General features: G+C 30.0%; 7 protein-coding genes across 10 annotated transcripts in view; 5 read left to right on the forward strand and 2 right to left on the reverse strand.

The window, feature by feature from the left end:
- The window catches only part of LOC129989459 (protein phosphatase 1 regulatory subunit 42-like), a 76,787-nt gene extending 61,162 nt beyond the window's left edge, over positions 1-15,625 (forward strand). For 3 of the 4 annotated variants that reach the window (XM_056098011.1, XM_056098010.1, XM_056098009.1), the window contains 4 exons: positions 2,706-2,844; positions 5,509-5,743; positions 8,652-8,777; positions 15,301-15,625. In XM_056098011.1, the coding sequence (XP_055953986.1) occupies positions 2,706-2,844; positions 5,509-5,743; positions 8,652-8,777; positions 15,301-15,518 (718 nt within the window). In that variant the 3' untranslated portion in view covers positions 15,519-15,625. Of the gene's footprint in view, positions 1-2,705; positions 2,845-5,508; positions 5,744-8,651; positions 8,778-15,300 lie in introns of those variants that run through there. The other variant, XM_056098012.1, reaches the window with a different exon arrangement.
- Positions 15,626-24,340: 8,715 nt separating this feature from the next.
- LOC129987812 (U24-ctenitoxin-Pn1a-like) lies at positions 24,341-33,506 on the forward strand. Its single transcript, XM_056095749.1, has 3 exons — positions 24,341-24,537; positions 30,708-30,989; positions 33,260-33,506. The coding sequence occupies exons 2-3, from the start codon at positions 30,710-30,712 to the stop codon at positions 33,397-33,399; spliced, it is 420 nt and encodes a 139-aa protein (XP_055951724.1). The 5' UTR covers positions 24,341-24,537; positions 30,708-30,709; the 3' UTR covers positions 33,400-33,506.
- A 9,360-nt stretch (positions 33,507-42,866) lies between these two features.
- Positions 42,867-48,902, forward strand: LOC129989255 (U24-ctenitoxin-Pn1a-like). The gene is made up of 3 exons (XM_056097647.1): positions 42,867-43,002; positions 45,942-46,229; positions 48,719-48,902. The coding sequence occupies exons 2-3, from the start codon at positions 45,950-45,952 to the stop codon at positions 48,853-48,855; spliced, it is 417 nt and encodes a 138-aa protein (XP_055953622.1). The 5' UTR covers positions 42,867-43,002; positions 45,942-45,949; the 3' UTR covers positions 48,856-48,902.
- Positions 48,903-55,304: 6,402 nt separating this feature from the next.
- On the reverse strand, positions 55,305-98,514 carry LOC129988568 (ubiquitin carboxyl-terminal hydrolase 22-like). Its single transcript, XM_056096819.1, has 14 exons — positions 98,158-98,514; positions 96,518-96,650; positions 91,303-91,416; positions 90,873-90,971; positions 86,664-86,833; positions 81,349-81,502; positions 81,146-81,248; positions 78,552-78,601; positions 72,747-72,813; positions 67,354-67,471; positions 63,567-63,757; positions 62,793-62,942; positions 57,709-57,861; positions 55,305-57,169 (listed from the first exon to the last, which is right to left on the reverse strand). Exons 1-13 carry the CDS (start codon positions 98,275-98,277, stop codon positions 57,729-57,731), a joined length of 1,602 nt encoding a protein of 533 aa, XP_055952794.1. The 5' UTR covers positions 98,278-98,514; the 3' UTR covers positions 55,305-57,169; positions 57,709-57,728.
- A 589-nt stretch (positions 98,515-99,103) lies between these two features.
- LOC129988214 (eukaryotic translation initiation factor 3 subunit B-like) lies at positions 99,104-123,221 on the forward strand. Its single transcript, XM_056096381.1, has 18 exons — positions 99,104-99,338; positions 101,736-101,931; positions 106,020-106,139; positions 108,127-108,184; positions 109,731-109,859; positions 110,530-110,687; positions 112,476-112,613; positions 112,817-112,883; positions 112,970-113,016; positions 115,307-115,541; positions 115,720-115,792; positions 118,156-118,278; positions 118,422-118,500; positions 120,188-120,326; positions 120,455-120,580; positions 122,046-122,123; positions 122,686-122,794; positions 122,908-123,221. The coding sequence occupies exons 1-18, from the start codon at positions 99,206-99,208 to the stop codon at positions 123,006-123,008; spliced, it is 2,109 nt and encodes a 702-aa protein (XP_055952356.1). The 5' UTR covers positions 99,104-99,205; the 3' UTR covers positions 123,009-123,221.
- A 17,036-nt stretch (positions 123,222-140,257) lies between these two features.
- Positions 140,258-191,283, forward strand: LOC129988512 (monocyte to macrophage differentiation factor 2-like). Its single transcript, XM_056096757.1, has 7 exons — positions 140,258-140,449; positions 164,078-164,159; positions 173,646-173,803; positions 182,498-182,572; positions 185,075-185,182; positions 187,139-187,208; positions 190,032-191,283. Exons 1-7 carry the CDS (start codon positions 140,418-140,420, stop codon positions 190,233-190,235), a joined length of 729 nt encoding a protein of 242 aa, XP_055952732.1. The 5' UTR covers positions 140,258-140,417; the 3' UTR covers positions 190,236-191,283.
- Positions 191,284-195,681: 4,398 nt separating this feature from the next.
- On the reverse strand, positions 195,682-212,300 carry LOC129988307 (probable 39S ribosomal protein L24, mitochondrial). Its single transcript, XM_056096506.1, has 7 exons — positions 212,130-212,300; positions 211,759-211,856; positions 206,922-207,205; positions 205,059-205,154; positions 203,387-203,493; positions 198,494-198,630; positions 195,682-195,833 (listed from the first exon to the last, which is right to left on the reverse strand). The coding sequence occupies exons 3-7, from the start codon at positions 207,198-207,200 to the stop codon at positions 195,697-195,699; spliced, it is 756 nt and encodes a 251-aa protein (XP_055952481.1). The 5' UTR covers positions 207,201-207,205; positions 211,759-211,856; positions 212,130-212,300; the 3' UTR covers positions 195,682-195,696.
- Between the last annotated feature and the right edge of the window lie 76,058 nt (positions 212,301-288,358).

Here is a 288,358-nt window from a genome sequence, read left to right on the forward strand (position 1 = left end):
CTAATAAAGATGTTATCCTCTCATACCGTATAGAATTGTGGATATTTGCTAAGGCCAAAATATTGATCTTTGCCTTGAATTTAGCATTTTTCCCGAATTTATTGTGTGATCCTTGGATCTCTTTTGGCGATTCATCCCTGGCATTTTGCAATAGGTACACCGAAGTAAATTTTTGTTTTAGACGCGTACTTTGCACACAATGAAACCAACATTTGATATAAAACTGCAATTGTAATCACAATATCACATAACGAATATTATTCATTTAAGTCATTACGTTTTTGAATTACCGCGTTTACTGTCGAAAGACAAAAAAATAAATAAATTTCTTGATGGATTTAGTTTCAAATTTGGCAGGTGTCTATACATTAGATGTTATATCAGTATATTGAATTTTATTTATCCCTTCTTTTTATAGTTATTGCACTAAATTATGTTTGGACTGCCAAAGGGATAGACTCTCGCTGAATGGATTTCGCTCAAAATTTGATTAACATTTAAAAATGTGTTGTTAAGACCCTTTACCAAATTGCATCCATCTTTTTCAAAGCTTCTTTCAGTTAGCTTGTCACAGACAGACAATATGAAAAAAAAAAAAGTTTTTCGAACTCGGGGAGACCTGAAACGTGGAGATTGCTTAAAATATCGAGTTCGAAATGTCGTGATTTTGACGATTACAATACTCTTTCTATGCTCTGTTTACGAGAAAGTAAATAAACATTAATAAACCAAATTCTTAAAATGAGAAATTGTATTTTCATATACAGGAATTGCCACTCATTCTTCCTTCAATTATTGTTCATTCACATACATTATATCTTAAATAAGGAGATATTGTATATTTTTTAATGATTCATTAGAATCTTAAGTAATAAAAGCTGTTAATCCTCCTGGTGCCAAGAAAAAGCTGGTGATACTTTGTGTAATGGATTGCATATTTTAAATGCTATTTATTTTTTCTTTATTTTTGAGATTGGTTAGAAAAGAAAATCCGTCCCAAGACGACGTTCGCCATCGAAAACAGCCAACGATGAGTTGTAGATTTATTTGGCTATCATTGGTGCCATATTGCTCAAAAAGTAAACATCATAAGTGCTGCTGATGCCAACTGGCGACGGCGTGATAATTACAGCAATGGACTTTCATTCAATTTAGCGTCATTGAATGGTCAAAATTCGTTAGCGGAGGGGTATTTGTGTCCATGTCTCCATCATTAGTAAGCTTGAAGATAATTGTAGGTAAAACAATAAAGATATAATTTTTAATAATATCAGTTTATAATAAATAAAATTATAAAAGTATAATTTAATTTATAATAATGCATTGGCTGATGGAGCGATGTTGGGACCCTAGGCTGTGTGCCTTATGAGATCTTTTCTTTTGATAAATGGACCTTTCTGGTTTCATATTTCAAGGCATTTTCAGTTTAATTAATAAGTTAATTGCTGGTTTTAGGCTCATAATTTTTATGTTAGTAACTTTGTGAAAATCCATATATTATTATTTACGTTTTTATTTTATGAATCATTATTCAACGGCATCCACATTCGTACTCAATATTGTTCGCTGTTTATAAATACTGCAGTAAAAAATGACCTTAATGAAATAAATAAGGAACCTGACCAATTATATTTAACGAAGTTATAATGGGTACTTGTAGGTTGTAACCCTAACGCAACAAAAAAGCGTTTTTTGATCGCCGTTAAAACCTACAAGTACCCTTTAATGTTATCCTAATATTTAATAATTCATAAAAAATTCATTTATTTAGTAATTAGGCTAATAATCTTTTTTCATTCAATTGGTCTCTCAGCTCTGAAGTCGTTAGGCAGTTGCCTAGGCTGCCTAACCGGAAGTTCGCCTCTGAGCTCATGGATGAACATTGGGATTTCGGAGTGCCAATTAAAAAATTAATTTGTATTGGAGATCCAAAAATCAAATAAAAAAATCAACTAAATTTTTGGTTTGTTTATATCAGTGTAATAATGATAACACATGCAAGCATCAACTTGGCAATTGTATCATGTTGCCGTTAGAATAATACTTGACATTCTATCATTTTTTTTTTGTTCTTAAAAATTTGATATTAAAAAAAAGTGTCAAAGAGGACTTGTAAAAATTCAGGGAGTAAAAACCAACAAAGTATGCAGTGAACATAAAACAGTAAACAGTGTAACAGTAAATATTTTTTTTTTCCAGAAAAATGTGCCTAAATGTATAAAAGCTCATATTTTCATTTTTCGTTTCATACGTTTTTCTGCATTTTTTTATAACTGCTCTTGACAATTTTTTTTTCTGTTTTTCTTTCTTGAAATGATGCTAAAAATAAACTTTAAAATCCGGTCATACAGCTTTTTCTCGCAATATATATCTTCTTTTTCACGCAATATATCTCGCAAGATACATTTTATTCCAACTGACACTTGTTGTCTTATTTATTCATAATCTATAGAATTCTTTAACAGCAACTTTCACTGTATATATATTAAAATTTTTATTATTATGTAATTATCATTGCTAAAGAAATTTGTCTCTCTTTTATACAATTCATTTTTATTTAGTAAAACAATTTATTTGCAAATCATTGAATGAAAGGAACATATTTTTATAAAAGTATAAGAAAGTATTTAAATAATTCTTTAAGAAATATTTCTAGCTAAATTTGATACCAAAAATGAAGAGAGAAAATGCTCATTTTTTTATAGGAATCTCAGTCACAATTGCATAACGAAAGTGGAAGGTTTGGATGCGTTGTGCGAGCTTCGAGAACTTTACCTACAATACCAAAATCTGCCCGAAGATCAAAGTCTAGAATTCGACACAACCACAATCACGTGGTTGTCGGTAAGTTTATTAAACTTTAATGAAATCTAGAGTTCGGTTAATCAAGAATGTCGAGACAAGCTATGGTGCCATAGTGCCAACGGAATGCCTTTTTAATCGTTTAAAGTAATCACATTTTAGTCGAAGCAACTTGGAAAGCCTTGATATAAAGAAGGTACAAGGTGCTAGATTTGAACTCTAAAAATTGTCTTTTGTCAGTTACTTTATTTTTAGAGTCTCTTAAAGAAACTGGTGATAAGGTTTCGGTTTCAATGTTCGAGGGCTCTAGTCTCAAATTCGGACCTCAACCCAAGCACCGCCGTGTTTCTGGGCTTGGTATACGCTAAATCTGATGTCGAAGTTCATAAATCCTATCACTGATGTGATACGAAATTTTGAGGAATAAGGGTACCAACTTAAGTTTCGTCCTTGTCAACTAAATTCAAAATCGCAAAGATCATTATACAATAACACTAGTGTTACTTTCAAACAAGATGTAGATATAACTAAATCATAGACAGCTATTCCATCCCGGCAGAAGAAGCAAGAATAAATCTGAAAGATAAGGCGCCAAAAAAACATTGATGGGAATTAAGATAGAGTCACCATCCACGGTTCAATCACCGCCTACAGCACAACCCCTCCCAAAGGAGACATGTCCCGCCATTGGTTGGGAATAGCCCCCACATCGTTTCTGTGTCCATCAGAATAGTAAGAACCAGCCACCATACCCGAAGTTTCTCATCTCCCTGTCTGAGGTGCCTCCCGGTGTAAAATATGACATAATTCAATTCTTTACTACCAATACTTTCTTACCCTGCCTCTTAAGAAATACAGTCGCCCTTAGGATAGACGTCCCGTCATTGGTTGGGAGTAGCTGATCCCACATCATTTCTGTATTCATGAGAATGGTGATAACCAACCACTATACCGAAAGCTTCTCATCTCCATGTCTGAGATACTTCCTGGCGTAAAATATAGCTGAATTCACTTATATTTTTCTAGCACTTTCTTACACTCCCTTTCAAGAAATACTAACTTCCTCACTTTTTCTGACAGTTATGTGCAAGCATAATTTATGTAATCATAGTCACCTCCAATAAAAGGATTTAATAATAGAAATTTTTAGATTCATGCCCCAAGAATGAAGCGAAGAATTTCCACTCTTTCTTTAATTTAAAGTTATATTGATAGAATATTAATTCTGTTTGATGCATTAACTTCAAAACTGAGTTGCACCCGAGGTTATCAAATACCGTTTGAACGCAGTTCACTCTAAGGAGTGTTTACATGTGGGATCTTTTTTTGGCCAATTGCTTCTTCGTTCATCGTATCTCAACAGTTATTTTCCCATTGTATAGCGTACACCAATTTATCAAATCAATGCCTCTTTTAGAGCATCCTATTTTTTTTTTTTTTATCCAAAATTATTTTTTTACCTTTGTTTAAAACTTGATTTAGTTTCGGTTGAAGAAAGGAAAATGACTATGCGTGAAATTAAATATAGTAACCAAAATTTCTGGACCCCTTTCTGAGACCTAATTTCGAAATTCCAGTCTAAAGTATATGATGGAGAGTGGACGATTACTGAACAAGATCGAAAAAAACAGAAATAAATTAAACAAAGCAAATTTAAATAAAATATTTTAATAAATTGTTCGAAACAAAATAAGCCTAGAAACGGAACAATTAAAAAAATTAATAAAAGACAAAAAGACACACAGAAGCATTAAAAATACATTTGTTAATACTTTCACTACTTCAGACTGATTCATGTATATAAGTAATAAAAAGGTACTCCTTTTCTATGCATTGTAAAAATTAGGAATGAAAATTCTTCGTACGCTTTTCTTTTAAAAACTAAAATCTTTTTAATATTTTTCAACACAAATTATTCGCTGACAAGTATTTTTAAAAAATTGAGATTGACCTGAAATGTCATGATTAATCAATACTGCTGATCATTTCATATTAAGCTATTTGTATTAAAATGAGCAAAATGTCTGATATTTATAAAGAAGTAACAAAAAATATTTTCAGAAACATTTGTAAAAGTTTCTTTCATGTATATCATATCGACAGTTTTAAAAATTTCTAACCCATGAAAGTTTGCGGAGTACTTTTAGTATACATTTTATACATTTAAAAGTTAAATCATCAAAGGGAGCACGAATCAAATGCATTCGTTTAATACTCTTTTACTCAGAACAATGGAACTATAATATACTTCTGTAAAATCATTATCAAGGCACTAATTGTACAATTAAACAACCGTTATCAATACAGAAAATACATTTTATTCCTTGTCCTAATCTTAATCCGAGATATTTTATAAAGCAATTTTTGAAAAATATCTTTGTAACACTCTCTAATAATGCCAATGCAACAACCCCCTCGAACTATAACATTCTGTAATAATGCCAATGGGCCAAACAAGTTCTAACCTCCTCGCCAATCCAAAGTACGGCAGTACGATGCTAGCGGCAAGACTGTGAGCATGTAAACCTACCGACCTGGAGAATTAATTATGTTAAGCTGTACATTTTATTGCTAAATGTAGAATTTTTGTTGTGTCATTTTGAGTGTAATATATTGTATAATGGGTCGTCTATTAAATTCTTTTAAATTGTTAGAGCCCTTTTGGCATGTATTGCTCTTACATCTTTTCGTTTCTGCCTACTTCAGGAATGCCTTAAGGTGCTGAACGTGTCAGGAAACAAACTGACGAGCCTCGCCCCTCTCCGCTCCCTGGAGTACTTGGAACACTTCACGGCTGAAGACAACGACATCTGCGACTTGCAGGATGTAGTGGACGTCTTCAACAATTGGAAAACCGTGCGAGTCATCAAACTGACCGGAAATCCTGTCTGCACTCTCCGGAAGTACAGAGATAATGTGGTCGTCAGTTGCCTGGAGCTTGGTAAGTTTTGCCTCGGAAAAGATCTGAGATGCCATTTGGTTCTGTATGTAAATAAAAGTTTGTTAATTTATGCAAAATATAAATATTTATTCTCGATCGTTATAAAAAAAAAAAAAAAGGAAAACTTGATTGCTATTCAAATTTTTGTTAGAATGCACTGGTGGGAAGAACGAAACTTGAAAGAATCCATTACTAAAATCTTAAAAACTTACAACATATATGTGCAGCATGCACAAATTTGGTATATTATTAAATTATATAATTATTCATTTCATAAGATGGCGTATTCATCTCTGCCTCATTCATGCCAGAGATGAAAATGCAATTTAAAAGTATGCCATAATTACATATGTAATTTAAAAATGTACGCAATTATTTAATTTAAAATTAGAATTTTCTGTAGAAATTATGTAATTTAAAAATACGCCCTATTTACGTATTTTTAAATTCATAAATTGCCACATTCATCTCTGGCATATTTTTAAATTACATAATTATTCATCCTATAAAATATGGTAGAACCCTAATAATTAACTAAGAATTATAATGTATATGTTAAGTAAGTAATTTGTTATAAATATAAAATGTTAAGTAAGGAAAAATAATATGTTTAATAAGGAAAAGTTCATGATACTACCTTTTTTGGAGATTCATAAAAATTCAGCAAGTTGTATACATATCTTTGATCGAAATGTAAACTTTACACTATTTTCCAAATTAGTTATTATAATGTTTAAGAATGCCTGCAATAATAAAGTATATTCTCGATAATTATTACCTTGGAGCACCTAGAGACTGCAAGGATGGTCTCTTGTGTTGCAAATCACTGAATCCTATACCTGTTCCCTCAGTTTAAATTATTAATCCGGATCATATGCTGGTATATAATGCTCACTATTCTCCATTAGGTGGAAGTTAGGAGGACATTCAAAACAATACTCTTAAATATCGCGATCTAATCACCTTTATACAGATGCTTTCGCAGAGGTTTTTAAGTTAATTGCTTATATTTCACACCTGCTGAAGTATCTAAAATCACTTTTCAAACAAATCGGATTTACCAATGAAAAGAATTAAGATAATCTCTGTCCTGTTGCAGCAAGGCACATTTCGCAGCCCATGTTAGCTAACAAATCATGGGCTTCCTTGCAAACAACCCTTATATACGCAGCCTTTCACTCATGGTTGTTCTGTATAATCACATTCTCTTACAAACCAGGTGTTTATATTTTTAGCAATCACTTTCCATTGATGGTCCTGATAATCTACTTTGGTGATCTAACCTTGATTGCTCTTACATTTATTAAAGTTCTTAGTATCTTTACATTATTTTCAAGCTCTTATCATGGATCACCAAGCAACTGTTAGGTTATCCTTGACATGGATTATAATTTATCTTATTCCAGTTCTTCCAATCATTCAACTGGCGCAGCACAGTCAGCGTCAAAAACCCAAACAAACAAACAAATCCAGTCATTCAATCGCAATTCATCACCTTCATTTTCTACCTTCGACTCACGAAGATTTTATCCAACTCCTCGTTCTGTTCCTGATATTAGAGTGTGAAGTGCCCGTTTGCATTTATTTCCACACGTTTGCATTAATGAGCCGAACCAAAACATTTCTTATTTATGCATAGGAGCCTGAATCTTATTGGATCACACAGAAAAGTTTAGTATTGTCTAGCTACCTTTCTTTAAATTTCACCTAATAGAATTAATATAGATAGCACCTTTTCACGGTTGATAGTGCATCTAAAGCAGAAATCGACAAGAAGAGGAGTGCTTCAAGAAATTACTACAATCTGTTAAAATTTCAAATGAAACCATTTCAAAGCACGATTGTAGAAATTAATATATCATTTTATTTTGAAATTGTAAAGGGAATTGTTCACGTTACCTTAAAAGTCTGTATGGTCTCTGTCTTGAAAAATGTTCAGCTTTTTATCCGTTTGCATTTCCGTAGGTGCCACAAGCGTAATGTTAATGCTAGATTAACTGTGTGCGTTTTTCTCATCTGAATTAATAAAAAAGCTTTTCCTTTTGTAAAACAATAAATTCATGTTTATTAACTTTTTATTTAATAATTTTTGTGGTTTGTTTATATTTAAACGAATCATGAATAAAATATTACACTAGATTTTTGTTGGCGGGTATCCATTTCTATTATTAATTTTTCTACAGTATCTCTTGCTAGAATCTACGAGGAAAAGAAAATGAGTGAAGCGATTAAATACGACATAAAAAATTATTATAAGATATTTATAAATCGTAAATCAATTTTTAAAATGGAAATATATGTAAGCTTGAAGGTGAAACAACGATGAACGCATTTTTTTTTATATTGGTTTTCCTTTATGACTTTACATTGTTCTTTTTCCTTTGTATTTCCTTTTCTTTATTTTTATAAACTCCTCCTTCCTTTTTTATTTACCTTGGTATTTTATGCACTTTAGTTTTATATTAATCCTTTTGTATCTCAGATTTGCACCATCTTTTCACTGATTTATTATAACAATTGTAGCAAAGGCAGTATTTTCCCATTTAATTGTGCAATACTGCTCGAAGAAAACAGAATTCCTTTTACCGTCCACTTTAGTTTCGTACTCTGGGTAACGATTAATGCATCGATTGCCCTGTTTCACGCTTTATTTTACTTTTTTTTGCAGTTCATGCTATTGATTTATGATATTATATATATAAATATATAAACACTATCAATTTATTCACTAAGGCGTAGATAACTGTTATTATTTGATGAGTCTATATGCTAAAACTCTGCCGATTAATGTAGATGAATTTTGGCACATCTAATTCACGGGCCTCGATAGCATAAAAAAATTGCTGGTATAAACGCGTCCAGTCTGTTTGTAGACGGGATTTCTAAACGAGCTGTGTTTTGTGCGTAGAGGAGCTGGATGGTAAAGTCATTTCCCAACCATACAGGAACTTCCTGCTGAACTGGAAGCAGTGCCAGACCCTGCAGGACAGGAAAAAGGAGAGCTACGCTGTCCTCAAGCCCTTCTTAGAAACTCGTGAGTACACTACTTTTGGTTCTTTTCTCAACCTCTGATTACATCTTTACAAACAGATTTTTTTTTGTTACATTTTTGTGCCAGAACACTTACATAAAAGTTCAGAAAACTAGTTAAGGAACTAAACGATCTCCTGAATAGATTTCATCTTAAATTTCTGAAATATTGGAGATACATTTTCATTTGTAATTGATTGAATGTGGCATAGCTTATTAAAAGTGGGGCTAAGAGAGTTAAACGGAAAGATCATATTTTTTGAAAGCCTCACTTCATCAAATATGTTCGATTCTGCTGAAATGGACTGGAATCCGAGATATCTTAAACCCATTACGATAGTAAGCAAAATGAAAACAAGATAGTATTGAAACAAAATAAACTGATTTTGTTAGAATTAAACTTAATTCTCATATCCTTCGCTCGGATTTGATATGTCCCGTGCGATATTTGATTTCATGCTATGCATTTGCAAACATTTGAGGAAGTATGCAATGAGCATCAACAGTGATATGCACCTTTAAATTCTTCAAATTATTATAAAATTAGCCGCCTTTGGCGACCAGCCGGTTCGCCAGTATTACCACTCGCTACAATTTTCAATTAAATATTTTAAGTAACTGGTCTCTAAATAGATTCTCAAACAAAACATTTTTAATCTTCAAATTTTGATAGTCATATCAAACTTATACTGTTGTTTAGATCGTTTCGTTCAATTTACTATATATATTTTGCTAATTTGTTGTCATTTCCGGTAAAACTTCAACTTTAATTTAAAGTGGAAATGATGAAATTGCAATTAATATAAAGATATTTTTTAATAAAACCAAGCGTTTTATTTTATTTATCATCTTTATTGTTATTTATTTATTATTATTATTATTGAATATGAATATTGAGAACAGAATCGCTCGGTATATAAGTCTTATGTGAACTACAAAATATTTTTCATAATTTATGCAATATCTCAAAGAATAATTCAACAAAAATTTCTCAGTTTCAGCATAAAATTTAGTTTTTAGTTTTGCTTTCAAGAGGATTGAAATGAAATCAATAATAATATTTTGTTCCGGCCTATAAATATATTTCAAAAATTATGAAGTCGAAATTTAATGCAGTAAGGTATCATATTCTGAGAAATTTTCTGGACACACCAAATTTTAAATAAATGAATGAATGTTTCTATTTTCCACGATCAACTGAGACTTATTTATAAAGTTTTGAATGTTACACATTTAGAAAAACTCAACATTTTCATAATCTTAGGCCAATTAATCTTGAGAAACCTGCGCGCTGATTGGCGTATTTTCTTTGAAACGATGGATAGAAAATCTAAAATTATCCTTTTTTTTTATTGAATAGGGATATTCAAATTTTCATAAATCAGTCAGTTTAAGTGATTGATTTAGTTTATTGGAAATTAACTCTTTTTATTTAAAATATTAGTGTTTGAAGAACATTTTGTTATTCGTGATTTCCACAGTAGAAGCTTTATGTAAAATCAAAAATTCGTTATTTATTAGAGCATTTATTGAATCAAGTTACATAAAATATAATCATTTTCCATTTAGATCATTTTAGCAGATCTGTGTCTTACTAAAGATTTACAAATTAGCTGTGTGGCCCTGATTTGAATGGGTATCCTGTTCATATTAAACAAAACTTGTCTTAAAATAAAACTGATTTATTGGATTAATATAATAGAGAGTGTAAAAGATCATAAAATAATTTTCCTTGAATTTATTTTTTAGAAAAAATAATATTTTATATTTGTTTTATTTCCTACAGACACGTGTCGAAAATTCTATTTTTGCAGATTTCATTTCCAAACAGATTTAATTTATTTTTAATTGGAGCTTTAATCAATGTGATGGCAACACTTTGAAAAAAGCTAACTTTTTCCCATGAATGCGAAACGTACTCGTGCAGCTTAAATTTTATTTTGTACGAAAAAAATTGTTGAAAAATAGAGTTAAATTATTTATTTAAAAATTCATTAAAAATAGAAATTTAATTTTAAGGTTAAAATATTGATATCATTTAAAAGATAAATTTTTGATCTTTAACTTGATGTAAAAATCTTTTTTGTGCCGTAATATTTTCGGAAGTTATAGCAGAAACACGCCAAAATTTAGCTTAATTTTTAAATAAATAAAATTCTAATTAAAAATTCGAAAAAATAGCCCCCAGGTGCACATTCCCGGCCTCCAAGGTATACACGTGCCAAATTTGGTAACTGTAGGTTGAATGGTCTGGCCTGTAGAGCGCCAATACACACACACACACATTGAGCTTTATTATAAGTATAGATATATGAGATGCAAAATCTATCGTATAGATATATAAAACACAAAAGCATAGGATCTCAAATGTGCATGGATATGAGTACTGACAAAAATTTTCTTATACTATCTTCATCAGGTCACACCTAGCGCCATTTACTGAATTCTAGATAATAACAATGCTATGAAACAAAGTTTTTATAATACATGGTACAGAAAGGCACTGTTGCACATAGTCTTTTCTTTAAACATAAATTTGTATAATGTGTCTGAAACTTCTCGGGTTCTTATGCTCTTTCTAAATATGAAATTTGAAATGGGGCAAATGATTACACTCGATAGTGTTTGGCATTGGTTGAGAAATAATAGCCGCAAAGTTAGATTTCAGTTTGTTGGTCAACATTCAATGCTGAAATCCACTTTATGATTAAATTTCAAGTTTAAGAATTATATCTCGACTAAGTGCCTAGATGTATTGAAATGAGATAATTTTTATATTGACTTTGTCAGTTTCAACCTTTACAAATTTTCAAATTTTTCTAATTTGAAATTATATTTTGCCCCCTTCAAAAATTGGTGAAAGCTGAATCAATTCGGGAAACCTCAGAACCTACTTTTCAGTTGACTAGCTGTCCACATAAAATTCTGAGAATGAAGTTTTTAGATTACACAAATTAGTTGCATGAAATGTTTTGATTAACATATGCATGCTAAATATAAAAGGATATTTTTCTGCCTCTAAATAAGTGGTATAAAACTTGGTTTAGTTATATTAACGATCCTTTTTAAAGCAACACTAGGCCTATTTTGGGGTGGACCTCGTCATTTTGAACCGCTAGCAGATAATGGGGACGACACCTGAGCTGGCAGCCATCTCTCCAAACTTCCACACTACACCAGTGAGAGGACAAACCAAAACTTGAATTCGAATATTTTGACGATTACAATGCTTCGTATGCGTGAAAGTAGAACGAACTGTTTTTAAAACCAAATATATATTTAATGAATAATAGAATACCTGATTGAGGTTTTACTAAAATATGGGGAACAGAATATTTCTTGTCATAATGCAAATAATGAAATAGTTTAAGTTAACGAAACGCACACAAGTAATTTTATTTTCATTCATAACGGAATTAAACAGATTCAATGTCCATTACCGAATAGAGAAAAAGCGTCAAATATTTCAATCTTTTTGCTAATAAATACTGTAAGTTAATTTTCACACATTTTTTTCATCCCATAAAAAATTACAATATAATCCATTTCTTATTTTTTCTTTCTTTACAATTCTGCTTATCTACCAGCTTCATTTGAATGGTATTTGATGCATCTCAATCTTTCACGAACGAAACCGTATGTTTCTGATGATAACAAAATAGATTCTTGAGATTTCAAAAGGATGTAAAGTGGAAGAATTAGATAAAGAAGCACCTGATGAAAAATCAGTAAAATTGAAGTGTCGTCAAGATAATAATGCTAAATATGAAACTGGATTTCAGTTTCCACCCAGTGACGTAGCTGAAATGAGGAGGAGGGATATAGGTACCTCATGCGCCATGCGCCAGGCATCGGGACCACTTCCGAAATTATGTAAAATATATCACTTTTTTAAAATTAAGTATATGAAGGAAGTTAGGGGTTTTACACTATGCCATAATTGCCACATATACTTGCTAAGCCATTTGTACAATAGGGAACGAAATAATCAAATTATACTCCAGGTACCACAAACTCTCGTCATTCCACTATTTCTTTTATAATAATTGAAAAAAATTGAGCATACGACATTTTCATGCACAGTCGACTCTTGTATCACCTGAATTCCTAAAACTCGATGTCTCGGCTTGTCCGCATACAGTCTGCTGAACAATCCTGAATTACGTATGAGGTAATTTAAAAGCTTCATGATTTTTGTACAGGAATTTTTCTTCCTTTTTTAGAAAAGAGAACGCATCCCTTTTCCTATTCTTTATGTATGAAATAACAAATTATAAATAGATTTGAACAAGCCTACATGCATGCAAGAATGTGTGTTCAATATAACGCGAGTCTTACTATGAGAAAAGTTATATGGAATAAAACTTCACCTAAAAATATTTTTCATAAAATGCGTTCACAAAGGATTGGGACTATATGCTTTGCAACATATTAATTTTAAATAAAAATTGATGAAAATACTCAAATATTTTAAACTATCTCTCCTGCTAAAAATGTAACGCATTGATTTCTAGTTACATGATTTTGATGAAATTCGGCGATAACTAAAATGTGCAAAATCGGGTCGTCTCGTTCCCTAAAACATGTGTTTCATGTATTTTTTTTTACTCTTTTGTTTTACTTAAAACTCTGGATATAACTCTTATATAAACTCTGGATTACTTAAAACTTCATGGATAGTTTGTAGTGGGTTCAGCGAAAGACGACTGAGGTGTCTCGTCATCATCTGATCACGGTTCTAAATTGATCAATTCATCCTCAAAGTAATCTTCGCGTAGTTTCAAAACCAGGATGTTAATCTAATTAAACTAGATTAAGGTTGTAAAATTCTTTCAAATGATGAAGTTTATAGCATTACGCGTATGTTTGTTTTCTTTTTATATGTTATAAGACGTAATAAAAATAATTTTTTTCCTCATTCGTTTCATTTCATTTATTTACAGACCAACGGGATGAGAACAGAATTTGTGTGTTGTTGTGACTTATGGCACTTCACAAGCCCGCTGACAGTTATCTGTCAGCGGTCTTTAAAAGTGTTGTTATCTGGCAGCGATTTAAGCCGAATGAGCGTCTCTTGTTTTTCCTGTAGTGCTATCTAGCGCCAAGAGTACGACTTAATTACTCACACGTCACAACCCTTTTTACGGGACGGACTTCATTCATGCATTTCATTCACAGATCGTAATTTAGACCTGAATCAGAGAACGATCACCCCTGATCCAATACCCCCAACGGTATTACTCGCGACGTGGAGGCCTTTGTGACCACGACTGATTTATGTGTCGCCAGCTACCACACACACACACGAACAGTCTTCGGCCGGCGGTGTTCGAACTCGCAACCCAAGAGATGCAAATCCAATACCTTACCAACCAGGTTATTCCAGCCCAGAACAAAACGTTTGTTAGGAATACCCTCAGAGGGATCTTTTCAGATAAATTATATTATTTTTAAATTATTTATTTCTTTTCTGTCTTGCAGAAAAGAAAAAGAAAAAATGTCTGTCTTTTAAAAATTTTGATTTAACCACTGTCTCGAGAAAACTAATTTTGTCATAGTTTTGAGTAGCGCATCCAACCATTGGCATGTGTGAAGAAAATATGATGTGTTAAAAAACGATGGGAGCTAAGTTTAGAAATATGCATGCTTGTGAGATATGCTAAAAATTAAAATTAGAATATTTTAGTTTCGTCTGGTGAATCTTGCGAATACATTAATAAAGATGCCAAAGTTGGTAGAATATGATTGCACTGAGTGTGTTTGTGTATTTTGTACAGACGATAAATCCTCCATCTAGAGCTGCCAAATTTAGTACAAATATATTTTGGAGAGAAAAATAATACATTTCGTAGCGATTTTTTTTCATATTTTTATTAAAAATTTTTTTAGATAAAAACTAAACGAAATTATAGGGTTTTCAATGTTTATTCCCGGAAATATTATTGCGGAAAACTGATTTTTATATTATTTTGAAATTTAATAAATTGTTTTTTTTTATATTGTGTCAATCTACATGTCGTGGTGTTTTTTTTTTTTTTTTTTTTTTTGAATTTTAGCAATTTTTAAAAATATTTTTCTGCTTAATTCATAGCAATTGTTTTTATTACTGAAATAAAATTCAAATAATTTCCAATATTTCACCAAATAATTAATAATGATTTTCTTCTATTTTTCAAAGCTAAAGAAAAATATAGTTTAGTTTGATTAACGTCCCGTTTTAAAGCAACACTAGGGCTATTTGAAGACGGTCTTAAAACCGCGGTCGGATGACGAGGACGACACCTGAGCTGGCATCCCGTTTCCAAGCTTCCACACCACACCAGCTGGAGGACAATTGTCCCCGACGGATTTAATGTGTTCCAGACCCGCTTACACAACAGTTCCTTGGTAGAATAGAGTATCGAACCTAAAATCTGCTGCTTCCGAAGTAGAAACCTTATGACCAGGCCACCGCAGCCCAAAGAAAAATATAGATCAATGTAAGTTATTTATTAGCGGATAAAGATATTTCATTCATATTTTTTCAGAAATAAAAAACAAACAGCTGACGCCTCCAAGGTCAGTGCGGTCGGCATCAGTGGCCCCCAAAGCCGACAGGTCGGGCAGCAGCGCGTCCAGCTCCCAGTCGGAGGCGTCCCATGGGTCCAAGAACAGATCCAAGTCCGCCCAGAGAGTTGCTTCCAAAGCTAGATCCTTGCAGGAAGTTCCGGTCAAACTCATGAAAAAAATCACCAAGAACAGATGACGAAAGAATGCCACATATGTCGAGCAAAGTACAATTATTTTGTGCTAAATGTTTTTTTAAATTATTTTGTGTACGTACTTGAACATAAAACAAAAAATATTTGAAAATGTTGGTGATCTCTCATTTTTTTTAAAAAATAATTTGAATGAATTTTTTATGATCAAATAAATTTTCAACAGTTTTTTAGCAACAGATTTAAAGGAATCTGAAAACAGAGGTTTTGAGAATTGTTGTACACCAGTATCACTTTATACAATTTTGTTGGGCACAACCCATAATTCATTCATTTTTGACTTGCAGGAGATAAGAAAATTGAGTTAGCAAAACAGTAGCATACCTTTAAAATGTTCTTTAATTGAAATATTAAAGCTCAACAACGAAACAATTCCAAGAAAATAACCTTCAAATTTTTGGCATAGCTTATATACTAGCAATTTGTCTCTGCATTAAGCGGAGCAATGGTGTGATCGTCAAGATATTCACCTCAAAAGCGGAAGGTAAAGTTTCGGTTTTTGTTCCTTTTTTTAGTTCCCCCTTTTTAATTTTTTCAAATTAAATTAACAGTTTATAAATAGTTTTAATTAACATACCTTTTATTCTTTATGAAAAAATAAATGTTTTTACCTAATACATGAAGTAAAATTAATATTATTTGTTTTTTAATTCAAAAATATTCAAATTAGACTTATAACTTAAAGATAATTTTAAATGTTATGACACTCTTTTTATGCAAAAATAAATATTCATTCAAAATAAAACAAATGAACATTTGTATTATAATTTAATTTTAAGGCAGAAAAATACTTATAAATCAAATGAGGATAAATATGAACTATAAGTAGTCATATAATAAAGAAATTTATTCAATATTTCTAGATATTTATTCTGCATTCATTAATAATCAGAATAGTAATGACTGAAAAAACATCGAACAGAAAATATATTTTGAGGACATACTCTGTCAACAAAGTAGAATTCTGCATGTTCTTTATAAGATTTTTTTTACTTGTTTGTAAGAATAAACAAGCAAGATTGAACAAGGTGGATTCGATTTGAAAGAATGATTTTAACATTTTAAGTTGGCAACTTCTAAACATCTTGAAAGATTTTAAAATTATTGTATTTTACTGATATCGTTTACTGAAATAAATGTTTGTATTTGTAGTTTTTTCCCCAGCTTTCATTCGAATTGGGCTAATCATTAAAATGTTGAACCATCTGCCTACGCCTTCACCTATTTAATATCTGTTTCTTTTCTATCATGTGAGAGCATGATATTGTTTCGGTTTGACGTTTTTGAAGCTACAAAATGCACGGGCAGAAAACTGACGATTTATCGCTTTTGAGGCATCCATTTTTCGCTTTTATGGTCAGTAGAAAGTGGTAAAGAAGGTTTTCACATTTGGCGACTTATCGCCAACAAGAAGTTGCAATAAAAACAACAACAACAACTATGTACCCGATTCCCCTATCTTGCCAATAAAAGGCAGGGTCATAAGAAAATATCGCCTGAAGAAGCACAGAGTAGAAACTGAGAATGAATGTGAAACAGCAAGGGTAAACATCGAAAGTTATATACATATTATACTTTTTTTAAAATTTTCAATTTTTCTAGCTGGTAGAAAAGTTTTGGAGTTCGAACGATTTGGAAAAAAAACTCTATTGCTTTTCTAAAAGTTGACTGTTGCGCATTTTTCAAATAAATAAATAAATAAAAAATAAAAAAATCTGACTTCGAGATAAACGAACGATTTTAGATGAAATAAAACGAGCGAGATAAAATGAACGAGATGAAATAAAATGATCGTTTTCTAAATATCGCCGCATGCCTAATCTGATAGTCTTGTGATTGTTTTAAACCAGTTTAAACTGGTTAATGAATTAAATTAGTTAAGACAAACAATGAATTAAAAATAATAATGTTCTCACATGATAATATGAAATTTGCGGTAGCAAATTTCAGTTTTATTTCTTTTATATTATTAATATCAGGAACATTTGCTTACATATTTGTTTAATTAGCAGTTGTTCTTTACAATTTCTGATGTAAATACGGTTTCATTGAATTAAAACAAATAATTTATCATTCATAAAATCCAATTTTTTAAAATTTGTAATTATTTTAAGATGATGATAGTAGTTAAGATGATGATAAAAAAACACATCCTAAGTAAATTAATAAACATTGCTTTTCTTACTTTGGATGTAGCAAATGAGCAAGAGTTTTTAGTAAGCCAATAAAATGGCATTTTGTTATCAATAGGATTCAGCGATGGATACTATGTTTTGAAACTGAAAAGAGGTTGCGGCTCTTAACAATTCAATGAATTGTTAAGAGTGAAGATTGTTCGACTCAGGTTACAGGAATCTCGTCTAGAAACAAGAATTTCAAGAAAAAAATTGATTTTGTTTCCAAAAAAGGTTGAAAGAATTAAATTGAGCAAAAATCCATGTTAACAGGAGTCAAACAATTAGTCAATGTGAAATGGAGAGACGAGACCCAAATTTGCACAAAATATTTAATAAGAATAAAAGAACATTTAACTCCTGATTGCATTACACCTATTATTAAACATACCATTATGATGCGGGTTTGTATGGCAGTAAAATCCATGGGCAGAATGAGTGTGATCAATGGGTATATAAAAGCCCAAAAGTACATGAATGATAATACAATGATACATAAATCAATTATCCCAAAAGCTATATTGCATATTTTCGTCATTCATTAACTGCTGCCTTTGGCATGTGATCTTTTCTAAAATAATGAAGAATTTATTAATCATCAGGATTCATTTCTTTGCCACTGCATATGAAAACTGGCTTCAAGACCATCTTATATCACTATTGGAATGGTCTAGAAATACCCAGGGACCTTAACCCAGTTGAAAACGATGGAGCACGCTAAAGGAGCTTGTTACACAGAAGGACCCCAGCAATAAAACCCAATTAAATGAAGAAATAATTCAATCATGGTATCACGTTATAACAATTGAGGAGCTGAGAGAATTAGTGAACTCCATGAAATACTATTGCAAAACCGTAACTGATGCTAAAGATTACCCAAATAAATATTCACTATCATAAGTCAGAATTTTTGTATATGAAACTACTTCTATGCTTCCTTTTATTTCGTTATTACTGCTTCGAAAATAAAAGTATCTAATAAAAGAATTATTTCATTAAATTTATGGTTAAATTACCTTGAAAATGGTATAGTATAACTTTATACTAATTAATAAAATTGCTGATATGAGCCATTAAATCTCAAATATGCGTTTTGTTTCAAAACGTTTCTACCATTTTGGCCGTTACTGCCTGTATAAAAGAGAGTGCCCATTTGTTTGAACTTTATACGATTCTATACACCCTGACAGAACCAATAAAACCAGGCATGCTTGTTCCATAGCACCTAAACGTGTAATCTGCGCTATTAAAATATTGCTACGTCCGACTACAGAAGATGAAATGGGGATGGAATTATTCTACATTTTTTCGCCATAAGTTTGAAGCAAATTATTGTGCAAAAACTATTTTTACACCATACAAAAATTTAAAAAAAAAGTTTTTTAATTGACATCAATTTTACTATTATGCAAATATTTCTCTAATTTTAACAAAGTTTCCAAAATTAATTTAAATATAATTTATTATCACAATGCATTTTTTTTCAGTTGAAATATGAAGCCTGTTTTGCTGTTTAATCATCTATCTCACATGCGTACTTTTACCAATGTTCAAGTTTTCGTCTTTGGACATTTTCAATTCTGTTTTTATTTTTTACTAAATTTTCATACACGAAAGCAGTAATTTATTCGTAAAACTTATTTAAACTTCTCGCTATTTCTTTCACTATTTACTTTGATTTTCTCATATTTTAGAGCTTTTAGTGTTTTATTTGGCATATCATATACCTTTTTCATTGCTGTCTTTTAGCTTGTACTAACTGGGTAAGATTTCATTTCATTTGATAAATTTCTCGGTCTTTATTGAAATATTATATATTTTACAGCGCCAACTTCAAAGTGTCATTTTTTTAACATTTCAACAAACGCTTTTTTCTAGCCTCAATGAATAGCAAATTTTTGGTCTCTTTTTTAATTTCGCTATATCTACAATTTAGACTTTTTTCCCTATTTAACCAATTACTATGCCAACTTAGACGCGTTATATTATGAACTTAGAAACTACATATTTCTCCTATGGCCGAACATATGTCGAAAAGTTATAAAGGGGAATTCTAAGCAAGCATCTTATATATGTAACAAACAGTGAAATTAAGAATGATTGCTTATCCAAAATTTTTAATATGAATGAATTAATTATTTTTCAAATTAGAATAAAGGGTTCAAAAACATCTTAAAGGAGTCGAATATAAGAATTCACAATTGTATAATATAAAATTGTGTGTATCTTGCTTTTTCTTAAACGTATAGAAAACAAATAAACGCAGATAGAGCAGCGGATACAGCAACTAGTAATTCGTAATTTAACGACTTTTCCACGTTCCTGATTTTGAAATGAAATTTTTAAAATAAAAAGGAATAAAATACTTAATGAAGCACTTTAATAATGGAATTGATTTCTTGTTCTGTTGCAAAGATTTCAATCAAATTATTGAATTGCATCGCTTGTTCTGTAAAGAAATTTCATAGATGGACTTGTGTTTGTGACTGAGAACTTGTTAAATAATACCAAAAATCCTCCACCAACAATCTACATCAGGCAGAATTTTCCAAGGTACGGGCTACTTCAAAAATATTTCAAGGTGTTGTAGTTCACCCAGTGGCGTAGGTGTGGAGAGCTCAAAAAACGTTCTCAATATTCTTATTATAACTTAATAATAAATACGGAATATGCACATATCTACATAATTATAATAATAGCAATATACAAACATAATAATAATAGCCAAAAATATAATACCAAATGATGCATTTTATATCAAACAATCCAATATACTTCAAAAAATAAATGATTTTCATCTAAAGTTAGTTCTTGTAGTTATGGTTACTGGAAGACTTAGTCTGAATACTGTATATCAATCTTGAATATGTCGGTATATAGTTACTAACTGCTAATCTTGCATTGGATTCTAAGTGGTCGCCTGTGAGAAGAGAGACGATATGTTGTCTCAATTATATTCATCATTGAAAATGCATATTCACACAAGTAGGTGGAGCCAATAAACGATGTTAAATGATATGCCATTTTTTTCAAATTAGGATATTTTACTTCGTCCATTAGATTCCAAAAGTTATTCCTAAGTTCTGAATTAGATGCTTTAAAAATTATGTCATTTTGAAGGAAAAAACTTCGTTTTCCTCAAGAGATAAAGAGTATATATAATTAATATTATATCGGCATATGTAATTTATATCGGTGTTCCACAAATAGGCTTATTTTAGTATGCGCGGCTTAGTAAGGGCGATCATCCCACAATGTCTTGGTGGTCCATCGGTCGATCGACTTAATGCCCTCCCTGGATCTACATTATTAGTTAAAAAAGGGAAACTCAATGAAAAGCACAAAATAATTTATGTATCTAATAAATAATATTTTGTAGCATGTAATAAAAATGCATGGGCATGAAATTGCTGTCAGTTTTACACTACAAAATAGATTTTTAGTAGCTACATTTTGATTCATTCGATTTAAGCAGAATTTTTTTTAAATAGATGTTATGAAGAGATTATATCGTGTTATTGACATAATAAGCCGAAATAATTTCCTGTTTCCATGACAACAGAAATAAAAAAAATAAAGCAGATTCAGTCCCCTTGTAATCGAGTCCGTTCATCTCAAGCCACAATCACGAGATAGAAGTGACATCACAAGTCATCCAACCACTGAAAACACGACGTCGCGTGTTTCTGTTTCCCTTGACGATGCGCAGAAAATTCTCTATTTTAAGTCCGAGCAGCTCAGTCTACAACCGATTCTGAATCGATGCTATTTTAGCTTTTATAATAAAGAAAAAATGCAACGTTGTAATTTTAAGCAAAAACTCTAATAGCCAATCCTAAAAGAGTCGAGTCTCCTTTAGATGACATGGAAATATTAAAAAAGGAAGATTCATACAAAATACAAATTTGGTGCTTCTTTGTGAACTGTTCAATTGTTTGAAATTCTTTAGAGTATCAGAATAAAAGAGTTAATTTAGTCATGCCAATGCCTAGTTTTGAAATGACTCGAGGATTATTTCTAGCCAGAATTTATTATTTTTAACTGTACATTTATTACAAGAGAAATACTTAGTGGAGCAATCCTTCTTCAAATTTCTACACCAAGCTAGAGGACTATAAAATGTGAAGAAATATAACATTAAAAGTAATGTAAAATAAGGCCATCCTGTGCTTCAAAACACATTAGTGCTCATAAATTAATAACTAACCTTTTATAAGAAGAATAAGTTGTACTAACCATAAAAAATAGGAATATAAGATGAAAATAAACCTAAAATGTAATGCAAAAAAATGACGTTAATAAAATAATACTGTAAATAAAGAGCAGTATAAAATGGTAACATAAGAATTTTTTATTTTTGGGGAGTTAAGTAAAAGAATCATAAGAATTTTATTATTCATTCTCTCTCACGAAATGTTAATGAATAAACAATGGAAACAAACCTAAAATGTAATGCGAAAAATGACGTTCATAAAAATATATTGTACATAGAGAGGAAATATACGAGTTTATGGAGTGGTAAACAAAATAATCGTGCGAATTTCATTACTCATTCTCTCTTACGAAATATTAGTGAATATACAATGGAAACAAACCTAAAATATAATGAAAAAATGACAAGTTAAAAAATTTACTGTAAATAGAGAGTACTGTAAAGACGAAATACGTGATTTTAAGTTTTTTGGAGAGGTAACAAAATAACCATAAGAGTTTCGTTACAGTTTTTCTCAGGAAACATTAATGTGGTATGTGTTCACCATTTACTGTTATGCATAAATCACTTCAGCTGTGCATACGCTTGTCATATTAATATAAAGAGTTTGAGATAAATTTTACCATTCAGGTTTACGCTCTATAGGATGGTCTTTTTCGCTAAATGGGGATGGATTGCGCTGAACTATAGATCTCCCAAGTGCATATCCTACATATTCCATGGGATTAAGATTGTTAACCACTACATTTGAAGCTTTTTTAGCTTTAAAGAAGTTCGTCCAACACGTCGTACTGTGAAGACGTGTTGGACGAAAAAAAATCATCTAATTGTGCATATAAAAAGTTAAAAAAAAAAAAAAAACTGTACAACTTTGCAAATGAGCAGCCTCAAAAAAAACTGTGCAGATGAAAAAAAAAAACTGTCCTCAAAAACTAGGCACATGAGTGAATTTAATATGCATACCATGGTATCTCCTTCCAAGTTAAATACGTCATGCTGTAACCAGATGATGTATCTAGTTTCCACCTGTACTTATCTATTTAAATGATTAAATTTAGAGAAACAAATGTGGAAAATGCAGTTGGCGTTAATGTAAAACTAATTTTTTGAATTTTAAGATTATAAACAAATAAGTTTTTTTGGTCAAACATATGTTTTTGAAATTTAGGTATTGAAATGTTAAATCTCTTTACCCTCATTTCAATCTCTTCAGGAAGGGTGTACCTTTTTAATAGCGTCGTTTATCTTTCCAAGTGATAACATATTCGCCTAATTTTTTTCGAGTCCATCAAGAGGTGTACAATTGTATGAGATTCAAACAAATAAACGGATATTCAATTTTAAATTTACAAATTTTCCGCAAAAACTATATATTGTCCTCAAAAGTTCCTTCATATAATGGGCTTTTATAATTATGACCTGAAGTATCACCGTTTTCTGCTTGGTATTTGTATATCTGACTGGAAAATATTGTCAATTGTTCCTCGCTTTTCCTCCTAAATGATGCCGCTTTGATATGTAGGGTAATTCAATAACTTTCTATGGCTTTAGAAACAAATAAAAATCTGCTAAAATTTAAAAGAAAAAAAACATCACATAGAAACAGTAGTTAAATTAACGACATTGTATTCTTGGGCTTGGAGGCTAAAAAGTGTGTATTCTAAGAAATAAAAATTCTGTTTTGAGTTTACGTTCTAGAGAATGCAATATTTTATCATTAACATTCTCCATCACTTATTCGCATGATCAGGCGGGTAAAAAATGTGATAGAACAATAAATTTGGTTCAAATTTATTAGAAACAACAGAAATTACAACAAATTTCCTTTAAAATGGATGGAACCAGGCAGATATTTAATAGATAAAACAGACAGATAAAACCAGAAACCAAATTTCATCCATGTAGCTCCTTCCATTTTACGATTTATGTGTTCTTAAATATGTAGAAAATATTGGGAAAAAAACGTAATTTACGAGTTTGGGTAATGAGGAGGGAAGATAACAATATAAATACAAGATTGAACGTCTTGACCATCAAAATAATTTTTCTGTGCGTTTTAATTATGATAATTATAACTTCTATCAAAACTATTGAAAATCAATTGATAATCGCTTTAATAATATTTTATATTTCTGAATGAAATATTAATATTGCATGGTTTCCATTATGAAATGAATTTTTTCTGTAATGTCTATCCTATTTCAAAATACATTGTTTCCTACTTGTTTTTTTAATTCCGACGATATAAAAAAATCTAAAAAGCAAACGAAAGCATTACGAAATTTAAAACAAAAGCATTGCGAAATTAAAAACAAGCGTTCCCAGTGAAAGCGCGGACAATAATGACACATTTGCCTAAACATCCACCTCACTAGAATCACGAGAACGCTTCCCTGGAAAATATATGACGCAGGTGTGCATTGCCTCCTTTTTTTATTAGCGCAGGTGCAATGTGTCACTCGCCTGCGATGGAAAATAACACAAGAACTCAACACTAAAGCATTTATAGAATCTGAATTTCACAAGCCTGTAAGAAATTCATCATAAGAACAGAGCTCGTTGACAAGTGAAGTGTTTGTGAAATACAAATTCAATACAAGTTGTGATTTACAAGTTCAAGTATGTATCTGGTATTGTTTAATATTTGTTGTGTGTTTGAAGAAGTGACAGACGATTTTTTGAATGATAGACGCTTAAAGGCGTGTTTTATTTTATGTTTTCATTCGAAGAGTGACATTGATAGCATGATTTTGTTTATGTTCTCTCCGATTTCGTTGCTTTATGCCCTTTCCTTTTATGTTAGGATATTTATTTTTGACATACAATTATATTTCTACTGGAAAGTAACTGTTGCAATTTGCAGTAAGTAAAATGATAACATGATAAATGATAATGCAACAATTAAAAAAACGGATAAAATTGTAAATATAATTAAATTTTATAAATTTACAAATATAAAAATAATTCTTTTTATGCACTGATTAAAGAAAGTAATGTGTTAATTACAAAGTTTCTCATAAAACAGGTAATTAATTTAATGTTCATATTTTTTAATCGTAATTTGAAAAAAACTACCTCAGACGATTTCAAAAGTCAGAAAAATTTAAACACATCATTTTTGCATACAAGTTAAGAATGCATGAATCCTTACTTTAAATAGGAGAAAAGTAGACTCGAAATAGGGTTTTTTTTCTGATAAGATTTAGATTTTATCTTTGACGACGGTAAAAATGTTGTACCAGTAAATATTTTACAATTTCTTATACGCTAAGCCATATGCTATACCGGCATTTTTCTTTCTATTTTTTTTTTTTTTATCTTTGCATATCGCTTAGTGCGTAAGCTGTATCAATATTTTTACCTTTACTAATGAGTTGATACATATATCAATAAATATGTTAGACCAATAGATAATAATATGTTGATACATATACCAATAGATACGTATAACAATAGATATATATACCAATAGATATGTTAACATACATTAATGAACTTATACGTATGTTATCCTAGTAAGCCATTAGAATTTCTCTGCCTTATTAACACTAAATTATCGGGTCCCCAATACCACTTTGCAAAGAATTTTCTACTTTTTTTTTTCATTCTATTACGACATAATGATAAACATCATTAATGTATGAGTGAAAACAAGAATAGGTGAACCCACGTGCGGTTAAAATTGATCATAGATGTAACTTTAACTTAAAAAAAAAAAGGCAAAACATTTCTCTAACTCTTAGAGAAGATCTGTGTCCTTTGATAAATTAAAGCTCTAGAAATCTTTGGCGGACCATTAGTTCCCTGAAAATATCGATTGTGCTGAATTTCATTTAAATTTCTTATTCCTATCTTCATGTTTGTAATATTCTAAGCAATTTTAAGTATCAAATTATGATGTATTACTTTAATAGCCTTACACCTATTTTTTTATCGTGTGTACATGATCTTTCCTACTGGAATCGAGTCCATGACATCCTAACACTATTAAAAACTTAAGTGTTTGGTAATCTATTTCAAGCTACACACTATTCTGTGGTTATGCGATTCCCATAAAGTTCTCACAAATTAAACGTAATTTTTGTTTCCTTCAGCTGTGAAAAATAGAAGAAAATTGCGCCATTAAATATTTGATAATGAAAGCAGTTTGAATTCTATTGCAAAAATGAAATATTCAAAATTCAGAAAAACTATTCTACAGCAACTAAATTGGTTTCATTAAAAAGACAAGTTTTTTATATTTTAAAATATTGTAAAACCTCCTTTGTGAGATAATATTTAAGGAAATTATCGCAGAAAAATGCTAAAATCTCACTTATCTTTTGTACATTTTGAATTATAATTAAAATTTTATAAGATCGTTCCAAGCTGCTCGTTTCTACCCTATAAAGTACTATCTCTGTACAAATTTGGAAGCTCCTGGTTAAAAGGTCTTTCCTATATAGTGTCAATACACACGTGCACGCACGCAAGCACGCATTTACGTACTCTTCTTTATTACAGACAGACATCCTCAATAAATCTAACCTTTTATTCTCTTCAAAAGATAATGATGAAATCTTCTACAGCTTCATCAGTTCTAATAATTTGTTCTGTTCAAAAGAAATGTGATAGAATCAAATAGCTTCAGCATACCTCAACTACTTTTTATTATAAATCCTATTCTGCTCCAAAGAAATGAACTGAACAATCCCAAAAGATTTGTGTTTTTTTATCCATATGGAAAGAGATGCGGTGAAAAATTGAGCAAATTTTCTTATTATTGCCAGTGATCAATCTTTAAAATGTATGAATGGTCTTTATGATGTTTGAATGAGAATCTATAAATTTACTGTATGAAAGGTTTCAAATTCAAATCTTGCGTTAATTTTGGAACACCCTTTATTTTTGAGTACATATTTAAATGTGCGACTAATTTTTGTTTTTCTCGCACTCTTAATCTAAATATTATTTAAAGCATGTTATGTATATCATGTTAAATATTTTTTTTTTCTAGTTATGTCTACTTTTAAAATTAACTACAATTATTTTTCCCCCAAAGATGTTTTACTGACTTTTCCTCTTCAAGGATTTTTCATTGACTTTTTCCCACATTAAAATCATTATTACGTGAGGCCAATATTCAGTATACAAAGATGGATCGATAAATAAGACAGAATTTACGATAGTTCGGTAATGGACAGGCTACTCGGCTTTTCCCCGTCATCTATATATAATTCCTGTTTCCTGTTACTGATAGTAACCCCCGACTCAGAATCCAGAAAGGCAGTATTCCGGGTGAATAAACTGGTCGCCAAAGGCAACTAGTTCTTCATAAACATAGCCTTATTTTAATAATCGTAAGTTACATCACTCAAATAATCTCAAAAAGGTAATTGAATAGCTAAAACATCAACATTAAAGTAGCTGTGCCATTTGGTTCTCTATCATATCAAGTCTGAGGCTCTTCATTTCTACACGTGCAATTCTGTGATACACAGCAAATATGAGAAATTTTGATTAAAAAAAAAACATTGGCCCGAATTAAACCTTGTAGGAATCCACCATAAACAAGTTTGGGAGGTTTTTTTTTTTTTTTTTTTTTTTTTTTCCCCTCTTCAACTTCCAAAATCGGATTTTTTTTTATTAGATTTAATATAACACTTTTAAAACATTTTTTAAACTACAAATATTGCGACAAAATGTAACGATGTATAACAGTTAAATATTATGACAAATCTTGAAGTGATTTTAAACAAAATAGAAAAAAAAAAATCGAAAACATTTTTAGCATTTTTTAAACACTCTAAAGCACCCCTACTCGTTCCTTTACAGATATGGTTGCAAATCTGCCATCTGACCCATTGTAGGACCACCCCCGCTTATGGGAGCTTCCCGCAAACTGTAGGTAAAATGAACGGACATAAAAGAATCCCGGAAAACCACGAGAGAAGGGAAAGAGGCTTCTCGGAACGGGGCTTAACACAAAGCATATCGTGATTGTTTATATGTGAGTCAATCAACCTACTATTTAAAAAACAGAAAGAAAAGGAAGAAAAATATGGGCCTCCACGGTCTGCGAAAATTCCTTAAAAATAATATTCTGAAGTATATAAACGATTTCTGATTGAATGATTTCAACCATAAAATTCATGCAGTTCCAATGAAAGTATCTATGTATATAAAAAGCTAACGTACGTGGCACTTTACTTATTGTCGAATGGCAACAGTCAAATGTAAACAATCATACGAATTTCAGATTTTCTCATTGATTGTTTTTACAACTGCATTCGCTGTTCGCTTGATTAGTTAATTGAGCTGCCAAATATTATAGAAAATTTTTTGGAGAGAGTTCGCCGTGTCACCAAAAAGTATATTCACTCAGAGGAAAGAATGCATAAAAGAAATTAAGAAATAGGCGTCAAACAGAAAATTTTAATCATGCGCAAAAATAAACTTAACCGTTCTTTGTTAAGTAATCGTTATGACTTGCTCACGGCTATTGATATTCATATTATCCAAAACAATTATCGTACAAAAATAATCTTTGCAGTATCTTAAGACTCCAAAGCAATTATCATTTTAATCATATTAATTTCATTTCCGTATAATTTTCTTCCTTTATATTAATAATTTTAATTCAGTTTGATGTTTTCAGTCGTATCAAAAAATAAGTTAAATGTTTTTTAATGATTCCATATTCATTATTTAACAGCCTAAAAAAAGTCATTTATCTAGATAAAAAAAATGGGTCATCAAAGGCGGCTTGTAAAATTAAACTTCACTAAAAATGTCTTTAAAAAATTCGGAGGTCCCGGGGTTTTCCAAAGTTAGGAGAGCATATATATATATATATATATATGTAACATTATTTTATGTGAAGCAGAATGCAGTTTGAAGACAGTGAAGATACTTTTGATTTCGTGACTTCGTTTTATTTCATTTTGAAGAAGCAGGCATATGTACAAGCGATGAGCACAAAGAACGACACAGAAAAGGAATGAGGAAAAAAGCTCTTGGACATTTTATCCCTGGTCTTATATAACCTATGATTTTGATAGGGAAAATATTTCTTTACAGTGCTAATATATTACGAGATTTCGATAGGGATTTTCGTTAACACGCGCGGAGAAGGTAGGGGAAACGCAGGGAGATTTTAAAAAAGAATTTGCCTCATCAGCGGTATTTTGCCTCTTCATGCGGAACGTGGGAAAGTTAGGCTTTTAGCTGATTCAGCAATTTAACAAAACTTCTCTTGAATTTATTAAGTAGAGACAGTGGAATTGGATCACGAAATAAGAGAATGAACTTACTATGGGCTAAATTAAGATAAAAGCTTGGAAATTAATTAAATTGAAATTAAGAGTTTAAAATATCATTATATATATATATATATATCTTAATATATATAAATTACGTGTCACGTTGTTTGTCCGCGATGGACTCCTAAACTACTTAACCGATTTTAATCAAATTTGCACACCGTGTGCAGTTTGATCTAACTTAAAAGATAGGATAGACCTTTTTTGAATTTTTAATTAGAATTTTAATTATTAATTAAAAACTAACTTTCCGCCAAAAAATCTTTTCGTTTTCTCCACCGCCAAATGTGTACGGCTTCAGTTTTTTTTTCCCAACAGTCATGAGGCTATGCTTAAGATTTTTCGGCTGATTATTTGAAACGATTCTATTTATTTTCTTAATGTTTGATGCATTTAAAATTAAACATTGTTAATTAATCGATCTTTCAGATTCATTCTTAAGTACTTTTGAATTAAAATAAAACAGAATAAAGGAAATTAAAAATGTATAATCTGCATAGCGTTACCCCAACTGGCGTAGAAAAATTAGAGCATTTGCGTTACCATAACTGGCGTTGAAAATTTACGCATGCGCATGTGTTCTGATTGTTGACAACTATTTTCAACGGAGGCGGACATGATTTAAATTATTTTTAGGTTAGTTGTATGCTTTTGTAATTAAATTGTATTTATGTTAGTTATATATTTTTTGTATACGCTTTTAGTGTTAAGTGCATCATTTTTTTAGTTTTTTTAACCTGTTTTCAACCGATTATTTTATACGATTCGTTTTATTTTCTTAGTGTTTAAAGCATTTAAAATTAAACATTGTTAATTAATCGTTCTGGTCATAATGAATCTGAGAATATTTTGTTTACAAATTCTTGAAATATTACATAAATTAGGAAAGATATTCTTTAGTGCCCATAAAGTTTAAACGCTCAGTGACTGTTTTCAGTAATCATATTACAAAAAAATACTTTGTTTCAGTAAAAAATATTATTATATTAATTGCAGATTAATCCTTTCCACTTTAATTTATAGTATAAATTCTATGGGAACTAACAGAAAATTAGAAAGATACATATTACGTTATGACTGGAGGCGTTTATAATATTAAGAGAGAATTATATGACTATCAAAATTTGAAGTTTTAAAATATTTTGATGAAGAAGCTATTAAAGTAGGAATTGCATAAAATATTTAATTATTAAAATTTTAACGAACATTAAGATTGGCGAACCGATTGGTCGCCAAAGGCGGCTAGTATATATATATATATATATATATATATATATATATATATATATATATATATATATATATATATATATATATATATATATATATATATATATATATATATATATATATATATATATATATATATATATATATATATATATATATATATATATATATATATATATATATATATATATATATATATATATATTATTTGTATCAAAAATCTTCCAAGGTTTACTTTCATTCTTTTTTAAATTTCAGACATGAAGTTCTTACTTTGTCGCGTGGTCACCACTACCTTGTGTGTTGTGGGAATCATTGCAAAATCCGAGTGCGAGAATCAGCAAAGGAGCGCTCTAAAAGGGTCCGAAGGAGAGTGGATTCCCAAATGCACGGAATCGGGGGATTTCAAAGATCTGCAGTGCAAAGAGGATGGGTCTGAGTGTAAATGCGTGAGACCTGACGGCACCCATATCAAGGAATTCTCGCCGAAAATCAAAGCCTGCGCCTGTCATGTCCATCTCGACAAAGTTCGTGCAAAGGGTAAGTTTATTTAGCTAGTATATTGTTACGGAACCTCTTCCACTAAGTCCGTAAAATCAACGGGTTCGCTTGTAGTGGGTGTATGGTGTAACAAACGACGACTTTTATTAACACGAAGACAAGAATACACAAATATGCAGACGGGTCGTACACAAGCAATACACAGCAGCATACTTACAACAAACAGTAGTCCACAAGTAGTAATCGGTAGTAATAACAACAACAGCACACAAAGTGGCCAGACAGACCTCAGCAGGAGGAGAGAATCGACACTCTACGATCTTCCCAAACGCCTGCAATTATCCACTGTCTCCTCACTTTAACTGTATCCAACTGTCAATTCACCACTACACAACAGACTAATCCACACACAACACGATGCTGCTTCTCTAATAAATTCCAGGATTCGGCACACAGCTCAATTCACCAATGGCTTGTACTCCACTCAAAGCTTGCGCTTCTCTGGGCTGATCTAACTATTCGCCGCTGACTCATTATACGAATCTAAACCTCTGAATGACTCTTTCCACGACTGTCTTCGGCTTGGACTACCGGCCTTTTATAGTTCCCGGGGCAGGACAGAAAAGGTTCTGGTAAAATCAAGCATAACTAAGCTTCTATTGGCTCTATCACCAAAATTCTTGAAGATTTTAGCTTTATCTATTTTACGCGCAAGTGTCGTCATCATCGTCTTACCACGGTTCAGAATTACGATGTCCGTCTCAAAATAACCCTTGTATAGCTTTCAAACGGGACGTAAATATAACTGAACTGAACCATTCCCCGCCCACGATTGGAAGTTTAGAGAGAACGGTGCCGATCCACATGCCAGATCAGAAAACATTGTTTTAAAAGTGAGAGTCTAGAAAAATGACTTCTGTCATTGAACAGTAAGAAATGCAGTTCCTCTTGACAGCCTGAAAATCTATTTTCATTCATGCATAAAAAAAAAGGCAAAGCATCTGTATATGTAAACCTTATATAAATGTTTAATGATGATGAAATCGTCCAATTATGAAGAAAACTTGAAAGCGAAAAGGAAATCACAAGCAGCTTTTTAGAAATTTCCTTAAAGTTCCAGTTTATTTAAAAATTCGGCAAGATTGCGGTCTTTTCCGAAAATATCTTTCAAAAATTATTTTTACAAGTTACAAAATTCAAATAATTACTTTTTTAATGATACCGATATGATTGCTGCAGAATTTTCTTTTCCATATTTTGATGATTTGTCTGAAATTATTTTTTATTATGTGAGAGCATGATCTTACTTTCGTTTGAAGGTTTTGAAAATACACGGCAGAAAATGGTCGATTTATCGCTTTTGAGGCATCCATTTTTCACTTATAGGGCTATTAGAAAATGATAAAGAAGGTTGTCACATGTGGCGACTTATCGCTAACAAAAAGTTACAACTTGGTGCAAATATCCGCCATGTACTCGGTTCTCCTGTGTGGCCAATAAAAGGTAGGATCGTATATATATATATATAAACTTTTAATTCAATTTTTCTAGCTGGCGAAGAATCTTTCTTTTAAACCTCGACCGATTTTGAGATGAAAAAAAAAATCGTTTTTCTAAATATGGACGCATGCGTAATCTGATTATCACGTGATTGTTTCAAACCGGTTTTAGCTGGTTAATGACAAATTAATTAAGACAAATAAGGACTTAAAAAATATTTACTGTTCTCACATGAAAACTGGAAATTTGTGATATTTCTATTTCATTCTTTTTATTGTTTCATTGAAAATTGTAGTTTTATGTGATGCAGCCTCCAGCTTTCACTGCACATTTTATTAATGAAATTCCACGCGAAAACTTATTTTTCACAATGATTAGTATGGTGTGATAATAGGTAACGGTTCTCTGTTTAATTTTGTTATATTTAGTTGTTTTATTTTATTTGTTTATTTTTTTGTATTCCATATTTTATTTTGCTGATATTTTCGACATCGTTCTCATTCAATCTAAAAACAACACAGTTTTTTTTTCAAAAAAAAAAAAAAACGCTAACAGAGCTTGTTTTTTATGATACGTTAAATATTTTAAATCCAAAAGAGTTATCCTCAATATTTTAAATCCTTTTTCTTTATTGCATCCAACACCATTCTTTCTTTTTATTATCTCCTACATATTTATAGAGCAAACATAAATATGTTGCTATATAAGTAGGTAGATAAGAACAAATAAGAAGATAAAAGATGTTTAACTGATTATATAAGAAATAATAATGAAACTGAATTCTTATAATTTCTTTCCCATGTTCTTAGCTGGCAGGATGGTAGGAGTGTATAAGCCACAGTGCGAGGAAGACGGCACTTACAAAAGGACGCAGTGTAATGGAAGCATCGGTAGCTGTTGGTGCGTGGACGAGAGAGGCCGAAAGACCAACAAAACCACAGATTGCTGACATCTGCAATGGGAAACCCATTGAGAATAAAATTCTATATATGAATTAAAATAAAGAATGAACACTGAAATTTATTTTGAGTCTAATAAAGTTTGGTTTACTTCAAATTGAGAAGCTACGTTTGCCTCAATTATATATATGTTGCCTGAAAGTAAAATGGGCTTAACAGTAGCAGTTGTTTAAAACAATACGAGTATCGAAATTTCGTTCATGGTCCAAAATGTTTGATTTAAATTAAGAAAATACTTCGTCGGAGATTATTTTTCTTTAACCCTCTCACAGATAAATCGCTCAACTTAGTTGGGTAACTTCTATATTGGACAGCAGGATTTGGGCGATTTTCTACTGTAAACGGAAGGTGTAATCTGAAAAGCAAGTTAACATTAACGGCCACTACAGGAGGGAATTGTCAACTATTTATATTTGATAGTGATGATTTACTTTTGTTTGCGGTATACTTTTAGAAAATGACAGAAAAAAACTGAGAGTTAATTTTATGAAACTAGGGAATATGAATAAAAATTTTCAAAATAAGAAATGTGATTAAAAAACAAATTATTAATTTCAGAAATGACACTTTTTATTTATTAAATCTTTAATTGATTTGGTTGTGAAAAATATTAAAGAATAAGAATAACGTAAGTAATTTTGGAGAATTTCACTTACTCGAATCGTCTGTGAAAAATTTATATTCAAGACAAGTATTGTTTGTAACATCAATGGTTATACAATATCCCTCGTAAGATGAATTACTTTTTATTTCAGAATATATATATATATATAACTTAACGTTGGAACTTGGAGTGAATGAGCTTTATTGAAGGAATCAAATTTTGAAAGTTATAAAATTCTGATGTTTAATTAAATTTATCAGTAATATAACAGAATCGTGAAATTTTATGCGTTTTTATTCTCAATACAATTTTAATGTTTTCGTTATTTAATAATCCATTAATATTTTAGCTGAATTAGATTTTATAAATCAGGGATTTCATAGTTGCGAATGTGATACCAAGAATAATTTCAAGATTCCATGATCAAATAAAAACTAATCAGTAAGAAATAATTAAAATAGAAATAAAAATAATAAATAAAACTAATCAGTAAGAAATAATTAAAATAAAAATAAAAACAATAAGTAAAACTAATCATTAAGAAATAATTAAAATTAATTATTTTTTCTTTTTAGTACATTAAAAAAAATTCTATCTTTTACATATTTTTATTAAATTTGTGTTCTCTTAAAATAATATTCCTCATAGTTTAGACAAAAACATGCAAAACACAACACATTAAATTTTAGTTTCAATGGATTCATATTCAATTCATATTAACAAACCGCATATCAATGATTTAAATTCATTTCTTAAAGCAAGATTATGATTTAAAATCTTGAACATGGCCTTTTAGAGGCTTATAATTAAAACCTTTTAACACTATAAATTTTTTTAAACATTTCCAAAATTTTATAAAATTGAAATTACTAAAAAATTTAAATGGTTTGAAAAAACAGCCAAGAAAATTCAATAATAATAAAAAGATCAATAACTTTTCCAGCCCAAATAGCAAACTCTGAAAAAAATGCTTTGATTAAAATATTTTAATTTAACTTTTAAATTTAATAACTATAAATATTATAATCACTTTTCTTATGCATATATATATATAGTTGATTTGATATAACTCAAAAAAAAAATTTCATACCTTAATAATATCGAATATATTAAGGGAATAGCTACTGTAATCAGCAAATAATAAAAATGCATTTGTCTCGGCTATAAAATTTCTTTATTGAACTAGAGACCTGATATATTTGTAATTCGAATCTGTTGCTGTTACTTATAGCACTTCACAAGCCTTATAGTACTTACTTATAGCACTTCACGAACTGTCAGTGATTTAAGCAGAGTGTGCAGTAGCTTCTGAGGGCACAGTCCCTGAGCACCCCCCCCCCCCCCCGAAGACAAAAGTCTGACTTCTAGCTCTTATGATGATGACATACACATTCGCTTGCACAACCCTTTTTTTACAGGAGGGCTCTTTCACACAACTCACAGATAGAGCACAGGGAAGAGAACAAACATACCCGAAACAGGACTCGAACCCGGGACCAGGGCCGGCTATTTGGAGGGTGAGGCGGGTGCTATGCACCCAGGCCCCGCGACTAAGGGGGGGGGCCACCGTCATTAAGAATTAATAGAGTGTTCTGAATAATAATAGCGTTTACACGTACTGAAAGTATAAAAGTTTGTTTGCACGTGGCTGGTGATCTTCGACTGATGCCGTTATTACGCAATGATAGCCGTGATACCTATCAAGGGGGGGGGGGGAGGAAGTTGATTTGTGAATAAAGAAATCCCCTTCAAACATGTTAAGACAGAGCGGCTCGACTTCTGGGCGCTAGCGGTGACCAGAAATCAAGGATGAGGTTGGGTTGAAATGGATTTGTAAATCATCAACTATCTACTTTTTTTTTTCTACATCTAATGTAATATATTTTATGTGTGCATCTGTGCATATTTGTTTACATTAAGTTGTTGAAACAAAATGTAAAACGAAGATAAATGAAACGATCAACTCCTAGCAATGCACGCTGCATTACTTCTTCATCGGAAAAGACCAGAATAAGAATAATTAAGGAAGAAGTTTAAATGGAGCAGTCGATAGATTTGGAAATATACGAAGTTTACAGTATATATTATAGTCTAATATAAGTGTGCAAATATTATTAATATAAGGTAAGTGGATTAGTCGCTTATCTCACTAGGTTATAGCGTATAGTATAGCATATATTAATTTGATAATTCATTCTATAAACTGCTTAATACTGTTAGATTTAACCATGCCCATGCCAATGAAATATGACTCTGAGTGTCAAAAAAGAAACTGATCATAAAAGAAAAAAAGAAGAAAAGTTAAACTTCACAAGCAGATCACTTTTCTTGGATTCGAAGTAATTCTGGAAAAAAAATTGCTTCAACTTCAGAAATTACAATTCAAACTTCAACTGGGGAAGAAATTTTTACTCCAATTACACAGTCTTGCAATGAAAATGTTGAAACGGTGAAATTTGTTGAAGAGCCGTGTGTTTATAGAAATATGACCGAATCAGAAAGTAATGACGGAAATTACAATAACAAATACGATCAAAGAGTATAAGAGATATCAAGAGTATAGGAGTATAAGTATAAGAGATATCAAGAGTATAAGAGAGTATTAGAGGTATCAAGAGAGTATAAATGATCCGTGTTTTTGGCCGAGTATTATAACTGATAAATATGGAATGTTTTGTGTTAAAGCAGACCTGTGCAATGGATTTTTTGCTAAAAATGCTGAAGGTAGATCATTTTCCGCTATGTACTACTGTAAAAAAATGCCAAATGGTGAAACCCAACTTGGTTGGGTTGGTTAATTTATTCAAACACGTAAGACTCCGTGTTTTGTTTTCGTTATATACTATTTTCCAAAAGAAGAAAAGATGACCAAACGACACGATTTATAGGTGGTTGTTATAATAACTGGAGAAAGCTGTCAACTGTAATCCAAGATCATTAGAGTTCTAGTTGTCATTTTAATTCGTCTATTGCTTGGGAAGAATTACTAAAATGATTAAATTTACGTTCAACTATTGGTAAAACAAATAAGTTAAATGGTTCTATTTTTCTAATCTTCCACTACGAGGAAATCGTGAAATAAAAGAATAGCATAATAATAGAAATATTTTATGTCTGATTGAATTATTAAGTAAATATGGCCCTGTGTTAATGGATCATATAAACAAAATAATAAATTTGAAAAATAGAATTGTGCATCATTTAGCACATAGTTAAAAGAAATTATTAAAAGTCCTTAACAAAATTAAACAGATATAAAAACAGCCATGTACTATAGTATTCAAAGGGATTGTACTCCTGATATTTCCCGTAAGCAACAAACTTCAATTATTATTAGATATGTAAAATTTGAAGAGAAAAGGTTAACTATAAACGAGTCATTTACAGGGTTTAAGTAACTGATGTGACTGAAGAAGGACTAACAAAAACTCTATTGAAAAGATTTACTGAGCTTGATTTAGATATTATGAATTATAAAGGGCAAGCATATGACAACGGTAGTAACGTGAAAAGGAAATATAAAGGAGTGCAATCTAGAATATTTTCTTTAAATCCGCAAGCAATTTATGTTTCTTGCCTATCCTTTCCTTTAATTTATTAATTTGTGATACCGCTTCCATCAGCATATATTGTTAAAAAAAAATGTCGGATATGTCAACGCTTATATTGCTTATTTTTTGCATCTATAAAAAGATGGAAAATTCTGCAAAGCATTTAAAAATTACTCTTAAACCATTATGTAACACTCGTGGGGAAGCTAAAATAGATTAGATGAAAGCAGTGTATATACAGTTTGAATAAACTTGTAATGCCCTAGAAGAATTTATTGATGTTTAAATGATGTAAGTAACGATAATACAGTGGTATCTAAAGCTAAAAGTTTATTAGTTGCAAGAAATGTCATTTATTTTATGTTTAATTGTATTGTTTGCAATATTTTCCAAAATTAACACTAAATCAATAATATCAATATAAAATCAATAAACTATTTCAAGCAGAAACAATTGTTCTTGACTCGGCTTTCAATTTAGTCAATCAAATTAAAATTGAAATCCAAAATTTAAGGACAAACTTTAACACATTTTTCGACGAAGCAAAAGTGCTAGCCCATAATTTGAACATTTTCCTGAAAAACGAATTCGAGAAATGAAAAGATTATGTTCCGAAGTTATAAAAAAAAAATCCGGTAGAGGAATTTAGATGTTATTTTTTAACACTGTAATTGGTGCTGTTATTGTACAAATAGAAGATGGGTTTAAAGGTATACCATATAGTATTTCTGATTTCAAATTAATCACTGATATAACAACTTTAGAAAAGTATGAATTAGAGAAATGTTCCAAACACTTTGTAAAGTTTTATAACATAGATGTAGATGAAAATCTAATCAAGAGATTTGTTTGTTACGGGATTTTATTTCGAATGAAAGAGATGTAAATAACGCACGAGGCATATTGCAATTCATACTAAATATTAATTATAATGAGTTATTGCTAAATGTATTAACTGTGTTTAAACTTTTCTTCACACTCGTGTACAACGTCATGTGACGGGCAACAAAGTTTATTCCCTGCGTCCAAAATGCAATGCGACTCAAGCTGCTCTACCCCATTTTGGCCTGCATCGGTTTCAATGAAGGCCAGCTGTTCTCGAGTCCTGAGGCAGCTGTGCTACATTGTTTGAAGGCGCTCGGCCTCATAGAACTGTTTGTTACTGTCGACCGGGTGGGATAGGCCACAACACAAACTTTTCTTTACGTTGCCAGTTACTACAGCAAGTGCTGAGAGCTCTTTCAGCAAATTAAAATTTAAAAAGAATTTTTTCGGTCAAGCATGTGTTCAGAACGCTTAAATGTACTTGCTGTATTGAGCATCGAAAAAGAAAGTGTAAAAAATTGTAATTTTTCTGAATTCATGTGTGAGCAAAAAAAAAAAAAAAAAAAAAAAAAAATCACGCTTTAAATAAATGTATATTAATAATATATGCTCAAATTTGTATTTTTTTTAATTTGTATTTTTATTTATTTATTTATTTATTCTTTACAAAAAAAATTAGGGCCCAAAATAACTTCTTGCAAACAGGACCCTTTGAAGAGTTGCACGGGACGCTCAGAGCACGGGGAAAACGCACTACCCCTAGGCCAGGTCGCCAGCATGTTTAGAATCCAGTAAAGTGTTTATAAATATCCATAGGAAAGTTCATTTGCTTGTATGGTATTCTGAGGTATTTCACAATTCAATAGATGATTCGAATATATTTAGAAAAACTACATGAAGAAGAAAATTATAAATCCTGACTATCGTGTAATAAGTTTAAGAAAAAACAAAAACATTATATTCTCTCTTCATACGTATTCTTTTACACACTAAGGTAGAATGGCACCTGGTGATTTTCTGTCACATCTTTATCACTCGAAGTGAAGGGAAAAGACGGATGAGATCACTCCAGTCGTCCATTAGTGAATAATTCTCCATATACAACTGAACTCGCAAGGGGAAAGCACGAGGCGGAAAATTGAGTTTGGGATGAGATTTATCATATTGGTAGTATCTTTAGGATGTTCACTCACGAAAATATTAAAGCGCAATACGGAGCCAATTTCCTGAGAAAGAACCGCAAACCTTTAACATAACTTATATACTAATATTGTCTCGCTGTTGCCGAGTGTTGGAATAGTGCAGTGGTTCAAGTGCTAGCCTAGAATTCACGAGACCCGAGTTCGGTCCTGGCTGGAATTTTTTGCTTTTATTTATTTATTTTCTTTCTAAATTATTTCAAATTAATTTAACAATTTACTAATAGTTTTAATTAATATGTTTTTCATTTTTTTATGCAAAATTAAATATTTATTCCCCTAATTCTTAGATTATAATTTAATTTTTAGAAGAAAAATAATTATAAATATGAATATTTTTTAAATACTCAAAATTATTTAAATTAAGTTAACAATTCAAAGATGGTTTCAAATAATATGATACTAATTTTTGTATGAAAAAATAAATGTATTTTTTCTTAATACCCAAATTATATATTTTTTTTAAAAAATGAAAGATATGAAAGTTTTTTTCTTTTAAAAAAATATTTAAATAAAACTACAGACAGTTTTAATGAATATGCAACTCTTTAATCAATCAAAAATGTTCTCAAAATAAATCTCTTTCAAAAATAAATGTTCATTCACCTAATACTTGAATCATAATTTTATTTTTGAACAGAAAAAAATAATAACAAACATAATTTAAATAATAACAAACATAATTTAAATAATGATAAACGGTAATTAAATTACTGATATCATAAAAATATTTTATTAATTTTTTATTACATATAAGAACCAGATTAGTAATTACCGTTAAGATATTTGAAACAAGATAGATATATTATGACATATTGCAAAATTAGTAAAAAATGATTACCTACAAGAGAAAACCTTTAGGAATAAGTTAGAAAACTCATTTACCTTAAAGAATATTTATTTTTCTTCAGAATTTTTGCAGCGTACAAAACATACCGTGTATTGTTACTAAAAATATTGAAGCCTCTGCCTATTCTTTGTTTAATTTAATACTTGGTTTCGACTTTTGCCTTTCGATTATTAATTTGTTTGCTGATATAATTTTATTAATTTCAGCTGCTCTCTTTAATTACCGATATAAATAAAACTTCGTTGAGTTGTAACAAAAATGTATCATTATTAAAATCTAAAAATTTAAAACTTTTAATAATTTTAAAATAAAAACTGTTATTTAAATTATTTTTATAGTTAAAATTAAATTTATGACACTTAAAATTCAAATTATAATTTAAGACTTTCATTTTTATCTCATATTCTGTTCTTTATTGCTGAGACCATGTTTCACATTCATTATCTTAAACTGATCACAGAGCCATATTTTACCTAGCGGCCTTTTTCGGAACCAAAACTTTAATTTATTAGGTTTCCATATGTTTCACTGAAACTAGCAGAAATTTCATAGAATCAAAAATGTTCAGACTGGAGTATACACAATCATATTCATACCCAAAAATTTTCATATATTAAAAATATTCATTTAATTCTGACTATCAGAAAATTTCATACCGGATGTTTAGAATTATAAGGTCTAATAGGGAATAAAGACTCATTAGTATTGGTATGTTTTCAATTAAAAGAGAAATGAATAATGAAATAAAGTTTTCAAAAGAAAAAAAGTTAACTGAATATAAACGAACATTCCCAGAGTGATCAGGAAATATCTTGATGGCATGATTGATTGATTGATTATTTTGATTATAGCGGAATGAAATAGCTAACGAGCACCTAAATGTCAATTCAATATATGCATAGGAGAGACAAAGCGCAGAATACTGAAGATCATAGTGACTAGTGGATAAAGTTTCAGCTGTGGAGACAGTCCCAGATTCGAAATCCAATTTTACAAACAATCTCTCTCGTTTATGATTCTGGTGTACAGTGATGAATCCTTCCCGTTCGTATAGTGGGAAAGTTTTGAGATGGGTGGAATATCGGTTCAGATGTCATTCCTTTTTTTCCCCTCTTGAGGTGCAAACTTGTGCGTTTTTTTCGCAGAACTGCCCTAGAGTTGTTTTAAAAACAGAGCATTAATAAAACTAAATGAACTATCATTCTAAAAGAAAATGATCGATTGATAAGATAATTGGTTTCAATTCTCGTAAAGTAAAGAAGACTTCTCCTAAGTAAAAGAAAATTATTGTAATCTCCCCCCCCCAAAAAAAAGAAAAGATTTAAATGAATTTTTCAATTCTAGTATAGATCATTCAAAGTCCAAAAGGATCATTTTTGGAATGAATCAAACTTCACTAACAAATAGAATTCTTTGCAATTTCTTTCCTTTACAATAGCCAGTTCTCTAATATATAATTCATTTTTATAACGACGAGCATGTTTTTTTCTTCTCCTAGAATTACCAATGAGATGGCAAGACATTTATGAAATAAAAATTTAATTAACTCGTCAATTTATTGGAAATTCAAGTTAATAAAAAAATTTAATAGTGCATTGTTATCAAGAACATATAAGTATTGGGGGACGCTGATGTTTAAAGAAACAGGAAATATAATAAACTACATTTCTGAATGTCAACATAATCGAAATTGAAAATAGATTTGATTTGTACTGGAATCATTATTTTATATAAATTCTAATATGGTAGTAGAAATGCCAAAAGACATCTCTACCATCCAATGGAACAAAAACAAACTTTTTTTGAAACCAGTAAGGCTTCAGGAGCTAGAATTATGTAACTTAGCTATCATTGCATAACATTTCAAATTCCGAGCATATCCAGAAATAACGGAAAAATCGTTTGTAAAATTCCTTCTTTATAAACATGTCAAGAGAAATAAAGTGTATAAAAAATCAATAGAATGTTTTCCCTCCCATTTCTCACATATTTTAGGTTTAACTTCGTAGTAGTGAGGGGAAAAAATAAATATACACTTTGAGTCTTTTTCGGTTGGCAGATTAAATCTGAAATGTTTCGACTCAATTCTAATTTTTTCGAAATTTCTTAATATTACAACACTTTTTCTTTGTATACGTCATACAGGCGAAAGTAAAAATATATATTTCAGACTCAGGGAAATTCAAAACATACAAATACACACATATCTCTGGGTGAAATATTTCAAAGATAACAATACTTTTCCTTGCATACCTATGCGAGAAATATAAAAAGCATAGATAGAAAGAAATCGCATTTTTGTAAATATCTGAAGAAATGCATTAAGGATTTTCATTAAATACGTGAGAAATATCAAGAAAACCGCGCGTGGAGCGCTTAGATCTATTGCAGCAGATGTGTGTTATCTGGAACTTTTTTGGAAAGAAATGCAGAAAAACGCAGAGATAAGCTGATTTTTTATTAGCTCCGTGAGAAATGCAAGCTGCTCCGTATCTAACGTGTTTTTATAGTCAGTTGTCAAGGCAATTCCTTCTTTAGAGTCCTGTTCTCATTGCACAGTACCGGTAGGTGAATTTCTGAAATATTTCTTTCGATTTCTGTGATTTAAATATCAAAACTCAAGCTTTAAGTTCATAAAATTTAGCATTTGTTTTATTTTTTTCCAAGTAGAAATGAGAACCACTCCTGATTATAATAGAAACAAACACCGATATCTTGAAGAAATAAACTCTGAGGTTGATATAAATTATCGGTGCTAATTTGAAAAGAGTTTTCAAAACATTAACTGAATATTATCAGTTTTGCTTACATTATCTGTTTGTTGTTGTTGTTACTTAAGGCACTTTACAAGCCCGCTTACAGTTATCTATCAGCGATTTAAACCGAGTGAGCGTCTCTTGTTTTTTCAGTAGCGCCAAGAGTACGACTTAGTTACTTTATGCGTCACATTCGCCTCTTTTTTAGAAGGGGTGGGGGGGGCGTATTCACACACCTCACAGAGAGAAAAGAAGAGCAACTATGCCCGAACCGGGACTCGAACGCGGGACGCCCAGAGCACGAGGAAGACCCGCTACCCCTATGCCAAGGCGCCGGCTTATCTGCTTTCTTATCTCATTTTTAACCAAAATATTGCATCTTGTTTTAGTACATTTGTTTTCCGACAGAGGGCATTACATTATGCGTATTTATAATGAAAATATATCGAAGAACTGTTTAGTTTTTGAAGCTACATAAAAGCTGTTTTGAAATCGACCACATAATTTTAAAACGGCCATTCGTGCTATATTTTAAATCGTTTACTATTTGATGAATTCAACGTGCTAGGTGCGTAGTATGTGTGCATAAATCATGCATAGTTATGATCCAAAATAGCTCTCGTGTTGCATCAGAATGAAGTGTTAATCCAACTTAGTTATACAAATTAAATGTCAAAGTAACTCAATTAGAAGCAAACTAATGAAAACCGAAAATCAAAGATGAAAACTTACAGTGCATGCTATTAACAGTGACGAATAGTTCTTAATTATATTTTGGCAGGATATACCAGTAAATTACGTGATGAAAAAATCCTCCGCAACGCTCTATAGGGCAAACCGTTGTACGCAGGGCTACCAAATTTGGCTACTTAATGCCTAATAAATATCCAAAGTGTTTTCAAAAAAATTATTAGATTCTGAGAAAGAAATTCATCGAATTATTTTTCTTTGTTAACTTCGGCTGCACAACGACCATCTTTAAACTTCATTAAAAAAATTAACTTTTCAGGGTTTCTAATTTTATTTTGGAACAATTTTTTTTTTTTTCTGATTTTAATAATGTTTTATGAATATTTTTTTCATGGAAATAATTTTTCATCAAAATATTTTTTTTTCTATCGTTTTAGATACTGAATTTATAAATGCGTTCATGGCAACTATGATAAATACAATTTGTGCGTGCACGCTATCACTGCTATAATTAAGAGAAAATAGATGGAGTAGACAGTAGATAGACGGATTAGATAGTAGATAGACAAACGAATCAAGTCTAGAATATAAGCATGCTATGATGTCTTGGAGGTCCAAATGTCCTTCATTTCTTTTATTCATTTTTTAAAAAAATTTACGAGTACTATATTTCACTCCATTTTCAAAATAATGCTATGTTTCAGTGATAAAAAGTAATTATCTAATACAATAATTTTAATAATCTAATACAATAATAATAATTTTTTGCAATAAAGTTTAATTTTAGTCAAAATACCAGATAAATGTCGAAGAAAAGATCCTCGCTGTTCGAAAAAAAAAGTGCTGATATTATAAAATTTTTCAAAATGATATTATGGAATTAAAGCAATTTTTTCTTCACATCATTACAAGACTTTTTGGTATTTTATTTTTGATTTCATTCAAATTCTGGCTCAAAATTCATTAATTGAAGATTATTGTTTTAAAAATTACAAAAATCTTTTAACGACTTTTTCTTGAATTATTTCATCAAGATGCTGCAATAACTCTAATCACCAATGGTTATGCTCATTTTCTATGATATAAAATCAGAACTAGTATCTTTGAAAAAAATTTGAAAACAACTAGAATTAACTTTTCTAGTTTCTTCCAGCACTTAGTGAAAATAAACGAACTTGTGCCATTTTTTATCAAGTGAATTATTGATAACATAATTGCATTATTATATTAAGTTGTAATTAAGAGAATATTAATATTTAAATAATTCTCATATTTTGTTTACTAATTTTTATAAATAAACACCATTTTTTTAAAAATTCTTTACATTAAAATATTCTTAACGATAATTATGCCATTGTTCAAAGAAAATCCTTTATTTTTATAATTATGAAATAACATCAGAAAATTTCTAGATAAATCAGTTAGCATGCTACAGAAAATCCGTATGGAAGAGTTCATCACTAAATGCTTATGCTTTTGTGACAATGAGCATTCCTCTTTTGTGGTTCCAATAAGAAACTGAAATTTTGCGTCACAACATCAGATGCCACAAAGATATTGCAAATTGCATTGCAACTAATTTACGGCGATACTGGCTCGCTTTAGCAGTTCCAATATGAAGCTGAAATTTTTTATAAAATTCAATAACATCAGGTGCCACAAAGACATTATACATTGCATTGCAACTCATTTGCGGCGATATTGCCATGAGTCATGCAAGACATTTTGAGTGATACCCTCGCTTCAAGAACAAAATACGACGGGAGATACACCAAGAAAATCGTAGAAAGTAACTGGTATGCTTCCAGGAACATTCTGGAATGTATAACGGAACATACTTAAAAAGTAGAAAATACCAATGGCACGCAGAAAAAAGAACCTGCTTTCAAGACAGTAGTATATCCACATTCATAAAAAAATAGTTTCTTCGCCATGGGTCTAATCTGGAAACGCTTTGAAACCCATTCATGATTTAATATTCTTATTGTTTCACAAATCCGTTTCCTTTTTTTTTCGAATCAGGCCTTGATTATCAAGTGATATAACTTTTATTTTAGGCTAAACTATGAAGTTCTTTGTGTGCGTTCTGGTGGCAACTTGTTGCGTGGCAGGTGCTCTGGCCCTCACTGAGTGCCAGGCCGTTAGAGAAAAGGAGTTGAAGTCCAACTCCCAGGTGAAGCTGGTGCCTCGATGCACGGAGGAAGGCGAGTACGAAGCGAAGCAATGCTTTGAGGGGTCCCCCTTCTGCATGTGCTGGAGGCCCGACGGTTCCCACATCACCGAACCTTCCCTCAAGATCAAGAGCTGCTCCTGTATCGTGCACAGGGACCAGGTGCAGAGCAGGAGTAAGTATCACTTTTTATAAGTAGTTATTTAAAAATGATACAAAGGCTACTTTTAAATGGATCTACTCATTTTGAATATCGGTCAGACGAAAAGGATAATGTCAGCACTAGCATCCCCTCTCCAATTCCCGAATCATGCCAGCAATGGGGCGATTGACCTATGACGTATCTTCAACAGAATCAGGCTTCGAGTCCAAAGTTCTCTGGTCCCATAATCGAAATTTTGCCATTAGTCTACTGCTCCATCTACAGTTAATCTAAGATTTATTTCCATACAAGAAACACAGAAATTTTTTTTTGAAAAAAAGAATTATTCCCAATTGCCTTTGTGGCTCGTGATATTTTTTTCAGTATACATTACAATGTAATGTAATTCTGACCTAATTTAAATTCTTACTAAAATTTGTGCCAGCATTTATTAAACTGGCTTTTTCTTTCTGAAACTATCAAGTTTGACCTTATTTAAAATTTTAATTCATTCTTTAGTTTAGAGTTACTCCAACAATTTGTATCAATCACTCTTAAACTCTTGCTGAGCTTTTCTCGCGCTTGACTTGGAATCAGAATTTCAGACTGAACAAGAATGTCATGAATTTGACACTAAAAAAGACGTCAAGGGGCAGTGAATGTGCGAAAGTAGATGGCGCCCTAGTTATAATTTGATTTTTTTTTCTCCTCTGCTCTCACTTGTCATCAATGTCTTAGCAAGAAAAAAGAGTGCCCAAATTATGGAATTATTTATTTACTCCGTGATTATATTTTTTCTTTAAAAATTGACATATCATTCTAAAGCATTATCGATATCGTGCCTAAGAGCTGTCAGGGCTTATGTACTCATGCATGCTATTCTCCCCAAGTTCTTATACTACCATCAAAAAGTTAACAATTTTGAGATCATTTCACTTCTTTAAAAGCACTGAAAAATATAAGTTATTTCACAGTAGCGCAGATAGTCATTTTCTCCTAGTTCCATTTATTTTCTTCCACTACTTATAACCCCTTTGTGGGAGTGGTATTTTTTTCTGGACAAAACATCATGGGAAAGGGCATTTTATTTTCTCATATGCAAAATATAGAAAAAATTGTCAAAAGATTAGAATTTAAGATTTCGATGAATCTACACATTTCAAACTTCCCTAACTTTCAAAAACACATTTTCGGAATTGTGGCTGGCTGTACGTGAACACGATAACTCAAAAACGCTTTGAGCAAGACGGTTGAAATTTGGCATATGGTCTTTGCACCAATTTAATAGATTTTTGTCATATTTTGAGAAAAAATTCATTCAGTTTGATCGGCTATCCGAATATATATTAACACAATAATTACAGAACGGAAAGAGCTAGATAGATATAATTTGGGACACAGATTTAAAAGCTAAATACTTATCAAATTTTGAATGAAATCCAACTATGGATTGTCTGTCTATCGGTGTGTACTTTGAGTTACAAGTAAACGCAATAATTCAAAAAATGCAATGACTTAAATACATCAAATTTGGTATGTGATTTTGAGATTACAAGCGCAGTTTCATGTCAAATTTTTGCTTCGATCGGTAGAAAAAAACGTGTCTGAAATCCTAATTTGATTTTTGGATACTATTAACACATGTCAGGGATTAATCGCAAATAACTCTCCAAGTATCAAGCGGTAGATTCAGTAAAAATGTTAAATTACGCCAAAGGTTAAGGTTTCGTAACTATTGTACGCTATGCAAGCAAGGCGTTCTCTGCCTTACCTAAGTCCTCCATTTTTTTTTTTTTTTTTATTTCCTTGCGGGGTGTGGAGGTAACACTTTTATTAGAGAGAAAGTTTAGAGGGAAATGCACAGTTAAATGAACGAAACGGAGTAAGGCCTCTAAGTAATAATCATATATCTGTCAAAATTTGAAGCTTAAAAATATCTCTTTTAAAGAAGACCTTAAGACCAAATTGCATAAAATATTTAATTAAAAACTTAAAGACTATAATTACCGGCAAACTAGTTGATCGCCAAAAGCGGCAAATGTATATAAAAACTGCAACGTTAGCTTAGTGATCATTGATACAGTCTAGCATAAAAAAATGTAAATGAAACGTGAAATCTACGATCCCATAATTAATCATTATTCATCCTTAATTTTATTCGCTATGCTCACATACCAAAAAAAAAAAAAAAAAAAGCCCTGCCTGCGTTCCTAGACACAAAAACAGTGTTACAGATTTCATTGGACAATTCTTATTATTGACATTTTCAGATTTTACCTGTCAGTCAATGGATTCATTGAATGAAATTTTGATTCCGCACTAGTGTACTATTTGGCTTTTCATTTGAATATATGTATTTATCTATTCCATGGAATTTATAATAATGAGTTATAAGTTTAAAAAGTCGGAAAGTAGAAGATCATTAAAGTCTTAAATTCTTATTATTTTCGTGCATAAATAGAAATGTGTTTTTAAAAACGGTTTTTATTCAGCAGTTAACTACTTGTTTTTAATCCTTTCAGGACTGGTCGGCAACTACCACCCTCAGTGCGAGCAGGACGGCACCTACAGCCGCATCCAGTGCCACGGAGGTATGGGCTTCTGCTGGTGTGTGGATGAGAACGGAAATAAGACTGGCAAGGACCTCAACGAGTGTTGACCGCCTCTTATATTTTTAAAATAAAATAAAAAATGTTTCAAAATTTGTTTTCCATCGTCATATTAGTTTCCAGTTAAAGTAAGGAAATCATCCACAGTTCAGAAATTTTGCTGAATTGTTCAGAGCAAGTGATGAGGAATGATCCAGATTTTAGATTTTTTTGGTCTCAAGTTAATAAAAAAAAAATCTAATTTACTGTCTCAGTTTTGAGTAAAATTCTTTTTTACTTTCTCTCATACAAAGTATAGAAGTCGGTAAAAAATTTCAATTTAAAATCTTGAAGAATCTTTTTCAAACCTTCCAGAGTCCAAAAAATATGTATTTGAAATGAAGTCTGTCTATTAACATGATAGCTCAAAAAGGCTTTCAGTTCAATGAGTGAAGAGTGACAGGGTCTTTACACAAAATGAGTAGATTTTAATCACATTTTGAACGAAATCCAATCACAGGAAATCTGTCTGTTCGAGTGTAAGTGAACTCGATAACAACAAAATATAAAGAGCTAAATAGACAAACTTTTGTAGAAAGACTTAGCATTTTAGCATATAATATGAAGATACGTATTTAATTTTAATCCAAATCATTCAAGTGGTTAACTGTCTATCGATCTAAACTTTTGTACGCTTGTAAATACGATCATTTAAAAATGTAATTAAATTCGTAAAAAGGTAAATGAGATTTGGTTCATAATTTAGAATGAATTGTCGATAGTATCAAATTTAGAACTACATTTAACAAAGGGTTGACCGTCTGTCAGTCTTGTACTTTTCGCATGCATGTAAACACAATGACTTAAAAAAAACTTAAATTACAATAATTCTTCTGCTGCACTTGAAACAATTCGGCAGGGTAAAACGCTTATAACCCAAGTAGTACACATTAGGCGATATATTATTCGACATTTAACAATATCATACAATATTTTTCAATATTATACAATATTGTGCAACATATGTGCTACTGGATGTACCGTCCCTCAGATTAATACAAATCTTCGAAAAATGATCTTGCATTTTTAGAAACCAGAATATTCGCAGTTAAAACCGAACAAACTAATTGGAGTGCAAAAAATTGCAGCAGTGAAGCAGAGGGCAGTAAGTGTACTTGCAACATCAAGGGAGGTGAATGCGCCTTATACAGAATCATAAGAAATGTCTTCCATTTTCATTCGTTTGAAGTATCGTACATACCATTGTTTTGGAGTGATGTTGAGGTAAGAAAAACATTTGCTTTAAAGGGCCACAGGACCTTTAAACTTCTAATTATTTGAAAAAATTTTTTATTATTTCATTTGATAGCCAAAACCTATCTGAAAAGTTTGTAGTTTTGCTTATGTGGGTACGTTAATTAATTTAAAAAATATAGTCAAAAACGTAAAAGTCACTGCTGATTTTTCATTCGGAAACATTTATTTTAAGCCAGTTTTTTTCAATACTACATATTCAGAACTTGCACGTAGGATTAAACAAAACTGGTTCATCGTAAATTTTTCAGGCATGTTTATGTACACATAACAAAGAAAACCATACAGAATAGAAGCATTATTAAGGATTCTTTTTTCAGTACTTGCTAATATGCTAAAAAGGTTTTTGTTTAAAAGCGTTATTATGTTTTAGCAACATAAAAAGTTAGATAACTCCAGTAAATCTATTAAAGTATTTATCACTTTGCATGATTATCAAGTTATGTTCTTTGGGAGTAAATTAGTCTAACATTTGTCAATATGAGTTGCTTACTTTCTGAAAAACTTTGCGCGCCAGCAAATTCTTTCTTCGACAATTTATACGGAACATTTTTATTTTACATATATTTTAACTAGCCGCCTTTGGCGACCAGCCGGTTCGCCAATCTTAATGTTCGTTAAAATTTCAATAATTAACTATTTTATGCAATTCCTACTTTAATAGCTTCTTCATCAAAATATTTTAAAACTTCAAATTTTGATAGTCATATAATTCTCTCATAATATTATAAACGCCTTCAGTCATAACGTAATATGTATCTCTCTAATTTTCTGTTAGTTCCCATAGAATTTATACTATAAATTAAAATGGAAAGGATTAATCTGCAATTAATATAATAATATTTTTTACTGAAACAAAGTATTTTTTTGTAATATGATCACTGAAAACAGTCACTGAGCGTTTAAACTTTATGGACACTAATGAAGATCTTTCCTAATTTATGTAATATTTCAAGAATTTGTCAACAAAATATTCTCAGATTCATTATGACCAGAACGATTAATTAACAATGTTTAATTTTAAATGCATCAAACACTAAGAAAATAAAACGAATCGTTTAAAATAATCGGTTAAAAACAGGTTAAAAAAAACTACTTAAAAAACGATGTACTTAAAACTATAAGCGTATACAAAAAATATATAACTAACTTAAATACAATTTAATTACAAAAACATGCAACGAACCTAAAAATAATTTAAATCGAGTCCGCTTCCGTTGAAATGTAAACAATCATAATACAATGCGCATGCGTGAATTTTCAACGCCAGTTACTGTAAGGCAAATACGTGAGTTTTTCTACGCCAGTTGGGGTAATGCTATGCAGATTAGAAATTTTTAATTTTCCTTTATTCTGTTTTATTTTAATTCAAAAGTACTTAAGAATGAATCTGAAAGATCGATTCATTAACAATGTTTAAATTTAAATGCATCAAACATTAAGAAAATAAATAGAATCGTTTCAAATAATCAGCCGAAAAATCTTAAGCCAAGCCTCGTGACTGTTGGGAAAAAAAACTGAAACCGTACTCATTTGGCGGTGGGGAAAATGAAAAGATTTTTTTGGTGGAAAAGTTAGTTTTAAATTAATAATTAAAATTCTAATTAAAAATTCAAAAAAAGGGCTATCCTATCTTTTAAGTTAGATCAAACTGCACACGGTGTGCAAATTTGAGTAAAATCGGTTAAGTAGTTTAGGAGTCCATCGCGGACAAACAAAGTGACACGTAATTTATATATATTAAGATTAATAAAATGATTTCAGTGACTTAAAATTAATAATTAGAAGATTAAATGTTTCATAAAACAATAGATAAAAAAATCTATTGAGTTTAAGAATTATTCTCGATTAGGGAGAATCGCATTTCACTAACTTTCGAAATCTGTTGTTAAAAGTTCCATAGCCCCTTAATGTTTATTACTTGAATGATGCCTTGGCAGATAATTTTAGACTAATGAGGTTCATTTGCACTTTAATAGCATTGTAAATACACGAAACTGCCGTCTGACAAAATTTCCCACGCTCATCAAAAAATTCCATTACATTCTCCAAAAGTGATAGTTGGTATGGTTTCATCTGACCTTTCGACATTGGTTGTTAATTCTTTGAAGAAAATTTGCCTTCACACAACAATTTTCATTGAAGATGGTGCACTCTCGAGCGTTTCTAGTTTTAGTGTTATGAAGTCAAAATTTTCTGGATAATACAGGGTGATTCAAAACTCATCGTTCAGATTTCATGGGGAGATAAGGAACACATTAGGAAACCATTTTCTTATAATAAAGTACGTCCGTAAACATCATCTGCATGGACAAGTGAATGAACACAAAGAAACAGTATAGTTAAGGGGTAACAAATGTGACTTTTATTCCAAGAAGATAAAATGCAGGTTCACCGAAGGTGCTCGACATTGCGACCATTTACAGGAACACAGGATTCACATTAGCGTTTCATTGACCGCCGAACATTTTCAAAAACGCCTGCCATACCACAGACAATGCCTGCAGCGGTCACTATTCGTGCAACAAGGTCCATTTCATTGTCGACGGGGTTTTCGTACACATGGTTTTTCATGGCACCCCGCAAAAAAGAAATCCATGGTACCATGACCTAGGTAGCCAAGCGATCGGTCCATTTCTGTCGATCCATCGAACTCCGAATGTCATCTTCTCCTTTTAGCCTGCGTGTTGCTGCGCAGTAAACCACATTCGCACAGACTGCGATGCAACACGTGCTGCGGTATTTTTCTATTGGAATATCAGTCTTCATAAAATTGCCCATCTCGGCAGCAGCTTTCGTCGGCTGCCCCATATGTGAGATGCATATCTGTTAGCTCTTAATGCTTAAAACGATTCATCTTACCACTAGTAAGTAAGCTTGTACACTGATGACAGCTCTCTCTACAAACGCATGCGTACATACTTTCTTATTTAAAATTCGATTCTTGACGAAGTCCCTATCTTCCCCCAAAATTGAACGATAAGTTTTGAATCACCCTGAAGAACGATTAGCAGGTAATTTTCAATATTTGAATCGACTAACTCGGCTTAATAACTTACGTTTTGCTGTGGAATGTGTTGTGCATCGACTGCAACATATTAAGCCTATCTGTGGTGATAACATAGTCCACAATTAATTGTAATACAGTTTAAGAAATAAGCTTTTTAATTAATAAATATGTAAATTGATTGCTCCGAAAAGCATTTTCTTTCTTTAGCGACCAAAACATGAATTACATTACCTCGCACCTGTTTTATTATTCATATATATATTTTTTATCGAAACCGCACATCTAGAAGAATATGTGTATGAAATTTGGAAGAAATTGGTCCAGCAATTTTCTCTTCAGAAACTTTATCTACCACCTGTTTAATTTGGTCCACCCTGTATATTGCTGTAAAATATGCTTAAATTATTTATTAAAGTTAATTAAAAATAGACAAAAAATGCATAGATTAAATAAATATCATTGAAAAGATAATTTTTTTTTTAAATTTTAAAATGATGCAAAATATATTTTTTGTTGTAATAATTTTGGAAGCGATAGTGAAAAATCATCAAAATTTCGCCTAATTTTAAAATAAAATGTCTAAAAACAATTCCCAATTTCACATGCCTACCTTCCAAAATATAGCTATGCCAAGTTTAGTAACCTAGATCTAACAGCCTATCCTACAGGATAGAATGTTTATACCTTGTAAGGAAATGCCACATTTTTATAAAGTGCCAACAAAGATTCTTCTTCATTATTAACAAAGATGTATTCATTATTTGTTATACAGAAGTAATACATGCATCTGACTAACAGTAATTTATTTTTTGGAAGCAAAGTTTATATTATTAGAAATTGAGAAACTTAAAAGTAATTTACTAAAAAAAATGTATGAAAATAAAGAATGTTTTAAAAAAATAATATAATTCACTCATAATATTATAAAGGCCTTCAGTCAAAACGTAATATGTATCTCTCTAATTTTCTGTTAGCTCCCGTAGAATTTATGATTTAAATTAAAGTGGAAATGATTAAACTGCAATTAATATAATAATATTTTTTACTGAAACAAAGCATTTTCTTTTATAATATGATTACTGAAAACAGAGTCACTGAGCATCTAAACCTTATGGGCACTAAAGAATATCTTTCTTAATTTATGAAATATCTCAAGAATTTGTCAACAAACTTTTCTCAGATTCATCATGAGCAGATCGTTTAATTAACAATGTTTAATTTTAAATGTATCAAACACTAAGAAAATAAATAGAATCGTTTAAAATAATCGGTCGAAAACAGGTTTAAAAAAAACTACTTAAAAAACGATGTGCTTAAAACTATAAGAATATACAAAAACTATATAACTAACATAAATACAATTATAAAAGCATAAAACTAACCTAAAAATAATTTAAATCACGTCCGCATTCCGTTGAAAATAGTTGTCAACAATCAGAACACAATGAGCATGCGTGAATTTTCAACGCTAGTTATCGTAACGCGTGCGTTTTTCTAAGCCAGTTGGGGTAACGCTATGTAGATTAGAAATTTTTAATTTCCTTTATTCTGTTTTATTTTAATTCAAAATTACTTCAGAATGCATTTGAAAGATCGATTAATTAACAATGTTTAATTTTAAATGCATCAAACATTAAGAAAATAAGCAGAATCGTTTGAAATAATCGGTCGAAAAATGTTAAGCCAAACCTCATTAGCGTGAGGGGAGGAAAAAAAAAAAAAAAAAACTGAAGCCCCACTCATTTGGCGGTGGGGAAATGATTTTTTGGCAGGAAAATTAGTTTTTAATTAATAATTAAAATTCTAATTAAAAATTAAAAAAACGGGACCCCAGGTGCAGATTCCCGACCTCCATGGTATACATGTACCAAATTTGGTAGCTGTAGGTCAAACGGTCTGGCCTGTGGAGCGCCAATAGACACACACACACATTGAGCTTTATTATAAGTATAGATATAGATTTCAGTCAACATTTCACTTTTCTGCATATTTGTACATAGAATGAATTTCCTTTTTACCCTCCTCAAAAGCAATATGCTGCAATTCAAAAACTTTTAAGAAGTTTTCACTGGAAAAAATTTTGATTTATGTCACTTGTTAATTAAATTATTATGAAGAATATCACAAGAACGAATATTTTTTTTATCACTTTATTTTTGAACACAGATATGGAAGATACAAAAACAACTAAATCCACAATAATAAATGTGCAGTTGTATTTTTACAAAATTGAAACTTGAAATTGAAGTTTGAAAGTATATTACATCTTACAGTATATCACTTTTCAAGAAACAAAACAACCAGTTACAATGAAAAAATCATTTTCAAAAGTACGTGCATCCGAGATTTGTCTAATTAAATATAACCACAAAACATAAAAAAGGACAATTTTATAAAAAATAAATATATAACAAAACTAACAGTAATTTCAATCAAAATTTGATGTACAAATTCAATATTTACATATGAAGAAGGACACACAAAATTCAATTACAATGTTGTTCAGAACTCATGGGGATACCTATATATCTACAACTCATTAAAAAAAAAAAAAAAAAAAAAACTTCAGTTAGTTTATTAAATTTTTGATGCCTTTCCATTAGAAGGGTTCATGAGAAAAAGGCAATAGAACCTAGTCATAATTCTCATGAGCAATAGCTAGTAGAAAGTGATTAGCATTAACATTCAATTTGTCAATGATTGGAGCCTCATCAATACAAAATACTCTTTTTAATGAAAAATAACATCATCTGTAAATTTTCAACAAATTTAATTTCACAATAGTAATTTGTACATATAAGTACACTAAACAAAGTGCATATTTTCAGAATTTTTATGATTTTAAAGCAACTTTTGTGAGGTTCGTTTTAAATTTTAAATAATAATAATTTTGCAGAAATAAATAATACTGATAGGAAAAAAAAAAAAACCAATTTACATTTTTTAAAAAAAACTAGAAGTTTTTAAAGTACACTGACTAGGACAGCTTCAGTCAACCATAGTTAGCAACAATTCAAGTTGACACAACAGGATAAAAGTATATGGTACATCTACACATTTAGCTAAATAGTCTTGAATTTAATCTCAAGTCATTTAAAAATAAACCAATTTATTCAGAAAATTTTTTTAAAAAAGCAGCAATCAATATGAATATTAAAAAAAATCTATTCAATTTTGTAAGCAGGGTCCCAAACAAAAACATGCAAATTCCAAATAATAATCCACAAAATCTTACTGCCAAGTGTTTTTATTCTGTCCCATGTTTCATTTTACGAAAATATTCAGCTTTCAGTATAGACAACATAATAGCAATTGATGGCAATCGGAATCCAGCTAAATGAACAATATTGAAAAATTTATATTTCAAATGAGTTTTTCTAACATTTTGAATTTTTCTCCTATATTCCTCAGACAGGTAGAAGCATGTCATTAATCAGTATTGGCTTTCCAGGTATTGTCTATTCAGAGTTATCACTGGCCATAATCAATTAACAGTTATCACAGAAATATGACAAAGACAAAATCTGATTATAGCACTGATATAGATTTCATTGTTGCAATTCAGACATATCAATATATACAAAAAGAAGAAAATATTTATTGTGAAGGAACATACTTTCAATACAATTTGTACATCACATTAGAACAAAATAACAGAATTTAGTAAATACACACCGGAGAAAGTCAGCAATTGACAACATTTTCAATGGGTGGCAAGAATGCTATTTGTTGTAAACTATCATAATACAACCCTAAAAGTATGACATATCATCGTTCCGAATGTTTCACAATCACATTTATAAATATAATCACCAAAAACAATTAAATAAAGTTAAGTCTCATAGCCATTGTGCAAGAGAAAACCAAATCAAGAAAGAAAAAAAAAAGCTCGTTTTTATCCCATAACTTGAGAGGATTTTGTAGTTACACGTAAAAAAGATTCCAGTTTTGAAGAGATCATACACCAAAGAGGGAGGGAGAAAACTGAGCTGCTATAAGATCTCACATGATCACAGTACTGATTTTCACACAACACATTTTTACCATGAGACAAGAAATATCTGAAAATAAATTAATAACATTTATATTGGAGTATAATGTAAATATAAAAATCTTGGAGTAAGGAAGGTAAAAAGAAGAAAGTATAGTTAAAAAATTAATCATATTTTTAGATAAAAATAAATAAATCTGAAATACAAGCATTTTGGAAACAGTAAAATTTTTATATTCAACATGCTCACAGATATTAATGCAATTGTAAACCTTTTCACTCAGATGCATATGAATATAATATTCAAATTTATATGCGCAATTCAATTCTCTCTAATGTCCCACTTCTGAAATTATTTTAAAATTATAGTAAATTAATTCACTGAATATTTTTCATTCTTTTAAGGCTTTCTCCCATATTTTCTATGAAAGTGCTAATAATTTGAATTTTTTTTTTTCTAAACTGACTTTTAATAATAATAATATCATGTTTAGAGTAAGCACAATTTCTAAAAACAATGCATCTATTTGGTATTTACATTATTTAGCTGCTGTACTATTGTGGTTAAAATGAATTGAATTATAATGATTTAATATAAATTAAACTTACGTTAAAGGAATACGTTTCTGTTAAACAGTTTTCTGTTCAGCAGAAATGTTCTGTTCAGTTTCTTTCTGTTCTGTCACATTCTGTTGCTGCCTAGTAATTTCTGGTGGCATTTTCACATATTCAATTACTTGTTTATGATAAAATAGGAGGTACCTGCAAAAAAGATTTCTTAGAAATTATTCATTAGAACAAAAAATTTATTCATTACTTTTTCAAATAAAATTGACAAATGTGTTGAATTATACATAATATCTCAACTTAACACTTCAAATTTTCATCAAATTAAGTGCCTATTTTGCAGCTAGAAAATGGCTATTTTGATAAAATTTTGTAATTTCAAGCAAGGATGATACTTACAGTGAATTACCTAACTTCCTATACCTGCATAAGTAATAGATCTTTGGTGAAATTGTGTTTTAAATATGCTCCAATTCAATTGGATTTAACACTTCTTCACTTCAGAAATTTTGCTACAATAGTTTTGCTAGAAATTTTACTGCAAACAATACATTTCAAATTAGAGAATGAAGGATCTTATAATAAATAATGATGAATGAATACATTATTAAGATTGCTATAAGATATAAAGAAAATTATATGTTTTGAATCTATTAAATAATTTTTTAAAGGAATTTGCAAAAATCATCTTTCTAAACAGTTTATAGGCAATCAACGAGGATGGCCATTGAGCCTAGAGTTGGTACAAACTTGGTACAAACATATTTTTAGTACTGAAATACAGATAAATTAAAAAATATTATACCAAAAATTATCCATCTTGGAATTTTAAAATTTATCTTATCAATGTAATTAATATAGCCATGTAATGTGTTTCTAATTTTTAAAGTTTATAAAATTGCTACTATAGAAACAAGAGCCCCCCCCCCACAGGCTTAAATCGGCTGTCTTCGAACAGCGGGCTTGTCCATGGCAAATGCCATAAGAAACAACAACAATTATCATACCCAATGGCAAATGCCATAAGAAACAACAACAATTATCATACCCAATTTTTAGTACTTCATTGTTGCATAATTATTTTAACCACCAATATGGTTTTTGCAAACGTTTGATCTTCTATAGTTAAAAACTAAAAACAAAGATCCTGTTTACATTTTTTTTATCAGTGCTGCATTTAATGAACAATTGTTTTTTTGTTCAATATATAAAATATATACTAAAGAACAGATGTTAGAGAAGGAAATACAGAAGAAATTAGAATAAAGAGATAAACATGATTTTACATGCTATATTTATTTTCTATCTGTACATATAACAAACCAGCTAAATTACTACTGGAAGTGATCGCATAACATATGTAAATTCCATCAAAATTGTTTAATTTTGTATCAATTCTGCATTTTGCTTGAAGAAAGGAATTTTACAACAGTGTGTAAAGTTAAATGTCAAAACAATAATATTTTTCATATTAGTCTCTCTTTATACGGATGGGCGCCATAATAGAGGCTCATGTATAAAATGGGTGAAACATGTTTAAGGTAATTAAAATAATGTTTAAATTTCTTCCTTGATTTAAGTTTAAAAATATTTTGCTGAGAGACTTGGATATTATATTAGAGATGTACTTCATATTAAATGCAATCACTAATTCTGGCAAACAAGCTAATTCACAAATATTTATTAAAGGTACTTGCATATAACAAATAAGGTGATTTTTTTTCAGAGCATAAGGCACTGATTGATTTATAGTTAGTTATATAAGAATTATCAATTTATTTATAATTAGACAATTGGTTGTGTAAATACACAAATACCAAAAAATTAAACAAAAATGCATTGCCACTGCATTTAATGTAAAATTTAAAAACTTTTTATAGTAACCAGTATACACAATATCAAATGAAGAGAAAAAATAATAATAACAAGATTTAAACTTTTACTATAAGTACTTTTTGAAGTGAAAACCTCAAAATATAATGCTTTTTGAAATGCCATTTTCAACTGAAATACTATAATTATTAATTATGCACTTCCCCTATTATTTATTTACTTTAAATGACAGATAACATGTTACTATCTTTTTAAAAAAAAAAAATAATGATTAATATGAATTTCGAATGAATTAAATTTTGCAAATAAGAAGAAATTTACAAAATTGTACCATTGCACACACTCAAAAAATTTACATTTAGTAGAAATAAAAACATGAAATTGATTCTAAATATGCATACTTAACCTGCAATAATTTGAAAATCTAAGTGGGGGGGGGACTTTGTGTGACTTTAGTTTGTATTAGATTAGCAGATGGATTTTTTTTATATATATAACTTGAAAATGGAGAATATTTCTTCATTTAAAATGCAACAGAAATAACAAATTCAATATTTTGAAAAAACTTGTGAAGCTCACAAGAATTATACAAAACTCAGTTTTTTACAATTACTTTCAAAACAACTTTCAGTTGGATGAATGATACAATTCCCCCTTAACCTTGCTTTAGAAATTCTCAACTGTATTTAGAATAAAGGTTATTTTCCTAGGTTATCAACTAGCTTGTGATATTCAGATTATGACTAAAAAAAAAATCTCAAAATATCTTTTTAAAATGAAGGTTTTAATTACTTATTCCTAGAAATTTATTGCTTTATTTTTTAAAAATAATAATATCAATTTAGGGTATCTTTCTTGGATTGCATCTATTTTTGTTCAACATGAAACATTCCATAGCACAACATGCATTAGAAAAAATTGCATCAAATCAGATATACATATTATGTATATATTGAAAAAATTTCAACATATTATGTATATATTGAATTCTTCCTGGAACAGTGAGTATTAATATATGAGAAATTTAATATTTGTGATCTATTAATTCTGATTCACAAAAGCTATTTTACAGGGTGGCCATGCATTTCTGTTGCTTGATGCTCCCTGTTATTTCCAAGTTATATAAAAAAAAATTCCTGAGTTTTTTTTTTTTTTTTTTTTGAGTATATAAAATCTTCAGAATGATTTTTTTTCTCTTATGTATTGCCCAGTAATTCATAATAGTGTGCAAAATATAGTGCTCTGCTCTTTGTTACGGGCATCAATGAAGAATAAAAGTATTTAGGAAAGGAAAAAAAAAAACTTATTTTCAATCATTAGGTTTTAAGATAAGCATAATTTTTGTAAACATTTACCCAATTTTTTTGCAAACATTCTAATCAACATATACAACATACTAGATCATAAGTGCTATTTAATTCTGCAAATAAATTCATGGAAGATGTAGCACAAAATCATGCATATTTGCAGAGTACTTAAGAACGAAATAATCTATTTTCTTTTAGTGCAACATTTTCTATTTATACTGTTTACTAACACTCAAATCAAGGCTGAATAATAATACCATATAATGATAACAGAAAAGTTATCATTTACTAACACAAAATAAAAAATAGCTACAAGAAAATATTGGCGATAATAGCATGCACTTTTAAACCAAGGGCAGGTATTGCATTGATGGAAATTATTTTGAGCATGAGATTTTAAAATGAGAGCAAAATTGCATTATGCTCATCAAATATAGTAAAAAATTATACTAAGAAAAATGAAAATTTGGTTATTAAAACAAAATTTTTCTTTATTGTAAAATAATAATAAACTAATAAAATGTTACAAAAAATGGAATGAACGAATTCTATAAATTTTTATCAATTTCATACACCCACTATTTTAAGATTCGGAAAAACTCCATGCTAATGCCTATGCGCCTTAAAGTGTTAATGAGTAAAACAGAGATGAGATGAAAGATGGGAAAAAAGATATCTACATTATTTTTAACAGAAGAGTACATTCTGATTATCAATGGAATTGTAGTATAACTGCAAATAAAATGCATAAATAAAAGTAAAAGCAAAAATTAATCTAACATATTTATTAACAATAAATTACTCTTAAATTATAATGCAGAGTAATATTTTACATGCAGTTTAAAATACCTTAGGATTTTTTAAACATGAAATTCTCACTTTTGCAACTCATTATGCAATCAACTTGACATATGAAGAAGAAACTAGCCGTATAGGTCTCATATAGGCCAAATTTAATAGAAATCAACAAATTTTTGGAAGAAAGACCACATGCAAAATTTTATTCATCTAGCTTAAAGTATTTTTAAAGTAATACATTCACAGGCAGACCAATATAATTCCAAAAATATGTTTTTTAGACTCGGAGATGCCATGAAAATATTTTTCGGAATGTAGAAATGATGATTCATTCTAGTTCCTCGAAAAATCTCGAAATAAATTGTTGACAATTAAGATACTTTTCTTTGTATATTTTGCACAGGAAAATGTTAAATTTAAAAAAAAAACTATAATAGGACCATTAAAGCTGAAAATCATAGTATTACTGAAAGTTGGACCTTAGTTATGTTGCATTTTTCATACAACACACAATCAAAACTATTTTCGTTAATTATACCACTGTTATTTTTTTTTGCAACTTGATGTTTTGAAAAAAAAAAAAAAATATTATCTACATAATAAGTTATTTCCGGTGATTAATTTCCTTTCCTTTCTTCTCCACTTCAAATCCAAATGTTAATATAACAACTTTGTTGTTTTTAAGTTATTTTGACTAGGAGTATTAATGCCAATCCGAGTCTCACTTGGGGTTCGATCTAAAAATATTATATAATATTATGGGGTTATCATGGTAACATAAATTATGTAAGAAGTAGCGATGAAAGAGTTAATTTTTTAAAACAAGAGATAAACCATAACAAAGAATATTAACAAGTAATGGACAAAGTGGTTTCAAAAACATGAATGACTGCCTTTGGTTGCCAAAGTTGTTCTATTATACTTGTGAAAAAAGACAAGTTAATTGTCAATTACGATAATAATGATCAAAATCTTACTTTTCTTTTCTTTCTTTTTTTGTTTTTTTTTAATTTCAGTTTAGAATGAATTTCCCTGCCTCTTCCCAATCTCTTGAAATTATCTGAACAATCCTGGTCAGCTCAGCTGGCCACTCTGTTTTATTCACTTCTCACCTGAACATTGTTACATTTATACCAGATATTTATAAATGGAGGCTATCTGCATTATAACAGTAAAATAAAAACTTGCCCTTCACTGTCGAGGACCTCCTTCAGGCTGCTTCTCATAATGACATCATCATCACAAAGATACCACCTATCACGATACTGCCTAATATAGGCGATGTAATGACCTCCAGCCTGGTCACCTTTGTGGCTTACAACACCAAACAGAGAGAACCTAGTAAAAAAATTATATTAAGGAAACTTGATACACTTTCAATTCTAATATAGTAATACCTTCAACCTTGACTTTAAAGTGAAGAGGTTCATTATTTTCCCCATTACTTCGAGTACTTGCCATTTTAGAATATAAATTGAATTATGAAATTCAGTAATAAAAAGGAAATGTATTCATTATTTTTTTAAATGGAGCTATTACTCACATTAGAAGTAGATACTAAGGCCTTCAGCCCTACTAATCATCATAAAAGAAGTTATATTTTTAGAAGCAAGCTATTAGCATAAGAAATAATTCATTTTATGTAACACTGTTATTCTAACACGCACTATTTTGTATTGACAGGTATGGAAACTATATTTTTTTAAAAGTCAAATGCTATCCTATCTCAAATTAATTAAAGTTTGCATACATTTATATGCAAATTCAAACTTGCTTTGGGGCAGTCCTACCTAAAGTGTAACTTTAGGGTGTTATAGTTTAAGGAAATTCAAACAAATAGTACTGCAATACTTTTACTTCTATATACATTTTAAATGATACATAAAATAAGTAAAAATAAAGGGATGAAAATTAACACAGGTAGAAAAATTTTTATTCTCAAATAAATAAAAACAAACTTACAAAGTTTTTGTTGGTTCAAGGTTGTGGTCATCATCTGAATGATGGACATCTTTTGAATGATTTCCATTAGTTAAGTTTTTTTGTTCACCACATTGTAGAGACATAAATGGTAACATGTCAAGAGTTTCTGGGAACATCACATGTGTAGAATTCTTATTACATTCCTTTTTTCCTGAATCTGCAGCTAACCGCTACAATAAAAGAAAACACACATTATATATATATATATATATATATATATATATATATATAATTAGGCTTATTTAATTTTTTTTAAAACCCTGATAATTTTTTAATCTTTAAAATAGCAGAGCAGGTATTTTCTATTCTTTATGTTCAGCTTCAAAGCATTCATATGCAGGTTATTCATATTTATTAGCGCATTTTCTAGAATTCTCATAAAGTTACAGGGGAATCCCAACTTAACAATTTTCACAGGGCTAAGATAAAATCATTTATTGCTTGGAGGGCAAATATCTTCATATAAATACAATTGTTTTATTAAAAAAAAATTAATAATACATCAAATACCTTGTATGATTCAATTATCTTATGTTAATAACTTAACATTTTATTTGTCTTCATTAGCAAAAATATAGAAATTAGAGCACATGAAGAAGCTAATCAAACTTTTTTCAGTGATTTCTATTACTCTACAATAATTTTAGAAATTTTTATATTACATTCTTATATGTTGGATATTCATTATGTTTCCTGCATATGCTTTATAAGTAATCTGAAACCTTATAATTATATCTTAATTGTTGTTACTATATTTACAACACCAATAAGATGATTTTCAAAATAAAAAAAGTATCTCATACTGGGATAAATCAGTAATAAAAATTAGATGTACCTATCTAGATAGGCTGTTATGTTAATAATAATTTTGATCTCATTATCGCAGTTTAACCAATGAAAGTTGTAATGGAAATAAAATATACACTGGCAAAGTACTTAAGAAATATATAGATATATTAATTGCAGAGTATTTAAAAGATAACATTTATAAATATCATTTGCAAAAAACTTTAGATGTAAATATAGGATAACATTAAAACTTATATTTCCTTGCAACAAGATTTCTTCTACTCATATCGTTCACGAACTCATAAATCAAAACAAATAACAAAAATCGGATTGAAACAAATAACGATCCACTAACAAATAATAATAACAACAACAATAACAAATACAAAGCTATTACATATATATATATATATATATATATATATATATATATATATATATATGTAATGATATTTTACCAAAACTTAATCTTAATTTAGCCTATCATAACTTCATTCTAAAATATTCTCTTATTTCATAATCCAATTCCACTTTCGGTTTAATTAATCCATTTGTAAAAATAATGCGGCATCAGTACTACCTATCAAATGAATGTGATACTTTTGCCCTTATCAGAGGTAAAAGTATGTATTTTTCATCTGCACGTGGCCGGTAATCCTATGCTATATAAGGCTACTGATCATTTGTTTTGCCCTTTTTTGCCTTCTTTCTTACTTCTGCTTTTGTGCCATACTGCGTCTTCTTAATAATTATGCTTTCCTGGATGGATATTAAAGAGAATTAAAAAACTACAAAGTCTCTTTATTGCTTCGAACCTGCATTCTACTTAAACCAAAAATTTCTTACATATTATTTAGTCGACAGGATAGTTTCCTGTGAAATTTTTTTTTAAAGAATGGAACCCCCTAGAATAAATTTAACATCTGATTTACCAGAACAGTCGGGCTGTTTTAGGACAGCTCCAATGGCTACCTGAGATGATTCACAAAAATTATTATTAAATTAGGGTTATATAGCTGTAACACTAAATCAGATGTTAAATTTATTCTAGGGGGTTCCATTCTTTTAAAAAAAATTTCACAGGAAACTATCCTTGTGGACTAAATTATATGTAACAAATTTTTGGTTTAAGTAGAATGCAGGTTCGAAGCAATAAAGAGACTTTGTAGTTTTTTTTAATTCTCTTTAATATCCATCCAGGAAAGCATAATTATTAAGAAGAAGACGCAGAGCGGCACAAAAGCAGAAGTAAGGAAGAAGGCAAAAAAGGACGAAACAAATGATCACTAGCCTTATATAACATAGGATTTCCGGCCATGTGCAGATGAAAAATACATATTTTGACCTCTGATAAGGGCACAAGTATCACTTTCATTTAATACATAGTACTGATGGCATATTATTTTTACAAAACTTCAAAAGTGGAATGGGATCAGGAAACAAGAAAACACTTTAGAATGACTCCGACATGGGTCGAATTAGGCAAAAATTAAAAAAATTAATTTGGATTAAATTAGATATTAAAATATCATTATATATTAGAAAACAGCTGAATGAAAATATCAGCAATAACATTTAATTTGGTCTATGCCACCATAAATATAAAAAATAAATAAATAAAAATTGCAGATCTCAGCTGATTGACCTTTGTTATTTATTCATGCCTGAATTTAAATGGCCATCAATAAATAAATTAATTTAAGCATAAGAAAAAGAATTTGCTACAGTTGCTGGAAGTTGAGATTTTATGTTGAATAATAATGCAGACCAATAGAATATACATTTTTTAACTCTACATAACATTATAGACAGCAGTGGACAATTTGATAAACAGATCCTATTTTGCTTTATATGATGAATCCTTTTTTAATAAGTCAAATTACAATAAAAATGAAATATTTCATAAGTAAGCTTGCAATTATTAATTTAAATAAAAATATAGTAATTTATCACATTCATATATGTCCTATAGGATATATTTTCTCAATATTGCATGTTTATATACATGGCATTTAATGATTACTTTTATTATTGACATTAAAATTGAAGAATTTTTAAAATAATGTACAATTTCCTCCAGAATTATGCATTAATTTTTTAACATATATTTTATTTCACAGTTAGTTGAAGACAATTTTATTCACTAATTTTTATAATTGTGTTTATTTAAAAATTTTAAGTGAATGTCCGCTTGACAGGATGAATATTTAGCGATTAAACAAAGGAAACCTACAACCTTCTGATAACGGCAATTATTTTTCCATAATCATTCAGTTAGGAAACAGAAGTCAGTTTATCCCAAAATGACATGGTGTTAAACACAAGTATTTTTATATATTAGAATATGGAAGTATTTATAGAAATATCAACAAAAAAAAGAAGAATGAAGAGCAACAAAAATAAATACTAGCGGATAAATAAAACGAAATCGAAACGCAAATTAATTGTGAATATCAATTTACTGCATTGCGGTGTATCGTGAACTATTACTCAAGGTTATGATTTCGATAGTTTTTGAAAACTGGCATCAAAAAATCGATTTCTTAAAAATATCGATTTTTTTTCAGTAAATCAAAAATTGGCACAGCCCTACTTTCCACAATTGTAACACAGTGTTTTCTTCCCTTTCCACACTGTCTCTATCTTTGTCTCTTCATTTTTCAAGTGAATTTACCATGAAAAATCAAAAATACTAGTAAAGTCTCAAAGTGAGATTCTAATTCAAATAAATTATATTTTTATAACCAAATTTTATTAAACTTCAAGTAATTACTTTTTCATTTTATGATTTTGTGACATCATGTTTGTATCTAAAAAATATTTCATAAATGTGACATCTATAAAAACCAAGAAATGATAAATGTGTGATTGAAAAAAAATGCACTTCACATTGTAATATATCCAAGCAGAATTAAATTTAGGAAAACTATATTTCAAACAATTTAATTTTATGCAATTTTATAAAGGATCTAAGTACTTTTAAATGGAAGCAAAGAACAACTGGAAGTTCCCTAATAGTAAGCTGCTTCGAGGTAGTTTCATAGCTTTGGCAATGTGAACAAGGAGTATTATGAAGAACTTCATTGTGAGTATATCTAAAGAAAAGGAGAATAAAAAATTAATATTTCAAACTTGACAGAAAGTAAATAAACTATTCAATCAATGAAATGACTTTAAAACAAGTATTTTTTTAAACTGAATACAAAAAATTTGAGAAAAGTTTGAATCCTATTGTAATTACTACACCTTACTTTTACTTGAATATTACACCTTACTTTTACGTGATAAATCCGACTTTCAATATAAATGACACATTGTCGGGAAGTGCAAACATGTTTTTATTTTTACATGTAACAAATGGTTTAATTTAGAGTAAAAATGAAGAAAAATCGATGAAAAACTTCTAAATTGAAAAATTTCAGAAGCATTTTAAATAAACATATGCAAAATTTTGCCTCAAAAAATTGAGAATACACTAATGAAATTCTTGCAATCTTGCATAGAAAGAACGTGCCAGTATTTAGTTGCACGTCTTTTGGCTTTTATAATGACCTCTAAACGTCGTGGTACCGATTCGACCAATTTTTGGTTGTATCTGAAGATATTTTACCCCATTCTTCTTGCACCACTTGTTTCAAATGGGTTTTGTTTCAAATTTTGCGTTTTTAGACCACTGCTCCGAGTGTGGCCCACAGATATTCAATGGTATTGATGTTGGGGTAATGTGGTGATGTGTGTAACTGCTGTTTACAATGAAAAAGACACCATATTTTGACGTTGTGTGCATTCTGTTTGAGGTCGTTGTCCAACTGGAAACTGAAATTTCCATCTAAACTCAAATTTTTAGCACTTTTCCTTTAGATTTCTGCGAATTATATCCAAGTAAACCATATCGTTTATAATGCCATCTATAAAAATTAAATTTTCTACCCCGGATGAAACCATGCAACCTCAAATCATGACGGAGTCACCGTTATGTTTAACTGTAGGATGTAAATTTTTTGGATCCAAAGCAGTATTAGGCTTTCTCCATACAGTGCAATGGCTGTCACTGCCAAAAATATTGAGCTTTCTTTCATTACTAAATATAGCTTTCTTCCAAAGGTTATTGGTCTTCAAATGATGAGTTTTTACAAACTTCAAATGCTTTTTCTGAATTTGGAAGCTGATGAATGGATTCTCTCTAACAATGCGACTTTTAAATCCAGCTTGTCTAATGACTTTTCGCACAGTTTCAGCACTTACACTTCTGCGCCTATGATTTAAAAATTTTCTGCAACAAGTTGGATGAACCATATGGTCGCAGCAATCTAAAGGAAAATGCTAAAAATTTGGGTTCAGATGGAAATTCCATTTTCCAGCAGGACAACTCTTCCAAACGGAATGAACGTAACGTCAACACATCAAAACATTACCCCGACATCAATACCATTGAATATCTGTGGGCCACACTCGGAGCAGTGGTCTAAAAACGCAAAATTTGAAACAAGTGGTGCAAGAAGAATGGGGTAAAATATCTTCAGATACAACCAAAAATTGGTCGAATCGGTACCACGACGTTTAGAGGTCATTATAAAAGCCAAAAGACGTGCAACTAAATACTGAAACGTTCTTTCTATGCGAGATATTACAAGAATTTCATTAGTGTATTCTCAATTTTTTGAGGCAAAATTTTGCGTCTGTTTATTTAAAATGCTTCTGAAACTTTTTAATTTAGAAGTTTTTCGTTGATTTTTCTTAATTTTTACTCTAAATTAAACCATTTGCAGGGGTGTTTGTGGGACCCCAAAAAATCCCCTGAAACTTTTACAAACTTACTACCGGCATTTTGGAGTTTCAAGAAGAGGGGGGGGGGGGAGAAATGAAAAATTACAATTATGAAGTATTGAATGACCTAATTATAAAAGTTCAATGAATTACTTTTTTTGCAAAATTAATAACCATAAATTTTCAAACATATAAACTACTACATTTTATGCAAATATTTTAAATTACCTGAATTAATTCTTTTAAAAAAAATTATCTAATTTCTGCTGCTTTTTTTTTATTTTCTGATGTTTGTGGGCTTGTCTTTCTTTTGTGGTGAACTTCATAATTGCAGGAAGGTTGACTTTTATTTTCCTCATTTACAGTTGAAGAAATTTGCATAGAAGAAGCATATGCAGAGGTAGAAGCAGTTTGCTTTTCTGCTAATGTAGAAGGTTTTTCAGAGACTTTTATAGGTGACTCATCTGAAATACATGTTTTTAAGTCCCCTTGATATGTTTTCCAACTTCTGTTCATATTCAGTAAGAGATCTTTGTGAATTGGATCAGTCATTGGATTTTTTTAGCCATATTTTTCACATGAGGTTTCTTTAGAAGCCATTAAATCATATTTAATAGTCTGCACTGCATCTAGGGAATCAATCTTAAGAGAGGTTCTAAAGTCAGTGACAAGTGTATCCATTAAGTTGAATGCCCTTTCCACTAATGGACCATGGAAGCAGCTAAGGCAGGCTTTGACCAATTTAGCCAATGTAGGATACTTATAATCATTTGTGAAATCATCTTTTAAATTAAAAACTTTAGACCAATATTTATCAATTGTACACTTGACTTGATTTCCACTTTCATCAGATGTGTAGAGCATTTCTTTGGCAATATCAATATCACTCTGGTATAACCTTATTTCAGCTTCTACTTTTGACTTTTCATTATCACTAAAAATATGGGACATAAAAGATGATAATTTTTCAAAAGCTAATATTGTACTGGTTTTACCTCTTAGCTCTGGATTTAATGCTGTAAAACTAATTAGATATGAATTTTTAAGGGGTAATTTCTGTTTCATATGCTGAAATTTCAAAGTGAAATTCTCTTGAGTACATAAATAAAAAAATATTTCAATAAGCGAAACGAAAAATTTACACGTGCATCAATAAATGAAACGAAAATTTTACACAGCGGAGAAAAAAAAAATTGCGAAGCGATCAATGACAAATAGCTAATACGGCGAAAAATCCCCCTTCTCTACTTATTGGCGCCACGCCAGGAGAGATAAGACCTTTGAACACAGAGTCACGTTATCGCACATCTGGTCGAACGAAGTCTCTCCCTTTTTTTTCTGCCGCGCCTACTTGCCGAAAAGAATCCAGAAGAGAATGTCCGAGAACCGGGGGAATGAGTCATAACTCGCAATAAGGAAAGAACAAAAAAGAAGTTTTTTCGACCTTTTCACGCATTATCACTGCCTTTGGAGAAAGAAAGGAAAAGTTTTCACCACACACACTGACCTTGCGTTTTCTGCTTTCAAAGCAAACAAAATTACCCAGATCAAAATAAATAATTCATTATTATTCCTACTTCCTTTTGAACGATGATCCCCGGAATTTCCGGGTATCAAAGTTCAAAATCCCCGGAATTCCGGGGTGTCCCCGGAGCACAAACACCCCTGCCATTTGTTATATGCAAAAATAAAAATATGTTTGCACTTCCCGGTAATGTGTTATTTATATTGAAAGTCGGATTTATCAAGTAAACGTAAGGTGTACTCTCAATTTTTTGAGTCACTGTATATATTTAATTTATGAAAAATAAATTTATAATACTAACATTTTTCTTAAAAAGTCTTTGGCTAAATGCGATTTTCATCTACAGTTAAAAACTTAAAATATTAAAAAAAAAAAAAAAAAATCGGCCAGTGAAAAGTCAGTGATAGCTATATTAAAAATTCTCTATATACATTTCGTATATATTCTAATATATATTATATAATATTTCATACTATCCGCTTTTGGCGACCAACCGGTTCGCCAATCTTAATGCTTGTTAAAATTTAATTAATTAAATATTTTATGTAATTCCTACTTTAATAGCTTCTTTATCAAAATATTTTAAAACTTCAAATTTTCATAGTCATATAATTCACTCATAATATTATAAAGGCCTCCAGTCATAACATAATATGTATCTCTAATTTATGCTTTAAATTAAAGTGGAAATGATTAATCTGTAATTAATATAATAATATTTTTTACTGAAACAAAGCATTTTTTTTTTATAATATGATTACTGAAAACAGAGTCACTGAGCATTTAAGCCTTATGGGCACTAAAGAATATCTTTTTTAATTTATGTAATATCTCAAGAATTTGTCAACAAAATTTTCTCAGATCGATTAATTAACAATGTTTAATTTTAAATGCATCAAACACTAAGAAAATAAACAGAATTGTTTACAATAATCGGTCGAAAACAGGTTAAAAAAACTACTTAAACAACGATATACTTAAAACTATAAGCATATACAAAAAATATCTAACTAACATAAATACAATTTAATTGCAAAAGCATACAACTAACCTAAGAATAATTTAAATCATGTCCGCCTCCGTTGAAAATAGTTGTCAACAATCAGAACACATGCGCATGCGTAAATTTTCAACGCCAGTTATGGTAACGCAAATGCTCTAATTTTTCTACGCCAGTTGGGGTAACGCTATGCAGATTATACATTTTTAATTTCCTTTATTCTGTTTTATTTTTTTTCAAAAGTACTTCAGAATGAATCTGAAGGATCGATTTATTAATAATGTTTAATTTTAAATACATCAAACATTAAGAAAATAAACAGAATCGTTTGAAATAATTGATCGGAAAATCTCAGCCTAATCTCATTGGCGCGGGAAATAAAACAAAATTAAAACTGAAGCCTTACTGATTTATCAGTGGGGAAATGATTTTTTTGGTGGGAAAATTAATTTTTAATTAATAATTAAAATTCTAATTAAAAATTCAAAAAAAAGGGGAGCAGGTGCAGATTCCCGACATCCAAGGTATAAATGTACCAAATTTGATAGCTGTAGGTCAAACAATCTGGCCTGTAGAGCGCCAACACACACACACACACACACATTTAGCTTTATTATAAGTATTGAATATAGATATAGATTTTTCATTTCCAAAAAATTCCAAACGAAACCAAAGAATACATAAAGTATAAAATATTCTTAAAAAATAAACAAAAGTACATCAGGAATCAATTTTTGATTCTTTTTCACTAATTAAAAAAAAAGGAAATTTTTAGAAAGATAGGGAGTAAATTGCAATTTACCTTGTTTCAGATTTAGAAAGCTTATTTATGACATTCTTCTTTAAACTACCAAATTCTTTGAAATTGAAGGTTCGGGTTCATTATTCAATAATAGTATATGCTTTTTAATATTAAAATTTTTAAGAAATTCTTTTAAAATATGGGCATTAATCAATTTCGGATAACATAGTAAACAAATTTTCTTTCATTTCTTTGCCTTTTAATTGATTAACTAGTAAAATTTTAATCTATAATCAGAGGTATATTTATTTTTGAAATAAATAGTTAATCAATTACCTTTTCAAGCAATCAAAAAGAGATTCTGGATTAGGATTTATGCCATTTTTATGCAACTTAGTTCCATCTAAAATTGAAGCAGAAAAGAGTAAAATTATTCCAATGAATTAAAATAATAAAATATATTAATTTAACTACATAACTAGTTATCAGAAACATTATTATTATCTGTTGTATTATTTAAGTTCCATTCAAATAAACACAATGAAAGGAAAAGATTTCCTATAAAAATATTTTTAAAACATATGCATATGATTTTTTTTTTAACAAATAGAATTATATATATGCAAGATTGTAAACCTAATTTTCAAATGCATGACCAAAAAGGAGAAACTTAAGAAATAAATTTCAATTAATTTTACTGTAGAACTCAGAATTTGTACACAAGGAAGAAGATAGATGATAAAGAGACATCTGTTTACATCGTGATACAAGAGAAAAGTGAAAGAAGTTTCTTTCTTAAATAATTTTACAAAGAGATTCCGATAGGAATTTCTTTGACGCATGTAGACTTAGAAAGAGAATCTTAGGTATCTTTGAAATGAATGCTGAAGTGTAAGACAGGATTGCTACTCAAACCTGGGAAAAAAATTCCCTGTACACATATGCAATATAAGCGGAAATGTGCGAACAACATTTATGTGCTAAAGACCTCCAAATTGAACCTGTTTTGGAATTTATTAAAAGAACATTAATTAAGTTCTTTGTAAAATTATCCCAGATTCGTAACAAGTTATTTGAAATGTCACCATATGATATGGCAATGCCTAGCTCTAGGGCTGCAAATGACTTCTACATCAATTTACCATCTGTAAAAAGACTGAAAATTTACTAACTCTGTTACTAATTTGGTGGAATAAAATTCTCAAAATTATTCCTGTTTTGGCCTTAGATAGCTATACGTGTGAAATTTCTGGATTTTTTTGAAAATAACAAATCAAAATATTTAAATCAGTCCCCGCAATAAAAGGAACACGCAATGCAATTCCATTAAAGTTCTATTCCCCCCATAAATAATCAAAATGTTTTATATTAATATATCATAAAAGTTTTAATCTTACAATTCTAACAAATTTCATGACATTAGAGCTTTATGCGTTCATCTAAACTAGTTCAATTAATTTTAACCTCACTTTCAAATTTACAAATTATAATTGCTATTTGAAATTATGATGTGGAGGTGCTCATGACCACTTTGTCACACCGCAGAGCTCTGAAAAATCATGACGTTGGTGTTGATAATGGTAACAAGAAAACAATAATCCATTGTTTTATTGAGTGAGAAAAGCACGGAAAGGACACAACAATTTAACATTACTCTAAATAATAATATATTAAAAGAGTGTTTACATTTACATTAAGAAAAAAAGACAAAAAAAAAATTCTCTTTATTTATTGCCTAGAATTTATCTAAATAAAAATTTACATATTAAGGGTGGGGAAGAAGATATTGATAACCTCTAATGCTCTTTAATTGTAAGTCACACTAATTTAAAGACTCAGATGAAATAAAATACAAAATAATATTTTTACTATCATGATACAAACCACTTAACAAAAAATATTACAAAGTAGGACAATATTTTTATTTATTCATTTTTGCAACATCTTAAAATTTTCCAGCCAACAGTCAAATATTTTTTTCTTTTTTAACAATTTCATTTGCAGTGCTGTTTCACGCATGCTGAAATCTTTTTCCTTTTCCTGTACTTTTTTTTCTGCTCTTCTAAAGCTTCACAGCACCTCAAACATGCTCATTTAGCATGTTGAAATTAGAATCTTCAACGAAAAATCTTTCAGAAGAATCTAGAATCATCTGAAGTCTAAGAAATTCGAACAATTAAAACACTGCCATAAAAGTTTGATTTCAATAAGAGAAAAAAAAATTAAATTCGATGGACTTCAAAATATTAGAATAGAAATTATCTAAATGAATTTTTTCATTAAAAGAAGCAAGCTGATCTTTACATACAATTTTTAGATTTTTCAAGAAATTTTCAAATTGGGTCTTTCCACATTCTGAACATGCCAGAGAAATCTGTACTTACGAATAAAAAAATTGAAGCAAATCAAATGTCCATTTTTCACATAATAATGCATTGTTCATCAATAAATGTGGACTTAAATAAAATATAGCCTGTAAAACATCAAAATATTTAGACATGCATTCAACACTTTTTTATAGTTTTCTCCACAAATATAAAATACTCTACTAAATGACTCTGTTTTCAGTTTCAGAACTTCATTAGTAATAAAATAACTTGCACTCACTATTCTAATATTGATATTTTCTCTCTATTTAAGATTTTTAGCATCATCAAGCTCTATCATTCTTGATTAACTGTTTTTAAAAATGAAAAGATTTTTCATATGAAATTGTCACTATTAGTGCAAATGTCAGATTTTTTAAAAAAAATGACTGAGGAATATTAGCAATATAAAAGAAGCCAATTTTAGCCAGAATCAATTTATCCTGACAAACATTTATAATATTATCACTTGTGCAGACCTAAGCATTTTTTTTTTTTTTTTACTGGAATTTATACTTTCCTTTATGTTGTCAAAAACTTTTAGAATAATTTTGCAAACACTGATATTTCTACCCTACCAAGAACAAAATGTCAATCAAAATTCAGAAGAACCAATAATTTCCTGAAAATTACCATGTCTACCTGAACTATCTTTAAATAATCTATACATTGCTCTTAGAGTAATATCTGCTCTCCATTCCGTAGATTTATGTTCATACTGAAATGCTCAATGGATTATTGTAGTCCAAAAGTTCCTAGATCTAAAACTTTAGTCATTTTCACAAAAAAAAAAAAAAAAAAAAAAAAAAAAAAAAATTCTTTTTTGACATGTTTAAAACATTTTAAACTTACATTTGTTTCATCTATACCAATTTGTAAAAGTAACTGTATGTCCAAACTTGATACAATTTTTTAAAGAAATTCTCAGTTCTTAAGAGGCGGTATGCCTTGAAAATATTGAATTTTTAATATTCTATTGAGATTCTATGGGTTAACTCCCGCCAATATCTTATAACAAGATCCATTTGACATTTTTGTCAAATGCGGTTCAAAACTTCATGAAAGCATATAGTAATTTTTTTTACTTAAGAGACTGTTGCAAAAATGAAGCTAATCCAAAAATATAATCTATGATACTTTTGTAAAACTTAATGTACATTTTTGGGCTTTTCCACTATCAATGAACATATGTGAAAATATTTCTGATATATCACTAAATGATTTCAAGAACGAAAGTGACGCAACAAATTTAAATGCTCATAAAAGTTCATTTTTAAATGAATATTCTTGAACAAAAAAGTTCGAAACTGATTTATTTTTGGTCATTAAATTTGACGTTTCGTTGTCATTTTTTTCCTGGGTTCTTTTTAGATAAGTCCAACATTAAGGATGATTCTTTTGAACTGGCAGGCAGTCTTGTATGTTTTCCTCTTTTAGCATGACTAGTACAGTTCATCAACGGATTCTGAGACGACCACTTCTCGACGACCCCATCTCATTAAGGGGTGAGACACGGAAAGATAAGCGTGTTTGCGGTATAATTATCTGTAATGTTTACGTCTCAGAAAACTGTGAGTCTTCATTGTTAAATGTAAACATCTCCTCCTTTCATCTTTCCTTTCACCCCTATTTTGATGAATTAAACCCATCCTAATGCATGCGGCAAAAGCACGGAGGGTTTTACAATCCGGTGCTGAACTATAAATGTCTATATTCCCATTTTACATACGCTTATTATCTTCCGACAAAGTGAGTAGTACCCAACAAACAGATTTTGCAGAACTTCTCTAACTTACTCAGTAAAGTCATGAATCATATTTTTATCTGTCCAATCTGAATTAAACATGGATTTTGGACAGCCCATTGTTTTTAGTCAGAGAAATTTATTCTTTCAAGCAATACAACAATCTTGCGCATCTTCATAAGCTGCATTCCAAGAATGTCATAAAAAGTGGACAACTGTCTCTGAAATCCCAACAAGACTGATCTATACAGAAAAAAAAAGGAGGGAAGAAAGTAAAAGAAGGGGAAGAAAGTAATGCAGAAAATGAACGAGTTCCAGTGATTACAGAGTTGTTCCATTTTTGGTGCTAAGACTACGATTTTTTATTTTTGCATATTCCGAATTTTTTAAAATGGGGGGGGGGGAAGCACTAAGAAATTTAAAATTCCTTGCATTTTCTCGGTTTTTATTGGAATTTTCAAATTTTTCTGCCTTTTCCCTTTTTTAAAATAATTTTAAAATTCTTAGCATTTTCCTGGTGCCATGGCAATCCTGTTAATAGCATTAAGATAAATTTCAAGTGAAGTATATTTTAAAATAATATATAAAATCTGAATTAAAAATTTATTGAAAGATATAAAAACTCACGATTTTTGGAAATAATACTTTCAAAAGATTATTTACCATTATAGAATGATTTAAATATGAAATCTAATAAAAAAATACAATAGAAATCTTAAATTAGTGTAGGTAATAATGATATTATTTACGATTCAATTATACTCTTTCAATATTTGAATAAACTGGAAATATACTCTAGATAATTTTTTTAGAACTTTTTGAGCATTTCAATAGCTTGTTGAGCCATTTATTGGACTGTAGGCATTTTTTTTTTAAAAGTTCACAAAATTCTTGAATAAATGAATCACCATATTCATAGGCTTCAGAAATTTAGAACATCTTTATGGAGAATAACACACTTTTGCTGATCCATATTTGACTTAAATCTGTCGACGGTGCTGATGAATTATTGTGATGAGAATGGAGCACCTAAATGAATCATATGGCACAGGGAAGGAGCCTGGGAGTGAATGAGGCCTCTCCAAAAGTCGATGGCACAGAACACACGATTTGCAGCAGCACAGCAGGAATGCAGCTCAGAACAGGAATTCAACAGGCGGCATGGCTTGGATGAGTGCAGTGCAGTGCAGTGCAGTGCAGTGGTACTAAAGAACATGAAGCCTTGGGAAAGTGTGGCATAACATGAGTCAGGAAGAAGTGGCTAATCACAAATCTGTGCTTTATTATTGGTGAGTTGTGGAAGCATTCAGCTCAATTGCCTTTCCTACAGATTTGATTATTAACTTTGGTCCTTAATGATTTAATTCTTTATGTAAGAGTACTATTCTCTCAACTTAAAATATTGTAAACATAATTTCGCAGATGTGTGGTCAAAAAGAAGTAATTTTTGAAATAAAATTCAACTAATTTTACCACAAGAGTCATAATTGATACACAGGGAAGTAGGTCGATGATAGATACCATCTGTTTGCATTGCAATGCTAGAGCAAAATGGAAGAAATTTCTCCCTTTAGTGATTTTAATAAGAGATCCTGATTGGAATTTCGTTGACACATGTAGACTTAGAAAAGAGAACGTTAGGTATCTTTGAAAGGAATGCATAAGTGTAATAGGTTTTTATTCCTTCACTTGGAAGGTGAGAAATTGAAACAGTCATCTGTTTTCTAGAGCATAAAGAAAGTAATTAAACATAAAAATAGAACTTAGATAAAGATATAAGACAACATTTAAGAATGAAATAATGTGATCTAATTAAATATAAAAATCAGAAAATTAAAAATATTATTGCATATATATATTAGAAATTTTATTTTGCTTACTTTAATTTAGAATAAAAGGTTAATTTCAGAACTGAATAAATTTTTTAATATTTTTGCTGATATTCTTAATGACACACACACGCACACACATATAAGATACTGTTTGAAAACAGACATGGAATTTATAATCATATAAAGTATAAATGCATACCCAAGTCTAAACTGATGTCCCGAAAAGGTTCAATTGCTGTTGATACATAACTATAAAAAAAAAGAAAAGAAAGAAAAGCAAAATGAGAGTGAAAATATACTTATTTCACATTATGTATGTATACATATGCACTAAAAATGTAAACATGTAAAAAAATCATGAATAATTTTAATGTTTTATCTTAAATGATGAGCACAGTTACATCAAGTAGGCTGGTTCTTCTTACTGTAGCATGTAATTTCAATATTTTATGAATCACAAAATTTAATTTTAAGACAAAAAAATGTAGACAAAATACAAGTTTGTTTGTTTCAATATTAATAAGCAATTAATTGATTTTCAACTTCTTTTTTTTTTTTTTTTCATATATTGTGTAAGCCTTAACTTACACAATGTAAGACAATAACTCAAGAACAAATGCTTACTGGAAGAATTTTAAATTTATTCTTTATATATTTTGTGAATAACGTATACACTGCTTAATGTGGATAATGTTATTATTCACTCTACATAATCAAAAACCTCCGGCACAGAGCTGATGTATTCAATTTACACAAAAATATTTATTTTGGATGATCATCGCATACTTTTATGCTATCAATTTTAAAGGTGGAAAACTAACAATTCTTTCATTTGAAAACAGAATCAGCAATTGATGTTTGTAAAATTTTTCACTCCACTTGTAAGGAATTTTTTAAGTGCCTTCGTTTACATTATCACCAATCACCATGTGAAGAATTTCAGAGTATGGAATCTTTCACTATTTCTTTTTTATATAATTTACTGTTTGGTGGGCAGAGATGGGTTTCATACACTTTTGCCTGAATTAGTTTAAAGAAATACCATATAGTCAAGCCTGACTTGCATTTCATTGTACAACCATAAACTACTACTGCCTGCCATTGAACTATGGATACATCACGCATTAAAAAAGAAAGGGAAAAAACTGAAATTGATTAGATTGTTTAAGACAAAATTGAAACTATCGATGAGTATTAAAGTTTATTTAAAATGAATTACTGATACAATGCTGCTACACAGTTGATTTTTTTTTTTTTTTTTTTTTTTGTAAAATGTTGAAATATCATGAAAATTTTTAATACAAGAAAAAGGAAATGAAAACACTAGCAGTAGGTGAAATGTATGAAAAATTAAAGATGAAGAAGACCCAAAACTTTGATTTACAAATGTACAAGAACGTGGCATATCACTCAACAACCCACTAATGCGCCAGTAAGCAGATTTTGACAGTGAAAATGGGCTAATAAGAATATGTTGCTACTAATTACTGGTCTCAAGAAAATAGAAAAACATGTCACAAGCTCATAGACAACTGACATAGAAGTGCTGGATCAATAAATTAATATATACATATATCATTGCATCACGTGCCCAACAAAATGTGTATAACACAAATGTAAATTACCACATTAATCTTTTCAAGGGTAAAATTACAAAAGTCAAAAAATTTCAAAGAAGCATTAGTCTGTTTTCTGTTCCATCAGCATTTTTAATGGTCGATAAAAGCAAAATGTCATGTTGTTTCAAGGGTTTAAAAAAAAGGTTTTAATCAACTATTTTGCTAACAATTCTGCTAGAATACCATTCATTATATTCAATAAAAGATTGGTTAAGTGGGACAACAATTTAACTCACAAAATTCAGCTTCTTAAAGGTAACTACATAGTCCACACTTTGAATATGTCAATAAAATATATCAATGTTGTATTTTTGCCATCCAACAAAATGTCTTTAATACAGCCGCCTTGTAATCAAGAAATAATAAATAATTTGTTCTTTAAGGACATACTACTAGCATGAAAGGCCATCCAAAATTTTACAGGCAATGAAAAAGTTAATGCAAATAATATGGCTTAAAAAAAAAAAAAAAAAAAAAAAAACTTTTCCGAAAATAGTGCAAATTGGATATCAGTAGACATGATTAGAAATTATTTCACTCTTTAAGACTTCTAAAAAATATTCAATTATAAAAATTCTATCGTTGGAAACTTTAAAGGTATTTTAAAGGGAAAATATAAAGAGTGGATGACCATCTATGAAGACAATCCAGTAGTTACTATACTGCCAGTTTGAAATTTGTTAAGCTGTTTGTAAGCAAGATCAAGTAATAAACATTGATGATTTCAATGGGGCCTCATATTTTGAACAAAATTCTCCAACAAACACTGAAATGAAGCCAGTATTTGATATTTTGAGACATGACATGCAGCACTGCTAAAATAATTTTTTTTTATGAACAATATATAAATAAACTGTTAAGGAATAATTGTCAACTAAGAACAATAAATGAATTGTTAGTTTAAAAATAAATTAAAGGTAACCCAGAAGTAAATATTTTTTCCAAAATTTCTATTTCCATGATAAGATAAGAAGAATAATTAACTTTACCCTACTTAGGTATCGGTTATGTAATTAAAACTTTTAAGTTTTAAAACATTTACTAGCAATTCACATCATCAATATTGCTTAACTGAAAAAATTTAATAAAGTTTTCTTTAGTTAGTTAAATATGTAAAACAATATATTAACAATGGTTGACAATCAAGAGAAAGAAATGCATGCAAAGAACTTACCTGCACATTGAACAGCTGACATCTGACTGATAAAAACCGGCAAAAACTTGATCTACAATGCAATCACAGTCACTAACGATGTGGTACAATTGCTCATCAGTTTCTGTGTAAAATGTTTTTATTAATAAGTAACATTTTTCATCTAAAAATATTATTCAGAATGCAAATCATTCAATCTACTCATGAAATGTAAAAAAGCTCACCTTCACCTCGAGCATGGGCATGTAAGCCACCAAGAATTGCACCTAAAAACTCATGAGCATCTTGTTGATCAAATCCAATCAAATATTTAGCAAATTTCCATATCAGATACACCAATTTGTGCGGAACATGAGGCTCTGATCTTCCTGAGTAAAACTGAATAATAAAATGTTCATTAAGAACAAAATAGTTTTTAAACATAAGAAAAGCAAGATTGCTATCCTTAAAATACAAAACTTCATGTCATAATCATTTATTAATAATTAATGAATTAAATCTCATAACATGAAAATTCGATTTAAATAAATGATTTTGATGAAATCTTATGAAAACATTTTACTCAACTGGATTACCATTTTAAAAATACCTATGAAATTCAGATTTCATGGGTGTAACAAAGCTGTAAGATTTTTAAAGACATGTTATGTAAGCCAAAGAAGCACATAAAAACGATATCTGGTTTCAATAATTACAATTGTCACACTATTTATACTTCTAAAATCAAGATAAATTAATTTTTATGTAAGAAATTTTCAAAAATTAGGAAGTGATGGATTTTTAAATCTGAATACACATTATTGGGGGGGGGGGAAACGAAATTATACATATTAACACTGATTGTTTTTACTCTTGCATCCTCTCTCAAACTCATTCAAAACTTGTATAACTTGTACGGATTGAGATGAAATATATTTGAGTAATCTTTTATTATTGTTTCTGCTCGGCATGATTTAGGTTATATTCATAATTCTAAAAGTTTTTTAAAATATACTTTTGTTAGTGTTCTGAGCAGCAGAAATCTTTTACTGTCATTCTTTTCTACTTTTAATCACGATATTTATTGTTTCACCAGGTGATGCCATAGGAGTAATTATTGATTAATTAATGATTGATGATTAAATTCTGATTATATTACTAATGAATAAATTCTGAAAATAATAAAAAAGTATATTATCGTTAACAATAAAAGTGTATAATAAGATAAAAATTCTTCAGAACAAATGAGGAAATGAGTGCACACACAATTACAAATTTTATTTTTACAAATAAGAATCAGCACAGATTAAATAAGAGCTTTACAAAATATTATTATAAAAGTTAATTTATATATCACTGATGTCACATTTTAAGTTTAGTTTAGTTTGTTTATTTTAATGTCCCATTTTAAAGCAATACTAGGGTTATTTTGAGACTGACTTTGTAATTTTGAACCATGGTCAGATGATGAGGATGACACCTGAGCTGGCACCCCCTTTCCAAACTTCCACATCACACCAGCAGGGTCACATTTTATGAATAAGTAATTAAATAATTACTAATTAAAATAAGTAGGAAAAAAATTACCCAGCACAATCTCTGATTTAATATTATAAATTTTTATTTTGTATGAAAGCCCATGGATTATTTCACTTAGATATGTCATCAATGGTCCTCTAATTCTTTTCACTTTTGAGAAAAATCTCAAGAACACTATATCATTGTAGATTGTGTATAGTATAAAATTGTGCAGCATTTTATAGCCCCGGTACCAATTTTATTTCATCTGGAAGTGCATGACAACTACATATTTCATCAAGAAGTCAACCTCTTTTTAACCCATATTGAACCACAGTCATGTTTATAGTACAATTGAATTAAATATGGATAAAATAAAAGAAACAATTAATACATACATAAAACTTTTCATAAATTATTATAAATAGACTAAATTAGTTCGAAAAAATGGAATTTAAAAAATAATTAATTAAAAAAAAGGCTTTAAATTTGCCCTTAAAACCATAGTTTTAACCCATTAAATAGCAATAAGAATATTAGTCTTCTTAAACAAGTATATATATATGTAGTTTTCTAGTATTCATATAGTGTTGCATCAGTGTTGTTCAAAACATTAAAAATATCTGTCAAAAAATTAAATATTACAGGCATTTTAGACGTGTCTTCCAGCCATCTTATAAATAAAACAAAGGTCCAATACCCATCTTTTTTGCAAATTGCCCATACTTCTTGATCGCATTTCTTGTATTCAAAGAACAATGCATCCTTTTATCTTTTCATGCTAGGGGACAGGAAGCAACAAAAAGTTGCAAGTTTCTCGAATATTTCTTGGCATCAGTCCCCTTTGTTAAAAATATTCTTTTATGTATACTTTTGCACATACACTAGTGAAACTTGTTTTTAGTGCATTTTTTTGTCCTTCCATTAGTTCCGTTTCTGCTTTATTTTGTATTTGCAATTTTGTTGAATCCTTTTTATTATTGTAAAACTGTCAGGAACAGCAGAGGGGGCTCTTCAATCGGGATTGCCACTCGAATATGGCAAAAAAATTGCCTGTGTTTTCCCTGTACTTATATTCAAGATATGAGGAATGCGCAAATAGCACTTATGTGCTTGCTATCACTTTAAAGTGTACAAATATAAATTATCTGAATTTTTAAAAATTATGTAATTAATTTACATGTTTAGGTTCTAAGGAAAGAGAAAATACATTAAAAAAATTTATAATGGATTGCACTATGAAAGGAGTGGTAGTTTCACTGGAGTACCACCACGCACATATGAAGTGTCCTTCTTATGACTAATAAATACTTTTTAATTCGTTTGATTACATAATTATTCATTATTTATTTATGGAAATACTAAAACATACAATATTATCAACGAAAACTACTTATGCAATCTTACAACATGAAAAAAAAATATAAATGAAAAATAAACCATTTTAATAACAAGTAATCCTCAAATAAAGCTAACAATGGCAAGTTTCTTACGTGGCATTTAGATTTTAAATACATTCAACACTATATTCAAGTTATGAAGAAACATAATATTTGAATTAATCATTTGAAAGTTAAGAAAATTATACTATATTAGAAAATATATTTAACATCCCCATAATATGGTTGCTTGCTAATACACGAAGAATGCAACTGAAAAGTGAAAATTTCAACCATCCTATTCATATAAACCTTATTCAAATGTAAATAAATTCCTCACCCACAAAACTCCCATAAATTATCATCCACTTGACTAAGAGAGCCAGGAGAAGGAAAACAGATTGGTTTTGCTAAGGCGTTTCAAGTGGTAGAGAATCTCATGCCATAGGTGTGCAATGATATGGCTCTGAAACCACTTAAATAGATTTCAAGTATGAAGAACTTTTCTTTTGCGATTTGATTTGAAAAATATATGGTTGTTGTAGACAGCTTTTATTTTGTTTTTAATTTTTGCTTGATGAAAAAAAATGAAACTGAAAGTATTGAGAAAAATCTTTAAAAATGACACATTTTTTTTTTTTTTTTGTACGTAAGAGGGAAATGAACTAGTGTGCTGACATCACAGGCAATTATTAAAGTCAGAACATTATTTTAGAGCCTTTGGTTTCTATCAGAAACCCCCATGCATTTTGAAATAATTTTTAGAAAGTGGTGGTTTCGTTGCGATACCACTGCATGTCAAAGGGTTATAAGCAATATGATTTTAAGAAATAGATAATAAATAAAGCAAAAAAAGAAAAAAAGGAAGCAACAATTTAACATTATTCAAAAGAACAGCATATTTAAAGAAGATTTATATTTACATATAAAAATTTCGCTTTATTTATTATCTAGAATTTAGAAAGACAAAATTTATATATTCGGGGGGGGGGGGGGTATATTAGCTCTCATGCTGTTTACCTATAAGTCACACAAAGTAAAGTACTCAGGTGAAATAAAACACAAAACATTTTTGTTATCATGATAAAAATAATTTAATGATTACTTAACAATAAAACTTTACAAAGCAAGATTACTTTTTTTTATTTATTCATTTTTGCCAATTCATGTATTTGGGCATCAATTTCTGCAACTTCTTCAGATTTTCAACCATCAGTTTCATGCAGCTTATCCTTAACAAATAAGGAACAACATATTTGTATGGTCTAAAGTCCACTTTTTAACTATATCACTTTCAGTGAACATATGCAAAAATATCTCCGATATATATCATTGAATGTATTCAAGGACGAATGTGACGCAGCCAGTTTTAATGTCCATAAAAATTCAACTTTAAATGATTATTCTTAGACAAAAAGTTCATCAATGGTTTATTTCCGGCCATTAAATTTGAAGTTTTTGGATTTGGCATGTAATTTTTCCTTTTAGATACTAAGTTCATGCATTCCTTTTAGGTACTAAGTTCAACATCAATGATAACTCTTTTGAACTGGCAGGCAATCTCCTATGTTCTCTTCTTTTAGCATGACTAGTTAAATGCCTGTTTTCTCATATTACTTAGACTTATTATCGTTTAAAAAAACAAGCAGTACACAACAAATGGATTTTGTGGAATTCCTCAAATTTATTCAGCAAAATCAGGATTGATTAATTTATTTGTCCAATTCATATTAAATATGGTTTTTGTGCAGCTCACTGTTTTAAAAAATTTTCTAATCTACTTTGAATAACCTGGTAGTTCCTCAAATTAATAAACAAACTATTCAATAAACACAAGTATGGTAGAATAAAGAATGCCGCACCGCTTCCGCAGATTGAAGGTTCACACCAGAGAAATGTATTCTGTTCTTACAAGCAGTTACATGCTCATGCTCATTAGCTAAAATGTGGAATTCTCATGGAAAAAGAACAACTGCCTCACAAATCAAGACTAGATTGATATACAAAAAGGGGGGGGGGAAGAGTGTAGAAAAGGTGCAAGTTTCCGCATTACACAATCACAAATGGTATTGTTTCGTTTTTGGAAGTTATGATTATGATCTTTTATTTTTGAAATCTTCAGAGATCAGCATTTTTTAGATGTGGAAAAAAATAACTTAGAAACTTAAAATTTCCTGTATTTTCCTGGTTGTTATAAAAACGTACAAATTTTCTTGCATTTTCCCAGGTTTTTTTAAGGCGATTTTTAAATTCCCTGTGTTTCTCAGGTTCTCTTGCTGGCATGGCAACCCTATTTTATGAACAGTCCGATATAGGTTAAAGATACTGTAAAATAAAACCTTAAGAAAGCCTCCAGCCTCAATATCGAGACAATTTCATTGATTTTATTTAATGACTAATTCTGCCAATTTGCTTACATAACTATTTAATTAGAATGCTCTATATTTATAGTGTAACTATAATTTAAAATGGTACTTTATTTAATATGATTAGAAACAGTTGAAAGTTGATTGATATTACCAAATTAATGCTAATAATATTAAGAGTAAATAGCTAGTCAAAACCAAAGATGACTAATACATATATATATAATTATGTGAACAAAAACTTAATAAAAATGTTAAAATGTAACCAGATATTTTAAAAGCAATGAAGCTAGTTACCTCTTGGAATATGATGTACATTTCACAGACTATACACTCTGAACTATCTTTTAAGAGACATGTATGCTTATCAGAAAGAAAATAATCCCGTAACAGAGGTGTATGCACTAACACTTGAAGAATGCAGTTCATAAAGCAAGTGTTTCCTAAGTTTAACAGGCCTCTTAATCCTACAAAAGATAAAAAGGATTTCAGGGGAAAGAATCCATAAGTTACAATTGCATTTTTCATTAAAGCCAAAATTTTCATTAAGATATTAAATTTATTGTTGAAAACTGTACTTTAAGTTATGAAAATAAAGCAAAAACAACACTTCCATATTATATTAATAAATAAAACAGTACATTACAATTAAAGAAACATTTCAAAAATATTAAAAACATTCACAAAAGTTTTTAATAATATAAATAGCATTTTTGCTTTTCATAAATTCTGCTTATGAAAAAAATTTTAAATTGCAATTCTGAATTTGCAGAAGCAAATGTATATGAGAGATATAAATAAATCAGTCATTATTCCCAAAGAATTCAAAATATTTGATACAATCAAAAACTAAAAAATTTAAGACTGATTTTATGGAGTCTATCTATTTAAAACTATACAGGGATCAAAAAAAATTCTTCATCTAGCGAATGAAATGAAATATTACATAAAAAATTCTTTTCTAAAAGTTTTTGATTGAAAAATTAACATTTTTGTTTTGAAAAATGCAGTATTTAAATGGAATTTTCATTATTCCTTAAAATTATTCCCAATTTTTTTTTAAAGGAAAAATATAGATATAAAGCAGAAAATTTTTTATAAAATGCAAACTTTTCTATGTAATTTATAATAGCCTCTTAATATCCTTAACTTTAATTACTGCAACTATTTTGTAAAAATTTAGAGAATTCTATGAAAGTTAAATTAAAAAAAGAGAGAGTGACATAAAATAATACAACATGGTGGACAAAACAAATTTTCAAAGTAGAGGCATTATAAATTCAATATCTATAAATATCGGATACAAACTCAAAGTGAATTATCCAGTACTGAATTATGATTTAAGTAATAATTTTATTATTTTTGGATAGACTTTAATATATTCTGAATTTTAATTAACTTCCTATAAATTTTGAAAATGCCACAAAAATTCATGCATAATTTTAAAGGGGGAAAATATGTGTAAAGGAATTAAACTCACACTCACTCCAAAGAAGTGTTTTTCAATAAAAACTAATCTCATTTTAAATAGTAGAAATACTAGTGGCCTGTTCACTACTGATCTCGTCCAACCAGCCATGCAAATTCTCCACTGAAGGGTTGGTTTCTGTTTCAAATGATGGGTGAAGGATATAAAGTTAAATCCATTTATATCCAGGATCTCATTTTACATCCTGTATCCTTTGTTTGTAACAGAAATGGCAAGTCAATATAGAATTTGCATGGTCAGTAATGTGGAATATTAAAGAAAGGGTTAAAAAATATTTTTGAGTTACACAATTTATTTTCAGCCTTTAAACGGTTAAATAATTATTTACTCACTAAAGATAAAAAAAAAAACGAATAAACCTTTTATTGAGTACTACTGTATTTCTATTAATCATATCATTATATCGGTTGTTATATTATTGTGGACAAAGGTACCGTTATGAATCAAATTTGCAATAAATAAAATATATTTGATAATATATTTTTAGTCCAACCATTTTCAGTACAAAAACTTTAGAAAAAGACTTCTTATTTTTCTTTCTTTTTTTCTATAAATGGTTGGTATTTGAACAAAATAAATAATAATAATAATAAAAAACTTCCTTTTTTTTATTTAGAATATTCCATAACAAATCCAAGTGCATGATATAGTAAACTGGTCAGTTTTGCATTATGATAGAAAAGAACGACAATTTTTAAAACCAAGCTTAAAAAACACACCGAGAGCCAGAAAACAAACAAACACTGTCGATAGCAACATAAACAAAAAACATCTCAGAAACACTGTTATGAATTTGTAATATTGCTTCCTAATGAAGAGAGTTTTACAGATATCTAGAACTGATGGTGAATGGATGCCAGGTCAATGCCAATTTTGGTGACAAAAATGAAAGTTATTGAAATTACTGAATCTTTGTTAATATATCAATTAGTAGAAAAGATACAATATGCTTCTAGAAGCTTCTTTACCTTGTCACTAAGAATGGGGTTCTGAGGTATATGCTGTTGACTTGATCTCAATCAAAGATGTCTGAGAATGGCAAATAAATACTTAATTATATCTGTAGTTGAGAATTTAAAGAAATATATGGAAGGACAAGAAAAAAATTAAAGCTAGGCAGGAGAAAATGCTGACAAGAATGAAGCAAGGATTAGAAGAAATGAAAGCACATATTCAGAGTCAATGCAGCAAAATTAGAGATAATTTTGACAGATTTATGGAAGAAATAGAATAACAGAGTGAAGATACCCAAAGATATGAAATGTCATTACAGAGATACGACTCATAGATATTTACCTATGGAAGAGTGCAAAATGTAATAACTGTCTTCCATATAGTCATGTAATAGTACTTCCATATTCATTTGTCTACGGGAACAAATAAAGAATATTTTCTTTGCACTTCTTGATAAAATTAAGCACCTTTAAGGATCTGTTTTCTGAAATTAAGCACTTTTATGGTGCACAAAAATGTTTTTCAAATTTAGCACTTTTCATGATGTTACACACCCTGATTAAGTCTACCTAATGAAAGCCGTTTTTCTGAAGATTGTTCTAATTCAAATTTCAGATATTGTTCAGACAATATACAGCATCATAAAGAATCTCGCATGGAAAAGCAGATACTCTCTCTAAAAGACCCTACATTGGAGAGCTGCAATTATTACTTGAATACAAAAAACAACAACCTTGGAATGGAAATGAATGAATCTATGAAAACTTTAAAAATAAGGTCAAGTAAATTCTGAAAACTCTAGCTGGAATATCCTGGTATATTCTGAATCAGTCCACAGAATTTAATTCTAAGGAAATTAAATTCAGAGGTCTGATCATGAAAAGAGTAAATCACTCTGGTGGGTCCTGCCACCAAGTGATACTAACCCCCTTGAGTCTCTTCATATGTTATATAAATTGATGCAACACAATGATCTGAGCTTGAATCTTTAACAGAATTAGAAATGGCAAATTTACTATAATCAAGAATCTGAAACACATCCTGCATGTCTACATCCAATGCCATTTCAAAAATTATTCACATTCATTGGCCAACCCCACACCAAGTTATTGATTATGGTTACAAGACACAGCCTCGGTGTTAATTTTTGAAGACAGAAGCAAAGTTGTAAATTTGTGATAATGCTTCCCAGAAACAGGAATATCTTAGTAGGGAAGTGTTTTACAGATAGCTCTAATGGATGGGAATCAGGTGAACAATTCTATGTCCTTGAAAATGAATTTGGTGACAAAAATGAAACCACAGGAAATTTGACAGCATACCAATTAGAAGCAAAAATACAACAATCTTAAAAAAGTTCCTTTGCCCTGTCACTGAGATTATAAAAGCTCAAGAGACATAGTCAGTTGAATTGAATTCTGGTAAACACTCGAGCAAAGTTTTATTTGAGCACAATGAGCTGTTATGATTGTTTATTACCGATTACCGTCTATGTGCTACTGTTTACAGTAAGTGTAGATTCAAAATATTTAATGTTTCTAAAAATTTAAATTCAAAATTAATTTTTAATTAATTTTCTTATAGTCTTTATATAGATTTAAACAATCATCAATGAAAAATAATTCTGAAACAATGAAGAAGAGAAAGGAAGCGGGAAAAAAAATTTTTTTTTTAATTTAAAGTAATTTTATTATACAAAGTATATCACAATTAAACTCGTACACTTATTTTCATTATACTCAAAATTTCTTCAATAATTAATTCTTCAAAAATGATAAAATAATTCATTTTATTGAAGAAATTTTTTATTAGTAATAAGTAAAAAAATTACTATTCATAATTATAAAAATATTATCATTTCAGAATAATAAGCTACTAAACATCATATGCTGTCAAATTATTGCTGTTAACAAATATTGGCATTACAGCAACCTCATGCAGTGCAACCAATCATTGTGAAGCAATACTAGTTTGCTAATTTGGAAAAAAAATTTCAATTGATTTAACAGTTTAAAATAAAATCAGATATTTTATCCAAGAACAAGGTAATTTAATTTGATTACCTATGGAAGAATCCTCTGATATTCTTTTTAAGCCATTATTTTCTTTTAGAACTTGTATTTCGTAATGTTTAGGCTCCCATGGCAAAGGAGTTTCAGAGTCTGTCAAGAAAAATAATATTTTTAATATTTGTTCTTAATTAAACTAAATGCAATCAACACATTTTCAACAAATGAATAAAATTAAATAACAATAAGGATAAAACATTAAACTCAGAATTACATTGGAAAATATGCTAAAATATTGCACAATAAAAAAAGGAATAATAAAATTTGAACATTATATAAAGATAATTCAATAAAAATTTCAAAAATACATAGAAATTAAAATAGCATATCTAGTTTATAAGCATAAAAACAAAATGGTTTTTCATATATTACAACCATTGAAAAATTGAATACATTTCTAGTTTAAAAAAACTTAAATACTCACCTTTTACTTTTACAGCTCTTTTTTTGTATTGAAGGGCTATGGTTTCAAAGGCTTCATCATATATAAAATCATTACATTTGTAGCAGAAAATTTGACCATTTTTTATGTCTATAGCTATAAATTATAAAAAAAGGTATATATATGGATACATAGTATTCCAAATAAATAAATTAAAAAAAAAACATGGTGTACTTTATTTAATTTATTATTCAAAATGTTACAAAAAGTAAGAAATAAAGTAATATGGATTTAAAGATTATATAATCTTTTAACCTAACAGAAATCAGGTAAACATTTAACATTTGAGAAATTATTCTGCAATTCAATTAGATCTAGGAATGCTTGATCTTTGGCACAACATTTCTCTCCTCCTCCCCTCCCAAATTTTTCTTAACAAAACAGAAAGGTTTTAATGAAGACCTCATCAATTATCGGGTGAGAAATAAGCAATTACTTTTTTCTTAAAAAAAGGAAGCGGGTATTCCTTTTAATTATTTAGAGAATAATCAAAATTAAAAGTGATAAGTTAATGACATCTAACAGGTTTGGAACCTTTAATTAATAGACCAATTTACACAGATTAACATATAATGAATTTTTTAAATGTAAATTTTTTTATAGCTGATTAAATAATGAAAGAGATAGAGCATGCACTTTTTTCCCCCCTCCGCTTCTTTTGCTCCTATCAAATATTCAATGGTATACTTAAACAAGTGGGAGTAGTATCTATAAAACTTTTTGGTATACTTTCTAATAAAGATGTTATCCCAGGGAATGCCTTGCATAGCATTAGCATACAATAACTACAAAACATTAACTTTCGGCATGAATTTAGAAATCTTGCTTAATCTATCAGGTTATTGACGAGTTTCTCATCAATTAATTCCTGGCACATGGCTAAAAGTACCTAAAATTCCAATTTGTGCTTCAAATGTGTTTCCCCAACCAACTGAAACAGAAATTTCACAAAAAACTACACTTGCAATCACAAAAGCATATAACAAATTTGATATATTTAAGTCATTTCATTTTTGATTTATTACAACTCCATGTCAGATTTGGCTCAAAATTTGATGTCAAACCATAAATGTTAAATCTGTATTTTAAATTTTTATTCATATAGCTTTCTTTGTTTTGTAGTTTTTTTTTATTAATTTACATTTGAACAGCTGGCCTAGCAAACTTCATTGCTTAAAAGTTGACAGAAATACAAATCTGGGATACAGACTGCATTCCACATTTCATCCATCTAGATCAAAATATTTTTTTAGTTATCTTTGTTGCAGACAGATGGTTGAATGGACAGATATAATGCCAAATATGTGCTTTACGAACTCTGGGAGGTCTAAAGTGTAGAGATTCGTCAACATCTCGCATTTGAATTTTTAATGATTACAACTATTATAATTCTTCATATGCAAGAATGAAAATAATAATAATATTTTTTTCTAATAAGTTTTTCAATCATAATTAATATTAATTCATGCATTTCAACCTAAAATTTGTAATTGTATTAATAAACATCTCAGACATGTAAAAATTAAATATGACATAGTTGGATAATGCGCATAAACATTCAAAAAACATCTTTTCTTACACAGATTATTTTGTAATCAATGGATTATTTAAATTTCCATTAGAATTTCATTCATTTGTTCAGAAAAATCATAAAAAAAAATAATAAGCTGTAATGGTCTCACTAAAATTTTCTAAAATACTCTATAATACAGCTGCCATCCCAGAAAATGTTTTGCATGATATTATTGTACAATAGTTAAGAAACATTTAACTTTAGCGTGAATTTTGAATTTTTACTCAATCTAACATAAGATCCTTGGCATTTAATCACAGACATGCAGTTAAAAATATCTAAAAAAAAAAAATTGAATTTGGGTTTTAGACATGTTCTTCACAACCAACTGAAGCAAACAATTTACACAAAACTTCACTTGTAATCACACTTCCATACCAAATGTGATACATTCAAGTCATTGCATTTTTGCGTTATCGAACCGATGTGTTTATGAATGTACAGAACAACAGACAGTCAATTTTGGCATTTGGCTCAAAATTTGATAGGCATCTGACTGTATACAAAATTTCATCAGTCTAGCTCAAAGAATTTTTTAATTTATCCTTGTGACAAATAGGCAGACATGTACAAAAAAGAGTGTTTCAAACTCTGGGAGGTCTAAAATTTAGAGATTCATCAAAAACTTGAGTTCAAATTTTTTGACAGTTAGAGTACTTGATCTACACTTCACAAACAAGAAAATACACAAAGTATTAAAAAAAATTCATCCCTGAAAAATTATATAACTTTTTTTTCATCGAAAATTTTGTTGTTTATTATTTGTGTTAAGCATATATACATAATTACACTCGTTTCTGATTTCTTATATAATATGTTTTGTTAGTTCCCTCAGATTTTCTGAGTATTAACTGATATTTCCCACCATTTGTGGCCTGGCAGGCAGTTTGAGCAGAGAAAAAGAATCTAATGTCACAATCAACAAAAATGCTTAGAGTAACCAAATTATCATTTGAAAACAAGAGGGAAATAATTTTGTTAATCATCAAGAATATAATAGAGAACTTCAGGGCAAAAAGAATAAGGCAAGGGAACAAAGCTATTTGAAATAAATATTTCAGAGGAAAACAGCAATTGCATGGTTACTTAGAATGAATATTTGTTAACATGCCACACTAATTATTAAAATTTAAATGTTTCAAGCAAAGAAAAACCATTTATTGTATCTCAAGTAATAAATCCATATTTTTACCACAAATAGTTTCTAAATTATAAAAATATAGAATACAATATTTTAATTATCCTTCTTACCAGAACATATGTAGAAATATAAAAATTTGGCAATTTTTTTGCACTAGATATTTATTTGAATAAGAACAAAATAATATATCTCTACTAATAATAAAGATAAATGTGTGTGAATCTGTTGATTGGCAGACTAGACCATTTGAACTGTAGCTACTAGATTTGGTACATATATACATGTAATGATAAAAATGTGCACTTCACAATGATTTCCCTTTTTTTGTTTTTGAAATTTAATTAATTAAAAATTAAGTAAAATTCCAGCATTTTCCCACCATAATTTCTGGAAATATTACAGCATTAAAATGTTGATGTCATCTTGAAATTCAAAAATTTATATTTTCAATAATACCAATTTAATATCAATATAACTTTTTCTAAATTTTGATAATTTTTCTAATTTCAAACAATAAATTACATTGTTGATTAGATTCAAACTACTTTAATTATTTCATCAAATATTTAATAGAAGAATTTCTATCATTATTGAAAGATAAGGAAGAAGAATTCTGTTTAATATTTGTGTAGTTACAAGACAAACCAGTGGGAGTGGTCACCTGAAAACTTTCTTGAACACTCTCTAATAAAGATGTCAGCTATGTCTCCTGCATAAAATTTTAGACCATAGATAAGATTGTGAATGCTTTGCATGGCATCGATGAATAACAGCCATAAAATATTGACCTTTAGCATGAATTTAGAATTTTTATAGAATTTGTTGAATCATCCTTAGTTATAATCCTTGGCATTTAGCAACAGAAACTGAAACCTTGAAATTTGTGTTTCAGACATTTTTGCTTCAAATAAATTAAAACCAAAATTTCACAAAGAACTATAACTGCGGCCACAAAATTACTTACCAAATTTCATATATTTAAGTCATTTCACTTTTCAGTTATCACATTTATATGCTTATGAACGAACAGATTAACAAAAAGAAACTTTTTGATGGATTTGGTTGCTTTGATAGGAATTTACATCTAAGATGTTAAATTTTTGTATCAAAATGTATCCATCCAGCTCTTGTCATTCAATAGTTATCGCACTAAATAAAATTCAGAGAGTCTGTACAGGCAGACTTCCTCTGAATGGATTTCACTGAAAATTTCATAGAAATATGCAAATTATGTGTAACTATATATCAATTTTCATGCATCTAACCAAAGTATTTTTGTGTTATTTTTGGCACAGACAGACATAATGACAAAAAAGCAGAAAGTTCTAAATTATTTTTCGAACTTGAAAGGTCTAAAATTATTGGAAATTAATATTCTTACATTCACGCAAATTGTTTTTACTCCTTGCGAAAATGACATCAAGATTTATATAATAAGCTTTAGATTGGTTATGAAGTTTTAAAGTGTGTTTACTTAAGGTGTTGTTTTCTACTTGTTTATTAGTTTTTCATTCATTTTTTAGCTGGTTTGCTTGTCTTTAATTGAAGCTGAAATAATGGGTCTTAAGTTTATTTTATTTAATGATGAAGACATTTTTACTTTGATTTTGTTTCCTGAACTTCACTAAAATTTCTTCCACCAAAAATGTGAAAATACATAAAAAATGCAAGTTTGATTTTTTTTAATTTTTTTTTTTTATGATTTTAATACTTTTCCTATATTTTGTATATGAGAAAGTAATAAAAGGAGAATTTACAATACTACAGAAGTTAGATGAACCAGAATTGTGTCTTTAATAGTGCTATGATGTCAGAAACTAATCTCCCTCAGAAAGGTTAAGTCCTCAATAAACAGAAAATATCCAGTACAGTTAAAATAACCCAGCTTTAATACCTGATAATTTAGTAGTATCATAGACAAGAAAATATGTCTAAATAATTTAACTGGAACTAAACATAACCCATATCCCTGATGAACCAGCAAGTTGCCAAAGGTAACTAGTAATATTAACAATGCTCATTCCTGAATCATCTACCTCCTTTTTTCCCAAATATTTTTAACTCAGTAAGTGATTTCTTGCAAGTAACTCTTTCACACTATTCATATCAATATTCTCTTAAAAAGTGTGAAAAAATAAATAACAAAGTATTTTTAATGTCTATCATAATATATCCTTTAACTCAAATACTGCAGAAAAGAAAGCAATGCATTTAATAATAAATAGAACTAATACATAAAATACTTTTAATAAAATATATTCTATACATCTACCTAACAAAAATGAACATAAAATAACATGAATTTTGAAGTTAAATAATTTCAATTTAATTATTTAATAATTATAATATAAAAATTCTACTTAATTTTAATATAAGCTCAGGTATAGAATTGGTTATGCAATAATTTAACACTAAATAAAACTTCTCAGATGGCTAAAAACTACTATTGACAAAAGTAAGAAAAGGAATAGCAGTTTACTTACAAATACCATGATTATTTGCAAGTACATGATTCTTCATGTGATCTTCATCAAAGCATCCAAAAAAGACACAACTTAGACAAGCATGTATTCGATTTGCTCTTGTCTTACATTCGTGGCAATAAGCATCAGCAGCCTAAAATAAAATAAAAATAGCATTAAAAAGGTAGCAAAAATTACATCCAGAATAAATTTCATAAACAAATAAAGTAAATTATTGTGAAAACCAATGTTAATTAGAATATAAATAAAATTTCTCTTTTATTTTTATGCATTGACATAACAATAAAAAACTTTAAAAAAAACCCAATATTACATATTTGAATAAATATTACCGTTCAATTTGATTACAATCAATTCTACAAAAATTTAATTCGACATTTTCAAAGTAAAATAATTTACTTTTTTATCATTAAGATTTCATTAAATATTATTATTCAAATGGAACTAAAATTCTGGGGTATTTAGATCTTTAAAACCAGTTATAATATAAATAAACAAATAATTATGTTATTTAATAAAACAGACATCGTGTCTAGATTTAATAGAAAACATATTGTACATAGCTTTCTAAATACACTGTCTCTTTATTACGCTTGATTTCGATGAATATATAAGCTTAAAATTTAATTAAATAAATGAATTTTTTATTTTTAGTTTCATTTATATGACACAAATAACCTTTCAATCAATATCCTTTTTTGCAGATGTCATGAGAATTAAATTTTATCATTATTAATCCTTTGAGATTTAATTGAAAATTTAAAGAATATATATAAAAAAAAAAACTAACTGATAAATCAGTTCATTTAACACAAAACTAAAAGATGAAAAATGGGGAGAAAAATCCTGAAATAATATTAGTGGTTAATTATAAACACGCACATGCATACATATATATAAACTCATTGAACTCTGTTGTTTCTAATAAAAAAAAAAGAAGATTCTAAATATAAACTCCAATCTCTTTAATTGATCAAAATAAAACAGTAAGATCACATTAAAGATTATTAAATAAATAATTTAATATATAATAAATATTATAATATATATTATTTAATATTATTTGTCAGCAATTAAAAGAACATTATTATATTAAGTTATACAATTATTAATCTTAAAAACTATGGATTTAAACCTTATTAAAACGAAACGATGAATTGCAACTATTATTTTGAATTAGAGAATTTTGCATTTTCTTGCAAGAAACAGAAAATTAAACAGCAATTTATCAGTTACTATGATCAGTAAGAACGAATTTTTCAGTCCAGCACATATTTTTAATAAAATGATCCTTAGATATTAAAAAAATATGTTTTGTGAAAGGAGAATAAGAAAGGCGCTCTTCATAAAATTGAAATTAAATTATCAGGTTATAATTAGAAAGAAAATTTTTTTGTTAAAAAGATAGATGGCCTGCACTTAGATGGAAGTTTTTCCGAATTGAAAAATTGAAGATGGAAATTAAACGATATATTTAACACCAGCACCTATTATTTTAATAGAATTAATCAATAGATTTCATGTCAAGAAATTCCGCAATAATGAGATTCGATTACATTAACTTTCTGTCATCGATTTTTCATGTGAAAAGAGTGACTTATATTATTTTATCTGCTCACATACATTACATCAAGACATACCTTTTTCTTTCGAGCATTTGGGGCTACACAAGCAACAAAATACGCTTGAATTATGTGGTAAGTGGTTAATCCTTCATCAGTTTTATACCTTTGTATGTGTTCACAAAAATGTGTGCTCATAATTAATTTTATTCATAGACATGAAAAATAACAGAGTAATTTTTCTTTGTTTTGTGCAAAAATTTGTATAATTCGATAGTTATGCCGTAAACCGTATACACGTGCAAACAGCAGAGTATAAACACAATCGTTATACCCTGACTCACTCTTCGTGAAGCTGCATTGCACAAAGAGCCCTCATAAACGATAGATGCTAGAGGCTTCTTTACAAATTACTTGTTGACAATTTGCATGCTCCAAGAGCGTTGACAAAACTAACCGAATGTTGTGTGCACATACAGATGAATAGAAATGGCACAGCTTTTTTATTTGAAATTCACTAAAATACTATTCTTTTATATCAAATTTATAATTCCAACCACAAGCGCAACATAATTTATTGTATTTAACACAACTCAATTTATATATTTCATATTTTTACTATGAGTCTCTAATAACTGACACTGGCCTAGACATTAATATACTATTACATGCAATTATAAATATATATCCATAAATGATGAATAATTAAAGAATCCAAAGGAAGTTCGATTTTCATTCGTATTTAGAAAACTATATTATTCAAAATTGTGCATTAAATTTAAGAATTCATTACTTAAACCTCCATTCAATTATGTCCTTCAATCTTTCCTGCGGAAATCAACTCAGTTAAACAAAAAATTCTCTACTAGAGGATTCTTCTTTCATATTATATGTAAAATAAATATTTTTTAAATAAGAATTTTTGAAGCTTTTTACTAATAATTTAAAAGATCATTTTGTATTTGTCTCTATTAAGTTTTAAAAATATTGAAAAGAAATTTCTGCCTCAGTGCTGGCCGCTCTTTACGTCCCTTGAAAGGTTTTCGGTGTATAGCATGGCGGCCTCATAGAACGGAGAAACGTGTTAAATTCTTTGAAAAACGTGTTCGTATATCGAAAATTAACTATGGCCGAAGATCGAGATACAGATCATCCAGAATCCAATAAAAGTCCAGATTCAGGTATCAACTTTGAAAATGGTGTTGAAGAACCAAATTTTGATGATCCTGAAGATTTTGTGGATGATATATCCGATGAAGGTAAGTTTGCGTCTTTAAATACTGCAAGTCTAAAAGAAACGAATTAATTTCGTTTAAATTTATTAAGTTTTGTTTGCATTTTTGTCTACGCTTTAAAGTGTATTTTGCACTCGCCTATTGTTATGAAATTGCATATTTATAATTTGCACAATTAACTTAAGCATATGGTTATTTGTCTGTAACCCACTTATCGGAAATAGTTTTCAGTCGATTATTTTTATTAAGTACGGTCAAATTCAGTAGCAATGAGTCATAGATAGTAGATATTAGGATTATATATTTTTACTCTTAAAAGCATGAACATAATGAGTTGATGTTTATTTTCATAAACTGACAAGTATCTGCTCAATATGAATTTTACAATGGACAAATTTTTATTTTTAGATAATGACTTAGTAAATTATTAATGAGAGGAAAGGAAACAGGATTGATTATCTTAAATTTCTTTATTCTTAAGAATGAATTCTTTAGCTTATTAAGGCAATTATTGACCTTACAAGTCTAAACTATTTACTTATACAAAAATGTAGCATGTACTAAAATAATAGTTTTGCTAATTTTTTGTGAATTATACCGCAAACAAAATTTTTTTATCTTTACTAGAAATACACTACAAAATATATTTCAGACATAGATGTATTAATTCATAAATATTTTCTGCCTTATGGATGCTATAATTGATTTGAAAACAAACAAAAAAAAACATGATTTGTAACTCAGTAATGATCTTAGAACTGTGTTACTTCTGAACTATTTGGTTAAAAATTAGATGCATCACCATATTATATTAAACTTGTGTTTTCTATCGAAGGCATTGTGATGGGAGATGTCAGTCCATGTAGATTTTTATTTTAGTTAGAAATTATTTCGTGGTGAGTTTACTCTTCTGTATTTCATGTAGTTTTTGTTTAATCATCTCCAGTAATTTCTTTTTGGAAGGAAACAGCAATAATGTGTGTAAATGTAATTTGATTCAACTTCCGTATATTCAGATTGATTTCATTACTTGTAATTGTAATTAGGTTCTGTATTATGTTTACAAAACTTTGTATAATCTCACCTGCATATTATGTATATTCGGATTGCCCACTTTTTGTTGAAAGGGTACCTATGTGCCACATGCTGTTCTGAATTGACAGTTTGTCATATTTTGATTCAATGTCCGGCTTTTGACATTCATTGTATATAACTAACCCGGAATTGCTGGGAAAGAATTATTCGAAATACTTTTAAATGCTACATATCTTTTACCATATATTTGTCTTAAAAATTTGCTTTTTTATTTCTTTTAAAACAATGATTTCTTTTGTTTTCATTTGTATATTAAGCTGTTTTATATTACCTTATACATTAGCATGCTTGATCATATACAAAGTTTTGAATATTAATAATGCTCTGTTTTACTTATGTTTTACTCTATTTTACTTATAAAGAATGTTAATAATAATTTTTTCACTTTGTGCCAAAAAAAAAAAAAAATCAATCAAATCTTTGGTTAAAATTAATGCAGCTTTTAACATGTTTTTTTCCCTTTTATGAGCATTCTATATTTATGAAAGTTATGGCAAAACTTCATTGTCTGTTTTTATATTATTGTGTATGAATAATATTATTTTTAAAATATCTTGATTATATGAAATATTATACTATTTGTTTCAGAATCCAGAGATTAGCACTTTCAGATAATTTAATTTACCAGAAGCTGAGAGAGATGTGCTTTTCAATATTTCTTATTTAGTCCTAAATCTTGTTATATATCCCTTTGAGATGAGATTGAGAAGCATACAGAAAAGCACAAAAAGTTTCCATATCTGAAAATTGATAGTGGATTACCTCTTGCCTTATTTTTACTTTTCTCGTAAATAAAGTCTACTAAATTTTTTTTAAAAAAAATCTTCTGCGATAATTATTATTTGTTTATAAATTTTTATGCATGAAGTATGCTGCTAATTATTTTTATTACATAATCAGTTTTAAATGTGAACTTATTGAATTTTATGTCGTTAGTGATTATTGATGTTTATTTTTCTATTTAATAGGTTTTTTTTGTCTGAATCAATTGTAACCATTCACAAATTATAAATATTCTAGAATGAAAAGGGTTTAAAGGTTTCACATGCGATTCATTATTTACAAAAACTTCTATTGGAAGATTTGTTTTTATATAGTTTTTAGAATAAAGTACTTTAAGTGAAAATTAGTTTTATGTTTTTTGCTGCAATATTTTAAAAAAGATTTTTTTATTTTGTAATAGTATTGATACAGCTGTTAGTAATAATATAATGTATAATAGTAATAATAATATATGATATTCTGTGTATGAAGCATTAATATGGAACATTAACTCTTTTACTATAAGTATTGAAATATTACTTTAATGTATTTTCTTATTTTTAGAACTTTTAGGTGACTTATTAAAGAACAAACCACGAGAAACAGATGGAGTTAAGTCTGTAATTATCGTTGATGGTATACCAAAAGTTGGACCAGAAAGAGTCGATAAACTAAAAAATGTTATACATAAATTTTATTCTAATTTTGGAAAAATATTGACTGTTGATTATCCTGTAGATGAAAACAATGTTACAAAAGGGTAGGTTGACTTTTTATTTATTTATTTTACTATTTTTGTGAAATTAAAACTAATAAATAAATTTAAAAAATTATATAAATATTCGATTTTTCAAAATAGAACTCATTACAAGTATTCTTATAAACAAATTGTCATTTGAAAGCATAATTTAAATATAGTCTCTTGTATTTTGGTATGTGTTTGTGTGTGAAAAGTTATCTTTGAAAACAAGCTTATAAAGCAACCAGGTCTTATAAAAGCAAGATACTTTGGATTATTTTTATTAGGATTTTTTAAAGTTTATAATATAAGTATATTATATAGCTGCACCTAATTAATTATGATAGGTATCTAAAGTTATAATTGTTATTATTTTGAAACATAGGATTTACATATGTTTCTTATTGAATTTGATTTTTTTTTTTCTGCATTAAATGTCATTTATAATCATTGTCTATTATATTATAATGCTGCAGTATACATATTGTGCCTAATTAAGGCTCTGCCTTTTACGTATTATACATCCTTTGGTCACAATGGCTAAATTGTATGTTACTTTAAAATATATTCAATATAAGACAGAATGGTTGATTTGTGAGGTAGTTTAAATGAAGAAAGTATTGAAGTTATAAATCTGACTATGGACAGAAACAGAAGAAAATATAGAATAATCTAGAAATTGTTTTACTGTAGAGGAAGAAATTCATAAATTTCCATTTTTATGCTTCAGCTTTTACTTCTGTTAAATAAATATGAATATGTGTTTAAATCTTAAATTAAAAATTTTTAAATCTTGCTTTATAAAACAAGAATTGTTGCAAGGTAAAGATCAGACTTTTAAGCATCAATGTAATGAATGATGCAAGTTAGAAATATGTGAATAAAAGGTTTATTGGTGTAGGAACTCAATTTATTGTAATAAACTAGCCGCCTTTGGCGACCAGCCGATTCGCCAATCTTAGTGTTCGTTAAAATTTTAATAATTAAATATTTTATACAATTTCTACTTTAATAGCTTCTTCATCAAAATATTTTAAAACTTCAAATTTTGATTGTCATATAATTCATTCATAATATTATAAAGGCCTTCAAAAATAACGTAATATGCATCTCTCATTTTCTGTTAGCACCCGTAGAATTTATGCTTTAAATTAAAGTGGAAAGAATTAATCTTCAATTAATATAATAATATTTTTTACTGAAACAAAGCATTTTTTTTATAATCTGATTACTGAAAATAGTCACTCAGCGTTTAAACTTTATGGGCACTAAAGAATATCTTTTTTAATTTATGTAATATCTCAAGAGTTTGTCAACGAAATTTTCTTAAATTCATTATGAGCAGATCGATTAATTAACAATGTTTAAATTTAAATGCATCAAACACTAAGAAAATAAAACGAATCGTTTAAAATAAATGGCTGAAAACAGGTTTTAAAAAAACTATTTAAAAAACGATGTATTTAAAACTATAAGCATATGCAAAAAATATATAACTAACATAAATACAATTTACTTACAAAAGCATGCGACTAACTAAAAAATAATTTAAATCATCCATTGATAACGGTTGTCATGGCAACAATCAGAACAGAATGCGCATGCGTGAATTTTCTTCCCCAGTTACGTAATGCAAATACGTGATTTTTTCTACGCCAGTTGGGGTAACGCTATGCGGATTAGAAATTTTTAATTTCCTTTATTCTGTTTTATTTTAATTCAAAAGTACTTCAGAATGAATCTGAAAGATCGATTAATTAACAATGTTTAATTTTAAATGCATCAAACATTAAGAAACAAACAGAATCGATTGAAATAATCCGCTGAAAAATTTTAACCCTAGCCTCATTACTGTTGGGAGAAAAAAAAATTAAAGCCTTTCTCATTTGGAGGTGGGGAAAATGGAAGATTTTTTTGGCGGGAAAGTTAGTTTTTAATTAATAATTAAAATTCTAATTAAAAATTCGAAAAAAGGAACCCCAGGTGCACATTCCCAACCTCCAAGGTATACATGTACCAAATTTGGTAGCTGTAGGTCAAACGGTCTGGCCTGTAGAGCGCCAACACACACACACACATTGAGCTTTATTATAAGTATAGATTATTCTAATGATTGTGTAAAAGAATTTTTTAATCAAGTTAAAAAAAGACTTAAATAAACAGCTAATTATTTGCAAATGAAATTACTTCTTCAAAGTCTTTTTCCGCGATACATCTCCTGGATTAATCTAACTGCTTGAAGGAAATAGGTTGCCATTTTTTATTACAAATGTATTAACAAGCACTGAGGGTGAAGAGTTTTTTTACACTTGAAATTCGCCAGTTATTAAAACTACCATCTCCTTTTGATTCTGGTAAACTTATTTAATTAACTATTAATAGATGTTTAATAGCCTAAATTGTTCACTATAGAAAAATATACTCATCTTAGTAAGCTGATAAATCTATAATTAGTTGCTTTCATAGTCTTTAAGTATTCACACAGTTAATTACAAAATAATAGGCAAAGAATAGTCTATTGTTGAGCATTTGGTTGAGAGAACCCCATTTATAGTAACATGTACCAAAATTCATGGTCACCAAGAAAATGCTACTAGAATATTACATCTGAATTCACTTCAGAAGTGTTTCGATATATCAGGCCCTTTAAATCTACCCAATTTCTTCTTTAATTCGGTGAATTACTCAAAAGGATGATTAAATCCAACAGCAAATACAATCACTTGTATTTTAAAATATTTATTTAATTTAGATGCAACATATTTTTATCAATTCACACTCAAAACACGGCTACGTCTAATGCTTATAATATACAAACAGTTTCGAAACTGGTTTTATATTGCTGAAACAAGAACTTGTAGGCTCGGGAAAAGTCAGCTCACTTCAGTTTGTTTTTAAACGTGGTTTCTTCCACGAAGAAACTCGGTAAGGAAATAGTAATAAAGAAAAAAGTTTAGAAATACTCTATAAATGTAAATGATTTCGAAAATGGAGGGGAAAAAATAACAGAAGGTTCGAATGGATAAAATAATTATGCCAAAAAAGAGGCAGCACCATTAAAAATAATATATATTTAAAGTTTTTACATGACTTTATTTTTTAGTGAGATGTATCTTCCTTCCCCTCTGACAGTCTTTTTTTTTTTTTTCTCCCATTTTTATTGTATTTTTTTATTTTGACAACTTTTTAGCAATCTTTTTTCTTTTAATTCATTTATTTTTATGTATTGTAATTCTTTAATTTCTCAAGCACTTTTTATATAAATTTATTCTATTGTTCAGTTAATAGTTCTTATTTTCCTTCTTAGTGTTTATGTTAAAAACTTTTTTTAAATTTGGTATCTGTTGTATCTGAATATTTAAAGGAACTAAACTTCAAAAACAACTCTAAACATGGAATTATGATTACTCTCTTTGAATATGAACTGTTTAGATTTTACTTTAATTAGTATTTATAAATTTGCAATTAAATGTTTATTAGTATTAACAAAATTATTATTAAATGTTTTTCAATTACTAAAAGGAATGCTTTGATATCAGGCATTGAAACTATTGGAATGCTTCCATCTATAAATAGAATTAAAAAAATAAAAGTTCTTCACATGTCTTTTTGTGTGTGTGTGTGTGAGAGAGAGAGAGGGGGGGGGGGACTTTTTATACTAAATCCAAATTGAATACTTGTTTTTGGTTAGTCAAGATGAAACAGAGCCTTATTATGCTTGGCCAGTTGCTAATTACATGGTACAGTATGTATTATATTTTATTACCATACAATAGTTTCATTTATAAATATAATGTGATTATATAAATTCAAAATATTATAGATATAATTGCATTTAGCTCTATATTGTTATAAACTCATCATTTAGAATGCATTGATTTTTAATCGGGAAAATGCTTTTATGATTGTGCATACTTTTTATTCATGTTATTAAATGTAAAATTAGAGAGTTCTGCATTTTATGGGGCAGAGATGCCTGAAATTAAATAGCATTGTTAATATTTAAAAACATTACTGCTTAGTAATACAAAATACATTAACAACTTTTTTTAATGATAAAAGAATAGGGAAATGCTTATTGTTTTTTCTAAAATGATTTATTTTTGTAGGTATGTGTTCATTGAATTTGCATCACCAGAAAATGCTTTGGAAGCTGTTAGATTAACAAATGGGCACAAGCTGGATAAAAGTCACATATTTAAAGTGAACTCTTTCACAGACTATGAAAAGTATGTTGTTTAAGCTTATTCATGAAATTGTATGATTGATATTAGCTTGTGAAATTATTTACAATGCCGAAATGGGATGAAGATTAATGGAATTCTTGAATTAAGTGGTTCTTAACCTCTGCTCCAACTATTTTAAATGAAAGATATGCATGCTAAATACTATTATATAATGAAATTTAAAATAAAAGTTAAGCATAATTTAGCATGATATGGGTGAAGAGAATTTTTTAAATGGGAATATGTTTTTATTATTATAAAATAAAAAGTGCAATGGAAAGAGATGAAAGCAGTTTACATTTAAAAAAAAATTATCAGCAAAATCGGGAAGTAAGATATTGAGACTGGCCATTAAGGAACTAAAAGGGAGGAATTAGTCAGAATGCCTAGTTGCAGAGAGGATTCCAGGAGTGAAATGGAACTAAATTTGAAGTCTGTAATTGTTGATTGGGAGAAGTTCTGAAATGAAAGCTGCAAGGACCAGTCAGCGTGAGGGCAGTGGGTGTAATTTACTGGATAAAGGAAATTCAAGTTGTAATTAAAAAAAAAAAGTTTTTGCATAACAAAAATTTTTATTGAAGAAATTAAATGCAAATTTTATTTAAAAATTTCATTTTTAAAGCATTTAAATAATCAAGTATTTTATTTTTTTCACCTTAACATCTCTATATTTTCTTTCTTTAAAATAATGTTATGATATTTTGTTGCTTAATATTTCTTTATTCTTTTTGACTGAATATAATTTTGTTTGAAGCCAGTTTATAGATTTTTTTATTTATTTAAAGCCAATTGTTAATAGAAAAGATAAGATAGAAGATTTATGTATATAACAATGTATTTTAGTTTTAACTTAGTAGACGCTGTGTTTTGAGAACAGTTCTGTATTATTTCTTCCGAAGTAAAATTGAATATACATAATAAAATTAATGACTGTATCGCCTGATCTGTTGTTTGCAAAGGTGGTTTACTTCTTAATTTGATACTATTTATAAAAGCTTTGCATGATAACCATTCTTTATTTATATTTGTTTTCGTGTTTTTAACGCATGATTCAACCACCAGAGAAAACAAGGAAATTTATGATGCTGAAACTTTTGACCTAAAGAAATTGCTTGAGTTTTATATTAAAAATAATTTCATATATAAAAATTCTTAGCATTTTATCAAAGTATATGATATGTCGATTATTCCCTTCTTATCGAGAATCCACTGGCTTTGACTGATCATCAAACTTACAAATATAAGCATCTATAAAACACATATTTTTAAGCAGTTTCATGACAGAAGAGAGAGAAGATACTTTGAATTTTTAAAATTCCCTTTTACTCCATCCTGGGAGGCATCATTTATGTAGAAGCAATGAGGTACGTCAATCACAGCACAAGAGTGAAAAAAGAAAAGAGCGAATGAAATATTTATCCCCATGATTATATATTGTGAGATTCTGATAGGAATTTCTTTACATGTGCCGATAAGGGTAAGGGGAATATAAGTGTCTTATAAAAGAATTCACTTAGCTTGACAGATTATCTCTTCGATCAGAGTATTGTGTTCCAGAAGCTTGCCGGTTTCAGCTATTGTAGAGCTCGTGTAGTATTAATTAAATAAAAAAAAAAGTGGAATTAGATCAGGAAAAAAAAGAGAAGATTTTCGAATTAAGTTAATATGGGTTAAATTAAGATACAAATTTGGAAGTTAATTAGGATTTAATTTAGATTTAAAGTTATCATTATATATATATATAATATATCGTTTTTTTTTTTTTTTCCTTCTTCTCGACAATCTACTGGTTTTGATTGGTCATCCAACTTACAAATAATAAGCATATGAACTCACCCAATGATAATTTAGTCATCCATATTGACATTAAAGTTAATGCCAGTTTGTCTTTGGAATACATATATGATATTATAATTTTTTTTAATATTTAGCATTTATTTATTATTTATTAAATAAAAAAATTTTCTGATTTATTTTCTTTCCCTTTAAGATATGAAAATATTCCTGATGAGTGGGAACCTCCAAAACCTCAGCCGTATACTGATCATGTAAGTAAGGATTTAATTTTAAGTATTAATTCATTTTATCAAAATATTGTGTAATGTTTATTCTATTAATTCTATGTTTTAGTGGATGTATGAAAAAGGTTTTCTTTATTTTGATTTTGAAAATATTTTTCTTGGTAATTTTTTAAGTAGGTTAGTTAAAAGGACATGAAAACAAATATATGTAATATATATTTGCTTACTATTATATATATTATTGCTTAATTTATATATATTATTAAAACAAGGCAAATTGTTTAATTTTTCTTCTAGCAGCATTGAAGCAACTTCAAGGATAATTTTTAGATAAAAAGCAACTTCTACAAGAGGAAACAAATTCTTATTACAGTACACTCCGGGATATCAGGCCTAATGTGGTGGAAGAGTATTGAGTACTAAACCCTCCATTTATCTCAAGCTAAATATAATGTGAATGCAGCCCACTGATTCATAGAAGCAGTTACTGGTTTTTCCTGTTACAACAGAGTCTAGTTGCTGTATAGGGCGTAATTTCTCCTCCATAGTCACGACAACTTTTTTTGGTTATCTTGCATTTTGAATTCTTCACTGTGGTGCACTTAAAGAAACATTAAGCATACCCCAAGAACAATTTACGAATACTGTGTATCTATAATCAAGAGCGGCTGCAACAATTGCAGTCCATTATGCACTTATGTCACAACTTGTTTTTTGCACATTACACATAGGAGGAATTGTAGTAGATGTCCACTTCCAATGCCTTGGCAGTGTTGCCAATGCAAACCTTACCTTTCTCATTTAATTATGACAAAAGAAAAATTGGCCTGATAGTATAGAAGCGGGATAATCATGAACCAGATACTCAGGAGTGTACTGTACTTATTGGATGAGAAATCTTAAATAACTTTTAACAAAACAGGAAACTAACAGGGGAAGCAAAACTGAGCTATAACTCATCTGCTTTTTAATTATAATTTTTGTTTTGTGAACCTCGTAGCATTCATCAGCATCTACCAGTAACTTTGAAGGATGGGTATATTTATTCATAATTTTTTTATTGTTATGAAATGCAAATTAAGATGCTCAATAATTCATAACTAGCAATATTTAAAAGAAAGCAACATCCATCGAACAAACATGAATAAATATTTTGAATTCTTCATGAATAATAAAATTTTATACAAGTAGAACAAGTTGTATTAAATAAGACAAAGAATAAATCTTTAAAGATTTATTCATATTTTTTGGAAATTTAATCATAATTATTGAATAATGCAATCACAAAGAATATTCATTTAAGGCTACAATTAATATTTGAATAGAGATTCAGGATTACAGTGAATTTTCTGTTTGACTGTTTGTTAAATTTATAAATAAATAGCAGAAAATAAGATGAATTATTTTTTTTATCAGTTATCTGTCATCAGTTACGTGCTTGGCATTTAGAGGTTCAAGTTCAGAGTAAATCGAAGGTTTATGAAGTTTATTGTATTAAAAAAATTTTAATGTTATCATCTCTTACTATTTTCTCTTACTTATTGCTTACTATTCTCGTAATGTATAATTGTAGGGTAATCTTAGATACTGGCTCCAAGAACCAGATGCATGTGACCAGTATAGTGTGATGTTTGATGGAGGAGCTAAAACAGCTATTTATTTGAATACCAATCCAGAACCCACACTTCTTCAAGAACGTGAAGTGAGTTCATTTAATATAATGCTGTTCAGGGAAGTTCATATTTTCATTCCTTTTATGCATAAAAACAGAAAAGAATCAAATGTGAATGAAGCATTTATTTAAATGATATGCCTGTTAAGTTTGAGTTAATTTTGCATTGTCATAAGTGCTTGTATGTTTGTTTTTGAAGTTAATGTGTGGAAAAAATTGTTTTATGTTTATGATTATCATTGTTTCTTAAAATTTGTAATTATGAATTGTTTTCAAGTGGAACATGTTTTTAATAATACTTTCAGCTACAAAGTTTTAATGCACTGCTAAATTGGTAAATAAATACCATTGTAAATACCATAATTTTACAAATTTTGCTTGAAAACTTTGAATTAAATTGATTTTTTAAAAGTATCTTTTAAAAATGCCAAAATAGTTAGAATTTATTAAAAATTAAGTATTTAAAATTTAATATAAAAAGGCATCATCACTTATAGTGTCTTTATTATTTTTTTTATGCAACTCTGTTTGAATTTTAACTTATAATTTTAAGTTATTGAAAGGAAACTCCTATCTAGGAACAAGTATTCGTTGATATATTTTTTTGTGTATGTATTTGATTACTTTGGTGTCTGTATCTATTTTAGTATATTTTAAGTATTATTACTTTTACTTATTTTAAACGCCTTTTTTTTAATAGTCCTGGACTGAAACATATGTTGAGTGGTCACCACGGGGAACTTACTTAGCCACTTTCCATTTTCGAGGTGTGGCTTTGTGGGTAGGCGAAAAATTTGAGCAATTTGTAAAATTTCAACACAACAATGTTCAATGTATCAGCTTTTCACCATGTGAAAAGTAAGTTCTTACTTTTTGTTATCCACAAAATGAAAAGTTCTTCTAAGTTGACTTAATACAATTGAATTAATACAATCTCTCCATGTAAATTCAAGGAAATCATTTTATTACTCTTCAAATAGTTATTAAAATTTATATTACAACATTGTCACAGAAATTCTTTTTTTCTTTTCTTTTCTTTTTTTAACATTTAGTATTATAATAACTATTTGCTTCATTTTTACTTTATACAAGGTGGTCAGCTGATCAGGAATGGTTAAGGAGATAGGGAAAGATCGGTGAAAAGTCTAGGAAATTTATTCTAAAACTGGAAGGGGAAAAAGAAGTTATTTTGATAATCCTCATGCATGTGCTGAAGATCTAACAGCAGCATTTAAAACAGTGCTGAACAATTTAGATCAAGGAAAGATTATCCATGGAAGATCCAAATATCAATTTTAAATTTTTGAATAATTTCAGAAAGGAACATAGTTGTTTAACATTGGAGCCAGTTATTCTAAACTTAGGAGACTATGACTTGCACTCTTTCATTGTGCATTTAAAGCAGCTTGTGCTGTAGCTGAATGAGATTTTGTTGTATGTCTGTGAGTTTTGTGTAATTTATTTAAATATGTGCCAGCTCTTGCAACTGATTATATTTTTTATACTAACACCAAGATCTTATTTAAAAAAAAAAAAAAATGTGTTCAGTCGGATGGGGTGAAAATATGCTAGTTGTTGAGATGAGCATTTGCATTTCTTTAAAATATTTTTGGAAATACATATTTGTTGTTGAAAGCATTAAAATTAAACTCTTCTAAAAGTTATCAGATAGTGGATTCATGTATCAAAAATGAATTCTTAATTCCTAAGTTGACTTTCTTTAAGACCTTGACAATCGTCATTGAACCATTTATATCTGAATTTCAAGGGGAATCTCCTTTTCAGCATTGTGATATGAAACAATTTAAAATATATTCAATCTGTTTTGTGAGGAAGGTTATTTTGCATAACAATACTTCAATTACTGATACTGATAATCCAATAATAAATATAATTTTTTTAAAGCCTATGGATTAGCTTTACAAAGATTTGTAGGAGGTTAAAAAAAAAAAAGTGAATGCTGGCCAATAAAATTTACGCTAACTGAAAGAATTTTAGATCCTGTGATTATATTGAATGAAAAAATTGTTTCAAAGCGTCGTTTTTTATATTTGGAAATACTAATTGCAAATCATTGGATATTGGGGCAATTGGATTTGAGGGTGGCAAAATTGACTTCCAGTCTGAAAATGTAATTAAAAATCCTGGATTGAATGAACTGCTGAAATCATATGATAGAAGTTCGAGCTTAGATTATTTTTGGGTGAATATTATTGGTTCCAGTCTAAGAAAAATGAAAAAAAAAAGAAAGAAAAAGTCAATTTTAGCTCATGGCAATGCAACATATTCTATGACAAGTGTGAAGCACATACTTGTATCTTTGATTATCGAATTGTCAAATGAATATGAATTGGTTATAAGCAGGATTAGTGGAAGTCAATTTTATTATTGGCATACACTAACATTTTTCAAGCATATGATAAGTGTACTTTAATAAGTCAACTTTTATAGAAAAGTAGGATAATTTTTTTTTATTAACATCTGTAGAACACTAGTCATTTCTAGAAATGTATGTTGTAACAAACAACTGAATTATAACTATTACAGTTTTATTTGAAACTTGTATATTTGTAAACCTGCCTGCTATTAAAATAAATCTTTTGAATAAATTTCAATTAATGTCTGCATGTTAATATTTTTTTACAGGTATATAGTTACATTTAGCAATATTCCAGAGTCTAGAGAAGATCCTCATTGTATTAATATTTGGGAAATTAGGACAGGACTCAAAAAGAGAAGTTTTCTTGCAGAAACTCAGCCTATCGCCACATGGCCAATTTTCAAGTATGTATTATTTTTCATCGTTGGTGTGGAAATCAAAAATTCATTTAGAATGCTTAACTTTCAAATGAAAATTAATGGATTGATATAGTTATAAGATTATTTTTATATAATTGAAATATTTGAAATTCTAAGTATATAATAAGTTTAGTTGTTATATTTTATAATTATTTTTTAGGGATAAATTTTTATTTATTTTTTTTTAGATGGAGTCATGATGACAAATACTTCGCCAAGATTAGCAAAGATACATTGAGCATATATGAAACACCTGTAAGTAACCTTTTCACCTATACAAAAATATTATAAAAAGGTTTCCTAAGAAAGAAATTCAATTCAATTCCTTTTATTTCTTTTAGTCATTTGGCCTTCTGGGGAAGAAAAGTTTGAAAATTTCAGGAATCAAGTAAGTTAGTGTGTTTGTCTGTGTCTGAAGGGAGGGGAAAAAATTACTGTGAAATTTAAAGGAATATTTGCCCGAGCAGATTTAAATGGGGGGGGAGATTATTAATCGAATGGTATTGTTTTTACTTGTACAGAGTGGCCAGGCTACTGAGAAAACCTACGAAATATTTTCTAAAAGTGAATTCTATTTTTACTTTCATAAATCATATTGGACATGACAGTTTGTCAGTCTTTTTTCATAAGTAGAATGGAACACTGAGCTGACCAAAGGAATTCAATCTTTATTGTGGCAGAAATGAGTGCCATCTGCATTTCGTTTTATTGAATTTCCATGGGATTGGTTTTTGACACCCTGTTTGAGAAGTTTCTTCAATTTTGAAACGTTGTTTTCATGCATCTAATTTATGATGGATTCACTAACTAGTTCATTATTTCTGTCTTACTTTTATTTTCTGTATGTTTATATTATTCAAAATGTAAAATTTATGGTATTATATATTTGTTAATTTGTTTTAAATGACATCACAGCTAAATTTTCTTTTAGTATTCATGCTCTTGATCAAAATAATTGAATAACATTATATTAATATTCAGAATATAAAATGTTGATAACTTATGTGGATATATATGTATATGTTCCAAAAGTTCCCACTCGCATTCCCCCCCCCCCCCCCAGAATACCAAGTTGTTTGGTATAATCAGCCAGAATAATTTTTCTTTTGTATTCTATGGAAAAGGCAACATAATTTGGAAATTAAGATTCTTATCTTTATGCTAATTTTTTCTTCTTTTGTACAATCCATGTATGATATCATGGCTTATAGCTTTCGATTGGTCATAACGTACACAAAGATGTACTTAAGGCATACATTTTGTGTTTCTGTGGTTAGTTGTTAATTAATTTTTTTCAGTCATTCTTTAATTAGCTTACTTTTATCTTCAGTTGAAGCCAATGTAATGGCTCTTAGGTTTGTTTTAGTTAATAATAAGTTATGAATTCTGTGATTTCAATTTGTCCTAAATTTACTGAACTTTGCAAAAATTTCTTCCATCAGTGGTTATAGTCCCAGAATGTTCTGGATTTGAATTTAAAGGAAAGGATTTTTAGTTTTTCTTGCTACTGTGAATTTCTCTGAGTCTTGTGATGGGAACCAACAGTCAGAATTTTTTACTTTTCAGGATTATTAGGTGTGGGAGTCAATCTATTTTCTAAAAGCTTGCTGTGACATTATTAAACAGAATTAATTGGATGGTTGGAAAAAAAAGCATGCAATTTCTACTGATGGATAAATGTGGGTTATTCAGTAATGTGCAGAATTGAGCTAACAATTGGATGAATTCATATTGAAACTTGTGTAAACCAGATTGTTGATACTGTAACAAGACATAATTTTTGAAGCAATGAAAACTTGTTTAATGAACTGAAAATTGTAGAAGATAAATTATTGTCAGTTATTTTAACTAGATTTGTAAAGTATTGACCAGTTTTATACTAATTTACTGTAAATTAATTAGTATAATGCTTAAATAGTAATAGCAAGCATTTTTCTTTTTGTCTATTTTGTATATAATACATTTAGATAAAATATTTGTATAAAAAAATGGAGAAATGTCTACAAAAATGAAGCTTATCTGAAATCTGATTAAAAAAATTCATTTTATTTTAATCTGTTTATATTGTATTAATTTTAATTAAAAAGAGTAGTTTTTTTTTTTTTAATCTACTGTTTGGAATGTAATTTGCAATAAATAAACAGGAAGAAAATGATGAGAAATCTTTGATTTTTTTTTTTTAAATATATTTGTAAAAAATGCTAAGAATTTTTTTGTTAAATATAAAATTTGGAAATATCAAAAGAAATCAAAAAGTAGAAATTATGGCCATTCTGTTGCACAACATTTACCCATCATTTTGTCGATTCATGTCAGATATGTGATTATGCTTAAATTGTTAAACAAATAAAGTTGATTCATTGAATTATATTATTAAGGAAAGCTGATCAAATTTTGCCGGAATAACATAATTTTAGATTATATAATAATTCTTGGAAGTCTTACTTTTAACCCTTACTGTTATGTATTTGAGGCATTTATTATTATTTTTAAATAGATTGTCTTCATATTAGAATTAAACATTCTGTTTACCTAAGTCTTATTATATATATATATATATATATATATATATATATATATATTCTAAGATCACTTATTATCTGAAAAATGCATGTTTTTTGTAGCACATTTAAATCTAATATAATTCTGTAGTTTTTAATGTTTTGATTTTTTTCAAGAAATTTTACATGGTCCCCGTCTCAAAATGTTATTGCCTACTGGGTTGCTGAAGAGAAGGATGTCCCAGCTAGAGTCACTTTATTAGAAATTCCCAGTCGTGTGGAACTTAGATCAAAGAATCTCTTCAGCGTTGCTGATTGTGTGATGCATTGGCAAAAATCAGGTGGTTATTTAGGTGTTAAAGTTGACAGATATACTAAAGCAAAGAAAGAAAAAAATGAATGGAAATACAGTGTAGGTGTTTATCATTATTATTATTATTGCATTTAAAAAAAATTTAACTAATTTTATCTCATTTACATTTTAAATAGTTCAGTAGAATGTGGAATTCATTTAATGAACTGTAAATTTTGTTGTTTGTATTTTTAACATTGATGTGTATATATATGCTCATAAGAATGTTTTACATTAGGGCATGTATTACAACTTTGAAATCTTCCACATGAGGGAGAAGAACATTCCTGTAGACAGTATTGAAATTAAAGGTGAAGTATAATTTTAACATTTTGCCATTATTCAGTTAGGTTTTTAGGCAGTTGTTTTCAGGAGAGTTTTCTTTCAAATGATGAAAAGTGTCATTCTAGATTTTCATTGTATTCAAATAAGAAATCATTAGTCTTTGGTTTTATTTAATACTTGAAATTTTTCTTGTCTTTCCAATTAACCTTTAATTTCGTTATGCAGCTTGAACATGGATAATAAATTCTGACTTCCTTTTAAATAATAAATAGCATTATTCAAGGAGAAAGTCTCAACCTAAAATAATTTACAGCCCCTTTATAGTGGACAAGTAGTGCTATTTACTAAAGTAGATATGTTCAATGTGATTAAAAGAATTACACTTAGAAAACTTTTTAATCTGAACAGAAAAAGTTGTAACTGCATTATCTATAATCCAGACATTTGGATCTGATCTTTTCTGCTACAACTATGACAGACTTTGGGCTACTCTTTTTCTTTCTCCTATAATATTTGCCTCTTTTTTTAAAATATATATAAAGTTTATCTCTTTAGTTCTAAGTGGAGTGGCACTTTATGGGAAACTGTGATTTTCGAACACAGCTCAGATTGTTTTCTTTGGATGCAAGTTTGATATCTAATCAAATGTCAATTTATCATAGCATCATCTGTAAATAGCTTGACAATTGTTCCTTAAACAGTCTGGTAAAAATTTATTAAATTGAAATGCATGGTATTTCTCAAGATTTTTTTTCGTCACAATTTTAAATACTTACTATCTGAAGTCTGGCTTTGTGGAGATTCTCATTAGCATCCATCTTGCACTAGAAGAACAATCCAATAAACCTCGTAAGAGTTCTACTTTCTAGAGGAAATGCTTCTGAATACTTTCCGCACTGTCTTATCATCTGTTATGTTGAGGTGCAAGAGCCCAAGCTCCTTTTGATACATTGAGATAAATGATTAAAAAATCTTTACCACACTTTTTGTAACGAAATTTCTCCTTTTCAATTGCATCATTCCTTGAGGAATTTTTCTTTCCTAAAACATTATCATCTAACAAGATTGAGGTCGAATCTTTCTAGCTTGGGTAATTATCATATGACAATGAGGCTACTTTTTCATTTCTCACAATGGCCCCTACCCTATTCAATTCCTTTTTTAAGATTAAAAATAATGGTTAAATTTTTTTAACAGTTCTTTTGCAAGGGAATTTATATAATCATCTTAAAATCTAATCCTCACTGTGGACTAATGCAAAATTTATCTAAATTGATATATTTAATTTTTAAAGAAAGAGATCCATACAATGACGATTGAGTTGCATTTAAAATGAAACTAAGGAATTTATTTTTGCATGAGGTTAACTACTCATAAACATAAAGAAAGAAAAACAGTACTTAACATATCTATCATGACACCATGCTAGCATTGACAGATGCATCTGTATTGCAAAAAGATGGGGGCATTCACTTCTCTGTATATGCATGCAACAATCGAAATTTGTTATCTTCTTCAGCTGCATGCAAATTTAAATCAACCATTGATTGCAAACCCATGTATAACTAATCAGCCTCGGTTGCTAAGCTGGCACAATGCTGTGCCCCCCTTTTCCAAAAAAAAAAATTGAACAACCGAACTATTGATGCTTTTGATAGAAACCTGAAGAGTTTCAATATATTAATAAAATGGACTGATAGGAAAGATCTTGTATTCCAGTTGGTTGAAGAATTTTTCTGCGAATACAAAGAAATAGTATCAGAAGGTACCCTTCCATCCGTTAACATTTCATAATTGCGCAAATTGCCTATTGTAACAATAAATACATAAATGTATACAGGCAACAAAATATGCCTTCAAAATTGTTTGAATAAATAAATGGGCAGTAAATGTTTATGTGTATTTATGCAGTCCTGACAGATTTAATTGGGTCTCAAAATTGTAACTATTTTTAAATAAAACTAGTTGTCTTTTTTTTTTTTAAAGAAAATATGTGGTTATGGACACTTGTCAATTGTAAGTAAAGATAAGTATACAAAAATATCCATAAATCGTGTATCGTGTTATGTTATGACAAAAATTTAAAGTCTTGTCTTAAAAATCAAAGGTTAATTTTATCTTTTTGTTATTCAGATGAGTTAAATCTTTATGGGAAAATATGATTCTTTATGGAGAGCATGTGCAGTGTTTAAGGAAGTGGCAAAATTATCTGTATTAAGGAGCTTATTAAATAGTTTTTTTAGCAAATTATATGTCCTGTGTTTATTATTGGAAGAGTATAAATAATTACTTATTGTATTTTCAATTACCATATGTTCTATTTTGGTTATATTTATTAATTTAGCCAGTATATGAAAAGCATAATTAATTTATAATTTTCATTTATTAGATAGTATTGTTGCTTTTGCTTGGGAACCTATTGGAAATAAATTTGCTGTAATACATGGAGATAGTCCAAACATCTGTGTTAGCTTTTACGGAATAAAACCAGGCGGAACAGTCAGTTTATTAAGTAGGTTTCTTTCTTTCTCTCTTTTTTTTTTTTTTTTTTAATTTCATTTTATTGACTCAGCAAAGTTAAAACTTTGAATTATATATTGAAATAATTTAATTTTTGCTCTTTTTTTTCTTTTTTTTTTCTTTCCTTCTTACCAGAAAAATTTGAAAGGAAACAATGTAATCGTCTGTTTTGGTCTCCAAATGGCCAGTTTATTGTGCTAGCTGGTTTGAGATCGTAAGTAATTGTGGAAAATATTTTTTCTCTTACCTTTTATTTCTAAATACGAAAATATGTTTTAAAAAGAGTTCCTTATAAGATAAAGCGAATTTTCTATAGGTGGGAATAAATATGTATTCAGAATTGAATATTAACTTATGAAATTTCAGTTTATATTTTTGGTCATTTTTAAATGTTTAGCATTTGGTAAAAGAAAAAATAGGAGGGGGGGAATTAAACGGAACATTTTCATTCTTCTGATAAATACTAGGTGGCTGAGCTCACTGCTTGCTAATCTTCGTCAATGCCCTGGAGAACCAGTTTGAAGTCTTATGGTTTAGCTTAATTCATTTTTTTATAATTTTTTAATTTAAATCGGACTAAAATGAATTATACTGAATACATTTTTTTTTATCTTAAAAAAATTGGGGGGGGGGGTCTATATTTAGAGACAAATGAATTAAAAGAAAGTTATGAAAATGCAGAATCAACGAAATAAAGAATTACAAGAGTTTAATAAGAGAACCTGGGGGCAATTTAATGATTTTTAAAAAAAAACTTGTGTTACATCTTGGTATAATTACAAAAAGGGGGGGGCTAATTTTGTAAATTAATAAAAATCTAAAATTGATTTCATTTTGACGGTTTCACCTTCTTCAATACAAAATTAAAACTTTTTTTTCTTAAAAGGGCAGTTTTTGTGTAATGAAAGTATTATGAGGCTAAATTCAACAGTCAAATGAGATTATCGGACAAAATCACAGAAGTTAAGACCTCGTTTTCAGATGAACAAGGTGCTTTCATTTATGTAAATAATGAATGCATTGATGTCTTTTAGGATTCTCTAAAACAACTGAAAGACATTAAAAAAATTGATATAGTCTCATGTCAAAATATAAATTAAATATTCAAATTTTAAAATATACTCTACATTTTATAAGGGTAATATAAATATTCCATGTTAATTTCTGCCATTGGTTTCCAAGACAGTTTTCTTCATCATCAATATCATTCTAACCATTCACATATATACAAGCATGCTAAATGTCTTATATTAATCTACTACTTTTTTATTTTTTTCTTCTGATCACGTTTTAAACTTTCTTTAGATGATTAATTTTTCCATCGAATTTATCTTCTTTCATATTTGTAGCATGGCTGAAACTTCTTTTCAAGTAATAATGTTAAACAGTCAAAATAAAGTGCTTAACCAAAAACTTACATGTTTTTATTTTTGGAAAGAAAACATCATATGATCAAGCCTAGACATGTTGCCGATCTTTTAGCTAAATAACTTTTTTTATATAAGGAGAGAATTAACCACATTGGAGAATTGTCTATATTTATTTTCTAGAATGAAAATAAGGTGCAGATTGTTTGGAAGAATTAATTAATAAGTTTTTAATTAAATAATTTCCCCTAATTTGAAAGGACTTTCATAAATTAAGAAATATGCAGCAATCAATTGAAAATTAAATATTTATCACATCACACACTGAAGAAAATTTTGAATTTTTCTTTTAAGGCTGTGTTTGTTTGTTTTATTGTTTATTTAATTATCTTGGTATTGGAATACAGTCTTTATTGTTGTCTTCTAATTTATGTAAATCAATGCCTAATAATTAAAATTATTTGCATCAATTGTTTTAAAAAAATTATTTATTTGTTTATAATTGCCTGATATTGAATACTTTTTATTGCCCAGTATGAGTGGAAAATTGGAGTTTATTGATACTGCTGATTTTACTGTGATGGCCCAGAATGAACATTTTATGGCCACTGATGTAGAATGGGACCCAACTGGCAGATATGTCGTAACTGGCATCAGTTGGTGGATGCACAAGGTATGATTACTTTTTTGATTCTTCTACCGGTAAATAATTAAAAGTATAAAGAAATGTCACAATGAAAATTAAGACATTTCCATTAGCTTTCTGTTATTTTCTTTGTATTTATTCTTTTTCTAATATAGGTTGACAACGCATTCTGGTTGTGGTCCTTCCAAGGCAAACTTCTGAGGAAACATGACTTGGAAAGATATTGTCAATTGCTTTGGCGTCCAAGGCCGCCAACTTTATTATCAGAAGAAAAAATTAAGGTAGAGTAATAATTTTTAATAAAAATTACCGTAGTTGTATCTGTTGTCATAGATATTTCTTAATTCAATACACATTTTGTTAATGGCCAATTCTTTACTCTTTGTTCCCAAAAAGTAAATAAAGATTATTTTTTTTAAAGAAAAGGTAATCTTGAGACTGCATTAAGAAATTGATGAGCTCTAAATTTTTTATAGCCTAGATTTATTTCGTATGTATGTGCAGGAAATAAAAAAAAAGTTCTAAAATTTTGAAAGGAATCTATAGTTTTGTATGTTATCAAATTATAAATGTTTTTCAAAGTATTCATAAGAAAGATCTAACGAAGTTGGTATCGTGATTCTTGAAAAGGTTTGTGCGGAAAGATGTATTAAAGGGGGGGAGGAGTATTTTGAAGAATGTAGGAATGAGGGAGTATTTTGACTTTGAGAATGTAGCAATTTTCCTTCAGTCGAATAAAAAAATTTTTGTGGATTTCTGCTTTGTATCATATAAGCCAACGCACTTGAGTTTATTTTTTATAAGGATGTGAGAAAAATTCTTATTGGATATGTTCAAAATTGCTATAGTAGTCTTCGCTGATCTGCATGAAAATTTGAAATAAATGATTGACTATTTGCATTTTAAGTATATTAGGCAAACACTCAGAAAAAGTAATATAATTAATAGCCATAAGTCAGAAAAATGTTTAAATTTTTGAAGTGTGAAATATTTTTATTTCTTTAGCCACCTTCAAGAAATAGTATTTTCCTTTCTCTGCCCTTCTTTTATTTCCAGTAATAAGGTTTTGAAAGTGTAATCCAATTCACATAAATTATTTATTTGCAGTCATCAAAATATAACAAACATATGAGAAGGAATTGTCCTCAGTATATATTATTTTAGTGTCATAATATTAGTTCTTTTCAGTTTCAGAATTTAATTTTTGAACAGTGGTTTAATTTTAGAATTTTGTTTGATATCTAAAAATTTGTATTTCTTTATCCAAATTAAGTTGAGTTTAAATAGAATTGATTCACAAAGATATTAGTTTATTATGAGGCATAGTTCTGAATACACTGAGCATACCAAACTATTCTTTCCAAAGATTTTAGATTTATTGCTCTGATTTCGCTGTAAAATTGAATCTTGTTAGATTTGGAAATATAAAGATTTGGTATGCAAAGATATTTATTACAATTTTTCAAAAATAGAATCAAATTTAGGGCATTTATATATATATATTTCAACATGTGTTTGTTATTAAAATATGTGTTAACTTCCAATTCATCAATACTCATAATACCTAGATTGAAGGCATCTGATTATTTTGTTTGAAATTTTTATTTATATTGCAAAATAATTGGGAATATTCTTTAAAAATGTAGTTTAGTTTACATACTTTGTTTTATTGTGATTGAATTTAATTGTGTTTTGTATGTTTTTTGGAGAAAAATGCAAATTTATCACTCTCTTTTTTTTCATCAGGAAATTAAGAAAAATTTGAAAAAATATAGTGCTCAGTTTGATATAAAAGATCGAATGAGTCTATCAAAGGCCTCTAAAGTAAGTGAATGTTATTTTATTTTAAATTTGCTTAAACGTATTGTTTTATGCTAAATATTTTCAGATTTATATCATGTTATTTCTAAAATAAGTATTTTATCTGAATATAATAGAGGCATTTTATACTGTGGTAGATTAAGTAGTACTTCATACCATAACAGTGTCCTTTAAAGTGTTAATAAAATTTTATGTAATAATACTATCATGCTGTTGTGAAAAAATAATATACCTTACTATTCTTTGTCTTTAATAAATTTCGCTGCTCCAAATGTTTTAAAAAACATTAATTTTGAAAGAGTGTTTCTTCTCTCCTTTACTGAATTTAAATTTCTTTGTGTTTAACTATAATTTATAGTGTACATCTCTTTCTCTCTCTCTCTCTCTCTCTCTGTGTGTAATGGAAATGCAAGTTCAAATTTAATATATCTCAATAGCCTATAATAATGCTTGAAAACATTGAATTCTTTAAAAAAAAAAATCATAGTTTCCATAGCATCTCCTAACCCTTGGTGACTATTCATTTTGAAATGAAAACATATATAAAATATTCTGTTTGCTTTAGGAAATTGTTGAAAAACGTAGAAAATTAATGGAAGACTTCAGAAGTCTTAGACAGAAGAGGCTGGATGAGTTTTCAACGAAGAAGAAATATCGATTAGAACTTCGAAATGGTGAGAATTTTCCTTTGCTGCAGACCTTCTCTGCACTTCTTGCCCATTTTCAACTTTTCTTCCATTCCTCTCACTGGTGATAAATATCAAAATGCTTTCTTTTTATTCTCTAGGAGTGGACACAGATGAGCTTGATGCTGATAATGAAAATCTAGAAGAAGAAGTTGTTGAATTCCTTGTTAAAGAAGAAGTTATTATAATTGAAGATGACTAAATGATTTGAACAAATTCATAGAACGTGGAAAATTTTTTTTACCTTTTGTAAATGAAACAGAAAACCATGCTCTCAGTTTTAAACATAGTGAACTGGACTCTATTTTTCAGCTTTAAAACTCATTAAATGACATCCAAAATGTGTGCTGTTAAATTCTGTACAGTTGGATTTGAAATCATGACTGTAAAATAAAGCATGGAACTTAATTTTTAATTTTCTGATACATCTCATTTCACATGTTATGAAATCGGAATTCATGTATCTTGCTAAAGCCTGTTCGTTAAAAGAAGAGAAAATTGTACTATTGTCACCACTATCAACGACCTTTTGGGAAGAAAACTAATGCATGTATAAAACAGCTCTGAAATAATTTATGTATTCATCTTGGTTTCACTTGCAAAAATGACATCATTGCTTTTATTATTAATAAAATTTCAAAATTGAAATAAAAATTCACAAAATTTATATTACAAATATGTAATTCGAAATTTTCCATTTACTCCTCTTTCATTCAACATTTATTTTTTATAAATTTGACCTTTTCTAAGCAGACTGGTTTGAATTTTTACAATAGCCACACCATCCCTAAATAACCCTTGTGTCATTTTGAAAAAAGTAAATAAAACTAATATTTTTAAAAAATCAAATTCTGGAACCTTTTCAATTTTTTTTTTTTTTCATATAATAAATTAATAACTCTAAAATAATTATTTCTCGTAAAGAAAATAAGTTTGTTATAGATTATATTTTTAAACCAGCACCCCTGTGTTGAGAAAAAAAGCTTAGTACTTTATCAGTAATCTTAGATCATTGCAGATTTGGTACTGTCAAAATAAAAATTTAATATTGAGTATAAAAATTTTGGTTTAACATAAGTTAAAGGATTTTTAAAAGATCCTTTCTGCAAATTGGATGATTAAGATTAGTGAAATAAATGCTATTTTCAAGGAAATGCATCACTGTTTCCTCAAAATGTTCTATGTCATATGCTGCAAACATTGCTCAAATCTTTGAAATGCAAACAGATTGTTCTGTAAAAAGTTTAACATTACTAGCTGAAGATTCCTGGCCTTCAATGGAGATTCATGAATTGCAGCTGGAAAAGATACAGACTCATTCTAGAGAAGAAACTAAATGATTTCTTTCCAAGTTGGTGAAGCTGTTGACCAACTTAGTAAGAAATCACTCTGGAAATGTTCTTCTGTCCAGACTTTTTTCTCCAAGTCAAGATTTTGATCATCAGTGAGCAATATTTGAAGAATAGTCAAATATATTTTATTTTGCATGTTGGCAACATGTGAAGGAGTGTTTAACATTAGCATTATAACATTCCCATATTTGTAATTACAATGAACGTTCATTTTGACCACTCGTCTCCATAAAAGAAACGGTGCAATTGGAGAGTTTCCTTTCCAAAACGCACGAAAGCGGCTTAGATTCGGTTCGGCTAACTGAAAGCTTTTAATTCATGAAAAACCTGAAGCCAAATAAATTACCAGATTTTATCAAATGAGCAGTGTCATGATTTACAATCTCCCACCTAGATTCATTTTATATTTTTTTATTAAATAAATTATTAGAATTGTGTTATTTCCCCGAATTCTGGAAAATAGTTGTGATTGTCCCTATTCCAAAACGAAACTGATTTGTCACTACCTCAAAATGTTCGTCCCATCTTGCTTCTCAGTAGCTAGAATCTGTGTTTCTCAAACGCCTGAACAACAGTAACGGAGGGTGCGTAGCGTCATGAAAAGTGCTTTGTTTTGAGAAAAGATCCTTAAAGTGCTTCATTTTACCGCGAAGAAGCTTTTCGTTTTGTCTTTTTCTCCCACAAGTTGAATTTGATCATTCGAAATCAGGGTCGTGAAGCCTGTTGACCGGATTTATCAAAAAAGAAAACCAAATTTCGGAGTAGGAATGCAGGGGTTCCAGCCAATATTAACATTCTTCATAATGCTTAATCATTCTTTTCTTTTTTTGTGCCCATTTTCTTCAACAATGTACATTGCCATTTATTAAAATGCTAGTATAGTTATCAGGAAAGGGCAGTAGGAAATGCGTACTGTGTCAGTTGTTGCAATTCGAAAAACTTTCGAACTTCAATTTTTAATGTTTTAGATGTTGAAGATTTATTTAAGTTATGCTTGGTAAATAAGTATTTAAACCTTAATGTGTTGTTAAAGAAGAATATGTAAATGGGTCCGATGAGCGTAAAATAAGCAAATTGAAAGATGAATTGGGTGAACAAAAAGATATATTAAACGTGAGAAAAGCTGCTCTAAAAACGCTTACATATTCGATCATCATTCTCATTAATAGTATGTCATGCACAACTTGTTACAGGTATTCAACTGCACGATATTGAACTGTAATTCATTACGTCAGTCAACCGTGTAAAATTCAGTATGACAAAATCTTAACTTGAAGCGTTAAATTTTGAATGATCCTTATATCTATTGGGATGTTTTTTAAATGTCCCCATCCATTTGAACATTTTTATTTGTTGGACCACTCTCGCCAAATTTTAGCTTTGACTAAGGGGGAAAAAAAAAAAAAAAAATGTGGGATCTGGTACTTAAAAACATTTTAAGGGGGTGAAACTTATTTTTTAGGGCATAGTTTCTATCCTTTTATAACGATTTTTTTTTTCTTTTTATAATAATTTTTTTTTTCATTGACACCTCTCTTAATATATAAAGATTTGCCCTCGGCAACGCGCAAATAAACCATTGACGTTAGGAGCATGAAATTTGGGAAGTTATTGTGGGGGCAATAGAGGTCCACTAAGAACTGATTTCTCAAACTTTTGATTCCAAGTTTAATTTTTTTTAAAAAGATAAAAACAGTTTTAACGTATTTTCATCATAACATCAAAGTGTATTATCGCGCTATTTTAACGCCGTTTTAAAGGTTACTAAAATAGCTTTTCAATTATAAAAAATGTATTTGAATCGATGAATTTTGTTCTTTAGTTTTAATAATTTTTTAGAAATCGATTTTAACACAGGTTATACATATACGTATAGAGAACAAATTTTAATCGACAAAAAATTCGAACTCAAGAGTTTGACAAATCATCACGTTTTAAACTTCCCCGAATTCGAAAAACTCATTTTTGGAAAATGTCTGACAAAGATTTGAGCTGGACGGCAGACATTTGGTAAATGGCCTTTGCACCAAATGTGCGGATTTCTGTCAAATTTTGAGTAAAATCTGCTAAGAGGAAGTCCGACTGGTCGAATTTTAGTTTACACGGTGATTACAAAATGAACAGAGCTAGATAGATCTATTTTGAGCCAAATCCAACCATGGGTTGTCTGTATTTTCAGGAAGGGATTAAACATGCAAACGCAGTGACTTAAATGTATCAAATACGGTACGGGACTTTGCGACTAGAAATGCAGCTTTGTGTCAAATCTTTCTTCCAATCGTTTGAGAAGAACGTGTCTCAAACACACATTCGATTTTCGGATACTATTCACTGCATGTCAGGGACTCGCCTCCAAATAACTCGCCAAAGATCACATAATAGATTCAGTAAAAATGCCAAATTCACGCCAAAAGTGAATATTTCGTAATTATTGTAGGCCAGTGCCATCTAAAGCGTTCTCTGGCATGACAAGTTTATGAAAGAGTATGCGAGAACGATGTGGAGAGACCATTCCTGCTGTTTATTTTAATGAAATTGAAAATAATAGCATTGCTAACTCGAATCACTTTATTCTGCAGCTGTTAAAATCGAGATAAAAGGAAGAAAAACGCTTTCTTTACTTTTATTTGAACTTGGAGAATTTTTAAGAAGTTCATTGAATAAAATTCTCTATTTCATGAGTTTTGTTAAATGTTGAAGCACCGACTTAAAAATAAATACCTTTTTTTGTAATAAAAAAAAAAAAAAAAAAGGCTTTAACTTGCGTTTTTAATTTCTCATGTAAGAAATATGAAAAAAGATTCAACGTTTCAAACCTCCTTGAATTAGGAAATGTCTGTCTCTCTGTGACAAACATAACACACACAGGGGTGTTTGTGCTCCGGGGAAACCCCGGAATTCCGGGGATTTTGAACTTCGATACCCGGAAATTCCGGGGATCGTCGTTCAAAAGGAAGTAGGAATAATAATGAATTATTTATTTTGATCTGGGTAATTTTGTTTGCTTTGAAAGCAGAAAACGCAAGGTCAGTGTGTGTGGTGAAAACTTTTCCTTTCTTTCTCCAAAGGCAGTGATAATGCGTGAAAAGGGGGAAAAAACTTCTTTTTTGTTCTTTCCTTATTGCGAGTTATGACTCATTCCCCCGGTTCTCGGACATTCTCTTCTGAATTCTTTTCGGCAAGTAGGCGCGGCTGAAAAAAAAAGGGAGAGACTTCGTTCGACCAGATGTGCGATCACGTGACCTGGGTTCAAAGGTATTAATGGTTATTAATTTTGCAAAACAAAGTAATTCATCGGACTTTTATAATTAGGTCATTCAATACTTCATAATCGTAATTTTTCATTTCTCCCCCCCCCCTTCTCGAAACTCCAAAATGTCGGTAGTAAGTCCGTAAAAGTTTCAGGGGATTTTTTGGGGTCCCACAAACACCCCTGCACACAAACACTTTCAGTTAGAGGGATGAAATTTGGTATACGGCCTTTATACCAAATGTGCAGATTTCTGTCAAATGTTGAGCGACATCCGTTTAGAGGAAGTCTGTTTATCTGTTCGAATATAAGTTAGCATGATAACGACAAAACGAAAAGAGCTGGATCATTAAAATACGGTACACAGATTTAACATCTATAGTATAGGCATCTATCAAGTTTTGAGCCAAATCAGTAAAGGTCCGTTGTCTGTCGGTCTGTACTTTCAAACACGTAAGCGCGATGGCTCAAAAAGGCAATGTCTTAAATGTATCAAATTTGGTATATCATTTTGTGACTAAAAGTGTCGTTTTGGGTTAAATTTTTATTTTAATCAGTTAAGAAGAATGCATCTAAAAAATTCGCTTTTCGAGTCTTTTCAACCGCATGTCAGGGAGGAATCGCCAAAACATTTGCCAAGATCACAGAATCAGTAAAAATGCTTTATTCACGCCTAAACAGGGTTCGTATTTCGTAACTACTGTATGCCATTGGCATGCGAGGCGTTTTCTGGCATTATGTGAGAAAGTTTTGGAGAGACATTCCCAATTATTTATTTTCAGCTTGCTTCTAACTATAAAGCAAGCGGTTTTTTTTTTTTTTTTCATGAATTTTTTTCTGTTATTTATGAAAACTACGGCTTGCTAAAGCATTTTTATTTCTTCATAAAATATATGTAGCGTTATTTCTTCATAATATATATATATATATATATATATATATAATTTAATTTAATTTTTTAAGCAAGAATTGTTGCTTATAGGTTAAAAGGCATGTTTTCATCAAACTTTGGGAAAACGTTAAAGGTTCAAAAAAGGCTTTTGTTAAACTTTAGAAGTAAGAGGAGATTAGACAATTTCTTTTTAGTCTGATCATTTGTGAACGCTGCTATTATTTTCTATTAAAAATGACCTAAAAATCTTATTTAGAGCATGCCATTGTTGTATCATCCATTTCATGACAGTTTTCCCAGCCGTACGTTGATAGCCATAGGGATTCTTTAGTTCCTAGCTTTATGAGAATTGCAAAGATAATTACTTAATAGAAAGAGTTTGTCCATAAAGAAATGGACTCTTTCCATCCCAGTCATGTTGAATTTTATTTGTTGTTGCCTATTTAAAAATCAAATACAAAATGTTCGATCATGCTATAATTCTACATCAATACCAACATTTTCAGAAATATTTTATCCATCTAAATGAATTGGTAACTTATTCATTTTAAGAAATGCTGTAAAATATCACAATCTTTCTTTTTCATCTTATAAAAGTTGATTTAATTTTTTGTTATTGATAGTGTTTTTCATTTTTATGCTTTTTTTTTTACCAAAACTAAAAAAAGCATCATTTTACAATAAAAAATATTGTGAAAATACAAAAATAAATATAAAAATGCAAAGAATAAGTATTTAAAATTAATTGTTAAAAAAAATTTTTTTAGTGAAAACTATGTATTATTATAAAACAGAAAAAAAATCTTATACTCAGAAAATGCGCCGTTTATGTATGAGTACTTATACAATGGTGCTTCACTTTTTGAGCTGAAGTGTGTAAAAAGTACTTTATTTTTGCAGCAGTTTTACACTACGTACCCTGTAATGTCATTTCCGAACAGTTTGGATTTACAAATGAATCACCAGCTTATTCATGTTTCAGAATGGATTCATGATTCCGAAACTACGGGTGCACTTTTTCCGGACGTAGCCTTTGATAAAATTTGGCACGAAGGACTCTTTTTCAAGCGCATGCGACTTGGATTTTCGGTGCCATTTGTCAACATTTTATACTCTTACCTATTTTCTTTTAATTCCAGGATACGAATAAACAACATAATTTATACCTCGTATATTATAGTATTAATAATTAATTTCTACCGTATCATTTAATCATATGGCCACGATTCAAAATGATGAGATCGAGGTGAATCGCCGTTGAAACTGTTGTTATGTTAGAAAATACATTTTAATGGTAGATCAAAGTACTCTTGTCTGACCACAAATAATAATTCACTTATTTCTTTCAATTAGGACAAACATATAGCAAACTATCGGTTCATGCTTTGAATAAATTTTGATTCATCTGTATTTCAGTTTTGAATACCAACAGATAAAAATATATAGATACAATAGAGCAAATATTAGGATGTCCCAAACGTTTCTTTCTCTTCGCTTTTTTAAAGAGGCTTGTCATTGGAGACGAAGCTTGGATTTTATACGAAAATGTGCATAGAAAGCGCACTTAGTGTAAGGACAATAGCCCTTCAGTTATCGCAAAGCGGGGACTACACCCCAGAAAAGATCTTTTGTCCATCTGGAGGCATTGGAAAGGCGCAATTTCCTACGAGCTCCTTCCTGAAGGTGAAACAATAAATTCTACCAAATACTGTCATCAACTGGATCCATTGAAAGCTGCCATAGTAAGAAAACGGCCAGAATGAATGAACGATGCGTTGTTTTTCCTCATGACAACGCGAGACCACATATTGGATAAGTAGTAAGAGAGTAGCTCTTACAGTTTGATTGGGATGTTTTACCGCACCCTGCATACTCTCCATCTAGCTAAATCTGATTATTACTTTTTTTCTACCCTTAAAAAATTCTCTTCGCGATTAGTGCTTTAAATCCATCAGCGAAATAAAAGCGTACCTAGAGGATTATTTCTTGTCCAAAACACAACAATTTTGGAAAGAAGGTATAATGAGGCTTCCTGAGAAGTGGAAGACGGTAATAGAGCAAATTAAATAATATCTGAAACAGTAAATATTGTGTCTTCATTTCATATTAGAAACAGGAAATGATGGGACACCCTAATACTCGAAGCAAATAGGGTCATTACTTCTTAATAATGCTTTTTGTGTTAATAAATGGGAGACTTACTAATTATCGTAGTTGAATGTATAAATAAAAGTGGAAAGGTACAAGATCTCTTAGAAAATTTATAACTTCTAGACCTTGAGGAGAGTTCTTTGTATAGTGACCACATGATCTAAAATAATATAAAATGACATGATCTAAAATTTATTTAAAAAATAATGAAATAAAAAGTAACATCAATTTTAAATTTGTGATAGCTATTCTTTGAAAAAAATAGCAGTAGTCTCCTCAAAACTTTCTCGCATACTCTCTAAAAAGTTATATCCTAAAATGCTTGGCATGGCGTATAATAATTACGAAATATTAACTTTTGGTGTGGATTTAACATTTTTACTTAATTGTTTTAACATTTTTACTTAATTGTTTTAACATTTTTACTTAATTGTTTTAACATTTTTACTTACTACTATCATACTATCCTTCCGAGTTATTTGGCAATTCATCCCTGGCATGTGGTTAATAACATTCGAAAATCGAATCAGTATTTTAAATGCGTCTTTCCCTGACCGACAGAAACGAAAATTTAACAAAAAACTACACTTGCAGTCACAAAATTTAATATATTTAACTTATTGCTTTTTGGAGTTCTTTGAAAGTAGAGACCGATGGACTCAATTCCTTGTTGGATTTGGCTCACAATTTGTTAGATGTCTACAATATAGATGTTAAAACTGGGCACTGAATTTTATCCATCTAGCTCTCTTCGTTTTGTAACTACCATGTTAACTTATATAGGAGCAGCCGGACAGAAAGATTTTCTCTGATCAGGTTTTACGCAAAATGTGATAAAAATCTTTTAAACTGGTGTTAAAATTATTTTTGCGCTTTGAAAGATTGTGGTGAAAAAAAAAAACATTAAAATCTCGTTTAATTTTTAACAAACAAACATTCTTATTAAAATCTCAAAAAAAAAAAAAAAAAAAAAAAAATCAGCGTTGTTCATTTCAACTTTCCAAATTATCTCTGTGAAATATTTAGCAGCTTTGGATGTAACACGAACTATACTATAAAATGCCGACACGCACATACAGACATACATTCTTCTTTATTATAAATAGAAACAGTTCATGGCTAAGTAGCAACCATTTTTGTACCCATGATTAGTCAATTATATGCTACCATATATTAAGAAATCAAAAATATATGCATTATGAAATTTCAATTAAAATTAAAATCTATTTCTGAAAACAAATTTAAAAAATTAAAAATTATTTCTGAATCAAACTAAAAAAGATGCAATTGCATTTAGAGAGCGCTCATGCTGCTAATACTAAAACACAGATTAACTTTACCAAATTAGTAAAAATACCAAGTTAATATTATTAAACGAATAAATATAGAATCAAAAAGGAAGAAATTAAGAATTCTCAAGCAGGGATTTTTTCTGTGAGGGGTCTGACTTTGTCCAACAATATTGAACCCTCGTGACCCGAAAATCCCCTGAAATTGAGATCTTAGAGATAAACCATTTTTTACAGAAATAAAACAATAAATTGCAATCTCCAATTTAAGCGAAAATTATAATTACATAATATAAACTATAAAAGAACATTCACAAACAATTATAGAAACAAAAAGGAAAGAACATACCATTAGCAGGTAAAATCTCTACCAAAAAAAGGCTCACATCACTTTCCCGTGTCATTACTGCCCCTGCATAAAAACGCTTAGTCATTCAAAGTAATAAATTGGAGGGTCTCAGCGACATCTATTAAGTTAGTTGCCATGTAACCGAAAGTCTATTTTTAGGTGTGCCAAACGATTAGTAAGAAGTCAATTCTTCTCTTATTAAAACTTCTATATTGCAATAGTTTCTGGGAAATTCATTAGTAGTTAAGTTTTTAATGAGATTATTTGTTGCTTCAATATAAAATTTTGCTATTACAAACTCTTTTAATCCTATTAAATTGTAAGAAAATTAAATTTTTGAAAATTTTAGAATTTAAATTAGAATGGCAAGTACTAGGCTTAATTATTTTAAAGTTGAATTCGTCCCTTTTATCGTAGATACCAACTATTGTTTTATCATTAGCTATTTCGATTTTTAAATCCAGATAGGTAGCTTCAAGTTGATTTTTGTTTGTTTCAGCTAGCACTAAATCTTTTGGATAACAATTAGTAACAATATTAGTATTATCTAAGTTCAACAAAATCAAGTGATTAATATATCTCCAACCGTTTATTAAATTGTGTTTAATTGTTTTTTTCTCATAGTAATGTAGGAAAATATTGGCTAATGCACTTGAGAAAGCTCTTCCCATTGTTATGGCCCTTTACTTGTTTATAAAAATTAATTCCATTAAAAACGCAATTTTCGGTAATATTAAATTTACATAATTCTAGCCAGTTATTTTTTGTAATAATATCTTCGTTTAAATATTCGTCATATATAAAAGTACAGACATTTATTAATTTTTAATAAGGCAGATTAGTGTATAAATTTTCAAAATCATAAGTATTAAGTTCATTAATGTTGTTATCTTTTAGAAAATCCCAAATTTCTTTGTTACTATTAATAATAAAGTTATCTTCATCTTTAATTTTATTCGGGATAATTTTCAAGTATTTAAAGAAATGTTTTCCTGTATAGTAATTATAACTGCCAGTGCTACAAGTCACGAATCTAAATTTTAATAGTTAATATATTAAATATTGTACTAAGTGGACGGATTAAAAATGGTTGATACCCGACTAGTTAGATTTGACAAAGTTCTAACACTGGTTTTATAATTTATAGGCTTCGTATTTTTATTGTTTCGTATTTGTATTTTTTACAAATTTATTGATTTATATTTAACTAATCTAATAAAAAAATTAAAAAAAAAATTAATTTACCTAAGTCGACCATTAAGAAAGCGGCTGTAGGCAGTTATCTAGTTGTATATCCCCCCACTATTCAAATCGTTGTATATTTTTTAGCAAACTTTATTTATTAACGTTTTTATTTTTGAGAATGGGGGGGGATCACTTCCGGTTGTCATGACGATTTCGTAACTTTTTTCGCGTTATAATCGTTATAATTACGGTTGGGCTGTAGGCTTAGTTAAGTTATGTTAACGTCCCGTTTTAAAGCAATGCTAGGGCTATTTTGGCACGGATCTTATAATTTTGAACCACGTTCAGATGACGAGGAAGACACCTGAGCTGGCTCCACCCCACTCCAATCTTCCGTACCACACCTGCGGAGAACGTTTGGCCTCGAAGGATTTAACTTGTACCAAACCCTCTTACGCGACGGTTCTTCGTGGAATCAGGTCTGAAAGGAAACACCATTTTTCCTTTTTCTATGCATCGTTGTGCCGCGTATATAACGCGATCTGAAGCATGCAAAACCAGAACTCATGAAATCTAGGCTTTTAATCTTCACTCCTGGAGCTTCAGAAGACGATTTTAAATTTTTTCACATCTTAAAAAAAATCACTAGACCTTCCTCTACATGAAATCATATACTCAGAGGGAATATATATATATATATATATATATTGCGAAACAATGGATTAAATTAGATTTTTACTTTAGTTTAAAGCAGTTTTAGTCCTATTTTAAAGCAACACCTTGTCTATTTTAAATTGGATCTCATCATTTTGAACCGCTGTCGGACGCCTGAGCTGGAATCCCTCTCCAAATTTCCAAGCCACGCCAGCAGGAAAAAATTTGATCCCGACGGATGTGGTGCACCCTAGCCAGCTTATGGTTGGTGGAATCGGTTCTCGAACCTGGAACTCTCCTGTCACGAAGTTTAGACCATAACACCATGCTATCGCGTCTGGTGGTAGACTTTAATTAGGGATTAGGTTTATCTTAGACAATTAAGGTTAGGTTTTGGGACAATTTTTTTTTTCTAGACTGTAAGGTTTTGGAACTATTGCTAGGGATATCCGGAGTCGGATTAAAATCTGCGAAGGCCTTCACAAAATGAAAGTTTCGGCATCTTTTTCTGTCTTCGCAACTTTGTAAATCAGATATTTTCTATTTATTTTAATTCATTCTTATAAAAGCAATTTTAGGCGGCCAATATGAAGATAAATCGAAAAATAAAACACGTCATTGCTGCCTGTCTTGAAGAAAATTGTGTAAAAGGGCCGATTGACCTGGCGTTGTTCAGAATTTAAATGCTTTCATGTAAACTATTTTTAATGTAATACACACAACCCATTTTATTACACTACACCATTGAATTGACTGCCCTAGAACACTTATAATCGATTGAAATTGAAAAAAATATCAGATTTTTCTGTCAGTCTTTTTAAGCAACGATAAATAACTACTACCAATATATATATATATATATATATATATATATATATATATATATATATATACATTTTATTTTTTTATTTTTCAAAATCATCTGCGTTAAATTTTAAAAGAATTAATTTTAAAAAATTTCACAGAAAGGAATTTTATAGCGTTGAAAATGTAAAATTTTGAATTTTTTAAGTTGGTATTAAGATGTTTCTAGCAAAATAATTTGCTCCAAAATTACAAATTGATTACAGAAAAAAATGACAAAAATTCGGTAAATTCTAATTCATTGAAAATGTAATTAATTTTTACACTTGACGCCATTCCTTCTTTGTCGTAAAGAATAAGTGTGTAAAATGTTTTTAAAATCGGCACAGTTGCTGAAGAGGAGCTATGGAACGTGTATACATAGCTATAGTGACTTTTATTAATATTAAAATGAAATATTTTAAATTAATTTGAAATAAAATTTTAAAAATAATTAAAAAGCTTTAAAATTAAATATTCTGATATAAAGTTGTAGAGGGATATTGAATGTGTGTCAGCTAAAGGCAGGGAAAAAAAGAGAACACATTGCTGAGAAACATAATGATCAAGCGATTTTAAAGGATATTTGTTTTTAATTTGAATAAATTGAATTACAAGACCTTTGTAATTAAGTAAATGCGCAAAACAAAATTATCCTGAAAATTTTGGGGAAAAAAAATGCCAAGAATTTTGGACTTCCTTCCTTAAAGTTGCAAATCTCCTAGCAATTGCTAATCGGCCCGAACTGCAACTCAACAACTAAAGTAATCGAAATCCCATGTGGTTGAAATGCATATACACAGATGCATGTACACTTATGCACATCTCTCGGAGGGGGGGGGGGGCACCTCGTAAGTGGGGATGAGACGCTTCCGGCATGGTGGTTGGTTCTCGCCACTCCTGCCAGTACACGAAAAGATGGGGGTCTGGCTCCTCCCATTGATGACGGGACGTACTTCCTTAGGGAAGGGTTGTACCATGGCTGATGATGGCCCTTAGGACTCAACCACAGTTCCCGCCGAGGTTGCTGTTGCGGCGGTCTGGTCATTCAGTGTTCTTTATCCGTGTGCCTTCGGGTGGGTCGGAGTAGTCAGTCTATGGCTATACCTTATGCACATTTTATTCGAATCGAAAAACAATTTTTTAAAAACGAATCTTGAAATTATCAACAGGAATATGATAAATAACCAAAAGCTCCACATTTGGGAGATGTCTCCTTTATCAAATTTCTATTATTGAGTGGCAACCAATTCTGAAATAAATTTAATTATTACAATAAAAAATGAAAGAGATGAAAAATATTCTCCGTCTAATTATTAGATACAAGCCGTTTTTGGTCACCACCTGTTTTACCAGATATACCGGTTATGTTTAAACTCTTATGTATAACTTTGATACTCATGACCTTCCCCTTCTCCTCCCACCTAAAATGTATTTTTAAACATCAAATCCTGATATACATTAGAATGCTTGTTCTATTTGGTGTGAGTTTGAACCTCCTCAATCAATTTTTTTTTAGTTTAATTATATTAACGTCCAGTTTTAAAACAACAGTCGGGCTATTTTGGGACGGATCTCGTTATTTCGAACAGCGGTCAGATGACGAGGATGAACCTGAGCTAGCACCCCTCTCCAAACTTCCACACCGCACCAGCCGGAGGACGTTTTGTCCCAAGGAATTTAACGTACACCATAACCGCTAGCACGACGGTTCTTGGGTGGAATTGGGTCTCGAAACTGAAGCCCTCCAGTTCCGAAGCCGAGACCTTACCATCAAGCCACAGCTGCCTCCCCTTTAATTGTTCAGTCCCATAACATAATTGTGCTGTTAAAAATGCACCTCTCCAATTTACCTACGCCCTTACTTTCGCGAAACGACAATTTCAATTATATTTTTTTCTGTAGGCGAAAGAGAAAGCATTGCAATTGTCAAAAAATTGGGGGCTTTGTCGAACCTCCAAGTTTCAAATCTCCATGTGTCTGAAAACACACTTTGGGATTGTGCCTGTCTATTTGTCGCTCAGTCTATTTGTGAATATGAAAGATCAAAAATTGGCTGGATCTATACGAATGAGATTTGGTGCGTATCAAATTTGTAGATTTCTATCAATTTTTGAATGAAATCTTTTACGAGAAATCTGTCTGGCTCGCTGAGTGAGTAAGAAATGAAACGATAAATACAAATTGTAAAGAACTTGATTAGGTAAAATTTGATACACAGATTAAGCGTTTAAAGTGTATATCTGTATATTATTTTGAACCAGATCCGACAACGGATTAACCGCCCGTATGTCTGTACTTACACATGCAAGTAAGCGCGATGACTCAAAAGACGCAATGACTTAGATAAATGAAATTTGGTACACAATTTTACCATCTAACGTGTAAATTCTTATTTAATTTTGAGTCATTCTATCAAAAGGTTGAGCGTCTGTCTATCTGTACTTTAGCATGCACGTAAACACGATCACTCAAAAATTACAATAATTCAGATCAATAAAATTTGCTATATAATTTGTAGTTCTGTGCTAATTTTTGTTTTAGTCGTTAAAAAACAAGCATTCAAATGCATATTAACTTTTCTTTATTACGAAATATGTAACTTTCAAGTACGAAACTGAAAAAGAAAATCTGAGCACTTGGCATTCAAAGCCTTGCACATAGATCACTTTTTTTTTCGATAGGAGGGTGAATAATGCCGATATTAAGATAATTTGGCGAGAAAATTTCGATGAAACCACTACCGCTGATCTTGTTCCACATGTAAATTACGCAGATATTAAACCGAAAATTTTTCTTTTGTTTTTAAGAGGGAAGAAATTTATGCAGATAAATATCTGATGAGATAATGAAACATTTTTCATTTCATTGCAGCAATGAAGTTATTGTTGAAAAATTATGCAAAAGATAATTTTTAAAAAATGCCAAAATTAAGAAATAATTGCTACGTAAAAAAAAAAAAAAAAAAAAATGGTGCAAGAATAATTGTTTTGTACAAAAGTATTTTTGGAGCTTAATTCTAAATGAATTTAAAATTTAAACTTAAACAAAAATTACTGTAAAATATTTGGTAGTTTTTGTATCATCTGTAAGATACAATACACGCACTCACTCACGCACGCACACACACACACACACACACACACACACACACCTTTAATATTAGTAAAGATTATTGACAGACATTATTTAGGCTTTATACTTTCGATCTGGAAAATTACGGGTTTTATTATAGCTTAAAGATATGCTATTTATGGGAGCACGTTTCACTTATCGGGTCAAATATCTTCTTATTGGAATGACATTGAAATTTGGAGAAGAGGGTGTCATCTTCTTCATCAGTCAAGGTTATGGGGTCTGTTCCCAAACAGCGAATAGGGTGATGGAAAAGGGATTTTTGTTCTAACAAAGGACACCAAACTTTCTTTTTTCATTTTTCAAAAATGTGCCAAAGACTTACAAATATTTTTTAGAAATGAAATGGTGATATTGATCTTTGCGTGTGAATGTTTCCTGGTCAATCAATGCTATAAAATCTTCAAAATGTTAAAAATCTTCTCGTGGCAGAAGTAGGTGCATCGATACTTTTAAATATTATAGTAGCTGAAAGAGAAAAAAAATATTAAATTTGTTGTATAGTCATTACGAGGAAATTTGAAAAGTAGCTGAGAAAAATGGCTAAAAATGGATTAAATTTTGTCTTTTGAGACCTGTGGTAGATGATTGATTGGCTTTGACAGATTGGTTCCCCATTCTGAAACAAGAAGAGAACTATTTTAAAGCAGACCTCGCAATATTGAACCGTAATCAGATGAGGTGGATGACTTCTGAGTCATCGATTCTCTCTCCAAAAGAAACACAATCAATTAATACCATGATATTAATGTCCTTGGACTTGATTAAAAGGAACATTTGCTGTGAATGTTTAATGCATGTCTAATTTACTGCTGCGGATCAAATGTTTTCATGTTGCAGTGGCGTTGGAACCTGGGGAAATGAAAGCCGAAAAAAGCGTTACCGTTTTGATTTCATTGTTTGGCTAGAATTCAAAAAAGTGTAAAGCATACGCTCGTGAGCAGGCTTCGAAATCTAATTTTTAGTTTTGATTTAGTTATATTCACGTCCCGTTTTAAAGCAACACTAGGGCAATTTTGGGAGGGACCTCGTCATTTTGAACCGCGGTCAGATGACGAGGATGACTCCAGAGCTGGCACCGTCCTCTCAAAGACTTCCACGCTACACCAGCGGGAGGTTGTTTGACCCCGACGGATTTAACGTGCACCGGACCCGCTTACACGACGGTTCTTCGTTGGAGTTGGGTCTCGAACCTGAACCGAAGCCGAGATCTTACCACAAGGCCACGCTCGGCCCTGCTCAAATCTGAATTAAGGAAACTTTCTCCAAACTTCCCCGCCTCACCAACGAGAAGACATTTAATCCACGACAGATTTAATATGCATCAGTCTAATAAGCCTTATAGATGAAACCGCCCGACCTTCAGGCTGCGTGTCTGAGACCAGAAAGGTGCGTAAGATAAAAAATTTGAGGATCGTTCTATAGAAACGAACTTAGTGGCCTAGCACAGATTAAAGGTTTTAACAATAAAATGCTATTTTTAGCTTCTTTATGTTCTAGTTAGTTTTAAAAAAGTAAAATAACAGCATTAGTATATTGTCTTTGATTCTCAAAACGACTGAGGTGGCCTAGTGGTAAGGACTCGGTTTCCGCACCGTAGAGCTTCAGGTTCGAGATTCGATTTCTCCGAAGAATCGCAGTCCGATATTGTGGTATGGAAGTTTGAAAAGGGTGATACCAGTTCAGGTGTCGTCCTCTTCATCTGATCGTGGTTCAAAATTACGAGGTTTGTACCAAAATAGCCCTAATGTTGCTTTAAAACGGGACGTTATTATAATTAAACTAAATCAAACTTAGCTTGATTCTCCGAAGTGTTCTGCCCCCCCCCCCTTGTGGTGTGGAGAGGGAAATAAAAAACATCTATTTCCCCGTGACACGACAGGGTAAATGGTATCCTTAGGTGTCATTGGCTGTCACCCAAAACGAAATTTGAATACAAGAATATTATCTTTGTGTCGCCCGCAAAGTCTATAATCAAAAGCAACCACTCTCATCCCCCCCCACTCTTTTTGCTCACGTCTCGCTATGCTGTACTTTCCCTCCTTTGCACTCGATGAACCCCTGATAACTGAAGCCGTCTAGCCACGAACTTTATTTTTATTCGAATGTCAAATCTCACTGCAGCGTTACGAACTGTCCCCATGATTCACCCCGGACAACAGCTGTCATGAGCTCCCAGTGTTTGGGTGACGACGATTCCGCCCCTCAGCGAGCGAGCGAATGCTAATAGCTTTATTTTCGTCTCTCACACCCACCGGCTCTCGCTTCCCATTGGCCCGACCGCCCCGTGACGTCAGGGCCGTCCTGGAATCCTCATCGGGAAGACAAATCGATATCAGGCTGCCACCATATCCTCCTTCGTATCCCCGGCGAAACGAAGCTCGCCCAGTTGTCATGGCCGCACTGTAGCTGTCCTGGCCCTGCATGCAGCCAGCGTGTGTGGTGGGCAATGTGCCGAGGATGACGAGAATCCCTGCTTTTGCCAAGGATCCACGTGTTTCCGTGTGAGCGATGGAGAACGACGCCGTGCCAGCGAAGAGCAGGTATTTGCGCAAAATTTGACATTTATAGGTTAGATAGGAGCCGGCGGATGGGGGACTAAGAGCCGAGATTTAGAAGCAAGGGTTTACGGAATTATTCCACCTGGGTGCGAGGATGAAGGAATTGCTGGCTCGATATTTTTTTCCTCTTTCAAAACCATAACTAATTCTAAATTTAATATATATATATATATATATATATATATATATATATATATATATATATATATATATATATATAACTATCTAGTATCATTTTGTAAAATTAATAAATATAAAAAAATAACTTTATTATTATAGCATTTCAACATATTTAACAATAATTATGGATTTCAAAACCAGAACTAAATGTTTATCACTTTTTTCAGTTTGAAATAGAATAGGGCTTCTTAAAGTATACCCCTAATGAGGTCGCCGAAATCGTGGTGGAATTTCGTACAACGTTTTTTCAATTCAATTCAGTGGAATTTCAATTATTCAATTATTATTAAGTTCACGAAATTCCATTCATCCAAAAATTCGATTAAATAATAATAAAAAAAAAATGATTGTATAAATGCGTGTAGCATGAGAAAACATGAATTTTTAAATTGAAAATAGCAGCAAAGATTCCTTTTTAATCCTCAATAATTTAAATGAAGAACTATATAGCTAATGAGTGCACAATAACTCATTTTTAAAAGTAATACAATAATGATTATAATAAATTTTTTAATAATTTTAAAAATAACAATAAGAATAATAATTTTGATATTTAACTAACTATTTAATAGGTAAGGAATTAAAGATTTTTAAGATAACTAAAGATGATCCCCTATTTCATTAAAATAGTTAACTGAGTGATTTAAAATTTAAATAATAATTTGAAAGAAAATAATTTCAATAAAATATTTTCATAAACAAAGAGTGTAGAACATTTTAAATATAACGATGGCACATTAAGTCTAATATAAGTATCATAGGACGTTCAAAATTCTCGGAAACATGAGAGACTTTTTCATTGAATTTTTAATTTGAATTCAAAACCCAGGAACGGCTGTTTAAACCAGAATATATATATATATATATACAAAAAATCAATTAGTAACACAAAAATATATATATTTAATCTGTACTTTGCAAATAGGGAATTAGAGACAAGCTCAAAAATTAGAATTTAAAACATTTATATTAGCTGAATTTTACTTTATAAATATCTTTAAAAAATTGTGGAAAGCCCTGACTAAAATTAATTATTACAGTAATTCACTATTCTGTCAATGAATTGTATCAATTTATTAACCAGTATTTTTCAGAGAGGGGGGGAGGGAGTTTGTGGTTGTAAAAGCAAATGGGTGCCATTATAGCGGGTTATTTATGAATGAATTAAGGGTAATAAAAAAAAGAAAAATAGACTTTGTCGATCTATGAGACTGGTAATCATACTGTTCAAAGAAATGAGTTCAAGTCTCGCAGTTACGAATACAGTGACAAAATTTAGAAAATTTTTAATCGAAACACTTCTTTCTTTCTTTCTTTTTTTATTAAAATGTAATCTTTACAATAAAAAAACGGCAACCATAATTGGTGTTGAAATGGTAAATATCTATGAAAAACACCGGCAGAAAGCATAGACTAAGAAAAAGGTTTAAATCTTCAAACAAGAATCAAAAAGAAAAAAAAAAAGTATTTTATTTTGTTTTACTTTATTTAAACACACACACACACATTTTGAGAAATTCTCCTCGTCTGTACAAAGTGTCGTGAGATATGAAACTAAGCCTTATTCTTTAAAAGTTTTTTTTTTTAATTTTTTATAATCATTTTGTAATTGAATAACAAAGTGTTCCTTGTAACGACTCCCTTTTGCAATACTATGTTTAACTGTAAAACCGACATTTCTGTGCACCTGACATGCTTTTAGATTTTATCTCATGAATTTAGAAAAATTCTTGTATCTTCATCTCATAAGTCCGAAGCATGCAAATATGACCAAATTAATATGCAGCGTTTAGATTGTGCATTTAATTTTTTCTTTCATCTGAAAATGGATAAAAAAAGTGCGATTATGTACTGTGTTAATAAATCTTTTATTGCTCGGTTTGAAGACTAAATAAATAAAGCGACTGAAGATTCTTGGATAAGCTTCTATACTCATATCTTTATTGGAATAAACTGCTGTATTTTCAAGACCAAAGTAATTTTCATTACTCGATCCAACGAAGGAATTATTGCATGAACGACAAATAATGATAATTTCTAATAATAATCTGCATTTGAATGATTTTTACAATATTGATTTTTATTCCATTGCTTTAAAATTATTCTCAAATTACTATCGAAGATAAGTTTAAAACAAACACATACACACACATGTTTAATTTATTTTATTTCGTTAAGATGTAAATATATAAAAATCTATTTGTTTCAATTTTTAGGAAATGGCTTTTAATTTTCTGCAAATGAAATCTAACCAGCGCGGTTTTGGTCTTCCCAAAACTTTTTCGCGTACTCTGCAATAAATGCGTTATCTCAGAGAAACGCTTTGCATGGTATTGCCATACAACAGTTACGAAATATTTACTTTTGGCGTGAATTTAGCCTTTTTGCTGAATTTATCGTTTGAACTTTGGAAACATTTAGGCGATTAATCCCTGGAATGCGATTAAAAGTAACCGAAACTCGAATTCGTGTTTTAAATGTATTTTTCTCAACTTATTAAAACCAAAATTTGGCAGAAACTACATTTGTAGTCGCAAAGTCTCATACAAAATTTGATAGATTTAAATCATTCCGTTTTTGAGTTACCGCGTATGTATGTTTCCGAAAATACAGACCAACAGTTGGTCACTGGATTTGGATTAAAATTTGATCGGTGTCTCCGCTGTAAATATTAAATGTGTGCCGAATTTTATCCATCCAGCTTTCTTCATTTTGTAGTTATCGTGTTAGCTTATATTCGAACAGCGGGACAGAAAGACTTCCTCTGAACAGATTTTGCACAAAATTTGACAGAAATCGACAAGTTCGGCGTAAAGTACGTACACCAAATTTAATCCGTCTTGTTGAAAGGGTTCTGGAATCATCTTTGACACAGAGGAACAGACAGATGGGATCAAAAATGTGTCCTTCGAACTCTAGGAGGTCTGAAACACGAAGATTCATTAAAATCTCGAGTTCAAATTTTTTTGCGATTGCAGTACTTTTTCTATATTTCGTATACTAGAAAATTAGAAAGAAGCACCTAAAAATTAGAAAGAGCATCTAAAGAGGCACCTTAGATACCTAAGAAAATTAGAAAGAGGCACCTAAAAATTAGAAAGAGCATCTAAAGAGGAACCTGTAGATATCTAATAAAATTAGAAAGAGGCACCTACTTACACCTAAAGGCACCTTAGAAAGAGGCACCTTCGTTAAACCTAAGTACTAAATGTATACTTAGTTTCCTTCGGAATAGTAAGTTAAACACCAAATATCATTATATAAATCGCCAAAAAGTCGAGGGGAAATTCTCTCCCGATGGTTATTTATTATAGATGAAAGTAATTTTAACTGCATTCGCCATTATGAAGACCTGCATTTTATAAAATATGTATTTGCACAATAAATTAAAACATTTTACAGCTGACTCTGTCTGTAAATGGACGAATGGGATGATGACTTTCTTCGTTCTAGGCTAATCATATTTTGATCAAGGGAAATGTGTTTCTGTCGGAAGCCTTCCTTAGGGAAATCACCGTGACATGGGAAATGGATGTGGAAAAAAAAAAAAAAAACGTATTCAGGTGCAACCACGCACCTCATAATATGGGTCATGCAATCCGCTTATTTCTTCTGCATAGCGTCCAAGGTATCCCACGCTGGAAGAGAATATGGTATTGTTAAAAGGTTGTAAATTTGTCAGTCTTGTTGATTGGAACACCATGTTGTAGGAGGATTATCGATCAAAAACTGGTCCTGAAATACTAAAGAGAAAGTAAAAAATATTTAGGAATGTCCTTTTTTGTTACTCTATGAAAGCATGAAAATTTCCATGACATGCTATATTGTTGAGTATAATTTTTCCTAATGCATCATTATATTTTAGACAAGTAAGGCAACCAGTTAGTTCGTCAGGAATACTAGTTTTATTTTTTTTTAAATAATTCGTTTTCTTTGTACCCATGATCCCGTCAAACTGTCCGACATTAAAGCCGTGTCATTTTAATTGTCTTACTTAAATTCGGTTTATTATGCACACGAACCTTTCTAATGGAGACAATCGGATAACATCGCAGCGCTATTTAAAAATATAAATATCCGATTCATCTATCTTCTATATTTTTGTGGTATTGTAACTTCACTTTCTCATTTGTTTAATATTTGTAAACTTGAAGTAAGAAGTAAGAGGTAGGGATTTATAGCAACAGTGGCTGGTACCCCCCCCCCCCCTGTTATCCCAAATGTAGAGGACGAGAAATTTAATCTACAAACACAAGAGCGCGCACAAAAATGGATTCAGGTTTCAGTCATTTAGCAGTTACAGAGCAGTTTCGCTGATGCTGTTCAGTCTATGTTCGGGTTTCTAAAATTAATATTTGTAAACTACAAAAACATTAAATAGAATCCTTCTTTGAACAACGCAGGAGATTCAAGTAACTAAACAATTAATGACACGATTAAAATGGTTTGAGTTTTAGGGCAATAATGTAATATGTTATTGGATATTAGCCAAAAAGAAAAAAAGAAAAAATAGAAAACTGCGAAAAAAAATTAAGTAAAAATTCACATGATTATTAAATTAGTATAATTAAAAAAGCAATTATTAAAATTTTGAAAAGGTGTGAAATTTACTCTTTTCCTGCAATACCTTATCTCAGAAAAACGACAAAATTCATTTGTTTTTTTTATTAATTATAATTCTAATTAAAAATATATAAAGAAATCGCTCCGAGGTGCTCATTTCCATCCTCCAAGCTATATGTGTGCTAAATTTGACAGGTGTGGGTCAGACGATTTGACTTGTAGAGCGATAGAACACGCACATACATTATTAATAGTAGAGATGAATTAACAGGCACTCATAAAAAGTGGTCTTTATAACAGTTCCCGCTTTCTCTTATCCAAAGTAAAAGAGATTAAATAGTGCATTGGAGAACTTAAAGGCACCATAAAAACCTTAGAAGACACATCTTGTGACGCACTGAAAGCAAGATTTTAATTGAGGTTAAATTTACGATAAGAATTTAATTACAATATACACATGGAAAATACATAGATGTCGATTTTCTTTAAAAGATTCACTATATTTTGAATTCTACATAAGTTGAAATCATTATGATAATCGAATACATAAATTACGCGATTGGATAACAGCGAACTTCTCTGAAATGCTTAAAGTTTAGAACTCGATTAACCGTATTTTTTAATGTCTGTCTGACTCTTTGCTCGCTCTTTCACCCAATCGGCATTCTTTTTTTTTTCCGAACCAGACCAGTGGCATTTAATTGGCTCGTCTAGCACTAAGCATCATTTCTCAACAACAGATATCACAATGGTGAACGAGCAATTCATAACCCAAGAGATTTAAGGCAATGTTCACACAAGGCCAACTATTGCGGTGCAGTAGAAAGCCCCGCCTATTTCAGAAAGATCATTTGACCCCTATGGGGAAATGGCAAACAATTGTCCCGATTACGTGGTCTCACCCATCACATTAGGCGCAATAATTGGCCTCGTGTGAACGTACCTTAATAGAAACTTTCACTTTCGGTAAGTTTGTCATGCATTGCTTTTCTTCTGCTGTTCTATAGATGATGCACGCATGTTCCACTTATGCTCAACCGATTGTTTTCTCACCAGAGATAAAAGGCGCATCTAGAAAGAAAGGTTATATGTACTGCTCTGGTTCCGTTTAGAAGAAAAAGCGTGCTATCCATGTGTTTTTCAAAAATATTAAGTATCGCTTACATTCACATAAACCAATCGAAATTATTATACCAATGTTATTTCAAAGCTAAATACATTCGTTGAATTTTGTTATTAGATCCGTAAAAATACGGTGTTTGTAATCATTCTTGTGAATAGAAGGCTTCATCTGATACAATGAACTGAAATTTTTATTTTTAAAAAATGAATCTTTTCTCATTTACTGCTATTTCAATTTCAGGTAAATTTCCCCGAAACCGTTTTTCTATCTTCCTTCGGTTTTGATTTTTATCAATAGTTATAACCTTGTTCTAACATGATGCCAGGTGTGACGTAAGAATTGTACACCAGACAATTTTATTTTTATGAAACACATACGAACCAAAGTCTGCCAGATCTGCCTTCGTATTATTCTTTCATAACACACGAACTACATTTCTACTACTTCCATTATACATCAATAATGGAAGTAGTAGAAAAAAATGCATCAAGCTCAATTGAATCAAATTCAACACAACCCTGTTATTTCTCTGCAACCCATTCTTCGTTTCGTACTTTCCTCCCTCTCAGCGAATGCACTCGTCTGTCTGAAGGTCATTCATCAACTCATCAGAGCCATGTTTTATCGAGCATTTCCACAACATTGTGCGTTATTTCTTAAAAGCGGATTTTAATTTCAATGATGAAAATGTTTATTTTTTATTAAAAGATATCGAACTTGACGGAGACAGTTTTATAAAATTTTTATAGATACCTATCATAATTTTCATAACGCAGGCTTGTGCGATGATTTGTTACATTAAATGGCATGATAGGGTGAAGTACGCATAATGTGCCAACGTGAAACCTCACATCATTATTGATCCTTCCCCCTTCAATTTTCTAATTAAAAACCAGATACATGCACAGAAATTCATTCACGGTGTTTTCAATGCATAAATTGCAAATAATAATAATAATAATTTGTCTATTGTTCAGATTAGACCTGTTTCCTTTCGTAAATGAAAAAGATATATTGGCCAATACCTTTAATATTTTAAAAAAAATTTGAATCATGTTTTTTTTTTTTTTTTTTTTTTTGTCTTTTCGCGTACCCTCAACCACACACACACACTGAGCTCTGAGCTTACGAAATACATGGAAAGGACGTAATAAAGTCGAAAAAAAATTTTATTGAAATTTTCACAAATCATCGAAAGTCTAAATTTTGTTTCTATCCTATTTTTTACGATATGCAAGCAAACTGTTTCTGTAGAGTCATCAAATAATTCAATTTGTGAATTATTTTATACTGCTTTTTAGTAAATGAATCCATTTTATCTAAACAAATCTTTGATATCAAATTATTTTTATACTAACTGCCTTTGGTGACCAGCTGGTTCCCTGGAAATATTTGTTATATATAATTTCAATTAATTCTCTAAGACATAGTTTCGTCTTCAAGATTCCGTCAGCAAATTATTTTTAAATAACAAATTGTCATATGTATTAAAGCTGTGTCCTTTTAATAGTTTTACATGACCATTCCAATAAAAAAAAAACCAGTTCCTTGCTATCGTAGCGCTATTAAAAAGTGTTCTTAAGTGTTCGGCTTATCTATTTTCTAACTTTTGGGAAATTGTAATTTCCTTTTTTTATTCGTTTTGTAAACTACTCCGCAGATGTTAAACAGATTTGTTCTTTAGCTTTTAACAAAGGAAGAAAACACGCAATTAAATGTTTAAAAAAACAATGAAAACGGTTTGAATTCCAGGGCAGCAATATAACCTACTGTTGAAAATTAGATTTAAAAAAAATAAAACTGACAAAATTCAAGCAAATTTTCCCTGAGCATGAAATTGATATATTTAAAAAGACAAATTGTGTAAAGTTTATTTTTGATGCAATAATATTTTCGGCAATTATCGCAGAAAAACGTTCGAATTTCGTTCAATGTGTCATTCATTCAGATTCTAGTAAGATTTCTAAAAACTCTACGAGATGTTCGTTCCCGCCCTCTAAGATATGTTTGCACCAAATTCGATAGCTACAGATCAAACAGTTTGTCTGAAGAGCACTCACATACAAAAATACATACATTTATTTTATTAGTAAAGAAATTTCTCCAAATTAACATTTTTTAAAATCAAAATTGATTTTAAAACATATTAGTTTCAAGAAATCTTTAGTTTTATTAATAGAAGAGTTAAACATTTTGCTCCAGAGCTTTGCTCTCTCATAATTTTATTTATTTTTTTATTAAATTATGACATTCTTATTTTTAAAACAGTTCATTTGCGAAATTTTTTTGAGAGTTTTGCATCACATTTTTTACATTTTATTTCCGTTTTCAGGGTATTTTTTTATGGGTCGATGACACTCCTGATTACTTTTCTCATAAAGAAAATCAATCATTATCGGAATCTCTATCGGAAGCCCACTAAGCGCGATATACTTACGGAATTAAAATGAAATCAATGAAGTTAGAAATTCAGACCAACGAGACTTAGCTGCAACCGAGATGAGTTTCACTTTCTTTACATTTAAAATATTCATTCATTATTTAAAACCATCATCTGCATCTGATAAACATTTTTACTTTCTCGTTTACGAAACAGAGAGAGAGCACTGTAATCGTCGAAACATTTGAACTCGAGATTTGAACGATTTTCCACGTTTTAGACTTCCAGGAGTTTGAGAAACAAATTATTGGCATTATATCTGTCTGTGACATAGATCATTCAAAAACTATTTGAACGTGACGGATGAAATTTGGTATACGGTCTTCACTCCAAATTTGTAGATTCTTTATAATTTTGAGCAAAATCCATTCGGAGTTCTGTCCAACTGTCTGAATATAAGTTAACACGGTAACTACAAAACAAGGACAGCTAGGAGTAAAAAATTCGGTACACATATTTAGCATATATATTGTAGATACCTATCATATTTTGGGCAAGATCACACAAAAGGCTGATCGTCTGTCGGTCTGTACTTTCAGAAACATCTAAACGCGATCATTCCAAGCCACAATGATTTAAATATATCAAATTTGGTATGTGAATCTTGTGATTTTAAGTGTAGTTATGTGTCACATTTTTGTTTTACTAGATTGGAAAAAAATGCGTCTGAAACCCAAATTCGATGTTTGGATACTTTTAATGGAGGATTTAATCGCCAAAACATTCTCAAAAGATCAAGAGATAGATCTAGTAAAAATGCCAAATTTACACCAAAGGTTAATATTTCGTAACTATTGTAGAACAATGCCGTGCAAGGCGTCGATAACTGACATAACGTCTTTATTAGAGAGTATGCGAGAAAGTTTTTGGGAGACCTCTCACGAGAGTTTGAAAAGTAAGATGATATTGTAATCAATACCTTTTCTATCAATTTTTTTTCAATGAAATCTGTAAATAAGTTCTAAAAGGCATTATTTATATTAGGAAATACATCTGTTAAGCTCAAAGATTATAGCTAAGAATCTTTTATTATTTTTATTATTATTATTAGTATGTTTTAAATCATCTAACATGCTGTTGAATGCAAACTGTAGTGCGTTATTTTAATTTAGAAATCCAATTATATTCTAGATAAGGCATAAGAGAATGAGGTTGACAATGATAGCTTGACAATGCGTATATTTGCTTGACTCTATTGAATATTTCTGTAGACATTTACTCTATGTCTAACATTACTATATGTCTTGCAAAAAAAAAAAAAAGAAAAGAAAAAAAAACGTGCATGCATATTGCAATGTGAAGTTTTAAAACTGCTTTGTTAACGAAATCATGAATATTAATTATGCGTAAGAGATTCTATTGGAATGGAACACAATCTTGTTCTTTACGAAAAGCGGGTCGTGGAGGGTGGCTAAATGAAAACCACAATTTTCTTGACCTTATCGGTTATTTCTTTATTTTTGGTTTTGGGGGTTTTCTGGTCCAAAAATCCTTTTTGACCAAACTGAGCAACGTTCATAATATTAAAATAAAATGGCAGATACATTTTTTTGAAATGATCAACATGGCAATAGTGTTTTAAAATTTCAGAAAAAACATGAAAATAGTGCCTTTAAAAATAAACAAATGTGAACCAAAAAACTCGAACTTATCGGGTATACTTCATAATAACGTTGGGTCTCGGTGGCAAGTGGTAAGGTCTCGGTTTCTCGGAAACGGTTTTCATGTTCGAGACCTGATTTCACCAAAGGACTGTTGTGTAAGCTGATCTGGTGCACGTTAAATCCGTCGCGGCCAACCGCCCTGCCGCTGGTGTGATGTGGAAGTTTGGAGAAGGGAGTGCCAGCTCAGGTGTCGTCCTTGTCATTTGACCGCTGTTCAAAATGACGAGGTCCGTCCCAAAATAGCCCTAGGGTTGCTTTAAAACGAGGCGTTAATAAAACTAAACTAAACTAAAATTCATAATAATGTCATAAAGAGGTTGTAAGACAAGTGTCTAAAAGTCTTTACTTGGTTTATTTACTGTGTGCTGAATGTGATTACGTAAATTTTGCTCCTATTTTTAAATATATGAGTATCTTTCGTTACGTTTTCTTTATTTATATACATTAAGAGATGCATTTGTGCAAATTCGAATTTATTCTAATATATACAAATCTGTTTTCTAATCTACTTTTTATTGCAAATTTTATTAAAGCTACAGTTAATTACTTTCTAACAGTTACTTTTACATTACCATAAGTTTTTTACTCCCCACCTAATTTACTCTCAAGTAAGAGAGTTCAGAACTGTAGAGTTCGCCTCTTGCGTGCTAATGAACGGAAACAAACTCTGAAAACGAAAATTTTATGTTTTGTTGCACATAAATTTAATATTTGTATTAATCGTGTAAATGAGCCGAACTCACGCATATTTCGCACGGATACGAGCGGGAAAAAAATATCGGAAGAGGAAATGGACTTTTCCTCCGCATCACGTAAATGCTTTCTTTTTGTGCAGTCGCATGAATTCATTTCATAATGTTATCATTGTTTTTGGAAGTTTAAGGTAAAAGATAACAGTGAGTACCAAAACTATTTTTTCTTTAACGCAATTTGTACTTTGTGTTGACTATTACTTAGCAAAAGTTTACTATATAATAGCCACCTTTGGCGACCAGCTGGGTCAACAGAAGTAATGATTGCTAAAATTTTGAATTAAATATTTTATGTAACGTTATATTAATGGCTTCTTCAGCAAACTATTTTCAAGCTTCAAATCTTGATATCAACATAACTCATATTAACATCATATTAAATCATGTTTCCCTTAAATAGCATTGAGTTTTACAGGTATTTTAAAAATCCTGGATGTCTTATACATGCATTTATTTTTCTAAAAAATATCATTTCACATTTACTTTATTTCATACAGATACCGGCTAAAATTAGGCTTTTCTATGCTTTATTTGGAGTGAAAATTAACTTCTTAATCTTTCAATTAGAACTTTTATCGGCATGATGTCAACACATTTATAAAAGCTGACTTTTTCATGCAAATATAATGTGATCGTGCATGTAAAATTTTATTTTTATTTTGAATAAAATATATCGATAAGGATATATTTCATTAATATAAAAGAATTAAAAATATATTACTTATTATAGTTAAAAAATTAATTAAAAATAAATTATAGCTCGTAATAGATATTATTGAAAAGATATATATATTTTTAAATTTTAAAATAATGTTACAATTATTTTTGTGCTATAATATTTTTGGAAGTTATTGCGGAGAAACGTCAAATTATATTTGATTTTTAATAAAATTTCAAAAGTATAGGTCTGAAATGGGCGCTCTCACCTTTCAAAATATATATGTACCGAATTTGGTAGCTCTAGGTGAAACAGTCTAGCCTATAGAGCGCAACACACACACACACACACACACACACACACACACACACACACACACACACACACACACACACGCACGCATACGCACACGATCATATTTATCATAAGTAAAGAAAAAGAAGAAATTCGAAATATATATCAAGGCATTCGGGGGTGAAAAGAAATTTGTTCATAACTGTAAATGTTGTCCAAAGAATTCCCAACCCGTAGATATTTGTAGTTATCGTAAGCCGAAAAGTGAGCCATGTGTGAGCCGTACCATCCCGATCTTGGGGGACGAATCTTCCTAGAGATACGGAATACTCACCCAGGTAAAGGGCATCCGAGGATCTCTCCCGGAAAAATTCCCGAAATTAGGATGCTAAAAAGTACATTTTTAGGCATTTTAAAAGAGCATATTCAGCCGGACCCTTCAGCGACCTTCTGTGGTCCACGAACTATATTTAGAGCGCATAGATTTCGAGAAAAATGCATAAGAAACTGCACCGCGTCACATCTAGTGAAAGAAAAAATATGCTTTAGCGTATTTCGTGATTGAAAAGCGGATGTACTACAAAAATTTAAAAAAATGGGAAAATAATAAATATTAAAAAAAATAAAAATTGCAATCTAGAGGCTTACAAGAAACAGTTTAAACAAAAGATGTGCGAGAGACGCTTGGTTGTTATGCAAAGGAACAATTGTCCTTCAGCTCATTGTAATGTTATGGAATATCTTGGTCACCAGATTAAACATTGGATGGCAGTATGTGGTTATCTTGTAACTGCAACCCGATATGTCTAGTTCCTTTGGATTTTTGTCTATCAGGTTTTGGTATATCAAATACCGGTTGTTTCAGAAAGTGATTCATCTACAAGTTGAAATCGCTTTTGTCGACTTTACGATAATATTTCTCGCGTATACTTTCTGTTAAGTTAATATTGTTTTCCTGCTTATAGTAAAGTTTATATTTGTTTCACTACATATGTCATCATACTTTTCTGCATTTTGCTCAAAAACTATAAGTCTGATTCTTTTGACAACTTTATGTCTCAGATCTAGGATTCCCGTTCTGCACAGTTTATATTGTGGAATCCGAATGAGCTGAATAACAATTTGGATTGCCATTAAATAAATTTAAAAGAACTATAATAAAGTTATTGTATACAGCTGTTTCATAACGTAGGAGGACCACATACCAGAAGACAAAGTTTTCATTCCAAAACAAGTTGTTGCAATACTTTTTTCTCACTTCTTATTGAGTGCCAAGCCCTCCATTTATCTCAATCCACGTAGAATGCGGATGGTTTTTCTTACTTTTATTCCACTTCCACTGGCTTGTGCACGCCACTTTCCCATTTCTGCCCGATTTTTTTACCAATTCAGGACTGGCAACTCCTAACTCTGTAGTTATATCTTTTGCTGTTAAACCAGAATCTAATCGTCGTATAGAGCATACTTTCTCCTCCATAGTCATTACAACTATTTTTCGTTTATCATCCATTTCGAAATCTTCTCTGTGGTACACTTAAAAAAACATTAAGCATATCCCAAGAACAATATATGAATACTGTATGTCCTGAGCAGTTATAATCAGAGTCAGCCGCGACAATGAAGCCTGATGAAACAATGAGCAGAACGCTGCTCTTTCTCTGTCACAACTTGTATTAGTAATAAATTTTATTACTCGTAATACGAACATTTGTTAAGTCAAGCAATTTTTTTCACGCAGATCGATATAAAATATGGCAATGCGTTCCATTCTGAAAAAATATACAAACAAATTTATAATTACATAATTTATTATTTACAATACAAGCTTTTTTTACAAGGAAATTGTCTAATGCATGTCTTTGGCTACATTTTAAAATTTAATGAAAATGATACACAGTATTACAATTAAAAGAATTTGTAGTACGCATAGCTTCTGCCTTATCAAGATGTTGCAATTCAACATGCGATGCAATAATTTTCCATGCTTTCAGCATCTCTCTTATTTCAATGGAAAATTGTTGAGAAGCTGTTGCCTCTATTATTTCTTCCTTTCTTGACGAAATCTCCTCTGCAATATTTCTCTGTGACACAGAATGCAGCTTCATGAGTTCTTCTTCCATAATTCTAGTTATGTTTTTCTATCAGATCCTGCATGTCGTTGTTTTACACCTCTGGCCCCAAATCCTTTATCATAGACGAAATCTCGCCGATTCCGGTTCTATACTTGCCCTAGTCTTTCGGAGTGACATTCGACAACACTTTCCATCAAAAACCTTTTCCATGTAGATATAATGATTCTTTTAATACAAGGTGATTGACCAGTAAGTGGCATCATGATGTCTCCTTGCTAGTCGTTTTGCGAAATATCGCGCGTTAAGCGAAACTCCTTTTTAGTTTTTACTTCCATCGTTAAAATGGTCATATTATATTATATTATATTATATTATATTATATTATATTATATTATATATATATATATATATATAAGCATATTTTTAAAAAGTTTCGTGACACAGAGAGAAGAGGAAACTTTTCAATATTTTAAATTTCTATTTATTCCATCCCGGAAGGCATTTTCTATGTACATGCAAGAAACAATGAGATACGTCAGTCCATGACATTAAAGAAGAGCGAAAAAGTGTAAGAGACCGAAATATTTCCCCCCGGTGATTTTATACTATGATATTCTTATATAGATTCTTTGACATGTATAGACTTATTAAAGGGAAATATAGATATCTTTTAAAAGAATTTGTTAACCAATTAGAATAGTCTATGTTTTGTAAGCCAATAATACATTTTTTGTCTTATAAAGTAGGCTGTTAAAGTCAGTTGACATAACTGGATTAATTGTTATTAACATGATTGGCGAAGAGTTGGCCGTTTAAGCAGACTAGTAAGTTGCGAAAAATTAATGTAAAACGTTATGAAATCGAGAATGTAAGCTTTACTACATATTTGAAGATCATTTATTTATTGTTTATATATCAAGGATTTATTTGCATTGTATATCATGCTTCTCACCAGAAATTGTTTTGCATAAAGCTAGAGCTTCGAAAATCTTTATTTCTGAAGAATCAGATATTCCAAGTGCAAAAACTTAGGGAAAAAACCATTTTGCTTATGAAAGATAAAAATCATTCTGTAAGATTTACTATATGTATTTATTTAAAAAAAAGAGCACAGAAAGTTTTAATTTTTAAAAAGAAATAATTTTTTATAATTTTCTTGCATAAAAAAACTGCCATAATAATATTACAATCCCAATAATTCTTACGATCTTAATAGACAGACCTTAATTGTTACTTTGAGCAATAATGTGTAATAATGTTTATGTATTCTATTGAAATAGAACAGCATCTAAATAATAATGAACTGTTGTAACAATATTGCAAAGGTGTAACAGTGTGAATAATGATGTATTGATTAATTATTTGCTTGTTTCTCTTGAGATACGGTGAGCTTTGCTTCGATTGAAAATCGACGTTTGATTTTTCAAAGTGCTTTTGATTTTAAAAACTGCAATTCAAAATGACGAAGGAGATAGTAGTTACTGCTTGCCTTTTGCTCTCCTGGTTGTGGAGTTTGTTTGAAATATTCTGCCATTTTAACTTTTGGCACTGTTTAAATCTTTTTCCATATGTGGTTTTTTTCGTGATTTTGAACAGTTTGGATTCTAAACGCAGAAGGCGTCAAGATGTAGCTTTGCAAGCTGAAATTGAACTTGTGAAGGATGCGTCCACTCAAACGACTGACTTGTTTATCAGCGGAGATGAAATGAAAGTTCATGAACGTATACTGCTTCTTGTCAAAAATTTTGTAAACAAATTGTTCACTTAGTTTGAACACTGATAATATAATAGTTATGATGATTTTCCAGCAAATACCTGTGCCATACTTGCGATTTATGTTCCAAATGAACTGAAACAAAACAGCCTTTTGTACAAATAGCTTGGAATCCTCTACATTTTCTTCCTCTATTCAGCTGAAAGGCACGCACTAGATAAACTTTTTGGGACATATTATGTTTGAAACTCCATTACAAAGAGACAGTTACAATTAAAACCACCGAAAAATATCTTGGCATAAAATACAATAATTTCTGCTCACTTCGTGCAATAGTTTTATCAAAAATTCTCCTAATATTGAGAATTCCTCTGTACCGAAAAAAAGAAGCAATGAAAAATCCTCTACTTTGATATCTCCTCGTCGTTTCTTGAGTATTTTGTAAATACTCGTGTAAATATTGTACATAAATTTTATTTTTATTATTTTGTTTGTATATATATTACCACTGCAGACTTTATTTTTATTATTTTTTGTACATATACTTTTTATCACTGCGGACTTTCTTTTTATATGAAGATAAATCATTTCTTCTGATATTGTGAAGATACTTTTCTGTGACTATATGAAGCCTTATGAAGGCACCATGGACTATGACATTTAGGCTTGCTCTTTAAGGCCTACCCGATTTTGACTTCTGCCTCAGTGAGGTATCCCGGACTTTGACTGTGGACATCTAATTTGAAGATTGAATGAATATCCAAGACCCGCATCTGATATCAGTACTTTTTGAATGAGCTGATATCGTCAATGGTAGGGACACGGCTCTAGCACTGGCTTCTGGTTGAACATCAAGTGGGTCTGTAAGAACATACAAGACTGAATCTGACTTCTCAGCATCTTCTGACTTTGCGACGGCATCTCTGGAACTTGTTTCATAGAACATTAAAAGATGGATTCTGCACATTTACTTCCTGTTTTGATAAATAAGTTTTTTCTTACAATAGTCAAAATTTGCAATAGCTGGTTCATTCAAAAAATAAAATTTCGGCTTCAACCACATATATGTGTATTTATTTCCTCTATTTTATAGGTTTCTCGCACTACCTGTATTAATCGCACATCAATCTAACAGCCACATGATTCATCCATAAAATTAATAGCATTAACTACTTTCTAGTAACCACCTTTAAAACTTGCAAAATATTCCAATTTTGTAAGCTGAGAGCATTCGTTGTTATAATAAATAAAGAAAGAAATAAAATAAATAACTTTAAAAATTAAAAAAATTAGAAATAAAGAAAAAATATATTAGAAATGTGTTTTAAAATTTTAACTGAATTTTGATATATTAACCGAATGAAAAGATGTCAATGTTCTGCATTTAATGATTTATAAAATTTACATTCCTTTTTTTATTAAAGTTCCTAAAATATTTTGCAAAACGAATCTTTTCAAAATGTAATATTTAATGAGCTATTTAATGAAAATCCTTCAAATTAATTTAATTCATTCTGGATGAATTCTTATTTAATTCATTATAAGATATCCCGTTAACAATGAAATTTTAACGAGCATTAAGATTGGGGAACCGGCTGGTCGCCAAAGACGGCTAGTATAAAATAAAGTGAATTTCAAAGTTAAACTATAGACAGATTGAACGATACGATAGTTTACTGTAAAAGTATTTACATAACAATAAAACAGAATTTTCTTACAAATAATAGTTTATTGCAAAACTAAAATAACAAATCATAATTTTTTCTAAAAATTAGTTTATGTCCTACATATAAATAATATTAAAGAAATATCGATTCATTTTTTTAAATATCTTTAATAAAATTAATCTTTTTTGAAAGCTTTTTTACATTTAATCTTGATTTATATTTTTAATTTATTAATCACATAAATAAGTTTTTAATTTTTAAAGAAACTCTGTTTGGCTCTTTTGAACAAAATCATACTATGACTGAAAAAAAGAAAAGACTTTAAACCAAATTATCAGTTTTTTTTTTTTTTTTTTTAATGCAACAGCCGTTGTGTTATGTTAACGAGATAAAGAACTTCAATGGATGCTTTTCAAAAAAGAAAACGCAAATCCTATTATTGCAATCCTTTTATCCTTTGACATATAATCAGTCGAAACATCTCTTAAGATTTAAAAAAAAATCGTCAGGTTGGTTAATTCTTGATTATAAATTTTCTTTCAGGGCGAAAATTATTTGTCCTGTAGTTTATACAAATCAGTTTTTTTTTTTTAAATAAGAAAATGTCGAAAATATTTTGAAGGAATTGAATTTGAAGGAATTTGAATTTGAAAGGAAAAATTTACAAAGCTGTAAATCCGTAAATATCAATTTACGGATTATTCATTTTTAATAGTAAAATAATTTCGACGCAAATAGTAGGCCAATAGAAATTTGATTTGCATTTTAAAACGAGATAAACATAAAACGAGATAAACATAAAAAACTCTTTTTTGTGTGTAAACAAAACGACACTCGAGTTAATAGTAAGTTCACTTACAGTTTTTTTGTGTCTTTTTTATATTCATATAATTTTTTATAAGGCATGTTTATTTCGTATATCTCTTGGTTAACAATTTCTACACCTGCTATTATTCTTGCATCAAACTTGTGTTAACAATTGAGCACAATTTATCAACTTTTTAACTTTCTCGTGTATGCGGTATAAAGAAAGTATAGTCATCTTTAAAAAATTCGAACTCGTGATTTTGACCGATCTCCACGTTTTATAGCTCCCTGAATTCGAAAAACACATTTTTGTAAAATGTCCGCCTGTTTGCCTGCCGACATTTGACATTTTCTTTCAAAGTATATGCTATGGAAAATGTAATTAATCAGGTGATTATTCATAATTGCGATTAAACTTATTAGTGATTATTCATAATTACCATTAAACATATTATTGATTGTGAATAATCATCATTAAATTTGTTCTTAATTATGAATAATCATCATTAAATTTGTTCTTAATTATGAATAATCATCATTAAATTCCTTAGTGATTATGAAAAATCACCTGTTTATTACATTTATCGCAACATTACTGAGGTAAAGAAGCGAAGAATACTTTTTTTTTTACCGATTTCTGACATAGCATACTTGGTTTAGGTCCAAACACACCATTTGCATAAAATGTAAATTAAAATTGTTAAGAATGGATAGTTTAGGGGCAAATAACCCACAGGGTGCGAACATACTTTTTCACTGTTATTTAGTCGGGCATCTTCAATGGGCTTTTCGTCTGCATGAATAGAATGTAATAATTATAAAATCCATACTGTATATTTATGGTATTTTGAAAATGAAAATGAGTATTGAAATTCAACGAATTTCATAAAAAAGTTTCCCATTATCATTTATATAAACACCATAAATATCGTGGTTACGCATTTATGTCATAGTTTTTTTTCTGTTTTATAAAGCTAGTCTATTTGAATTAATTGGCACATGTAACTGTTTCCAGAGCGAATCAATCAAACAATGATTTTGTATGAATAGTGAGAAATAAAATGATTGTATGATATAAAAATTCGAGATAATTGCAAGATAATTCAAGATATATATATATATGAATCTAAGAAACACATTTTTGGAATTATGTCTGTTTTTTAACACGATACATTAAAACTGTGAACTACACGCAGAAATGAACATGACATTAAGTATAAGGGTGTTTTACATCAAATGTGTAGATATCTATTAAGTTTTTGAATAAAATCCATTCAGAGGAAGTCTGTTCGACTGTCCGAGTGCAAGTGAATACGGTAACTACAAAGTATAAAGAGCTAGATAGATGAAATTTAGTACACAGATTTGGAACCTATATCGTAGGTCCATGTCAAATTTTGGACCAAATTCTTCTTTTCGGTAAACTGGACGGACATCAAAGGACCCATGAAAACCACAAGAGAGGGTCAAAGGGGGAATGCGTGCCTCGTCTGCAGGCGGACAGCTTGTAAGAACGCCGCGTTAGTATGTCTGCCTGTACTTTTACGTGCGTGCAAACGCGATAATTCGGAAACGTAACAACTTCGCTAAACGAAACTTCATTTACAGTTTTAACATCCAAAGTGTAAATGCGTGTCAAATTTTGAACCGAAATTTGTCGAGGGATTGAGCGTCTGTCCTCTGTACTTTTGCATGAATGTAAATGCAGTAACTTAAAAAAAATAATAAATGAATAAATAAATAATAAACGAATGAAATAAATTTTGGCTCGTGATCTAGTGAATACAGTAGTAGTTCAATGTCAAATATCGGTCTCCATCTCTTAGAATAAGGGCGGCGATAATACGTAGTTGGTTTTCAGGCAATTGTATAAGTCACAATGGATCGCCGAAGATCACACGCCAGATTCAGTAAATATGACAGATTCGCGTCATATATCTATATTTAGTAATTTCGCAATGTTTGGGAATATCACCGCAGTTGTGGGCGGGTGGACAGATGTAGCACCTTTATTATAGAGCATGTGGGAAAGTTTTGGGGAGACCATGACAGCTAGTTTGTGTATGCACTCTACTGGATATTTGCTTTTCAACAACTCTGTAAATAGCTCAATCATTTTAGGAAGTAGACTTGAATTTAAGATAGTTTCACCCGGGCTTTCTGCATTTTTAATTTCTACAATGCAGAAGTATTTAATTTCTACAATGAAAATGCATTTGCAGAAGTATTAAGTTTCTATATTGCAGAAGTATTTAATTTCCATAATGAATAGTGTTTGCAGAAGTATTTTATTTCTACCATAAAAATTATTTGCAGAAGGTATTAAATAGCTACAATGAAGAAGTATTTACTTTCTACAATGAAAAAGTATTCAATTTCTATAATAAATAGTATTTTCAAAAGTATTTAATTTCTACAATGAAAAGTATTTGCGGAAGTATTTAATTTCTACAATGCAGAAATATTTTCAGAAGTTTCTACATTGCAGAGGTATTTAATTTCTACAATGCAGAAGTATTTAGTTTCTACAATGAAAAGTATTTACAAAAGTATTTAATTTCTACAATGAAAAAGTATTTGCGGAAGTATTTAATTTCTACATTGCAGTAGTATTAAGTTTCTACATTGCAGAAGTATTTAATTTTCACCATAAAAATTATTTGAAGAAGTATTTAATTCCTACAATGAAGAAGTATTTACTTTCTACAATGAAGAAGTATTTACTTTCTACAATGAAGAAGTATTTAATTTCTACAATGAAGAAGTATTTAATTTCTACAATGCAGAACTATTTCCTCATAGAAGTATTTCCTTTCAAATACTTTTGTTGGTATGACAGAAGTAAAACTAACACACATACTGAGTTTTCTCACCTTCTTTAATATAAATCTTTCATCTGATGAAAAGACATAAAACAACACACACATATACACAACAATACTGCAGTGGCTTGGAAGTAACATCTGGATATTGAGACTACTGGATCACTATTTCAGGAATGAATTACATTGAGAAATAATGTTTATGTAGACCTAACGTACGCTAAATCTGCTGTCTATGTCAGACAATTGATCCTCAAGTTAGTGTGGCGAAGAAATCTGGAAAACGGGAAACAGACGCTAGTGTCCTATTTGTCATCTGTACTTAGTTCAAAATAAGGAGTTTTCCTCGAAATAGCCCTAGTTCAGCTTCAAATTAGAAAGTTAATATTCTACGTAATATATTTTGTCAGTAGAATTTTTATCGCCTTATATTGGCTTATACAAATTCTCTAAATCACTTTGTAAATAGGTTTATTACTTTATTTTGCCTTTGAGGTGAGATGACTAAAACACTTCAGATTTTTAAGATTTCCTCCATTTCTTAATTCACTACATTCATTGTTTTAAACGATCAATTTACCGTTTTTCAGACTTTAAAATTTTATGAATCAGATATCCTGATTATTATTAAAGGTTAAGCTGTAAAACTGAAGGTGTAAGACTGAAATACAAATATTTATATCCTCTTATTTTATTCCTCGATTGCTGATAGAATCAAGTCTTATATTCTTCATTAAATACATAAAAAAAATGAAATGAAGCACAGCGTTTACAAAGGAACAGTAGGATGTCAACTTATCAAATAGTTGTGATCTAAGCTTGACTATCATCTGTATGTCTATTGAAGGTATATCGTTGCTTCTAACAACGTGTAAGTTGTATTGTATTATCATGTTTATTTGGTAAACTAAAATAATTAAATACAATTAATTAAATACAAATAATTATTTATAATTAATTAAATACAAATAATTAATTACAATTAAACCTTAAAAATTCTTTTCAATTCTTAACCAGTTAATTGCGAAATTTATTTTTTTTAAAATCCCTCAAGTCTTTCTTTAAAAAGTCAATTGTTGGCGCATATATACGTCGAACACAATAGTTGCAGTGTAAATTTTGCAAAAAATCGCAATAAAGCTAATAAGATTTCATTTTTATTAGATAAAACATCATACATCAACCTTGCCGAAAATGAAGATTTGGATTGACGTTATTGCTTATGGCACTTGTCGTAGACAAACCCGCTGATGAAGTCGCCCATTTTAAGCGGTTCTTATTTCATTAGCGCCATCTAGGGTCAAGAGTGCGCCTTAGCTACTCATGCGTCACAGCCTTTTTCACGGGCCGAACTTCGTGCATACATTTCCTTCCCTCATCCACAGATCGTAATTTGGATCGGAACCAGAGAGCGATCATCTCTGATCCAGTACCTCCTCTGGTATTGTCTCGACTTGGAGGACTTTGTGATTATGTGCAACAGCCAACATGCACACGGGGAGTCTTTGGCCGGAGGGTTTCGAACTCTCAACCCATGGAGGAATGCGAATCTAACGCCCTACCAACCAGGCTACCCCTGCCCTGGATTGGCATGTATACTCATGGAAAGCACCTGGTTTAATAAGATATTTCTGAATTTCTTTAATCCATTTAAAATAACGTGTATTTGTGCTATTACGAAAATTGTGAATATATATCAATAGTTGAATTATTTTGTAGTTAAATCAAGCATCACTGATGCATTGTATTACTGATTTTTTCAAGTCACAAATTAAAATTAGGCATTCTAATTCGATCGGAAAAGAATACAAAGAGCGAACATCTCTTTATATAAGCCACTAGCTGGTACTCGGCGCGTTGTCGCCGCAGAAGGAATAATTTTGGAAATATCGTTTGAAATTTGAAACGACTATCTTATTTCATTAGAAATTATAGAAAGAATGATATTTAATTTCTTATCCCCAATGAATACATTCACTGAAATGGAATGATACATAAAGGAGAAATATAAATAATATTTATTCTATTTTTTTAAACTTTAGATATGATAGCTGTACTATGCCTATAACCTTTGTGCAAGTGCAAGCAATAAATTGGCAAAATTTTATCGCAATCGGATGAAAGGTTCGGCAGCACGTAAAATCTGAACGAACAAAAATTTCATTTTTATATATTAGATATAATAATTGTGCTATGCCTATAACCTTTGCGCAAGTGCAAGCAATCGGGTGAACGGCACGGCAGCTCATACGATACGAACAAACAAAAATTCATTTTTGTATATTAGATTAGTTGAACCAAAACAACTCATTCCTCAAACGGAATGTACCGTCTAATTTTATAATAGTGAATTGCTGAGATATTTATAGTGCTTCAATAAAGTCTTAAATGCCATTGGTTCGATTTGAACTTCTGCGAATTTGTAATCAGCGCAAATAATTTTTATTTTTATTCTTTCTGCCCGAACTTCCACTTCATGAGACTGCATGATCTGTTTTGAGGATGCGTCTTTATAAGATGTTTACGACCTCAGCATCTCGCGAAAGACAGTCTTCCTAAAATAGGCGCTCTTCATTTTCATTTGGTAACCTTTAGCGTAGAGTTTAAAAAATATGAATTTAAATATACAAAAAATATTTGTAGTTTTTAAAAAGGTACACAGTTATTTTTACTCTGGACAAGATTTTTAAGGAACAGAAAATCGAAAGAAAATGTTATTCAATTTTTTTTCAAACGTTTGAGATTGTTCTCTTTTTAAGAGTATCATTAATTCCCAAAAATAGAAGGACAGAATTGAAATTCGTATTTTGAATTGAAATGTCACGACAACAAATGATTTTTGATGTCTTTTCAGGTTTATGAACGCCAGGGCCTCTGGGAACAAGGCTTACATCCCCACGGATCTCGAACACATAGCGAACGTACTTACTCACGCTGTAAGTAGAATTTTAATTTTAAACCTCAAGAAAAAAAAATTATTTAACCATCTCTGCCTCTCGACAGTTTTATCTGAATTGGAGCGTTTATTCAATTCTTTATTCTTTGTCTAAACTAATATTTAAGGATGTCAGTTATCGGTATGAACATTTTTTCAAGGAATCAGCACATTAATAATTAAATTCTTAAAAAGTTTTTCTTTTTTATACATTAATATTAACAAAATAATATTTTATTGCCAACATTTATGGTGAAAACTGCATCTCTTTACCACTCCTGACTCCCGACTATCCGGCCTAATGTGGTGGAAGGAAGGCCGGATAACAAAAAAGGCGGATAGGTCGGAGTTCTATGAATTCATTTCTTTGCCCATCCATAACAGAAGACAAAATTCTTAAACCAAAACTCACTGTTATAAAACGTATTTTCTCATTTCTTATTGAGTACTAAATCCTCCATTTATCTCAAGCTACGTAGAATGTGAACGCGGCCGTGGTCCGGTGAATCAGAGAAGCAGCTGCCGCTAACGTGTCGAATTAAAATAGAAGGCCCTGCACTGGTAGCTTTTTATATGTTTATATACTGCACTGCACATTTCAAAAATTTATTAGGGAAAGAGTAAGTTAACGAATATAAATTATTCACATTTTAACATAAATTCTGTAATGCCCAACTTAAATGCTGGAAATATAAACAAAACATTAACGTAAATCAGAGGCCTAATTCTTTAGAAAATTGGCTCAAACTGATTTCATTTTTCACTGGTAAATGATTACACAAATATGAAAAGGTAACCCTAAGATAAGAGTCGACATTTAGAGTTTTTAGTTTTGGGGAGAGTCCTTAATAGATGACTTAAAAGACATCCTTAATAGACGCATTGCCTCCCTTATTTAATTACGATAAAAAAGAACTATTTCTTATAGTCGTGAGCCGGATACTCGGGAGTGTACTGTATTTCCAAAATTCTGTCTTCGTTTCTCTTCCACGTTACTTTTCTATCAAACAGTCCATCAAGGCAAAGCAAACGTAGGAAAACATTAAATTAGGAACCACTATCAATCAAATGCATTTTACTCACATTCCAGCCAAATCATCGTCTGTATCATACAAGGACTTTTTGCTCGTTTCGGGCTGTTGAAAGAACAATGAGTGAATGTAGACTTAAAGCTATTAATACACCAAAAACAATAGTGATTGGAGAAATAAGTATATATATATATATATATATATATATATATTATTTTTATAAAAAGGAAAGAAATTCATTAATATTAAAATTAAGATATAAAAAAGAAAAAAAAACCTTTAAAAGTGCAAGAATTTTATGTTGAAATCTCATTTTTATTGCTATATTATGTCAAAATTATTCCAGAAACTTCTACGAATAGCATTTGTATAAAATTATTTTTGCGTAATGAGGCATTTTTCGGAATTTATCAAATTTGTTCCTTTGAGGTTACCAGAATTTAAAAACAATTACCTTGATATGCACTGTATTACATTTAACTAAAGAATAGCCAAATAGTTTAAATAGTTTTTTTTCTTATATAAATTGCGTATTAGATAGAAAAATTGGAATTAAAGAAAAAAAGTACTGATCGTATTCTGTTCTTAAGAGATTAGGGAAAGCAAGAATAAAATTTTTTGCTTTTTTTAGATCGCATTAACCTTCTGAGTTCCATACACTGGTGTCTTTATTTTTTCCAAAATGTGAAAGAAGTAATCCAGTATTTTTTAAACAAATACATACCTTTGAAATGCGCGTTGTAAATATAGAAGGTCATTTGTGTTTGTGTGAGAGATCAAGTATAAAATTCAACAGACTATTACAAAATAATAATAATAATAATCATTATTATTATTCTAAAACATATGACGGGGGTGATAAGTGTTGGCTTCCGAATCGAACATATTATTGAACAAATGATACACTCTTAAAAGCTAAATGGTATTATAATGCACCAGAAAAAAGAATCAAACTCTCTTAGTTAATAGCGGTATTACGTGACTCGAGTCACTAAATGGAAGTTTCGAGAGCAGATAGAAAATAAAACAAAATAAGAAAAACTGGACATCTGGCAATACTAAATCAAATGGAATTACTTGATTTTCGTTCCATCGTAACAAATCATGGTAAAATGGATCGAACAGAATCTGTAATGGGAACCTAAAAAAATATGTTTTTATACATCATGCTGTTTCTGTTTTTGATTGCTAATATAAATAAAAATCGATATGAAAAAGGTGATTAAAAGACCTGCATTTTCTCAATTTTTCGTTTATAAGAATCTAGTTCATATTTTTTTAAAAATTCAAAAAAGAAACTTAATTATATTTAATTAAAAAAAAATATCTTCTGAAGAATTCTCTGGCCTAGTTATTATTATTCATAGAATTCGATTCACTTTTGTATTGTACCTTTACTCATTAAAATAAAAGCTATGTTCTGTATTCCAATTTTGTTTTTGTAGACAGTAGAGTAATTCGTAGATCTAGTGCACTTAGGAAAAAGTATTTTCCAAGAAAAATGGAATATATTTAATTATATATATTTAAATTATGGAAATTATTATATATTTCCATATATAATAATTTAATATTTAATATATAATGATTTATATATTCCATATATAATAATTTATTATATAATAATTTCCATATATTTGCATTTTTTAATATATAAATTATTATATATTTAAAAATGGAATAAAGAATTGCATAAAAAATGCAACGATTTGAAAATATTGACGCCTCTGTTAATAATCAATTCAAGATTACACGTTAAGCGCATCGCTCAAATTTTATTCATTACTCGTCTTGTAATTATTGTTCAAAGTGTTAAGAACAATTCTTTTGCTACAACTATTCATTTCTTTATATTTTCGTTAATAATATAATTCCATTTCGGTCATAAAATACTTCATTTATTTTTCGTAATAACTTACACATTTAATTTATCAAATTAACTAAATATATTTACTGTTGAAATTACAAATAATTTTACACGTTACGACTGCTACTTAAATTACAGTCTGCAATATAATATTAACATATTTTGCCGATTCAAGCTTTAGTCTAGACTGATAAGCTTAAGTGGTTTGTTTTTTTTCTCACAATAATAACAAAAATCTGTTAAATAATGCATTGTTATAAGCTTCTTCGTTACTTGAAATTCTTCAGGAATGGAATAAAGGAATTTTGTAATTATTTTTTTTTGTTTCAAAAATTTACATAAAAGGCAAACGAACGTTGAGTTATAGCATGGTGTAAGATTCAGGTTGATAAGCATATATCCATACAGTCATATAGAGTAAATGTTAATTTCATGCAAAATTCATGCTTGTCACATGACGGTGACATCACATGAACTTAGATACGTCTGATATTAGTAAAAGACACGTGCTCATTATATTATATAGGGAAATATTTAGGTGCATATTTAGATCACATGCGTTGCCGCGTGACTATACGTCACATGGTCTCTTAAAGCCTTGGTTATAAGTTATTTTGATACTTCTCAAGCTTTTGTCTGCCTAATCTGCTCAGCGAGAATTCCAAAGAATGAAAAGGAAGCAAAAAATAAAAGTTCTGAGAAAAACGGAATGAGCTAATTTCCTCTCGGCATAACTGCTCCGTGCCTGCAGAAGGTTAAAACAAGCGAGCACCCTTCCGTGCCCATCTATTGTCCGTCGACATTCGAAAGGAAGTACCAGAGATTCTTCCCGAGATTTTTGTTGCTGAAAGATTCAGCTTACGTGTCAGAGGAATAGAATGGAATGAGTTGTGGGGGGGGGGGGAACAAGGGAGAAAAGAAACAGAAAAATTGGGATCGTGGCCAATAAGTTTCTGACTGGAAACTCGTATCTGGATGCCCTTTTATTTCTGATTGAATTTTGGTTACACTTAAAAACCAGATTTTATGTTAACTAAAAAAAAAAAAAAAAAAAAAAAAAAAAAGAGTCAAAAATAGAAAATGGGAACAGATAAACATTATGCACGAACTCTTTTTACATTTTTTTATATTAACTTGTTTCACGTTTATGAAGAGAGAATTTTGTAACAAACTTTACACTCATTTCTCGATGTGTAGAGCTTGAAATTTTATAAGCTTCTCAATCTTCGATGAAAATATATCATTTTATATTTTCAGAATTTGATTATCAATTAACAGATGAATTTAAATTAGAATTGCAGGCGTTTGGGGCTTATTGTGATTCACAAAAACCTGATTTAGAGATATATTTATAACAATAAATTATAAATGATCAATTAAAAAATAAAATATTATTTAAAAGAAATAATTTTCTTTTTATTAACCTTATAAAATGTATTTAACATTTGTATTACTTTTTCTGTCGGATGATAATTTCTTATTTTTTAAGTATTTAGATATACTTTTATGTGTGTGAGACAATATTTATAGCAATAATTGATAAATGTGCAATTAAAAAGGAGAATATTATTTAAAAGAAATAATTTTTTATTAGACTTATAAGATTATGTTTAACATTTTTATTACTTTTTCCATCGAACGCTATTTCCCATTTTTTTATAAAACGAAATTATGTTGATTGGAAAAACTTAATTCGAATGAATCGGTAATTCGGATATTTTTCCGGTCCTTTGAATATTTTTACTAACAAAATTTGAATATCACTTGTAATTCGAATTTATAATGGATCATTCGAAGTCAAACCTGAAAATAGATTTTATTCTTCAATTATTTTCTTTCGTTAAATACATTCGTATCTTACGTCTTCAATATCTTTACAAATTATTTTTTTAATAATAATAAATTGACTCGTTATAATTCAGTTTATTACAACTATTGAAGTGGTTTTTATTAATATGATTTTCAAAGAATAAGAAGTTTAATTTAGTTCTTTGCTTTAGCATTCCAATCGTTTTTAACTTGTCAGCGTGGCGTCTGCCAAGGAGTCAATATCGCGACCTTTTCGTGGAATGTTTTTAATCAATCGATTTTTATGTGAAAACTGTTTATATGAATGAAATCTTTAAGGATATTGAAGACGATTGTTTTTGGTGATCAAACCAACAGTTCTTTCTGGTTTATTTAATTGAGTATTTTACTATTTATTATCAAGTGCAATTCATCGCTTGACAAAGAAATAAAACTTTTATATACACATTTCATTTTTTATTTGAGAATATTATTGCACTTTAAAATAGCTTTTCAGATTCATGCTTAAAAGTATGGAATCTGAGATCTTTAAATTGTAGTGTTGGTTATTGTTGAGATATTTTTAGAATCTACGGAGGTGTTTTCATTGGAGATTCTGTGATTGCGATAATGATAATACATTTTAGAAAATTATAGAGAAACCTTTGTTACTAGTATTGTATTCGAAAAAATATGTTCGATAACTTTTTATGTCGTTTCAATTTAATCTATACTTATATAAAGCTCAATGTGTGTGTGTGTTGGCGCTCTACCGAAAAGACCATTTGACCTACAGCTACCAAATTTGGTACGTGTATACCTTGGAGGTCGGGAATGTGTACCTAGGGTCCATTTTTTTGAAATTTTAATTAGAATTTTAATTATTAATTAAAAACTAACTTTCCCACCAAAAAAAATCTTCATTTCCCCACCGCCAAATGAGTAAGGCTTCAGCATTTTTTCCCCACGCTAATGAGGATTAGGCTTAACATTTTTCGGCCGCCGATAATTTCAAACGATTCTGTTTATTTTCTTAATGTTTGATGCATTTAAAATTAAACGTTGTTAATGAATCGATCTTTCAGATTCATTCTGAAGTACTTTTGAATTAAAATAAAACAGAATAAAGGAAATTAAAAATTTCTAATCTGCATAGCGTTACCCCAACTGGCGTAGAAAATTCATGCATGCGCATTGTGTTCTGATTATTGATAACTCTATTTTCAACGGATACGGACTTGGTTTTGAAGGCTTAACATATTTCCGACCGATTATTTCAAACGATTCTGTTTATTTTCTTAGAGTTTCATGCATTTAAAACTAAACATTGTTTATTAATTGACCTGTTCATGATGAATCTTAGAAAATTTTGTAGAAAACTTCTTGAGATATTACATAAATTAAGAAATATATTCTTTAGTGCCCATAAGGTTTAAATACTCAGCGACTCTGTTTTCAGTACTCATATTTAAAAAAAAATGCTTCATTTCAGTAAGAAATGCTCTTATATTAATTGCAATTTAACCATTTCCACTTTAATTTAAAGCATAAATTCTACGGTAGCTAATAGAAAATGAGAGAGATACATTTTACGTTATGGCTGAAGGCCTTTATAATATTATGAATGAATTATATGACTATCGAAATTTGAAGCTTTAAAATATTTTGATGAAGAAGCTATTAAAATAGGAGTTACATAAAATATTTAATTATTAAAATTTTAACGAGCATTAAGATTGTCGAAGTGGTTGCTCGCCAAAGGCGGATAGTATGAAATATAAAAGAAGGTAAATAAGATCAAAATCTTGCTACATTTTAAAATTTGTCCTATTTGACTGTTTATTCTATCATAAAACCCTTTGAATATATAAATTGGATAAGGTATTATACAAAAAGAAGTCGTTCAACAAATCTAGGTCGACATAATTAGAGATTTATCATAATAAAAATTTCGAATTGCTTATATTCTAGTTTTGTAAAATTTGGTAATGAATTTTATACTTCAGTTTCAATATGAATTCTCTGGCGATCAGATGAAACGCATGACCGTTCGGTCAAAAGAAAAATTTTTATAGATAAAACTTTCCTTCGAGATATAATTGTTAAATAAGCGACAGTCTAATAAAAATAACTCACTATTTGTAGTTAATCACAAATTTATACATTATTTATAAATTATTATTATATAAAATTATTAAAAATATCTTATATTATTATTTAAAATATCATTGGTTGTGACTGACATGCACAAACGAGAAACAATCTTAAATGGAAATTGGAACACTAAAACATGGCGATAGACGCGTTATTTTTTGATAGAGCATAGGGACTAGGTAATTTGAGTTTAAAAATGGCATATTGGAATATTATATTTATCAAAATCGTTTTTAAATTCTTCTAAAATTATAACCCCAAAATGCTTGCTGTCGATAAAAACAGCTTTTTTCTTTAAATCAAGATCATCCTAATGGTTTTCTATAAACACTTTCAGTGGGTCTCCTCACATGTTGGTTTAAATGGAAATGAGATAGCGGATAACTTAGCTAAGACTGCCTCAGCTGACATATTTCATGGTGATGCAACTCTAACTTATTTTGAAATCTCCTCTATCAAAAAGATGGAGTCGAGTGCACTTTGGAGAGTCCCACCTGCTCACCCTTGGTAGGAGTTCTGGTTGGTGTCACCGGCTGAATATCTCTAGAAAACAGCAAACGGCTCTCGTTTTTTGAGTGGACACACCAAATCCTTCACCTTCCAACACGGACGGAGATCTTTCCTGAATGTCCTTGGTGTAAGGCAGATCAAGCCTCCCCCAATCACATTCTTAAATATTTAAATTTTACTATTTTTGATATTTTAAGGGATCCACTATTGTTTTTGGACTTTTTAGAGATCTTTGGTTTCATGGAGGCGGTATAGCGCAGCTATAGCACCTGGGATTAGAAACAACAACAGCAACAACAGATAATCCTAAGGGCACAGTTTCCACAACGTTCGCCTTTGATGGTTATCCAAAATCTCTAAACACATCCTCTCGTTAGCTGGATTTAAAATAATTAGTACATCTGGAGAGAAATGGACGCTGGATTACGAAAAAAAAAAATATATATATATATTTGGATAAAAAAATAAACTAAAAAGGTAGCTGTCCAGAGAACGGAGAAACTTTAATGCAAAACTTACTAGTTCAGTTCACTCGACTACATAATTACAGTATACTCAAGTATATTATTATAACTATACACTGTAAAGTATTACATTATAAACTACAAACTATTACACTATGAACTACTAACTAGTATACTATGAACTATTAATTATTACTTACCGCTTTATTACTTTTTTATTGAAGGTTCCGATAATTTTTGAGGGATAACTTTTTTTTTGGATACGTTTTGACTGTTGATTAAAAAAAAAAAAGATTTTATTTTGCATTCAAAATGTTTCCTGCAGTTTTACCGAGAAGAGAATAAAGATATCATTTAACATTTCTGCAGCAAAATAACAATTTTTATTGATAAATAAAACATAATTTCGTTGAACTTCGAAAGTATATGATCACTTTTGGGAAATACCGAATGTATTTGTATTAAAATGCATTGAATGACTTTTAGAATTCTAGACAATATTTTGTCTCGTATGCAAAGATAAAGCTCAACGATAGTAACTTTTCCTGCTTTTGGTTTCTCGTATACGAAATATACAAAGAAAAAATATCGTATTTGTCAAAAAAAAAAAAAAAAAAAAATGGCCTAAAGTTTTTGACGAATCCTTAATTTCTCTTAGTCAGATAAACTAATTTTTGAAATCATGATTCTCTATCTATCTTTGAAAACAATAATTCAAAAACTCTTTAAGATAAAATGAAGGAAATTTGGAATTGGATTTAAAACCAAATTGGTATGTTTTTTTTCCTAACTTAAAAAAAAAAAAAATCTTTCAACCGGCAGTCTGTCTGTCCATCCGTCCATGCGCAAGTGAACATGATAATTAAAAAAAATCGTACACAGTTAGATGGAAAAAAGTTAGTACAAAATGTTATCATCAGATTGGTAGATTTAAATCGTAGTTTAATGCGTCGAAGAGTTGAAGACGGTTTTTCGGTCTGTGTATTTGCGTGTACGTATCGATAACTTCAAAACGAATCGATCTAGATAAATGGAATTTTGTAGTTTTACGAGTAACATTATAAATATAACATTTTGAAACCCATCGGTGAGAACGGGACTTTCAATAATCGTTCCCCCCCCCTCTGTATTAATAAGCACAAAACGCGCCATGATTATACGTTAGTAAACGAGGAAGCCGCCTGGAAAACATTTCAGCTACTTATACAATTATAAATTAAGTAAACAATTTTAATGTATTAATCATATAATACATTAAGAACCTCGTTAGTTGCAATCATACATTTTGATGAACTCAAAAACTCTGGAGTTTCTTCTAACTTTGGGGTCGAGTTGTCCAGTGTTTCAGACGTTTATTTCTTTCTGTATTTGACTCAAAATGATGGTATATGCTCCAAATAACTCATCCGTCGTTTCAAAACGGGACATAAAAGTAACAATCTAAAAAGAAATCTGCATGAACGGAAATATTGTTAACCTACGAATTGCTTAAAAGCAAAACGAATCAGCCGAATGTTGTTAAATTCGTGCAACACTCGTTACGCTATTGTTGAAAACTGAAGATAATATCATTCCCCTCCCCCCTTCCAAAATTGAGCAATATCGAGTGTTTTATTTATAATTGCAAGTGAGTATTTATAGAATAGAGATATGTTCTTTTTCTTCTCCAACAGCTGTCCGTCGTCCCCAGCCTGATCGGCATGTTCCTGCTGCTGCAGCGGTCGGACACCATGTGGAAGTTCATCAGCGGGTTCGTCTACGGCGCAGCCCTGGTGGCCCTCTTCCTCATCTCCACTTTCTTCCACTACGTGTTCTACACCAGGAGATTCAAGTGAGTGGGACGCGCGTACTTAAATAACACGAATCACTACAAAATAAGGCGTTTGGTTCTCTTTCGGCGCACCAACCTCCGACATCGAAATAATAATGAATAAATTATTCAAATGGTTAAACAATTTTGAAAAGGGTTAAAATTTTTTTCATTTGTTGCAATTCTTTTATCACTATAAGTTGAATATCAAAAATAAATTGAGACATACTAAAAATTAACATGTATAATTTTGGATATTTTATATGTATTATTTTGGGCTGTACTTCTATCTAAAATGTTCCACCGGATAGAACATAAAGTCTGAAATCGAAAAATTTTGTTGGCAGTTACTTCATGAATAATACTAAATTAATGAAATTTCTAAAATACTAAAAGAATTTTTAATTAAACGAAATATTAATGCTTTTACTCAGTAGGTTCGGAACAAACTGTTGCATAAAAATTAGCTTCACACCAAATTAAAATTTTAAAAAATTGACTTTTATTTAGCTATAATCTTTAACGTTTACAATAATTTTATATCCTTGAAAAATTTCTTTAAATTTGATAAATTTTTAAATGCATTTTACAACAATATTTTCTTTGTTTTGTAATATGAATTCATTATTTGGGTACGCATTGTCATTGAAATATAAAGAGTAAATTTTTAAAAATAATATAAAGGCGGATCGATCAAGTCTAAAACATTCATTATTTTGCTACAACGTTTTGCACTATGAGTAAGAATTTCCTTTAAATTATTTACACTTAAGATTTCAGACATGCAAAAGGATTTTAAGACAGAAGACACCAAGCAGAGTATATCAAGATGAAATGACAGTTTAATTTGACATTTAGGATTATTGAAATGATTCGAATTAGTAGAAACTAAAATTTTAAAGAAATTGGGAAATAACCTAAGCATTTATATCCGAAAAAAAAAAATCTACGATTTCAGTCGTTTCCCTCCGGTCAATAATTAGAAACAGTTATTTGTACTAGAAATGTTTGAAATTCAAGGAATTTCATATCTAGCTTTGAAATTGAAAATTTAAGGCTACATAATTTTTTTTAATTGTGTTTCACCTATATTCTCTCTAGAAATATTTTTTTAGCAGCACTGCTTATTTCTGAGTAGGCATGTCGTCATTGGTGGCAACTTTATCTTCTCTGAAATGACAAGATAAGCAAGAAATCTACTTAAAACTTTGGACACAAAACCTTTTAAACAATGCTATTTTTTTAAAATTCGGAATTGCCTTTGAATTAATGAATTTATTTTATCAAAACTTCTAATGTGAATCGCTAATAAATTCATGAAAAGACCATTGTTCGTTAATAGACGTAGATTTAATGCGATGCAATTCGTTAACTTTTCGAAATAATGTGGCTTTCTAGCTTTTTGCAAAAGCTGCACAAATCTTTTAAAGCAAGTTATATAAATAAAAAGCCAGTCCAGTTTTGGTCCAGTTTTTAACAGTGGATTGTTAAATATGCGATGATTATAAGAACCCTCCATATTGAAAGACTATAGGACCTTTAACATCTAAAACAGTCCTCGAAAGTTGGTCAAATGCAACTCGCCCTAACATAAGAAAAAATTCTTAAACTTAATATTTTTTACCACAATTTTAGAAGACATTTAACCTTATAATTTTGAATTTTTAAGTCTGCGAAATAGTTTTCATTAATTAAAAAATATGTGCCAAAAAACATGTTCCGTATAGATTGTCGAAGAGAGGATTTGATTGCGCCCAAAGTTTTTAAAAAAATAAGCAACTTATATTAACAAATGCTACCCTAATTTATTCCGAAAGAATAAAACTTGATAATCATACAAAGTGATAAATATTTTACTAAATTTACTGGAGTTATCTAGCTTTTTATGTTGTTAAAACATGATAACGCTTAAAAAAACATTTTTAGCATATTTGCAATCACTGAAAAAGAGTATACATAATAATACTATGAATCTGTATGACTTTCTTTATAATGAGTGTTTAAGTATACCTGGAAAATTTCATATTGATGCGCTTAACCATTTCTGTTTAATCCTGAGCGCAAGCTCTGAAAATATAGTATTCCAAAGAATGACTTTAAAATAAGAAAAAAAAAAATCCTTTATTAAACTTCTCTATCTACGAATACCACGATCAAATACCACTGACCTTCACATTTCCGAGCAAAAAGTCAACCATGACCTTTACATTTTTGGCTATATCTTTTAAACTAAGCAACATACACGCATGTGCCATGCCTTAAAATGTTCAGAATGGTTTCGACTATCAAATAAAATCATAAAAATGTTTTCGAAAAATTACAGGTTTAGAAATCTTACAGCCTCTTAATAGCAACATTTCAACATTATAACTAGTTTTCTTAATGGGCGAATCATTTGCTTATTTATCCTCCATTGGCACTTGTTAAGCATCTATACATAGAATAAAAAGAAGTCTCCTGAAAGTGTCTCTATGTTTGAACTCGAAAAACTCGAGAAATATTTAACTGATATTGGAGATATTAAAACCATTTTGTACGGCATTTATTGGAGAAGGTTTTAATATATTGAAATCCTATCAAAATTAAAAAAGGAGTTTTATAATTTTGATTTTAATTATTTTCTTACTACGATTCGCGCATGCGTAAAACACTTGTCCGCAAAATGCGCATGTGCAAATAGCAAGAGCTGTAGTATATTCATAGGCGATACACTTCTTTGTTTACCTCTGTTTGTTAGTCAATCATGGGAGAACGGCTGAACGGAATTGGATGAAATTTAGCACAAAGATAGATTATAGTCTGGGATAGGACATTAGCCGTTCTGGCGTGAATAATAACCGGAATAAATAGCTATTATTTATTCCGGTTTATTGAGTAGTTAATTTTTTATTAATTAAAAACTAATTTCCCCGCCAAAAATCTTTTCATTTCCCCACTTCCAAATGAGTAAGACTTCAGTCTTTTTTTTCCGATGCTAACGATGTTAGGTTTAACATGTTTTCGACCGATTATTTCAAACGATTTGGTTTATTTTCTTAGTGTTTGATGCCTTTAAAATTAAACATTGTTAATTAATCGATTTTTCGGATACATTCTGAAGTACTTTTAAATTAAAATAAAACAGAATAAAGGAAATTAAAAATTTCCAATCTTCATTGCGTTACCCCAACTGGCGTAGAAAATTCACACATTTGCGTGCGTTACTCCAATTGGCATTGAAAATTCAAGCATGCGCAGTTTGTTCTTATTGTTGACAACTGTATTTTCATTTTAATTAAAAGTTTAAAAATTATGTGTATTACACTGTTGTAGCTATCTCGATCGATGAATAAAATAGACTTGATTAAAAAAAAATATGGACTTGATTTGAATCTTCTGCTAGCCCAACTCCACAAGGGCCGCAATATAGCTCTGGCTGTAGCTTCCTCTGACATTGCTGCAACTTTGCTTAAGGGTGGCCAGACAGCACATTCCGATTTTAAATTGCCGTTTAATCTTGCAAGCAAAGATACCACAACATGCAACATCACCAAAAACAGCGGCCGGGGAGTCCTTTTGTACCAGTGGAAGTTAATAGTATGGGACGATTGCATAATGTCGCACAAGCATGTATTAGAGGCGTTAAACAGCAGCCTGCAGGGTATCCGCGGCAACAAGGCGATAATAGGCGGCGTTGTCGTTTTGCTCACAATGAGCTATTTGCAATTTTAGTGAGAACTTGCGAACTATCAAACCCCCTCCAACTGTGGAATAAATACAAGGACGCTTTATCAGAAGATATCGTGTATAGGTTGGATGGCACTCACAATGATCTAATCATTAACGGAGCTAGGTATTGATTGAGGCGCAAGATGCCCAGGTCAGTTCGCATACCTATACATCAAAATTTCTACGCGAACAAAGTCGCAAGTGATAGCTAGTTTTAAATAAATATATATATGATGTCGGTTACATCTCATTAAAAAGAAAATGAATTCTTCCTTTTTTTTCTATGTTCGTTGGTTTTTCAATTTAGCTATTTTCTTTGCAGATGACAAAAACAATAAAAAGACTTTCTGAATATTGCAAGCATTTAAAAATATTCTTACATGAATATTTTTCTGTTTATTTTAGTTGTAATATTTTAATATAAAGTAAAGTACGTGGTAAAAGGAAGACAGTAAAGGTTTCTAAAAACAGTAAAAATATATTTAGAATATCTCAAAATTGTCTGTTCTTAATGTTACTTTTTCCTTTTAAAGATGTAAAAGATGGTTCATTCAATTTCGTAAGAAATAAATAAAGTATTTCGATATTTAAATTATTTCCCTCATATAAAATAGAATAAATAAAAAAATATTTCTACATTTTTAAAAAAATAATTAATAATTATTTTTAAATTTAAAAATGATAATCGAAAAAAAAAAAACTTTCTATAAAAACAACAAAACATTAACTTTATTAAAAACGGTTGTCCTTTCAAATTATATAATAAATGAAATATATTTCTTATGCATTGGATAACTGATCTGCGAAATCAAAGAAAATGAGCAGACAAGTGTTACTATTACATAATCGATTTCAATGAAAGACCTGTATCATTAATTTTTCATCTCTACATATTTTTAGACGTTTTGCCAGAAATTTTCTAGTTCCAAGATGCTCCCAAGAGACTTTCTATTTATATTTTTACAAAATCGATAAAATGAAATGAGTGACACCGTACTTAAATCTTCTTTGAAGAATTTATAGAGATCAGACAGTCTGAAAAGTAGCCTTAGATAAAATGAATTTTTTTATTTTGATCCAGCAATATGTACTATTTTACTTTATTGTTATGAATTTTCTTTTTTTTTACACACAAAAAAATATATCATTCGGCAACAGAGCATTTTCAACAATCGTTTTGAAATATATCTACGTAAAGATACCGTTTCATAGCATTGCAGTATAAAGACAAAAAGCTGAGTGATCCAACGTTATGCATATTAAAACACTGAATGCCATTCTAATTTCACATGGTGAGCCCGTCTGGCCAACATAATTTTCCATTATGCGCTGAATATTTTGGTGAAATAATAATTACAACAGACAAATTAATTTGCGTTCTCATCCGTCATGCATTTATTTCACTAAGATCATCAGCTCCCCACACTATAGAGCTGAAATGCATTAGAATTTAATAACGACTTTAAAAGTGAAAAAAAAAAACACAAAAAAAACATTGAATATTTATTCGAATTATGTGTTTCTAGTAATCTTGATTTCTCCGGACACCGATGCTCTCCTGGTGCTATGAACATGCTCAGTACCGGTCACTGGTTGACCCCCCCCCCCATCCATGGCATTCAACGTAATAAATGTGTTCTCCATTATGATAAGAGTGCTCCTCTTACGCAACCGTATGCATTCCATAATAGATGCGTATTAAGATTTTTAATAAAAATTTCATTTTTACTTCCATATAATAGATGTATGGAGAAATTTTGTGTAAAATCAGTCTGTCCCTTTGTCTGTCTGTGACCAGGATCATTCCAAAACCCTTTGAGCTGGACTAATGAAATTTTGTATTTCGTAATATATCATAAATATTTCGTAACTATTGTACGCTAATGCCATGTAAGGTGTTCTCTGGAGTAACATATTTATTAGAAAGTTTTGAGGAGACAACTCCAATTACTAATCCTAATTATACATAACTATTACTATTCCTAATTATACATAACTATTACTATTGCTATTATTATTCCTAATTATTAATAACAAGCACAACTTTCGCCACTGATTGATTACTAACCGTAATCAATCTTTATCTCACTATTTCACTATTTCAAGTAGCATCGAATATTTTAGGAGAGGATAAAAAATAGTATTAATTAAGCCGACAGAATTTTACTGCTATAGTAAAATGAAACGACTTCCAAATAAGCTCTCCCAAAATTTTCTCATATTCCCTAGTAAGGATGTCATTTTTCGCCCCGCTAGCCTAAAATTGCGGACCTTTAGGAAGATCGTGAGTGTTCAGTTTTTTATTTACATAACGCATGATTGCTGCATGCTTTGTAGTATAGTAAAGAAAACTGGTGTATTCATTACTTCTCATTGGCGTGAATCTAGCTTGTGATCTTTGGTGATTTATCACTAACATGCAGTGAATACACAAGCACTAGAAAATGAAATATGCATTTTGGACGCCTTTTTTTCCTCGCCAATTCAAACAAAAACTCTGAGAAAATAGCAATATCATTTTCTCAAGATCATATTCCATTTATTTTAGTCACTGCGTTTTTGAATGATCGTTTCTATGCATACAAAAGTACATACAGACGACAATCTATCTCTAGATGGATTTGGCTCCAAATCTGATCTGATCATTTCAGCCTATGTAGCCAAATTTTGTCCATTAACTCCTTGCGTTATTTAATTATCGTGCTCATTTGTATTCAAGATAAGATTTCCTCTGAATGGATTTAATTCAAAAATTGAATAGAAATCCACAAATTTAGTGAGAAGACTACATATCAAATCTCATATTCTTAGCTTAAAAGCGTTCACTTATCATATTAACTAACAAACATGATTCCCAAAACGTGTTTTTCGAAATATGGGAGGTTTGAAACGTAGCGATCTGTCAAAATCTCGAGTTCGAATTTTCTGACTATTACAATATTTTCTCTTTGCATGTTTCGTATACTAGAAAATCAAAATGATTTATAATTACTATCTAACTTACTAATTACTACTTATATGTGGAGGTAATCAAGAGGTATTATATGTTTTGCATATATGAAGGCAAAACTGAATGAAGTTGCACTGCATGCATTTTACGAATCTTGGCCAATAAGTTTTGATTCAAAAATTGGCATATGTTAACATCGGGTGGATTCAAAAATTGGCATAGAATTTTTTTAAAAACAAAATTAGGTTTCGGAATATTGAGTGGTTTAAGTAATTATTTCCACTAATAAAAGAAAACAGGTCTCCCGATAGATCCAAAATTACTTTCACCTTAGTTAAATTTTGAAATTATCCCTTGGGTACATTTGACTGCTGTCATACACTTGTTTACCCGAAGTTAGATAGTGACGAGTTTAATTCTTCATTCAATCTTACAAAATCTACTGCCTTTATGTACTGTTATCCTGCTGTTATCCCGAGCGATGACAATACCTAAGATATGATTGTCACAAATTAACTAATGAAATTTGTTGAAAAAAAATTTATGGGCACAGATAGCGTGCTTAAAAAATAAAATATATAAATAAAAAAAATTGAAGCACAATTTAGAGAAGAATATATATAAACATAAAAAGGTTTGTTTCCTTGAGGTGGGGGTCTTCTTTATCCATAACGTTCACTAAGATTTAAATAAAAAAAATGTTATGCGGAATAGAAAATAAAATTGATTCTGAGGAAATATCAGCAGTAATCCCTAAATGGAGTGAAAATAATAAGAATCAATATAAATATAAAATAATAAAAGTTTCAGATTTCAGCTGATTGATTTTTGTTACATTCCATCATAAACAAAATAAATATGAATAAATGTGAGGTTTGGATTAAATAAATTTTTATTTGTGCTTGAATTTTTCCTATAACGATAGACCCATTTAAATATTAAAAAATCAGTCTGTCTGAATTGCCGCATTGTTTGAATCCAATACAGATTTTAGCGTTACAGATTTCGTTGATTCCGTTTTATAGATTTTATGCATCAGTAAATTAAATCTTTCCCAAAATGATTTTTTTTCAAATAAACTAATATGCAATGGTTTAATGACTGCAGACATCAGATCCTGGGAGGTTGAAAAGATGATAGCAGAAAAGAGATACCCAGTCGCAGAAAATAAACATTATCGCTTGCTCGTATTTTCTATGCTGTGTTTTCGAAATAAAACTAGTCTCTATAATTTCTGGTTCATATAATCTTGCAATTTATTTAGTTGTCCCGCGTTAGCATTTTAGTTTCACATTCTTATGTAACACCATGAAAACTAGCCACAACAAGCCACCGGGCATTCTGTAGTTTGAAAGTGGACCCTATTACGGTGTAGCTTATGCTTAGAGAAACCGATTTGCCGCAGTGTGAATGGAAACTTGAATTCTCGTGAACTTTCTGCATTATTTAAAATTGTTGTTTTGTCACTTTACTATTGGTCCTGATATTCTTATGAAATCAAATATCATTATCCACTCTCGGTCTTTCTCGTTGCAGCTCCCTAAGAACAATGTCATTTTTTTTTGTCACTTTACTGTGTGTTCTGATATTCTTATTAAACTAAATATCATATCTTTTCCCGGTATTTCCTGTAGTAATTCTCCAAGAAGAATGTCAAAAAACGTTATACATCACGCACTTGATTATTTTATCTTAGTCTTATTTGCATATAAAGTTTTCATAAAATGAATTTATGCCTTTAAAGAGCTTACATAACAATAACGCCTAGCGTAACGTTATTTTCCTGTTGGAATCTGCATCGTTTGACATTGATTTTTATTACAGAATGCATGGCACCGTAGTTTGAACATTTTTCATGGAAGTCAAATTCTAAATAAAATTTATATTTGCGAGTAAAAGCAATGGAGAAAATGTTATCAATATTGTCTGATTTCATGAGTATCTAAATTTATATAATTTTTTTGAAATATTAATTCATTTTTAAGTATGAAAAGAATCATTAGTTGCAATTTTTTGTATATCCGTAGAACTATGAGTTTTATTTGCTTCTGTTGCAGGCCTCTTAAAGAAATTCTTCATATGTGTGATCGTGCCATTATTTATATATTTATTGCAGCATCTTATACACCATGGTGAGTTAAATCTTTTATTTCTATCAAATAAGTTTAATATGTTGTCTTTTTTTTTCAAAATAAGTCTAATATTGAATATTAAACTAATATTCAATATATTAGCTTAATATTCCCATTATATAATATTTTCACGAAGATGTAAACAACTATGCCGTCAATTTAAACATATAATTAGATTTATTAGAACGAAGCAACTGGCAACAGCACGAGACTGAGAACTTACCCATCACTGATGGGACTCAGCTTTCATACAAATCTAGAATGTTCGAGGACAATCCAATTTGAATATTTTAAAAAGATCTAAAACCTTCCAGATCCTCCAGAAGTTTTTAAATTTTAATTTAATAATAATTATCGGGTAAATGTGAGTTAATCCAGGATTTTTATTGTCGTTTTTGATCTCAACACATCAAAATAATTAGGAATGGATATATTTCCTATCTGAAGTAAATGAGATGTTGAAATTTGTTGATCATAATACGGATTGTAGCACATTTTTCAGTTTTATTTATTTATTACTGTTTATGATGCATGTTATGTTTAAAGATTTTTGTTTTTGTTTATAATCATTTTTATAAATAGAGCACTATTGCCATATTTTTTTTTACAATATGAATACATAAAACGTTGACATGGGTGGTACATAAATTGCTCTTATTACTTTTTGTGGAATGACAACAGTTAAATGCAAACAAACCGCCATATAAACGTTTCAGACTCTTAATTGAAATTTGCAAAAAAAATTCTAACTTCATTGAACTTTTTTACAGCTGTAACTGTAAAAATGATTTAACTGGAGCTACAAAAATATTATTAGAAATTATCTTGAGAGGACTCGCCTGTTTTACCAAGTTAGTATATCACCACAAACTCTATTTAGTCAGAGGGTAAAAAAAATAAAGAGAATCAAAATTATAATTGAAAGGACTTAATCATCGCGAAAAGAATAATTGTTATGATTTGCCTATGGAAATTGATATTCATATCTTCTGAAATTATTATATCACAAAAATGGTTTTTGCATTATCTTAAAATTAAAAAAAAATGCTTTTTAAGTGATATTATGTAAAAAAATTTTTCAGAAATGAAATTATGATTTGGTAGTATGTTTTTAATGTTATTATAGAATTCAAACGCATCCATGAAAACACTCAATAGCGTGCTTTTGCCAATGCTAAAATTATTTAAAGATAAAATATAAGCGATAAATCGATATCTACCATCACAAATTTCTTGTTATCATGTGAGAACATTACTTGTTTTAAGTCATCTAGTATCATTCCGGCAGAAAAAACATCATGTCTTCACATGACATATTTCGGAATCACCAACATTTAGAAAAGTGATGGTTTTTAACCGTTTGAAATCGATCGAATTATAAAGTTTTTTTTTCTCGAGGCCAGAATTTTTTTTAGTGAAAAACTAGTTTAAATCGGTTTTAAACAATCAAGTGACTATCAGATTACGCACGCGTCGATACTTAGAAAATGATGTCCCTCCTCCCATCTCAAAATCGTTCGAGCTTTAAAATTTTTTTTGTTAGCTAGAAAAATTGAATATATACATATATATAACTTTCGCTACCTCCCTACAATATTTCGCGATCATTCCCATTTTCTTCTCTGTGCTTCTTCGAGTGATAACTCTTTATGACCCTGCCCTTTATTGGCGAGACAGGAGAATCGGGTACATTGCGGACATTTGGGTACATTGCAACTCTTTGTCTGCGATAAGTCGCGAATGTGACAACCTTCTTTATCATTTTCAAATAATCCTAAAAGTGAAAAATTGATGCCTCAAAAGCGATAAATCGACAATTTTCTGCCCTTGCATTTTGTAGCTTCAAAAACCTCAAACCAAAACAACATCATTTTCTTATACGATAAAAAAAATTACTTCCTTTGGACATTAATCTCGAAGCAGAATTTTCACTCCCACTTTTATCTTGTTTCCTATACACTTTTTAACTATCACTCACTGCAATTAATAGGTAGATTCAATTAAAGTTATGTCTTTCAGCCCAATCAAAAAATTAGGTGAAATTAAAAAAAAATCACCATATTAATCATTTAACAGTCTAAATAGTCAATAACCTGGCTCGCCAAATATGTAGATTGATTTACGATGTATAGTAAAATATTTGGATAGTTTTTTTCTTTATTTTTGCTAATGAATTCCATTTGAATGTTAATCCCCCTTGAATATTATTAATCCATCAATATATTTCCAAGCACTTAATAGTATTCGGGAAAATTAATTGCAGATCTCCATCTCAAATTACTTGAAAGATTCACTAGGCATAAACGAAGGTAATATATATCACATAAAAAAAAAAGCAACTAACTTGGAAAAAGTTGGAACTGTTCTTTGATTCGCTTTGCTTTATTCGTCCGACAATTATAAAAACCTTTGAACCTGATTCATGTGTAGATCCACAAGAATCTTTGCTTTGTCATGAAAATATTCAGTCTATCCATTTTTCCCCTTCATTGATTTTTTCAGGCTGCTGTTGAAAGACGCCGAGAGGAATTTTTGGACGCAAAACCTTAGTTGGATCGTTTGGACAATGGCTGTGCTGGGAATCACTTACCAATACTTCTTCCATGAAAGGTAAATAAACCACCTGTCGCTTTCACTTGTCAAGATATTGATACTTCCATGCATTATAGAACAAGGCACTTGTCTAGTTACTAGATACTTGCAGGTTACAACGTACATGCTATTTTAAATCAGTAATAAGTTTAGAACGGTAAAAAGGCTTGACATGTTTTTCTTCCAGAAATGTTTAATAATTCACGAATCATGTTTACTTATACAAAGAAATATATAGAAAAAAGTTTGGTGTCCATTAAAAAAAATAAAACGGCCTTGTTATTTTGATGATTATGCCTTCTTTGAATATATTAACATGAAAAACGTAAAATACTAGGAGAAAGATGGAATTCGGTATGTCATTTTTATTTCAAAATTGAGGCAGCATAATCAAGGAATGATTCTTGCACCAATAAAACAAACTAAATAAAACCAAAATTGAAGATTGCTATCAAATTTTAAATGAAATCCAACGACGGAAAGTCTATCTATCGGTCCGTGTACAGTCGTCAGCAAAAATGATGGAACACCCGCTGTAACTTTCATGTTTATTATCGCATCTTCACAAAATTGGGGTCGATTTAAATAGTTCCAGAGGACAGGTTTGTTTAGACAGATTAAATAAGTAAATTAATATATTTAATTAATTAGTATCCATAAATTTTTCCATTACACCTATTTTTTCCGTAGTCGATTGCTCCTCATGAAAATAGCAACCAAAATTTTTTTTTGTAAGCTTCTGATGAAAATTTCAAGAGTTATAAAGTTTTGAAAAATAGTGCGTTGTTAATTAATATCAAATTTCGCATTAAATTCGTCTTGGAATTTATTGTCTGTCCGTATATTAATCCATTCGAGATGATTTTAAAAAATTTAACAAGCTGAATGCCTGAATTTTAGAATATGATTTTAATATTAATTCTTTTTTACAAGTGTCAACTTGTTAATCTAAACAGACAATGAAAAGATGTATTAGTCCATAAATTCGATTCTCTCTCATTTAAAGTGAACTTAAGCTGAAACCAAATCATATAATTGAAATATTAAAGAAATTGAAGGAATGACATTATCACTGTTTTGATATTGCTATTTGAAATTGTATCTTGTGATAAAATCTAAATGATAATTTGTTTTTTAGAACTTTAGAAGCGTTTCACAAAGTTTATAATCTTAGAGAAAAGTTTTTAGAAATACGAATTATTTTACAAGTATGTGAACTAATTTTAAAATAATTTTTTGTTGACTTACACTGAACAAGGCCTAATTTAATACTTATTTTGTGATTTCATAGTTCTATTAATTAAAAACTTTTAATTTTTTGTACAATATTTCAAGAAAAATGCTGTTTTACTTTTATTGACTGATATTTTTTTGAAGAAATAATTTGCAATGTTCCCTGGAAAATTTTTCACCGCTAATATAGTTTACAGTTTGTTTCTTTTTTCAGTATTTCTGAATATGGCAAACTTTATGTCATATATGAGTCATATGCAGAAAAGATCACGTGAAAAATGAGATGCCTCTTTCATCATTTCGGCTGTTTAATCAATTTTAATATTCATGCTATTGCATAAATCAATCATTTATGATTTTTATTATAGAATTTAAACAGAAAAATCTTACTAACAGAAGTAGTTTATAGTTTTAGTTTTTAAACAACCAATTGAAAAATAAAATAAAATGGATAATAAATAAGATCTCCAAAATTACAATTTCTATAAAATGATAATGAATTGTTTTATTCTACCATTTTCCCATGAACATTATATGGAAGAGAGAAAAAATGCAGTACATTTGTCATGTTTCTTAGAAAATAAAATGAGCATGAAAATAAGCATATTATGTAAAAAAAAAAGAAAGTTTTAAAGGCAATGAATGTTACAGTAACAAATAAAACATAATTTTAAAATTAAACATAGCAATTTTTTTTGAGAAATAATGCATTTTATTTATTTTTTTTATTTTTCTACTTAGGTACAAAACATTAGAAACATTATTTTATCTCATCATTGGAATAACACCAGGATATGCATGGTTTTACATGGTAAGATGGGTTTTTTTAATGACATCTTTTCTACTTAAACATTTGCAAACAAAATCATTTGCTTACTTTCTTAGAAGAAAATATTTAATCTTAACAGACTTTTAAAGCATATCCTAAATATTCTGAAGCAAAAATAGCTGATTTATTGTTACACTTTCGGAAATAAAATGAGCAAAAAGAAGTTAAAACGCCATAAAAAGTTAATTGGAGAACAGATCTTATCTTCTATCTTTTATCTTCGGCGAAAATAAAATGTATATTCGCTTGAAACCATTTGATAACTAATCGTAAAAAGAGAAACGATTATTTAACAGATAAAGATGACCATGACTTTTTAGACAGCAAGATCATTTACTATTTCTTTTTATAGTTGGATTAATGAAGGATAACAAACCTTCATTGCGAGTTCGACTATTATGAAATGAGAAAAATTGAAGGTACTAATTTTTCTATAATTAACTCATTGAGGACATCATAAATTTTAATGCAGAACACTTCCCAAATAAAATTTAAATGGGCATTGAATTATACATTCTGTGCGTAAATACACGAGTTCCAAAGGTATTTGAATGCTTCTCGTACATTTCATCCTTCTCCTCTATTTCCTTTCATGAGAAATACTTCAATAATATTTTGAAATAAAACGTTCATTCTTCTCTAAATCTATGTAAATTTAATTTGTAAAAATGCTGCTCCTTTTTGTTGGTTATACATCTGAAATATTTCACAAAAGTATTTGAACATTTATGGAAAAAAGAACGGATCATAAATTTACATTAATTCTTTCTTTCTTTCGATTGAATGAGATTACTTAAATCTCTACTAATAATAAACATGAATAGGTGTGCATATTGGTTTCCTACAGCAGAGATCGTTAGATTTAGATCTACTTAATTTGGTCCAAATATACTTAGGGAGGTAGAAAAGTACATCTCGGTTTTAAAGTTTCTTAAAATTAAAAAAAATATTTTTAAACTTATTTTACAGCAAGATATTTCACAACTGTTGTTGCAAATATTTCATCCTAAAATTTTTCTTTCATTTTTGATGATAAAGGAATGTAATTATAGCTTATTTCCAAATATAGATGAGTTGTATTGTTAAATTGTTATACTTACAATTAAAATTGAACTTCACAAAAAATGAATGACGAAATTTTTTTAAAGATTGTCCATTTTTAAGCATTGCTGCTTTTGAATGTAATATAATTAGACGTATTAAAATCTATTGTCGTTCTTATCGCTTTGAAATTACTTTCTTATCTAAAATTAAATAAATTTTAAATAATTTTTTTTCTTGAATTGGAGCATTTGATGTGCATTTCGGAGATATATTTTTTGAAATTTCAATTAAAATTATAATTAATTAAAAATTAAGCAAAATTTTGGAGTTTTTCCACAATAACTTCGAAAATATTACAGTAAAAAAAAAAAAAAGAATTTTTACATCATCCTAATATTCAAGGAGAATAATTACTTAACTTTTTTCAATGATTAAAAACATATTTTAAGCATATTTTTTAATAAGGATCGTAAGAATTCTATCAAATTTTAAACGTATTACGAATTATAATACTAAAACTTAAGAATTCTGGAAGAACACCAAATTTGTTGTCAAAGTGATAATTGCAAATATTTTTTTGTTTTTGTTTTACAATGCGAATAACTATCCTGTTCTTAATACAAATACCTTAATACAAATCATAATTTGTAAAGCAGATTTCAGGAAAGCAAGCGACATGTTGAGTTAATTTTACAAAAAAATCTGTAAAAAAAAAGAAGTTTATATTCAAAATACTATATATACGAAAAATGCTAAATTTTATATTGTTATGTTATATAAAGTGTATCCATTTTTAAAAAAATTAATTTTATGGGAGCTGACAGATAATTAAGAAAATGTAAAATAAAATGAATAAAATGGCATAAGATTTTTGAAATATTATGAATTTATATATCTATCCAAATCTGTAACTTAAAAATATTTTGCTAGAGAAGTCGATAAAACCAAGTTAAATAAAATATTTAAATAAAAATTTTATTTACCATTAACCGGGTCAATCAACTGATTGCCAAAGGCGGCTAGTTTTAAATAAATTTTTTTAGTTCAGCAAGACAGTTTTTGGATTAGCTGAAGTTAATAACTTACGTTTTTTAAAGAGGAATGGAATTGTTCAAGTAAGGGTTTAAGCTCAGATTTTTGATGAGATGCCAGAAAAATAGGAAGATTATATAGACAATGAATAGAACGATTTAAATCTTCTAAAGCAGTACGAGTTACATGTTTATCAAAGTTTGAAGTTTAAAAAAAGAAACTTCGCCGAGGAGCCATTAAGAATAAACCACATGAAATATTTAATTGAAAGTTTTAGCAACCATTCCGGTAAACCACTTGGTTATCAGAAGTGGTTAGTATATATCAAAGTTCTAGTTAGATTTTATGAAAGAATTTATATTAAATATTACGATAATCAAATGTTATGAGATTTTCTAAACAATTTTTCAATGAAATATCCATTAATTTTTTTAAATAAATAAAAAAATACATGTAAATGTGGAAGAAAACAACGATGAGTAATACAGTATATACTTTTTCAAAATATATCAATTCAATAAATAGATTTTCAAATTAAACATATAAAATTTTTCCGATATTATATATATATATATATATATAGCAGATCCAGTGTTGAAAATGTATGATATATATAATTCATTATAAAGTTATTAATTATTCATTATAAAGTTATTAATTATTCATTATAAAGTTAATTCATTATAAAGTTAATATTACAGTTTATGGACTGTAGTTTTTCTCTTACAGCGGGAAAAGTCTGGTCTGTGGGAGCTATGTATGGGAGGCTTGGTCTATATAGCAGGCGTAATGTTTTTCAAATGTGATGGGCGCATTCCATGTGCGCACGCCATTTGGCATCTTTTCGTGAACATCGGAGCAACCTTCCATTTTTATGCAGTGTATACACACCTCATGAATACCGATCACCAGCCCAAGGAGGTCTCATCGTGATACATTTCAATTTAAAATGTTTTATGAATGAATTCAAAAGCAGATTCTTCAAATGAGGGGTATCAAACTGAGACAGACGAACAAACGATTGCATAAATGTTTTCTTCAAAATTTTTACTTCCGTAGAAGTAAGGTAAGTTTATTGGAATGTTGGTTTTGTTTATTACGGATAAAAGCCAATGGTCAATATTGATGTTTTATAATAAACTTTCAGTGCAATAAATTGGATTAAATGATTTTCGTATAGCTAAACAATAGTTTAATCAAGCTACAAAAATTTTCTGTAAGCAAATTAATATTAAATTAGCATAACTGCATGAGGAGCAACAATCTTTCATTGCAAATAAACACGTTTTGAGGAGCAAGAGCACTTTCTTGTGTATTTTGGTGACTGTAGAGCTTATGAAAATTTTTAAATTATTATAATCAAGAAAACTCGATGCGTTTCCTTTAATGGAGTCCCAGGGAAGAGGGAAAACGTGAAATTGCCAAATTTTAGGGATAACTTCACAAATGATACTTAGCCATGAATGTTGACTTTAAGGGGATAATGGACTTTGAAATAAGCAAAGATGAACAGATATAAGAAATTTAAAAAAAAATAGTGATTCCACTAAAATAGCCAATAAAATAATTCAACTAAAATAGTGTAATAAGATATATTGTTCAATAAAATGAATATTTGAAGGGTCTAGACATAACAACTCGCATTTTGAATACTTTCCTCAAAATGATATAGTAATCGGATTTAAACATCTTTGAAATGTTCCAAGTGTCTTACTTTTTGAAGAAATTAAATAGAATTCATAATAAAGATTTCGATTCAACATTAAAAGAAAATAGGGTACACATTTTATATTTCGAGTTTATTTAGATAGTTAAAAGTCAATTTCAGTTCTGTAAAACATAAAATTTCTATGAAAATTCAGTGAGCGAGCATAAAAATATTTCTAAAAAATTAACATTTAATTGAAATTACAAATCATACAGAGTTTTATTCCAAATAAATTTATACTAAATAATATGAAAAAAAATTAAAAATTGAGTCGCCTGGAATATTTTAAAACATTATATATCTTTTATTTTTTTTTCAAATTAATATTTCATTTAAAAAAGTTTTTTAAAGGAATTCGATATATTTATATTTTAATATATATACATATATAAATTTCATAACTCTAAGTGAATAATTCACAAAAATGCCTTATAGAGTCCACAGTCCCCTTAAAGAAATAACGCTAATATTCACACTTGCCGACAATTCAAGTCCAGTTAAAGGAAAGATATCGAAACTTCTTTAAAAACGCTTTTCTGTCTTCCCATTTAAACTCTTACTTAAAGAATTCTGCTTGCAAATATTAAAAGAAATAACGGATTCTTTTTTGCGAATTTTCCCTATTTTTTTAAATTCCCAGTGTGAAAATCTTTTTATAAATCTTCCCATTTGGTTTCCAATTACTTTGTTCTATGTTCTTTTTTTGTTGCAGATAAAGAGCAAATCTCAAATAAAAGTTTTTTTTTTTTTTTTTTTTTTTTCATTTATTAAGTTTAAATCAACGAAAATGACATGATAAAAAAAAATGTCATGCTAAGGCATCACCTATTCTCTTTACATTATTATTCTCATTAACAAATTATTTTTAGTATCAGTTCACAAATAGTATGGATGCTTGCTTTAATGACAAATAGCTGATTTGAAAAAAATTACTATTTAATGCTTTAGAGCTCTTCAGTAGCTTAATAATGTGCAGATTTATATCAATACACATCTGTTAATATAGCAATTTTTAATACTTAAGGCCCAGAATTATTATTTATCCATTCATTTTAAACATGTAATTATAGAGATGACCTTCAATAATTATAATGGATCCAATTTATATGCTTTGACATACATAGTTGGGTATGTCATTTAATGCACACAGAGGAATGATATCATGCCTCTTAATCTCCTTTAAAAATGTGTGTTTGACATAAACAGAAATTGACTTCTTTCGTCATAAGTTTTGATTAGAATTGAATCATCATGCATTCTTTATATTTTACTCTACATTTATATCTTTCATAAAGTAATTTTAAAAATTGGATCAAAATATTTATATTTTGGCTAAGCCTTATTAAATACCAGGTATTATAATCCAGTTGATGAAATTTTCAATAAAACCTTGTGCTACTGGATTAAAAAACAACAACATACTTTAAAAATATATGATAGTCATTTCATAACAATTTTTTTGTCTCAGTATTTTCTGTTTATGAATTTATTGAAGACATTTTCAGCTCTTAGATTGCATTAAGTGAAAAGCTTAATTAATACATAAAATTTATTAAAAATTAATAAAAGAAAAAAAATATTAAACAGAAATTATTGCAACATAATTGATGACAATGAAGAATCTGGTTTTGATGGTAGGATAAAAATTACCATTTATCCACTAATTATAAATTTTTGAAAATTTGTTATTTTGGAAAAAAAAAGTGCCAAAATCTAATATTGGAGCAAATTTCTAAAATTCTTCCTGGCACATATTTACCAAAGATTTTTAAACTTTGTGTGAGAATCTCATTTCTAGTCATAAATTATTACTTATAAATAGTATGAGATTTCATACTTATATATTTGGTGATTTTTTACAACTACGCTTTACATGTTTTTCGAGTTCTCTTGCAAGAAAGTGTATGTGAAGAAAAATAATGTGTTTGGTTTTTCGAAAACATTGAAGTGTTTTTACTAAATTTTCCTTAGGCTATTTAAAATTACTAAAATTGTCCTTTTAGGAGCAATACTTATTATTATTGTTTTTTAAACAATGCTACTTAATATATTAAAGCAAAAAAAGTTTTTAAAGAATTTTTCTGTATGCAGTGTTATAACAATATAATTATTAAAATAGAATGATAAGATTTATTTAAATTAGATTAGAAACAAAACAACTTTCTCTCTCTAAAGGGAGGGGGAGGGATCAAACTTGATGTTATTTTTATAATATTCAGAAATAAATCTAAATTCCATTTTGAATTTCAAAACTTAATGACACACTATAGATATATATTTAAAATATTTTGAGAATATTTTTTAAAGTTAAGCTAATTTTTTGTTTGATCCGAATTTTAAAATTAATTGTCCTTACTTAAGATTCTGATATCTATTATGATTGATTTCGAACAAAGCAATTTTTATGATTACAAAGGACAGTAAAAATTTGATCTTTTAAAAATTTAATTGGCATTTAACATATTTATGACAATTTTTTAAAATGAAGTATATTTAAGTTTCTTAGTTATTTCAATATTTTGAGTTTAAACAGAATTAATTCTCTTAGAATAAAGAATTTCATACTCAAATATAAATCAGAATAACAAATTAATCTGGAAAAAAATAATAAAATAGAATGGAATTAATTTTATAAATGATTTTTCTTTTAAATTTTAGAAACTTTCTCTATTTTTAATAATTATTTCAAAAGTGTAAATAAATTCCAATCGTTGTTTGCTTACGTTCAGTAAAACATAACTGCAATTTTTTAAATCACAATTGTAGCTAATATGCATTCAAAATGAATTTCAAAATCACAATATGAAAATTACTCTTAATTAAGAGTGATAGCAAATGAAATATTATAGTGAATGTTTCAAAGAGTATTTTAAAATTAAAGAAAAAAACTTCAATGAATTTTTGGAAAATTGAATACAATTACAATTGAGGTTACTATTACAACTGATTACAATTTGAGGTTTAATAAATCTATGAAAGTCTTTCACCTACAAAGGAATTTTTTGGTGTGAAAACTTTAATTTATGATTACGAATAACACTTCAAAATGTGTTTTACTTCAAAAACATTCTTTTATGTCTAGTCAAAGATAAATTTGTGATAGTGTAAAATATTTATAATTAGATAAAAAATGCAAGTCTTAGTATTTATCGATTTTTTAAAATAAATTTATAGCTATTTTGTAAGTAAGAAATGTACAGTTTAGTGGAAAAGATCAAAGAAAAGTTAGTGATGTCATATTACATAGAACAGCTATTGATGTGAAAAGAAATTTTAAAGAAAATTTCTATATATGCATGGAATATTTTATTCAGTGTTTACAGTTATTTATAGAAATTATTTTACTGTATTGTACTTTTGATGTTAAAGCAAATTTTTCCTTGTATAGCTAGTTTTCAATGTTGGATGTTAAAACTGTGACCAATTGTATGTGAAAAACCTATTTAAATGTATAATTGATGTTGTATTTATTTAAATAAATATATTCCCTGTTGTTTGATTATGTAGTCTACTTATCAAAGAGCAGTTTATTATTTGGTTTGTCAATTTAAGAATGCTACTAGAAAAATCGAAAAAAAAAAAAAAAAAACCCACTAAACAAACTTTTTCTTTTTAATTTCAAGATATTAAGTTGCATATAATATTAACACACAGTAAAATACCTACAAAGACAAGAATCATGGATACCTTCCACCTCAATTATCAAGTTAGAACTTTATTCGAACTTATAGAAGCTTACAATTATATATAAAAAAAGGTCTATAAATTGTTTGCTCTATAAATCTTTGTGCATAATTTAAATCTGCCTTGAAAAATGATACATATTTATATTACCACCATTGTTATCAATTTTCATAACTAATTAATAAATTTATTTCTGTTAATTTTTTCGTAATGGCATTTTATTAACTAATTAATGTTCAATTAATTTTATTTGAAAATTGTCTAATTCTTTCTTGCAATTCTTATTATCTCAATTATATAAAATTAAGCAAGTTTATTGGAAAAGAAAAATGTTGTAAAAATAGATCTTAAGTTATACATATTTGATATGATTTTAGTCTTTTGGTTATTACGATTTTGTGGTGTTAACATCATAAGCCAGATTAACAACTTCCGGAGAAAAGTGTACACTTTTGTCTAGTGGCTATGTTACTCGGCTATGAACCCTAACGTTGCGAGTTCGAACCTCAACATGCACATTGGTGACCCTGGTTCTGAACAACCGCATCCTTCGTTCTGCTGTCGTGGCTCCATCTACCGGCAGCAACCACTCACACACGCTCGCCGTCGCCCGCCATAACACTTGGCGCGATAACAACATTCGTCGCTCGCCATAACGCCTGGCGCGATAATCACGTTCGTCGCTCGCCATAACTGGCGCGATAAACTCTACCGACTCACTGGTGGGGGACTATTGTGGTGGTAACATCATAAGCCAGATAACAAATTCCGGAGAAGAGTGTACACTTTTCTCCGGAAGTTGTTATCTGGCCTATGATGTTACCACCACAATTTTAATTATGTCTGACACTTATTATGCACTTGCTTTTTTTTTTGCAGAAGAATAAGATAATGCAGTATAACATTTCAATTGAAATGAGAAAATTTCAAATTTGATCATTATTTATGTAAAGAAGCAAGAAAAACATTATTAAAATAAACACAAAAATTTATTCAACAATTTTAATACCAATATGTATTCTGAGGTTCTTTATCTTCTTTTATACCCATATTTTCCATTATTTCTTGTTCAAATGTCATTAGTCTTGGTTTGAATGTGACGGCCTCAACATCCTTAGCTGGAGTATCTTTTGGTTGTTCTGTAGAAACAGAGAAAAAACAAACTATAAAAGCTGGGCAGCAGTTTTAGAATAAATTTTAAAGAAACTGAATGATTAGATTATGCAGAATGTATAACCTTAAATGAAAATAGCTCATTTAGAATAAACTTATTTAGGCTATTTAAGAAAATGATGGATTTTAGCAGATATAATATTAATACATTTGCTACAGATTGCTTTAAATTTTTTGCTAATGTGTAAAATTACAATAAAGACTTATCAACTAAGGCATATCTAAAATGAGAATCAAGATCAAAAGATGAAGACAAAAATTTAATTTATCCCAACATTCATCTTTAACAAATAGTAACAATCCATGCTTCATTTACCTTTTGAAAATATAAAAATACCAGAACCAATTCTTTAATAGATTAAAAAAAATCAGACTATACAAAAAAAAAAAAAAAAAAAAAAAAGAAATAAAGCAAAGAAAAAAAAAAGCATGCATACATTAAATTTTATTTTTATTAATAGTATATATTGGCAGATACAAAATCACAGTTATTTAAATTAAGAAATCTAACAAACATTCTAAAGTCCTTAATAATTTTTCTGCTGTTAGAGTACATCTTATGGTCAAAAATCACTCTTTAAAATTACAACATATAGAAATATAATGACATTCCCACCTTCCATGACTTATAACAATGTCATTTCCTTCCTATTGTAAGCAAATAGTTAAGGAACTTGGCATGTTCTCTAAAATTTGAATTTCTTACTCTTCAAATATGTTTTGTAAAAAGTTAATATATATATATATATAACCAATCTAAAGTAAGAAAAAGTTTGAAAACGAAACTAAAATGAAAACGAAACAAAACAGTTTCGAAATCGCAACTAAAATTTATTACCTATTTAAACTAAAACCAAAAAAGAACTTCATAGTATTTAGAGAGTGCAATTGCAGCTACTTCTAAAACACAGATGAATTGATACAAAAGTATTAGAATCAAGTTAATAGGAAAAACAAAAAATCGAATAAAAATTAAACCAAAAAAATTATAAAATATATATATATATAAAAAAGAATCCGGCCTGAAGACTTTTTCAAGGGTCACCCTCAGGCAGGAAATCCCTGCCTGAGGGTGACCCTTGAAAAAGTCTTCAGGCCGGATTCTTTTTTTATATTTTTTATAATTTTTTTGGTTTAATTTTTATTTGATTTTTTGTTTTTCCTATTAACTTGATTCTAATACTTTTGTGTGTATATATATATATATATATATATAGGTTAATGGACAGACATATACACATACCACAATAAACTTGTGTATTAAATGCACTGTAACTTCATAAACGCTTGGCATATTAAATTATAAGTTAATGCTAATGAGTTAGAATGCCGTTCCACATAATCAAATTTCACCGCTTTAAGTAATGATTGAAATGTATAAAATTAAAACAGAAAAAGATTATTAATTAATATGTCTCATTTCCATTCCCCACAATTACTAAGAGTAGCGGATTTCCGATTTATTAAATGAATCAAAATTCTTTTAAATCAGCCTCATTCTGCATGGAAGTTTAAAAACCTTGGTTAAATTAATTGAAATTTCAAGTTTTTAAAAATGACAATAATTTTTTCTATAGCTAAATACTCTCATATAGCTACTATGTATCATATATTATTAGCACAGTGCCTGGAAACCCAAGCTTCGCTCAACAGTTTTTTTTTCTTTGGCAAGTACTTGAATTGCAAATGGGGGATCGAATATGAGAAAAATGCATGGTAGTTTGAAGTTCTAACCAGTACACCATCTCTTATATAATTATACAGATCATGCATTGCCACATGTCAATATTTAGTTATAATTTTTTTTTTTCGTTTGTGTGTAAAAGCGCGTTTTGTCAGGAGAGACATCTATGTACATCAACTTGAAAGCAAAACCTTATCTAAATACAAAATTTTATCCAAATTGTTGGAGTCGTTTCCGTGATACATGAAATAGATTTATATATACACAAGAATTGCTCGTTTAAAGTTATAGGATCGGATGCAGAAGACTATAAACTCATTTGCATGTAGATAGTAGTGAACTCACATTCTGTCACTTTGAAGAAATTTATGTTTTATTTTATTTGTTTGTTATTATATTATTTTATTTATACTTTATTTATTCATATATTATAAAATTGGGGTGAAAAAAAACAGATTTACTTCCTACACATTTAAAAATGTGGAAAATCACAATGCAAAGAATCCATTGCCCTTAAGAAGTCAACATACAGTTTTGGGCAAATGAAGCTTACACAGTTAGCCTTACCCCCAGGGGCGCACCTCGAAATGAGGATGAGATGCTTCCGACATGGTGGTTGGATCTTGCCACCCTGGAGGGTACACAAATAGGTGGGGGATCTAACTCCTCCCATCGATGACGGGACATAGTTCCTTTGGGGAGGGTTGTACTATGGCCGGTGATGGCCCTTAAGACTCAACCACAGTTCCCACCAGTGTTGATGTTGCAGCGGTCCGGTCATTCAGCTTTATGGTTTAAATCCATCTGCCTTTGTGGCGGGTCGGAGAGTCAGAAGTATGACTTACACAATTAGCCTTACACTCTCAGATCAAGCAGAAATATCATAAGATCAGAACTAAACAAAACTCTAATGATAATAAAGTGCACAATTGTTTATCTCACCTGTATAAAATTTCTTTGTTTTGTAATCATGCGTTTCTTGAGCTGCATCTGGGATAGGGATGATTCTACCAGTTCTTACAGATACTCTAACTTCCTCTCCTTCATCAGTATATCTCCATACAGCTCTGGTTGGTTTACTAAAAGCATGAAAAATAATCAATTATTAAAAAGGAATTTAAACAACTTCAGCATTTGATAATAACACAAGATAATTAATTTCATGCAGTAAGAAACACCCTTTTTTCATAAATATCACAGTTTAGTAGGATAACTTGTTATAACTTTGGATTTAAAAGGTATATTGCTCTGCTTCCAAAGTACCTGAATAATTTGCAGACAAAACAAATAAAAAAACAGATACCCAAGGTTAGAAAATTAATAGCATTGCATTATTAGGAAACAATTACAGAATAATAATTTTTTTAAATTTATTAAGATTACATATAACTTCATTTTGGTTTGCAAAACAGGTAGAAAAATTAATAAAAATAATCAAATTTCGTAAGTGAGAAAAAAAATTTGATTTAATTTATTATAAGAAATTAGCTAAAGTCAATCTTCATAATTAATTAATTAGAAATGTCTAAAAGAGCCTAACATTATATAAATGTTACCTTATGAATTAATCACATGTTACTGTATGAAAAATTTGCACTAAACAGAAAGGTTTATAAAAAAAATTCTAACATGACATTTTAGAACTTTTTCTATAAATGAAGATTTTGAAATTGAGACTTCTTCTATCAATGTTAATTTATGAGTTAAGCATAATTTATTAATTATATTTTATATAATAGATTGTATTAAGAATTAATTCAACATAATTTTCATAACACAATCTTGTAAAAGAATTTTAATGCAAATGGTATTACAATATTATAGTATATGGTATTATGGTATTACAATATTAGCCGCATATACATTTAAATTATAAATTTATTGACAAAATAATTTTTTCCTGTATTTAAAAAAAAAAAAAAAATAATTTTTTTATATATAATTGTAATATTAAATGTTTTGTAAGTTTTTCTAAAGTGCTTATCAAAGAAAATAATGTTATTTTAATAACATAATGCAAAGAAAAGAAAATAAATATAATATAAAATTTGAAAAATATACATAAATAAGAAAAAGTAAGAGCAATCTATTGCATTAAGTAATACATTTCGTGCAAATAAAAATAAAATCATGAACTTTTTGATCCATTGTCAAAGATAAAACTGAAATCTGAAACATAAGCCAAAGCAATTAAAATAAATAATCTCATTCATAAGCTCTAGTTACTAGACACAGTTTGAATACTTTCGATAAATTAAATTAATTAAACAAAATTTCAGTTAATAAATTATTTACTTTTCTTTGCATTAACTTTAAAAATCCAAAGTAAGTTTAGTAGTATTCTAAAGAAGATTATATATTAGTCGCATATTAATATGTTAATAAAAATATATATTTTAAAACCATTTAAATTTTATAATGAAACCTTTCCCAATTTTGGACAATAAAAAAGTTTTCAGAAGGGAAATAAAAATAGTTACAGAGATAGTAATAAAAATAACCAATAGCAAAAATTTAAATAAAATATAAGCAAATCTTCTAAACAATAAAGAAACTTAACATGCTTATCATTTAAATGAAAAAATTTTTACAAGAGAAAACCAATGAATATAAAATCCAAATTTAATTTTTCTTTTCAGGGGAAAAGGAAATGTTATTTCAGCTAAGTTTTGTGGAAGAGAAAAACAGATTCAGAAAGCACACTAGAAATGATAATAATTACAATTACAAGCAATGTTCATAAATTCAAAATGTTAGCTGAGTAACAGATTCATCTATCAAGAAATGACCTTTTTCTGTTTTCATTATTCCTTAAAGAGAGCAAGCTTCTTTGAATTTATCATTTTTAATGGTGCAAATTGATAATTAAACACGTTAAAAAAGCTCAAGGCATATTTTTGTACTATGTTACATTTTGGCTTAAAAATTCACAGGTCTACAATAACGCAGCAAATAAATAAGATGATGTAATGCAGTTATATTAATTATTAAGATAAATAAATAAAATTAAAATTAAGTTTCAAAATATTCTTTAAGTACAGCAAGATTTAACTTTATTTTATCAACACCACAATAAGAAATTTTGGTAAAAATAATGATAAGATACAAATATTATATCTTATCATTATTGTCTGAATTTAAATTGTATAATTATAAGGCACTTAGTGCAAATTATAAGTTGAATTATTGTAAAATTTTGATGAATTTTTATACACATATATGCTTGGCCAATTAACCACAAACAAAGTCTTACTTCCCCATGCCATCTCATCCTATATAATACATATATACTGTCACAACTCTTAAGAAAAAGAAAACTAAGGAAAGTTTAAGATATAAGCATTGTTAGGCAAACTCTTATTCAAGGAACTTTTATTTAAAGGCAATTTAATTGTAGCTATACAGCTAACAACAAATCACAGAGGAAGGAATATTATAGCCTTCTTGGGTGTATTGTGTGCATGTGTGTGCATGCAAATTAATACACAGACACCACAGGGCCATGAGACATTTCCATAAGAATTAGTGCTAAAATAGGATAATAGAATGCTAATCTATAAACTTGATTCATTGTCTAGGAGGAAAAATGCATTACTATTATGAAGCTAATTGTTTAGTTTTATTTTATTATTGTTTCATTTTGAAACCACAACAGGGGCATTCCAAGCTTTATCAGAATGATACTGAGCTAACATCCCATTCTTTAGAATTGCTCACAGCTCTGAGATTAACCAAGGATTTAACAGTGATCTTTAATGGAATTGTGTCATTTGATTTATGGATCCCAAAATTATGACCTTGCCATCAAACCATTGCGGCCTCATTCAGAGATATTTTTCTGTACAGTCACCATATTGATCAAGTGATTTATTAAATTTTAACAATTTTAATATAAAGATGAATGAAAAAACATTGAACAGTACTTTAAATAAATTACACAGTTCGAATTATAGCAAAAATTAGAGTAAGCATAAATGACTTTTTTTTTCTTACATCAACATATCTGGATACTTTAGTTGATCATTATTGAATGATCTAAAAACTCAAATAAATCATTCATTAGTATTTAGAGATAATATCATGGACAGATGGAAAAATAACAATCATAATCAGTAGATCCACAATTAGGGGTGATTGGGACTTCATATAAAAAAAAATTTGAAAAGTAACAAAGTAAAAATCTGACAAAGTTTCGAATAATTTAGAATAGTAATATTACTGCCAATGTGATTTATTGGATATTTTTAATAGTAACTGTTTTTATTATTAATCACATTGATGAGATATAAGAAATCAATTAATCACATTGACCATAACATTAATATGTTACATTACAATTTTATTAGCATGTAAAATATTTCATCAATTAGCATCCTTTTTAATAATTTTGTGATGTTCATATTTTTAATTAATTTTATTCCAGAAAAGTAAAAGTAATAAAAATAATTCTACAATGAATAATTTAACAATTACTTAGAATTCAGTTTTTCTCAACATTTTAAAAATAATTGCTAAATTAAATTTGCAAGAGAGTAAATAGTTCTGGGATATGCTTGTTTACATTTTCCTTAGTTAATAAATGAAAGTTCAGTTTGATCAAAATAAGGCTTTTCTATTAAACAACCAAATACTCCACTAATTTACCATTAAATTTTGGGAAAAGGAATTTTGTAGAATTTTCTGACTGCCAAATTTTGAAATGCATTTTTGTTTAAATGAATAATATTTTATGACCTAAACAACATACAGACTATCCATTCCAAATGATATTCATCATTTATCATAATATTAACCAAATTAAATAGATGTTTAAAAAATGTTTCCATGTAAAGAAGTAAAACACATTTATGTAGTTTTGTCAAAATTATGTGATTAATTTTTGCAGCTGTTTTACTTTGAATAGCCCAACTGAGAAGTTAAAAGATCAATATTTCCAAATCCTGTTTAAGACAATTTAAAATTTTTTTGATTTCATAGTCTAACAATTTTCAACAACTGAAACTATATTCAACAAAATATCTATCAAATTTATCAAAGAAATTACAGCTATTTCTTCACCATGTGAAGCAGGATTGAAACTACTAAACTTGATGAAGATATTTGATTTTTTTCAATATGTAATCAATGCATATTTCTTTGGAAATGCATTTAATTTATTAATAAATTTAATACACATATTTATCATAATATATTCAATAAGAATTATATTATCAGGAAAATACTTCCAGAAATTAACAACAAAAATCTTCAAAAATTAAATTATAATGATATAATTGTGCCAGCTGGACTTAAAATTATGCCAAGACGATATTGCCCATAAAATTTTCCACCATCTTTTATTGTAAAAAAAAAAAAAAAGTTTCACTAATAAAACATCTAATTTTTAGAGTTGCAATTAGAATTGCCTGAATTGCCATATTTCACAACTTGGAAGGGGGGGGGGGTTAATTCATCAATCATAACAAAACCTCTAGTTTATGAAGGAAAAAATTTGTTAATAAAAAATCTCAAAAAAAAATTGAATCTTGGAAAAAAAATTAAAAAAAAAAAAATTCCAGAGCACAAATGACCATTGCATAACAGAAAAACCTGTTAAATGTAGAAAATATTGGCAGAAAATTAAAAATGAACATACATATACTTTTAGTACAGACAAAAATTTGCTGTATTGAAAGTAATGTTTAACTTCAGGTGGAATAAACATAAAATAAATTTGCTATAAAACATTAAATAAAAACTTGCATGATTAGAGCAGCAAAATTTCTCAATACACAATCAAACCACAGTTTTATTTTATAATTTAACAATTTTTCAACTAAAGAAGTTAAAACTTACCCATCAGATGGATCTACCAGAGCCACTTCATTAGTGACTAACAAAGGCATTTCCTCTTTTATCATAGATTTTGGTATTCCATGGGTTCCACCCATGTATTTATATTCCTTTTAAGAAGAAAAATAAATTATTAGTTAAATGAAATTTTGCTTCAAAAATGTGCACTAACAGAAAATTTGCTAGTGATAAAATAAAAACTACTTACAAATAGAATAAAAATAAATTGTTATTAACTGAGTTGAGTTCATGAATCTACTGACATTATACAGACATAATAAATAAATTGGAAAAATTCTTGGAATTTTTATTTTACAGTAAAGGAAACCACCTTCTACAAGTTAGTATATTTTAAAACAAGATTCATTTGATTTATTTTTCCTTCACAAGGCATATTTATTATTTTATCATAAAAAGGATGCAGAATTAAGAAAAACTTATGGATTGAGAGCAAAACAGAAACATTTAGAGGCTTGAATACTGTATATAAATTGCATCACTTGCCATGTTTGGTGCAAAATATTTTCCAAACACTTTACAAAATTAGACTATCGGATACAGAATTACAAAATTCAGTATGCAGTTATTTCTTGCAGAGCATGTGTTTACTAAGAAAAGATTTTTCAACATTTTAATAAGATTTTTAATTAACTAAAAATTAGTCAAAATTTTAATGCGTTCTCTCAAACACTTCAGAGCATATTATTTATCAGATGAAATACATTTTTACATCCCAATAAAATTGAAATGAATTACCTTTCAATCATAACAATTTTATTTCTAAGCAATTTTTTCTTTAGTTTCAATAATGATTTTCTTTATATAATCATGTGTAACAAAACAGAAAGATTATAAATAGCTTTTGCACAATGAAGAAAAAATAAAAATCAGATTTTTTGTTTATTATTACTTAATACTTTAACAAAATATTATCTGATGTTTTAATACGGAAATGATTTTAGGCTAGCATTTCAATTTTCTGTAAACTGCATGATATAAAAAGAATTCATAAATGAATATAATGGTGATGCAATTAAGGCAGAAAAATCATGCATTATATTATGAATTTTCCTTCAATTTTTTTTATTATCTTATTATTATTTATGAACTGAGATAACATTATATGTTTGAAAATCTGAGACCATTATTTTACTGAAGAATTTTGCTAAATTAATGTTTTTAGATATTTTATTTCAGAACTACACCAGACTATTAATATTTCATAAATTACAAAAAAAAAAAAAAAAAAAAAAGCATGATCAGAGGTTCATACTTAAAATAGAATTAATTTACAATTAATTGGAAATCTTACCTACAATCTAAAAACTTTTATAAGTTGAGAAAAACAAGTTTTAGGTAAAATGCAAACAGACATTTAAAATTACTTAGAAAATTTCAGAAAAAAAAAGGCATTTTTTAAACCCATATATTTAGCAGATAATTATATAATTGAAAACTGAAATAAGTAACAGCAATAATGTTTTGCACTTTTAAATTTTATATTAATACTCTTAATAAGATTAAATACATTAGTTACTCAATTAATTGTTTAAAAGAAGCTAAATCAACTTGCTTAATATAATTTTTACTTGTCATCAGAACACATTGATGCACAAAATAATGGATCATTAAAAGAAACTGCAAATCCAAAACCCTGACAAACTGAAATACTTACACAGTTTAGACCTTCAACAGTTACCCAGTTTCTTTCAGTTACTATATAATTTACAACACCCTGCTTTCCTTTGTCTTTTCCTTTCATTATTTCAACCTAAAATATTGATAAATAATTTTTTAAAGTTAACATATCATGAACAAAATATATAAAAATATTTTTAAAAATTTGAATCAAAGTATATTTATACTTTAAATTACTGGCAAAACAATTTTGAGGCAATCTATATCAGCAATTCTCAGTTTTATCTAAAGTAATATTTTTATCGGCAGTTTACTATTCTTTGAATATAAATAAAATAAATTATTTGTTCCAGCCAAGGTTAATAAATTATACATTTTCATCAATTGCTTTTTCTGAAAAAGAAAGATATTTTCTATCAAATAACTTCTTAGGAAAAATTTTCATTCTTCTGAAAATTTTTGGCCATATTATATATATATATATATATATATATATATATATATATATATATATATATATATATATATATATTATTTCTCTTGCAAATAAGAAGGAACACAAAGGAGCTCTATAGCTGTCAAAACTATCCTTCAAAATATCTAACCAGTTTCTATTCATTTTCTATTATTTCAAACCTATAAGTAAATTAGTTTGAAAATAGCATAATCATTATCAACATTTTAAATATTAATATCAACTTTGGAATATTCCTAAGAGCATTAGAAATAACTAATATTTTCATTCAATTATATGAATATTCAAAGCATCATGAACTTGAAGTTTCAAAATTTTTAAGATTTTCCTTACTAAACAGAAAATAATAGTGCCAAAAATGAAAAAATTAAAAAAGCCATGAAAAATATATGCAATTAAAATATACCGAATTATTTATCTCCTACATGTCAGTTACAAATCTTATTATGATATGAAATATTTATTGCAATGTATGTTTACATAATATTGTGTTGATACTGACAACAGAAATAATGTATATATATATAAAAAGCTTTCTTCATACTTTCAGAGAAATCATCATACATTTTTAAGTCTATATAATATTAAAAAATAAAGGTTAAAAAAAAGATATTAAATAAACAAATAAAATAAAAATTCAATATATAAAATAAATATAAAACATAACCTATAAAGCATCTAACATTCAATGATAACAATAATGCTACTTTCCAATATTAAAGGACAAGGAAATTAAGATTTAGCAAAGATAAATGCACATGTGTAAATAATGATAACCAAAAGTAAAAAATGATCAATTATAAATTTTACTTTCATAAAAAAGGAAAACTCCTGAAATTCCTTTGTAAATTAATGTGGTTCAAAATAAATGTCACTAAGCTGCTTCTGTTGGAAAAACAAATTATCTCTTGTGAATTGTGTTGGAGGTGATATTAAATGAACTATTAAATCAATATACTACTTTAATTAATCATAATTCTACCCTTTTTGCCATTATGTAATAATTTTCATAAAAAATCATTATCATGCAATATTTGTTATTGGACTTTCCCTCAAAAATCCAATAACAATGTCTAGATATCTGGAAGATTATGCAATGCAATCTGGCAGTTGGATATGAAACCTGTGAAAAACAATTGGAAACAGCTGTTGGCAACATACATGTTCTGCCTTAGAAGGAATATTAAACAATGAAACTTGAAACAATTCCCTTTTCTGAACTATCATACATGGTTTTTTTCTGCATAAGACTATTGTTTATGAATACTTTTAATATGAACATCCTATAAAGTTAGACCATACACACTACAATTACATGAGTTTGATTTAAATAAACTAATTTATATTATTATTAAGAAAAATTTACACAGAATGCTTTGACCAAATGTATTAAATTAAAAATTAAAGAAAATAAAAATTCTATACTTTATCGCCTCGATAAATTGTCCATTCTTTAATGGGTTCTACAACATCTTTCTGAATACGTTTTCCTGGATAATTAGCCTCATAGAATTCTTTAGTCCAAGGCCTGTGCATCCCATAAGTGAAAACTTCTCTTTTGATGGTTCTATCTTGATACTGTGGACCTTTTTCATGGTTTTTAAATTCAATTTGTTCCATTGCACGATCAATATAACGTTTAGGAAAATTGGAGAATTCTTTTGGCAATTTCTTTGGAGCACAGAGCACTCTTGTTAAAAACATGATGTCTAAAAAAAAAAAAAAAATCAATTATTATGCTTCCACCTAACTACAAAAATTACATATGTACAGCCACTCTTCTAAATTAATAGCTTTGGAAACTTATTATGTAGATAATTGATACTTGACAGAAACAAAATAACTCATTTAAAATGATGACACTTAGTTAAAAAAAATACAAATACAAGGCTTAGACAGAAAAAAGTATCGCATGACTTCAGGTCATAATTACATATAACCTAGTACCAAAACAACAACAACAAAAATGTAATAAGAAAACAATAATTGGAATAGATACAACAATTATCAAGCTACTTGCCCACAAATTCAGAAATGACGCAGAGGCATTTGTCAAACTATAAATCAGTATTTAACATTGTTTTGCTACTGGAACCTGACACCATGGCTGAAAACTTATGCATTTGGAGATCTTTTTTGTAGTCTGTTTAGTACATAATTCTCAAAGCAGCTCTTTCACATGGAACACCAAAGTTAGACTTAACCCTGCTGCAAATTTCAGGTCTTTTTTGACTCAAACACTTTGACACTTTCTGAGAATATCTTCTAAACTGTCATATGAATGTTTACATGGCTATATGACATAGTGTATTCTGTAATTTTTAATATTGTAAAATATTTTTAAAGTACAACTGTAATTATTGGCATAGGGGAAAAAGTCACATTTATGTCTTTTAGTCAAGTTTAGTTATATTTACGTCCCATTTTAAAGCAACACTAGGGATATTTTGGGACGGTAATTTTTAACCTCGATCGGATGATGAGGATGACACATGAGCTGGCACCTCCCTCTCCACACCATACCAGCAGGAGGACGTTTGGCCCAGACAGTTTAACGTGCACCAGATCCACTTACATAACAGTTCTTTGGTGGAATTTTACCTTGAACTTGAAACCCTCCAGTTCAGAAGCTGAGACCTTACCACCAGGCCACATCTTTTGATCAAATATGATTCATATATATTCACATTGCAAGCAAGAAAATAGCTAGTTTTAGTTTAGTTATATTAACATCCTGTTTTAAAGCAACACTAGGGCTATTCTGAGACGGATCTCGTAATTTGAACTGTTGTCAGATGACGGCAAGTGAATAGCATTGTTCATTTTGTGTTTAATAAATCCAAATCTGATAAATGTTTATATAAGTATGAATACAGTTAATAATACTGATGTTTATAATTAATTATATTCATTAATTATTATATCACACAAATACATGCAAAATCACATTCTTTCCTATTGCATAATTTTTCATATTTTTGTGGGAAAGATGGCAATATTATGCTTGCAAAATGCTTTTATGGTTACTGCATCATTGTTTACATTTTTCTTTAATGTTCATTTTAACTTCTTTGCATTTAAAAAGGAAAACCAGCAGATGGCCACAACCTACTCCTTCCCCCCTCTATATGTTGGATATCTCTCTTTATAATGCTTCTGCTCTTTTTGAATCTCTGAATCCAACATAAAAAAACACAGTAGGGAATCATTGAAATAAAAAACAAAATAACTTGGTTTATTCCTTATAAAATCATTCATCATACATTGCTAAGGAATATTTTCCCAGAGGTAGTTTTCCATAAGTAATAGGAGAAGACATTAGAACAAAATAAAAGAAGCATTGCAGTTCAAAAGACTGCCTCAATTATTAAAAAAAGAGTATGTTGTGTATTGTGTAAAGATGAGAACAAAACTAGTTTAATCTGCAAACATTGCAATATGAGTGTTTGCAAAAATCATTCTCAAACCAGTATCATTTGCAAGAAATATGAGTAGAATGTGTTGAAGATACTTTATATTTATTTAGCTGCTTGGTATTATGCTTACATGCAAAACATATGGATTGTATTTTTGAAATCATAACCATATTATGAATAACATATGCCTGTTGAAATAATACATAAATATTCTTTTCCACACAGGGTTCATATTTTTTTGTATTGTAGCAGTGTTGGTTACATTATGATTTGACTGATATTAGATACATTACAAATTTTAATCAGGTTTTTTTGATCAATTATAAATATATATCATTATACAAGTCATAACTTTTACATCACTTTGTTTCTGCATATCATATATTTTTCAATTTTCACCATTTGTTATTTATTATGAGATCAATAACAGAGTAAAACAATCCTGGGTTCCGAGTTTGATTAGAAAGTGTTAAGAGTGTGTCGAAATGAAAGGTGCAGGAGGGTTATACAACAATGCAATGAGACTTTCATTTAAAAATTATTTGTATAAACTATTAAATTTGACAGTACCTAAAAACAGAGTAAACATTGTGTAATCCCTTTTCCTACTTTATTCTCTTACTTTGCAACAAAGACAGATTTAAAATACCTTGTCAAAAAGTGGGGGGGGGGGGAAGAGACAGTAAGGATATGCCCTTAAAACTTTCTTGCATATTCTCTGATAATAGTGCTATCCCCCACCCACTAATAGAAAATTGTAAACCGCAAGCATGGTCATGAATGGTTTGCATAATAATAATTATGAAAGATTGTTTTTTGGTGTGAGCCTTTTACTGAATCTATGGTGCAAACTTTGATGATTAATAATTGACATGGAACTAATTCACAGTTAAAACATGGAGTTAATGAAAGCTGAAAATCAAATATGTATTTTGCTCAACTTTTGCTGATTAAATGAAAGCAAAAATGAACTTAGGACTATAGTTATAGTCTCACAATCATATACTAAATGTAGTTGATTTAAATCATTGCATTTTTCAGTTATGATATTTACATGCATGTGAAAGTACAGGCAAATAGACAGTCAATCCTTTAATAGATTTAGTTCAAAATCTGATAAAAATCGACACTTTAGGAGCAAACCTTATATAACAAATTTCATCTAATTAGCACTTTATGTTATCTAATTACAGTCTTAATTTTTACTAATCATCATTTCACTTTCAGAGGAAATCTATTTTTCACTGCATGAATTTCATTTAAAATTTGATAGAAATTGCCAAATTTAATTTTTTAATCCATATACTAAATTTCATCTATTTAACTAAAGCGTTTTTGAATTATCAAGGTTCGCAGACATACATAATTTCAAAAATGTGGTTTTTGGAGATTTAATTTTTTTTTGATGACCACAATACTTATTCTTTACATATGAGAAAGTAAAAAAAGAAAATGAAGACATTGAAACAAAAATAAATCGCCAGAAAAAAGGGATTGCACCAAGCTGCTTTAGAAATTTATAACTGTATGTTTGTTCGGACATATCAAGATTAGGTTTCATATAAAAAGTTTCTATAAGTAATCTATATATTATTCAACAAATATATTTTTTTAAACCAAATATATTTTTCAACAATTCTCCCACAAAATTAAAGCAAAGGAAAATATTTTTGAATGAAAATAATTATGTACTTAGTCATCAATAGGATATTAATCAAAATATATTTTATAAAGATTCATACTCAATTTTTATACAATATAGTTACAATAAAGATGCAATAACAGCTGTAATTTGTTATCATTTACTTTAAGATAAAAAGAAATTCAATAGGAATCAATAATTCATTGCAATATTGCCAGATAATTCCATATATATTGAGACAGTAATAAAGACAATTCATAAGACTACAACAAAATTCATGCAGTCTATACTGCACCTTATTATTTTTAACAGCAGATTACTAATTATACCACTAGTGATTCTATTAAAAAGTGTTATTAGCTAGAATAATTTAAAAAATAATATAAAATCTAATAATTATAAAATATTAGAATAATATTAATGTATTGTCAAGTATAACTTGCCAAGTTACGATTTGTTTCATTATGTTCACTTAACTATTATAGTATTCATAAATACCATTATATTAAAGCATAAGCTTAAATATAATTGCATACAAATGTGGATGCTTTGCAGTCATGAGTCATAATAAATAAATAACATATTCATTTTTACAAAATGTAAAATAAAAAATCAATGTACAATTAATCATTAAAATTAATTAAATTTAAAATGTGTTGTTATACAAAATGAATAAATAAGTTTATTGAAAGAGAGTATGTCATAATGTACACTGCTTATAATGCAAAATGCGGAAATCCATAATCAATTCCTGCTCTGTATAAACAAGATTATAGGTTATACTGAATTTTATTATAAAATTATAAATCTATGTAAAACTAAACAGAACATGAAAATTTGGAAATGACAAGTTCAGTTCAATTAGTTCATTGTTGTTGATGCAATTTAATAACAATGAAGGTTTTAAGGAAAAAAATGCTTATTTAGGTTTATTTTAGAATACTACTCTATCATATTAAATTTATGTTTGGATGAATCTTTTCAGAAGAATGATTAGCCTCTTTTTATTGTTTTATAATAAAGTTTGAAATTAATTTTCACTTTTCTTTTTTGTCTTAACTTCGACTAATTTAGAATGCATAATCGTAGTGCTTAGAATAAAAATTTACTTATTACTGGTATTTCATAGAATAAATTTTATAAACTATATTTGGGATTTTCATCTGATTTTTTTTAAACAGAAAATTTAAATAAATGAACTTACTTTGATTAATGAAATTTAATTACTTAAATGATGAATCTGGATACTATAGATGAATCAACTTTATCTTTTGGAGAAAGTCAAATCAGACATATGTTAATCTATAATAGAAACAGAATAAACCTTAATGATCATGAAATTAAAACCACATAAGACAAAATATAAAAGCATTCATATATCATCGAATTTCATCAGTGAAAATAAATGCCTCAACTTAATAAATAATAATTATAGTATATAATAAAAATACTTATATAATAAAAATAACGCACTTGCGCCTATATTTTACAAAACAAATATCAAAACATTTTTAATTCAAAATAAATAACAAAATTATTAATTTTAGATATACATAACTTAGGTGCATTTCATACATTTTAAATATTCCCCAAACAGACAATAAGTTGGAAAAATGTTAATAATACAAGCAAATGTTTAGTTTATTTAAGCTCTGACAAAAAAATATCTTCACGTCTTTCACCTGCAAAATGTTATGTTTATAAATAAACATAACATTTTTTAAAAATATACAAAAATAATGATGATAAATTGATTGACTGATTGATTGTTTTTAGAGATGTATATTCACTTCACTTTCTTTGGACTAAGATCAAGAAGAAAATATAAAACCTTTTTCTCAGAAAAATAATGTAGAGTAAAATGATCATAGATATTAATAATTAGAAATGTGGGAAAGGAAATTTTCATATTAGTTATTGTTTTGTTTCATCTATTAAGTTACAGATAAAGGTGATTAGCATCCTTCTTTATTTACACATTTACCACTTTCATATTTAGGGTGCCCCAAAGTTGCAATTAGGGATGACGAATATTTTCAGAGCGGTTATTACGTAGCCAATATCAAAAAGCCACAAATACAAGTGATCAATACTTTTCAAAGAGGGATGTGATTCAAATCCTTGATACGATCTTACTGATGATATTTCGATTACAGGTTTTGGATCACGATAGAAAGTAACAATCGATGCGATATCACAGAAATTTGCCGGAGCGGTGACTTCACTGCAAAGTTACAATCGATACGATCTGTCCAATGGAAGCTCTCGAAAGAAATCTGTGATTGGATTGAAAAGTGAACGGACCGGTTATTGGAATTATTGTATCGTATCATTGAATTGCATATCACTGAAATTTATCGGAGCGGTGATTTCACCGGAAAGTATGAAGTCACCGCTCCACTTTACGGGAGTGACCGATATTCGTATCTGATGATGCACTATTCCACACAGATTATTTTTAAATGCTCGTGACATGATTGACTTTCATTACATGTACTCTGTTTACTGCTGGCGCCATCTATTGGTAGAATATAGGACTAAAGTAAACATTTTAAAGAAATGACATATATTTTCAATTCATCTTTTCCAGAAAATGGTTCACTCTAATAAATAAATTAAATAAATAGTTTTGTGAAAAAAAAAATAAGAAGTAAGCTGAAACAGATAAATTAATTCAATCACACGTTACTAAAATTAGTAAATTATGTATTAATTACAATTAATAAATTTTATATTTAATATTAAGTAATATTTTTTAATTAATAATATGATTGAAATAACAGATATTTGGAACGCATATTTAAAAATAACAATAGCAATATTATTTGTTATTAAAAAAATCATGGATTCTGCATCTCTAGTTGCAATTTAATTTTATTTGCAAGTCGGCATAATTTGATAAATTGCTATTTTGTATGGGATATTAAAAAATCACAACTATTAGGAATGCGTAGTTTAAGAAATTAATAATCTAATTTAAATATATTCAAATAGCTGTCATTTCAACACACTTTAATGTTTTCAAAAGTCTTCTAGTACGTAAAGTATTTTGAAAAGAATTGAAAAAAAATATTGTTGATTGATCGCAATTAAATTTAAAACTGTCAGGTTACTTCATCATATTTTCATTAAGTCTTGGTAAACGCATAATGGAAACTTTATTTTTAGTCGCAAAAACCATAAATATAGAAATCGAATAACCGGTGTTAAATCATACTCTCGTGCTTGCTCTTCACAAGGTTTGTTTTTTCTACTACGAAGATCGCTACGCTGATTATTAGAACTATTTTCTGCTTCGCATTTTCTGATTAGAATAATGAAATTTTATGTTTTTTTTTATTTCCATTTTTTAAAATAGTTTTTAACTTTTAGTCAATTTCAACAATATTTTATATTATTTTTTAATGAAATCACTTTCTCAATAGCATCAATTTTAGCAACTACGAGTTTAATGATTATTATCTTATATATTTTGAATTAGCGTCTTATAAATTCATATACTATATACAACAATATTTCTACGATGTTTTCGGAGTTTCTGAATGCTGATTAATATTGCGAATATATTTGGCAGTCTTATGTGACCATGTACTATATTGCTGAGCCAATGCTTAACTTTGAGCTGTACTCCCTTTAACATCCAGTCTTTCTCGGCGTGTCTTTGGAAGACATGGACTCTTCCAAGCTGAGGGGCAGTTACCCACCACAGTTCGAAGTAATAAATCTGTCGTCGCTCTATTTTGAATAATTGCCTTGCTGTTTTTCGACAACGAGTTGCATTTTCTGTTAGCCTAAGATTTTTATTCTGATGTATTTATATTTTTTAGTATGAAGCTTTTCCCTTATCGTCTTTTTTAGGGTATTTTTTTAATACAAAAATTTTGAAATTTATTCTATAATAAGATTTAGAAAATAGGTTTTTTTAGAGTTTTTTTTTTTAAAGAAGTTTTACATTAGTGTTCCAAACCATTTAAATAAAAACTGGCTTTACTATCAATTTAAAAAACATCTTTATTTTTCATATAATTTTCAATAATATTTTATAATTTTTTAATTTTTTTTTGTCAAAATTAAATAATACGTCATATATTATTACCATGTAAGTCATACATCTGATCTCCGAACGGCCACGAAGGGACACGGAAAAATTATTGGATGACCCGACTGCCGCAACAGCAACACTGGTGGGAACTGTGGTTGAGTCCTAAGGGCCATCACCGGCCACGGTACACCCCTCTCCGAAGGAAGTTCGTCCCGTCAGCGATGGGAGGAGCCAGATTCCCCAGCTATTTGTTTACCTTCCAGGGTGGCGAGATCCAACCACCATGCCGAAAGCATCTCATCCTCATTTCGAGGTGTCCCCCCGTAGGGTATATATTAACCTGAAAAAAATGTTACATAACAATGTAGGATATACATTGTGCTTATATCAATGAAATTAGGATATTTCTTTTACATAGTATAGATGTAAATACAATTCAGTAATAGACGAGATAATGTTTTAAATCTTCTTTTAAAACCGAAATATAAACATCCGTTGAATTAAAAAAAAAAAAAAAAAAAAAAAAAAAAAAAAAAAAATGCGAAAACAGCACTTTTTGAAGGACATTTCGAAAATAATATGTTCTTTCAACACTCAGCTTAGATTTTTTTATTATTATTATATTCAGTATTGCATTGTTTCATTTTAGTATAAACTGTTATCTTCATCGATTTTTAAATATAAAATATTACTTTGAATTTTCGATAGCAATACTAAGAGAAATTTTTTTAAACTTTAATTAAATTTTGAAAGAAGTTTTCACATTTTGTTTCCAAAACCTTATGCATTCTTGTTTTTACATTAAATCATTGAAAAAGAATGTGGTATAAATATACATTCCGAAAATATCTTTATTTTGCAACTCATTTTTACTAATCTTTTAAAATATATCTTTTTAATATTTTTGTCAAACCAAGAGAATAAATTACGTGAAACGTTATATATTTCACCTATCAGAGCGATTCGATAGATGAGATAACATATTTTTAAAATAATATTGAAATACAAAAATTTATAAAATAAAATTCGGGAAAAAAATTTCTCAGCGAAATGTATTTCGAAAATACATTACTACAATTTTCAGAATGAACATTTTACTAAAGCATTCATCACTATTACATTCTTCATAAACTAAATATGAAGATTAACACATTTTCTATTACATTTATAATAAATATTACTGTTTTAGTATAAACTGTCATGCTGAATCTCTGATTTTAAAATGTTATTTGAAATTATCTATAGTATTGTTAAGACAAGATAAATTTTTGAATGAAAGTTTCATATTAAATTTCCACAAATTTACGCATGAGTGAATCACTCGCAAATTTAATATAATAAGTAAATTATATAATATTTTTGACTTCTCATCTCTCTCGTTCATCTGATACTCTTTAGTTTAATGTCATGATTCTTTGTTTAGAATAAACGAGACATCAGCTAATGTATCATTTTTGGCCAACCGTCATCTTCGCTGATAGATCACTATCATCAGAAGCAAATAAAATTGCTTTGATTTCTTCTTCAGTGAATTCACGTTTTCTTTTACTCACAATGAAGAAATAATAAGCGTTTTAATACAAAAATCACTCTGATAATCAAAAAAAAAAAACAAAAAAAAAAAAAAACGATTCGCAGTACCTAAATTAAAGAATAGAAATTCGCAACTGGAGAGAAATTTTCAGAATGACATTCGTAAAAGGAACTCAATATTTATATAACTTGTCTTATTCTATGAAGGGGGGGGGACTCCCAGTCTTTTTAGGGTCTTTTAATGCTATTTGAAAGCGGTAGTTTGTATTCGGTATCAAAATTCCGTCAGTTCTTTGATGACAGAATAAGACGCTTGGAGTGTAAAACGACTTCCATCCACAGTAACAAGAGTTGGTACACATTTTGTGAGAAAATTGCGAAATGAATAGGCCGCAGTGACAATGCAACAGTTTGTCTTTATATCATTACGATAGTCTTAATAACGAAAAGAACGTCTGATGTTTATCTCAAAATAAAGAAGGTGTCGGTATCCTTAAATATCATTCATTGTTAACACAGCATTTGAGTAGAAAATTTCTTTGATAAATAGCCATAAAATCTTTCCAATTTTGAGCTAACAACACATGCAAATAGAAAAAAAGCCGCGATTTTTGGAGATAACACGCATCTAATAGAATAGTAGCTTTCAAAACTCATCTCCTCTAAAACGGCTCGCAAGCACCCGAAACCGACCCATTTGTAAGTTATGGGAAAATTCTCAAACCGCCCCAATGGAATTGAGAGGGTTAATACTTTTGACCCATTCGACTTGAATTTTTGACCCATTCGACTTGAATTTTTGACCCATCTGCATTCTGCACGCTCATTTGTTGTTAAGCATCTCATTTACATAATTTGCACGATCAGAGTTTTCTTTTATCCTACAAGAATGGCAGCTGTATAAACAAATGTAATGGCATACTATTTTTATTTCTGTTATGAATCAAGAGTTTTATGTTAGATTTAATGAGACCAGAAATCGATGAACAGCATTGCACCTCGAGCAAATATAATTTGGAATTGAAGGTATGAGCAAATATGATTCATAAAGTTTGTTCTTTTACAGTGAAACATGAAATATCATGGTCGCAGACACTACGTTTGTATTTCATGTTGTGCATTCATTCATGATAGCAAGTCATAAAATTCACCGTTTCAAAATAGTTATTCATTTGAAATAAGGGTTATTAATTCGGCTCACCAATATTTTATAAACAGCAGTTACATAAATCCATAATCTTTACTGAATAATAGAGTTTTTTGCAATTTTCATCACTAAACTTAATAGTACTCCGCTGTTTCACATAACGCAATGTTTTTCAATTTCACTTGGTAAAAGAGATGCTCCAAATTTTTATTCATGCCAGGCACCTTCGGCAACCAAATGTTCGCTCATTATCGATATATTTAATATAATTGGAAAAATCAAAGATCCATTCATTCAGTCGAAAATTCTGTACTGATTTCGTCAGTTATTATTTTTTATTAAATTAATGTCATCAAAAGGAATGAATTTCATATGAAATCGATAGTATCCTTCTACAATTCCATATCTTGGAGATATTTCAAAAGTGAATTTCTCTGTGAAGGGAAATCTTGGTAGAGATTCCCAGGTACAACCACAAAATAAAATAATTAATATATCGATTTTGTCCCTTTTTATTTCGCGTAAAAGCTCTGATAAAATGATGTCATTAAAGTCCGTTGATTATATTAATATCATTCATATGGCTGTCAAAAGCGACTACTGCCATTAAGAATAATTTAGATATACGAGTGAGTTTTGATAAACTACATCGCATCATAGCAGAAATGCAGTAAAATTGTAGTTACAATAAAATAAGTAAAAGCTGCACAATAATGATGGAGCATTTTGATTGCTTAGAAACATTTCAAAGTGACGAAATAGTGAAGTTGACAGAGGAAATTGGCAAAATCTTTATATACAAAAATTGGAGGATATATTAAGGATTGATTTGGCAATATCACTCAAAATAGAAAGGGAGGAATAAACGAACCATGATTACATATCTCGGGGTCAAAAGTTTTCATACCATATTAAACTTTTTGAAATGAATTCAGTGGCCGATGTTGGTGAACTCCATTGCGGAATTTTTAAATAAAATTTTTGCAATGAAGAAGAAAACAGGGGAGCGGTGGATCTATAGTATATGAATGCCAGGTTTGATGCGATTGGCCAGACAAGCGATTGATGATTATACATGTAAGGTTACTGAGTTTTCATGCTTAGTAAAAAATTTTTAAATCGATGCAATTGCTAACTGATGGACGTAAAATTTGTAATCTTATGTCAATTAGTCTTGGAGAAAGTCCGGGCATTGATTTGCGTACCATCTTAAAGATGTTCATTGAATTAGCCTGAGATCTTGCAATTTTAAAAGTTAGTCATATTGAAATTTTCATAATTCCCCATTTTTAGTCGCAATAGAATGGACCTTTCATTTTAGTTAAAATCACAGAGTTTCAAAGAACTTTTTCTAATTAGGATTAAAAAAACCCCGAAAGATCTGTAGAAAACTATAAAATTTTTAATTCATCAGAGCGTAGATTGAAAAAAAAAATATTATATATATTTTTTTTGAAGGCGATGTCAAGCAAGGAGAAAATAATATAATTGTCCAGAATTTCAAACTGCAGATTTTCACAAATTTTCACTAAAAACACATTTTTGGAAAGGCGTCTGCCTGTCGTTCTGTTCATCTGTCCCAGAAAAAGGATAAAAAAGATTTAAGAAAGACGAATTTAATTTAGTATGTGTAACTGACACTACATTTGTAGATATTTATAAAATTTTGAAGGTATCCATTCAGAGGGAATGTGCCATTCCAGCTGCCCCGAGTGCAAACGAGCTCGATAACAACTAAAAAGTATAAATAGCCAGATATATTTGGTACACATATTTAGCATCTAAAATGTTATATACCCAAATCTTTACCCAGATTGCCCAAATTTATACCCAAATCTTTCAAAAGGTTGACTGTCTGTTTCTATGTATTTTTGTATGCATGAGAGCGCAATAATTAACCAGTGTCAAATTTTTATTACAATATGTCAAAAAAAAAAGGGGGGGGAGTCGAAAATACATCTCCTTGTATCATATTCAGTATAAATGTTAAATTCACACCAAAGATCTATGTTTCCTTATTAAAATTCTCCAAAGGCATGTAAGTTATGAGTGGTCCTGCTCATTAGAGAATGTGCAAGTTTTGCAGTGACCACTGCCTCTGCTTTTTATGTAGTCTGGTATTTCGATTAATTTGGTATATGTAAGTCCGCAGACCTAGAAATATCTTTTTCTGAATTTTCCAGCTTGAGATGTAATATTCGACTTATAATGAAGTTTTGAATAATGTTTAATGATATACATATCGCTCGAATTATATGCAGAAAGTATGTAAAAACATTAAAAATGCAGAAACTAATGTGCAAGTATTAATTATTGGTTTCCTATCAAGAAATTCAAGATAATGGAAAAGAATTAAAAAATGATATCTAAGCAGTTTTAAAAGACGAAATAAAGAATCTTTATTTATACTTCATGCTTGAGTAGCCTCTTAGCCGTTGCAGTTCCAGTGAACTGCACCGTTGCCCGGGGAACACCACGTGGAGGTGGGCTACTCTCGTTCCCCACCCACCAACCCTCCCTTCTTCGCTGCAGCCACACAAAGTTTTTTTTTTTTTATTGCTGCTGCTGATGTTTTTGTTTTTGATGTTGACAATATGCTTGTTTCATAACTTTATATGACATGTAACTTTGATGTTGAAAATAATATTAAATCGCTTCCAGAAGCACGTGACAGTTTTTGAATCGGCATCCGGAGCAGTCTTTGAACTTTTGGCGACAGAGAATTTTTATATCAGCCAAAAAACAGCATTCGGAAAACTGCCTCTTAGCGCTGTCGGTATTCCACCGGCAACTCCAGAGCCAAGCAAAGTTGATAGATGGCATATGACTCCACAACTGGGACATCGATGGCAGCCAATCGGGCCGGCAAGTTCAATCCATAGCACATCTTATAAATCATGTATGATTTCACTATTGGAACATCAGCTTTCTGGACTTGAGTATTAGCCAGTTCAGCTGGAATGTCCAATGCCTGGCAAAATCGAAACACGGCATACGAGTGCACCACGGCAACTCGTGGTTTAGGCTGTTGAAATGGTACTACCGCATTTGAATCCAAATCAGGATCAGAAACAAAATCCCCAGAAGATGGTAAAAGGGGAAATAGGGAATATTTTATCAATTCCCAAAGAGTCACAAAAACGATGAGTCCACCGACGGCCGTAGCCACATTGAAACAGTCAAGAGACGCACTAAGCATGCATTGCTCAGAACAAGAAAAAAGTCGCACAACTATCGGTTGCAGAACAGTAAATGAATTTTAGTAGAAAGCAACAGTGTATGTTTTCATTGTTCCTTCTGCTACATTGTTTGTATCGTGTAATTTTGTTGAGTATTTAAACAGTTATATTGCTGTTGACAATAACAACAGAAGTGACTGTTGAAATATCTTTTTGTTCGATAACAATTGAAATGCGATGATAATTATTACCATCTTAACAATCGAATATATGCCAATAATCAAGCACAGGAATTTGGATTGAGGACTAAAAGTGAAAGTTTTTATCTAATGGAATTATGTCGATATAAAGATAAATATTTATTGCAAGTATGATTAGTCATTAGAGTTTCTATGGGCAGTTAAAATTAATTTAATTTATCAAAAATGCATGTAAAAAATGAAAATAACATTTCTATTTCACTTTATATAAGTAGGAAAATACAAGAATTAGGTAGCGAAGAAGTGTGGGAAACAAATTAAAGTGGAATTTAGTGTTTGATTGAAAAAGAATTACATATTTTGTAAATTTTAATATAGAAATTTGTATATCTTTAGTAATTAATTCTTTCGTTGGACAATAACTTATTACAACTGAAAAGAAGACCAACTTTTACTTCAAAATAACATTCTTCCATTTTACAGTATATAGAGAGTCTCAAAAAAGTAAAACTGTATATATATATATATATATATATATATATATATATATATATATATATATATATATATATATATATATATATATATATATATATATATTCACAAAATTTTTGTCATAGACCCCTTCCCTGAGTAAAAATGTCAATGATTAAAACATTTTTCCTCTATTTATCGACAAGGAAACAAATTTTCATGCTTCTACCTGTAAAATTGGCCGAGATATTAAAAGACAAATGTATTGACTTGCTTCATTTATCCATACTTCTGACCAGTTTTGTGCTTTCTTTGTGGCTTTCAGGGATAAGAAGTCTTGCTCACGGAGGCCTGTGTCATTTTTTCCCCTCTTGATTCCAGAACTAACCTTTTCATTGAAAACCTGACTTGCATTGAATCTGTACTGCCCAGTTAATTTTACAAGCAAACTGAACGCATTCAGTCACACACACATTCATTTTTATTATTGTCTGGTTTATTTTACTAGAACACTTAAAATATGTGTCTCATTTATTTTGGTTTTACTTTCTTGTATACGAAGTACAAAGAAAAAGAAGGAAAGATAACCATAAAAAAAATATTTGAACTCGAATCACCACGTCTCAGATTTTTCTGAGTTCAAAAATCATGTTTAGAATAGACGCATTTTTTAATTATGTCTGTTGCAAACAAAATAAATTAAAGCTGAAATTTATATAGGGGACTTTACACCAAACCTATAGACTTCGATTGAAATTTGTAGGAAATGCATTCAAAAGAAGATTTTCTGTCCCAGAAAAATTTTTCATAATAAAACTTAAAGAATTAGATTGATAAAATGTGGTCCATAGGCTAAGCATTGAAAATGTAAATACAATTCAAATTTATAGCCACATTCCTCAAGGGACCGGCCGTCTGTCAATCTGTATCTTTGCATTCATGTGAACCCAACAATTAAAACAATTAACAACTTAGATAAATGAAATTGGATTTAAATGTTGAACCACATCTATCAATTGTTGATGTACTTTCGCCTACATGTAGCTTCAGTGATTTAAATGAGTAAAATTTGGTATATGATCTGGTGTCAGTCAATTGTAGTTGAATTTCTAATTTCGGTTCCAATCGGAGAGAAAAAGGCATTCAAAAACATATTCCATTTTCTGCTACCTTTCAAGTATTTTCAACTTAAATTATAAAATTCAGATTACTGGTATTTTTTTTAATAACTGTCTGTACAAATTGGTACCCTGTAAGTACAGAGCATATTAATGCCTTAAAAATTAAAACCAAAAATTAAAATCAAGCGAAATTTGCAGTCATAATGTACGTTGAAAAAGAAAGTGCTTGATAGAATGTAACGAGAGAAATTGGGTGTAAAAACAAAGAGGGGAGTGACTTCTTTTTACAGGCAACTCAAAAATAGGTCCAACCATCCACAGATGTTTTCTCATCACAAGCTCAATAATTCTCGCCGTATGATGTGAAAAGCCGCATGCAACATTCTACAATATTTAGAGTTCAATAAAGAATCCATATATTTGGAAAATCTTCAGCTTTGTGATCAAAGTATTGATTCGGAATTATTTTTCTTAAGATTTAAGAGCATCATTTGTCAAACCAAAATTCATACCTCATCTCAAGGTCAATCTTTCTACCTCTTTCAAAAATTATATCTAAATATTTCATAAAAGAAAATTCCCAGAAAAAAAAATTCAAATAAAATTCCAATATTGTTTATGTTAAGTTACTTTGTTTTAATAACAATGTTAGATTAAAATGAAAAAAAAAAATGGCTTAATTCAGAGTTGCCTAGTTTGTAAATTGTAATTGTTTAGTAATTGCTAACGTATTGTAATTGTTAACGTATAGTTATTTCATTTCGAAAAAGTTCAACTATCAATTTATAGATCAAGTATTCAAACCTCAATTATTTCATTTATATAAAGAGAATTAAAAAACTATTTAATGACAAAAGCAGGCGTCTTTCATTAGAAATAATATTTACGCTTTCTTTTCTTTTTACAAGGAATGATAAAAAAAGTTTACAAGGCAAAGGCAAAATGCTTTATTAACAATAGACACAGGATACAAATGGTAATTAAGAGTCATATCTGGCGGTCACTTCCCTACATAATCACTTAACCTGTTGAGGCATTTATCACACCGCTGGACCAATTTGTTTATCCCGTCTTGGTGATAATCAGGCTCCTGGCTATTGAACCAGTTTTCGACACTTTTTTGAACATTACCGTCTGATATGAAATTTGTTTCGGATAAGTGTATCTTCAATGCCGGAAAAGGAAATAGTCACTGGGAGCCAAATCGGGACTGTATGGGGAGTGGCTCTAAATCTCCCACCTAAACGTTTGCAGCAATCTCTCTGTCCACTTCAAGCGGCGGTCCAACGACCTGCCACCTCACGGATTTGGTCATAAATCTGACATCCAACCCACTGGGGGACCACACTCCCCCGTCGCCCGTGGTACGCCTGTAGCTTCCCGCAAAATGTCGGTAGATGGATAAACATCAAAGAACCGGAAAATTTGTTTGGGCTATGGGGGGGAAGGGAGTCAAAGAAACTGAGGGTTTTGAGCGGTCGAAAGGGGAACGCGTGCCATCTGAAGATTTCTCTGGTCGTGGGTCCGCTGCCACAGGCGGGGGTGAAACCACGAAGGAAGGGTGACAGTTTTATGACCACATCTGTGAAGATCATCCGGTCGTTGGACCGCGGCTTCAGAAGAACGACACCATTCCACCACCTGTTATCTATTCATTGCTTCGTCCCCGTACACTTCAACGATTTGTCTGTGACTGTTCTATGGGGACGCATTCTTGGCCCATAGAAATCGTATCACGTTGCACACCTCTGTGCGATACCGCTTCTCTAGAAAGTGCCGTTACAGTAAGCCATTACTGTGTTAAGTCTTGCCATTACTGTTGCTGTTTCAGGTCTCAGTACTAACATTAACGAACGACCGGTCAAGGACAACTAGCGCCATGTGTCTTTACTCTGAGTAACAGTATTCCCATCCATAATTTCTACTTTTCAAATATTACTGCTTGAAAACATTTTTTTTTGTATCACCTCTCGTATGTTCTTGCCTAAGCTATTTTTCTTGGGATAAAGTTTCCGGCGATTTCTCATTATATTAGGTGCTTGCATGTATTTTAATCAGCGACATCTATTGGTAAGTATGCTAAGTGTCTATATAAACGACAATGGTTCTGTGTTTTAACAATTTACTATTACTCTTTTAGGCATCATTTTGAAAGGTTTCCATTTAGTATTATTCAGTTATTCAGTGCATAAAGACTCCCATCATGGAACGCTCCGAATTTCATTTTGGACATTCATTGCTTCTTTTGTTTGATTTAAAGAATTCTACTGCCGAAGCCCCATCAAACACTTTTAGAAACTTATGGTGGTGCTGCTCCTTCATATCCCAATTGTCAACTTTAGTTTCAACGATTTTAGAGTGATGATTTCGATGTCAATGACAAAGAACGGCCTGGCGGATCAAAGAAATTGGAAGACAATCCATTGCAAGACATATTGGACGAAAATATGGAAAAAATTGTAGAAAATGAAGAAAAAAATTTTTGATTGATATATATTGTACCAATTTTTCTCAATAAATGCCCTTTAAAAGGAAAAAAATAAATTTTAGAATTATGCGATTTATTGAGCGACAGATTACAATTCATAATTTGATAGATTGGTTCCATAAGAATGAATTCACTCCCTTTCTCTACACAGAAAACTGCATTTTTTTTTCAAGTGGAGTAGGCACCCGAATTCATAGTTACTTCTCAATCGTGTCACAAATCTCATCCTAGGGCATTGAAAATATTTTGGCGTAACTTTAGACAAATAAAAAAAATCCACATCTCGGGAATTAGTGATGGAAGTATTGTAAGTTTAATCAAACATTTCTTGAACCGTCTAAGATTGCTTCGAGTATGATAGCATTAATAGTTCAACAATAAATTGCAGATGTATTGTCTATGATTCCGTTGGTTATCTTATTTGAAATATATCAACTTTGTTTACTCCCAAATTCTTAGATTGCAATAAAAAAATACAGCATACTCCCGAGTATCCGTTTCTGGACTATTCGGCTTCTGTTCTATCCATCCTAGTTTTTTTTTTTTTTTTTTTTCATTGTAGTTAATAACCCGTTGCATTTGCAATATTGTTCATGTTTCCTGCATTAGGCATTACTGAATTTATCTTAAAATGTCAGCAATTTATATCCTTTTTTCTGTAATATTTATTTTTTCTGTAATAAATTCTTGAAATAGGCTGTGCAGTATATAAACATATATAAAATATCAGTACAGAGCCTCTTATTTAACTAGACACGTTACTGGCAAATGCTTCTATGATTCACCGGGCCGCGGCTGCGTTCATATTGAGATAAATGGAGGGCTCAATACGAAGCGAAAAATTACGTATTAAAATTGGGAGTTTTGGTATAAAAACTTTGTCGAGAAAAGAAATGAATTTATAGAACTCCGACCTATCCGTTTTTGTTTTTGTTTCCCAGCCAGTCCTTCCGCCACATTAGGTCGGACACTTGGGAGTGTACTGCAAAATGTATCATGAAGTTTTCTTTTAATAAGCAGGTCAATTATATTTTATATTTCAATAAACTTATAACTTACTTATCAAGATAATAATTTATTTTTGGTTATTTTTTTATTGTGGTAATAATTTAGTGAAAATGTACATGTTACCAATTTACAAATCATATTACTCCGCATACATGTTTGTATCCAATATTATTTAAGCGGATTATTGTTGTTTATAAATACTATAATAACAGAGTGAAAATAGAATGAAACCGATAGGGACCTGATCAGTTATACTTGAGAAAGTATTATTGTAAGTCTAATATTTTATAATTCAAAGAATTTGTATATGTTTAAAGCTTTTTTTATTTTTAACTAGATAAATAACATATTTTCAATCGACTTGCATGCGCCTTGCTCTCTTCATCCCATTCTGATTAGGTCTTCGTCTGTCTATTCAGAAATCCGCCTCTGCATATTAATCTGTTAGAACATTCATGCCATTTTCCATTCCAATGGAAAATGGGTACTCAGATTCGCGGATGTATTTATCGACCAAGTTTATGAGCCAAGTTTATCGACCAAGATTGGTTGCAAAGTGTTCTAATAATATTTAAATATCTTAGGGAATCAATTAGAAATATATAAAAAAAAATCTCGATTTTTTTGTTAACCACTTAATTGATTTTCTTATATGTCACATGTGTTTTAAGTAATCGTATTTTTAATAACAGATATAAAGTTATATACATATATAAGGTTATTTGATACCCATAAACATTTCAAATCTTCCATTATTTCTTTGGTGAATCAAAATCGCAACATATCATAAATATCATATTGAGCAGAAACTCGTTATTTAAAAATATATCAGAAATGTTCCGCTTTATAATAATCTTGTTGAGTATGCATATAAATAGTTTGGTTAGATGCATAAACATCCATTTGAATAAATCTCCCTGTCGAAAAAAAAAAAAAAAAAGCTGATTTTTTTTAGAGTTCTGGATATAATAAATCTTAGATTTTGACATATGTATTTCTGTTTTAAAAAAGATTTAATATTCAATTATATTTAAATAATATGTAAAAAAGAGCATATGTAATTTTTCAAAAACACTGTCATAGTCATTTGTCAAAATGTATCCTTTGGATAAAAAAAGGGGAAAAAAAAGGATATGGGAAAGGAAAGAATAAAGCAGCATCAAATGAATTAAAAAGCGATGATAATTAATTATGCAAAACAAAAACAATAATTCCATTGAATACTAATTAAATATTTAATATAAGAAATAAAATACTAATTAAAATTTTAATATAAGAAATAAAATTATATAACTATGAAAATTTGGAAAAAATAATTCAAAATAAAATCTTTTTAAAAAAATTCAGAAGTTTTTAATAATTGATCGGCTAGCGTAATATTTACGAAAAATGGTTTCATCAACGTTATCGGCAGACATCCCGACATGCGCAGAACGGTTGAAAATTGAACAGAAACGGTTTGTTTGGTAACTGACATGTGACCGTGAATTGACCCCATTTAATTTTATTTACAAGTTGGCATTATTTGATAAATTGTTATTTTGTATGGAATATTAAAAAATCACAACTATTAGGAATGCGCAATTTAAGAAATTAATAATCTAATTTAAATATATTCAAATAGCTGTCATTTCAACACACTTTAATGTTTTCAAAAGTCTTCTTAAAAGAGATACGTAAAGTGTTTTGAAAATAATTTTTTTAAAAAAAATATTGCTGATTGATTGTAATTAAATTTAAAACTGCCAGGTTACTTCATCATATTTTCATTAAGGCTTGGTAACGCATAATGGAAACTCTATTTTTAGTCGCAGAAGCTATAAATATAGAATTCGAATCACCGGTGCTAAATCATACTCTCGTGCTTGCTCTTCACAAGGTTTGTTTTTAGTATTACGAAGATCGCTACGCCGATTATTAGAACTATTTTCAGACTCACATTTTCTGATTAGAATAATGTAATTTTATGTTTTTTTATTTCCATTTTTTAATAGTTTTTAACTTTTAGTCAATTTCAACTATATTTTATACTAGCCGCCTTTGGCGACCAGCCGGTTCGCCAATCTTAATGCTCGTTAAAATTTTAATAATTAAATATTTTATGCAATTCCTACTTTAATATCTTCAAATATTTTAAAGCTTCAAATTTTGATAGTCATGTAATTCACTCTAAATAATATAAAGTCCTTCAGCCATAACATAATATGTATCTCTCTAATTTTCTGTTAGTTTCGGTAGAATTTATGCTTAAAATTAAAATGGAAATGACTAAACTGCAATTAATATAATAATATTTTTTACTGAAACAAAGCATTTTTTTTAATAATATGATTACTGATAATAGTCACTGAGCGTTTAAACTTTATGGGCACTAAAGAATATCTTTCTTAAGTTATGTAATATCTCAAGAATTTGTCTACAAAATTTTCTTAGATTCAACATGAACAGATCGATTCATTAACAATGTTTCATTTTAAATGCATTAAACACTAAGAAAATAAAATGAATCGTTTAAAATAATCGGTCGAAAACAGGTTTAAAAAAACTACTTAAAAAACGATGTACTTAAAACTATAAGCATGTACAAAAAAATATATAACTAACATAAATACAATTTAATTAAAAAAGAATGCAAGTAACCTAAAAATAATTTAAATCATCCGTTGATAACGGTTGTCATGGCAACAATCAGAACACAGTGCGCATGCGTGAATTTTTTTCGCCAGTTACGTTAACGCAAATGCGTGAATTTTTCTACGCCAGTTGGGGTAACGCTATGCAGATTATACATTTTTAATTTCCTTTATTCTGTGTTATTTTAATTCAAAAGTACTTCAGAATGAATCTGAAACATAGATTAATTAACAATGTTTAATTTTAAATGCATCAAACATTAAGAAAATAAACAGAATTGTTTGAAATAATCCGCCGAAAAATATTAACCCTAGCCTCATTACTGTTGGGAGAAAAAAAAACTGAAGCCTTACTCATTTGGCGGTGGAGAAAGTGCAACATTTTTTTGGCAGGAAAGTTGGCGGTGGGGAAAATGGAAGATTTTTTTGGCGGGAAAGTTAGTTTTTAATTAATAATTAAAATTCTAATTAAAAATTCGAAAAAAGGAACCCCAGGTGCACAATCCCGACCTCCAAGGTATACATGTACCAAATTTGGTAGCTGTAGATCAAACGGTCTGGCCTGTAGAGCGCCAACACACACACACACACACACACACACACGCACACACACACACACACACACACACACACACACACACACACACACACACACACACACACACACACACACACACACACATTGAACTTTATTATAAGTATAGATTATTTTTTAATGAAATCACTTTCTCAATAGCATCAATTTTAGCAACTACGAGTTTAATGATTATTATCTTATACATTTTGAATTAGCGTCTTATAAATTGATCATAAATATACAACAATATTTCTACGATGTTTTTCGAGTTTCTGAATGCTGATCAATATTGCGAATATATTTGGCAGTCTTATGTGACCGTGTACTATACTGCTGAGCCAATGCTTAACTTTCAGCTGTACTCCCTTTAACATCCAGTCTTTCTCGGCGTGTCTGGAAGACATGGACTCTTCCAAGCTGAGGGGCAATTACCCACCGCAGTCCGAAGTAATAAATCTGTCGTCGCTTTATTTTGAATAATTGCCTTGCGGTTTTTCGACAAAGAGTTGCATTTTCTGTCAGCCTAAGATTTTTATTCTAATGTATTTATATTTTTTAGTGTGAAGCTTTTCGCTCATCGTCTTTTAGGGTATTTTTTTAATACAAAAAATTTGAAATTTATTCTATAATAAAATTTGGAAAAAAGGTTTTTTTTTTTTTTTTTAAAGTTTTACATTTGTCTTTCAAACTAGTTAAATGAAAACTGGCTTCATTATCAATTTCAAAAACATCTTTATTTTTCATATAATTTTCAATTTTTTTTATAATTAAAAAAATTTTTTTTTTGCCAAAATTAAATAATACGTCATATATTATTACGATGTTAGTCATACATCTGATCTCCCACCCGCCACGAAGGCATGCGGAAAAATGACTGGATGACCAGACAGCCGCAACAGCAACACTGGCGGGAACTATGGTTGAGTTCTAAGGGCCATCACCGGCCACGGTACATCCCTCCCCGAAGGAAGTACGTCCCATCATCGATGGGAGGAGCCAGATCCCCCACTTAGTTGTGTATCCTCTATTAACTATTGTCATAGAGCTACTCTGTGCTAGACTTTTCCAACAATCAGGGAAAGTTTTTTTTTTTTAAATAGCTGATGGAATAATCTAACATTTTGGAAGAGGAAAAAATATCGTGTAAACTCTTTTTTCATTTTTCATTTAAGTACTATTTTTGTTCATGATCTGTTAAAAAAGGAAGCGTGCAAAATGCTGATTTAAACATTGGCTTGATACAATGTTTTAAATTGAATATGGCTAAAAGTTTTGTACAAAAAAATGAATTGACAATATCTTACATTTTTTCTTATTGTTCTCTTGTGATAAAAGATACACGAAATGTTCCAACAATTAAAAAAAGCTATATTAACATTGAAAAATTTAAATTTAAAACGTTTATACTATTTACTTGTATTAGATTACGATAAATATCAAGCTTCAACGTTGGTTTTAAATTATGCGTACGTTTAATTTTTTTCCCACTCTAAAAGCAGAATTGTCCAGGTCAATTCTGCTGTTAGTCAAATTCGGTAAAAGAGATTGAAAAATAAATCTAAAAAAAAAAAAAAGAAGTAGTGACAAATATAGTTTGAGAAAAATCAGCATACAAATTATGGAGCGAAAAACATATTTAACTCATTTGTAATTATTTTTAAAAAAATAGAAATATTTATATATTTACAGGGAAAAGTATTTGCGATGATTAGCACGAGTAAGTTTACAAAATGAATTATTTGAAGAAGGTGGGATAGAATATATTAAATGCCCTGCATAGTGGATCAAATTGCTCCTTTATCACTTCAATAATAATAATAATAATAATAATAATAAAACCCCGAATTTTAAGCGATACAAATCTCTAATTTCAGAAATTGATGAATTAACACCATTTCAATGAGTATAAGGAGTTCGGGTTAAAAAAAAAGTATCGCCCTTTTCTTTAAATCTCGAACAAATTATTTGATTTTACAAATGCCAAAAGAAAAATTTTTTAGAAAACATTAAATGGAAGAAATTTTCTTCTCCTCTTTTAATCTTTTGAATTTTTATCTTCTTCTTACCCTTTAATTCTATTATAAACTATTTTAATATTAATTTGTTTTGACTCTTTCCTGATTCTTCCAAAATCATCATATTCTCTCTTTTTTTTCTACCATTTTTTAAAATTTTATTTTATTGTGTATAGTTTTATATCTCTACAAAAACCGAGAAAAAATAAATCTACAACTAATTTGAAAATCTGTAGCATTCATGAAATTGGTACGATGCAAAGATAGTAAATAAATAAATTAGAGAATAAGGGAGTAAGTATTCAAAACCATGTGTTTTGAATAAGTTGAGACAATGATTAACACCGAGAAAGGTAAATTGCCGAACTTTAAGTTTCGAGATGATGACAAATGGCTCTTTTTTACTTTCTCGTATACGAAGAACTATTGTCATTATCAAAAAATTTGAACTCGAAACTTTGACTAGTTTCCACGTTTCAGATCTCCCTGAGTTCAGGAAACACAATATCTGTTTGTCTATGACAAAGGTAACTTAAAACGCTTTGAGCTAGTCGAATGAAACTTGGCATATGGTCGTTACATCAAATTTGTTGCTCAAATTTTGAGCATTATGTGAACACTATAACTCAAAAATGCTTTGAGATCGATGAAAAAAATTACGACTAAATTTTTCAGTGAAATGTTGAACGTAATCTATTCCGAGAAATGCGGGCTATCGGGTTATTCAAGTACAAGTGAGTTCAATAAATGCAAAACACAAAGAGCTAGATAGGTAAAATTTTGTACAGGTTTAACATCTAAAAGGTACATTCGTATCAAATTTGGAACCAAATCCTTCCGGGGGGGTGATTTTCTGTAGTTCTGTACATTCACGAACATATAATTGTGACAACTCACAAACGCAATGACTTGAATCGATGTCATTCGGTAAGTTACCTTGTGACTAGATCTATAATTCCGTGTCAAATTTTGGTTTTAAAGGGTCGGCAAAAAGACGTCCAACATATTTAATAATTACATACATATTTTGCATATAATATTTTAGTTTCCCAATCGGCAACACCTTCTAAAAGTGAGTTTGTTCTTTGAGAAAATAAAGACATGTTTTGATACTTTTCAGTCTAATTTAATACCTACAAAGTTAACAACATTTGCCTGATAGATTCAGTAAAATGCTAGATTCACGTCAAAGATTTATACTTCGTAACTATGCCACTTATGTTATGAAGAGTATTCTAGGCTTTACTCAAGGCAATGTTACAATGTTATGCATGTTTACAATGTCATGCAATGTTATTACAATGTTACCCGTATTCTTTAAAACGGCTCTGCAAGAAAATCAAAAAGCGTGAACTGTTATTAATCACCTGAAGTTCATATTTTCTAGTTGTAAGATGGCAGAAATGCTTTAAAATGATGGCGGATCTCAATTCTCAACAACTGCCGAGACAATTATAATCTATAGATTGTTTTTTTTTTTTTTTTTAAAAACGTGGTTTGACTGTTGTAACATCAAATTCCAAATATTCTCAGAAGAGTAGATTCATTGGCTTCATTGTTAAAAATAGAATCACTAAATCATTTTATAAAATTGGTTGATATAATGATGCTAGTTTTGAGAACACCTTTAGAAAATGGATTCAGTCCTGCCGAACTCCTGATGGATCTTAAATTAATAATCTACCTATGGCAAAACAAAATTTAATATTGAAAGTTCCAGAAACAGAAGATATAAAAAATATTTAAATAAAGAGCCAATTAAAAAAACCATTATGACAAATATCACATAACAAAGTCATTCAAGAACTTGAACCAAGACAAATTGTTTGGATTAAAGATCAAAGATCCCTTGAAAGGATAAAAGCAAAGCGCGCTGCTACTCATTCTTATTTCTGCAGCTATCATCCGAAGTAACCGTTTCCATCTGTCCACCTCCTAAGCAATTACCTTATAACATAACAAGAGATCTGATATATCTTCTAAAAGATTCGTCACCTGTCTCGCTTTCAGACGCCAGATCTTCAAGTCTATCCCAAGATTCATCTCCTGCACAATCAATGTCCCCGTTTCCAACAGCAGCTATTGCACAAAATTCATATAAGAGATTTTATGAGACCAGAAATGGATGAACCGGGTTGCACCTCGAGCAAATATACTTTGTAATTGAAGGGGGAGGGGGGTGTAATATGATTCATAAAGTTTGTTCTTCTACCGTGAAACATGAAATATCATGGTCGCAGACACTGCGTTTGTATTTCCAACATGCATATAATTTCATCTAAACTTTAATCTTTCATTCTGTTTTATTTTAACTAAAAGCGATCTTATAACATATTGTACATTTGTTCATAATATCAAGTCATAAAATTTCCCGTTTCAAAATAGCTACTACGTTGGAAATAAGGGTTATTCATTCGGTTCTCCAATATTTCATAAATAGCAATTTCTTAAATCCAGAATTTTTACTGAATAATTGAGTTTTTTGCAACTTTTATCGCTAAATTTAATAGTACTCCGCGGTTTCACATAACGCAACGTTTTTCACTTTCACTTGGTGAAAGAGATGCTCCAAATTTAAATTCATACCAGGCACCTTCGGCAGCCAAATGTTCGCTCATTATCGATATATTTAATATGATTGGAAAAATCAAAGAGACATTCATTCAGTCGAAAATTCTCTACTGTTATCGCCAGTTATTATTTTTTATTAAATTAATGTCATCAAAAGTAATGAATTTCATATGAAATCGATAGTATCCTTCTATAATTCCATTTCTGGGAGATATTTCAAAAGTGAATTTCTCTGTGAAGAGAAATCGTGGTAGAGATTCCCAGGTACAACCACAAAATAAAATAATTAATATATCGATTTCGTCCCTTTTTATTTCGTGTAAAAGCTCTGATAAAAGGATGTCATTAAAGTTCACCGATTATATTAATATCATTCATATGGCTGTCAAAAGCGACTACTGCCAATAAGAATAATTTAGATATACGAGTGAGTTTTGAAAAACTACATCGCATCATACCAGAAATGCAGTAAAATTGTAGTTACAATAAACTAAGTAAAAGCTGCACAATAATGATGGAACATTTTGATTGCTTTGAAACATTTCAAAATGACGAAATAGTGAAGTTGACCGAGGAAATTGGCGAAATCTTTCCATTTAGTGAAATTGGAGGATATATTAAGGATTGATTTGGCAATATCACTCAAAATAGAAAGGGAGGAATAAACGAACCATGATAACATATCTCGGGATCAAAAGTTTTCATACCATATTAAACTTTTTGAAATAAATTCAGTGGCCGATGTTCGTGAACTCCATTGCGGATTTTTTTAAATAAAATGTTTGCAATGAAGAAGAAAACGGGAGCGGTGGATCTATAATATAGGAATGCCAGGTAATAGACAAGCGATTGATGATTATACATGTAAGGTTACAGAGTTTTCATGCTTAGTAAAAAATTTTTAAATCGATGCAATTGCTAACCTATGTGTTCATAATTTACTCTCCATGATGAATTCTTAAAAATTCCTTACAAAGAAAAGACAGCAGACATAAACGAAGTTTCATTATTTTACTAATGCACTCACATGCGAAAACGAATTCATCAATGATGGCTAAAAGACAAGCATTTTGATATTGTCTTCAAAAATTTATCGAGCAGTTATAACGATAGAAAATCCATTCCATAGTTAAATTATAAATTCGAAAAAAAACCATTCAGCAGTCTGTTGTATAAAATGGAACCCACATCACCGTTTTTACCTTTCCAAAAGTGATTGTTTTGAAGATTAATATTTCAATCTGAATTTTTTTAAAAAAATTTACCTCTCTTTTCATTCTTTTTTTAGTGGCCCCCTTTATTTTAATTAATTTCAGAATAATGCTTAAAAATTTTTTTTCTGCTTGGCGCAGAAACTTTGGTTTTGATAAGATTCTTTTATAGAATCTGTAAAATATATAAGACATATCTACAAATTGTAAGGTATATATATATATATATATATATATATATATATATATATATATATATATATATATATATATATATATATATGATGAAAGTATGTCTCAAAATATTGAATCAGGCAGTCAGTTGTACAGTTGTCGAACCCTTCACTTAGTTACTTATTTTTAGAAGATGATCATCAACGAAATTTTATTTCAACATCTTAATTTGATATTAATCAATATTTTAATAATATTTTTCATTTCCATCTTAACATATTAATGCACAAATCCTTATTCTGCATCGCTTTAAAATAAAAAAAATGAAAGCCTTTTAATGCCATCAGTTTTAATTAAGAATCATTTACTTTTCGAATTTCAATACATTTTATTTTTTAAAAACATGCTTTACAGCGATATTCATTTTTATTTTACAAATTGCACTTATTATTTAGAAGTTTTGCGACATTATTAATTTTGTACATACATAAAATCAAGAGCAAACTTTACAATAAAAATCTAGTCGAATCAGTCTTAAAGCATTATCATGATGCAAATTATAGGTTCGTATATCCATGAAATTCTGAATTCCCAAAAATATTTCTTCTCCTCTGATTTCTAATTGGACGTATCACCTTCAGGTGTAGGAAATGTTTCATCCCTTTTATTTGATTCATTTCGAAGTTGACAGATTGCTGGCATGGATGTTACAATGACAATGTTATAATGTTCTATAGTATCATAATATTGATATTTAACTTTTATATATAATTTTATGTCATAAAATGAACCAGAGATAGTAAGCTTCCTTCGACTTTAGCGCTTACATCTACAAAATAGCACACTTTTTGTGCATAGTTTTATCTTCTACTGAGGATAACGAAATGTGCATTTTAGTCTTTTTTCAATCGAGAATTTCGGCCCAAAATTTGATGTTGTTATCAATTAATCTACAATTCTGATGTTTGGCAGATGTTATTCATCAAGTTCGGACATTTCTAAACAAGGATATAAGGATACGTATATCCATTTGGAGGCAGTAAATGTACACAGAAGACTACAAGTATGGACTGAATCTATTTGAAGTGTGTGTGTGTGTGTGTCCGCGCGCTATTGAAGGAGTCACGGTTTATCACAGCGAGCAGTTTTGCATCTTTTGAAAAATATAGACTTCTATAAATTATCCTTTTATTTTACTTTTAGGTTTATGAATTTATTTGTACTGGATATTGAGGCACATTTTAAAATTTATATTTAGAATGACACTCTTTACTACAGTCATTTTGATTGGATTCGTACAAGCGAGGAACATGGTGTACGGAGGGTGATTTTTTCGAACGAGTTCGTAGATATGAGTCATCGATATCAAAAGATGGAAGGGACGTGATGAAGCAGTCATTTCCCTCTAATATCTAATCTACTGATAAAAAATATTCAAGTCAATCAAATAATCGACTCCTCATAGTGAACAATTTTCGAGCCAACTGTTTTCGATATTTACAATTTAATAATTTAAAATTAATTACCTGTCTCGCAGACAAAAGCATTGCGATGTACACTTGAATTTTCATTGTTCCTAGTTTACCAAAAGTGTGGTGGCCTCATGGTGAGGCCTTAGCTTTGAGATTGTAGGCCTCCAGTTTCAAAATTAAGTGGAAGATCTTTTTGGAGTAAAATAATTTTAAACTTTCAAGTTTCAAATTAAGATTTTTCCATGTTTAAAGACATTCTATCCTCTTCAAAAATGTTCCTCAAGGTTTTTGAATCGTCCTTTTATAAAATAAATGAAGGAAAGGGTTTGGTTGGATTGGATTTTTATGGTACAAGAGCCAGAGATGCGCACATGGTATGAAGGAGAGACACATGGTATGAAGGAGAGATTTGGTGTTTTTATACTTAAATTGCTTCATGTTAGGAATTTTTTAATATATTTTTAATTCACTCCCTCGAGTCCCAAAGATATGAAATTTTGTACATTCTGATGATATCGAAAGCAATAGACTTCTTCTTTAAAAAAAATTTTCAGAAAATTTTTCAGTAAAAATTCCTTTTATTCATCATAAAATTCAGATTTTAGTTTTAATTTCAAAAAGATTTAAATAATGTAAAAAATAATATTTTTTTCCCTTTCAGTCAATAAGTATACTGCTGAAAAAGTTATGAAGCCAGCATTTTATCTTCCTTAAGTCTTTAATCTTAAGGAATTATTATATGAAATATTCTTGACACTGCAAAATTTAAAAGAAACTAAAAATAATATTTCATCTTTTCTGCGAACACATCCAACCGATTTACGAAGTTTTGAATAACAGTATATTTAGGACAATTCAATCCAAGACTCATTGACGTAAAATTCATAATTTTACGTCAATCAATCTTGGAGAAAGTCCGGGCATTGATTTGCGTACCATCTTAAAGATGTTCATTGAATTAGCCTGAGATATTGCAATTTTATAAGTTAGTCATATTCAAATTTTCATAACTCCCCATTTTTAGTCGCAATAGAATGAACCTTTCATTTTACTTAAAATCACAGAGTTTCCAAGTCCTTTTTCTAATTAGGACTAAAAAAAACCGAAGGATCTGTAGAAAACTATAAAATTTTTAATTCATCAGAGCATTCGAAAACACATTTTTGGAAATGCGTCTGCCTGTCGTTCTGTTCATCTGGCTCAGAAAAATGATAACAAAGATTTGAGAAAGACGAATGGAATTTAGTACGTGTAATTGACACTACATTTGTAGATATTTATAAAATTTTGAAGGTAATCCATTCAGAGGGAATGTGCCATTACAGCTGCCCGAGTGCAAACGAGCTCGATAACAACTGAAAAGTATAAATAGCCAGATATATTTGGTACACATATTTAGCATCTAAAATGTTATATACCCAAATCTTAACCCAGATTACCCTAATTTATACCCAAATCCTTCAAAAGGTTGAATGTCTGTTTCTATGTATTTTTGTTTGCATGGGAGCGCAATAATTAACGAGTGTCAAATTTTGATAACAATATGTCAAAAAAAAAAAAAAAAAAGGGTGTGTGTGCCGAAAATACATCTCCCCGCATCATATTCAGTATAAATGTTAAATTAACACCAAAGATCTATGTTTCTTTATTAAAATTCTCCAAAGGCATTTGAGTTATGTGTGGTCCTGCCCATTAGAGAATGTGCGAGTAAGTTTCGCAGTGACCACTGCCTCTGCTTTTTATGTTGTCTGGTATTTCGATTAATTTGGTATATGTAAGTCCGCAGACCTAGAAATATCTTTTTCTGAGTTTTCCAGCTTGAGATGAAATATTCGACCTATAATGAAGTCTTGAATAATGTTTAATGATATACATGTCGCTCGAATTATATGTAGAAAGTATGTATAAACATTAACATGTTAAAAATGGAGAAACTAATGTTCCAGTATTAATTATTGGTTTCCTATCAAAAAATTCAAGATCATGGAAAAGAATTAAAAAATGATATATAAGCAGTTTTAAAAGACGAAATAAAGGATCTTTATTTATACTTCATGCTTGAGTAGCCTCTTAGCCGTTTCAGTTCCAGTGAACTGCACCGTTGCCCGGGGAACACCACGTGGAGGTGGGCTACTCTCGTTCCCCACCCACCAACCCTCCCTTCTTCGCTGCAGCCACACAAAGTTTTTTTTAATTTTTTTTATTACTGCTGCTGATGTTTTTGTTTTTGATGCTGACAATATGCTTGTTTCATAACTTTATATGACAGCCGACCACATTTTTGATGTTGAAAATAATATTAAATAGCTTCCAGAAGCACGTGACAGTTTTTGAATCGGCATCCGGAGCAGTCTTTGAACTTTTGGCGACAGAGAATCTTTATATTAGCCAAAATCAGCGCTGTCGGTATTCCACCGGCAACTCCAGAGCCAGGCAAAGTTGATATATGGCATATGACTCCACAACTGGGACACCGATGGGTACCAATCGGGCCGTCAAGTTCAATCCACAGCACATCTTATAAAACATGTATGATTTCACTACTGGAACATCAGCTTTCTGGATTTGAGTATTAGCCAGTTCAGCTGGAATGTCCAATGCCTGGCAAAATCGAAATACAACATACGAACGCACCACGGCAACTCGTGGTTTAGGCGGTTGAGATGGTACTCACGCATTTGAATACAAATCTGGATCAGAAACAAGATCCCCAGAACATGGTAAACGGGGAAATAGGGAATATTTTATCAATTCCCAAATAGTCACAAAAGCGATGAGTCCACCGACGGCCGTAGCCACAGTGAAACAGTCAAGAAAGGCACTAAGCATTTCTCAGAACAAGAAAAAGTCGCACAACGATCGGTTGCAGAACAGTAAATGAATTTTAGTAGAAAGCAACAGTGTATGCTTTCATTGTTCCTTCTGCTACATTGTTTATATCGTGTAATTTTGTTAACTATTTAAACAGTTACTTTGCTGTTAAAAGAACTGTTGAAATATTTTTTTGTTCGATAACAATTGAAATGCGATAATAATTATTACCAACTAAACAATAGAATATGTGCCAATAATCAAGCACAGGAATTTCGATTGGGGGCTAAGAGTGAAAGTTTTTATCTAAAGGAATCATGTGGATATAAAGATAAATATTTATTGCAAGTATGATTAGTCATTAGAGATTCTATGGGCAGTTAAAATAAATGTAATTTATCGAAAATGCACGTAAAAAATGAAAATAACATTTCTATTTCACTTTATATAAGGAGGAAAGTAAACACCTTTCCCTAATCCTCGGATGGACATAGGAAAATACATGAATTAGGTAGCGAAGAAGTGTAGGAAACAAATGAAAGTGGAATTTAGTGTTTAATTGAAAAAGAATGACATATTTTGTAAATTTTAATATTGCAATTTGCATATCTTTAGTAATGAATTCTTTCGTTGGACAATAACTTATTACAACTGAAAGGAGGCTCAACTTTTACTTCAAAATAATATTTTTACATTTTACAGTATACAGGTAGTCTGAAAAAGTAAAACAATATATATACATATATAGATAGATATATAACGCTTGTGCGTGTGTGTTTGATATATTTACAAAAAGAATTTTCTTAGGCCCCCTCCGTTAGGAAAAATATCAATGATTAAAATATTTTTCCTCAATTTATTGACAAGGAAACAAATTTATCTGTAAAATTTGCCCAGATATATAAAAAAAAAGGTTTTGACTTGCATCATTTGTCGTTACCTCTGACCATTTTTTGTGCGAGGCTTTCTTTCTTTGTGGTTTTCAGGGATAAGAAGTCTTGCTCACGGAGGCCTGTGTCATTTTTTTCCCTCTTGATTCCAGAACTAACCTTTTCATTGAAAACCTGACTTGCATTGAATCTGTATAGCCGAGTTCATTTTACAAGCAAACTGAACGCTTTCAGTCACACACACACACACATTCATTTTTATTATTGCCTGGTTTATTTTACTAGAACTCTTAAAATATGTGTCTCATTTATTTTGGTTTTACTTTCTTGTATACGAAGTACAAAGAAAGAAAAGGAAAGATAACCATAAAAAAATATTTGAACTCGAATCACCACGTCTCAGATTTTTCTGAGTTCAAAAATCATGCTTAGAATAGACGCATTTTTTAATTATGTTTGTTTAAGCAAAATAAATTAAATTTGAAATTCATATAGGGGTCTTTACACGAAACCTGTAGACTTCTATAGAATTTTGAAGGAAATGTATTCAGAAGAAGTTTTTTTGTCCGAGAACAGATTTTTCTAATAAAAATAAAGAATTAGATTGATAAAATTTGGTCCAAAATGTAAATTCGATTCAAATTTATAGCCAAATTCCTCAAGGGACCGGCCGTCTCTCAATCTGTATCTTTGCATACATGTGAACGTAATAATTCAAACAATTAACGATTTAGGTAAATGAAATTTGGTTGAAATGTTGAATCACATCTATCAATTGTTGACCATATGTCGGTTTGTACTTCCGCTTGCATGTCGTTGCATTGACTTAAATGAGTGAAATTTGGTACGTGATCTGGTGACAGCCAATTGTAGTTCTATTTCAAATTTCGGTTCCAATCGGCGAGGAAAAAGGCATTCAAAAACATATTCGATTTTCTGCTACTTATCGAATATTTTCAACTTAAATTATAAAATTCAGATTACTGGTATTTTTTTTATAACTGCCTGTGCAAATTGGTACACTGTAATTACAGAGTATATTATTGCCTTAAAAATTTGAAAAACAACCAAAAATTAAAATCAAGTGAAATTTACCGTCATGATGTACGGTGAAAAAAACAGTGCTTGGTAAAATGTAACGAGATAAATTGGGTGTAAAAACAAAGAGGGGAGTGACTTCTTTTTACAGGTAACCCAAAAATAGGTCCAACCCTTCACAGATGTTTTCTGACAAGCTCCATAATTCTCGCCGTATGTTGTGAAAAGCCGCTTGTAACATTCTACAATATTTATGAGTTCAATAAAGGCCTTTTCTGCATGCTATATTATGTATATTAGTCAAATAAATTTTCAAAAATCCATATATTTGGGAAATATTCAGCTTTATGATCAAAGTATTGATTTGAAGTTATCATCATTTGCCAAATCAAAATTCTTACATCATCTCAAGTTCAATCTTTCTACCTCTTTCAAAAATTATATCTGAATACTTCAAAAAAAAATTCCCAGAAAAAAAAATCAAATACAAATTCCAATATTGTTTATGTTAAGTTATTTTGCTTTAATAGCTGAGTTAGAGTAAAATGAAAATAAATGGCTTAATTCAGAGTTGCCTAGTTTGTAAATTGTAATTGTTTAGTAATTGCTAACGTATTGTAATTGTTAACGTATAGTTATTTCATTTCGAAAAACTTCAACTATCAATTTATAGATCAAGTATTCAAACCTCAGCTATTTCATTTATATAAAGAGAATTAAAAAAATATTTAATGACAAAAGCAGTCGTTTTTAATTAAAAATAATATTTACGTTTTCTTTTTTTTTTTACCAGGAGTGATCCAAAAGAAAGTTTGCAAGGCAAAGGAAAAAAGATTTATTAACAATAGACACAGGATACAAATGGTAATTAAGAGACATGTGTGGCGGTCACTTCCCTACATAATCACCAAACCTGTAGAGGCATTTATCACACAGCTGGACCAATTTGTTTATCCCGTCTTCCTGATAATCAGGCTCCTGGCTATTGAACCAGTTTTCGACACTTTTTTGAACATTACCGTCTGATATGAAATTTGTTTCGGATAAGTGTATCTTCAATGCCGGAAAAGGAAATAGTCACTGGGAGCCAAATCGGGACTGTATGGGGAGTGGCTCCATACCTCCCACCTAAACGTTTGCAGCAATCTCTCTGCCCGCTTCAGAAGAAAGAAACCATTCCACCACCTGTTATCTACTCATTGCTTCGTCCCCGTACACTTCAATGATTTGTCTGTGAATGTTTTATGGGGATACATTCTTGGTCCATAGAAATCGTATCACGGCTCTAGAGAAGTGCGAGACCACTTTTCCAGACGTCTTGCCAATACTGTCGCTGTTTCAGGTTTTAGTACTAACACTATCAACTCGAACAACTGTCTAAGACAACTAGCTCCATGTGTCTCTATTTTGGGTAACAATATTCCAATTCATAATTTCTACTTTCCAAATATTGATGCTTGAAAGCTTTTTTTTGTATCATCTCTCGTATGTTCTTGCATGAGTTATTTTTCTTGGGATAAAGTTTCCGGCGATTTCTCATTATATTAGGTGCTTGCATGTATTTTAATCAGCGACATCTATTGGTAAGCATGCTAAGTGTCTATATAAACGACAATGGTTTTGAGTTCTACCAATTTACTATTACTCTTTTAATCATTTTGAAAGTGTTCCATTGAGTATTATTGAGTTAATCATTGTATTAGGACACCAATCATGAAACGCTCAAAACTGCGTTTTCGACAGTCATTGCTTTTTTTATTTGTTTGATTTGAAGAAATCTGCTGCCGAAGAACATCAGACACTTTCAGAAACTTATGGTGGTGCTGTTCCTTCGTATCCCAATTGTCGGTTTTGGTTTCAACGATTTTAGAGTGATGATTTCTATGTCTATGACAAAGAAAGACTTGGAGGACCAAAAAAAATTCGAAGACAATCAATTGCGAAACATGTTGGACGAAAATAGGGAAAAAGTTGTAGAAAATGATGAAAAATATTTTGATTGATATATATTATACCAATTTTCTCAATAAATGCCCTTTAAAAGTAAAAAAATAAATTACAGAATTATGCGATTTATCGAGCGAGAGATTACAATTCATAATTTGATAGATTGTTCCCATAAGAATGAATTCACTCCCTTTCTCTACACAGAAAACTGCATTATTTTTTTAAGCGGAGTAAGCACCCGAATTCATAGTTACTTCTCAATCTTGTGACAAATCTCATCTTAGGGTATTGAAAATATTTTGGCATAACTTCAGACAAATAAAAAAAAATCCTCATCAAGGGAATTACTGATGGAAGTTTCTTCTTATATTAGAATTATTTTAAGTTTTATCAAACATTTCTTGAACCGTCTAAGTTTGCTTCGAGTATATGATAGCATTAATAATTCAACAATAAATTGCAGATGTATTGTCTATGATTCCGTTGGTTATCTTTTTTTGAAATATATCAACTTTGTTTACTACCAAATTCTTAGTTTGCAATAAAAAAATACAGCACACTCCCGAGTATCCGTTTCTGGACTATCCGCCCTCCGTTCTATCCATCCTAGTTTTTTTTTCATCGTAGTTAATAAGGCGTACAATTTGCAACATTGTTTATATTTCCTGCAATTCAGTTAGGCATTACTGAATTTATCTTAAAAGGTGAGCAATTAATATCCTTTAACTTATTTTTTCTGTAATAAATTCTTGAAATAGGCAGTGCAGTATATAAACATATATAAACTACCAGTACAGAGCCTCCTATTTAACTCGACACGTTACCGGCAAATGCTTCTATGATTCACCGGGCCGCGGCTGCGTTCATATTGAGATAAATGGAGGGCTTATCTAGGGCTCAATAAGAAGCGAAAAAATACGTATTAAAATAGGGTGTTTTGGTATACCAAACTTCTGGTATCGTGTGTTAAAAGAAATGAATTTATAGAACTCCGGCCTATCCGGGTTTTTTTCCGGCCAGTCCTTTTGCCACATTAGGTCGGACACTCGGGAGGTTACTGCATTTCTAATTTACATATGAGCCATTCAGTTCATAAAGAAAAGATAAAACAAAATGATAATAATCGAAGTACTATTTAGTCATTGCTTTAAAGTAGCATCAATAATTTCAAAAAATGAAGCCACATAAAAATAAATGAGTCATAACGTGTCATATAAACAGTGGCGGATTTAGACGTTGAGTAGTCTTGGGCAAAATGTATCATGAAGTCTTTTTTTAATAAGCAGGTCAATTATATTTTATATTTCAATATACTTATAACTTACTTATCAAGATAATAATTTATTTTTGGTTAATTTTTTTTTATTTTGGTAATAATTTAAAGAAAATGTACATTTTACCAATTTACAAATCATAATTATTCCGCATACACGTTTGTATCCAATATTATTTAAACGGATTATCGTTGTTTATAAATACTATAAGAACAAAGTGAAAATAGAATGAAACCGATAGGGACCTGATCAGTTATACTTGAGAAAGTGTTATTGTAAGTCTAATATTTTATAATTCAAAGAATTTGTATTTGTTCGAAGCTTTTTTTAATTTGTTATCTAGATAAATAACATTTTTTCAATCGACTTGCATCCGCCTTTCTCTCTTCATCCCATTCTGATTAGGTCTTCCTCTGTGTATTCAGAAATCCGCCTCTGCATATTAATCTGTTAGAACATTCATGCCATTTTCCATTCCAATGGAAAATGGGTACTCATATTCGCGAATGTGTTTATCGACCAAGTTTATGAGCCAAGCTTATTGACCAAGATTGGTTGCAAAGTGTTCTAATAATATTTAAATATCTTAGGGAATCAATTAGAAATATATATAAAAAAATCTCGATTTTTTTGTTGACCACTTAATTGATTTCCTTGTATGTCACATGTGTTTTAAGTAATCGTATTTTTTATAACAGATATAAATTTATATACATATATAAGGTTATTTGATACCCATAAGCATTTCAAATCTTCCACTATTTCTTTGGTGAATCAAAATCCCAACATATGATAAATACCATATTGAGCAGAAACTCGTTATTTAAAAATATATCAGAAATGTTCCGCTTTATAATAATCTTGATGAGTATGCATATAAATAGTTTGTTTAGATGCATAAACATCCATTTGAATAAATCTCCCTGTTGAAAAGAAAAGCTGTTTTTTTTTAGAGTTCTGGATATACTAAATCTTAGATTTTGACATATGCATTTCTATTTTAAAAAGTACAAATGTAAATATTTCATTTTTGATTTAGCTTAAGTTTTTGGAGGTTAATACAAAATCATTATTTAAATGTACTGCGCTATTAAATTTTTATTTTTTTTCATTAGAAATATTTGAATTAACAGAAAAGACAAGTTTAGGATCAAAAATACACATTTTTTCAGATGTATATTTAGCGTTGGTAAATATGTCTGACTGACATTTTTTTAATATAAAACTGAATCATCGAAATGCAGCGAAAACGTAATAACTATCCTATACAAGTGGTTGTAAATGATGCCAATTTATGAATCATAGTATCCAAAAATTATGATTTAATCTGATGACTTTCAGTGATAATACAATTGACATCTATCATGCGATTTTTAAATACGAATGTTAACTGTAATATTCTGAAAGCATTATAACCCAATCAGAAGTTCTTCACCCTAAATATTTGATCATAAGGTTATCAAAATGAAAGGATAACGAGAAAAAACATGCCCACAGAATGAAGATTTCAACCATTGTTCCATGATGTAATTATTTAAAGTAATTATCTACAACCGAATCCAAAATTAGAATTCTATGTAAATTTTAAGACTTGATAGCGTATTGCGTAATGGACGTATGTTAGAATTCGGATATAAAGAGATGGTGTTTAAAGCTAATGTGGTTCACGAGAATGATCATTATCTGATTCAAAGACAGCATTTAATGAAACTAGTCTGCAGCCGAATTGAAGGCTCCATTAGAAATGAGAAGTTCCTTAGGAAATATAACATGTATTTAACTTTACTAGCAACAACAGACTTGTGATGATTCAATACATTTCAAGTGAGAACGTTCTTTACCGTTGTTCCTTTAGGGTACCTTTTTGAAACTATGCGTTTTCCGTCATTTCTATTAGCTACGGATTATCGTAAAATGACATTGTTATTAGTAAAGGATCCGTTGATTCAGCAATAATCAATTTTCTGTTAAATATAAATTACTTCGAATATTTAATACGCTCAACAGAGGCGGTGATAGAGAAGAAGCAATGACTCCTTTGTCTGGGAATGCCTGTGTGTCCGTCCTTCCCCTCATCAACAAATGTTTTTTCCACTTTGAAATAGTGGTGTGTAGAGCTGAGTATTAACGAATACGATAGTTTAGCATCTGTTTTAAAGTGAATGCATTGTAAACATTCGAAATACCACAGTAACGGTTTATGTCGACAGAATGGTTAGATTTAAGAACATAACTGACACGGCGGCCAATGAATAAGAAATGGAATTTTCTTAATAATTTTGGGTCGATTGATTCAGAAATCATTGTAACGGATGTCGGCGACGTAAAATCCTCAGGCTGTCACTGAATAATTGACTGATGATATAAGAAAATTAGATATCGCGTTTTTCCGATTATTATTTGGGCTAAGATATTACCAGGATTTATAAAAAATGTGTGTTTACTCTCATCCACCATTTTGATCATCTGTCGTTGGAGTTATTAGGAAAATGAGAGCATCTATGATGTACACTGCTTGACAATTGCTAAGGAATAGTTACGTTTTTCGGAATAATTAAGTACAGACATTGATTGAAGAAATGAAACTAAGTACATATTTAGTAGAGAGAATGTGCATTTATTATAGTGCAAAATGGTGCTGATATCGACACATCGGAGAATTAAAAACTTAAAAATAAAAAAAGATGCTCCTTGGATGGATTCCAAACAGCCCCACAAAAATTGATCTTCAGGTAAGAATGATGCAGACATGAGTAACTTAGTAAGATGTGTGATGACCACGGACACTAATGCGCATTTTGTATCTGTTCTCCATGCTCTCCACTAAACTATCGAGGAGCTCTTAGTGGGTATTGTCCCACTCCTCTTTCAAGGCGATTTTGAGCTCTTGCACTGTTCGGGGAGGGATGGTTCTTTGTGAAACACATCTATCAAGAGCATCCCAAGCATGTTCAATGAGATTTAGGTTGGGAGAGTAAGCAGGCCATTGCATACGGACAATATTTTCACTTTGCAGTGTGTCCGATACCTCAGCGATTCTGTGTGGCCGCGCATCATCGTCCATAAACAAAAAGTCTGGACCTACAGCACCCCTAAAAAGACGAACATGATCCAGAATAACCTCTCTGCAATACCGTTGCGATGTAACGCTTCCTCGCTCTAAGATGTGAAGCGGTGTTCTGCCATTGTGCATGATGCCTGCCCACACCATCACGCCTCGGCCGTACTGATCACGTTCACTAACAAACTGTTGTGAATAACGTGTTCCTCGCTCTCTCCACAGTAATTGGTGGCCAGAATCGCCTGTCACACTGAAACGAGATTTGTCTGAGAACATCACGATAGACCATTTTTGAATATCCCAATCAACATATTCCTTACACCAGCGGAATCTCTCACGACGATGGCGTGGTTGAAGCGGGATGCAACGAACAGGCTTCCGTGCATACAAACCAACTTGATTAAATCGTCCGCAGATGGTTCTTGCAAAAACATGCGTAGCGGTTTCAAGGTTTGCATATATCTGGCCAGGAGTTAAATTTATGTTCCTTTTTGCCACGAGGGCTACATAACAATCCTCAAAAGGTGTGGTGTTCCTACCACGACCCCCAGCATGCTTTTGCAAAGCATTTCCACCTGCAGCAGCCTTCTTTATCGTGATATGACACTCTTTGATACACTCATTGCAACAGCTACAGTGGTGACACTTTTATCTGCTTCCAATCGTCCAACTGCTCGTCCACGATCGTAGGCACTCAAATGATGTCTTGCTGACGTTTTGCTCTTAACTATTGCAAGAATAAAACAGAATTTCAGAGAAAAAACTTTTATAACATCCTGCACTACTTTGGGTCAAGCATCAAACAGCATGAATTTTCGTATGAATCATGAGCTTGTATGCAATGTCTTTTATACAGACACCGAGTCTTGGTCTACCACGCCCTCTCAACTTGAATTCACTTTTATTGGTTAGCTGTTTGAGACGCAATTTTACAAAAAATCACTTGTTCCTTAGCAATTGTCAAGCAGTGTATATGAGTAGATCAATAGGGTTGCCTTTCTTGCTTCTTATTTTATTGCATAGTTCAGACAAGAAATGATATTTTATTCAAAATTTCTTACTTCTCCGGCAATTAATTTACAAGGTTTTCTAAAAAAAATTATTATGCTTTTTTTCATTATGATAATTCCCTGTCTAAAATCTGGTTGATGGTTAAAGTAAATTCAAAAGAAACAAAAAAAAAAAAGAATTGCAGTCTACACTCTTTTGTCATATAAGCATGCTAAGAAGAGTGGCTGTGATGGTCCAAATGCTGTGAATGCCAATTAGATTTATTTAAACGTAAAACATCCGTTTATTGCAATCAAATTTATTAAACTACAATTATTTCACTCATGCATGTTACCACTTGCAATTTGATGACAAAAAAAAATATATGTTATTTGGTAACTTTTTAACTATACATAAAGTTCTTATTCAAATGTTTAAGAAATTATTGCCTATGTTTTTCAGATTCTACAATCAGTATTATAACCGTACAATCAGAACATATTTTTTTCTTATGCAAATTACTTCATATTAAAAAAATACATAATTCTGAATGAATGTGAATTTTTAATAGTGTTTATATAAAGGTTACTTACTAAAAGATGATTAAAAAGGTTTTTCATAAAATATTTATATACAATACATTGAGAAAAAGCAATACAAATAATTAAAAAAAAACACTAATATTTTTTAAAGCATTCCATTCGATTCAACTGATGACTCATCATCTATAGGGGCCTTGAACAAGCAAAGATATCAAGTGGAAAATGTCCTCCCTTTGGTGAGGTGTGAAATTTTACTGTATGTGTTAATAGAACCATTTTAGGGGCGCAGAGCTGTAAAAGAAAGCGACTCTGTTTAATAGATCTACAACTTTTCCATTCCTTATATTGCAGGCCGGATGAAACCTGAAACGACAGATTCAAACAGGAATTTTAATGAAGGAGCTTGAAAGAGTTTTATCTCATTTCAAATGAATGGAAAATAAGCTTACAATCTTTTTCAATTCAGTGTGGAGTTGTCTTCTTCTTATCTTCCATCATTGGAAATTTACGTATTTATCACATATGTAATGATTCATGAGCACAAGGAAACGAAACAATTGTAAGGTAAATTTAAGGAATGAAACTGTAATTGCTTAGTGGTGTCAAAATTTCACATGCTATATATACTGATACAGCATCAGTATTTTTACAAGCGAAAGGCCATGTGAAAATGCAATATTGCTCAGGAATATTGCTTCAAAACAGCTTTTAAATTTAAGTAGGAACATAAAAAAGAAGTTTTTGCTAAAATATTTTAATTTTTAAATTGAATATTGCCAATATTCGACAAAAATTTATTGTTCTTTCCTCATGCCAATCTTATCAAAGCACCCTATATTGACACCCAATTTACTAATATTTCTCAGAATGATAAGTTTATCACAAATTTAATTGCACTTTTGAGAGTTTTCAGCCATTTTAGTACACTTCAAGATTTTTTAAAAAAAATTTTGATGATAATAGTCAGATGCTCAATAAAATATTCACATAAAAATATTTAAGGGAGCAGTGGACTTTGAAAAAAACAAAATTGGATGAAAACTTCCATTTTCTTTTTATTGTTTCATCACCAAAATATGTGCTTGTATTCAATTAAAATAGTGTTATAAAATGCGTTGTTCAATAAAATAAATATTTGAAGGGATATTTAAGAGGAAGAAAAGAACATCTTAATAACTTTTCTCAAAAGGATATTATAATTAAATTTAAATATCTTTGAAATGTACCAAGTGTCTTAATTTTTGAAGAAATTTAATGAAATTGATAATAAAGATTTCGGTGAAACATTAAAATAAAACGGGGTATGCACTTTATGTCTCGAGTTTTTTTAGCTCATTAAAAGTCAATTTTAGTTCAGAAAAACATAAAATTTTTATGAAAATTCAGTTAGTGTGTATAAAAATATTTCTAAAAAATTAGCATTTAATTGGAATTACAAATTATACAGAGTTTTATTCCAAATAAATTTATATTGGATAATAAGGAAAAAACAATAAAAAAAATTAAAAATTAAAACGTCTGAATATTTTAAAATTTTTAAAAATTATATATGTTTTAAATTTTAAAAAATAATCTATTTCGTTTGAAAAAGTTTTTAAAAAGAAATTTGACGTATATTTGAATACATATGCATAAAAATTTTTATAACCCTGACTGCATAATTTCCGAAAGCATTTAATAGAGTCCACCTTCTGTTATCAATCCAAAAAAAATCGCGCATAAAATTAAACAAAAGGTAGCATTTTAATATTTTATACGCCCACTTTCTGAGCTATAAAATGAAGCTCATTTTTCGAAAAGCGTATTCAGATCTACGATAAACCTCCCGCCCTCTTTTAGCTTAAGAAAAAAAAATCACAATTGGAGTTAATTTTTATTTTCATATTTACATGAAGTGCCCGCTTCCGCTTTCCCTTCATTCTTCCGGGGAAAAAAGGACAGATGTTCCTTTCCACGCATGCTCGCTAGACATTCCTTCCGGATCGATTGGAATGAGGGAGGACTAGGGGGGTGGACTTGCCGGGGGGTGGAAGGGTAATGCAAAATGGAGGATCGCCGTAGCACCTCCTCGCCTGATCGTCGCTCCAAAAGATCCTCTCTGGCTTCAAGTCGTATTTTAGATGCGGACATCCCGCCTTCCAGGACGAATCAGAGCCCTAAAGGTAACCTTTCAAAGGTTTTCTACTAAGTTTGCACCCACCTGCACGGAGGACACGCGTTCCGCCATCTGCCCATGCGTGTGCTCATGCATTCGCTGAGAGTCAGTTTCTTCTTTACGCTGCTCTGCGATGGATTCGAGTTCGGTTAACTTTTGTAAACACAATTACTGTAGCAGTAATTAGGTGGGGACAGTGGCGGGGAGGGATGACAACGTGGCCGCGAGACAGGACGATAATCGTTAGAGATGTCACAGCAGAAATAAAAATTCGAAAATCGAAATTTTACGTTCGACAACTTTGATTATCTTTTGTGATTGCACGTATTTGTGATGTTTTGGTGAAGCAGTGCGTGGTTACGGCGGCAATAAGCTTGTGTTCTGTTGTAGTAAATGTTATATTTTCAAGGGTGGAAAATAAGACAAATTTTATTGAATAAAATTTATGGCCACAGAATGGATATTTTAGATATTGCATAAGTTCGAGCGACTCAAACAACTTATCTTGGTTTTAGCGTGCAACCTTAACATATTTAGAGATGAGAATGCTACAGCGTTCATTTTCATTAAGACGCAAAATGACACGAATGTTTTCAATTTTTTAAAAAATCCAAATTAATTTAAAAATAAATAAAATCTTTTGCCGTTTTTGCGCTTTATAAAAGATATGGATGTCTTAAGATACTTATTTAAAAGTGGGAATATGTTTGTTTTATCAAGCTTGAGTGAGCAAACATATAGTACATGAGAAAAGAAAATTGAAATTTTTATGTTTTTACTTTTATTGATAAATGTGAATTTATTTTCGTCCAGCAATTTATTTGCGTTCTTTGTTAGAACGAAGATATATAATATAAATTTAACTTAGTTGGTAGTTTTTTTTTGTATTACCTCGTTATATAAATAGTCAACCAATTGAAAATCTAAAAGTGGGAAGAATTCTAAATATCATTAATCATCATCTATCACATTCTTACCATGTATACAAAGATTACTATTACTTTTCCTATTTGCTTTCCCTTTGAAAATCATTTCCTTTTCTGTTATAAGAACACTGGTAATAAACGTAAAACAGGTATTGTGGGTCATTCTGCTTTCGAAACAAATCATATGAATAATTTATTTTAGTACTTAGATCGATTGAGAATAGCCATTTCCCAGGAATTCCAAAATTAAAATATTTTATATGTTCTAGTATTTACTATAAAATTAGTATAAAATGTTCAAAGTTGCCCAACAAAATTGCTTATCTTTTTAACAGAATTGTTTAACGCTATTACTACATTTGGAGGCTGGCTTGTTCGCGTAGATTATTAACTCTTTAAGTTGTAAATGATTAATACGGAATACATTTCTTAAAAAAAAAAAGCCTTTTTATTTGATTTGAGTAGTAAACATGATTTCAATTGATTCAATTTTCTGCAACTTAAAAAGTGTATACATTACGAAACAACGGAAGTGAAACGGAGCGAATGATTGGCCAAAACATGCGGTTGAATGTTTTGTTGGGTGGGTTTGAATTACAACATAGTATTTAAAAATGTCGGGTATGAAATTGAATTGAAAAATATTATAGTTAAGAGAAAAATGATGAAGCTGATGCCATTAGAAATGTAATTTTTTTGTATTTGAAATCGTAAAAAGGCCATTTTTATTAGTTAATTGTTCTGCAAGATACGAACATAAGTTTCCATAAGCAAGTCTGTGATTGCACATTTAGCAAGTGTTAAGCTTATTTTTGAGTTCGATTCATTTTTTTGTTTGAATTTTATTTCTTGATTTCATTCATATCTTTTTTCTTCTGACTAAATGGATTTTTTGATAGCCCAGCGAGCCTCTCCAGAACATTTCTAATAACAATTTTCCACTCCATTATTTAGCTAAGAGAAGCGCTCAGTTCAATTCAGTTATAAAAATTGTTTTTGCAACCGAATAAACAACAGTCAATTGTTAGAATTATTTATTGAAGTTTTGTTTCTCTTTTAGAAACCTAGTCGATAAGCAAATATTTTTAAAGTAACTCTCCTATAAATGAAAAGTTTTGTTTCAATCAATAGTGCATGAAATTCATTTGAAGTTTAAAAATAATTGTAACTTTATAGTTTAGTTTTATTTCTTTAACAGTATCCAGCTATCATAGAACAAACTCGACCCAGATAACAGATCGACACCTGAGTCGCCCCTACATATTCTAAATCTGCCTGCCTCACAAACGCGAGGATATTTGAACTTCAATAGCGGACTCAAACTTTGGAGATTCTTATTATACATTGAAACTTGTGTGGGATCATGTTACGAGCACCGATTTGAAAATTAAAATTGTAACATCAGATTATTATGGTCATTATAATCTTCTAACCACCTATGATAGAAAGATATTTAATAACAGATTTAAACACTTAACCTAGAATCTACTTTTCTCATGAGTGAAAATTTTCTCCTTAGAATTTAGGCTAAAAGTTAGCTATTTTCTAAAATCACTGTATATCAATATAACCTCATTAAAAGAGAAAGTAAACTATAATCTTCGAGAAAGTTGAATTAAAATCTACCGCTTTTCGCATAGTTATTACTTTCTCAGTTCCTGTTAGATTAGGTAAGTTTTAAAGTACTTTTAGAACGAGGTGAGCAGAGAACATTTTTTTACGACGAGGTCAATGGAGGACCGTATTTTTAAGACGAGGTCAATAGGTGACAGTATTTTTAAGATTACTCCAATGGCGGATAATTTTTGAGGAGGCGGTCAATGGAGAACAGTATTTTTAGGACGAGGTCAATGAAAGACAGTATTTTTAGGAATGGATCAATGGAGGACAGTTTTTTTTAGGACGAATGAATAAGACTGTTTTTTTTTTTATGTGAAGTGTTTTTAATAAAAGTTGTATCATGTCTAAAGTAAATTTCTCAAGTATTTTTTTGTACTAGATAAAAAGTTTATATATTAAAGATAAAAAGTTTATTTTATTGAAAAACTATAAAACAATGGATTTAAATCATGTTGGACAAGTGTTATACTTCAAAAATTTATTATATTTTTAGCAGACTTAATATCCATAGAATTACATTTGTGGCTGCAAGAAAATAAAATAGATGAAATTCTATTAACATACTAATTCTATTAATTCTATTCTATTAATTATTCTATGAATTCTATTAATTATTCTATTATTCTATTAACATACAAATTAAGTAGATGCTATATATTGCCGAGTTTTTCATGTTTAAAACAGGAATATTTTACTTGTTGAGAGTAGAAAGAAGAGCATTATGTTAAAATTTTAGCCATTGAATTAATGTACCTCTCATTTCTAAAGCGTTGCTCAATGATGTTTTCCCTATGGATGCTGGACCGCGGTGGCTTCGTGGTAAGGTCTTGGTTCGAGACCCGATTCCACCAAAGAACCGTCGTGTAGGGGGGTCTGTTGCACGCAAAATAGGTCAGCGCCCAACATCCTCCCGCTGGTGTGACGTGGTGTGGAGAGGCAGGTGCCAACTCAGATATCGTCCTCGTCATCTGACCACGGCTCAAAATTACGAGGTCCGTACCAAAATAGCCCTACGGTTGCTTAAAACGAGACATTAATATAATTAAACTAAACCCTATGGATGCTACGATTTCTTCACTGAAGGCTGTATATTTTCATTTATAGTATCTATTTCTTTAAATTTTTCCTTATGGAATTCTTGTAAGGGCTTTTTCATTGTATTGATTTTCCTTCCTCTGGAGGGGAGGGGGACAATTGAGATGATAAATATTTGTTCACCTAAGCAAAGAACAGATTTAATCTCCGTCGAGTGAAACCATGGAGCAACAACAGTTTTAAGGTCTAATCCAGGAGTGAAGAAAGAAAGATGGATCCATTTTTTTTTATCCTTTGTAGCGGATTCTTTTTATTTTGTATACTTGTACTGTAAATGCTGTTCACAAACTTTTTGGAGAACCCTATATATATATATATATATAACTGAAAAATTAATGAAATTTCACTATTTGATAGAGTGTCTAGGTGAAGTATGAAATACAGTTTTAAACTACTTTCACTTCTCCTTTTTAATGTTTTTTATTTCAAAAGACGTTTTGTTAGTCCTAATAGGTTTTCTGCGTTATCAATGTTTCAAATTTTTCTACTTTACTTTTAAGAAATGCCATGTTGATTGACATGTGTAGTAAGCCAAACAATTCGGATGGTAGAAAATCGAAGTAAAATGGAAATCTAACCAACCAGAAATATTTCGAATAACTGTGACGAAAAAAGTAAAAAGAAAAGTGAAAATAATTTTTATAAACTTGAAAGCCAAAAGGAGGACAAAATGAAAATGCAATGTGAAATTCTATTTACATATTCGACTGGAATAAATATTAGTTAATGTAATATTAGTTATTAAAATTTAACTATATCATGCTAGGAAAAAATATTTATTGCTTCTTTGTCAATTCCATACCTATTTTAAAAAACGTCATCCAATTGAATGTATGCATTGTTGAATATTTTACCGAATTTCTACTAGACAGTTTTAGAATTAGAAAAAAATGACATGTAACTCATTTTGATTGGATATTTGAAGGAATTATTGGGAATAAAATATTCAATTATTAATTCTTACTTCCGTCACCTTCTACTAATACTTACCTCCATTCTTTACAATATGAATGATCTGTATTTGCGAAACATTCACTTCTTTTGACCTAAGCATTTTTACTTTATAGGTTTCTCTCTATTTATACATTTGTCTTTGTTCTCTTGAGCAAAATTGGAAAGCTGACACTTGTTTTGTTTTAATGACTCTAAATCTCTGATGAAGCTTGCAAAGTATATCCGCAAAACTAAATGCTTGCATGCCTAGGAGGGCCGCGGTGGCCTGGTGGTAAGGTCTCGGCTTCGGAACCGGAGGGTTTCAGGTTCGAGGCCTGTTTCCACCGAAGAACCGTCTGTAAGGGGGTCTGTTGCACGTTAAATCCGTCATGACCAAACGTCCTCCCGCTGGTGTGGTGTGGTGTGGAGAGGGGGGTGCCAGCTCAGGTGTCGTCCTCGTCATCTGACCGTGGTTCAAAATGACGAGGTCCTTCCCAAAATAGCCCTAGTGTTGCTTCAAACGGGACGTTAATATAACTAAACCAAAACCAAACCAAAGCTCGCATGCCTAGGACCATTTGGCGCATTTCAAAACAGTATTCCTGTTTTTCTTAGGAATAGAAAGAAGCTTGAAACGATTCTTCATTTTTTATAAGAAATCCAGCATTTTTATCTTCATTTCTTATATTTCATAAAAGCATCTTTTTTTAAATACAAAGCCTGTCTTCAAACTTTGTTTAAAATTAAAATTAATAATTAAATAATATTTGTTATTCTAAATAAAACTTGAATTGTATTTTATTTCCCCTTTTTATGTCTTCTCATCAAATCCTTCGTGTAAGCCTTGGAATAGAGTGAAAGCCTTCGAATGGGTGACGTTGATTTTGACCTAAGTTAAATATTTAAAAATAAAAATGTAGGGAATTGAAAATTTCACTTGAGACATTTTATCCATTTAGCTCTCATCATTTTGTATTTATCGTGTTAACTTATATTCGAACAGCCGGGCAAACAGACTTCTTCTGAATAGATTTCGAATGGACTTTGCTCAAAATTTAATAGAAATCTACAAATTGTCGCCAAGACCCTATACCAAGTTACATCCCTCTAGCTCAAAATTTTTTGAGTTATCTTTGTCACAGACAGACAGGCGTAATACCAAAAATGTTTTTTCGCAACCAGGGATGTCTAAAACGTGAAGATTTGTCAAAATCTGGAGTTCCAATTTTTCGATGATTGCAACACTGTCTGTGTAAAATACAGAAAGTAAAAAAGAGTACGCAGCCCTCGTGTCAAATGATGTTCAAACTTTGGTTTCATTTGGATCTTCATTCCTTATTTAATCTTGTTACTGAAATTTTATCCCCGCCTTTCTTACTTTATTTTTTTTTAATGATTGCTTTTAATCCACTTACCTTGTTGCACGAAATGTTTAGGCAATCTTTGCCCATTTTTTGCTAAATTTGTGAATTTTTGCATGGAGCAATATAGGCGCATAATTATTCTTTCTCTTAATTTCACAAACCAAAGGTTTAACTTTTAGTATGTTATTGTTTTATGTGCATAAAAAAATACTGTTTGGATACAGCATGGATTATTAGAATTTAACACGTTGAGAAAACTTTTTACAATGTAATTTATATGAGTTACCGATGACTCGACGTGTTAAAAGAACATTTCCTAATTGGAATTTCGTTCCAGTTTTTATCTTTCGGTTATCAAACAATTTGACTAAATTGACAGATTGCTTTGTTTTAGAGAAATGGGATAGTAATGTAAGTGATATTTAACCATGTTCAGGTGATAAGGACATTGAATGAATCAGTTTCCTCTAAACTAAACTCCCCACCCTAACGGATTATGTTTGATAGCGATAATTAATTGCGAACGAAATCTGTGAGCATTTAATGAAACTCAAAGTGCCGTCATGGACCAAAAGAACAAGGTCTAAACGTATGGACAATAAAATTATAAAAATTGCGATTCTTATAAAAACATAGTTTATATTAAAATATAATAAGTATTACTTCAAGAAAATGAGTAAATAAATAAATCAATGTGTTTAAAAAAGAAAGTGGCTAAAAACAAATCCATTAGTATAGAACTTGCTCTGAATAGTCGATCCGGTTAATAGTGAGAGGGTTTATATAAAAGACGATAACAGCAACCATTCGAGTTGGAGCAATTGCGTAGTTAATGACATGATTTTGGAAAAGTCAGTAAATGAATTAAAATTACCATATTTAATTAATAAAAATATTTATTTTTACCTTTTATTCCCCAAACGTGCGCGGATGATATTTGTAGCGAAATAATAATTTTGCCATATGCTAAGCTGCTCACTATAAGCCAAGGACACAGTGACCCTGGTGGTCAACAGATTCTAAATTCGAACCTAGATATCAGCGAAAATTCCTCTCGTAAGTAGATCAGGTTATTTTATATCTGTCTTACGTTTTAATTCCCCAAATTTTTGTAATGTGGAAGAGTTTAGTTTAGTTATATTAACGTCCCGTTTAAAGCAATACTAAGGTTATTTTGGGATGGATCTCGTGAACCGGGAACAGATGACGAGGACGACACTTGAGTTGGAACCCTCCTGTCCAAACTTCCACACCACACCAGCGGGAGAACGTTTGGTCCATGCGGATATAACATGCACCAGATCTGTTTACACGACATTTCTTCGGTGGAACCAGGTCTCAGACCTGAAGTCCTCTGGCTTCGAAACCGGGACCTTACAACTAGGCCACCACGATCCTATGAACAGGAAAAGTGGTGCGTTTGTTTAAATGAGGTATTAATCATCTGATTATTATTGAAAATGCCACTTTGTGTTCCACCTTGGAAGAAACTTCTAGGAAATTATTTTGAGTATCCACTTAAAGTGAATAGAATGAATATCTGTTTAAACTGAGAAAATCAATGTCCAATTGCAACCGGTGGCGAGAGTAATGAAATAAGATACTCTCCCTGCTTCAAGAAAAATAACAAACTGTGTTTCCGTGGCCTGTGTTTCCTGTGTTTCCGAGGGCCGTAAAAAAATCGCCAAACTGTTGTGGATTTTTTTTTTTTTTATGATTTGGCAAAAATAATTTAACTGTCTCTAACGGCTCGCTGAATGTAATGGTACTTTTCCGTTTCCGAGTACCGTAAAAAAATCGCTAAACTGTTGGCGATATTTTAACGATTTTTTTGGTTGGTGATTTGGTGAAAATAATCTAACTGTCGCCATCGGCCATCGGAATTTTTCCCGTTTCCGAGGGCCGTAAAAAAATCGTCAAACTGTTGGCAATTTTTTTACGATTTATCTTTGTTGATGATTTGGCGAAAATAATTGAACTGTCGCCAACAGCCCTCGGAAACGGAAAAGTACCCAAACTGTTAACCATATCATTATTTTATTGCTCCAAAAGATATCTGACATACATTGGTTTTGAGATAGTTCCTTTTATTATCCTTCGGCGTCTCGTTCATTTAAAATGGTGTAATCTACATCTGCACTTTTAACGATCGAACACGAAATCTAAAGCTCATTTGTTGTACAGTTTCCATTCCCAGGCATCATTAATTATGCATCGCCCCGGATTCTACCTGGATTCCGGGAGATCCTCTTCAATTAACAGAGCTTTGTGTTTCATTCCAATCCAATTAATCAAGAGGAGTGTTTGCCTGCCACAAACGCAGTCCGCTGGTGTATCGAAAATCGATTGCCAGCGAAACTGACCCTCCATTCTTCTTCTTTCTTCCCCACTGAGGGGGATATTTGTTTTTCCAGCAAGTGGTTGTCGGTGAGGAAGGCTCTGTTTTGTTTCGCATTGTCCCGGAGTTGTATCGTTGACGGAAGAAGGACAATGATGTGACAAGTCTATTTGGAATTGTCAGAGCGTTTAAACCTTGGAAAAGTAATGAATGAATTTTATTCAAACAGGTGATTAACTTTTTCATTTCGAACTATTCTGAATGTTTGCTTTGCAGTGTTTGATTTACATGTATACCTTTCATGGTAGTATTGGTCCGATTTAAATGACACAAAAACATGAAAACAAAGCTACTGATCTTTTATCTTTGCGACTTCTAATAACTTCTGACGATCCTGAACCCATCGATATCATTTTTGGTCAAATGAAAGACTGTTCATACATATTGGTGTAATAATACAATGCAGAATATTTACACAAATTTGCAATAAACAGGATATTCAAGCGATTGAAATTAATTGAAATATTTTGCTTTAGATAAAATAAGATTGCATTTATATAAAACTTTGCCTGTAATGTATGAAACAGTAAACAATGAAAAAATATTGAACAAAATACAGAAAAAAGCTGGAAATCTTATTTGCGCACATAATAATCGATTTATATCGATATTTTAAACCATACAGACAACATTTAAATGGTTGTTCATTTCACTGCCGTTTGAAACATTCCCTATTTTTACTTTCAATTCGTTCACTGTTCTGTTACTCGGTAACCATAAACAACTACTCTGACCTGTCCGCAAACACATAGATAAATTTAAATGACTGGACGCTGAGACAGCATTCGCGGGAACTAAGGTTGTACCCTAAGGATCATCACCATCCATGGAAGAACCCCTCCTACAAGAGACAGTCCGGTCATTGGTAGACAATAACCGAACCCACACCATTTCTGTACGCAATAGGGTGGCTAGAACTAACCACCATTCCATTCGCTTCTTATCCTCATATCTGAGGTGCCCTATGGGTGGAGGGGAATGCGTTATACGATATAGAAGCGTTTAGACAAAGTCGACGGCTTAATCGAAATTAAATGTAGACACAAGAGACATTCAGATAATTAAAATAACCATTTGCATGACATACATGATACATCAGTAGTTACAAATAAGCTTTACAGTGTATGGTGTGAAATGGAATATTGCTTAAATATCGGCCTGTTTATATTATGTGGTATATTTCTAGTGTCCTATCCGTTTTTGTTCAATTGTATTAACGTAGCGTTTTGAAGAAACACTATGGTTCATTTTGGGCGGATCTTGTGATTTTGAATGGCGGACAGAAGACGAGGACGATACCTGAGCTGCAATTCTTCCTCTCCAACCTCCCACAACTCTCTATCGAGAGGAAATTTGACCCTGATGGGTTTGGCGTACACAGGAGCCGTTTGCACTGCGATTCTTCTGTGAAATCGAGTCACGAATCTGGAACCTTCCAGTACAGAAGCCGAGATCTTACCTTCTTGGCCTGATCCCTATTTGTTTATATTAAACCATTTTTGTATGGAATATTTGAGACGAGATTCCCACGTTGCCCTAAGCAGGAATTTTGAAAGAATAACTTGCAGGAAAGATATTTCTAAGATATGAGCATTATTTTTATGCTAAAGAATTAAAATATGAACAGAGTCTAGAGTATTGGTTTGCCAGGGCTTCTGTTCTAAGGATGCAATTTTGAGGCGTACATTTTTGGAATCCTGGCATTTGTGAATAAGAAAAGAAACATTTGCATTCGTCAGATATTTTGAATGGATAGATGCTTTCATTTTCCATCCTCGCCACCAAACAAACTGAAGAAGGATTTGTTCTAGATATACCAACAAAATCTGACTCTGAGAATACTAAATCCTTATTTCCATCTGTGAAAGCATTAACTGATAAAATCAGTACATCGATGCAATAAGTTTCCTATTTTTATTTGTATCTTTTCATGCATACGTTATTCTCTCCTTTGATGACTCTTGTTAACGGTAATACTTATTTATTGAATATGGTAATACTTTATATAAAAAGGATGAAAACTTTACTACAGTGCACCAGTTACCTTTTACTGAAATTTTTTAAAAAGATAACTGATGGCTAAACTAAATAAATTGAATTTCCAAAATGACATGTGAATCAGGCCTTTCTAAAGGGATTTTTCTTGTCTTAGGCAGATAAAAAAAAAATACTGCTTATCTACGTATATTTCTATCTCGTCAATTTTATAAATTGGCTAAAAGAATATTTATTGAAATATTTAAATATAATTTTCCTGAGCATGCCGGTAAGAAGATATATGGTGCATGCGCTGCCTTCTCCAAATCACTTCTCCAAACTAGACTGCTTTGGAGAAGGTAGAGCATGACAGCGTAGATATAACATTAAAAGCATGGTGTAATGATTCAGCTTCTTCCTGGGTGACCACTGTGACATTCCTTTTTCCCACACTCGATAATGTACATTCCGGGCCATTCTTCATCAACGAAACTCCCACAGTGTTAAGTGCCTCCAGATTGCCAAATGGAAGACCCTCCTTTTAAGTACGGTCATCTGGCCAATTAGTGCTAATCCAGATAAGGAACCACACGTGCGTTTCCCAGGGAAATAAATCGTGTCTTCGAAAGGCGACAGTGTCAGACACTCCAGATGTCCTTCATTTTTCCCATTGTGGAGGGTGGATCATCAATGGACATTTCCCACGGGCGACCAGAGACGATTCAGGTTGTTCTGAACGGTGATTGGGTAACAGGGAGTCTGAGAGGAAAATAAAAGGTGAGATTTTTCTGAAGAACAGGGAGAGAAGCTTCGTGTGAACCAAAGAGAGAAGCTTCGTGTGAATCGGACTTCTGCGTAGAATTCCACCCGAAGAAAATTCGGTGGATTCCGAGAGCTACCCCCGGAGTAGCCTAAGACGCCAACAGCCTGTTAGCTGTTCTTGTAAAGTTGTTTCCTTCGAAATGGTTCGAGGAACTATTCTTGTGTAATTTTCGTGTTGTAAATAGCATCATTCATTTAACCTAGATTAGAAAGAGTTGTTTTTATGTAATAAAGCTGTAAATAAAAAATTTGATCATATCGCTACCTGTTATTGGATCGAGACTTTACAATGGGCATAATCATTTTAATGTTTCCTTCATAGAAGTGTTCCTATTACTTGCAAATAATAAGTACATTTCGTTTAGTATATTATTTGTAAATACAGTAAACGAAAAATACAAATACTGCTCCACAAATGAAATAGATCACATCACTTTAAAAGGTCTAGAAATTTATCCATTGATTATTGAACAGTGTACTAAATCTCTCCTCATAATAAAGATGAAGGCGTGCATTTGTTTGTATGTGTATGTATTGGCCCTCTACAGGTGACACCGTTTTATTTACAGCTATCAGATTTGGCACATATATCTCTTGGAGAGTGGGAATATGCATCTCGGAACGATAATTAAAAGATTTTATTAATTAAAAATTAACGTTTTTCTAATTTAACTTCCAAAAATAAAATTATAATAAAATTTAGTTTTACACTATTTTAAAGTGAAAAATTATCTTTTTAATGAACTTGATTAAGTAATTTCGGAATTTTTTTTTCTGAATTTTGGCAATTAAAAATTTTTTGTATGATATTTAACAGTCGATTGCATTGTTTCCCTGAAATTAAAACTGTTTTCATTGTTTCATCAAACATTTAATAGTATGATTTTCTTCTATGAGTGCAAGTTAAATGAAAAGGATTCTGTTTAATATATATGTAGTTTTGCAAGACGAATAAAAAAGTGAAATTACAATACCATGAAATTTAGATATTAGATGCCCCGGATATTACGTTTTTAATAACGCTAGGAATCTGTACCATCTTTATAAGAATGGTTCATGTTCATAATAAACAGAATCAGAGTAAGACACAATAAGATGGCCTTAATGTTTGACATTGTGACGGAATTGGGGCTATGAAATTATATCTAAATAATTTATGGAAAACCATGGGCATTTAATTTTTGAACAATGGAAATGAACCTTTTGCACTCACATGTTGCCTCTCAGGCACCTTTAAAGACGGTGTATCATTTTGACGCTTCATTTATTTATTCTTCATTTTTGTTTATTAAAAATGCATACAGAATGGTAGAAAGATGTAGATTCATTTTTCAGAGGAATTCACCTTAAAACAATTATATACATATATTTACTTTTTGGAACAATAAGCAAGCCATTGTATTATGTGAATAATTATACATCGAATTTCTTCTCCAAGTGCAAAGGGTTAAATATAACCAATATCTCTGGTGAGACAGCTAGTCGCTAAAGGCGACTAGTACTCCAATAATATTCTTCCCAGAACTGTTTAAAAGAGTGACAAGAGATTTCTTATCAAATTATTTAAAAAGAGAGGGAAATCAATTAGTATTTCTTCGCCACAATGTTTATGAGGAAAGGATATTTGAGATTTCGCCTTGCAGTCATCTAAATACTATATTAATTATCTAGTATTTAATTAATAGCAGTTTCATAATAATAATAATAATAAACTGAAGAATTCTTCGCACCAAAATGTTCGACGCTATGGAATCTGCGAATACATCGAAATCAATGTGCTAAGAAAATATTTTCTTTATCAAAGAAAAAAAATGAACGCTAGCCGAGGAATTTAAACAATATTAATTTCTTTCGGAAAAAATACCAAGAACCAGATTCATTTGATACAGAAAAATAAATTAAACGCAATCTGAAAGGAAGTCTCGCCGTATCCATTTTCGCAAAGAAAACATTAAAAAAAATACAAAATGGCGAAGAAGCCGGCGCAGGAGAAAAAAGAAATAGATCTGATTTTAGGACGTAAGTCGAGAAGCAAACACATTCCACGGAGAGGGATTAGATGTCCTAGAGCTGAGCTGACTGGAAAAGATTTTATTGTATTTTGATCAGGAGAGTAACGAAATTTGTCTTCCACGGATTTTCTGTGTGGATTAGGTCCTCCGGATTCGTTATGGTAGACCTGTTTGTGTTTAAGTTGGGGGATTAAACGCCTGTAATTCTTGGCAGTATTTAGAGAAATTCAAGAAAGTAAAGAGTTTGTTACTGAGTTATATATGATTGATTGCTTTATTTTATGATTTTTTTTTTGTTTGAGACCTTGTGATTGTCTAACTCTTAAAAAAGGAATACATTTCTCTGATGACCACAGAGTAAGCAGTTCGCGAAAGCTAGGTAATGTTTAATTAATGGGAAGTTAAACATTGTTATATCATACGTAGGGGTAATGGGAAGTAATCATCGAAACTTCATCTTTTTTTGTGATTGTTGGGTAAACCAGTTAAAATGTTCTGACTTGAACTTATTCATATATATATATATATATATATATATATATATATAATATAATATACACTTCATGTAAAAGTAACCAGGTGCAACAAATTTGTTTACTTTAATAAAAATTTGTTGCACCGGGTTACTTTTTTTTCAGTAGGTGTTTTCTAAGAAAATCAAAATTCTAATTGAAACTTGCTTTAAAATATTTAATGAAATTGCTTATAAAAATTACGGAGAATGCTAAAACATTTTTTGAATAAATCTGGGAATTATATTTTTAGAAATTCTTTTCTGAAAGCATTTTTTAAGCATTTTAGTTATTACTTTGAGAATTCTCATTATATTTTGGAAAGAAATTTAAATCTTTGAATTTCAATTCTGTAAGCGGCACTGACAACCAATATGGTCCAGTCTACAGTTTTAAACTAGGATTTTCATATTGATTCTAGCGTGACAAAACTTTTAAAACACCTCACTTTCTATGTTTATAAAATTGTATAGTTAGTTTAACAAAAAATTATAAATGGGTTCATTTCTATTTTGAAATTCTGAGGTCTCTACTCTCTTTCTATATAACCCGAGTCTTTTCTTACGAATGCCAAATTCAGGACGAAAAATGTCTTTAAATTTGTATTTAGTTGTGCTTTTTAGTTATTATGTTTACATTTACAGCAACAGATGTAAAAACACAATTTAGCCTCTGAAGGATTCAAAAATTAGACTCAACATAGCGTCTAAAAGTTCATGAACAACAATAATTTATATATAAAGATCATTTATGGAATTTCTATTATAAGGCTTATGTGGATTTAGATATGTTGCGTGCCTGGTAGCTTCCAGTTCCATAGTCAAGGTCTTATCACTAGACTATCACAACCCAAATGAATTTTTGAAGTTTCAAAAAATACAGTTTGAAACGCAATATATCGTACCTAAATATTTCAAGAAGAAACGTAGAATTTTTGCCATTCAGAAATGTATATTTCAATTTTTAATCATTTTTTTAACTAAAATTAACTGTGCGTTTTAATTTAAAAAGGAAAGAATTGAGCTGTAAGAATTCAATAATTAAATATTTTCTAGATAACAATGATTTTCCCAAAATTGTTGATATCGCAATCGTCAAAATGTCATAAATTTTTTGGACCTGTATGTTTCATTCACTTCTTTTAATAAAAAAAACTTTTTCATATTTAAAGATATGAATTTGCAAACTTTGTTCTCTATAAGAAATCTGACACTAAATTGAATTTAAAGTACAAATCTCGCTTAAGTTAAGAAAAAGATTCGAAGAACAAAAGAATAACATATGAGTCTCCAGTAAGTGTTTATTGATTTTCGTAAACGATTTTATGTCTCGCGAGAATTTCTATTACAATAAGAATCAATAAAACAATTAATCCTTTTTAAAAATTTATATTTTTTTATTATAAATGTTACCTATTATTTCTTTTTGACTGCAATAGTTATTCATAATTTTTTATGTGGAAATGTTTGTTGCATATATACAAACAAAATTATTTCAAATGTAGAAACTGTTTTTCAACTGAAAATCTGAGATTCATGAGCTTCGGTTTATCCATTTCCAGTTTATCGAAGTTTAAACTTGTGTGAGGGTATCGCCGTTATCACGGTTTTTCAGAAAAAATGATCATTTCTCCTTTTAAGTGATTTGCATTAAGAATTTCAATTAGATAAATGCGTTGTAGATTCAGGTAATCTTTTCATTTTGTTTATTATTGTGAGAAATGCTCACTTTAAAGATTCACATTTCTTAATTTTTATAAACGTTTCAAAATTAACATTACAATATTTTGAATTTACTAATAAAGCAAAATTCCTTGATGAAGTCAATAATTTCGAAATCATTTAATCTTTTACTGTCTGTTAATTATTTCCTTATTTTGCTGGTTCTCTGCAGATTGCAACAATTTTTGAAACAATTTAACCAATTAGCATTAAGTTGATATTTCAGATGACTTTATTGCCCAAATATGCCTTGAAACCATAACACAGGGAATTAGCATGTAATGAATTAGAGACTGGTTGCAGCATCGCCATGCTTCTCCTCATTCTAAAAGAAAATTGTTCAAAAGAAATTGTCAAAGCTAATCTGCTGATGGATGTAAAAACGGTCTCGGGAGTCTTTATGCCAGCAGATGGCGTAATTAATCTTGTGGATGCAGACAATAGAGGGGAAAAAAGCCAAGTATTTTTGGTTGGACTCAAACTTAATTAGAGCTGACATTGCCAGATTCTGCTCACTGACATGCAGCCAATAAAATGGGAGCAATTTATTGTGCGCGGGGAATGTAAAAAGCTTTTCATAATCAAGAAGGCGATATCTATTTTTTTTTCCTTTTACAAATGAAGAATTGCTGTTAAAAAACAATTTGAAATGCTTTTGATGAGAATGGGGCTGAGTTTCATCTTCGTTATTGCTTTTAGGATAAGAGTGGTTTTAATTGTATTTTAAAATCTCGATACTTTTGATCTTTACTAAACAGAATTATAATAATAAATATTTTAACTGAAACATATAGAATGCAGAAAACGAGTTATTCATCTTTCGTTCTATAGCAACATAAAGTTTATTTTTGGGTGGATCTCGTCATTTTGAATCGTGGTCAGATGATGAAGATGAAACCGGAACCGACGTACTCTGCACCAAATTTCCATTCCATAGATTTGAGAAGACGTTTGAATTGTATGAACGGGGCATGCACATATGCTTGCGATTTGAAGGAATCGGTATTCGAACCTGAAGCTTTCCTATTCCTCTAGAGCTTACCACAAGATCACTACATGCATTGGAAGTTTAGAGTAAAGAATTTATAATTAGAAATCAGATATGGAAAGGTATTATCTTTTCTATGACCTGCCAAGCAGCTGTTATCAATATTGAGAAAATGACACAGAGCGGTATATAGAAGAAAAAAGGAATGAAAAAAAATTTGAGCAATATTTAAGTTACCGTATTCTTCTGTGTTTTCTCGTATACGAAGTCTATAGAAACAACTGCAATCGCCAAAAAATTAGAATTCGGGATTTTGGCGAATGTTCATGTTTTAGACCTACTTGAGTCCAAGAAACGCATTTCGGGAAAATATCTGTCCGTTTCTCAGCGACAAAGCTAAAACGATGTGAGCTAGATTATGGTCTATACACTAAATTTGTTGATTTCTGCCAAATTGTGAGCAAAATCTATTCTGAGGAAGTCTGTCGGTCCGGCTGTTCGAGTGTAAGAGAACACGATAAATACAAAACGAAGAAAATTAGAAGGATGAAATTCGATACAGAGATTTAACATCTATATTGTAGATACTTATCGGACTTTAAGCCAAATCCAAGTTAACCACCTGGAGCACGTAAACGCGACATCTCAAAAACCCAATGACTTAAATATATCCAATTTGGTTCGTCATTTTTTGACTGCAATTATGGTTCTGTGTAAACTTTTGCTTTCAGTTGGTTGGGAGAAGATGAATCCAACAACACAAATTCACCTTTATTAGAGAGTATGCGAGAAAGTTTCAGGGAGATCAATCTTGCTGCTTTAAATCCGTGAATACGTGAGCCTGTTTGAATATGCATTCAAACAGGCTCAGGCATGAATGCATTTGAATACATATTCAACAGGCCCTCTGCAGTTTTCCTTCGAATACCTTGGTGTTTTCATATAATTCATGAGCTATCAATCTAATGATAATAATTAATGAGCAATCCATAAATCAAAATCAACACATCATCTGACCTTTTCTCCTATTACTTGCCGTATGCTTAATACATAAGTTTGTTTCGTAGTGGATAGTTTAGAGCATTGGTAGCAATTTTAGGTCGTAATTATTTTAATGAATAATTCATAATAAAAATAAAGATATATAAAATTATAGTTACTTTAGAGACGTCACGGAATTGAAAATAGAAATATGCAATCTATCTTTCAACGTAATGTGAATATATATAATAATATATTTAGGAAATGTAATGTTTACTTTTATTTATCGCTCCTTAAAATGCTCAAATTAGTTTTCAGATTTTTGCTTTTTTTATTTGTGACATTATTGCTTCTTAGATTAGAAAAGCTTGAGACCGAATGTTTAAATGCGCATGCACTAAATATGTGTACTGGGGAATCTTCAACGAAAATGAAGTCTCGAACATCCCAATTTCCAGTTACATGCTGATTCTTACATCAGACCACTACAATGCTGTCGTGAAAGAAACTGTGCACCTTTGGAGTCACCAAACGCATGCAATGATGTATACAAACAGAATATAACGCCGTCTCATACCCCCGCATCCATAACCATTCTGGTCACTGAACAGTTTGAAAGAGCATGTTACGGAAATTTTATTAAATATCAAAATGTTTATTGAAGAAAAAACAAAAATAATTACGTACAGAATTTGGCAGAATAAGGCATGATAATAAAACGAAGCTTTCCTTCTTTGAAATATTATAGAAAAATGATCTGGAATAATAATATGCAGAAAGATATTGTGTATAAAAAAAGCGCATGAATTCTGTCTTCACTTATTATCATGACATAGCAAATGAGGATGCAATTATGAAAATCTAATAAAAAATGATTTGCTAAACGGTAACAAAGAAAATCTCTGTTTGAAAGATATTTATGAATGCATATGAATAGGAAGAAACTGGGTGCTCCCCCCCCCCACCCGTAGTCTTTGTGAGTATGACACTTGATGAGTATGAGCTTGGGAGGTAAGAAAAGATTTCTATTTTCACTGATAAATTTAATTATCCTATGGATTTTTTTTTTGCCTGGAGAGGAAGTTGATGGCGACCCTTTTCAGCCATTTCTTGTTCATGGCTTGGCGATGGTTTATTTATATGTCAAGAGATTATGAGGATGCATTCCGTGACATAATGAAGTGCCGTGCCAATCCCATTATAGCTGCACTGATCACTTTCAGAGAGATTGAACCTTTTGAGGTAGACAGGAAAAGGGCCGTGTTTTAAGAAGAAAATAATATCTATACAAACAGGTGAATTTGATTAAATTTTCATTGCGTCCGTTTTTACTCAGAAAACTGAATGGAAAGCAGTTAATAGTGCAACCGAGCAAGCTGATCATTAAAGTTGAATGATAAAATGAGAGTTTCCTAAAGAATATTTATACATGCATTTTCTTTGAAATCGTTTCCTTAGAAAGCAGCTAAGTTTTAGCGTTTATGCAGCAGAGCATATTTAATGCAGAATGCAAATGGTTGGCATTTCTGTAATTGTAAAAGATTGCTTAAGAAATGGCGTGACTGGATGAAATTTTCTTGCGATGACTCTCCACTGTGCATCGAAGCGAAGTTGCCTCTTTAAGTACACATTAAGGCTCGGTGCATTTATGCCTCTCTTTGATCGTCCGCTTTCAGCTTTGATAATTCTAGTAATGAATTTCTGCTGCTTTCTAATTAAGAATATCCATCAAGGATGTCTTTGACTGGGTTGAAGAGCAATGACTGTAAAAATGAGTAGATGATTCTATGGTAATTTGTCTTCTGGTAAGTGTACTGTCAGAGTATATTTGCCTTCTACAGAAATCTTCCAAGAAAAAAATTTGATATGAAAGAAGGCATAATTTTTGCTTTCTTTGGAAAGAAGAAAAATATTCATTGTTACTTGTTTATTTAATTTGAAATGCATATCGGTCTCAAAAATAACTTTTGTTTCTTTTTAGGTTTTAGTTTAGTTTATATATTTATTCTCTAATGAAAACTATTAAAAAGTAGGAATTTTAATACCGCAAAAAGAAATGTTAATTGCAATCATTACATGAATGAAGTAGATATTTTAAATGAAAGAATTTAATAATTTTTGAAACAGTTTTAATTATTGACAAGATATTAAAAAATAGACCGATTTAATAATTTTTGAAACAGTTTTAATTATTGACAAGATATTAAAAAATAGACCGATTTAATAATTTTTGAAACAGTTTTAATTATTGACAAGATATTAAAAAATAGACCGATTTAATAAATCTTTCAAAATGTATAATGATCGTGATGTTGCAGATATCTCCTAATATCTCGATATGAGTTTTTTTTTGTACATTCACAGCAGGGAGTAATTCATGTCAGAAAGATAATTATATCATGCTATACGGCATACAACTCATTCTGTCAATAAATCATATCTTCTTCAATCAATAAAAGCGATTTAGTTGCTCTGTTTTATCTGTTCATACAGTACATTTCCGAATATCCGACTCAAGACTATCTGGTTTTAGTACTATCCGGCCACATTTTCTTTTATGAGGAAGGTGAGGCGTTTCATTGGCAGCATTACCAAGGTATTGGCAGCGGACGTCTGTTAGGATCCTCCTACGTGTTGTATGCAAAATACAAGTTGTTATAGGAAAAGAGCAGTGTTCTGCTCGTTGTTCATAGTTTCGCCAGCATGTGACGGTCCTCAATAGTTGCTGCTGTTCCTGATTATAACTGCACAGTACGTACAGCATTTGTAAATTCACTTTCTTCGTGGCTTGAGATAAATGGAGGGCTTATTACTGAATAAGAAGTGAGAAAACACATATTATAATAATCAGTATTGGTATGTCTTCTGGTATTGGTGGGAAAAGAAATGAGTTCATAGAACTCCGGCCTATCCGGCATTTTTGTTATCCGGCCTGCCTTTCCGCGACATTAGGTTGGATATTCGGAAGTGTATTGAATTTTCAAGACGCTGTCCGATTTTATGAGTATTATAAATTTGGGCCTTTTAAAAATGCATGTCAAGGTAAGATTGCTATAAATATTTCACAATTCATTATTCTTCCACAAACTGCAATCTAAAACTGATTTACTACCTTTTGCAATGAATCGCTGGGAGAACCATCCAATTAGATTTCCAATCTTGTTTCCAATGACAACACTAAAGATGCACGTATGTTTTAAAAATGTCGCGAAATATTTTTTCTCTTCAAGCAATCCCCTTCTCTTTTCGCCTTGTCTAAGTATCCGCGGCTCATAGGAATGACTGCCATTGTGACAATAGGAAGCGATAAATTAAAGTTGGGCCGTGGCAACAGAAAGCAGGAAAATGAGGTTGAGGTTATCAGTTAATTTCTCATTTGGCTGATTAATAATATAATTTATCGAATCTGTAACACAATCTTTAAAACAATAATGTTCATCAAATAAAAATTGCTGTTAAGGTCATATAAAGCGAAGAATTCCTATTACAATTGCAATTTTAGCGATACCTTAACCAAAAACAAAAGTTTAATCAGTCTTTCATCTAACAACAATGCAGTTCCGAGCACGGAAAAAGAAAAATGTTTATTACAATTACTACACTTGCCTTAGGACAATAATTGTCGATACCTTAACTAAAAATTAAAATGTGTTGAAAAGAATTTCTCAGAAGCAAGAAAACTGTCAACTTCCTATCTAAAAACAGAAACCGGCGGAAAATCTAGAGGTGAAAGCATGATCACACTTTTTCATATTACTACTTCAAATTAATATATTACTTTTATACTATTTAAAATTTTTAATTTTGAGATTGTTATTTATTTATTTTTTTTGCTCGATATTACTTTTTATTTATATTTATTTTATTTATTTTGTTTTTTAAATCTGTCTTTTAGCAAAACTACAATAAATTGCAAATTTTACATTATTTTGTTTAAAAATTTGATGCCTTTATTGATTTACTCGGACGTGCACATATTCCCCTAAGTACTTCCTTTACATTACAGGCGCTTGATTTTAATCGATTGTTCATCAGTTTTTAATCAATGTTTCGACGAAGTTTATCCCTCTCGAAAATCTTTTCCAAGAAAATCAAATCATAAATAAGAATGTTTCTGAGAGTTTAGGAACAAGCTTTGTATATTTTTTATTTATTTTGAAGCAATCATTCAGTAACAGTATGACACAAGCTTTTCTTAAGCATTTAATATAAAGCACAGACAACCGGATATTATATCGGCTTTATAGAATTCCATTTTTCGAAACATTTCGCAGGTTATCTTTTATACCTTTTCTATTATTTTTTTATGAACTCATTAAAGAGTCTTTTAGATTGATACCAGCTGGAAGTCCCTAAACTATTAGAGAATGTTTTTGACAATCTTCCAAAGCCCGCGAAGCTTTTCTGCTGCAGAGTGTCTCTTTGAAACAGTTTTCGATGTGCGTTCTAAACTGTTTTCCTTTGAGAAGAATCGCCTCTGGGAAAAGGGAAGGGGAGAGACGGCACTTTTGATAGATTCGGATATTCCGGAAATGGATTGGAAAATAGATTCTTCTTTTTTGTAAAAGCGTCACGTTTTCAGAAGTCATATTCGAGATGGTTAGCGCAATTCCTCTTCAAGTCAGATGTGACGGTCGCAAACATGGGGGGGGGATTCAGGAATATCTTTCACAAGAAGAAGAAAGGGGTTCTTTTTCTTCTTCTTCTTCTTTTTGTAATAGACATATATTTTAAGTGAATGTATCTTTTTGGTAAGGAATATGAGGGTGGGGTAAGAAGAGGGGATGAGGTAGGCTTGAGAGTGATGGACGCTCAAGAAAATTGTTTACGTTGTGGTTTGAGAAGATTCGATAAAAGATTTGGTTGCCACCGAGCTTGGATTCGCTTTTTTGTCAGGTTACCTTATACGAAAAATGAAACTTCCAGATTTCATTTTTGAAATCTGAAAAGAAGGGAATTCGAGCCTCCTGACAGAAACATTGCATCATGATGATGTTTTCAGGCTACTTTCTTAAAGCTTTCTTTCATTTGTTGCACGGTGAGAGCAAAGATCTGCTGCATAATTTACAGAAAGAATATAAACGAAAAATATTATCATGCTAATAAAAGAGAAACTGTTAATTATGCGTTAAGATTAAAATAAAAGAAAAGCAATTTTTCGCTATTTCATATATGAAGTATAAAGAAAATATTGTTATCATTAAAATATTGGAATTCGAGATTTTGACTAATCGCTGCATTTTAGATCTGAGTTCAGAAAGTACAATGTCTGCCAGTCTGTGACAAAAATAACTAAAAAGGCTTTGATCTAGCCGAATGAAATTTGATATATATCTTTACTCCAAATTTGTAAATTTCTATCAAATTTTGTGAAAAATCCATTCAGAGGGAGTTTGTCTGTCCGGCTGCTCGAATGTGGGTTAACATGATAATTACAATACGAAGATAATTAGATGAATAAAATTTGGCACACAGATTTCTACTTTCTAGCATAGACACCAATGAAAGTTTGAGCTAAATCCAATGAGGGGTTGAGCGGCTGATGGTCTATATTTCCGAAAGCACATAAACGCGATACCTCATAAACAAATTGACTTAACTACATCAAATTTAGTATGAGGTTTTGTGACTACATTTGCAGTTCTGTATCTAATTTTAGTTTCAATCGGCTGCAAAAAAGCGAGCGCGAAACACAAATTCACCTTTATTAAAGAGTATGCGAGAAAGTTTTGGGGAGACAACGCCTGCAAGCTAAGAAAGAGGAAGAATTTTTTAAAAGTCAAATGTCTTTGTTTCAGTGCTTGATAAGAGCCATTAAATATTATTATTAATATATAAGCTGCGCTTACAATCCTTTTCTTTTTTAACCTTTCTCTGCATAACTTTTTCTTTTTTTGTGAAATAAATCAGGGAGATATAATTCATGCTCTAGATTAAAGCAAAAAAAAAAAATGTTTAAAAAATCCTAGTATAAATATATAACATAAAATAATTAAAAAACAGAATGATGGAGCTATCCATCATCATGCAAATTTACGTGTTAAGCTGAGTACAAAATCTTCAATGTCCCTCACTTCTAGATTCCTCCACTCAAAAAAAAAAAAAAAAAAAAAAAAAAGAAAGAAAAAGATTATTAATAAAAAAAAAAAAGTAATCAAGAAATCGCACGTTTCTTCGAACCACAACAAACAGCGGAATGAAAAGTTCAAACCCGCTAGAATAATTGTGGCATTTGATTTTTTTTGACAGCTACGTTCCTTATTACGCAATAGGCATGAAAAAAATTTGCCAGCAACAACCCATTTCCAGTACATCTATTTTGAGTACAATTTTTTGTTCTCTGTATGTTATGATGGAAATTTCTATCATCATGAAAAGAAGGGTAAAATTTACTTTTGTTTTAAAATTTATATGAAAAAGTTTTCTAAAAATGCTTTTCTATTTACTTGACTTTAGAAGGAATTCGTAAATACTGCAACAATTCCTTTAAATGTACAAAAGTTTATTTGCTGAATCGACTGTTTCTTTTCATTTTTGCCTGAAGAATGTTAAATCATTTTTCCGAAATGTATAATTTATTTGCCTGTCTATTTCGAACAAAGTTTTCGAATTCAATATTTTCCTCCTCTCACCGCCGATTATGTACATTTCTATGAATAAAGTTTCTAAAACAAAATCTTCTCATTTCCCTTTGAGATAATTTTCAGAATGGAACAAATAAAATAAAGCAATAGAAACAGCACGCTTATTGAATTTAGTAGACAATGCGTTTTCAATGTGAAGGAATTTGCTTAAAGTCACGTCATTTTTTTAATCTTAGGATTACAATTTTTCAGGTTACATCGTCGTCTGTGCAAGTGCTCATCTAGTTTTCGTGCATGCAGAGGGGATTAATGACCCTAGAAACTATTAAAGTTTCAGGAAACGAAAAAAAAATCTTCCGTTTTACTAATATTTAAATATAAAGTATCTCTGTGAATGCAGCTAAAATTATTTTACATATAATGTTATTTAATTTTCTTTATTTTTCGGCTTATTGATTTCCGATTTCTAAAATGAGGCAGAATTGTTTGGAATGATAAATGACTGCAACCATCTCAAAAAGTTGTTAAGAAATCTTGGAGGATTTGAATTTGTTATGCTGGGTCTGTTATCGAAATTTTATTTTTATTCTTCTAAATAAGATTTTGAATTATTGCTGTAAGCCATTGAGAGTTTAACTGTTAACTGCTGCTCTGGAAAGATTTATGTTTGCTAAAAGTTCTTAAAAAGATATGGTTAAAGTTAGATTTCTACCTCCTATTAGAATTTAAAGATGTTTTTTTTTTCATGTAAAAAAGCTTCAAAGGATGTATAAAAGTTTATGAGCCAACTCAATGCAATTAAAAATATGAAAAACGTTTCTTTTTTTTTCGGTTCCAAACTGAGAAGAATTTTTATTGAAACAGTTTTCAGCTGTTGAATCTTTGTGATATTTAAGTTAAGGAAAATCGTTGGAACGTATTGCATCGATAGAATTAAAAAAAAATTATATCTTCATAGAAAAAAATTCTCAGCAAATAAATAAATAAAATTCTTCAGGCAGTTAAAAGTGGAAAGTTTTTTAGCAGCATTAAAATAAAATTTTTAAAAATGAGATTCTATTTAAAAAAAAATTAGCATTGCACCGAAATGTTTTCTCCTTTTTCTGTCTCACATTATTGAGAAGAAAATTTTTTCAGTTTCAAAAGGATAAAAAGTTTTTTTTTCTTTTTTAAAGTTAAAATACGCCAAATTTATCTCTGAAAAATCTAAATTGCTGTTTCAAACAAAGATGCATACCTTTATTTGAAAAAAAAAAATTTTTTTTTTGTCTGCCTAACTTTTACTGAGCAAAACAAGTATATTACTACCATTGCTGGTTTGTGTACTGTCACTGCGGGGAGGAGATATAGCCTACCCCATACTGCTAGTGATGCCTTTCGACATTATTTTAAATTTTTCCTTTTCTAATTAATTTTCAATTAAAAAATTGAAAATTAATTATTAGACAATAAAAATAATAAGATATATGAACTGATGTAGGAAAATTTTATCAAAAAATTTCTAATTTTTAAAATTATTTTCAAATAAAAATAAACCTTTATAGTGAATTTTTTCGATTATTTTTCTTCATTCTATAGGCTTGTATACAAACATTTCTGTATCTGGATCCGAAAGAAAAATTCTCGAAATGCTGTAACATTAAAATGAATACGCACGGAGGGACGATGCTTTCCTATTTATTTATGAAAAAGTTTAACACTGCCATATTTTTAACTAATTTTTATTCATCAATAATTTTATTTATATTCATTTCGCTAATTAAAATCTTATTCTCTATAATGATTATTAAAGTACATACATATTAATAATTGTTTATTTTTAGTGAGCAATGAATGCATTGCATGAGCAATTTTAAATAATGAGAAATTTTGTAGTGATTCCTGTTCCAATGCAGCTTATATTTTATGGATGCCCCCCCTTCTCATTTTGCATGCCCTTGCATCATTTTCTATATGCTGCGCATCCCAAATTTTGCTATGCAGAACTCATTCTGTCTTGATTCTCCAAGTCCTATAACTAAATAAAACCTCGTTGAAGAAACGTAAGTGACTAAATCAATAGAAAAAATTTCCATGAATCCAAATCTCACCGTGACTAAAGCCTGCGTCGGTTAGGTGGAAATAAATAAATTTCATTCCAGATATTTCAGACTTGTAGATTCTCGTATAGCACGTCTAAGTGCTATACGAGAGCACGTCTAAGTGCTAAGTGCGTCTCGTTCAGTGCTACAATAATGATACTGAGAAATTGAATGTGTAAAAAAAAAAAAAAAAAAAAAAAAAGCAATTTTTTTTTTTAAATAACAGAATACAGTTTGAATATGGAAGCACTTATCTATCAATAATAATTTATTTTTAGTGAGCAATGACACTCATGACCATAAATTAAGGATAATTCAGAGTTACGCGGAAATCGAACTCTAAAATGCATATATCACTCGTAAAATGATTACACACATCTTCAAAAATCATATGCAAATTGCAGGAAGCCACCAGATGACACCGATAGTACGTCACAATGGCGAGAGTGTAAGAGAGTGATGTATAAGGAATACAGGCAAAGAAGTAAAATGGTTCACAAGCGCTTTATAAGCCTTTCAGTGCAATAACCGCATAGTTATGACACAAAGGACGCATTTGGATAATTTTTTTACGTGGTAGAATTATCGGCCTTCAGGAATGTGAATGTGCCCAGTTGGAAATATCCGAGGAACTTGGAATCGCCCAGAGTGTCATCTCCAGATATTGGTAACGATTCCAAGATGATTGTAATGTGAGTAGACGTTACAGCACAGATCGCCCCCCGAGTTCCAACTCCGAATGAGGACCGGCTGTTACTGCCAAAAGAAACAGACGGGGCACAGTTTCAGACTTGTTTCATCAGCTCTCTTCAGTCACTGGTACTATAGTTTCAAGGGCAGACCGAGTACAGACGCTTAGGGCAGATTGGTCTATATGCTCGTAGGCCGGTCAGGTGTGATCTACAACTCATTGTCGCCTGCGGTTAGCCTGGAGTAGAGACACCGCAACAGTGGGCTTTTGTGATGTTTTCTTTCGAGTCCAGGTTTAGCTCGCAGTCTGATTCTCGCCGGTTTTTCACATGGAGAGCGCCACCAAGGGAACATCACTGAATGACACCGTTACGGTGGTGCAGGATTGCTCGTTTGGGGAGGAATTCTAGTGAAAAAAGCGCAAGAAGATCTTTAATTGTGAAACTAGTCTCTTTTAAACGCTTTTATTTCATTTGATTCGTTCCTTTTTCAAAAGATGGTTCTAACTGCTTTTTTGCACACTACTTATATACAAGAAGTCAGTTATTTTTATATACGTAAATATTATCGATGACAATAAACTGTTTTAAAATTTTCAAAACTTAATTATTATTTTATTATAAATGAAATTAAATTTTGATTTTATAACCGTAACGCCATCTAGCAGCTCCATTTAGAATAAATCAATGGTAAGATTTCGTAATATTTACAATAATCAATTATAATTTAAATTCTAAAAAGTCAGACGTTATTAAAAAATATTTGTTTTAATTTACTAATAGAAATGTTTTTTAAAACTGTGTTAAATCATAATTCTTAGTTTATGTTTGATGAATTATTTATATTATGTATCATTCAGAGAACTGCTTCTTTATTCTTAGCAATCTTCATAGTCTGCAATTTCGAGGTAAAATGACTGTTATATTTTTAAAAAAAATCTATAATTTGAAATAATTATTTGAAATGGGATTGTATTGCCAATTTTTAATTTTTTCCCCCGAATGATAATAGTCAATTGTTATCTTCTTTTTTCGAATTGAATTTTTAGAGTAAATAATTTTGTGAAAATCAAATGATTGAATTTGGTTTTGAAAAATTACAGACGATAATATACTTACTTATTTTCTTACTGACAATTTTAATATTTTGTTGCTGTTATATCAAAATGTCGCACGTGAAAACATGTAACACAGAAAAACAAATGAAATTATAATGTAACGACTCGATAATCCACAACAATTCATTTAAAAGAAGGTATATGTACTCCATACAATTGTTTTACACCAATAAAATGTTTTGGAAGATTTGACATACGACATTTTGTTATAGCAGTGACGATTTGCTTCTGTTTTTACCGAAATTATAAAATTTTAATGTGTTTAATGGTTTAAACAGTTTAAACTTAAAAATGAAAATATCACTATCACGCAAAGTTTACAAATTTTTATTTTTTCTCATCATTCAAATTGTTTCGTTACTTTTTTCTGAGTTATTTTGAAATTTAGATTGTGTAATAGAATACAAAAAAATGGAAGCTGGAAAAAAGTGTTCAGTTAAATGCCATATTTTTAAGTGCAATAAAAATAAAGGCGATTCAGAACCTTTTGAGCGAAATAAATATTTGGATTCAAACATTGCCGTCATTTCGAGAAGGTTTTGTATTTAGAGGTATTAAAAGAATCATTTTTCCTAAAAATTCCGCTTATTCGAGAAAAAAGACCGTTTTTATATTAGTTGAGAATTGTCGCTGATCACAAAAGAATAATAAACAAGACTTGAGCGGAAACATTTTTAATATTGAAGTTAGAAAATGAAGCATTTCATTCGGCTTTTAGTTGAAGAGATTATTTTGAAAGACTGTGCTCTTCAATTATAACGACAAAATTTTTTTAATGAAAATATATTTTTGAATTTATAGTTATATCTATGAAGATTTTAAAATATTGTTGAAAATATTTAACTTATTTTATAACAAATCTTTCTTAACTATATAGTATGAGTTCTATTCTAACGCAAATGCAAATTTTATATACGATTTTATAAAATTTTCCTAACTGTTAATCACGTCTTGTGGAAGCGCACATCGCACTCAAGGCTCGAATTTCAAAATACTTTCAAAATTCAACACACTATTAGTCACCTCATATGCGTATTTCTTGCGCTAACTTATGCACAGAAGCCAATTGTGTATTTAGTCGCAGATACTTAACATAAATAATTACACGACGAGGCATTGTAGGAAAACTTTAATTACTGATCACATTTTTTCAGAGTTCGTTATAATTTTGACAAAAGAATAAATTTCAATAAATTTTTTAATCAAATTAGTTTTTTTAATTAAATATTAAAAATGAAATGTCTAATCTTGCTTTCTATTATTACTTTTATCTTGCTTTCACTCCTTTTAATGAAATATTATTATAGGATTACATTGCAATTTGTAGAATTGCTTTTGCGACAAAAAAAGTTCCTTTATCTTATTTAAGAGCCGAGTGTCATCCAACTACTTAGATGTTTTAAATCTTCTTTTTGAAACCATTATTTTTTAATTAAAAAAAATAAAGAAAAATTTTGAACGTAAAGAAAGACGAATTGGTAATTAAAAAAATTATTATTGAAATGATTGAACTCAATTACCAATAAAATATATCATACAACTTTATAGAAAAACTTCCTAAACCAACGAAATCCTCCTAGGGAATTTTTTATTTAGGGAATGAATTAATTCACCGGAAAATGTTTTTTGAAGGGGGATTTCTGAAGACAGTTTTGCTCTGACAAAATTTATATGGGAATAAATACATTACCACCATCTGCTACTTCCTATTAAAAAACTGGCAACAATTTGAGAGTTTTTTTTTTTTTTACTTTACAGTGAAAAAAAATGAATTCATAAACAATCTTCCATAAATGTTAATGTTATACGAGTCGGATGGGTCATTATTAACCTGTCATGCCAATGAAATCATTAGATACATTTCTATTACTCAAACGATATCCGTCAACTGATATGTGTATCATTTCATGTAGTAGCTTAAACAGTATCTGTATATACAAAACGCTAAAGTACATGACACAGAAATCTCTCTTATTATTTACTGTCAAATGGCAACTGTAAAATGTAAACAAACTATTATCCGAATTTCAGACTACTTCACCAAACATTTTTACAGATGCATTGCATTCAACGCTTTGCGTATATGATTAATGGAGTTTCAAAATATCATTACAAATTTTCTGGAGTTAGTTCACCGTGTCCATTCAATCAGAGGAAAGGAGATATAAAAAAATATCAAGAAATAGGTTTTGAACAGAAAGCTTAATCGAGTGCAAGAATAGTCTTAACAGTCACCAGATGGGTAATAGTTATGATTTGCCTACGGAATTTGATATTGATATCTTTCCAAGAATTATCTTACGAAAATAGTGTATCCATTATCTTAAGACTCAAAAAATGTCCTTTCTAATGATAACAATTTTATACTGGTGGAGCTTTTTCCTTAACTGAAATAATATTTTAAATTCAAATTGATTAACTATATATAAAAATGTTTTTAAATGGTATGGTGGAACCAAATTCACCCATCGAATTATACAATCACTTGTTTTTCCTAATCATTGACTCTGTAGTAGGATTTTTAATTCCGATTTTATTTCGTAATTTTTACACTTCTTTAATATACACTAAGCTGAGCCAAATAATCGTATATAAACATTAGCCAAATGTTTCGACTCCATGTGCCATACTTTACATCATTGTTTCACTTTTTCATGATTGCCATTTTTACATTTTTAGATGTTTGGATTTCGTAGACATTCCATGTTTCAATTTTACTATAAATGGATATAAATATTTTAATACTATGACTGTGATATAGCTACCTGTAGATGGTTTTGTGCTACAAAACACAAACGAACTCAAAGCGTTGGCATATAATCTATAGAAACCAAGTACGATTGGACGGTAGGTTTCAGATGCTTTTGGCAATTAGGTTCTCCTGTTAGCGCGGATATATCTTTAATGGGCGTTGGATTTGTCCCTATCACTTACGAGACGAGCTCTATTGATCTCCAAGAGGTCCTTTGTGTAATTATACGGAGTCACTTGTTTCTCAAACATGTTACCTTAAACAAATGCATTATGCAGCTTACTCAATGCAAATTCAATGATGCTTGTGAACACTCGGCGAGGACGAACAACACTTGGCATCGCCCTTTCTGAGAAATATTTGATTATCCTAACATTTACAGATTTAGATGTTGTAAAGCTCATTTACATACTCATTGAGTGTTTCCCTGTAATTTAATTATGGATATATCCTATAAGTAGGCACTGCATTATATTATACCACTGGACGCTTCAGGCGACCATCTGGTTTCTGGGAATATTGTTTATATGTGATTTCCGATAAATGATTCAGATATACATGTCTATGATTTCGCCAAGCTGCCTGACATTAACGTCATCTTATTTTAAATGTTTTACATAAATTCGCTTTATATCTAATATATAAAAATCTCGTGTCATGGTGTTTGTGTTCGTACTCCTCCGAAACAGCTCGATCGATTTTTATGAAATTTTTTATGTGCATTTGTTAGGAATGAGAATAGGTCGTAAAGTATATTTCATAACGTTAGGTAATTAGGGTGTCCCTATTCCGTCATCCACGTTCAACGTACGATGAGGATATCAACGCTTGCTTGAAATCATCGCCACTGTAGCATAATGTTGAACAATGTCCAGCTAAAAATAAACATGCGCTACAAGATTCATCTGCTGACACATTCTCGGATCAATTGTTAGATATCGGCGATGGAAATGTTGCTGTCTATGAAAATACTGGATGCATAAAATTGCCCACTAATTTCTGCACTATCGTTGATTCGCATACTTCCCGATGAACGCACACAATACATAAATCATGCGTGGCTGGCAGAAAGAGCCATTTTGGCAGCAAAAAATGTGGACGTCGACGATTTAAACTTCAAGTTACAACAGTCATTGCCAGGCGACTTGGTATCTTACAAATCGAACGATACAATCTGCGATGCTAACGAAGCTGGAAATTATTCAACAGCTTTTGAACTCACTGGATTTGTCAGGCATGTCGCCATACCTTCTACGACTGAAAGTTGGATCTTCTGTTATTGAACCCAACACGGCTGTGCGATGGCACGCGATGGGTCATTAAAAAATTTATGAAAAACTTTATCGAAGCCACCATTTTGAATGGCTTATTCCGAGCCGAAAATGTTTTGCTGCCACGAATTCCAATGGTTCTCACAGACGTGCCAATTGAATTCAAACGCGTTCAATTTCCTATTAGATTGGCATTCGCAATGACAATCAATAAGTCACAAGGCCATAAGATGTCTGTTTGCGATTTAGATTTGGGCACACCATGTTTTTTAACACGGACAATTATACGTGGCATGTTCTCGCGGGGGCGAACCATCGAGCTTATTTGTATTGGCTAAAGACGGACTGACAAAAATATTGTACACTCAATTGCTCTTCGAAATGAATATTGATTTTCTTTATTTCATTTTTATACTTTAGGATAAAAAATATATTACTTTTTTCACTTTACATTTAACTTTTAAGAGATCAAACAATGTGTATGTATTACATTGTATGACATTATGCATTATATTGTATTGAGAAAATGAATGGTTGGTGTTTTTTGCTTTTATCTGCGATCATCGTCTACAACGCTCCATTCCTCTTTCTGTCATAGATCCCATCCCCACACACTTACAATACATTCGTTATTTTTTAATTAACAACCAAAATATTCACTGGAAATAATTTATATGGCAGAACAACATTTGCCCGGTCAGCTAGTTGTTTATAAACTCTCCTAATGGGGGACACTCCTATAACATCATGGGGCCATTACGAACGTAAATAATCTGGTTCATCTATCATCTAAATTTTGTGATATTGTAAATTCACTTTTTTATTTGTAAAGTAAACTAAACATACATAGATATTAAAGAGAATCTTTTTTTCTTAGATTTCAACTATGGAAAAAAAAATGACGTGACTAAATATTTGATGAAGCAATAGAAACGGTTTGGTTATCAGGGTAAATATGTAATCTATTATAGGAAATTTGGTTAAAAAATACATTCAAAAATTTGCCAAAATTCAGCTAAGATTTCCCGAAAAATCAATGCATCGTGCAAGTGAAAAACAAAATGTGCTTCAAACAACAGTGTGGCGTATGTTGCCTGACATGATGGATTTATTAACAGCAGGTTTTTTTTTTTTTTTTTATCAAGATCGTGGCAGGAACTTGAATACCGCATATATATTTGCTGTTTCGCCGGAGATGCACACATAGAATAGCTGCAGAAACTTGAATAATTCAGGTTTCATGTCAAGTTTGATTTATCGAAATAAATTAATTCATAGGTATTCTTTATTTTTGTTCCATTCAATATGAATCGCCTTGTATATTGTTTGATATTATGAAATATTTTGCTTTTCAAGTATATATTACATTACTGAAAAAAGTTTTAATGGTTTGTAAGCTATTAAGTCGGCGCAACATTAGGACTTTTATCCACGTCGTTAGATTCCATTTGACTTCTTAGACTCAAATCTTTAATCTAAACTCAACTAGTTTCTACTCAAACTAGGATTCAACTTGCATTCTCCAATTCCGCTCCCTTGACGCCAAGCTACTACAAATTCCATTAACTTATCGAATCAAATGCATTAAAAGCAAAATTGTTGAAAGAAAACTTGAAAACATTATAAAATTTTTAAAATATATTAAAGGCGCAAATATGTTGTATTTACAAAAGACATAGTTTCATTTTGATTTTGTACCTAATTTTTTTTTTATTTCACTGTTTCTAATACAGATTATTTCAAAACATTATTTTAGAAATTATTATAAACATACGCATCTGAAAGTTCTAATGCAAAATATGGCAGACAGCAAGACTTCCGAATGATGTCACCGAGGGTTTTATTTTTATCATTGATAAATTCGGAAGAGTTAGAATGTTTGCGCTTCTGTCGGCTTTTGAATTATTCATCGTTAGTTCTGAGTTCGGAGTTATGCGTGATTTTATTTACTGCTATAGAATAAAATCTGCACTCGAGGCTTTTTGAAATTTATTTTCTGCTTTAAGTGTAATGGTGTTCCCAACCATTCTCAAAGCTTTCTTCATTTTCAAATATCTTCTTTTTTAAAAAAATCATTCATGTCGTACAAAACATCATTTATTGTTTACTTTAACACTACTTTGACTATATTGAAAATTTTTAATGATATATTTGTTTGACTGAAGAAATCTATGAAAGGCAACGACTAAGTGCATGATTAGAATTTTTATTTGAAAACATTAGACTATCTAAGAATAAACAATAAACAGCAAAATTAAAAAAAACAACAAAAAAACAATGGTGTGAGTAAATTGTATTTCATTTAATCCTTCATATCTGGTACATTAAAAGCACGCTAAACGAGAATAATCCGCTTGCGAATCTTTAAGCGAAACACTCATTTCCCGAAACATTTTCCTTAGGAATCCATGTAAAATAGAACAATGAGTTCCATTCCGGAAAAGGAACTTAAAAAAATTTATAACAATGTTATTTATTATTTATAATAATTCTTTTTTTTATCAGAATATTACCTAAAGATACTTGGGTACTATTGAAAATTTCGAGTAAATTAGACAGAGCATCATAATTAAATGAATTTGTAGTACCCACAGTTATTGCTTTATTAGGGAGATGCTTTTCATTGTAACTTCCCATGTTTTCAGCATCTCCGTCATTTCACTGAAGGTTTGTTGCGTCTATTATTTCTTCCTCTCCTGACCAAATCTCCTCCATAGCCTTTTGCAGGACACAGAATGCAGCTCTACAAATTCTAGTTACGTTTTACCACCAGTTCATCAATATCGTTTTTCATCCATGCCCAACATTATAATTTTGTCCAGCGACATAATATCGTCTATTAAGGCTCTGTAAGCACCTACTTAAACTGCTTGGAGTCGCGTGCGAAAACGGTTTCCGGTTACAACTTCTTTAATGAAGATATAAGGATTCTTTAAAAACAACAGCCAGCTTGTTCGTAATTGTTTAGAAATGTAATAATTGTTAAACATACTGAAAAAGTCTATGAGACAAACTACAGAATACCACTTATCGGAAACTCAATAACATGAACGTAAAATTCGTCAAATCGATTTTGAAAGATTTTTTTTTTTAATGAGAAAGGGGGAAAAAATCTTTTCTCGGTCAAAAAAGGTTAAATTTATTTATTAAAATACAATATGTATTGTCCCGCTCATAATTAATCTTTATTCATATATATATATAAATAATGAAACTTTGCGCATAATTTTTCTTTCTTTCTTTTTTGCAACATTTACAGGATTTAAGAATTTTATTAGCCTGCACTTGCTATGTTTTATTTCATAAATTTCTAACTTGGACTTATTTAATATCCGGGCTGTATATTAGTTTCCATAGATCCGACCACTGGATAGATTCCCAAGCAGCAAAAGATCGCTGGCTAATCATTGGCCAAACATCGCTCCACGAAACGCGGAAGGTCAGAGCGAGGTCACCTGCGGCATCGCCCCGAAATTGGTCATGTCCCCCGATAAAACGCAAGGTGATGATCGCCGCGACTTGTTTCAGAGGAATTTGCCAATCATTTCCCGACGTGTATTATCACGGGCGACTTCATAACGAGCATTTCGCGATGTGTTTTATCAAAGGGCGATCTGATACCAATCATTTCTCCATGTATTTTAGCAATCGGCGACCAAATACCAATCATTAAAGATTTATTACTGAATAATTACAAGAATCATGCTGAAATATTGGTTTATTGGTTATTCAATTTTCTCAAACTCTATAAACTAGTGTCATAATATTTAAAACTATAATACTTTCGAAATTTTGTCCAACGAATGAAAATACGAAATATCTTGCGTAGTTTATTTTTCTTTTTTACCTATATAAAATTTTCTTTATTACTTATTTTGATAAATTGAAAGCTGTATAAAACACTTGCTTTTGATAGAATGTCGTTTCCCATGATTTTAATTTTAAATTTTTAAACTATTATTATAGCATATATTATACTGTTTTCTTACCCTCTACTATTTTTAAATAATAAAATGAATTTTTTTCATTGATATCTTTAGAAAATTAAACAAATGTTAAAATAATCTGAAATAATTTTAAATTTGATAATCTGCACACCTATTTATATATAAGGTTTATTTCCTTACTTTATATTTCCTATTTATTTTATTTCATTGTTTAATGCATTAATTAATTAGGATAAAATCCTGATTAATTTGGATAGATAGATTTCCATTAATTTAAGTATTATATATACTGAAAGCTGAGATATAGAGCTTGCCGAGCGCATCGCCAGTTTTGGAGGCAGTTTAGCATCAACCAATAATAAACAAATAACCCAAAATAGCATATATACAGGGTGTTGCCGAATTCGACCGACAAATTCAGAAGGGTGACAGTTGGCATCAAGAGGATAAAGAATCACCATACAACATGAGGTCCCAAACGACTATTAATTGGGGAAAATCGCAAAAATATAGAGAGTCAGAGAACTGTTGGGAACTGTAAAAAAATTAATAAAAAATAATAAATGGTGTTGCAATTATGAATTTTTTAAAAGGTGAAGCACATTTTAAAAAGATTTTTTTTCATGCTGGTAACATGCGGATTTGATGATCTAGGGAGTCGTAAATGACTGAAAGCGAAAAAGTAGTTCAGAACCCATATTTGCAAAAATATTAAAACTTTAAGAAAAATAAAAGCTTGAAAATATAAGGAATTTTATATTCTATGATTTGATATAAGCGTGTAATGTGAGAACTGGGGAGTTTTAAAGATATTTAAGAAAAACTAAAATGCGAACCAGAAAACATCGCTGCAACATCAGTACCGATGTTCGCAGAGAGTGTTGTCAAATTCGAAAGATAAATTCAGAGCAAGGATAATAGGCATTAAGCTAATGAAAAATTACCAGAAAAAATAGGATTGCAGGTAACATTTATTCAGTGAAAATCACAAATCGTGTGGATTTCGCAAGCTGGATGCTTGATGCCACACAGGAAGATGCGCAATTTTCTGCTAGTGTTTTGTTCTCAGATGAAGCCTGCTTTACGAGATAAGGTGTCTTCATATTTGGTCATTCGAAAATCCCCAATCACTATCTCGTCGAACTTACAACACAAGTTTGATATTAACATCTGGACAGAGTCATCAATTGTGACCGTATCTTCTGCTGGAACGCCTCAGAGGCTCAAAGTACCTTGTTTTCTTCCAGCACTTCCTCCGGATTTACTGTAGGGAACACCGACAATTGTACGCCAGAACCAGCACTAGCACATTTTAGTTGCATTCGTGAAATCTGAATTATTGCGAATGAAGTTTAACGACACTACCAATTCTGCAATGCTTATTAAGGAATACTTGATCGTTGCTTTTATTTTTCTCGATCGCATGAAAAATTTACATACGAGAAGGCTTCCTCTCTGTT

The sequence above is a fragment of the Argiope bruennichi genome, chromosome 10 (genome assembly GCF_947563725.1).
Source record: "Argiope bruennichi chromosome 10, qqArgBrue1.1, whole genome shotgun sequence".
NCBI lineage: Eukaryota > Metazoa > Arthropoda > Arachnida > Araneae > Araneidae > Argiope > Argiope bruennichi.

Coding starts and splice junctions, on each gene's coding strand:
- LOC129988512 (XM_056096757.1), top strand. CDS start 140,418: ATGGAGAACGACGCCGTGCCAGCGAAGAGCAG. Junction 173,804..182,497: donor TTCTACACCAGGAGATTCAA/GTGAGTGGGACG, acceptor CTTCTGTTGCAG/GCCTCTTAAAGAAATTCTTC. Junction 185,183..187,138: donor CAATACTTCTTCCATGAAAG/GTAAATAAACCA, acceptor TTTTCTACTTAG/GTACAAAACATTAGAAACAT.
- LOC129989255 (XM_056097647.1), top strand. CDS start 45,950: ATGAAGTTCTTTGTGTGCGTTCTGGTGGCAACTTGTTGCGTGGCAGGT. Junction 46,230..48,718: donor GGACCAGGTGCAGAGCAGGA/GTAAGTATCACT, acceptor TAATCCTTTCAG/GACTGGTCGGCAACTACCAC.
- LOC129988214 (XM_056096381.1), top strand. CDS start 99,206: ATGGCCGAAGATCGAGATACAGATCATCCAGAATCCAATAAAAGTCCA. Junction 106,140..108,126: donor TCTTTCACAGACTATGAAAA/GTATGTTGTTTA, acceptor TTTCCCTTTAAG/ATATGAAAATATTCCTGATG. Junction 120,327..120,454: donor TCAGTTGGTGGATGCACAAG/GTATGATTACTT, acceptor TTTCTAATATAG/GTTGACAACGCATTCTGGTT.
- LOC129987812 (XM_056095749.1), top strand. CDS start 30,710: ATGAAGTTCTTACTTTGTCGCGTGGTCACCACTACCTTGTGTGTTGTG. Junction 30,990..33,259: donor CGACAAAGTTCGTGCAAAGG/GTAAGTTTATTT, acceptor CCATGTTCTTAG/CTGGCAGGATGGTAGGAGTG.
- LOC129988307 (XM_056096506.1), bottom strand. CDS start 207,200: ATGTTTTTAACAAGAGTGCTCTGTGCTCCAAAGAAATTGCCAAAAGAA. Junction 205,155..206,921: donor CAATTTATCGAGGCGATAAA/GTATAGAATTTT, acceptor TCAATATTTTAG/GTTGAAATAATGAAAGGAAA. Junction 198,631..203,386: donor CTGGTAGATCCATCTGATGG/GTAAGTTTTAAC, acceptor TCATGCTTTTAG/TAAACCAACCAGAGCTGTAT.
- LOC129988568 (XM_056096819.1), bottom strand. CDS start 98,277: ATGAGCACACATTTTTGTGAACACATACAAAGGTATAAAACTGATGAA. Junction 67,472..72,746: donor CTTTTTGATTGCTTGAAAAG/GTAATTGATTAA, acceptor CCTTTTCTTTAG/ATATACTCACAATGAAGTTC. Junction 62,943..63,566: donor CTTGAACCAACAAAAACTTT/GTAAGTTTGTTT, acceptor TTTTTTTACTAG/GTTCTCTCTGTTTGGTGTTG.